General features: G+C 30.6%; 3 protein-coding genes across 4 annotated transcripts; 1 reads left to right on the top strand and 2 right to left on the bottom strand.

Moving 5' to 3' along the window:
* Positions 1-7,852: 7,852 nt before the first annotated feature.
* LOC138944876 (uncharacterized) lies at positions 7,853-11,950 on the top strand. The gene is made up of 7 exons (XM_070315942.1): positions 7,853-7,932; positions 8,113-8,882; positions 9,112-9,134; positions 9,398-9,667; positions 10,354-10,502; positions 11,124-11,638; positions 11,706-11,950. The coding sequence occupies exons 1-7, from the start codon at positions 7,853-7,855 to the stop codon at positions 11,948-11,950; spliced, it is 2,052 nt and encodes a 683-aa protein (XP_070172043.1).
* Positions 11,951-24,904: 12,954 nt separating this feature from the next.
* On the bottom strand, positions 24,905-204,954 carry Dop2r (dopamine D2-like receptor). Of its 2 annotated transcripts, none has more exons than XM_070316705.1 (7): positions 204,008-204,954; positions 38,613-38,722; positions 37,272-37,524; positions 34,997-35,097; positions 29,324-29,518; positions 25,988-26,475; positions 24,905-25,519 (listed from the first exon to the last, which is right to left on the bottom strand). In XM_070316705.1, exons 1-7 carry the CDS (start codon positions 204,755-204,757, stop codon positions 25,311-25,313), a joined length of 2,106 nt encoding a protein of 701 aa, XP_070172806.1. In that variant the 5' UTR covers positions 204,758-204,954; the 3' UTR covers positions 24,905-25,310. The 2 variants fall into 2 exon arrangements, with proteins under 2 accessions (XP_070172806.1, XP_070172807.1); XM_070316706.1 differs by having other exon boundaries at positions 29,324-29,500.
* A 27,511-nt stretch (positions 204,955-232,465) lies between these two features.
* On the bottom strand, positions 232,466-236,473 carry Spds (Spermidine Synthase). Its single transcript, XM_070316712.1, has 6 exons — positions 236,239-236,473; positions 234,648-234,830; positions 234,421-234,541; positions 233,589-233,835; positions 233,227-233,456; positions 232,466-232,751 (listed from the first exon to the last, which is right to left on the bottom strand). The coding sequence occupies exons 2-6, from the start codon at positions 234,776-234,778 to the stop codon at positions 232,599-232,601; spliced, it is 882 nt and encodes a 293-aa protein (XP_070172813.1). The 5' UTR covers positions 234,779-234,830; positions 236,239-236,473; the 3' UTR covers positions 232,466-232,598.
* Between the last annotated feature and the right edge of the window lie 10,785 nt (positions 236,474-247,258).

The following is a 247,258-nucleotide window of genomic DNA, read 5'->3' as shown; positions in this document are numbered from 1 at the left end:
ATAATATTATTTATTTATTATTTATTAGATTTTTCTTCTTAGTTTTTCGAAAGAAAAAAATAGATTCCTTCTCTTTAATTACCAGAAGAAATTATTTACAAAAATTGAAATTTATAAAATGTTAAATAAAATGTTAAATAAAAATGTTTAAATTAAACTCTTTCGTGTACATTACAAATACCATACATATATCGCATATAATATGACTTATATTATAATATTCCATTTTGATTTATATTAGGTAGATGATAAAAATTGCAATACATTTTTATTTACGCTTTGTAAACGCGTAATGAAAACGATTCGATCACCAAACAAGGTTCGATGATGATAAGGCAAGCCGGTAAAAAAATTAAAGATTAGAGAACAAATGCAAATGTCATATATAGTCTTTAACCTAATATTAACTTACGTAGGTACTGATAAGCAAATTCGCATATCACTTTTGAAATGTACAGACAAAAATATCTAAAAACATGTATTTTTTAGAAAAAGCACATGTCAATCGAGTTCCAACGTAGAATGAACTCGTGAGTCATCGAATAGAAATATCTTACTTCGCATAGCGCAGACAAATCGTAATAAACGTAAATAAACAAGTCATAGCTAAAGAACTGTAATACTGAGTATAACAATAGTATTACATGAAATAAAACACGATTGGTTTTTATTAGACGAACGTGAAATCATCTGCAATGATAATTAGCAACAATAATATTATTGTAATTTATCATTTATCCAATGTATTATCTTACTGTTGTAATTAGTGTTTAAAATAATTTTGATCAATTTTTTTAAACACTTGCGTATTCATATTTGAATATTTTAATGTATCAAAGTTAATATTTCTAATTTACTTTGAATATTAACTTGATGGATTGATTTATCTATTTATCGCACTTGTTTTTTAAGCACGTTATGTAAGCGCGCGATAAATAATAAACATGGAAGGATTCGAATAATGTTACCAAAAAATACGATTCCTTAATTTTAATATATGTAAGAGAACAGAAGAATGCGAAAGTTGATATTAGCTTATGCAAATCATAGAATTGTATTCCATTTTTAATAAACTTGAAGAAGAATAATCGCTTTATTATCTTCTATTCTTATCTTATACACCTGTTCTTAATCAATATTAATCTTAATTTATTAATACTTTTCATTTATATTGCTATTTATATTTACATATTATTAATATTTATTTGTATTATATGTGTATTGTTTCATTTATTTATGTTTATATTAATTATTATTTTAACATTTCACAAGTTTATACACATGTATATGCTAATGTACTAATTTTTTTCTCAAGTATTTGCATTTCTATTGTTATCTACTATGCTTATAACTTCTTTGGTCGTTATATTTCTTGAGAAAGCGTTAACATACAATGGATTTTTCAAACTATACGATTACAGTAATACTGGCTGACTTTAAAAGTACTTTGTCGATGGTGAAAATATATTCAAAGTCTTAAGTATATTTAAAGAGAGACTCAATCTCTCGAAATATACAACAAGTAAAAAAACTTTAACGTAAAGACGAACGTCAAATGCGTGTGATATATCAGTAATTAATATGGAATATATAAAATTATCTATCAACTAAAAATAAACTTCAATAAATTAAAATATTTATATTGTAACTTATTTATAAATAATAATCACCGATAAGTTTTATATGATTGTTTTATTGTATATTATATACGATTATTGATTTAAAAAATTAAAAACTAAAATTAATTTAATTTTATAAATACTTAGATATATTTACAAGTCATATTTCTTGTTTTCATCTAATGATAAATAACAGCCAAGAGTGTGTTATCTTGAAATCTTTAGACAAGGAAATGTCTGTTATCATGCGAGGCTATATGAAAAGGAATAATATATTCGCGCTCTCTGTGAGAGAGCTTGTACGTAAAATAATGGACATAGTGGTCGGTAATATTGTATATTTATATACAATATGCATTTGATAGCGTTTTAATTTGTGTACAATTAGATATTTGACCATTTATTAAACATGCAAAATTAATAAGAGCAGAAATAATTTTATTTTAGATTTTGGCAAGTCTATATAAAATGTTATTTTATGTGTATAAATATATAAATATATATTTTTCTATATATAAAATAAGTTTTAAAGATAAGTTAAGTTTATGATTATTTCTTAGAAATACTAGAAAGCTAGATATATAAAACTTTTTTTTACAAATTGAAAATTTTTAAAATTATAGTTTGCACATCATGCATTACCAAGAATAGGCTTATTTTTATATCAATATTATAAAGAATCATACATCTCTTAAACATAATAAATTGAAATATATTTTGCACATATTGCACAATAAATGATTGCTATTACGAGTAGAGATGATAGTATGTCAAATGAAAGAAATGTTCTTTAAATATTTGTATAAATAATTACCTGATATATACCCTGTCGAGTTCAATAAAAAATGTGATCGGTGATTTCTCTGTTATGTGAGTGCTTTGTAAAGTTATGACTATAAACTCGCCATCAATTTGCACATAGCTCATAGTTAGCCGGAACTTGGTGGAGATCGTATATCATCGATTTTACACAATTCCTTGTTCTAATGCAGCCACTTCAAGTTTTATCGGCAATATATAATATGATTTTGGAAATTCTGATAGCTTTTAGACATGCTTCTTCCTTAAAATAAAAAAAATTAATTTGTGAAATGTTATTTCTTTAAATTTATTACAAAATTATTACATTTTTTATATCTACTTTTTTATAGTATTAACACATACATACACACACACACACAATAATAATCTCTTGCTTTCATTGATAAATATTGTAACTTTTAGAATCTTGTATTTTCTGAACGCAAGTGCCTATAATATTAGATGTGAAAGAAAGAGACAAAAAAAGAAAAAGAAAAAATGTATTTGTATATATTTTATATTACATTTGGATATTAGTTTGTACATTAGTATATTAGTTCTTTTTAATTATTTTTTTTGAAACATTTTTATATACTAACATAAAATTCCGATTTTTATACATTTCGTATATCTCTTTCAGACAATATAAAATCAAATATAAAATTAAATATAAAATTAAACGGTTAGATATTTTTATTAATATTGCCAAATTTTTATGTTTTTAAGTTTTTAACTTATACTTAAATTGAATAACAGCTTCTGTCATTGCTTAAGATAACTTCTGCTGAACTGAATGTGAAAATTCTATTTAGAAAGTCATATCGGGATATGTGTTTATGGATGAAATTTAAATTTAAATGCAGCTGGTCTATTGAATTGCATTGTGTTCGACATTATGCCAAATGCTATTGTTTTTGCATGAGCATTTTATATCAAAAAGGGAAATTTTGTTCCCTTTCGTAACCATAAAATCGTTCTGCTGTCACTGTTAAGCAATTTCTTAACCGTTTTTACATTTGTGCTAATTGAATAGTAATAAAGGACTTTAATAGAACAGTTTCAGGAATTGCGTTTTCCCATCAAATGTTCCATACGAATAAAACATTTCTTAAAAGATAGGAAAGAAAAGACGAGCTCGATTGAAAATTGAGATGGCAGGATTTTTTCGTTATATTGCCATATACGAGCTATGGATTCTCATCGGGCAGGTTCAAGATCGCTCGAGATCGAACGACTTTCCAAAGCGGAACGTAAGTGTCGTATAGCTGTTCGTAAACTCGTTTATAATCCGATGATATGTTTATATGAAACGCTGACACAGTTGGCTGAGGATGATTCATTTTATTAAAATATTTGCAAACGATCCTTTTTTTATTTAAAATAATAGTAATAATAATAATACTGTATATATCTAATAGAATTATATATGTATCTTTCTTAAGAAATCGGTTTTTTTTTCTCTTCTCTCCTTCTCTCTCTTTCTTTTCTTAAAAATTATATATGAATTAAAATAAAAAATCCTCTCGCTTTTTATATAACTATTCTTTCTTTAATAAATATTTTGTTTAAGTTGAAGTTACAAATAAAGTTTTGTTTATAAATGACCGTCTATAATATCGTTTATATGTTTAAATAAATTGCGAATGCTACAAATGCTAGTGTAGAATAAAAGATAAACGTAATGTCTTTACTGCATTGTTTGAAATTGCATTCTTTGTTTCCCTCGTGCTTGTATCGTTTTTCCGGCAACGGCAGACGTCACATGCATGGTCCGCGCGATTTCGCAGCATTAATTAGAAGATACGGCAGATTGCATTCGGTGAGCAGAAGCTTAGGGAATGAACGGTGATGCAATCGGCCAATTCCGCTCGTGGCAAAAACGTTCAATTAAATGGTTCGTAAATCACTATTGTCACATGTAGGTGCAGATCGACGACAAAATTTGCAATTTCTAGCATGTCACTAGTGCGAGGCGAAACTTGTGCAAGCATATTTGGCGTGAAAGCGCGGGTAAAAGAGGATTGACTGCGTTTTTGCTGTGCTCCGTCCGAGATGCGCTCGTTAGAAAATGTCAAGCTATGTCGTATTATTAATTCGTTTTTCCTGTACTATATTAATACGGATATTCGAACGATTGTGATAAATACAAAACATGAGATTATATGGCATTATAGAATTATAGCAAAATCATTATATTTATGCCGATATTGTATAACTAATTGGAATTTATGCAATTTTAGCTGCGTTATCTCGAGGTTATAATACATCTATTTATTCTCTTTAACTTTTACAGAAAAATATAATTATCAATTATTATGTATTTTATTGTATATATTATATACGGAATATAAATATTTTTTATAATTGGTTATTTAATTCAATACATGATTTTGCCTGTAATTGTAGCATAAGTTTGCTTTCAAATTTTTTCCTTGTAGATGATATAGTGGATTAAATTCTGATTGACTAAATTAAACCTTGATAATTTATTTGGACTTTTTGTCGCCGATTTGGCCATCAATTGATTCAATCCGAGTGTCGATATCGTAAAACTAAATTATATTTTCCGATTGCAAATATTGGAATACGTTAAATCAAACAAAAACGCATTAATGTTCGTTAAATACTAATTAGTATAATGGCACAAGATATGATTTAAACATTACTGTTTTATGTAATATATATTACATAAAACGTGATACTAAGCGAATTGATGTATTGATTTATGAAATATTCCTGTTTCTAACTTGTATATAAATTAAAAAGTAATATCTGCGTGTGTATAATAAAAATTACGTAATGTAATTATATGTCCCTTGTTTAAATAAAACAAAATTTTATTAACTGTGTATAATATATTTAAATATAATTATTTTTAAAAAAAGTATCTTTTCGTGTAGATTTCATATAGCACAATAATTACTAGTCCTATAGAAAATATTTGATATTTTCTACAGGACTAGTAATTATTGTGCTATAAAAAATCTAAACAAAAAGATTCTTTTCTTAAGTACAAGCTATATTTACCTGCAAAAACAGATAATAAATTGCTTTAAGCATCTAAGTAAATACTGATTTTAAAACTAAAATCATGTAAAGACTGTAGAGCTATAGTAAATTAACGCATTTTCGATGTAAAAGAAAATTTGCAATTAACTGAATTTAATATACATACAATATCAATATAAGTATATATGTATAAAAAATTAATTTACAAGATATAGTTACACAAAGAATAGAGAAAGATTTAATTTGAATCAGAATTTAAAAATTAAGATATTATAGTACAAATGCGTAGCAACATACAGCTGTAAGAAATGGAAGAAATGATGCTTTTGAGCTATACAAAAAGCAATAATATTAGAAACCTACGACCTTATTTCGTCTCGCAGCCGTATATTTTGTAACAATTCAAACGAACAGCAGATTACACGCAATTTCAATTCGCTTAAAAGCCTTCATAATAAACTATGTGTTGATTGCCAGTTCGATTGCGCACAAAATCCGCAAAATACTTGCCTATAGAAGATATTCGTTAGAAAATATATTATTGTGTAATTAACAACTATTTATCTGTAAGTAATTATAATCTCTACTAATGTGTTCTATATAAAAGAAAAGAAAGTACCAACTTAAGCGAGTCGGTCGATCATGATTGATCACTCTGGAGGAACGTAAATCATTTGAAACTTAAAACTGTCGATTGCTTGCTATTTAAATTCTACCTACTGCTTCTTTGATGTATCATAGCTTTTAATGCGAATCTTTCTCTGAAGCGCGCAAGTAGAAACACGGAAAAAAAACTTGCGAGTACTCCGTATGGATGTATCAAGAAAGATGCTGCTCACTTTTACGATTTAAAGCAAACATTTCAAGAAATGACCGTAATATTTTCCATAGCGCACTCTTAACTCAGTCGACCCTCGATAAACGGTAATGTTTTAGTATCCCTGAGCGCAGCAGCCTTCATGAGCGCGTGAAATACGATCGTCTTAAAGTTTCCGCATGGCGAAGGAATGGCAACAGAGTTTTGCACACCCTCTGAGTTTTAAAGAGGCAACATAGTAAAAAACCAATAAAAATTAAACCGACTTAGTCGCCAAGTTTGTATATGAACGCAAATTACAAACTGGCATCTTTTAAATAAAATTAATGAGATCCATTAAGAAAAGTTTGATATTTTGTTTTATTCTCTGTAATACTTCTAATACAATATTCTAAAAAAGGCTGTAAAAAAGGGCTTCTTCGGGTTCTTTTAATTGGAAAGTTTTATTGTATTATATTTATTAGCTTTGTTTTTATTTTACAGTTTGTTTTATATTATTTTTTAAAACAATGAAGAAAATTGCTCTTCTTTATTTTTTTGAAAATATATTTGGCATAATATATGGCGTATTTCAAATATGTATGTTATTTTCTTGCTATTTATATTATAATAATGTTCAATTATATCTTCTATGAAATTCTAAACTAATTAAAGATTAAACTAAAATTCTAAAACATATTAAATTCATTAATATACTCGTCTTTAAACTTGTGTTATTTCGCAATAATAATTATTTCAATAACAATTATTTAGATAGTTAATTCTTTATTAGTGTAATGTGATGAAAGCAAACACATATTTCATAGATCAGTGATAATGACAGAGAAAGCAGAAATTCATCTTGTTTTTCTAATTCGGAGGGGGTGGATGTGATTGTGTGTATATATACGTATGTGTGATGGAGAAGAGAAGGAGATTATTGCCTTGCGGGTTTTCCGAAAGAAAGGATTAATCCGCAACTATAAAGGTGGAAGTAAACTTTGCACAAGCGTTGAAATGTATGTAGAAAGCTTTTCTGCGCAATACACCACTTAAAAAAAGGATATATAAACTTGATTTCTTTCTTCTGTCTGTTTCTCATTTTCCATTTCTGAAGTCTCGCAAACTACATCTCATTTCTGTCGTCTCACCCGATTTGTCTTCAGGTGAAAGCCGAAAGAGATATAGCGGGAAACGAGTTCCTTTGAAATTACATTTTTCGTACTGTAATTCATTCATCTATGCGTAAAGGGCAAGCTCTTCAATTGACCACCTCAATTGCAAGTAATTTTTCTGAAAGGACCTCTAGATGGGTTCTGCTCTTTTTTGCAAATACACTTAAAACAAGCAAACATAGTTTCTTTTTCAGTGTGACTTGTTTTTCTTTCTAACGCACTCGTATAGTACCTACAGAGAACAGATTTCTCAACTATTTTAGATGCTTATATTATTGAGAGAATTTAAAACTATGTATTTTAATAACAAATAAAAAAAGATATATATATATATATAATATAAAATTTAACATATTTTTTGTTAACTATAATATATTTAATTAGAAAATTATTTAATATATTAAAATAATTTTTTGTAGAAAAGTTATAATAATTTAAAACTCATCTACAATATGTGTTACATTGAAAGAGAAAGATGTCGAGTACGTGTTTTACCAGACCAGTCTCATAGCAATGGAAGGGCGAAAAACTGGTAAAAGGATCTCATCAATCCTATATAAGTCTGTCGATCTCCATCGCATACACTTGCTACAGTTACTACGATCGATCTTTAACCATTAAAATTCGCGAAAATTATAATTAATATATCTTTCGATTTGATAAAATAAATAATAGAGAAAGAAAAAAGTTTATAATAACACGAGTGTCTTAGTGAGCCTCTCATAAATATCGCCTACGTGATCGTGATATTTCTAAACATGAGTGCGTTCTTTCTTCAGATTATCTTCGCTATCATCGTCGTGATGATAGTAGCTACTGGGGCATACAAAAACAAGAAAGATATTTCTTTTTTCAATGCGGACATTATGTCTCATCGCAAACCTCGCTTGCGAAATTTTTTTTTTGATCAATCATTTTTCGACAAGATGATCGAGCAGCAAACTTCGCCTATTAGAGCAGTAAGAGATCAAACTATCAACCAGCAAGCTTTTCATCTGCCCTTGAAAGATCACATTACACATCCGCTTGAGTTTCCAATTCTTCATCATCAACCGTTTAAACAGAATTCCTTTACGGTAACGTCGTTTAAAGATAAACCGTTGTTCAGAGACGCAATATTAAAAAATCAAGAACTACGAGGAGAACGAGAGATCCTCAGAGACAATTCTTTCATCGGACAATCGCTTTCATCAGAGGAGATCTTTGAGAGACAAGCACCAATATATAAAAGCCAAATACCGTTTAAGGAGCAATTGTTTAAGATTGAGAAGCCATTGGAAAATTTACAGTATGGACAATTATCCTCAAGTCAACAAATATCGTCTCAGAAGCAACCAATTTTCGTCAAATTTCCTTCCATTTCCAATTCGATCAAGTTCGATCAAGATGAATCTTACAATAAACTGATCGATTTATATGGACGACATAAGGATATGCAAACTTTGCCGAATAAAGCAGGATTTTCAATGTACACTAAATACGGTAAATTTATGTATATTACACACACATATACATACATAATTTTAATATTAAAATTTTTTAAATAATAATAGATCAGCAGTTTTAATGACAGTTCAATTTTCTCTTTTCTAAATTTTTAAATTATTTTGTGTAAATTGCTTTACACACAAGAAATTTGATATTGAATTTTTTATTAACAATAATATTAAAATATAAAACAATTTGTTAATATTGTGATTGTTAATTGTAGCATTAAACAAGCTTATACCCTCGGTATTTTAAACTCATTGTATCGCATCAATTATTTTTTACAATAAATTTTCACAATTTAATTATATTGCGCGTCTATTGATATGATATCCATTTAATACGTATATATAATACATATTGTACATATACGTTTGCGCGAGTTTAAAAATATAGAATTACACTCCTCTCTCTAGAAATCAAATTTATTTTCTCTGGTATCAATGTTTATGTTTTACTAATATATTAAGAATTGTTTTTATAATGCATTATTTATTCAAACACAAAAGATGCTGATAATAATATATCGTGCTATACATGATCACGCATTTGACTTATCCGCGATGCCAACGGTTTCATCTTCCAAATATATTTCTCCATTAAATATAGAAATGCCTCCGACATCACCATCAACGTTCATTCATGGGTCTGATTTGCCTATGTCTTCTATTCCTTCAAGTGTTGGCGAAATTTATTCGTCAAAAGCTGCTAAGATGAAACTCCGTTCAGCATTGATGCCGGAATCGACTACATCATTGCCAGGCAACAATTGTAATGCGGTAAGCAAAATCTATGACAGTTGATATTTTTGGTTATATAATTAAAATTTAATTTTGCCTATATTGAATTTAATTCCCAGTAGAAAGCAAAATGTATTTTGTGGCAATTTTAACATATGTATTTTTACCAGTAATTATTATCGTAATAAATGAAAACCGTCACAAACTTGTCAGCTCTTTATCAAGTTTTTCCCGCTACATACATACATTTATTTACATTAATATAAAATCAACGAAATTTTTAGATAAAATTTTACGTTACATTATAAAATTGCATAATTTATATTTACATTTATTAATAATTAATTTACATTTATGTTAATTGTGTTAAAATGTTAATATACGTTATAATAATGTTTTAATATAATATAATAATTGCATGTAAATTTACATCATATTGTAATTTGTTAGCGCAATTTTGTGCATAATTTTGCATTTTGCTTATTATCAAATCCGATGTTAACAATATTCTTATTTATTATTTATTACATAAAACTTGAAGAGTTTTTTTACTTATAATTTTATATTAATAAAATTATATTATCTGTCACTATAATATACAATTGAATATTAAAAAACACACCACATAGAATGCACAAAATAGAAAAAGGTTGAATGTATCGAAAAAATATATTTGGCGTCCATTAACAACAGATCGATTAATAAAAGTTTATTATTGCTTTTAGCCAATCTACAGCTCCTCAACAACCATTCCATCAACCTCAGTTAGCACAAACCAATCCTCGATTGTAGGTCATATCTTAACGAGTTTAACAAAAAAGACCAGTTCGCCTGTCATGGATACAGCAACATCAATAGCACCGATTGTCGGAAAGTATGTACTATATATATAGTTGCTTTATTACCTGTGTGTTTGATTAATACAACAATGCAACTAACTACACAGTGTAAACTCGTAGTTATTAAATTTTATAACAAAAATACCATTCACACACACACAAATAACGTTGAATTTTTATTCGATTGTATTATTGCAAAATTTGTATGAAAATGATATATAATAATTGATATTGATTAACATTAATTTATAATTAATATAATTGATATTGCATTAAGTAAAATATTTTAATTATAGGTTTTTAATATAATTAATTTTATTATTTTATTATTATCATAATTTTTAGCCACATATATGAAAATTTGTAACTTTAAAATAATAATAAGAAAATTCATGAACTTCTAATCATGGAAAATTTTTCAAATTTAATATACTTGTTATTTTTTATTAGCTGTTATTTCTTAATAATATTTTCTACGATAAAATTTCTGTAATTATAAAAAGAAAAATAATAATATAGTAATATAAAATTTCTGTAAATGTAAAAAGAAAAAAAGCATATCAGCATACTACTTATATACATATATTGTTAGTACTGTAAATAATTTACAAAATAATATTCTAATTGCTCGGTATATCTAAATTTGATTTGTTTAGCACCCTCGGACCAATTCAGTTTCACGCTACAAAACATGGAGCTGTTGTGACATCTTCTCTTCCCACCCAGAATGAATTAAAGAGCAATATACATGTTCACTTGTTTATGAATATGCCGAAGAATAGTTTCAAAGCCAATGAGCAAGATCTTAAATTTCTGTTTCCGGAAACGCTGAAGGACGACATTAAAACTAGCACCCAAAATTCTATGTTAAATTACATTCTCTCTGAAGAGCATAAGAGCGGGATGAAGGATATTCAGAACTCCTTCACAGACTATGCGTTACCCGAAGGATTTAAATACGGATGGCCTTTACAACAATTCTCACAAGCAGAAACATCATTTGCTCCACTATCCTTGAACGGAAAGACAAACTTTGTTCTATCAAACATATCTACCATACCCATTTCGATTAATTCTTGGCCAATGGAGACCAACGGCAATTTTAGCACAATGTTACCACTGAAGTCCATAATAGCGACTAACACGACGACAAATAACCATTTGCCATTAAGTATGATTGTGATTATGATATCTCATTAGTTGATGATAAAGATTTACGGCTTTATATTTTATTGCAGGCATGAGTTTACCTTCAGATTTTATGGCAAGCATACCAAGTCCGACTCCAAGTATATCCAATAGTATATCTGGAAGCATAACTGGTGGCATATCAACAGGCATATCTAGCGGAATGATGGCGGACATGCCTGCGAGCATACCAACTTTGAATCTCGGGCAAAGTTTACACCGCGTGGAACAATTACGACAAATTCAAGAAGCAAGAAATCCCTGGTATCCCACAGGTATCTTAGCTATACGCTAAGTAAATCTTATATCTTTCTTTGATTTTGGACATTATGTTGTAACATAGCATTTTTAACGCAACATAAGTCTCTTCGAAGATACGTACGTTCGGCGAGAGTGTTTGAAAATTTAATAAAATAACGGAATACAATTTAGCTCGTATATTTAATTTTGACAAAAATTTATCTGTAAAATTCTTCAAATCTCTTTATGAAATTTATAACATTAGAACAACATAGGCCCGCGCTGCGCGCGCGCTTTTATTTATGGGCATTTTCCAATTCTTTTAACTTTTCTTTCCTAACTTTAACTTTTTCTTTCACAAATTGTCAAATTATCAAAATTCGCATGATTTAACAGTTGCAAATAATACAAATGGAGCAAGTAGCAGCGCAAGTAGAAGCGAGACAGCCAATCAGCATCGCGGAAAAGAGGCTTCAACGCTTCGATATATTCGAGTTCGAGGTTTCATGCCTTTTTTACAAAAGGATTTAAATTAAAAATTTAACTTTACGCGATACTTGCAAAATTCTCTAAGACTTATAATTAAATTTTACACACACACACACACACACACACACGCACATACGTACAATACAGAGGACATTATTATTTTTTAATCAAATTTTGTAAAAATTAGATCAATACTTAAAGTTTTCAGGAATAGATTTTCGATTTCTCTTTTATTTTAAGTTTATAATAGACTTTGAGAAAAATTTAAAAAAAATTTGGAAAAAAAATCTGGATTTAGAATTATATTAAATAATATTTACATGCATTTTTCTCTTTTCTCGCAGCCTTCAATATAAATTCTTTTAATAATCGATCTGCTGATTAGTTAGCAAGATTGTTTAAGGATCCGTTTGTTCAACAACTCTTTCGCATAGTCGACAGACGCAATTAATGCACTTTGCAGGTTTGCAGCTGCAACTAGACGGCTTTGACGGGATAAATTACACGTTACATACGGGTAATCCGGCCACAAGGCCGATGGAGCTTGGAATCACGAAAGCAGACTTAACTCTGCCGAAATTACTACAACCACACGCTCCTGTATTTACAAAAGTGAGTTCTCAAAGCATGATTTAAAGTTTCACGATACGATACTCATATTATTCGAGAATCTTTTTGATAACGATATGTAATATTAATTTGATCGGGTTTTTAATATTTTTATGTCTGGTAGTTAAAAGAATTTATTTTTTGTTGCTTTGCTTCTTCCTTATCTTGCAATTAGCTTATGTTTTTAAAACATCTCTGTATATACCACTTTTTATATTATTTTACTATTTTATTCCGCTTTATTAGGTATTTCATTTTACACATCTCTGACGGCATATTGACTTACATTTCCATAAGTGAATATATTAAGGAAACTACAGTTTGAATAAACATATTTTCAACGTTATTCGAGGTAAAGTAGCTGCACCTTTCGAATTGCGTGCGAAAGACGAATATTAAAAGAACAAAATTATCATATTGCTTCTCAGAATTTGTTATTAAGATTAGTGCATTCATGTTTCCGCACTTTGCTCTATGCAGCTCGCTAAATTTATTATTCCTTTTAATCTCTCGACTAAATTAATTTGAATTTATTTATATAAAACATTTATATTACGATTGATGTCTAGAATTATATATATTTACTATCATATATTTAAGATAAATAGAAATAAAACGAATAAAAAGAAACTCTATAATTTATATATATAAAATTTTGATAGAATTATACATTACATTTAATAACAGAACAAAATAAATATTATAAAAAGATTAAAATATTTTTAGTTTTTCTAATTACAATAAAAAAATACATTGATCATATAAACATGTAACTAAAAGATCGATTAATTAAATGTTTATCATTACGCATATCTTAAAGTGGAAAACTCAATATTCTACTTTATATATAGTAGATTTCTAATTACCATTCCGAAGTACGTCTATTCGCTTCAACAAATGCCATCGAACGTTGGAAGTTCGTTGACAGAAGTTTATGAATATGGAACGCGTATTCACAAGATATTAATTAGTAAACTAATTTTGTTAATCATACACGTGCCTGACAATTCTGTTAGTTCAGCCGGATACGTAAACTCCGGCTGTTTGGTCAAACGGCAAAATCAATTTATTGCAATGTTAAATTAGAACGAGCCAAATCTTGCATAAATTCTCTGTCGAATATTGAATAATATAAAAAATAAATTAATATAAAAATAAATTGTTTTCAATACAAAAAATTAATTTTTTTAAATATTTTTAAATATTCAATTATTGTTGCTGTGTTAAATGTATACGGAATAGAAAAAAAGTCGCATTATAATATAAAATATTTTATCATTAAAAATTTATTATTAAATATTTTAATTGTTTACAGAGAGATTGTCGTAAAAATAAAAAATATCGCGCAATGTATAATGCAATAATTATAAAAATTTATAGTTCATAATAAAACAGAAATATTAAATTTTATATATATATATATACATACACAACTTAGCACCAAAAAATTACATAGCAAAATATGGATATTTAAATAATATTGCACACACTCTCGCAGTTGTTATGAAAAATGTATGTTTTTCAAGAATAAAAATTTTTCAGTTGCGCAAGAGCATAAATAAAAAGTTCCGTGTACTTTTCGTTCAGATACAATGTCGCTCGTAAATCCTTCAAAAATTTACCATATAATACTGTTGCTATTCTGCATGCGGAGTACCAGGTGCTGATTCCTCTTCTTGCAAAGTTATAAGATAGAAAGAACGAAGGGGTAGAAGACAAGTAAAGTGTCTCATCTTGTAGTCGCGCTTCAGTTTCTTGTTTTACATTAATTATACTAGAAAAATTTCTATCTCGACTGGAAAGAGAGGAAGATGGATGTAGCACAAACCGTTGTTTATTTTGTAGCGGTAGTAATAATTTTTACATTTAATAAATATGATTAATTGTGACAGATTATGGTATATATATATATATATATTTTCGTCATGATTAATTATATTTACTGAATGCAAAAATAATTATTACCGCTGCGAAACAAGCTACAATTTACGCTATATATACAGCGTAAAGACGTGTAAGATATTTATTATTTTTATTATTTAGATTATTTATTATTTAAGCAATAATTATTGACAAATTATGAGTATCATATCATGAAATAATTTTATGTATATATGTAATATATTATCTGTAAGTATTCTATTATATAAAATTCAAACATGTAAAATATTATTTCAGATTGGAGTTGGATATCATTTTTAGAATAAATATCTGTCATTGTGACATTTGAGATTTTATTGAGATACATATTTAAAAATCCGAAATTTTATGTACATAATACAAGTAATTGCCATGGACGCAGAAACAAATTATCAAAAGAAGCATTACTACTATATACAAATGAATTATTTTGTAACTATAATTATTTATAACAATATTAAAAAAATTAGTATTAACTATATTATTAAGTATTTTTTAATTATCTTTTATTTTGTTACTCTCTCTCAACTTAATATATTATAAATATTTTAATAGAATTTATTTCAAGAAATATGTGTTGTATTATTATTTGATTCCTATGACAAACATCTTATTTAGAAAATCGCTAAGAAAAATCACTAAAAAATCTATTCTTTATATTGTCGCTAATCTCATTGTGTATTGCCTCTATATATTATAAGAGTTTTAAAAGTGAATTATAAAATTACATATAAGAATTTAGTTTTAAATCGAAAACGTTTCTATCTCAAAGCTTATTGAAAGAGATATCAAGTCAATAAAGATTAAATTATTTCAAACGTCAAACAAATTAGGTTTGGCACGAAAACATTATTATTTCAAATCTTTTTTTTTGGAACTTTTTTACTTCTCTCTCTTCATCTTCGTATTCATTTTTTTATTTATTATCGTTTATTTTTCTTTTTCTTTTGTTCATTACGTGACCAAGAACCTCGATGCTCACAGAGGTATAAACGGTCAAAGTCCCAGGATACCCTTTATTCCTCAAACGTCCGTAAAAGTTGGCACCGAACGATTTTGCTGCAGATTGAATTTTGCTGGCGTCCGTAGTAGTTGGCCGCGACCATTGTCACTGCAGATTGCATTGAACCGAATCAATGTAGTCACACGTGTGTGGTGGACTTGAGCTACCTTGGAAAAAAGTTGTCGCATTCAATGACAAAAATTATTTGATTGGAGCGAAGGACTAACTTTCACGACAATATAAAAAAAGACATCGTAATAGTATATTTTTAATATACATTTACATACACACATACATTAAACTTATTTACTTACATATACATAATATTTTTCATTAAATTTTGTATCGTTGTTTTGTCGTTTTACTGATAAATATTTAACTAAAAGAATAAAAGAAAACAACACAAAAATATTATTTTTTAAAATAAATAATACAATTATATACATATATAATCAAATATCTTTAACAAATTAGATTTTAATACGTATATAACGCGCGTTTGTTACTGCAGATGTTTTTATATTTCACTGTTACTTTGCATATCCTGTATCATCTGCTTTACGATCCGCGATTTAAATTGATAGATTATATTTATCTATTATACTTTTATTTTTATTTGTTGTAGCAGATTATCTTGGATGTATCGTAAATTTTACACTTAATTATGGTCTAGTGAGAATAATACAAATTTATCTCGCTTTCTTTTAAATCAAAGTTTTTTCGCGCGATAACGTGAATAATCTGCTCTCAGTTTACGTTAGATTACTTTATTCGTGCATTTTATGAAGATAGTATGAATGATTTAATTGCAAATTGGATTCGTCTGTGCTTTCGTTATTTTTCATTATTTTAACCGTAATTGAAACTCTTGTGATTACAAAAACCTTTTATCATGCGTTTTCAGTGCAGAATCGCAACTCATTTTAATATCTGTGCCTTGCCAAAACTCATTAGCGATGTTAATTTTACGCTATATTCATTAATAAACATGATATGTTGTAGAAAAAAATACTCTCACGTATTGATGTTTATTTATAATTTAGAACATTTATTCAAATTATAATCATATTTATTATATTTACTTATTGTTATTTCCTGATGATATAAATAATCGAGAAATAAGAGAAGATATATGCGATTCAAAGGTAAAAATTAGAAGATCATTTTTAATTTATACTATAATTTATTACTTTTAACAAGTGTGTTTTTTTCTGTGTATGTGTGTCGCGTGTTGATGTGTCTCGCTTATTTTTCGCGCTCTCTTAAGTATGAATAGGTATTGCCTTCAGAACATACAGCATTTTTTTAAATGTTTTTTTTTGTCGCAGCTTATAATCAGCAAATTAAAGATTTTTTTCTTAAACCTATGCCCTGTATAGACCATTGGTGATAATAAATAAGAAATCCATTAAAAAAACAGCATTCGATCTCACGCACCGACATAACACACGCGCACGTTTTATTTTATGTCACATATAATATACTATATATATTTTTCATTTTATAACATTATAGCATTTCAACATTTTTATCCTCGAAAGACAACGTGCCAATATTATCGTATTACATACAGAAATACGACGTTTCCGTAATACAGATTCTATTAGGAATCGTCAGAAATTCCGTCGTATCTTGCACGCATACACACTCGCGCGCGCGCACGCACAACACACACGAACGCAATCGTGCTTCTTCAATTAGACGTATATTTACACAGATATACACTACTACGTTGTCTTGTTTTCGCAAATTGTGATATCGTTTCACGCATCACACATCGCGTAATATACATGCATACATCACACATATATACATATACATATATATACATATACACAGAGTGTTTAAAAAAACCATTCAATATTTATACGGTAGATAGGACATACCACTAAGTAAAAAAACCTTAGTAAACATAGATCAAAAACTCAACCATTTCTGAGATATCAACATTCTTGTATGTTAGCATCATGATTGATTTTACTGGCTTCTACGTGTTTATATCTTAGAAACTGTTGAGTTGTTCGACTTATGTTTACTAAGATTTTGTTACTCAATGTATCGTATCTACCATATAAATATTAAATAGTTTTTTTTTAACACCTTACATATATATATTATATAATATGTTATATATATTATATATGTTATATATGTATGTTATATATATATATATATATATATATATATATATATATTCATGTATATTGATATATGACATATCATATACACGTGTTTCATATATGTACAGAGGGGGAAAAAAATATTAGGTTAGAAAAATACAGCCATCTTACTCAGAATGTAAGAAACTTTCTAATATCTTTTGAAGTATCACGCTATATAACAGAAGACTAGGCTTATTTCTCTGCTTGCCTCTCTTTCTCTTTTTCTTTCTCCACTTTTTTCTTTTTATTCTGAAATATATTTAATTATTATATATTATTTCATATTTTTATGGTCCAAACTATTTAAACTTCACACGTGATTCTTGACATACAAGCCTTGTACCTCATCTTTTTGAATTACCCATATTCTCATGCATTTAGTCATTTGATATTCGTCTTAGCGTTTTGGCCTTTGATAGTAAGATTCAGAATCAGACAACTATATGTAAATATATGTTCAATGTGATGCTAAACAGAAATGAGAGTATGGGTTTCAAGATCGAATGTAAACGTGAGAATTTCGTAGATTACATATCCCAATTCCTTATACTATTATATTAGCACTTGTCTTCTATGCCTGTGCTTCATTAGTGAAGGAAAGCGTGAAAACTTCGCTAATTAAGAAGCAATCGACTTCACCCGGAAGTCTCTTTGCTCTTTTACGACAAAATGCTAAGTGGCACATGGTGCGATCTATGAAAGTAAAGGCGAGATAGGCGGTTTCCGTAGAAGAGGATGAATCAGTCAAAGAGAGTCGGTGAACTTTTCCTAGTTAAAGTTATGAAAGGATTTAAACTTCACAGCCGGTTTGCGCGAATTTATTGTGGTCGAAGCGACTTAAATAGGCTTCGCTTCTTCGAAGGTTTACATAAATTAAAAGACTTACCCAAATTAAGAGCTGCGACTTTTAAGCCAAACGACTTTACTTCCGGTATTAAATATATTTCAACGAAATGTATTTCACAAAATCTTTTTTGTAATCTATCCCGAGAGATTTTAGAATTATCGTAATGCAGGTATTATCTTGCGCGTTGTTCAAATAAACCGCTATCTTGTCTTGCAGAAGAAAAAGTTTAAAGTAGCCAACAAAACTAAGCAAATAATTAATGAAATAGAATATAAGATTGATAGAATATAAGATTGAAGATGCAAGAAGTTTCAATCGCGGTAATCAATAATGCTCTTTTATGGAAAGACTTTACAGACCCATTATTTTTATCTTATCATATTGTTTCAAATGAAATTCAAATAAAAATATACGCAGCACATGTTATACAAAATATCAAACCCAGGGAAGTATTATAGCAAAATAAAAAAGAAAATGTACTATATCTCGAAACTGATTCATTTCATGTAATAGTATAAAGAATTTAACTTGCAGAGCAATTTGTTATTTTGCGAAGCAACTAAACATAAAAAATACTCACCGATCACGACAAATGACTTGACTCTGCGGTTAAACGTTTGTCAAGCTCGAACTCGTGTCATTTATCGCGAGCGACGGAATCGCTTGAACTTACGCGTACGTAACATACGCAAGCTTTTTCACCTAAATCAAGTAGAAATCTCGCAGTAAACCGCACCATGTGTAACACGTAGCTACATGTAACGATAGGATTGACGGTATCGCTCGTAACATTTGTAGAATATTTACAAATATACATTGGAAGCTTAAAAATTACCATCGTACAGCATTTGAAAATCCATAGAGTAAAAAGCTTTGATTGTAGATGTTATTACAACAACACTGGACACGCATAATGCATATCGAATCCAACAATTGCGATTAGTATCTAGTGATTTTCTCACAACGCTTCGGACCTTGCAAAAACTTGCATCTGGATTGATTTAAACCTGTATTGCGTATTTTAAAAATATCTAATGTTCTATAAAAATCTTACAAGAAGAAGGTAAAAGGAAAATATGTTAGATATACATAAAAAATATTTTTTCGCACTTTTATTAATAGTTTCAAGAAATAAAAGCGTAAATATAGATAAAACCGAAAAACATTGATAGATAAACGTTTTTATAAAGTAAAACTTACCGCTCTCTCTCTCTTTCTCTTAGAATTTTTTACTTTTTTTCGCCATTTTGGAGACGTTAAGTTTTTAAATCTTGTTCCAATATTATATAAGTTAAGCGAGCTTTACTATGCCATATAATAAGTGTCAATCAAATTAAAAAATTAAAGTTCTAAATAATAAATTTTACCTTAAGACAAAAACAATTAATTAATTATTTTGCAGTTTTATTTGATTTTACTCTTATTTCTGAAGCTATTTTTCAATATTATTCTTACAGTTTTTGAGATTTTTTATGTGTATTTTTACCAGCATAAGATTTATTGTGTGGATAATGTGTATGATATTTCTGGATTAAAAATAAATATTATTTTATAACATGTATATGTGTCATTTTTGTCGAAAAATTAAAACGCCGAAAAAAACATTTCATTTTTATGACTCAAATCTTCACGAAGTAAATCTTTGTAAAAATATATGTAAAATTATTGAATTTATTATTTTGTAAAAATAAATAAATAATAATTATACAAATAATAATTAATTTTAGTGTTTATAATATATTTATATATAATTATATATAATTTTAGTGTCTATAATATATTTATATATAATTATATATAATATATTTATAATATATGATAATATATTTATAATATTTATGTGTGTGTGTGTGTGTGTGTGTGTGTGTGCAATGTTATAACGTAAAAAAAGGAGGCGCGCTGTATTACATACATTATAAATATAATTATTGCTTTAATACAGTACAAGCACAATGCATATCAAGTAATGCAGTTGTGAATGCAGCTTGAGAAATAAAATCGTTGTGCGTCCCGACATGTACCAAAATGCACAATACATGTCTCGTTGCTATTGCGGTCAACTGGCTCTTTGTGAGATTAAAATCGAAAAATAAAAAAGGATCATCTCATTTAGCATGATGGATTTAGAGATTTCAAAATTAAGAATACCGATTTTATTCGAAGTAGTCGTAATGAAATGTTTGTATAAGAAAAGTATTATTAGGCTTCTAATTAAGGAGAATTTGCGTGTTTGTGTAAATATTTAATCGACAAACATGTTTGATGTAAAAAATTTTAAAATAAATAAAAATAATACCGCTCTTGACATTTACATATGAACCAGAATTATATTTGGCTGATTGATTTTGTACATTTGACGACAAGATATTATTGCATCTCTTGATAATCTATTATCACTTTCCTGGAACAATTAAATATTAAAGAACTGTAAAACGTTACTATGTTACAGAATATATGTATTATTATGTGTGAATTTATAAGTTTTTACTATTTGATATCATTATTTACTTCATATTTTGTAAATAAAATATTCTGTAACATCAACGCGTTTTTAAAAGAGATTAAGCGTCAATTATACATCTCTCAGATATGCGTTAATCATTTTACTTAGATCTGAGACTCGAGGCAATCACTGTATTTCCAACGGAAACGAGATTTGAGATGCTCATATTACAAGTATTAGTTGAAATGTGAACTTCGCGGTTGCGATGGAGATCGTAAATTCTACACAAGTTAATCAAACATGAGACATAGATTATACTTTATGTTTCTGCGCGCCTCTCTCGCATAACAATGAGACTCGAAATGTTTAGCTTTCTCTCCCAGATCAAAACTAGTGCGTTCAATTTTTGATGTAACAGATACGAGAAACTATGTTTCATATTAAATCTAAACAATCTGTATCGTAAAGATAAATGTAGATGTTACTTTTTTATAAAATTATTCAATAATTATTTAATTTTAAACCCTGTTTTTCTATGATTTTCACAAATATTAAAAATTAAAAAAAGTATATATTTATTTAGTATTTTGCAACAGGATTTTATAATATATATATATATATATATATACTTAATCATGGAAGACAGTATATCTTTGCCACAGTAAAATTTTAACGGACATCAAATTTAAATGAGAAAAATAAATCGAATACTTTAGAAAAATTTTTTCTTCTAAAGTCAATCCTATCAAGCGACACCCAATGATTGGATGTAATAGAAGTCAACGCGATTGTTGATTTACATTGTTTCACAATTTGATGCAAAAGTTTTGAGAAGTATATGGCAACAATAATTATTTAAAAAAAAAGAAAAAGAAAAAGATAGCACAATGTAGAATTAATTTAATCCGAATTACATACCGATTTATTCCTGTCATTTGGCTGTCATCGTATGCATAATGCGTGGAAACGCATTTTGAAAATTGATGTGGAGACAGCTATTGCACCGTGTAACTCGTACTGATATGTTTGGTAATTCGGTCACGACCAACTTTATGCTTGACCGCAAACAGAGGACCCGAAGGATCGTCGAAACTTAGGACACGTACGTCGTACGCGATGTCGCGAGAAACTACTCGACACAACTCTCGATTTAGCGTCTGAACAAAACCTTTTCGTGATATAAAATCTGATAATGAATTTCATGTGTGCTCTCCTTTTAATGCAGTTCATCCGCTTGGTAAATTTAAATTGACTTTTTTTGTTATTATTTTTTAAAATAAAATATAATATAAACAGTTCTCTTTATGAATCTAACAATTTTGTCCACTCTAACTCTATCCTTTATAAGAAAGAATTAACATGACAAAAACTTGAAATTAAACATTATGAGTAAATTGTGATATTGTGCTTCGCGCACGAATAAATCGTGAAACCGAAAATTTTCTGTTTTCGATCTTCGTGTACATCATTGTCATTGTTCCAAGATGACTTGATTATTCATACGATTCGTAGTTGGTAGAATACGCGACAAATCCTACATATTTACACAAAACTCTGAAGCGGAACAAATTCCGAAATTTTGCCGTCCTATCGAGCTCGTATTATGCTTGCGAATAAAACTTGCAAGTGTGGGTGTTGTGATAGTAAAATCGTAAAATTATTTCCATATATGTCAGAGGTTCTCAATTTTTGCACACATTTGTTTTTTACATTTATTATCTATCTATTCATCGCTTATTATATAAATACTTTGCAGATGAGTGAGAGAGAGAGAGAGAGAGAGAGAGAAGACATAGTGTTTTATAGCTCTTCAGAAAATATTAATAAACAATCAAGAGAAAGAATATTTATAATACATTGTCTTCATTAGTTTAATTAATATAATTAGAACTAATAATTAAAACACAGATATAATATAAAATTATTAAAAGTGGCTATTGCGTATTAGTATGTAAATTTGTCAATTTTCTATTTATATCTATATGCATATACCTTATAATAATTTAACGAATCAAATTTTAAAAGGTATGTGCAGTTTTAATTGAATATATGACATTTATTGTTCATCTACAAAGTATTTAATAGTTGCTTTGTTAAAAAAGATATAGGCTACAAATAAAATAATCATTTAAGGATTTTAGTAAAATTATCTACGTTAATTTGTTTTTCTGTTTAGATTAAAGATATCTTTATAATAAATTAAATATATACACACACACAAAACTCTCGAGAAAACATGAAATTGAGAAACCCTGAGATACTCATATACATGCATAAATATCGCGAGATCAACCTTGAATTTTTCAACGCGTACTAAAAACTCTTTCGAAAGACGATTCAATAATAAATTTTTATCTATTTTCTGATAAAAATATTCACAAGAATAGAAATCATTATTAAAAAAAATTTAATAAATTAGTTTCTTTCTAAATATTTTGACGCCCCGAAATATAACATATTCTCCATGCACTAATGCACGAGCTTTAATCAGTGTCTTGCTATTGTAAATTAAAAATCATTATTCTTTAACATTTAATAATAGAATTCATTAAGAAGCTTTTAAACTAACTTTATAAGGTTTGCTGCTTCCAAAAATTAATCTTCCTCTATGACATCCTAAAGCTTCTGCCTCTGTTTGGCGTCACCCTGTATATCGTTGCAGGAACGGCATAAGTTCATTTATATCGTGTATGTATATGTGTAATCTCTCTCCCTCTTTCCATGCGTGTGTGTATCGAAGTATAAATACAGATAGTTACACTGCGACGCGAGAATATGTATAGCATGTACCTATGTATCGTCGTACAAACGGCGGTCTTGGTTGCTTTTGCTTTGAGCGAAAAAATATTGCTATACCTTACGTTCTACGTTAATACTGTCATGGCGCACTTAATTATCCACAGAGACGTATAGTGTGTGTACGTGTAATATATGCTCACGTAATAAATACCCCTTCAACAGCTTTAATCCTCCGCGCTCTCGGATCTTCATTATTATCTGCTTTCGCGAAATAATTTTCAAGGGGAGTTCGCCCTCGTATGCGAACGTAATTATTACATCTTAATAGCTAGTCTGCCGAGACCTTCGGGTACCGCGTAAGCGCCTTTGGCTTGCGATTTGTACAGATTGCCTAAAGTTCTTGCTATAATTTCGTGCGATATTTTATTTCGCGAAGCCTCACTTATTGTTAGCAAAATTATTTCAGCTATTCGTGCGAGAATTTAGCTCTATTGTTGGTGCACGTGTATACCAGTGCACGTCTGTCCCCAGCATGTCACGATAGTTCGATATCACAGTGCACGAATTCACGCACGTGGACGCGATGATGCAACAAATTTACCGTCAAATAATTTTCGTTATCTGATTGCGTGTCAATTTTAATCAAGTGAAATCCAATTCTCTTTTTGAGGGAATTTTCATTTTCTCTCAAGCGTACATGTAATAAACAATTTCTATCTTTTCATTTAAAAAGAAAAATATGCGTGTGTGCAAAACTAAATAATTAAATTTTCTTAAATTTTATATGCACATATGCGTAAGAAAAATATTAAGTATTAATAGAGAAAACATCTTTTTATTCCTATACATTTTTTTATATTATAATATATTTCTAATCTTTATAAATTATTTGCACAGCTAAATGGTACAGCTCGTCGAAAATAATACCTCCGTTTTTGCATAGAATATATTTTCTATATTTCTGGAAATGTTCCATAAAATACTCAGCTTTTCTCTTTCACTTGGAAACGATCGACGCGCAACGGAATGAGAAAACCGATACGCAAACGCAGCTGCTACAGTTCCAAATACGAGAACAACAGTACCTGTTGCGAGTTTGTCGAGAAAGCCTACAGTCTTGTTGTTACATCACAAATACGACGATTCACACCGAGCCACGTTTGTCATCCCGTATCTCTTCTTTAAGAGGTGCAAATCGCCCGCTTACACGCTGATCAGCTTGCGGAAGGCCTTACGGAATTCGGGGTTGAACACAGTGTATATTACAGGATTCACAAAGCTGTTCATGTAGCCCAACCAGGAAGTGACGATGAAGGCTGTGACACCGGGCTGACAAGCCTTCGTCAGCTTCGTGCAAATTGCATCCATGATGTTGCAAGTAAAGAAGGGTACCCAGCATATTAAAAAGACACCTATAACATATATTACGTTAATAAAAATATGAAATTAAGTTAGCGAAAAAATGATATGCAATTAATAATCGTTATTTTTTTAAATATAATATTTTCATTATTATTATATTTGGTTTCATGATCTTTTTATCTTTTATAAATTTATTCATATATTCTGTTTCATATTAACATTTATTAGTAAGATTTATTATTGATAAAGAATAATTATAAAAAATCTTTTAGATTGATTAAATCGTCGCACATATAAGTACTAATCTTTCGGTAGTTTTTTTAAACCGCTCTAAATCACTTTAAATGTCTTTCTAGTACATATAAAATATGTTCGTCTATATATTCGGACTTTTACATGTGCGCTCTATCTCTTCCACTCTTTTTTGCCTTTAACTCACAAGCCCAAGCTTATCAATAACAGATGCGGGGCAAGCCAAACTGATTATCCATTCAGCGGAAGGAGTGCAAGCAACCCACCTAACACGATCGCCAGCGTTTTCGTGGCCTTGCGTTCCTTCTTGGCCGAGCTTTTCTCTCTCTTCTTCTTACTGGCCTTGTTGGCCTTATATATCGTGAACCTCGACCCGGACGACGCGTTCTTCCGGTCTTTCTTGCCGGAGGACGACAGCACGCTGGGCGTCCTGGCGAGCTGAAGCGGTAGAAGCGAGCCGGCGCTCTTTAACCGCTTCAGTTCCTGTTTGTTCGGGCCACTATTGTTGCCGTTCTTCTTCGTCTGCGTCGCGGAGGAAACGCTGGTCGCGCCTCGAGGTAGCGGCGGCGACGACGAGGTTGACGAGGATGGTGGACCCGAGGTGATTCGCGGATTCGGGCTTGGACTGGAATTCGTCTCGAGCGTCTCGTGGATCATCGTGCTGCTCGCCGCGCCGTCAAAGCCGCTCGAGTCATTCCGCTGTACATTAGGTGCCCTGGTCAGCTGGGCCTGCGCCACCGCACTGAAACGACAACTGCGATTCGAGTGTCAGAAAGTGGCTCGATATTCACTGGCTGCAATTAACTTTTAATCTACTTTACGATTTCATTGTAATCTATTGTACATTGTTGACCAATTAAGTCCGGGATTCTGTATCGAATGCAGAAATGTAGAAACCGCGCAAGGCAAAAATGAAAAGCCATTAAGGTGGTGCAAGCATTAAATCGCGACAATCTTATTTAACATAATTAACTCGTCTTTTTGTTATTACGAGCCATATGATCATATTTCCATATGATTCTCAGAACAATATTGTGGATAAATTTTTATATCACTGTTGCTAATTATAATATTTTCTGCACAATTATTTTTTATATAGTTTTTATTATATTGTTGATAGCTGTTGATAATAATTGTATTCTTGTATTCTAGATTTGTGAATATCTAATGATAATACATTTCTGCATTTCGAAGAGATAACCGCGGTACTTTTTGGTTGACACAATTTTTGGTATTTTGCTACTTTGGTATGGTAGTTAGTTAAAATATGAGAATATCTAAGAGAAAACATCTCACGGAGAATCGGATTATGTATCTGAATCAAGAGTCATGTTAATAGTTTTTATTAAAATATGCATGCAAGTGACAACAGATCTTACATCTTTCGGAGACAAGGAGGGAACGAATTGTTTTAAATAAACAACAATATTTTATTTTTTATGTAACTTATATAAAACAGAGACTTTTTAATTATTTTTTTACATGTTTTTACCAAATATTTTAATATAAAATATTCTTTCATATATATGTTAAAATAATTGTATAATTGTCAGAATATTAAAATAACAAACCCGTGTGTAAAGTACCGTTGCTTTTCATCGTGTGTAAGTAATTTATATAATGCCATGTTATATTATCTTTGAAGTAATTCTCTGAATTATAATTACAATACAAGACTGTGACTTTCTCTCTGTGCTAGCTACTAAAATTTCTATTTATCCACAAATTACATTCTATGTATACATGTGTATAAATTCTTCCTATATTTAATACAAATTCCCTCGCGTGGCAAAATAAATCTTATTATCACTCACAATCGGGTACTGAAAATACATGTTAATTAATAATCGTGAAATGCCCGTGCCTGTAGTTGATTGGCCCGTTTTCAAAGGTATCTCTTTCTCCCTCTCTCTCTCCGAAGTAGTTAGAATGCAAATTGTTCACGCACGCCGATACAAAGGGACCGTCTATCGCGATTAGTCGGCGAACTTCCGGATTACTATCGGAGCGACGAGTTTCCATTAAACGAGTACTATACGCGGGCTTTGTACGAGGTTTTGGAAATAGAGAGGCACGCGAACGCTCGCAGACCAAGTGGTCATCATTGTACCGCAGCCGTAAAGAGAACGAAGAAATTGAATGAACCGCGAAATCAATCGTTTTTTTGCCACCCGCCCTATTGTATTCCTCGCGCATCCGCGGGAAGATCCGTGAATTTTTTTACTTTACTCAATTGCCCGATCCACCCCTCAAACTTTCGAACATTCGACTTTTTATCCGAGTTTTTCGATTCGATAGAGCTGTCTCAAATTATATTCGCCTTTTTATTTATTATGTGAGACAAATTTATTATTCGAAAAGTGCTTCTATAATGTAACATACTAATAAAATATTCTGTTTTAGAGTATGTGTATGTAAGCGCAAAAAGATATTTTAATAAAATATAATTAGCCAGTTTTTGGAAAAAAAAACCTGTTTAAGTTTTTAGTAAAAAATTTAAAATTGCTTTATTACAAAATTTGAAAGTTACTGATGCACGTCTAAAAAAATGATCGTTAAAATTACATGTATATCAAGTGATCATGTTTACCTAGTAGATAATAGAGCTGTAATTATTCTTTTTTTGCAGTTATTAACTGCAAAAAAAGAATAATTACAGCTCTTTTTACACAAAAGCAACTGTAAAATTAAAATCCATATTTATAAATAATTATTTGTAGAACCTATTTATGTAGGGAATCAAAAATAAGAATAACATTAAATGAGATATTGATATATTATCTATATATTAATGTATATTATTTCTGAGAGACATACACACAAATATTGTTTTTTATTCAGATTATTTCTTTATATATATTTCACCAAAAATAATTAGGCGTTTTCATAATTTTTTTTTATAAATATACAATAATTTTTATATAATATAAGTAATATGAAAAGGACTTGAAGTGAAAGAGAGATACATGGATGCAAATTTTGGTCTGCACGCGAAGTAGAAATAATATCCTCTTGATTATACCATGATCTTTAGTATATATGTAATCAGTTTATTTGTGTGTAAATTATTTCATAAATTTTTAACATGTTTCACTATCCACACAAAATAAAAAAACTAAATATAGATTTTATTACTTTATTTCTTATTAAAAAAATTATTATTTCATTTATATAAAATACTTAATATAAAAATTCTCCGTTGTTGTTTTTAATACAGTATTTTTTGCTTAATAACTTGTGTTGCTATTAAACCTAATAATTAGGAAAGATTATTGATGCTATAAATGCAATGCAATAATTTATCATTTGCTAATTATGCATTTTACAATATCGAATAAAAGGCGCTGAAAACTGCGTAAATCCTTTTAGTTTGACTTTATCTCGTACCATTATTGCAAAAAAGTATACGTTAACGATCTTGAAAGAAAGTTATTGTCTCAGAAATGATGCATTTTCTTTCGTCTCTCATGATAAGCATGACAAGTCGCGTCGCGCAACAATATGACAATGCGATCCGATATCCGATAGTTGAAAGAAAATTCTGATATCCTTCATTTGCTCGTGGCAAGACGAACGAAAGGAAGATATGATGAAATTCTTACGCTGCTTCCTCGACGACCGTGGCTAAAAAGAATTCCGTGCTCTTGTCGTTGGAAATGACGACGACGGGATCGAGGGGCGTCTCATCCTCGTCCTCATTGCTGCCGGAAGCGGTGTTCGTGGGTTCCTCGATCCCAGGAGCCACCAGGGCGGCCGCCCCCAGCGCCGTTTCCGCAAACCTTGCCACAGAATACCCACTACGTGATCTTAGTCAAAAGCCTCTAGAAAAGCCTCTACACCTATCATGCACTTCCTTGTTTTTCCGGCATCCCTCAGCATTAATCCGGCAAGTAGCGTATCTACCATGCACAAAGCGATGACACGCTTTTTGACAGCACCTGCAAGATCCTAAGTGACAGAGCGTCGCTGTTTCTTTTTTATGGCGGAGATCTCAACGATTGCTGTTTATCTTTAACTTGCTATGAAACAACGATCGAATTCGAAATATTTGTAATTAATATTCAAGTTTTGTATTATATTTATTTTTCTTTTCTAAATTATCCAATATTTAAACAAGAAAATTAAAAAAAAAAGAATTATATCAAAATGTTAAAAAAAAAATGGAAATTAATATAAACTCTATTGTACCATTTTGTCTAATTACAAATTATAATATATAACATAAACGCCTTGGTTAATAAAATCTTCGATATTTTTTGCTAAATAATATAATAAATAATAACTTATATTAAACATATTATTTGCTTCTAATTACATTTATATATGTATTATGCATACATTATTGTGTTAATTTCCAACAATCTTTAGCGCGCATTAATGCGCACTAATGCATCTAACCGAAATTCACGATTGTAAGTTTTTCAATTTTCTTTATAATATATTCAAATTCGCGAATTTTATTAAATTAAATATTCTCTAAATGTGTGCTATTGTCAGAACTTCAGCTATTTGACTAATACAGAATTGCGTTACTATGTTTAATGCTTTTAAATTTAAATTCATGCGGAGAATTCGCTTTGCGTTGTAAAATAATTTCTACATTTAGCAAAAGAATACGATTTGAGTCTGCCGTCATAAGTTTTATTAACACTCTTATCTCTTTTGTAAACTAGAAGTTTCACTGCTGAATTTTGTATTATCGAATTCTAAAAAAAGATGATAAAAATCTGCGATTTATTTTGAACATCAAGCGATACATTCGATGATTGCTTAAAGCATGACACAACATTTTCTTTAGATTGTAAATTTTCTGCATATATAAGACATACATTCATGCATAAAAATGAATTTCTCGCGAGAAAGCAGTTCCCTATGTCAATGGATCTATTTTTATATTTAAATATCCGAATTTATTGCACAAATGGATACACAATTATAATCCAAATAAATCTCAGAATAAGTGTTTGCAAATTGAGATACTAAATTTTAATAAATTACACTGAGAGAAAATGAAGGGATATTTTGAGATATACATATATTTATGCGTAATCTCTCTTATAGAAAAAGTAATTAAAAAAAAACAGTATAAAGATTTTTGCAATTTTAATTAAAATAAATGATCTTTATTAATTTCCATTTAATGATCAACACAAGCAATTTGAACTTTGTGTCGTCATATGGAATAATTATATTAATTATGATAATTGTTGGGGTAAATCCAATAAAAGTCCCATATATATACATAAAGGTAGCCTCGGGATAAGATACGCGTGCCGCGACAACAGAATTCATGAATTAAATTGCCAAGATAAATATCACAAAATTTCAATACTCTTGGCCAAATCTCGGTCTGCACGATAACAAAGTTGATAAAGCGACAATGTGGTCGGCATGAGTGCACATAGGGGGGATTAACCGAGACGTTGGATTATGTCAGATATATTGCACCTCAGAAAGATACCAAAATACGTATAAAATTACCGCATTGCGATTGCAACTGTAAACATCTAACAAGTATAATTTATCAACGGCATCTGTGTGTGAAAATATCATGCATTACATTATAAATGCGAGATTTCCATCATAATAAAAACTACTAACAATAAGCTACAAAGTAAAGAAGTTAATTCTTCTCGAGATGCGTTATTGTTAGGTTTTATTTGTTAACAACAAACAGCACAAAAATAAGCATTTTTAAGTATAAGTTAATTATGATTATGTCCGCCTATAAAAAAGATAATGTAAAATAAAATAATAAATTTGTTTTGTAATATATGCAATGCTCTTGTATAAAAGTTTGTAAAAGTTTTATTCAATTAAAAAAAAAATTGTCGCGAATAATTAAAATTCTTTTTACGTTATAGACAGTATTTGGTGAAAAAAATAAAAAATAAAAAATGAATGATTAATTTAAAAGGTAATTCTGTTATATAATTTAGTCTATTTAAATTAAGTGATATTATTGAAATAAATCAATTAATATATAAAACTTTTTGTTTTCTTATTGTAACATATAATAGTTTTTATTGTAATATTTTCTTATTATAATATAATATTACCAATGCCAATATTATCATACATTTTATGATACAAAACAAAATAAAGATCATAATTAACGCCATTTCTGTATTTTAACTTAAATTGGTATTTTGATAATGTTAATATAAATAGCAGCCCTGTAATTCGGTTGCTTTCTCCAAGTATGTAAGCACGTTCTTTCTCTCTTAAGCGCTTAAATACTTAAATTTTCTGCACTCTTCGTTGGGAAGAAAGTAAACAAGAGTTTGTATTGGAAAGTTTATATCTTTACGATATACTCTTGTTGGTGGTCTCAAGTACTTAACGAAGTATCTTAATATTTTTTAAAAATCTTCTTGGGTAACTAAACTTTTTGGATATTTACGAACATATATGTCTATTAAACTCTACGGCGCTATATAAATTGTTAGAAAAAGCACTTTACCGCATCCCTTTTCCATCTCTCTACAAATTAAACAACTTACTTTGTGTGGTTTTCATGAATAAAACTTTAATTGGATATCTGTGCCTGAATACACAATTTTTTAATTTTCAATATTAAATATCTTTTTATCTAGAGACCAAGAATTTTAAAACTCCTTTAAAGTAAAAATCTATTTTAATCAAAATTGAAGAGCTTGTTATACATCACTAAAAAATTCAATTTATTGAAATTTTTTAATCTATTATTGAAACTATCATCATTTTTTTTAAATTAAAAATATTATAATATTTACAATATATACAAATGATTGTACGTTTTGGATGTAAGCTGTATTATGTATTTATGGACTCGTAACTGCAAAAATATGACTAAAACAAATAAATACATAGTTTACATAGAGTATGTATTTTATATTTCTATAAAGTTATTTCGTTGCGCGCGCTAAACTTTGCAAAGTAAATAATCCTTGAATTTACGATCTGCGAATAACTTTTTATATTCCGATACATTAATAAATAATTGTTATAAATAAACGTGAATATACTATTATTCTGGTCATTATTGTATATCACGTGCAACAGTCATACAAATACAATTACAGATATTTATTTTGTATAAAGACAGAAAAATATTTATTGCTGTTTCAAATTATGCGCTTAAACAGTCACATAATTCTTAATTTATTTGAGACACAGAATAATTATTGCTATAAATGCTATTTATTTTAATAAAATAAATTATAATAATCTGCAAAAAAAATTAAATTTATCTTTTTATTTACAACATATAGTACTTATTCAAGTCTTGTTATTCTAATGCGCGATTAATCTTCAATCTTTTAATTTATCCGTTGTTTCTATATGTATTAATCAAATCCTTTTTGTCATCAGCATTATAAACGTCAAACATCGATAAAGGATGTTTTTCTCGATAACATTCAATTTGCATAAATTTTAACACGAAGTGTAACGAAGAACGAGCAAGGAAGATGTAACGAGATGCATACTTTGGAAGATGCAAGTAAAAAGACTGGCGATTAAACCACGTGGAAGTAATTGGCTATTCAAGACGAAGCCGGCCTCGTCAGTACGGCGGAAATAAAAGCACGTGCGAGAGAAGGCGCGCGACAGAAGCGAATTATCTGGGGATGCCCGAGATTAATCCTGAGCCATGCTGTCCCTCGGCTCGCGTTCTGTCAGCTGGCACCAATCTCTGCGAGAAATTATCTCATTGGAATGCAAGCCTTACGCGGTCGTGAAAATTGAAAAAAATCGTCGCGCATCGAGCTCTAAGTGAAGGCAGCCTATTCTCGCGCTTATCATGCCGGCAAATGGGCCGGATAACATCGTATAAGACGGCACATGAATAAATTTCCTCTCGCACTTCTTTTCCGCGGGACAATTTATTGCGGATTTGAAAATCGCGCGAATCAATCCTGATTAGATCTGTTATATAGAATGTGCTTTTAGCTTTCTTGTCCAATTTCGAGACGATTTATTCTCAGTGAAATTGTATGCGATATAAGTTATCATTTATCATATCTTCCCAATTTTTAGCATTATATATTTTTGTAACTACTTTTAAGTTCTTTCAAAAATTATAATTAATATCTTAGATTGTTTTATTTACAAACTTTAATATTATACGGAAGTTATGTATTTCAAAATTTTCGAAATGTTAATTCAAATCGATTACAAAAAATAAAAAGATACATCTATATCGCATCGAAAAAAACTCACTTTTTGTTTATAAACATTTATATGAAAAATAATATATTTCTATATGTGAGCAACTTTATATTTATGATAACGGGTACACATTCACATGTGTGTGAATAATATATTATATATATACATATCAAATAAATAATTGTACATTTTTGGGATAATATAATGACAACTGTGCCAAGATAAAAAAAAATTCAACGATCTAATAAATTATTTTAAGCAGTAAGTACGCCAAGAGCTACAAATTTAATAATCAAAGAAAAAGTGAAAGAACACACAAGTTGAAAATCCAAGAAGAATTAAAAATCTTAGAATTTATCAACTTAAGCTGGCACAAGAATCAGAAATACAATAATTCAAGAATATATGAAAGTACATACATGTGTTCTCTCTTATAAAACGGTTATAAATCATATTCTGTTTTATTTTTTAAAGTTTGAGATTGCTTATTTTAGAGACATAAAACAAATGCGCAAGATCAGGAAAACAGAAAGATTTCTTCAACTTCGCAAGTTATAAAATATTAACACTTTTATTCATCTTTTAATACAAACTATATTAAGATTGCATCTATTTATTTTGTTAAGTCACATAAAAACAAAAATATGCCAGAATAAGAAAGCAGATGATTATGTGTGTATCTGTGTGTGTGTGTGTGTGTGTGTGTGTGCGCGCGCGCGCGTGTGTGTGTGTGTGTGTATGAATGTATATATTTACATGCGTCACATGCAAAACAGCAGTTTTATTAAAAATGTAAAAGATACAGCATAACATAGTAACTGATACATTTTACATGTATACGATAAATAAAAGATACATTTCAAATTAAAACAAGTTATGTTCGATTCCTGAATTGTTTAACATCATTACAAAAGCAATTTCAGAATTAATTTAAAAGTCAAATCTTAATTTTCCTTCTCTCTTTCTCTTTTTGTAGTTTTGAATAAAAGACATTTAATTACAAAATTAAATATGCATAAATTAATTATAAAATAAAATTGCGAAAATTTATCCTGCTGTAACTTCTACACACAGTATAATAAGATAATAAATATTTAACGAGTATTTTACAATCAAGTACTCACCTACGCGTGTGTGCAATATTTTCGATAATACTCCCCGGTTTTATATCGCCTAAATTCGGTTTCCTGCTAGCACGTGCCCTTCTCGCTCTGTTTCGCAGAGCCTGAAACGATCAATTGAAAACCTACATTGTGATATAAATCAGACGAGGGGTTGCCAACGCAAGACGTAAACGTATAACATAAATCTTTGCGTGAGATTCTTGCAGATAACATTCGAGACGCGTTATCGAGCACCTATCTACAGTTAACGAGATTTATTTCGACAGCTTTAGGAAAGGAAATCTTCCGCTAAAGCATTATAATATTTTGTTGTCGATTTAGCTGCATCGAGGAGAGTTTAGTTTCTCTTATAAGTTTAAAAAAAGATTATACATATTTCTTGATATAAAAAATACTTCTTTATACTTCTTTACGATAACGTACTTGAGAAAAATATTTTTGTGCAATAATTTTTTACAAAATAATAAATCCTTTTGTGAATTCAAATAATTATTACTATGATGAAGAAACGAATAATTAAATTTATATTTTTTCTTTTTTTACGATACTGCAGTGCTACATAAATCATAAAGCTAATCAACATATAAACTATTATAACATATAATGTATATTTATTTTATATTTAATTGTAAGATTTCTTCAAAAAATTTAAATATAATTAATGTAAGATTTATAATGTAAATTTATATCAAGATTAATAAAAAAGATGTATTGTTACAAAATTCTATCTTTTACTAAAATTTTGCTACATTTTTTTTCCAGGAAACTCAGGAAACTTTATATATGTTTTTATTCTCTATCAAAATTTATCTTTTATATTTTTAAAAAATTCCACGAAGTTTAGCTTAAAAATTTGTAAATGACAACTACCATCAAAGATGCGTTTTATACGACGTGAACGCATGATATCGCCCAAATAATGTGATCACATTGTATTGAAAATAGAAGCCATGTATCAATATTATTACGACATTTCACATACATTATCCGCGTACAATTGTCATAAGTATAAAATCAACAACTCAATCAAAATATTTTATACGCTTTAAACGTGAAAATTATCCGACTACTTGTATTTATGATCAACCGTAATATAATAACCGCTGTTATAAACTACAAGACACTTTATTCGATATCCACGCTAGAAGTTAACTATATAAAATTTGAACACGATTTTTATCAAATACGAAACATTCAATAGATACATAAAATTGATTTTATAAGTTTATATATATATATATATATATATATATATATGTATGTATGTATGTGTATGTGTATGTGTATACAACATTCTATATAGCTAGTCTTTTTAATTTTCAAAATACATAAGTTTCCATGCATTCATATTATATAATCGTATAATAGTTACATATGCGATAATCCAGATAATTCCGATACGACATATTACAATTCTTATATTTTTTTCAGTCTTATAATTTCAAGGCAATTAAAAAATTTCTCTGTCAGTAACAGAACTGAATTAATTCTAATGGTGCCGCAGCATATACATAAGTGACAATTAAATTACAAAGGACAGCGGACTTGCCTTTACAATAGCTTTCACGGTGCAGCCAATTTTGCGATCAGTTCACGTTCCTGAACTAATCACAGAAATAAAAAAAGCGCGAATAAATTTTTGCTCTTTTGTAATCGAGCAAGAGATAATTTCTTTTATGTCTCCTTATCATCGCATGTGTGCGTCGATTCAACTACAAAGATAGCTTATAGATTTCTTTTTGTAGCAGAATATTTGAAATAAATTTTATCATATTCTTTGTACAATTGCTGTGCAACGTAATTGTATTATATTTCAAAATTTAACACAAATATAATTTAATTGCAGATAAAATATAATTTAATAAATTTTATTTACAATTTTACTTTATTACAATTGATATTCGATATAATTTCAAATATATTATAATATCTATTCGCAAAAAAGTTTGAAAAAATTTTTTAAATAAAAAAATTTTGATTATTAAATTGAAGAGATATTTCTAACTGTTATATTAAAATCTTTATGTGATTTTACGATAAAAGAGATTCAACTAAAAAAGATATATATATATATATATATATATATATATATATATAATATTTCTTTTTATTTTATGGCATAAAATCTGAAGATAAATATAGCTGCTATATTGATCACAAAATACTGACCACACCATATATACATATCCTTCAACTCGCTCTTATACGCGTGCAAGAAAATATAAGATCACACGATGGCATATTTGCGCGGAAGAAAAGATAATCGCTTTCTTACCTTGAATATATTATAGTAGAGAAATACCATGATGATGCAGGGTATATAGAAGCTGGACAGGCTCGAGTAGATGATAAAATCCGTATTATAGAACAGACATTGATCCGGTATCCGATCGGGGGTGTTATTCAGGCCTAGGACAATCGGGCTGCCGATCGCGGCCGATATCGCCCAGACCAACAGTATCGTCAACCATACTCTTCTATTGTTCTTGTGCTTCGCGTACTTTATTGGCTGGGTCACCGCTATGTATCTGCAATTCAAATTCGGTTCGTGTGTGTTGCAATTCCCTCGTACGCGGTAGGCATTATATCGTCGTAAAACGCGTGTCTGCGGATCCAACGACACCCTTGTCTCGTCCATCTCTCAGAATTCGCACTTTATGCGATTAACAATTGTATTTACTTTGTATAATTACGGTTAATTATTGCATTTATAATAATATATTTTTTAAATAATATAAGATCTCTACAATTTCAAAAATGTGTGTGAAATAAAATATACTTAATACGCACATTAATTTTATTGATTTATCTTTCTTTTTTATTAATTATGGGATTTCTTTTGTAATGTATAAAAACTTTTAATTATCTCTCTCTCTCTCTCTCTCTCTCTCTCTCTCTCTCTCTCTCTCTCTAAAACAGATTATACTGATAAGCTTTAAAAATGGCCCTTTAGTATATCTAAATCTCTTATCAATAAGTCGCATTCCAAGCACAGGCGTGGCTTCTATTCAAAGCACGTAAACCAATAAAATCAACTACAGCACTTCTGATTTCCAATCTTTCACGATTAATTAACGCGATTCTTCTGGGACTACGAAAATAAGTGAAAGTACGCTTTAATGTCTTTCACTGTCGGAATTTAATAAAGAATTGAGAAAATTATGAGAGATGTATTTCTATAGTTCATTGATTTGATTTATTTGTCTCATATGTGACAGATTGGTTTTTTATGAAAAAAATTTAATGAAATTATAGAATTTTAAAATACGATACGCTTTTTATAACGTATTTTTATTTTACATAGATTGATTTACATAGATTATTTTATATATATATATATAATATGAGTATTTTTATATATGAAATAAATTGTCGGATATTTTCATAATTAATATGAAACTGTTTAATGATTTAATATTAATAATAATTAAAAGCTTAATTATTAATAATAAATTTATTAATGTTTTGACGAAATAAACTTTAAATATGTATTAAATATTGAGAAAAACATAAACTTCATTTGAAAGAGACTCTTTTCAAACACATATGTACACAATATTTTTAGTTTTTACATTTGGTCTCTTTATTTTTGTATAAATAAAAGAAAAATGTTTACCTGTCTATTGAAATAGCCACGAGATTGAATATAGAGCTCGTGCTGCACGTTACATCCATTGCGATGTAAAAATCACAAACAAATCCAGGTAAACTCCAGGATCCGTTCACCTGCAAAAATAAATAAAAAAAATTAATTTTCAAATAAATATAGAAAATTTTGATTTATTACAGACTTGTCTTATAGCAAGATTTATTTTAATTATAAATTATTAGATCAATTTTTATTATAATAATTACATATTATAAAAATAAATATTATAATATTTTTTATTCAAAATAATATTAAATATCATTATACTTAAAAACATATATTGATTCTCTCTCTCTCTCTCTCTTTCTTTAATCTTTCTGTAATAAATTAATTGTAGTAAATTATTTACATAATATCAACGAATACACTTTTAATTGCAGATTTTAATATAGTGTCATTAATCGAGTTTGATAACTGCTTTGGTAATACATTTGTATGTTTCTCGAAAATATTCTCCTCCATTCATTTTCGTAGCAATCTCATTCGAAAATCACGCGCTCACGAACGATAGTATGTCGCGCGCGATTTTTCACATCACTCGACAAACATTGTACGCGGCTGCCAGCGAATTTAGACGAGGACCAAATGCATTTTTCAAGCGGACAATCTGCTGCATTCCGATTACATCGCGCGTTGTTGGTACAATATGTGCGATGCGGTTTATCGCTGCGGCCTATATTACAATGGCGATTATTTATTTCAACTTTACTGTATACGCCGCGTTTCACAAAATGTATCTTACACAATAAGATTATTATTTTTTTACATGATTTTTCTACACTAAAGTTTTCTCGTGTGGAATATATACAGAATAGCAAAAAGAAGTTACTATTAAATTAATAAATTGCTTAAAATTTATATTTGTTTATGTAAATATATAAAGTTTGAATTGATAACGAAGGGGGAAAGTATAGATATTAAATTAAAGTAATTTGTAATAAATGTATTTTTTCTAATTATACATATTCAATTTTTTAAATCATTTACAATCAAAATTTAATATGCACATTACTTTTTATTGTAATAATTTTAGATTAAAAAAATACTAAACAAAGTATGAAAAAATTAGATTTAAAAATTAGTAAAAAGAAAATGAAGCAAGACAAAATATCGTAGTTTCATTATTTGAGACTAATTGTGAGACGCGCTTGTCTCATGTTTATTTAAAAAAAAAAAAGAATCCTTTGGTAACAAAACAAAAAAATTACTTAAATTCTAGTCTGTAATCAAAATGGATATCCAGTCGATCAATCGAAAGCTTTATCTTTTTAGCATCTCACACTAGTTTTTCTTCATCTCGCGTCGTTTTTTATTCAAAAAGAGTACCTACGAGCATCTTTTACGGCGGAAGCTGGAAGAATCTTGATTTATTTGCAATATTTGTATCTTGTGGGCAAAATGACCTATGGCCATAATCCAATTTAAAACACTCGGTCACATATCTGTCTTCACGTTCATTTTTGTAAAGATGTCTCTATCCGTGAAACGTTTAAATGAGCAGTTCCGATAGATAATAGAAAATTTCTGGTGATTATTGTATTGATTTTTACATATTTATTGATTTAAGACTTTTTATTTAACTATTTGTAATATATATTTCTGTATTAAATTTTTTAATGTATACATTTTATTCATAGAAAAAAAATATCTCTCTGAACTACAACTTTGCATTCAAAAATTGCAAAATCAAATTTGAATTCTGAAATATTGTGTTGACTATGTCTATCTCTCCGTATGCGAATCTTCTTTCGGCCATTATTCCTTTAACAAGATCATCGCTTGAATACATTAATAATTTGTATTATTCTTTCTCAGTTGTTTTTCATACGCTATTGCGCGTTTAAAAATCGAAAAATTTATGTCAAAAGCATATGCACAGAAAGTTATATGTCTGCAATCTCATAAACTTAATACTTAGTTTGTAAACAAGATCTTAAAAGATAATTGTATGGGTCTCCGGTTATTTTATTTGCAAATAAGAAAAACTATTAAATAGACTTTTAGAGAATATTAATAATCGCTTATTAAAAAATATTTTTAACATAGTATATATTAAAAAAATTTCTAGTAATGTTTCTGAATATTCTAAAGTTACTTTTTTTGACATATGAAATTGCATTCAGAGTCTCTTATGTGTTATAATATGTGTGAAAAAAAAGCACATGAAAAGAGCAAAGGATCAAAACCCAAGCAAGAAACAAAGAGGATTTAATTAATATTATTTAAATATGTGCAATCTGTGGTACACGTAATGTCGTCCTTTTCCTTGGTAAAAGAAATAAAAAAATAGTATGAGCACGTTACGCTTTTGCGGCGTACACGAAGCGGAAAATTTTCGCTTTTGTAACTCTCGATTATATATGCGGTTCAGGATGTGCCCCGCGGTAAACATATACGTATAAATGTGAGATAATGTTCCACATGGCACACAGGGGTATATACACGTGACGATATGCATTAGTACGGAGTCTAATATAGGTATATTCCCACATGCCATAATACACACATGAATGGCATGAATTGCATATTCCAAGCTGCTTATTACCGTTATTTTCATTAGTTTTCCGAAAATCTTGAATTACTTAATTGTACATATACTATATAACATTGTTGCCCTTATCTTTCCCTAGAATCTAATAGTTGTTTTTGCGGTATTTATCAGTTTTAGTATTAAACAAAATAATGCTATTAAAATGTTTATTATCAACATTTTTCCTAATAAACGTTACTTAACATGTTTTTTTAAATATTTTTATTTTTTTTTCTTTATATTATTTTTATTTTAATTATTTGTAATAAACAATAATACTCGCTACGATGTTTATTCCAACAAACTGAAAATTATAAGATAAAAATATAGATTCCAATCTTTATTAATAGCAATATTATATAAATAATAATTAATAATACTAAATACAATATTCCTTATTATATATAAGCTAGGATATTACAGATAAAATTAATTTAAGTAACTTTATTATTTATATCTATGTATTAAATATTTATTATATTGTTATTATATATATCTACATGTGTATCAATCTTTTACTGCTCTTGTGAATTGTGAATAATTTATCTATTAACCTTATTATTTTTTATTCTTATTTTTATTTCAATTCTTATCTTGTTTTTTTTATTAATCATAATAAATTAAGAATTTACATTGTAATATTTTTATTTAAAAACTAGCGCGAACTAAATTTCTGCGACAGTATACAACAGTAATTATTATCGCCCTTCGCCGTAACTTTGCTTGTTACATACCCTATCAGAGCGTTACATCGTTTGCGGTAAAAGCGGTATATTTCCATCTATGTACATATAAGATCAGCGAGTTTCTGCGTGTTTTTAGCGAATGCGGCGTTCGATTGCGATCGGACCCATAATTGGGTTCTAACAGGCCTACACGATAAGCATGCGGTGTTTATGAGCAAATGAGCTCTGTGTTTATGAGCGTGTCAAAGTTTCAATGACGAAAGAGCGGGCCGCATGCGATGCCGTGCCATGAATTACATGCGAGCCAAAGAACAAAACTTGTTTCCCCATATCATGTTATGCCATTTACCATGATTAATTATATATATATATATATATATATATATATATATATATATATATATATATATATAAGTTAATGATACCACAAGGGATACAGTTCCCATATTCCATATGGACAAGGAAGTCTGCAACAAGTTTCGATTAAATGTAGTAATAAGGAATATCTCTCGAGACACCATTATTTCCATGTTATGCCATTAATATATATATATATATATATATATATATATATATATATATATATATATATATAAAATTACCCTCATAATTTCAAATTACTGTGTGAATTGTTTCTGATTCTACAGTAACGAAACTCTCGACTAATTTATCTCTTTTCAATATATAAATCTTCATTTTATCAATTAAATTTGCAATAACAGTTTTATGCTTTAATATTAATAATTATTTATACGCATTATATAACTTTGCTATAGAACGATTAATAATTTTAAAATTGAATTTGTTAGATTTATTTAATAATTTGGTTTCTGTATTAATAATTTAATTTTTTTGGCAGAGATAGATTTATAAACATTATCTTTGAAAACGCGTTATGTGCTTTGTGTGATTATATTATATAATATATGTATATAATCAAATATCATGTCAAATATTATACTATGGCAATTAAATGCAAATGTTGCAATGCATAAAGAACAAATAATTTATAATATACGAGTATATATATGTACTTATATATAGACTTTTCCGATAAAAACATAATGAGATATATTCAGAATGCAATTCTATATGGAAGATGGAAATAATGGTGTCTCGAGAGATATTTCATATTTCTTATTACTACATTTAATCGAAACTTCTCGCAGACGTCCTTGTCCATATGGAATACGCGAACTGTATCCCTTGTGGTATTATTAACTTATAATAATGAGACCTCGGATCTTATATGTACACATAGATATGCATATAGACAAAAAATTATAAAAAATGTAAAAATTAAACTGGCATATTACAAAAAAGTATATGTGTTTGGAATATTGCAAAGGAAATAGCGCAATTCTCTCTTTGTCTTTAATATAGTAATATATATAGTAGAATAATAGTAGAAATAATATAGTAATAATATTAATGTATATGTTAATATTAAATATATATATTTACATTCTAATTTTTTTCAAAAATTTTTCTGTATTTTACATAAAAGTTGAAACACACACAGAGAATAAAATAAATGTTCTTTTTTTTTAAAGATGATAATTTTGCCATTAATCATTATTATTTGATGTTTTTTTATGCAAGTATATATTTTTTTATGCAAGTACATTTGTTTCATAGCAATAAATATTAGATACTAACTCGGGAAGCAATATATCAAAATATAATAGATTTTATAAACTACTGTTTCTTTTTTCATAAAGTGTATGTAAATTATTGTATTAGATTAATTTATACATATGTATATAATAAAAACTAAGATCCATATAACATTGTAAATACGAGAAAGAAATATATAAGTAATGACGTGACTTTCAAGAACGTGAGTTCATAAAAAATGTGAAAACGTTCTTTAAAGAACTACGAAAATTTCGTACGCAACGCTTGTAATAAAAAACAAAAACAAACGACGGATTTAGCGTAACTCTTTAACTCGGCGAGAAGAACTTCTCAACCGCCGCAAATTTTGTTTCGGTGAGCTCGCAAAATTAAACTTTTTTTGTTACACGCCAATGAAAGTATTTGCGGCTTCGTCAGCATGAAGTTTCGCCAATTTGTAACTTTGTTCGCCGTCGCCGCACTTGAAATGCGAGTCCCTTTTGTCAACGGCAGTTTGTTAAGTTTGTCAACGACGGCCGTTACGAGCGAGCGTGCTTCTTTGAAACATAACCGTTGACGTAATAAATTTCCGATGGCGTGCTATTAATTAGCCCTACCGCCATTTAAATCCCAACACAACGGCTAGGCTGCCGGATGTCGCAGTGTGTCCTCGTTCAAAGTTGAATCGCGGCCAAAATGTCAATGGAGCATCTAGGCCAAAGTAATTTAAGCGCATTTCATCCGTTCGATGCGTCAAAATTGCTCGTCCGCGTTGATCCTTTTAAGTTCACGCAAGATTCATCACATTTTCAAACTTTGTCGCATTAATTTTCACAAAGACATAGTTTTCTGTCATAAAAAGTTCTGTAATGTGGCATCGACTTTAATTTTGCCATAATAGGTAATATATAAATTCTCTTCCTCTTAAAAAAAAAAAAAAAGAAAAACCATTTTAAAGCCTCGTAAAATTATATTTAAAGTGTTTTGTATATAAAATTGCTGTTATAATTACATTTATTCTCATACATTCAATAATATATAAAAAAACAATATTTCTTTTATTTGTATCGTTAAATTATCTCATATTTAACTGTTAGTGCAATTCTCTTTTATTTTGACATACGTATATATCCCGCACGATTCTCTTTGTTATAAAATAAAACGCGAAAAACCTGTATGTTTTTTGAGATATATATTTTTACAATGACGTAAATGTTTCTAAATGTAACAGAATCAGTGTTCTGGATATATCCTTTTCATGTTACGCAAACAGGCTATTAGCTGTTTTTTAAATCGATTGCCTCGTGTAAAACAAATAGGCTATATCAATCACTTAATGTATATATCCCAAACAGTATTAAATGGTATAAATGGTATGTCATTGGTATTTAATTGTAACTTGTATTAATTTAATACGTGTTTTTTTTTTATATATCTTAAACTTACAATTAACGCAAATTTAAATAAAATTTTCCCCAACTACACATATATATTTTATTTAATGATCTGTATGATATCAGATATTTTAAACCGTATTGGAACAATTTTCAATTTGCATATTATGAATTTTGTATTACGTTAAAAACACATTTGTCAATATTGTTAATTATTGACACATAAGTAAATTGTTGTAGCTCTATAGTTGGTAGATCAATAATTAACAATATTGACAAATGTGTTTTTAATGTAATGCAAAATTCATAATATGCAAATTGAAAATTGTTCCAATACGGTTCGAATTTTAGAAGCGCACAAGATAATATTAATCTGTTGCTATTTCTTGTATTGCAACCGACATGTATAAATGTTCAAGTCGACTGTAACTTTGTAAGTCAACTGTAAACTGTAAAAGTGTAACTGTCAACTGTAAAAGTGTAACTTTGTAAGTTTTATAAGTCAACTGTGACTTATAGCTAACAGGCTACCAGATATTTCGTAAAAATTCAGATTTGCTTTACTTTAAAACGTTCATGCTTTATAAGATCTACTCAAGTTATTCAATACACATATAGATATATAACAATCACCATTTTAGGATGACTATTAACCACAATTCGTACCAGGCGGACATTGCGACGTTACAATGCAAATAGTTTGAAAGATTGATACGATGAAATAGATACTTCATATTAATCGCGTTATACTTATCGAGTGTAATCGTTAACTAACTTATAAGTGCCTGTTTAGAAAGTACGTCGGTGTAAATCGTTCATCTGGAAGAAGAGATGCATAAGTAAGTGTCTCGGTTAGCGAGATATAACGCCTCGTTTAATATATTATCTCGGAAGGAATAACATACGCGATGCTGCTATGATAGCATTCAGTAGAAATTGTATAATGTTTACATGTTGGCGCCTCTTGAAACTAATACGGGAAACATAAACATATGAAATATTAACTATAGGAAATATTAACACGTTTTAATGGATCCAACGAGATATTAAACATAATGATATGAGAAATTACTTCAATTTAGAAATACAATTTACTGGATATATTATCTCTACAGTTAATTAAAAATCTTTAAAAAAATTATATTTTTTAATAACAAATCTATTTATTTCTAAGAAATTATTATAATTAATCTGTATATTTATAACAAAATTTTAAAGATGAAAAATAAATAAAGATGTATAATTTTTCAGTATTTCGGATAAATGCATATAAATATAAATTTAATAGAAATTAGAAATAGTAACATATAATTTTTACTATTTAAAAGCAAGCATCATGACAATAATGTTGCAAATAAAAGTATTATTTCAAAAATTTTGCTAATAGAAATTCCACGCATAATGTATTTAAAAAATCGCGGTTTATATCAGGTAAAGTAATATAAACAGAATTAAAATTGTCCTAAATTTTTTATTATTATATATTATACTATAGTGATTATTATTTAAAATAATCCTTTAAAGAGAGAAATATTTTCTAATTGTTTTGGATTAGCAATCAGTTTATATAGCGAATTTAAATAAATATAATTAGAGTTTGCAATTACATTGCATAAATTTTACATAAACTCGAAATTCTGTATAATTTAATATGAGATCATCGAGGTAATGGCACTTTCGATCAAACCCTTGTAACGTGCATATTTGTGATCATGCCATTTGTGGCCATCGTGCATAGTAATGTAATTAGATAGAAAGGTAACATGAGAAATTTACATGCTTGACTAACGTTAGATATGTGTCGTCTTCCGACAGATATCAATCAAGTTTCTATGTTGTTGAAAACGCTGATTCAAATATTCTTGCTAACAATGCCACATACTTTTTACCATCATAAGCACATTTGTACAATAATGATATAAAATTTCTTTCAATAATGAGACATATTATAAAATCTTTATAAAAATTATGTATAATAAATATTTTATAAAAGATACCAATATAATATAATTTTTTTAGAGAATATCACGTTTGTTAAAATTATCCTCCCTTCATTCACCTTACATTAAACCATCTGATTAGAAAAACAAGTCCAATATTTCATCGACAGCCGGATATTATACTAGTCGCGCAGAACGATCTATCTCTCACGGGAGCGAATGTGATACGCGCCGCACACACAAGTGGACAATAATCGATGGTTAGCAATAGAGTATACCAAACAATGGAACATTAAGCCACACAGAATGCTTGCGACAAATGCAGCAAACGACAATCCGTATACGAGTCGGTTATCAATTTGGCATCCATTAATTAACGGCATTCTTGATATTACCTATGGTTAAATCGCACAAATGTGACCACATGAGAAAGCAAATGAGAAACCTGCTGCGAATTCTTGCTACGACCAGGAGACGCATTCATTATTTATCGCATCGTCCTATATTCACTTTAATGCACTCAATATAATGTACCCGATTGTCGTACATAACACGATCGACCGATGAGGATATATACTCGCCATATACGAGACATGAAGGATACAAACAAGAGAGGAGAGAGAAAGAGAGAGAGACGGAGACTATAGTTGAGCAAAGCACCAATGTCGAAAACCTATCAGACAATGATGCTATTAATTTTCCGCGAACTGCGCGAAGAATTATTTATGCATTATGTTTAAATTTTACAAATAGACATATCTATTAGAAAAGTAATCTTTTTTTTAAACTCATATTTCGCCTTCAATTTTGTTATATATATATACATTTATATATATATGTATATATATATATATATATATATATATATATATATATATATATAATATATGTGCAATGTGCATAAAAGCGATTGGTTTCAACCGATATATAGACCCCCGGACACTAAATTAGTTTGCATTGATTCTATGCAATGATAAGCAATATGATGGTTAATCTCGATTTGATGGATTATCTCAAAAATGCAATTAATTTCTACTAAGAGGATCGTGTATTTAGACTTTATTAGTGGAAGATAGAATAGATGATTGCAATAAAAGAATTAATAACATATTTTAATGAATCTTCGATATATTTACCAACTAGTAAATATATATACATATATATATATATATATGTGTGTGTGTGTGTGTGTGTGTGTGTGTGTGTGTGTGTGTGTGTGTATGTGTATTATATTCTTCTCTAAACAATCGTGAAACCATATAATTTTTTTTACAATAAATATGATGAGACTTTTGAATGTCATAAATTTTTCCGATATGTGATATTGATTTCAAATAACTTTATTTCCCTATCTAGATGTAATACTTGACTGTTGATTTTATTAATGGATTTACGTAAAATATTTCAACTTTAAATATACGAACTGCCACACAAAGTAAAACAATTAAAATAAGTTTTTATAGATAGTAATCTGTTTCGTATAAAAAGTTTTAGTATAATAAATTTTATATAATTTTAACAAAAAAGTTAATAAATTAAAATTAATTAAACTATATACGAATATGAACAAACATATAGTGGGAACAGTAAATGTTATGCTAAAAGCACGTTATTACTGCATATTTCTATTTTGTCCACGTAACTTTCGCAAACGTATTAAGTTGAAAATTTATTTCTGTTACAGTGAAAGAAAGAAAAACAAAGAGAGAGAGAAAAAGAATCGTATCGCAATATTAAACATGTGAACATGCTTTTTATGTAATTCGAGAAGTAACTCGTGACACTGTGACAGCGTATTGTCATCCGAGGAATAATAGCAAATACTAAAACGGCAAGATGGTTTATCGATATATGTCAAAGGCAGTATAGTTTTCTAGTGACTGTATTTTCCATCAACGTCGGCTATCATATCGAGCACTTAAATGGGTAACGGTGCTTTCATTAATTCTCGTATCGAACGGCTGCAGTACTCGAAGCGATTCTTGTAATTCAATGACGCGACGGCGGTGGGATAGAGGCGAGTGAGGTACAAAGGCTGTTGTTAAAATTGATTTGGAATTGATATAATCATCAAAGTTAGACTTGGTTAGGTATGGATAAAGATACCTGAGAGGCCGAAAAGCGTAGGAGGACCAGATGGAAAAGCGAAATAGAAGTCTCGAAGCAAACGCGAAAAGCAATAAGGGGTATGAGAATCTGTCCTATAGGGGTGAATGAGATGTTTTCGTGCAAGCATTTCAAGAATCAATCGGGATTGTAGGTAGTTGGCAGAAAGAAGAACGAAAGATGAGGCAAATGGCATCGTTAAGACAGAACTAGCTGTGCAAAGGGATGATCGATCGAGGGTAGCTGAAATGACGCTTTGGCTTTTCGATCCCGGTGTGGCAAATTAATTGCTTTCAGACCTACCGATGATTGATAGATACTAAAAGTATTTCTAGAGGGACGCTCTTTATTTTCTCATTTTCGTCTCATCTCTCATCCCTCCTTGCTTCTTACTCGTTCTAGCGTACTTTAAAGCGTGCGCGTTTTACTTGGATGATACATTGTAAACATCCAGACATACATTTACGAGACATAACATAGTAGTTTCGGTTGAATAAAAGAAACGTGCTATTTGTCGAAAATGGAGAAAAAACACCAATGCGATTATGTTTTATGCATTATATCTATTGTGTTAGTAGAGAAATATGATGCAAGTTGATGCATTTCATCTCGTAATCTTGTTTTATATAGAAAAATATACTACAAAAACAAATGTAGGAATAATGTAAAATTGTATATTGTTGCTACGATATGTGGCTGTTAAAGTTGGTTTCTTCAAAAACGTATGTGTGTGCATAAAACTTTAATAAAATTTTTTCATACTTTTGTAACAAAGAAAAATATAAAAATAAAATATCTATACAATTATTACACAAGAAGATTAGAAGAAATAATTTGCTGAATTGTATCTTTCTTATTAGTAATCGTCTATTAATGTTAAACATCTTAATATAAACGGATGTAATAATTAAAATTTTTTTCACAATGTGCTTATTTGTTTTAGAATAAATATAGGGAACTATTATATAATTTATATTATTTTTCTGAACTAACCCAACTTTGGATCTAACAAGAAAAAGAAACCGTTTCTTGAGGATTTAATTAATATGTCTTGCTTTAACGTGGATCTGAGAATAATAGAACCTTATTAAAAACCACGAAGAAATAAGAGTTTTTATGACATTATTAAAGCAATCAACTGTCTGACGATGTAATCGTTATCGCCATCAGAAATTCCGAGAACGACATTAAAAAGCCATTAAGCGGAATGATGGTGAATTTTATATCCGCAAATCATTTGACATTTTAACTGATGGACGTGGAAAGCTGTATAGAACGAGTTTCCAAGATAACAGTAATTTTTGCCAATGATTCTTATATTATAAACGAATGGGATGCACGGATTTTTCACGTTTTTGTGCAACTCTTTATTTTCTTGTAAACGGTAATTTAATATTTCATATCCTTCAAGCCATCAGAAGCAGTTTATCAAAATACTCACAAAATAAATTACTAACTTAAAAACGTCTAATTGTCATATTAAATTACATTTTTTGCTGCAATTTATCTTATTAATTTTTTTCTCGACGATTAAAGCAATCGCGGTTTTAAATTTTTACATTAAGTTTATTATACAAATCTTTTATTTTTGAATGTGAAACGATTCAGTATGCGCTTGACAAATGGAAAGTTTGTCAGGAACCAATTATAGATAAGTGCAGTAAAATATGCGAAGTGCTTAAATGAGGATACTTCTACGTCGGAAGGTATTTCAGGCATACATACCGCACGCCAAAAGTATATGTAGAAGAGTAAATATCGTTCCTATTGAAAATTATATGCAAACGGGCTCGAAATGATGATGGTCGTTAAATTTGCCGAGGTTAAATCTGTCAAGAGCAGTTCCAATTTTGGCGATGTAGAATTGCATACGTAAATCGTACAGCGCACTGTAAGGATCACCAATTTTAATTATTGTATATGAAATGACTTCGCTGTGAGTTAGTCATTTTCATACTTAAATTTATTCAATTAATACATCTTTTAGATATGTTACAAAAATAAAGGCTTTCTCAAAGTAAAAAATGGTTAAAATTATTTCTTATTTATATAATATACATATAATAAAGATTATAGAGAGAGAGGAAAGATATGTGATATAATTATTACTTTCTAATTTCATGACAAACTCGTAATATCTGATATAGCGAGATGTCGTTCCTTTTTGATGCAAGACGCCGCTAGAGATGTTTTCTAATTTTCGCAGTACGAGGTAACTCGAAGTAATTCAAATAATTGCAAGCCGCGACCGTTTCTGCGAGTGTCGTGGAACGCGGGTGACGGATCAGGCTAACTCAACGGGATTCGAATACGCAGTTAGGACCTGGAGTTGAAATCAGATTAAATTTACCTATCCATCCAGTAGCACGTGGTAAGGCGAGAAGAGTGGGCGGGCTGATAGCAGGAATCTATGTGGACTGGGCGACTGGGAACGTCGTGGTACTTTGGTTAACTTGGTACAAATTTAGATAATCACGAAATTCTCGCATAGTTCAGTACTGATCTGGCATTATTATTGCAAATATCGTTGCGATTTGATGAGTCGTGGCGATAGAGATAATGTGTAATCAAGTATTAATAAATATTTAGAATTATTTAATATTAATTTAAAATTATTTAATTATTCGATATTGTTTTATTATGATTAAAGATACTATCTTAATTCTACAATATTAAATAATATCATAGAATTTTAGATAGAGAGAATTTTGATCCAATTATCATATAATTTTCATTTAAAGATTTATATTCAATTTTCACAAATTTTTATTCGGCCAATTTTCTCTAATCAAAAGTATTACAATAATATATGTATATGCAAAGTGAGAGAAAGAAGCTTTTCTTTTATCTTTACATATTTCATTATCATTTTTTTTCCTTGTTCCTTTTCACAAAAAGCCAATTTAGAATAACATGCAGCTGATCGGTATTATGACCCGTATGTACGGTTATTCCAGTTTTTAATAAATTCTACTGCACCAATATTCTACTTGCTTCAACAAACTTTAGTTTTTTAACCGTAGAAGACGCATTAAACACATATTATGGCACGGAACTTCAAAAAGAAATCCAGGTTTGTCGTTTACCGTAATTTTATCGAAGCTTAGTATCTTTTGTTTTTAGTACACAAAACACAATACGCTGATAGCATTATAAAGGCCATAGCATTATACCATAGTAAATGTGTGATTATAATAAAAAACGTATTTAATGAAAATCGCTAATTATTGAAACCTTCGTCACGCGAAGCGACAGCTGGATGATCCTCATTTGTCCGTGCAGGATCTCGCTGGACCCTTACTACGTCACTACAATGTACAATATATTTGAGCGAGATCGGCTAAAGAATATCGAATAGCTACGAATCCCTTTGATGCGCCAGAAGCACTCTTGATGAATAATTTAAAAATTATGCAGCACCTTTTTACTTCATTCCTCCTACTCGTTCATATATCTGTTTCTTTTGCTCTTCGCAACGAAGAATTAAGATACTGTTGGCAAAAAAAAAAACGCGATAACAGAATTCTCTTTCTTACATTTAAGCGGATTGTCTTAATATACAGTATGCGTGCATCTTACATTCCGTATAAGGATATATATATATATATATATATATATATATATATATATATATATATATATATATATATAATATTTAGAACTACTTAAGTTTCTGTCGTGGAAATTTGATGCGATATTGAAAACGTTGATATGCACTCCCGTAGAATACTTGTTTACTGCAAAGCAAACTTTCTTAAGAACGTTAAGTTTCCGGAGTATAATTACATATCATAGATATCGCAGTTTATTAAATTCAGATTCTAAATTTGAACTGCATTATTATTAAATATAAAAAAAAATAAATAGATATAATTAAAAATATTTTATATTAAAATTATATTTTATCAGTCACTATATCGGTTTCAAAGTATTTTAGAAGCAATGTCAAATACATATTTTAATGCTATTTCTAAGAATTATGTTATTTTTTCTAATCATAGAATGAAATAATAAAAATGATTAAAAAAAAATACAATTATTGATGTACAATATATATATGTATGTACATATTCTCTTCAACTGAATTAATAAAAATGTCACTGATTAAAACAGTGGCAAGATTTCATCGAAGATCAGTAAGTATTTCATTGATTTTCAGTAAGAACATTCACATTTTGCTCTTCCGTTTTATGTTTAACTGATTATTAGTTAGATTTGACTGATTAGTTAGATTTCGTTGAAGAATTAGCCACTATGATTAACTGATTCCCCTCAGTGAGATTTCACTTTTTTCAATGCTATACTTATAACTGAAACCATTGTTTTTATCAGTGATAATACACTAATTCTATTTAAGAGATATATTACATAGAATAATATTGTATATTGTTTTATGATTTAAATGCATTTTTATGTTCGTTAAAAAAGAAACAAAAGCTTACTGTAAAACAAAAATATATTTTTACACATCTAATATGATTTACATTTGCAAGATATTCGAATATCTACATAATATTGTAAATAAAATCCATAGCTGAATAATTTTTATAAGAATTATAGAGATATATTTATAAAAAGTAGAATTATTTTCTGCTTATTTTCTTACTTTATTTTACCATAATTCAGCAACAAGGCGGAGTTACATACTAATTATACGCTTTCAAACTAATTATTGAGGACATCACATAAGCGGTATGATGTACGTATATCCCTTTAACTTGGGACACGTTATGAGAAACCGCCTCGGGGATTTCCTCGATTCAACGTAATCGGTGAATTCAAATCAAACACTGTATAGAGAAACCAATGAACAGGTATACATCCTGGCAAACATACAGTACACAATCATGAAACAACAGACTGTAATCTTCTATTTGTGTTTGTCTAGTAACGTTTACTTAAATAAAATTTAAGAAATGTTAAAATTTTGTAAATATATTATGAAATATATATATATATATATATATGCGTATATATGTGTTTGAGAAAGTAAATAACAATATACAATAATTAATATATCAAATATTGAATAAATTTAATAGTAATCCCAAAAATTTATCACAATCTTACTACTTTATTATTTTACTATTTATTAGAAGTTACCACAATTTATCAAGTTTTTTTTAAATTTATAAATAATTTATAGAAAACATAAAAAATATAATACAATTATATATTTATTTTTATGTAATGTAAATGCAATATTTTAAAGCTAATATTTTATTTAATATATAAAATAAGTACGCGCAAGTTTTATTACTAATAATTAGTTTATATTCAAATTTATTAATTTATGGCCATTTTTATATTATAATGTTACTAGTTATTTTATATATATATATATATATATATATATATATATATATATATTAAACTTTGTTATTATAAAACATAATGACAGAATTTCTTGCTTAAGAAATTTATCATTCTGTCTAGTTTATTTAACCTAAGTGAACAGAAGCAAGTATCCTCTTAGCTGCATTTGAGACTCGAGAGCTTGCTAAAGAAACTTATAGAGATAGCAGTGAGTTTCCTTGTGTATTCCAAAGGAGACATGTTCGCGATGTATATTTCAACATTTATGGTGTACCGTCTGCTAAATAATGCGTCACGACGGTTAAAATTTTCGTGACTGCGCGCAACAAGCTCCAACATTTTCTTATTAACATAATAAGCAATAATAACCAATCAATTTTTAAATATCTATTAATCAATGTAGCGTATATAGTACGCGATGAAAATAGGTCTTTCTATTGCAATAAAACCGTTGTTATATATTCGATATAAAAGCAATCAAACTTTGTTATTACAATTAATTATTTAATATTACAACGTAATTTATTTTGTTGAAAAGTCTTGATACATTTATTATGTGTGTAATATCGATAGAAATATCAATTGGCTGTTGAAACAAATTTAATTTGTTACTGAAGCAAAATAATTTAGTTCTAGCAAATATACAATACTTTGCCGTCAATATATAGCGAAATAATTAATTATTGTAGAAAAATAATTGATTGATTCAGCAAAATTATTCCTAGCAAGTAAATTTAGTATTCTTAAAAAACTTCTTTTTATTGTCCCTATATACCATATATATAATATGTAATGATATTTACTTTGTATTAATCTTTAATATCAATCTCTCCCGTTTCTTCTTTTCTTCTTTTGTCAGTATAATATTTGACGTTCAAGAACAAGTAAAGTAATTATTAATGCATATTCTCATAGAATATGCATTTCCTCATAGAATGATTTAATGTGAAAAAGTTTACACGCGTATGGATTTTCTATTATCTGCTTTATCACATAATTTATAATAACGAAATTTCACCCACAAAATTCATCCAATTGGCTTATAAAATATATCTACGATTTCAATATTACTCGCAAATTGGATAGATTGATAAACTGAGTAGGATTTGTGTGAACGCTTCACTTCACTACAAAGATCATCAGAGCTTTCTCTGACGCATCAATTTCCGCTTTCATCAAACTAGTTCCGCTCAAACTTTCTCCGACGATTCGATTGAACGACTTAGTAAACGATGGAATGTAGGATTCTTAGATCTTTGGATATTCCGTTACAAAGCATCTACGTATCTTTTCAAAGGATTTCTAAACATCATCTCGTGTCTCCTGCATCTTATTATAAAGTAAGATGCTTCAGTAACTTTGTTATTAACATCGGTGTGTATTACATTCATTTCAGAAAGAACATATAGAGTGGATAATATCAAACTAAAGCACATACCCTTCTCATGCAATTCAAGTTGTGATACTATGTATCGCACAAAGGATGAAATGCCTCTAGATTATCAATATATGTGTACACGTGAATAGAAATTCTAGTGCAACCTAAATTTATTTCCGAGGTGTAGTACGTATGTAAATTCATAATCAGAAGAAATAATGCTAATCAGATTTGAAAATAAAGTGTTTTAGTATACTATTTAATATAATGGTTTTGCTATTTTGGAATATAAAGAAAAAAGAAAAAAAAACGTACTTCTTTTTTTTTCCTTCCCCGAAAAATATAGACCACTGCATTTACTCTAAATGTCGAACACTGATTTTACAACAGAAACACAATTTATATATAAATTTATTTTCACGTGGTGTGTAAATCAAAATCTCTGTGGTTTTTAATACAATATTTTCAGATATTTATGTTAGCGAAATCAACGAAAACTCAATGATCGCCCGCGAATACGCCACGCTATGCATGTATCGATAACGATGTTCGCGCAAACGTTAATATCAGAGGGAGAAATAGCGAAACTCATCATTGATACATGCGCACCGCGGATACCAATTATTGAACTTCTGTTCTTCTGGATCTCGATGCTAACGAGAGCGTTGGGAACCTCACGGATATTCTGCGCGTATCGCAGAATCACCTTGCCGTAAAACCTAACGCAAACCACGCGACGTGCTAGGGTCAATATGTCCCTGTCCGCCTGCGACAGACGTCCTGTTTGTGAGAAGTATGGTCGAACACAAACAGCAGAATAAAAATAAAGCATCCAATTTGGGTCTCTTGTGCCCAGCAGTCTGTAGTATGTACCAATCAAGATCGTGAACGCCCTCGAACATCGCGATGCGAATATTTTTATCAATAACAAGAATAATTTATTAATAATGGAAAAAAATTTTTCTTAAAATGCTTAATATATTTGTAATTCTTATCAATTGGAAATAGATTTTGCGAAGAGATTTGGAATTAAATTGAAAACACTTTATCATAATATCTATTAAATATACCTACATACGAACAAGATAATGTTAATGGAAAAAAGACAAAAATATATAAAAATATATAAAAACAAAAATATATAAAAAATAATATTATTTAATTGCTTTGATTACGTGAATATTATTGATATGTCAAATAAAAATTACATGATTGATCATCGTCAAAATGAAGATGATTTTGATTTGAATATGATACAATTGTTATAAAAGATTGATATTTAGAATTAGCACATTTGCATATGTCTATAAAATAATGAAATTACGATGCAAGAATATTTAGTATAACTATAGCAAGATGATAGCTTTGGCAAAGAAAAGAGCTCATTAAAGTTGGAACAAACATAGCAATAACTTTTTGTACAGCAGAGTAATGACCAAGAATGCTGCTTTAACGATCTGTTTGTTTGAAATATTGAATAAACGAGATGCGATTTCTTTTAGAACTTTTAGAATCGAATCGAGATTAAATCCAGCGCAAAAAAATTTTACAAATTCTAGTATATAATAAACACATGGGATATATGCAAAGATGTTTGTTTAAGCCTTCCCGACAAAAAAGAATTGCCTATTCTTTAAATTGATTAATTTATTTGTGCGCTTTTTAGTATGTAACGCTGAAGGAAATCTCTTTGTTTCTGGCGATCGAATTTGACAACCGACATTTACAACTAAATGTTATTCTTTCATTTTGCAATCACGCCTGCCATTTGAAATCCTGCATTAGTAAAACAATACAGGCGTACATCTCCACGCTGTTTATCATGTACGACACATCGCAATGAATGTGCCTCTAGATCTCGTAATCTCCGATTATCATGGCTACTATTGTGCGGATTATGCATGATCTTCTATCATGTAGGAGAATTTTGGAAACATGGCTTAGGGGAGTCTATGAAATGACGAATGAATATTATTAATATTGATGTCGCATCTAAACGATACGCGCAAGAAAGTTTTCTAGAAACTGTCAGATTTTTGCAAGCAATAAGATGCATTTATCGATATCTTTTGTTATTTCGATGATAACATTTTATAAAAAATTTTAGACCATCCCGTAATATGTAAAGTTATTAATTTGAAGCAGGCAAAACACACACATACCCATATTAAATTAAAAATGCAAATGTATCTAGAAATCTACGCTTTTTTAGCGTAAAACGAATACAATGTGACATTTTCATTATACATGTTATAATATATTCATTTCAGGAAACACACACTTAACTTATAGTCAAAATTTGCAAAATTTTATGGAATCGTGCATTTCACGTTTTTACATAAAGATTATATTAGCCATTTTTTTTCACAAACGTGCACGCACGAATGTTATTTATGATTATTATCCGATGACAAATTTTATTAAATCCTTAACATGTGAGCAAAAAAATTTTACAATGTACGATTGTTCACGAGTTTGATGATGTAATTGTGATTCTTTCCATACTACGTAAATTATTTATAATCGGATTGCTTTTAAATCCACACACGAAAATCAAATATTACTAACTATGTTTTATTTGTAAAAAATAAAATATTCGAGGAGAGGAAAATATATATATATTCATACAGAGTGTCCCCAATTTAAATGGCAAACTTCAAGAGCATGTAGGGGACCGAAAAACTAAGACAAGAAGTCCTTTAGAGGTTTGTTCGTTTTTGCTCCATTTTAGAGAAAATTGCAAAAATTCAATCTCTCATTGTCAGCTGCTCTCTTGAGTTGATTGGCACCGAATAAACTTTCTGCTTCAAGATTCCTCACGTATGTAAACACTTAATGTTATCCTTTACGGTGCCAATCAATTCAAGAGAGCAATTAAGAGACCGAATCATAGATGTAGTGCACCAAATATCATTAGAACAATGTCTAGCTGCAATTAATGAGGTCAGTGCTAGATGTAATGCTTGCATTGCTGCAAGAGGACAACATTTTGAACAATATCTGCATTAAATAGATGATAACATAAATAAAATGTAAATAAATAAATTAAAAAAACAAAAACTTTTTTTTTTTTTAATTTTCCCCAAAATGGAGCAAAAACAAGCAAACTTCTAAAGGACTTTCTGTCTTAGCTTTTCGGTCTCCTACACGCTCCTGGAGTTTTGCCATTTAAACTGGGGACACTCCGTATTATCATATATTTTTCATAGATTTTTGTTATATGCTATAAATAAATAATATTTTGTAAACTTTTATATATTGTATATAATATATAGTATTATTTTATACTTTTCTTTGTTTAGATTTCAGAATCACCTAAATGATAATCTTGTACAGCTTTGCTACTTTTCAATGTTTACTTTTTTTTAATTGTCATTATTTTTTTTTGTTAATTAAAATATTATATAGGTCTCAAGTCTTTTTATTTATTCTATGTATTGTTCGCGGTGTTCAAATGTGCAGAGTACCGCTGACACTCAGGAATTGAGTGTCGAGACAACCACTGACGACGCAATGTAAAATTTATTGGCCATGTGTGCAGATTCTTCAAAGAGAAACGCGTTGGATATAAAATTTGCCCATATATCACGATACATAGCGAACTGCGAGAACTATTGAAGTCTTGTTTCAACATTCAACTCTGCGTCATAAAAAGAAATGATTCATATCTCGAATGGATGAGACTTATAAAGAAATATGAAAAATTTCTTATCTTCACACATATACATTAATTTTTCCTTATATATGTACCGTTGCAAATTATACTTATAACAAAAATAGCGTCGAACTTATTCTATTATTCATTAATAATAATAAATAAATAATAACATAATAATATAATTTTCTTATCTTTTTAGTATGTCACGTTAATTTCTTTTGCACTTTTAATAATTTTATGTAAATAAAATAATTAAATTGATAAATTAAATATTTAATGAGGCATTTAAATATATAAAAATAAAATTCATTAATGTTTATGGTATTATTATATGACTCTTTTTAACACGGCTGTTCTAATGCTTATTTTATACAGAGAGAAAGAGCGTATGTATTATACAATGTATATTTGCGATGTATATTTGCCATTCGGTTAATCAACATTCGCTTTATAATGACACATCAGCGGCAGTATTTAGATTTTTTATCGTCAACAGAAAGACGCGAAACGATGAAAGTTGAAATGGAGTTTCTGTCTAGCGAGTGTCTAACGATCCTTCTTCTATCGAGATTCTAACTTTATCAATTGCGTTCGAGAGACGTTGCAGCGAAACTAAGTTAGTTCGCGCGCTTTAATCACAAAACTTTTAGAATTGTTTATCTTTTATCATCTTCAGTTCATTTCATTATTCGATTCCTGTTAAAGAATGTTCGTGCAGTTGTTTGCACAGCATACTGTTACAATAAGATGCAACAAAATTAATGAATAGATTAAAATGCAGGAAATAAGTTAGCTATACAAGTTTATTAATTTTTAATGAGACTGAAATGAAGAAAATATTCTGTATAAAATTTTAAAAATAATGTAGAGATTTCATATAGTTTAAATTGGAATCGTATCGCTTTCTAAAATAATTTTGTTATAATCAGATTGTGATTATAATTTAAAAAATCCTGTTATAATAAAACCCATAACTGAGACATCGTTGTATAAACAATTTTGAGATCTTAATACAGATTTCATATAGCTAAATATATTTAATTTAAGATTATACATTAAAACTATTTAAACAGAACATATCTTGCAAATAATCAGTATAACGATCATAACGACGGTAATGATAAATTTTAATTATACTAGAGAGAAATTATTATTACAATTAGCCAATAATATCGCGCAGCACGTTTGTTGCGATGACAATTGAACAGCCGACGACTAATCGTAAACCGATATCAATATATAACATATGGCAGCTTGTGACTTGCAAATCGATGGGCAATTGAGCAACGTCCATACTGTATTAAAACGAATGGATTATTCAGCGAAATGGCTTCAAATTCGCATAGTGGATCAATACGATTTATAAAGCGTACCATTCCCCATTCCCATTGATGGAAGCGTCTTCGTATGAATCCCAAATAATTTTCGACCTTTTTGTAATACGATCGTGATATAAGCGCACCAAATCGAGAACGATGGAAGATAGGAGCAGAAAAGTCAATTATTATGAAGTAAAGACGCTTTATACTTGGTAGAGAAAAGACTCTCTCTTTTATGCCTGGTGATTATCATAGAAAGGCAATTTCAGTCTCAGACAGGACTGCAAGAATAAACGCGCCGTCTCGATAGCAGCACACTTGAGGTTCGATTCGATTTATGTTCTCGCTTGAATGACAAGCGAGACGAAGTAGTACTATATTATATAGTGTCTTATTAAACTTCTGTATCATTAAATTCAACATTATTACCGACAAGCTTGAAAAGAGTTTCAAGCTGCAATTTATTTTGTAATTATAAAAATTGTAGTTGAAGTTATTTATTTTTTCTTTTAATATCATTCTTAATCAAGTATTTTTATATTACCTATTTATTTGTGCTCTCTCTCTCTCTTTTTCGCATATACAGATACACAGTCACATATACATATATATAACTTTCTTTTATTAATACTCATGTGTATACTCAACGGTATATGTATATACGATAATATATCTGTATATCTTTATTATAAATCTTTATATAAAAGTCATTCAAATCTTAATTTAAAAAAAATAGTTATTTTTTTTACATTTCTGCGAAAAAATAACACATGTTTAGGATTATCGTATTTCCAGAAGCTCGTGAATGGTTTTCCGAATTGTTGTTAACGTAAGCGTTTTATTTAGAGACGAAAGAGATGGCTGCCAAGCAAAGAAGCAAGAAAAGCGATTTCTCGTAGACTCATTCAATAAGTCATGAACAATGTACGTGCGAGCAAAAAACGTGAGTGGTTACTCTTCTCTCGATTCTCGAATCGATCGGGTCGGATAATTCATTTGCTCGCCCTGGGATTTCTCGCAGCAAGAAAAGTGGCTCTGTTCCTCATAACGGAAATAGAGAGACGAGCCAGAGAGTGAAAAGAGAAGGAGACGGAATATAATTGAATGGACACGAATGCTAAAAGTTGTAACGTGGATTAAAAATGGCATATTAAACGAGACGCTCGTTTCGAACAGATTGCACGGATGACGCACTATGATAAATATTTAAATATAAATGCAATATTAGAATTTACCGCAAGCGGTTTAATTAACGATCTCTGTTAATCGCATATTGTCCGTTTAATTAAATTCGCGTATATCCTTTGGAGTGAAAATATCATAAACTCCAATCCGAGGCATATAAGCATTTTTATATTCATTTCTGTGCATTTTCTAATCAATTTTTATCTTATCGACTAGAGTTTTAATTAACTTTTTTTCTCCGTTGACTCAGGGATGCATCCTGATGAGATAAAAACGAATGATATATGAAATATATTTTTTCTCTTGTCATTGTATCAATACCGATAAACATCATTAATGTTTATCGATAAATAGAATACATACATAGAATAAAAAGGATCGTTACAATCTGTCGTATATTTGACGATCAAACAATGCGAGAATGCTGCAAAAAATGTGATCAATCAATCTACAAAATGTTTATCAATTACGAGTTTAATCAAAATGTTCCTTTCTTGCGATATTAATTTATTATGTTATATATATTTATATAGTATAACATATGTAATATTAATATAGATAAAAATTCTGCATATGTGTTTTCTTTTTCTTCTATATTGTTTATTAATTAATTAAAGAGAGGTACGATAGATCAAAAACTGGTTGATCTTTTACCATATAAGGGATATAACAATTAATTATCCAATATCTGTTATCCATTCACATCATTGGCTCTATTACCATACGACGACTTTGCGCAACATTTATGCAAGTAGTAAGGTAACCGGCTGTACTGACTACGTATACGTGTTTAATGGGCTTTAATCCTCCGATATATTATATATATATCGCTGTCCTTCCAAGTCCATAGAATAGTCACGTTCAACATCCGGCGAACAAACCCGCTGGATGATAACCAATTCCATTTGACTCGCAAATTGACCGGACGTACATAGGTAGGTAGGTAGGTAGGTATCGCTCTCTCCTTGAATGTACGTATTACACGATGCATCCTCGTCATTCAGATATTCGGCAGAAATCCCGCTGTATCGTCCGTGCCAGAGAGTATAGGTCAGCGTTGATCTCAGTATCGATATCGGACTGCCCAGAAGTGTCCAGGAGAAACTCATATTTGCGGGATAAATTGTGACGTGAAAGTGCACTTTCCCTGTCTCTCTGAGCTTATGTGATACGACAAAATGGATCTGCGCGGAGGATTGCGCTCGAATTGGCGAGAGAGTCGCATTCCCGAAGGAACATTATACAACTGCGATGCGCCATGCGGATGGAAGATTTTTCTCGCATGTGGCACTTTCCCTCCGAAGGGGCGAAGTCTAACGACCGTATTAAGGGAGCTCTCGCGAACCGTTCAATTTTGTCGAGGGTATAAATACATCGTAGATCTCTCATGTCGATTTAAAATCGTAAGAAGTTTCTCTGGCGGCCCTCGGACGTAGTTCTTTTAAATTTTTGAAAATGTTGCAAACTGTACTGCATTACACATGATACAAAACGTTTTGAGAGTTATCTTCACCGATGCTTCGTGGGTTTTAAATGTTAACAATGTAACGTGCAATACGGACATTAATTCCTGTAATATTTAAGTACTATTAATTCATGAAATGAAAGCGTTATATTTTTCATATACATGACATATAAACGTATAAATTTTAATTTCTATTTATAAAAAGCATAAAAGTTTCTGCGTATTTGATTATATATTACTTTAGCAAGATATTATATATAAGCATGATGAAAGATAATTTTGACCATTCCATGTTCTTGCTAATTGTAACAATTATCTCGTTATTACAATATACTGTATTAATATTAATTTTTTTAATGGAATTGTACTATATTGTATTATAGCAAAAAAAAATTCTAATTTGATGTAGAGAATAAAGTATATAAAAATAAAATGTAAAAATTTTCTATAATTTTATAAATTATAAAATAATATAATTCTCTCCCATACACTTTTCATTTTTCAATCTTTTATTTATTAAACATTTACAACAGAAACCTTTGCGATGGCATGCATAAACAATAAGGCTTTTTTAAAATGGCTATCCCAAATATCCAATCCCTATCTACTTTTTGTTAAATAAAACAAGAATATTGCAATTTGATGTGCCAAGGTTTCGCTACATTAGAAATTGACTAGTACCGTTGCTTCGAGGGTATTTTTCGTAGAAGTAGTCGACCAGCTGATTTCTCCACCTTTTCTTACCTAGTCCCCAAACAGTCCGAATGGTCAATTCGCTTAAGAGAACTCTCAGCTGGCGTTTCTTGAATATCAGTTTGCATTCCTTTGGGACATACGTGTACGGAATCGATTGATTTTAGTTCTTCCAACGGATAAGTTTGAAACTCAATTGCGAACAACAGCGATAAACATTAACGATTAGCAATGTGTTATTTGCGTAACTGTAGAAAAAGCTTATATCGCGAGATAGAAGAGAGTAAGATGCATAAAAGAACAAATTGCAAGTTTTTCTTTTCTGACGTGATATCAGTTTTTCTATATTTTTATGTACTTTGTGGTTATATGCCTTCTTTTTTATGCTTTACGTCTTCTCTAACAGAGAAAATAATAGTAGCACAGTTTGTCGACAATTAATATTTAAATATTATAGGGCGTATCAAGTGAACCAAATGTAATGGTTGTTGCAGTAAGTAGTTGTGCAAAAACTCGAAAACAAAACGATTCTCTAGCTGTGAGAGAATACTTGATATCTTTGGGACCAATCTTGCTCCACAAGATAAAATAAAGAGTATGACATACACACATCATAACAAGAGATTACTAATGTAACGCAATATTTTGTCAATAATAATAATTGAGAAATTATATTTGCTTTAAAAATAAATGTTTATTATCAAGGAATAAGAAAAAATATTATTTTAAATGTTTTATTTAAATAAATTACCTTATATTATAAAGCTTCATATAAAAAATTTTCTAATATCTCTATCGGAGTCACACATGAAACCTGAGAGAAATAGATAGTTATTATATAATAGTTTATATAATATATATAATTATTAAACCAAAGTATTTATATCGTAAGCAATTTTTTGGAATATTCAAAAAAATTAATTGCGGTTACTTTAATCGCGCCACTTTTAACATAAGTTAAAGCTTTTCGGCTCTCAAAGGATCAAAGTAACTAATTGACATGTGGCAGACCGCGATGTTACGTATTCCAGTACTGTATACTGACGGTGAATAATGTTAGCCCGCTCGGAAACTACCCGCTCTGCTATGAGTTACTTATGAAATCGTGTCTGCAAAGAGGATTTGTAATCCCGTCCGCCATCATCAACAAAAGCTTGTTACGCCATCCGTCGAGATCCCATTCGTCCGTTCTAGTCTTCACATACATTCACATAATGTATACGCATATCTATGTGAATCTTTGTACGAATCTGCATATTACATTAGGAGAGTCGCAAGATTGTCCTGCGAAGATTGTGGTTCCTTGTGCTTGCACGATAATTAACAACCAGTTGCAACTTAGAACTTGAAGCCAACCTACTCGCCGCTCTTTAAGACTGCCAGACCACTTTGAGATTTGACGCACTATAGAACTTCGTTTAGCATTAACTCGATTCTGTGAATCACAGAAGTTACATAAGTTTCTGCGACGGCCAACAAATTCGATAAATTCGTACTTAATCGGTGAGCAAACAAAAGCATTCGAATCTTTACTTTTATTTATTCGATATACTCTTGATTAAATTTATAATATAACGAAGATATTTATTCACAGATATAAAGTTAGAGAGTAAAATATGTATAATTTATAAATAAATTCTATAAATATAAATTATATAAAAAGTTCTAATAACTATTTATATAAACTCATCCAAAAATTTTTATTAACGTTACTTTGTAATTTTAAGGCTATCTATTAAATATAAAAGTATAAAACAAATCAATAATGTTAAATGATATATTTTATATATTGATTATGATAAAATTAGTGTAAAGTAATAAACTGTGAGAAAAATTATTAAATTACCATATCATTCTGATTTTTGATGGAATACTGCAAAATATATAAAATTAAATATAATCTTTTTTGCAGGTAATATACAATATTTTATCTGCATATGAGACGCATTAGAAATAAGATAATTGTATAATTTAAATTAAACTTTAACGAGATAATTGTTATAATTATTTAAAAGGGCGACAAATTTATTCTTTGATTAACTTCGAAATCGCCAAAAGGAAGACACATTACAGAAAACTAATCTTCTTGCTTGGAATTAAAATAATCTGTATATTGATAAAATTGATTGAAATACATAAAGCTTAATTAAAATTTTTCATTAGGATCCCGCTCGCGGAAAGGACATAATTATGTCGATGCTGCTACAGAAGATAACAGGAAAATTTATTATTTCCGGTAAACTGTCCTGTCAAATTTTATTATCTTCTCTGACTAATTACGGCCAAAGAATATTTATAAAAGTCTATATTATTGTGTTCGGAAAAAGAGAGAGAGAAAGAGGGAAAAAGAGAATCAATTTATTCTTACAAATGCTTTCCATCTTAAAGCGCAATCATTGTCTCTTTCATATTTGCTTTTCAAATTATTGATGGTATAAATTTTTATTCTATTATGCAAATTAAAAAAGGCATATATATATATATAATTATTCTTGCCTATATAATCACATTTTTAAATATGATTGTAATTTTTATAACTTTTGTTTTATATATGCTTTCTATAAAAAAACAAAAAGTAAAATTTTTTAATTAATCTATATTTATTTGAAATAATTTTAAAGCTCAAAGAGCAAATAAAATTAAAATTATTATTAATATATTTTACAATATTTTCAGTTAATTCCGAGCTTTTTGTTATCTCTTGTTTAATATTGCGTATTGTTGAAGTAAATATTAGTAAGATTTAATGTTATATATTCTGTATATAAAATATATTTGATATCAGTTACTTAAACGGAAAGTGTCAATGGAGGAATTATTTTCAAGAGATATGCAAGAAAGTACAAAAAGGATCGTATTTTATCATCTTGTCGAATGTTTGGATACAAATAATAAAAATACGGTCATACGAAAAAAAAAGTTATTCCCTCTCTCTCGTAGCAGGAAAGCATAAATCTCAGATTAAATTCATGGCACAAAATAAGCGCTTTTGCGTCGTACATAATTTGCGGCAATAGCAATATATTTGGATTAGATTATTCGATAAAGCGGAAATATGTCTACTTGTATATGTTGGATAAATTAATGCTGATTACTCGTCATTCATGCTCCACATTATTATAACGCGGTTCGAAAGAGCCGGAAATTATTAGATGTTGATTACAAACATCAACTAGATTATTCAAGATTTGCTACAATATTCAATTTAGTCTCATATGCGCCAATTCCGATACACACAGCTGGATTTCGTTACGAGTATAGTATAGCGTAATAAAATAGTTTTCACAAATCAGCTGATTCCACGCCGCTCTATTTTAACACATTCGTTTATTTTTGTTTCTATTCTCGTAAAAATTGGTTTCTTTAATCTGTTATTAATTCAATTGAATGTCATTAATTCAATTAAAATCTAAGTTAATCAAAAAATATAATAGCATTGCTAAATCATAATACATATACATAACTACTAAATAATATAATAATAATAACATAATATGATATTATGTGAAATGTTATATATTATATATGATAGTTATAAATTTAACTATGTCGAAGAATCTAACTCTTAATTTGCTATAATACGAAACGGATGCAATTTCCTTTACATAAAAGCACAATGAAATTATATCGGGCAAAGTAAATAATTATCCGATTCCCCATATTGTAGAATTTATGGCATTAGATACTATAATATCGTTGGCGTTATAAATGATTCTAACCCAATTCGCGTAAAAATCATATCTCTCATAACATGCGAAATCTGATAGTTCAAATTTTAGGCCATTTCTTGCGGATTCAAAAGAGAAATTGCAGAAATTTGTCGGCTCCTCGAAATATCGTATTTTATGGTCTATATCGCCGAAATAAATTTTTATCGTTTTGCCACAATTTCTGTACCGCTCAATACGCCGATGTCGCAAACTACTTTCGAACGCTCTACGCGTATTTCCCGACCTCGAAATCTTCATCCAGTTATTTTTCATACCGCTCGTACTTTCTCAACCCCATTTAATTCCTCGCAAGAAAACATTCCTCCACGTGTCATTAACGTGTCCGGACTTCATCGATCGCGCGACTCAAAAAGCTGGATTTCAATTATTAAAGCGGACTGCGACAATTTAGCATAAAAGGATTCTTGTGACTTCAAATATATTAATCTTTCAGAATTGTCTATAAATATTTCAATTTGGAACTGTAAATCAAAATCGACATTATGCATGATCTTTTTAAGACTTAAGATATTTATAAAGAAAAGTTTCAATGTCAACATTTATCTATTTATATCTTCTAATTTAAATAGTATTTAATTCTTTCTCAGACATTAATATTTGTGTAAAAATAGCTTGATTAACAGTCTGAAAATTTTTATAACATTTTTATAAAATTTTTATAAAATTTCAATAGGCAGAGAACAAGATCAACTGGTTGCCATAGAGTAAACAATAAACTTTTTAAAAGTGACTTGCACGTAATCTTTTTATCGAGTTTATTATCAATTTTTCGCATGCAATTTTTTCTTCTCGTTGTACGTGTACATGAATGATCGCCCGTCCTCATTAGCGACATATCTCGCGTCGAGATATCGATGTTCACGTTTAGAACAAAAAACCTCGACAAATTGAATATTGCCGCAATCGTTTCAATAAAAATTCCTGGAAAGAATTCTTCCATATAAAGATAGTCTTTTATAATAAATTGATCGTCACTATAAAAAGAACCCTTTTGCAGCAATCCGACTCGTAATTGCATTCAGCTAGTTATTAGAGAAGCGCAAATTATACTGCTAGAATATTTCGTTTCTTGAAACATTTCTGTCTGTCGATAAAATTCTATATTAATATTTTAAATATTTTAGCTTTTAACTCTCATTTATGAGTATTAATTATAAAATTTACTCCTCTTGAGAAAAATATACATATGAATATATAATTTAATATTAATATTTAATTATTAAATTATATTATAATAATTAAATATTAATATCTAATTATTAAATTAATATTAACATCTCTCTATTATTTTAACATTTACATATATTATTTAAATTAAAATTATATTATTAAATAGCTTAAAATGACTTACAATTAGAATAATAATAATTATTATAATTATAAAATATTAAATTATATATAAATGTTTTTTATATTATTATTATAATTATTTAATATATTAAAAAATTCAGTCACTATTTGTCAGGATTTAGATATCTTGCAATATATAACATAATATAATGTGAGATTATATTACTAATATTATTTATTTGTATAATCTGCTTTTTTTATTAAAATATATTATTATTGAAGAGTTGTGCCGCAAAAGGAGAAAATTATTATGTTAAAATTATAAAAAAAAAAGAAGAAAATTATTAAAATAAATATATAACTTGAAGCATTTAATATAATGTATTAATATCTTATTTTGAAACAGATGTTTAGTGATAATTATATTTCGATAAACATGATTTAGGCATTGTTCGATAAATGCAATACAGATTAGCAAATCGCAAGTTTATAAAATATAATACAGGGAAACATAGGTATAGCAATATTTATTTTCTCTATTTCATTAAAATCTGTTTTCTGTTGTAACTAAAACCATTATATTCCGAATCACGAGCTTACAAAATTTCACGGTCCGCGGACATTGAAAATATTCGAATGCACCGCGAATGCTCTCGGTGAACATTATTATTGTCCGCATCGGGTATGGAAGCACAATTCGTACAATGTAGCAAAAAGCCTTGTTATGTGTGTTTGAATGACAATCGTACTAGCATTGGGAAATGTTATTACGTAAAAAACAGTAGTCGTTTTTCGATGAAGTGAGCCATCACGTGTTGATCATCATCCCGCATTTTGACCTTATATAATAGAAACACGAAAAAATATATTTTATATAGTAACTAAATTTAACTTTGTGTAGCAATCCACTGCTTACACAAGTTATATCTCTCTGTATAAAATTCTCATTTACATTTTCTTAGAACCTCTATAAATTCAATAAAGTGAAGTGCAAAGAGTTTCTTATTTTATGTTTTCACTCGATCTAAGAAAGATGTCAGCTTACGATTATTTTGTAATATATACATAAGATGTTTCCATGCTTTTATGCATATATTTTTTGTACTATAATGTTCATTGACGTATAATTTGTCAAATAGTTAACGTTGTCATTTAAAATTATAAGTATTTTGTAAAATAAAATATTTGTCCTCATTGGAGCAATAGTTTTTTAATTATAATTAATTTGTATGAGACTAAATGCTGCTGCTTTATTAGTCTATGATAATCGAAATATGTAAATGTACATTGTGCAATTAAAAACGTTATAACCAAAGTCCATACAGATAATGGCGACTCATTTCCGAACTTTACACAATATTACGCTATTACTTTACAAAAATTATAGTCGCAAAACGTGCATTAATATCGCATGGAAGCAGACATTATCGCGCTGTCACCGTTATATCGATCGTAACACAATCTGCAGCGAGACATCGTAAAATGCTCCTTTTCACGGATAATATTATCAGCGAGAACGAAAGAAATGTGCCGGAAATTCGCTAGATTGATTGCTTTTTATACGAGAATTCACAAAATCATTTTACTGATCCATTCATTCGTTCGGTCGATCGATCAATTGCGAATCGCGATACGTTACTTGCTCACTTACGACGAAATGCGAAGACGTTGAAAACGATTTATGAGACCGGTTCTCGACTTCTCTCCAATTTTCTACGCTACTTGCACTTCTTTCCTCTACTGAGATAATCGCCGAATAAATGGAAAGTGGGTTAAATCTGTTTCTGAGAAAATTAAGCCGTTCAAGAAACTTGCGACGATAGCTGGCATTAGAGACAAATAGGAATGACCAAAAGTTCTGCAAGAAATTCGTCTTTCATTATTCTACGTTTCTCCTTGTAAAAATATTTACAGTTCTTTCTATAAATCTTATTTAACATGTAGTATATAAACTGTCGAATGACAAGAAAAATATATAAAGCTGAGAACGTTCAAAACAAATGGCAAAATTTTTCAAAGAACAAACTAAAAATATATACTATAATATTTATAAAATTTATTAAAAATTTATATATCTGTACTTGATAAATAATATTTTTATTTACTAGAAATTTTTGTCATTATTAGTTTCTTTGAATGTTTTAATTTTATTATTTATTTATTTCTTTTATCGTTGACTTTTCTACTTGTAAAAGCATCGCAAATTTCGGCGCATGTGTCGTATAAGTATGGTAGGTTTATGTTCTCGCTTTTGTCCTCTGCCTCCTTGTCGCGCGGATTATATACTTCTCGCTAAGCGCTGGGATATTTCAAAGGTGTGCCATCGAGCGGCATTTACGTAAGATACTCTCCGCAGTGTTCTAATAGCGAAACTTGGAATTGGCCGTTGAAGAGATGGAAGATAGATTATACTGGAGGAGTAGGCGGAAGCACAACAGTGTTCAGGATGGGTGCAGGAACAATTTCTGACGACGCATTCAATAGACGGAGTAGGACTTCAATGGCAAATATTATGTTAAATCTCTCGTGAATGGGACAATGCCGGTTGCGCCCTATTATCGGGGTCTTAAATGCGAATATAAGGTATCATATTAGAGCCATATTGTTATATCGTGAGATAGGCCCGTCATAAAAGGGACTCTACAAGTCCCATAGGAAATATGTACACAATTCTTGGAAATTCGCTAAATGAAAAATTTATCCGAACCTTCGCGTGTGCAGCTCAAAAGCCAAAAAGCAGAATAAAAATCAAAGACTCTGAATATCTACCATCAATATCCTAAAAATGAATTTAATAAATCAAATATTAGTTAACTATATCCCTTGTGTGTATGAATAAATATTGAAAATATTTTTTGGTAAAATTATTTTCCCCTTTGTATGCAAAATTTCGCTTAAATAAAAATTTCTTTTTCGATATTATTGTTTTGTCATTTTTAAGATCAGTACTTTTAAAAATGGAATATTTAAATTAACTAACTATAATGTAACAATAAAGGCATTAACATAAAATTACGATTTATATTTTAATTTCTACACTAACGTGAAAAAACACCTTTTGAGATATAACAAGCTATATTTAACAATTTAAGATTGAATCAAGTCATTTTTCTCATGCTTAAGTATTCAATTATATTTTAAATTAGTAGCATATATATTACAATGTTAGTTTTTGTTGTATGCTAAAAAATATATTATTCCAATAAATAATATAGTTAGCTGTAGCAGGTGCGACAGTAACGATAACATCGAATGAAATTGGAACGCGAGTTATGTTCTGGAACATTTCATTCAACAGGACACGACAGATCTCTATTGAAGTAATTATTCGGCGCGGATTCCGCTTGTAATGTTTTATTGCGCAAGAGGACACGTTAGTTTCGATCAATTGCAAATTTGTACAAGCCAGAGTAGCGAGAATTCCCCGAACGCGTAGTCCCAGCACCTAATGCTACAGATGAAATAATAATAAGGTCGATGTGCAATTCGTGTACATATCACGTCGGACACCTTACTTTGGGTATATATATATATATATATATATATATATATACAGCTTGCCCTGAGCTATAACTGTGGAAATAAAAGAGGACAAAGACGGAAGAGCATGTTTTACATAGAAAAAAGTCCAGAATAATCAAACGGAAATTCACGAAAAAAGACATTCGTGGTTTTATTCATGTAAATGATAATAATCAATGATCATCATAAACAGATATTTTTATAGAATTTATATCGAAAAAATAACAAGTTGGAAAAAACAAAATTTTATAAAAAATAGAACGAAAAGAATTAACATTTTTTTATTGACACCTCCAATAAACGTATAAGAGAATTATTTCGTTTCAAGATAGTTTGCACTTTTGATTTTCAAATTTATATCATATGAATAAAAGTAGCGTGTTAGGATTGAACCAGTTTATAGACGCGCAAATCCTTGTATTAGTTACGAATTGTTTTCTTTTAAGATATCTATACATGCTCAATAGAATATATATGTATGTGTTTCTCTTCATTAATTACTGGGAGATCAATTCTTTATCGTTTAAAATTAATATCGTGTAAAACAGAGGAATAAGTGATCGTAGAAAATTCTTTTAAAAAATAAATCAAACAGGCTGATATATATGATGAAATATTTGATTATAATAATCATAAAATATATTAAAGCAAGAAATTAAAAAAAAAATATTAACTAACTGTTTCGTTATATTACTAACTAACTGTTATGCTATATTACATTTATAATTGTATTATACTTAAATTAAAAATCAAAATTTTAAAAAAATTCCAGATACACACAAATATGCAAAAATACAATTTCTACATCTTTATTGTTGTTAAGTTATTTATATGACATGCTCACCCTTTATTATACCATAAATTTAAAAATTCTTAAATATTATAAAATAATAAAATCGAATTTAATCATTAAGTTAATTGCAAAATATTGTTAGAATATAACGAAGTTTTCAAGTCAAAGGACAGAAACAACACATCTTAGAACAAAGCATATTTCATCTGGTTTCTTGATTATGATACGCTTTTATGTTTAAGGAACGTACGATTCTCATTTTATTGTCTTCCATTATTCAGAATATAATAATGACACTTCATTAGCTCATAGCAATACGCCATAACTTGCGCATATAATTTCATAAAATTTATTCAGGTCCCTTTGCATGTCAAATTGTAATATTCGTATTACAATGTATACAAAGACGATGTTAAATAATTCTAATTTAATTTTTTTAATGTACATATTACTAATTATCTAATCACAAGCTATTGATCATTAAGATCATATACATTACAACATTATGTATCATAATATTGGCAACATATAAATTTTATATATTTATAAATTATTTTATTATTTCATATGAATTGAAATAAATTTGGATCTTCCGTTTTTATCATAAAGTTCATTCTTTTGTTTCTTCTCATTTCTACAATTAACTTTTCAAATTATTTTTTCGACCATTGCTGATACATAGCTTTAATTTTCCATGTCGTGATAAGATCCAAATAAACCACGTAACAATAAACAAAATAAGAAAAATCCGTTTTTGTTCAAAATTATAGGGTATTTTCAGCTTCTCCTTTACTACATATGCGCGCATTGCTGTCAAAAGCAATTAAAGTCGAAATTATTCCGAGGTCATTCCCACAATCTTTTGCGCTCGCACTTAGTCATCGCATTTTTATTCTACACCACATCTCTTTTGTGTTGCATGTACAAGTTTTGCATCACTTTCTAAAAAAGTCATATCTGTATCAGAGTATAGTATAAGATTATAGAAATAGACTGTAACACAGCCTGTAAATAAAAACTTCCGTTACAGTAAAAAAAAATTGACTTTGCAATAATTTTGCATATAAAGACTATACTTAGCTCTAACGTTCTATAAAATAAATTATAATGCGCAAGTTATTAATATTTATTAATGCGTAAATATAGCAAACATTTGATTTATTTAAAAAAATAATATATAAATTTTCTTTAAAATTCCGTATTTTCTTAATATTAGATAATATTCAATAATGTTACATATTTTATCATTGTATATTTTAACATAATAGAAAACTCTATCTTTTTATTATTATAAATTTTTATTAATCAAGTAAATTTAATTTTGAATGTTTCCTGTAACTTTGTTAGCAATGTATATAATGAGACAAATAAATTGTTGTTCGTTACTCGATACTCGTTACGCTCTAATGTCATTAACTAGAGTGAAATCATGTGAAAATTTCGAAACGCGGCGTCTTTTTGTTCGTGTGTTTTGATGAAATTAAATACAACTATCAATGCGCGTCTATGCGCGTGACGCCATGCAAATTGCAGCGTAGCAATTGAAAAAAAATGTATGAGAGGAACACGGGAGGAATTGCGACGACGAAAAATGGAAATGCAATTTACAATTGGACCATGTAATTTTTCCAATTTTAATCTAATTCTCGGTACGACGCACGATATAGGAAGGACGCTAAGAGAGCCGAATCTATTGTATCTCGCGCGTTCTCCAGTAAGAAATGTGTTACGACCTGCGATGGGAAAAACGCACTGAACTTTTACAAAGCTCTTTTTGTTGCTCGCGGACTGACGCGTTTGCGATTACGTTGCACGTGCTATTTACGCTGCAGCTCGACATAGCGCTATGTATGCACCAGCGCATGTTTCAGGCAACGGCTCCGCGACCTCCCTTTTTTTTCTTTTTTTTTTTTAGATATACGTCATGTCGTTTATATCGTTAAACGCTAATCGGCTTGTAAATAGCGTATTTTTACGATAAAATAAAAGTAATTACATTATTTTTGCCAGTATTTGGTGACACAAGAATACGATATGGTTAACTTTTTGTAAAAAATATACTTCTTTTGCAACAATTTTTATCATATATACACATATTGTTTGCATTAGTTTTCAAGTCAATATTTTAATCTCGTAATAAATAAATCAATGTACTATATAATATGTAAATAAGTAACACGCGCGCGATAAATCGATACTTTATTTGCAATACTTGCAAATAATAATATTCAAGAGATCGTTTAATAAGAATGGATGATACAATAATATTCAAGAGACCGTTTAATAAGAGTAGGTGGTACTTTTGAATAGCTTTACTGGTTTAAGAAGCGTGTCTGAAAAAAAGATAAGATAAAATTATTAATAGAATAATTTATATACTGATAAAGTGTCTTGTAAATTCACGAAAAAGCTAATATCACCATCATTAAAATATTTAATTTGCACATAAATTATTGTCGCCCTGAAATGCTGCACTATCTCTCTACTATTGTATATATTTCACGTTTTTCTTTTTTTTTCAGAGTAATTGGTCTTATCATTATCTGTAATGCAAAACACAGTGCAATACTATATTTTTGTCTCTATCAAGAAATATGAAAACGATTAACAAGAAATTAGTTACACGTTTCTATTTTTTTTAAATAATTATTTTTTTAATAAAAAGATTAAGTATAATATATTGTTACATTATGCAAAAATAAATAAATTTATATATAATTTAATGAGAAATGTGAAATCTTAAAAAAGAGAATTTGTGCAGTGTCTTCCAGTAGATATTATAAATTTGCGATACACATTAATATTTTCATCATACATGTCAATATAACAACCAAAGGACTATTTTGGATTTTATTGTGATATTGCTCTGGCAATCGATAATAACGTTACAAGAAATATAAATTTTGCACTCCTACGCGTATTTCTCTGAAGTCAGTGGAAACTGACAATCAAGACACGAAGGATCTTGTGGATTGCGACAGATGGTGGCATCGCAAGAACATATTTTGGTCGGCCGACATATTGATGAGATTTGCTAGAATGAACTAAATCAATCCAACTAAATTGGTTTTCAATGATCATTTCAAAAAAACAGAGATACAGAGAGAGAATGCATCGCGCGCAGAACATGATGAGCGATAAGAAGTGAAAAAGAAAGAAAGAAAGAGAGAGAGATAGATAGAGAGAGAGACAACAATCGCGCGTGTTGAAATTGCCAGGAAAACCTATCGGCGTCTGACGTTGAGGGAAAACAGTGAGTACGTTAGCGGAATTGGACGTGGAAAATAAAGCACGACGACAGAACGGGAAGAGCAAGTTGAAGGATATCGAATCCGATAGTCGTCATGAAAATTTTGCTATTACCCGAGCAAATACGAAACGATAGAATTCGGCTACGTCCGCGTTTCCTGCGTCCTTGAGACGCGAAGATTTACGAGAGGGATTCAACTTTGACCTGAATGTTATTCTTTCGTTTAAGAGTATGATTAATATGCGGGAATTAATGCCGAGGTTTCGGGAAAGTGCCGGTCCCTGGAGGAAAAGCGAATTTATTAGATGTCACCTTCGTGTCTCGCAATTGGTATTTATTTGTAGCAACTAAAACTGCGAGACATTGCTTCGCAGAACTACTTTTTTCATCGTTAATAAATATTTGAAAAATGCATTGCCAAAAACTTTCTGTTGTCTTGTTCCTCGATCTGGATTAAATATTGGATACATATATTGTTACATGCAAAGTCGCGAGATATGCACAAAATAAAAAAATATTTGTTAGAAAAGAAGACACAAATTATTATTATTTTAATAGTCAATGCTCTATAAGAAATAACATCATTGCTTTCAAGATAAATCTTGGGAACCACCACGACACGTTTGCATAAATTAATCGACAAGTTGATTCAACATGTTTTATCAATCTACGTATTGATCTCCGTATAATAGACTTCGTATATAATCACATCTGTTCGAAAGATGGAATTGGAGCGGCAATATTATTTCATTCTCTCTCTTGCGATTTCTAGAATAATATTTATTTTTTACTCCCGACTGTTGCCAACCGCAGGTTGGCAAAAAACGGAGGGAGTATGCGTTTCACCAAGCTCGGATCGGTTGTCCTCTTAGTTCTCGATAACTACTACATAGTTTGATATCATCTTTTGCTCATAAGTTGCTTATTAACCAAGGAAGCTTTAAAGCGTATAATTATCGTTATTTATGTTGTTAATAAAAAGTGAAAAAACAATATGGTCTCTTGGCTGCCGAGTGTATCTAAGAAGCAAAATGATTCACCAATAAGATTTGTTCTGAGAATTCGTACAGGGAATTTTAGTAACTTATTACTTAAGACATCTCGAAGTAATGGTGGCGAAAAAAATAGGATAGACATAATCACACGTGTCAAGTGTCAATAATTATTGCTGTCAAGTTAGATCCATTCAACCGAAACGTAGACTAAGATCATCGTTCCATAAAAGTCTCAATCTATGTTTCAATTAAACATACTCTATATGATAACCGTAATATTTTTTTATTTAAAACAAACATATATGTATATAATAATGTTATAATATACATTTCACGAAATTTAAAACAATGTTCAAAGAAATATTAATCATATTTATCGTAATATATTTTCTGAGAGATTACAGCCTTTTGACACGAAGATATGTATCTTTATTTTTTTGTTATATTTGCGATTGATTGGATTTATGCGTGATATATATTTACTCGTGTTTACGACACTTGGGGAATAAATCAGAATATTGATTAATAAATGCGCGATTAATAATCACGCAAATATTTATATAATGACAAATATTTTAAAATGATATATGTGAATTTTCGTGGACTATTAAGAGCTAATATCGGGATAATATCAGGATGATCGTGCGCTAGCTTTCATCGTCACACACAATTTCGTTGAGATTTATATATTATTTCTTGGTATAGAAACCTTGGTATAGAATAAGGAAAATTCGTGCTCTATACACATTAATCAGTATCACAGAAGAATTAATTCTCTGGGAAATTAATGTATGACCATCCTGCGTTGACTCTTAATGGCCCGTGAAAATTCAAATTTGTGTTTTTCACATTGGAGCCTTATTAATCTCTTAACTTTAAAATAATAAATTATATTTATAATTATAATTGTTATCTTGTTTCATTTAGATAATTTATTCAGACAATTTGGTGATAATGATACATTCTCTCTGTATCAAAGATCTATTGTTTTTTTTCGTTAACGATTTATCGTCTCGAAGAGAATTTTCTTATCTTCTTATCTTATTAATTTTCTTTGTATTTTAAATTTATTGTGATTTTTTGTTATAATTATTCAACGATCTCATAACTGTATATGAAATGATGCAATATGTTAATTTTTTAAATTAATTATCATATTTTATCATTTATGTATAGATCAATTGCCCCGATTAATACAAATTTATTACACGTGTTATATATTTCTGACTCAAAAAGAGACCGTAAATAAATTATATAAAAATAAAAATTAATATGTCGAAATCATATCAATGTAGTTTTAAAAATAGATATTGCAAGCCACGTGCTACTGTAGCACTTTAGTTGTTTCATTGCATTGTTATCCGATATCCGGAAACATTGCACGAACAGCTACGAATGACTCTTGTATACTTCTCCGATAAGGTAATGTAATCAATATACTCACTACCGCATATCGCGTTGGCGGATAGTACTTTACGAAGAATCTCTACGAAAAGTCTGTAGAAAGATTCCAAAAGATACCAATGCAATCTCGATAGTATACTCGGACAACGTTCAGTAAATTACACGTGCGATTTCAAGAATTTTATTTCTCACTATTTTCCTATTAATATACTGTTTAATTTACTTCGTCGATATAAAATGTTAGCATTATTAATTTAATATATCTCACCCAAATTAAGTCTACGACGATAATATTCCTATATAAAAAAATGACTGGAACATTTCAATGTTTAATTCAAACTTGAATTGCCCATTATTTTTCGTGTACTTACTATTTTAATTAACCAACGATTTGCATATCATTTTTATCTGAATATTAAAATTATGAAAGAAATTTTTATCGGAAATATGAGATGTGTTCTTATTAAACACGCAAATTCAATTTGGCATTTTGCATGAGAAATGTAGATCTGATTCTGATCCAATTAAAGATGGTGAACGTAGGACGTTATTGGACATAATAAATATTGTATATAGGAAACAATATGTATCGAAATTCCAATCGTATAATACGAAAGCAAAGCGCAAGAGCCAAATTGAATGTTGAAGATCTGCACGAAACTTTATGGAAACCGATTTAATTCGTTCTCCAGTCTCATAAACTCCTTTTATTTTCTTTGCTAATTTGTAGCGATCTCGAAACGAATATTTTCGCGCATCCTTAGAGAGATGATGATTCCGTTAGAAATAACTAGTGCGTCCACTCGAACGATTGAAGAGTTTTTTTTCTTTTTATAGAAAACATCGTTACCCGCAGGCAACAGAAATTGCTATTTGCACAAAACGCGCAGCTTCTTAATTAAAATCCTAGCTCATCACGATGCTTCCGTACCAACCTCGAATTTCTCATTTCGTAGCATGAGCACGAACACGCTATTTCTATCGAGATGAAAGTGTAAGATGTCAATGTGATAATGCAACAAAAAACAGATGATCATATTTAGTTATAGATCAGAATAATTTGATCTCTTGAACAGATAAAAAATCGTTTTTTAATTAACCGTTTTTTTTTTTAGAAATTGTTTTTTATACTCATAACTTTAGTTTTATGTTAATTAATTAACCAATTTCTCATTCGATAACAGCCGACATGTTTGACAACTTATCATACGACAAGCCGTACTAATATCCCGTAAGACTACTAGATCAAGTGCTATCACCCGGTACAAAGTTCGAAGGTTTCCACACGATTAATCGAATGCGCGTTTATCACACACGCACTAATCTCCCTTTAAAGCCACCCTAATGACTGCGCAACGTCTCGCAGCGGTACGCCTTGTTTCTAAAAAGCATGACACATTCTCGCTTCTCTCTCTACCTCCTTCTCTCTTATCCCTTATATACGATAGCGCACGTGTAAGTTCGTACATGCCTGTAAATATGTACCTATCCCGTGGAGCAAAACTGTCACGTAAATAACTTTGAAGAGAGAGAGAGAGAGAGAGAGAGAGAGAGAGAGAGAAAGGAGAAGGGGCGGGGGGAACCCACTTTATCGTGTGCATGTCGTAAATAACTAAGAACAAGAGACACGATTTGCGCGAACAAGCGCCCTACATGTTCCAGCGTTTAGCAAGTTCCACGGTTCGATCGAGAATACGCAATACTCAATAGATACATTCAACGTAAGAAGTCATTGTTTCGCTATGTAGACAGCCATTATAGTGCTGTATTTATATGTTTGTGTTTTGTGTGTGGTGTGTATATGTGTACGTTTATATATTTTTACATGGGTTTGTATCGCACGATTATAGGTCGAACTTGTTGCGGTGAACGCATCTGTTTCAAGTTTATTTGCTTATAAACATGTTTTCGTTGTGGTCGAAAATGAAATCGGAAGAGTAAACAAGACATATTATAAAGAACAAACGCAAACCAAATAAAAGCTTACTAATAATAAATATGAGAAAGAGAGGGGGAGAGACAGAGAGAGAGAGTGCGAGAGAAAATAGTTGAAATAATTTTATAAAATCTATTATAAGTCTGAGAAAATCGATTTATTATACATTTTATATATTTATTTCTTTCTTATTCTTTTCCTATATATTTTGAATTTAGTATTAAGTATAAAAAATTGTACAAAATATTGTAAGATGATAGTAAAGTCTCATTTGTAATAAAAATATTTATTTTATTTATTCAATGATTATGTAAGTTTATATTTATATAAATTGTAATACGTAAAGAAACGTACAAGTTTTATTATACAGATATAATGTCTTATTATGTAGATAAAAAATCTGCTTAAAAGATTGATCATTTTGCAATGTCTTATGCAAAGCTACAAAGAGATGTAACTGTCATGCATAGCGGTATCTAATTGACGGGATGAGAGCTTTATTCAAACGAGAAGAAAAAAGAGAAAATAAAAATATTATCGATTTAGACGAAAGGAAATAAAAGGAGGACATCGCTTAAATTGATTTAAATAGAGAGAATTTCAATATACACGTATTTTCGACGTGTGTAGTTATTTCCAAAGTATACGACGCTATAAAAATGTTTAATCGGGCGTATATCACGATTGGTGCCGAGACGCGCGGAAGGATTTAGATGCAGCAACCATTTTTTATGCCAAATGGCACTCGCGACCAAGATTATTGCGATACCGGATTTATTTTGCGAGCGTGTATCAAGCGTGTAGGAAATTTAATGCCGTCTGCTCGGAGAACAAAAGGCGTCGTTTTAATGAACTTGGTCCTTAAAGCGCCTGTCAAATCCATAATTCTAGCGCCTATTGTATTTGCGTTACTGCTATTATATCGTTTATCCTTGAATATTTAACAGCGTGTATTAAATGAAATAAGAAAAGCGAAAAAAATTATTAGAACCTCGAATTATAAATAAATTGAGAAACAAGAATTAAATATTGCTGTTGATTTATAGTCGCTTAATACTGAGATAGTGATGTAGAAAGTTTTATTTATAACTATAAATTACTTTTACTATAAATTAATTGTAAACAATGGCTAATAAATATCGATGAAAAAAATAATTATCATAGGTCGACAATTATTTAAATTAATGAATTTAACTGTAAATTCTTTCTCAGATAAATGTAATATTTTTTTACATATTTCGATGTCATTCTATTCAATGATGTTAATATATATATTGATAATAACCATTATAGAACATTTGTAATTGTGTTCACTTACATTCAACGTTGGCAGCGTTATTCTGTACGCGCGTAATAATAAAAAGATTGCGTTAAGATGAAGTCTGGTTGAATTTATTATTATAACGGTCCCTCTATGCCCCACGTAGCGAAGTCGAAATTGCCGCAGGATATTTTAGACAAAATTCGATTAGTAGGTGGAAGTTCTCTGCAGCGGCGTCTGCGCCATTATTGTGAAAGCCACGGCGGGAAAGTACCTGCAACGACAAGAGCTACCTCCGTTTAATTAACGTGCATTCGAAGTGGCGCAAGGGTTACTTTACAACCGACCATTCATGCACTCGCACGCGAAGAAAGAGAGAGAAAGAGGAACCGCGCAACACAAATTACATTTCGCTGCAACACTACCCGCGTTGCGTCGCGTCGCGTGTCGCGGCTTCGGATAAAAATTACAGCAGTATCATGAATAATGTTCACGTATATCCCACTCACCCCCTTCGTCCCCAAAGTAGCATCGCGAGACGAACGTAATCACTGCGTGTAAAACGAGCAAGTAACCCCAGCAAAAATGAATTTTCATCTCGTAGCGAGATAATCCACTACCGTTTGTCGTTTGCCTATCTGCGCTGTTTCTATCTTGCGTTGGTCTTATCACGGTTGCAAATAATCGTAAAATGTACGTTTATCGTGCTAACTCGAGCTAATAATATTAAAGCGTACGCTAATAAAAATTCAAAATAATGCAGCTTGCTTAGCTATTTGTTATTCTTGTAATTTACCTTGTAATTTACTTTGTAATATATGTGGGTATTCCAGCATTTACCGCTTTTCAGTTTAATGTGCTTAATAAAATATGATTGCATTGATACTATAATAAGATAAATTGAAGAACTATTTGGCAAAAATTCTATTTATTTTTATCTAAAAAATATATAATAAAATAAGAGTTAATTTTTTATATAATATATCTTTATTTACGATAGTTTATGATACGCTTAACAGTAATTACTTTCTCAATTAATTCACTTATAACTAGATCAATATGTATCTATACATTTGCGTTATTGGAAACGTGAAGTTTGATCGGAGGATCAGATCGATGTGCTTTAAGCTTAAGTGTTAATTATCATTCATCAAACATTATAGCAATCTGAGATTTTGAGATAAATTAGCATTTCTAATTCTCTTAGTAGCGGTAGGTTTCTATTTTAACAATTTAACTACTGTCTTTTTATTATATAATTAAAAGTTTTGGAAGTTTTGAGTATCTTTTTTTATTCTATATGTAATTTAATATAATTAAATTATATTATTAAACTATCCGCGACACCCGATATAAACTATATCAAATTTCTCATTAACGATGTCTCGGAAATCATGTCTTTTTTACTAAATAATTTTATACTTTAATTGCTTTGGTATAATATTCTCTTGTTATAGGATTAATCAATTGATACAAATGTAACAATATATTAATGAATTTTCTTGCATAATAATTTTTAAAAGATAATATTTTTCATAATAAAACATTTTTTTTCAAAGAAAATAATTTGAATTTCTTTAATTGTTTTTATCATATTTATATTATATTTTTTTAATTACAGTGTCACTCGATTTTGATTTTGTTTTAAAGAGAATTTGTCGCATTCTCTTATCTATCGATACTGTGCGCGGTTTTCGTAGGGTCATCGGCGATATATATTTGAAGTCAATTATCAATCTGTTGTTGATAATGCATTATCAGTCTTCACGGAGACTTTGGTCGCAAAATACTTTCTCACAGGCTTGTACAAAAACCTTTTGGCAGAGAAAGAAAGGTTGGAGAATAAAAACGGCGCAATGCTCTTTCGGTGCTCATTGGCTTGGGAAAGGTAGGAAATTGAAGAAGCAAACTCGTACAAAAACGAAAAATTCCGTCCGGTACATCGTATGAATTGTATATATATATATATATGCTATCGTGCATATATATCGAAGAAAATGAAGAAAGCCTGAAAGAAAGAAAAAAATTGTGCAATGCAGCTTACAATTAACTCGAATATCTGCGAGAAAAACCGCAACTGATATAGCGATGCGCATTGTTACAATTGTGCTCGTTCTTTGTTTTTTTCAACATAAATAACTAGTTTGATATCGCATTGACGTTATACAATAAGTACGCAAAAAGAGAAAATATTAACTTTTATTTATATTTAAAAAAATCATTAGAATAAAAATGTTTATATAAAATAAAAATGTACTTAACATACATACTTGATATATATAAAATCTGTTATTTTAGCTTTTATTTGTGTCGTTATAATACAAAATTATGTTCGTAACATAAAAATTGTCTAAATAAAACATATTAAAATCTTTCTTTTATTTTTAGATTAAATTTTACGACGTAAATTTATTTTGTATATGCTACATGATGCTCTTAAATAATATATAAATTAGAAACCCAAATTGCAGCATTTAATTTTGATAAAATTATGTTAAAAATGATGTTGTTTATTCTTTAAAAATAAAAGTCTATAATATCAATTGGATAATATGCAAAACTTATTAGTACAGTTTCATGGAAAAAGGAAGAGAATTGCTTAATTCTATTTAAAGTAGAATTAAAATTTCAAAATAAAGCATTTAAATGATTATTGAAATAAATTAATCTGAGTGTCCAAAATACAAATTAATCCTCTCAGAGTTAATTTCAACTCCTGATTGAAATACGCGCTCATCAATTTTGTGCTCGATCGGTAGTATTTATTAATTTTCCTATAACAAAACACTTCGTGCTGTATTAATTTGTTTACGCGACCAACACATGGCTGGTTAAATAGCCAAATTTAATTTAAAAATTTTTAATAAAACAGAACAAAAATTGGAAGATGTCATATAGTTTTATTTTTAGAGAAATCTTCGAACTCGATGCGAGTTTCTAAAGAATGTTTTCATTGATTAAGGATATACTTTATATCTCATCGCCGCGCAATGCAAAAGATAAAGACGATACAAATTATTAACGGATTTTGATCTTTTATCTTTAGCGTGTTACGCGAATATGATAAAATTACATTGTTTACTATGTTACTCGTCTTCAAAGGAAGAACGCGCAAACTTTCGAGAAGAGGTAAAGTTTCCAACGAAGAGATTGCAGCGCAAAAGTGATCGAACTATGCGATGCTGAGTAAAAGATCGCATGCATCTTTTGACGATATAAATCTTTATTAATATTGCGATAATAACTAACTGTGTTGAGTAATAGAGCCAACTTTATCTGACAACTATGCTCATTTTTAATCAGTTTTAAAGTTACTTACACTTTATAAATTTTGTTGTCAAGTTTCGTATTCGAATATATTGTAATTGTATGCTTGTATGATTATTTTTGAAAATCTTAGTTATTCAAATATTGTAATTCCTAACTCATTTTGAATATAAGCATACTTGCACTGAATTTTGGGTTCCAGCGCGTACCTTGTAAAATAAATAATTTAAAAGCTAAAGATAAGCTTTCTCGTGTATCTCTACCAAATATCCCACGTCGGAATTGCATGCATTAAATCTGTTTAAACATAACCAGTAGCTTCTTGCTCATGGTATGTCGCATCAACATTACCTTCGTTTGTATAAGGATTAACGTTGCGTTTACATGGCGTATGGTTAATATGTCTACACGTTTACTCGATGCGGAAGCCGCACGTACGTGAAATTGACCATATAAACGAAATAAATTTACGATGTTTCGCAAAGAAATCATGGCCGTTTCTTCGTATACAGGTTACACAGCTTTTTCGATTATAAAAACCATACGATACTATAAGCTCATTCTTCGTCTTTCTTCTTAGTCCCTTTTTGTAAGAAGACCATCCGGAATAATCCAAGATTATCTCTTAATCTAAAAACGCGGTGTCTTGAGATACATTTAAACCGTTTAAATTGTTTTTTTAATATTGTTAGCACTGCTGCCGTGGATTACTTGTGATTACATTACACCTCAAAGGCAAAAAGTATATTAAAAAATGTTAGTTTGTTTATCTTATTTTTTATTAATATAATATATTAAAAAATAAAGCAAAATGCACTTTAATACTATACTACTTGCAGTTAAAAATTTATTTTGCTTTCATTGTATATATCCAATATTTATAAATATTTTAAAAGAGTTTTTTCTCTCTATCTCAAAAACTAGTTGAATTTAATAAAACAAGAATACAAAATACCTTATTTGCAACGTTATGTTATATCATTGTAATATCTATCTTAAAATAATGTTTAAATGCTGTATTCATATGTAATTTAAGATATGTACATATATATTTTAAAATAGTAAAAAAATATTTAGTTATTAAATATAAAAATGTTCGAATGTTTTATGATTTTAATGTTCTGTTGTCAAAAAATATTTTAAGAATATTCGCTCGAGATAATATTCGAGATAATCCTTTTAAAAGCATTTAAGAAATAATTTTCTCTTAAAAACATATCAATGAAGCATGTATGAGAGATCCTTGTATTTTAAAAATCTATTCGTAGTTCTATTTATTGTATATCGCGGGTATATAAATATAGTATCAAATATAAAATGTCGATACTTCCATTGAATCATCATATACAAACTTGTGCGCAATCATGCGCTCGAGAATTGCGCCAAATGCAGGTCGCATGTCTATTCGCGTTACTCTGCTACTCGTGGTTTCGATAAACCGCACGCCGGGACACCTATGTCATACGTGCACCGTGGCATTTGTGACGTGTTTCATACCACATGTGGTGCGCGATTATATAATATTCCCTTCACAACTTACTGTGGTAATATCAGCAAGGCAGATGAAAGGGTGAAAAGTGATGCGAATTACGCGTGGGCGCGATGCGCTCCATTTGAGTGTTTGAATTTCCAGCATTGAAGCGTTTATGTTGAATATTACAGAGCTAATGCACGTACACGCAGCTATTGTGCAAGAGTAAACATATACGTATGCCCCGTTATATTTACAAAAAAATGCATGTATAATAATTATTAACATCATTGAATAATTATGAAACAAGCATCTTGCTATTCTAATTTTTCCACAATTTGCTACTCGCAAAACTCACTTAATCAATTTTATCATATTGTAATGTAATCAACGCAATAAAAAATTAATCTAAAAAAACTATTATGAATTGTTATTAGTTATTTCTCGATACTTGATATTTGTTAACTTCAACATTTCGTGAAAAAATCAAATTTTTAAGAAAACAGAATATAAAATGTTTGATACATTTTAGATATATTGTATTAAACCCCGACAACGAGCACGCTCATAATAAAAGAGATGAGATAGTTTTGCTTTAGCTATGACAGCCAGCAAGATTTTCAATTAAATTATTTCATTGAGAAATATTTTGTTTGGAAATTTGCAGAATACCAAATATATCTCTGGTATTTCGTTGATGCGTTCTTCGCTTTCCAATGTTGCTTTTCTACGGACGGGAACGAATTAATGGGATTTTGTACTATAAACAAGATCTGTCAAATTTAATTATATCACTTGCTCTCTCAGATTTAACGATTTTTTACTCTACTTTTTTCTCTGCTTCATTACGATATCATTGGTCTTGTTTACGTTCTCGTACACGAAATATTTTCAATTAGTTAATGTCAGCCTTATCTTGGATAGCGATGTCGTTACGTCCTTAATATTATATTTTGCATTTTATATTTTATAGATTAATATATAATATTACTTGCAAATACAAACACTAAGAAATTTAAAATAAAAAAAAAAAAACATGAATATGTCGGTAAAGACTTTCTACACATTTTTAATTTTCTTTAGTATTAAAATTAATGTTTTTTTTTTGCAGAGATAGAATTTTTGTATTGCTGCATACGAGATTGATCAAGTTTACAGTACTTTAAGTAAATAAATCAAATAACTTTGTGTATAATAATTTGTATAAATTAAAATTTTTCACACGTTCAATTAAAGATTTTAAATAATAGAACTCTATTGATATCATCGGATTTGAATAATTTAACGAGGCAGATCGCGACACGTTCGTTCATCTCAGAATTGTGCGAGATTCGCTGTGCATGCATCATCAAGTGCTCCGGAAAAGCGCAGCCTAGGTAAACTCGATTACCGAGGCGTTACGCATACAATCAATTTTCAAGTGCGAACATGACTGTGATGCATTTATTCAATTTCAAATAATCGATTATCTCGCGGGTATCGCTCGATCTTTTGTTATCACATTTCGTCCCGCTTCTTCCTTTTTCATCTTTTATCCTTATTTTAGTTTTGTTTTTTAAAAACCTTAATATTATATTTCGTTGTTTCCGTATCTTCTAAAAAGTTGTTAAGGATAATATAGCGAAGTATGTAAAATGTCTTCTCCTACTCTAAATACTATTTTCACGTTTTTTGCGCCGTTATTTTAAATATTGCGCAATGTTTGAAATTTATGTTTTATCGGATTATCATTAATCAGTCTTATATCTTTGATTTCTCACCTTGCATTCCTTTTTTCTCATTTTTTTACTGTACCTCGAAAGAAGATTTCGGTAGCGATGAAACTTAAGCTTACTGATAAAATAGCTTCTCTTACTTAAAAAAAATTCTACATAATAATACTTATTCAATGTAGATAACACAAATTGATACTTTTATACTACGATTAGTTTTTTACATGTATTCAAAACACAATCAGAAAGTTTCTATTTATTATTTTGGACAGGTCAATTCTATACAGAGACTCTCATACAATTTCATTGCATTTTTTTTTTCGTTTATGGTATATTCCATTGACCATTTATTCTCATTTTAGACAATTCAGGATAAAATTTTTTTTAGTAAAGATTTATTTGTGAGCGTTCTTTCTTTCACGACTTCCTAATTTACAGTTTTTTAGTACTTTATCACATTAAGAATATCTTAAATCGCAAATAAAAATCTGGGCAAATTCAAGCAAAATCAATTGTAATTCTTATATATACATATAGATGTAAACTTTTTTAATTGCTTTATTTCAAAAATTGAGAATGTATGTTGTGTTGATAACATTTAAATTTATAAGGATATTATATTTAAAATGTAAGATAAATATAATACCATAAATTAATTTTATAGTTATTTTTCATTTTTTAAGCGAGGGTTTAATATATATATATAATATATTATTTTGTAATAAATATATTTTATTAAACTTAATATACTATTCTGTGAATATATATACATGTATTAGTGGATCTCTAAATATATAATAATAAGATATTGTTGAAACTTGTAATAAAAGTATGTTAAAGTAATGAGTAACGCTCGCAAGGTAAATATTTTCACGCGATGTTCTCCTGCTTGCCGTTCCGATTTTGTTCAACTTGAAGGATTTATGCATCGATTATCGCGTTCCTGATCCATCTGAATTCGCCCTGGAACGCTGCGGCATTGCAGCGACTAGAAATTTATGCAGCTGCAGATTATCGTTAATTTCACGAGACTCGACGAAATGTGCAGAAATATCAGTATATATCTAGACGAAAACTAAAGATTAATTAAATATTTCATGATTAAGTAATATATGAAATTGTCATAAATAGCTTAATGTTTTTATAGAAATATTTTCTAAAGACAATTAAAGACAATTATGTTTAAATATTTATATAATGATTATTTATAAAGTTAAGAAATAGATTCTCTCAATATAAACCGATAATTAACAATTAGCAATTGTCATAATTGAAACATAAAAATAAATAAATAAATAATTAAATGTATAAAAATATTTAAAGTTGTGTGTCATAATTTGCTAATTAATTTTTATTACCGATCGTAATTTTGATTAGTTATATAAATTAATTCTGTTAATGTAATAGTAATTTTAAAAAACCGTGTGTATTTAAAAAAAAAAATATGTATATATATATTGCTTTTATAGTATATATATATAATCAAATTATAATCAAAATTACGATCAGTAGTAAAAACTAATTAGCAAATTATGACAAAAGTTTACAATTCTAAAGTCTTTAGACTTTTATTTTAAATTATTTGATCTTATGAGTATCACAAATTATTTATGATAAAAACAATTAAAGAACACTTATTTATGGAATTTACTTTTCTCGGCATTTGTGTTAACTCAAGTTGATGTACTGAAACTTCCGGTAAAATAGTCGCTTGGCAGGATTATCAAGCGGCAGTACCGCTTATTACTATTAGACAGGTTCGTTCGCGAATTTCCGGACGACGCCGCAAGCGGTAATTTCCGCTGGCGGAAGCAGATCCGATTATAGTTAAATATATACAAACCGGGCGATGAAGGAGAAACAGAAATGTTGCGCGATATGTCTCTGAAAAAGTGTATCTCTGAAAAAGTGTCATCACGTATAGTATACTTTTAAGTTTCGTTACAGATAATAAATTTTCCCAAGAGACATAAGTTTTTGTTTTCTTTTTTTAGCCATGACGCGAAAAAAAAGAAAGATAACAGTGTATGTTGTTTACGTACATATAAAAAGAACTTTCAAGTATCAAATATTAATTCTTTTTGAATAATCTCCATTATTAACATTGGCATTGATAAGTTTCAATTAATTATATTTTTCTTGCATAATGATTGCTCATTTTTATGCAACTTACTTTCTACAAATGCATTCTAACGTTGCATCATATTTATTCTTTTATGAAGAAAGGTAATTTAGATTAATAAAAAGATTGCTAAAAACATGTCGGCAGCTTTATCTTCTCCACAAACATGAAGTGAAAATTATTTCACTGGATTACATCGCGTACCTTGTAGCTTATATCTCGTCGCAATTGTTCTTGTATCCTGACCGTTTATTTAATCGTGGAAATCCCATCTCGCATTCGAGTAATAAAGGTGCGAATTGTGAGAACCATACGAAACCAATTAAAATAATGTAATCCATTTTATTTGCCCCCCCCCCACCCCACCCTCCCCCTCGAACTTCAACCCGCGAACTGTGTCGCTTATGTGTGTGTGTGAAATAGAATAAAGAATTACATTTCTCATTTAATTTTTTCACATTTATTCCCCGTTTTATTTATTAACTTATTTAAATGTATTCTTTACATTAAAACAGTAAGAGAATCGTATAATATCAACCTCCAACGTCACATATAATAGAAAAATTTAACTAATTTTTTAAGATTATTTAAATATTTTTATTGTTAAATAATCGCTAAAAAAAAGTATATTTTTCAAAATTAACTGTGGATTTTGTGCTGATATCGTACGCTTGTTTATAATATTACAATAATAAAAATTTAACAATTTTTATTTTCATAGAACAGAAATATCTCTAATGGTATTATTCGACGTCAGTCACGTTCGTCTTACGACGTAATAAAATTTCAACTTGAAAAATTGTGACGCGCAAATTCTAGTAATCGCAAACGAAATACGTCAATCGACGAGACGCAGCTCCCTCGTGCTGTATTTTATTAGAACGTTCCTCTTTTTTTAGCAAAACTTCCAACAGGAAGATAAGAAGTAAGGGACGTTGTTTTAATGGATAATCCGTTTCTCCAGCATCCAAGGTGATAGATGGCGTGTTTAATTAAAAGAAGAATTGCGACAATAGCTACCGACAACGGCATCGTCGACATGGTCGTCGAGGCACTATACAGTTTCAACAACCGCGTACTATTGTCGCCGAAACGAGAACTTTCCCGTTCGAGAAGCTAGCGCATTATCTGTCTGAAAGAAAGTAATTTTTGGACTTAGCCAGCCGTTTAACGATTTCAAGATTAAACGTCTCGTCTCAGCGCTTTGTTTTAGCAATTATCGTAAATTGTCAATAAATACCGATTGTAATATAGTTATTTTATTTGCTAAAGGCAGGTATGAGATTGCTTTACTTCTTTCATCTTTATCGTATCACTTCTTCACGACAAACTCCTTCACGACAAGAATAATGGCATCCGCATAGTCGTTTCTGCGGACAAAAGTTCCTTTATGTCTGGTAACAGAGGGATAGTTTGAGAAGGAGCTGAACGAATCAGCTACGTTAAAATAAATAATAAATAAATCTAATACATTTCGAAATTCTTAAATTTAACATTACGCACATACACACAAAAAGCACTTTAATCTTTTAAAATATAAAATTAATTATATAATTTATGTAAAAGGAAAATAATTGAAAGATAGTTTAAGTTCAAAATTATATTTAAATCCGGTAATAAAATTGAAAATTCAATGTAACGATTGACAACGCTCATTTAAATAGTTTTAATAATATACTGTTTTTTTATACAAATATGGAACTAAATCAAGAGATAAAGGAGTATAACTATTCTATAATATTTTATTATAACATTTAATTTAAATAAAAACTATTTCTGGTTATATATGTTATATATATGCGGTAAAATAAGACGTGTTATATTGTCGCACTTTACCGTCAAACGAGATATTTACTAGCATTTTGCAAATTTGCAAGAAACAGTCTAATTTATGCGGGCAAATAGTAATCCTAAACAACTGGTTTGCAGCAGAAGTTTCAATGATATCGATCGACACTGCAAAATAATGTAAATGTGATGAGTTCTCGACTATGCAGCGTGAAAGTCGTATCGCTGTCGAAACTTTCATGGCGATCGGTCATGAAAATGGGATCGCAGGGAATGTTTCGTGCTGAATTTCGCGATTCAACTTTGTTTTAACTTCAATGTTGATTAATTAGATCAGGCAAGTTTAAGCATGAACAAAGGAAAAGAACATTTACGCTAAAAATTTACAAAATAATGCATTACAAAATGACTGTACTATAATTTGCAAGAGGGTATCGTTTCATGATTGTATAACAATCTATATATTAGATTCTGATTAGATCTGTATATTATAATTTTGATGTTTACGATCATGTAATCGCTTTAATATTTTTTTAAAGCAATTAAAAATTAAATCCACATAAGTATTTTATCGACGAGAAGACTAGATCCAAATTTAAATTTCTCTCTCTTTTTCTCTACAAAAATTTAATTAATCTGTAACTGAAATGTAATTAAAATTATAAATTTATTTTCATAGAGTATTTAAATGCAAAAAATTCTTTGTAAGTTGGCCATTGAACATAATTAATGTTATTATGTATTTTATATATATATATATATAAATCTCTAATTGCAAAATATAATTAGATGTGTGTTTAAATTCGCGCATTTTTATCGTCTCGTTTCCTAATTTGGTCTGGTCAAAGCTAAAAAAAAACTCTACAGAAACGCAAGGGGCTAATGAGATTCACGGATGAGAGAAATCGCCGAGCCAAAGCTACAGTCAAGCAGTAAAATCGCTGCTTTTGATATCACCTGCGCTCACACAGTTACAAATTATCTCGCCGTTAACAAGACTGTACGTTCCATTGTTAACGTTAGTAGTGCGTGAAATTATGTTTGTGTCCGTTCGCAAAAGAGGTGCCAGGTCAGAAGCCCGCGGCCATACCGCTGCAGCGGCGCATATAATTTCTTTTTTAGCAAAGGATTTTAGTTTTATAATATGTATACAAAATGTTCCGCTATTACATCGTATCAATTGCGTATATAATGGAAAATTTTTTGTTAAAATGTAGAGACAAATTTTTTTCAAAATTTATGAATAGTAAATATTCACAATTACACACATACACCAGCAAGTTTAATTTCTTCAAGCATTCTATCATAATTGGACAAAATCAAAAAAATCGATAGCAAAATTTGTCAAAAAATTTACTACCATAAAAAAAAGTATTAATAATGGTACGTCTTACATAATTTTTTGGTGATTATTAAATTCCCATAGGCGTACGACATGATCAATGAGCAATTAACGTTAACAACGCGTAAAATTGGTTATGAAGACGAGCGAATTTACAATTGTCGAGTCGTAACGGCAATGTATATCTTCAATTATAATAGTATCTTCGGAATACTACGCTTAAATTGAGAGTGCTTTCAAAGAATTGAGCACAAATGAAACTTACGTCTTTCAACGGGGCAACGGTGTAAGGACTCTTTCCCGCTTTATCGGGTCGCACAGTCAAATGAAATCGTAAAAAAGGCGGATGCTCTCGACTGACGTAATGGCTGCAATAAAAACTAATTCTAAAAACTTTTTTCCTGCAAAATACGTACGTATATAGAAGAAGTGTAAAACTGATATACGCGTAAAAGATATGAAAAGCGTATGTTATATTTGAAAATAATCCAATATAATTAATAAAATTATTACTATGGTAATATAAATTCTTTGTCTTCTTCGTCAATATTTGCTTGTAAATGGATTTAATTTAGCGGAAAGTTGTCAGCAAAGTTTATTAATTACAAAAGTGCATATCAAAAAAGTTTTGACGAATAAACTACCAGGCAAATACAAGCTTTAATCTGACTTTAATTAGTTTGCAGTGTTATTTGTTTTACCAAAAATATAATTTATAGCTGAATTATAACGATATTTAATACGATATATATTTAACACTTAAAAGTGTTAAAATTATAAAACTTTTGTATTTTTTATAAAGAAAAAAAAATTTAATTTCTTTTTGTGCAAAAAATTAACTTAATACTCTTTTCTGTAACAAAAATTTCGATAAAATTAATAGCTGTTGAAATACAAGCAAAAATTGTTTTCAACATTTTAGCAAAAGGGAAAACTAACTTTATACAGATAGATACTTTAGAAATTTTAGAATACTTTATTTTACACCCCGGAAAAGATTTTCGCGCTTCAAGTCCCTATAAAACAAAAATATTTTTTTCTTATTGACTAAATTAAGATCATACAAGTAATAAAAACGGTATTTTGACGATTTTTGTCCACAACAAATTTCAACTTTAATCAGAATTCCACACAAAATCATTCTCTTTGCAGCGAAAAAACCAATTTCAATGTTATAATAAATTAGTAAACTAATTAACAAATGATTTATTTATATTAAGTTTTTTATTGATGTAAATGGCATCTATAACATTATCATCATAGTACAATATATACTAAGAAATTTTGAAAATAATGGCGTCACGACTTTTAAGCCACCGATAATGCTTCTGGCAAAAAAAAAAATAGCTCATCCGCTAGATTTACGTTCGTGCAATATATACGCGCGAAAAGTATTTTTAGCAGTTGCCGCAAACGATTACGCGGCCTTTAATTTATCAAAAATATTGCTTCTTGCCACCTCGACGGGGCTGCCGTGGGATGTATCGCGCGATGAAAGTTGCAACCTTATAAAAGAAGGTTTGTGCAGGCTCTGGAGTAAAAAGAGACAGCGCATTATAGGCGAACACGAAGGCGGATAATAGGAATCGGAGAGAAAATCGATGATATACGGCCGCGCGACTTAACCCAATTTTTTCGCCACCCGCTATCTACGAAATTTATCGGCGAGATAAAGCCCCTCGTCGGCCCGCTCGCCGTTCATCCCTCTGTCCCTTCTCGTGAACGAGGCCCTCCGCTCTACGGGCGGCCGTTCTGAGTGGACGATCGAAGCCGAGGGACAGAACGGCACCGACCTAATGAGGGAAAATCTGGTCTGGCTAACCTTTGAGTGCCTGCGGCCTCGTCCGCTGGACATTTTACTACGCGATACATTAACGGCCGGTTTCATCAATATGTCGGTCAATTTCATCTCTAGTTTAACTAATGCATTCGTTCATTTCTAATTCTCTGTGTGTCGTTACAGAAAAATGAACAATTATAATATAATAATTTAATTGACATTTGATAAAATTCACTAATCAACGAAAAAGCAGAGTTTATTCTTTATCTATTTAATTCAAATATTTACTTTCATAACTTTTTACAATTCTATATTTTTTCCTGTGTAATATAAGAATAATACTTGACAATATATATGCAGTTTCAAAGCAATATCGCGTATATTTATGTATCACTCGTTGTCATGATGCGCACATATTCGCGAGAGAGACGGACGAACCGAAATCTTTTTATACGCAGACCACGATCTTCTCATTAGCGGGTTTATTGTTTTAACTTCCGGTACAAGCGTTCCTACTTTTACGTTTATCCACTTCACTTCTCCCATTTCGTTCTATGGATTTTCGGGGCTTTCGAACTGTCGTTCTCTGCTTACGTAGAGCTTATCGTGGCGGTGTTCTTCAACAAAGAGGATTTTTCTCAGAGATACGCTCGCACGATCAAATCCTCGCCACATACTCGGCCGCATATTTCGTTCTATTCTCTCTGGATCATTTATTCCTTACATTCATCCAGTCTTTCTCATCAAGTACAACCTCCTGAAGAAATGATCCTTGTCAAGTAATTTAGTCGTTGTTGTTCACCATACACGGTTTCCTTATCGTTATCGTGATTTATTACACATAGTTCTTGTAAGCGAGTTTATACATACACACGCATACATATATATACATATAAACTATAGCCTGTCATATAATTCCATTTATTTTTTATTCAGTTCATTTATTCCCAATGAAACATTATCTTTCTGTAAGAACTAAGCATCGAATAAGAAATATGTATATTTAAATATCGTGGATTTTTTTATTATTTTCATTTCTCTATTAACGATCACAAAATATAAAAAAACATGATATTATATATAAGAGAATAATCTCACAAAAAAAAAATGATAGAAATGATATCAACTAGTTTAAATAGTATGTGATATTGTAATTAATTGTATGATAAATCTTCTGTAAAAATATTGTTTTCTCAGTTTTATCAAAACTAAAACTCTATAATTTCAGTTCTCAAGATTTAGCACGTAAAACAGAAGAGTAATTTTTATTTATTTCTATTGATCACCATCTTTATAAATACACACACCGAGCACAATTCACGAAGATGTATAAAGCATAAAGTTTCTTCAAAAGAGAGAAAAATGTTTTATTTATTTATCTGTAATATTGTACAATTTTCTTGCAAGAAATCGTAGTATGTTCTAAGAAAAGTTATTAGCGATGAGATTGGCCAACCGTAATCTTCGAAGTGACTTTTCTAATGTGACACGTGCACCGTTAAAATAGCGGTACACGGAAAAATACTTTTTAAATCCACAATTCTATAAGCCATAACGAGATCTTTTATTTCGCAAAGAATTAGATAACTTATTGGTTTCTCTCTAGCTTTTTCTCACTCAGAAAGAGAATTAGTTTTCGAGAAAAAATTCAATGTCACTTCGATCCGCACGAATCGTCTTTGAAAAAGTTACACACAATAGACATCACGGTAATGTTTCGGATCGAAAGCGACGGAATTTTCTTTGGTCAATGGGTAACGGATCGCTCCGAAACCGACAGCGTGAAATAGTCAGTAGAGGGTTCGCCTAGTTTCAAAAAGACGCCAGTAAGAGAATACACGGCCGATCGTATTCTTTCCACGCGCGTCCAGCCCGGTTATAAAAATGCAATGAGAAAGTTGAAAACGGCTCTCCGTGTCGCAGCTTTAATTCGATTTTCGTGTTCGAACACTTGCTCGAAAACTCGTAAGCTTGCAATAAATGAGTCAACTGGGACGCAATAAAATTTTCGATGGCGTACGATGTGGCTAACATTTTAAGTCTGGCGCCAACGTAAGAGTGGCCAATAAATACAGTAATTAATAAAGTTGTGACTTTCTTCTCTGTCTCTCTCTCTTTTCCTCTCTTCTCTATCGATCTATCTATTTATCTATCTATTTGTCTCTTTTCTCACGTTTCTACATGTGAGAAATGTTTTACCGTCTTGTCTCGGTTTCGTAAAACGAAGAAAGCGCCGTCTCCATCGAGATACGACTAAGTTCGATATTCTACGGTAAATCTTGTCGGGATTTCTAAGGATTTCTCGAAAGATTGGAGATGAGAAATAGGATTAAGGAAAGAGTGCACTAATTGACTCGTTATCTGTAAAATCTTGAGATTCCTAGAAATAGAAGCAAGCTAACGTGACGATCATCCTAGTTTCATTTCACCGAATTTTACAGCGATATAAAAATTTTGCTCGTGTTTATTTTACCTTGATTCATTAATAATTAAAGTTACATGTACATCATGTTGTCTTTTATATTATAATGATTATTAGGTGTATAATTATTCGTGTGTGCTATGCGATGTCAATGTTTTATTGAATTTAGTTCTGTGTCCGGATGTATTTAATAAGTTTGATTGTATTGCGATAAGAAATAAATAAAAATATATTACCATTAGTAATGCTTATATCTCTACGTTATAATATCATTCCATAAGAAAATACATGATTTATGAGAAAATATATGACAAAAAGTTGTATATGAAAGAGCATTCGTGAATGTAAATTGTTCGATATGGCCCATATTGTACATTGTATAATACTTTATAATTACATTGCTCTTCTGCTATAAATTATTTCGCAAAAATCCATTAGCAAATTGTAAAATAAAAGGCAGTCATATAAAAATTGTTTAAATTCTTTTTAATTATATAATTTGTTCTTGCGAGAAATTCAATAGAGATATACAATTACATGCAAAACAATACACAATAAAAATTAGATTTAATAAGATTTATCTGCACTCATGTCTGACAAGTGCATGTTTGCAAGATTTCGTGTTAAGAGCAACAAATTGCTGGATTTTACTGTCAATAGTATCTTCCTGAAGTTTTTATAAGAACTGGTCACATGCTCGATCTCTCAGGTCATTCGAGTACTTTAAAAGACGACAGTCTCGTATATAGTATTAATCTCATTTTTTCTCTCTCTTTTTCTATATTCCTCTCTCTCTGAGAAAACGAAACACATAGAAAACCGATAAAATTCTAAAATTGAGATTATACAAATTTAATTTAAAAGAAAATTGATTTTATGTATATATATAAAATAAAAATGTAAAATTTTAAGCAAATTAAGAAAATATGATGAGAATATTTCATATATGATTGACGAATCAAGTATCAAGTTAATTTACCGCATTATGTTATATTTTCGTTAATAGCGATTTATTAGTGCATGGATCTTTCAAATTATAAACCCTATGCATATATAATGAAGCAATTACGCTGCTTTTCATCATTATCGTATCTGTATTAAAATGTCTAAATTACAAACATCAGGAAAGTGTACTACGGCAACAGAAAATGAAGCTATTCGAATTAATATATATATATATATAGTTTTTCTATATAATAATATTAATAACTTTCGATGAAATTTTTTTACAGGATATAAATTTTGTACATTTTTTTTCTTTATTTTTACTCTTTTGATTATTTTTGCACGATGTATCAATCATATAATATCATAGAAGGAAATAAGTTATGCTATCCTTCTTATTTCCTCTTCATTTATCGCAAAGCATTAGCGATTTGAAAAATGATTCTCTATAATTTTAAGATTGTCGAAATAAAATATTTTTTTAAAATTAGATATTGTTTTAAAATTAGATACAAGGAACCGCAGCTGTGACGATAGCTCAACTCATAGCTGAAAAGAAAAGTATCGACTTTCTATGGAATTGAATGGGAGTGTATTTGATCTTGAAACCTTATTATTCCAGTTGTCGAAGCTTAAAATTAAATCCTGCTGTTTCACTTTGATTTATGGAAGATAAACCATCCTGTTCTCAAAAGTTTTTAAAATTTCCTTTTACGTATTAACTGCATTATATAGACAAGGGGCACATTTTTATATCACATTTGATAATCGTGTGACTGCGTGTGTGTTTGTATTTGTATTGTATGTGCATGTACGTATGTGTATTATACAATATTTAAAAACTATTTACAAAATAAAAATAATTTTTATTTATTTATTATTATAATTATTATTTATACTTAGATAATTATAAAAAACATTGTGTGTTTGTGTAACATATTTTTCTAAATAATCGTGAACATTTCAATATGTTGATAAAATATACATATATATAATCTTTATTTTTTTAATAGAGAATGTATAGATCTAGAAAAAGATATTTCACAATTTCAATATATAAATTGTTTATGTTGAAAGATCAACATCTTATCGAACGTATTAAAAGTGCAGTATCAAATATCCACTGCTTTCCCCGCATTACTTCCGAATTGTGTTTCGAGTATCTGCACTAGTATGATAGTTCTATAGATATTGAACAAGAATATACGAAGTGTAAAATGCGACGCATTGTGAACGTTTATTCTTTCTCTCTCTCTCTCATTCTCGCGTCCGTTTCCACCTCAAAGTGTTTCCTTGATCCGCGTTTCTCCGATTCGAGTAAGACGGGCTGGAAAATTTAATCCAATGATAGATTCGTGTGCACGTAGTTATAGATCAACGACGAGATAGTGAAGAGAATGGAAGAGATAAAAAATGACATTCTAGGATAATTCTTTCTATGCCATATTATGTAATGTTTTCTCTCAATTGCACATATTTTTAATTAAAATTTTAATGCAACAGAATTGAGGTCACAAAATGGTTTGAATTATAAATATTTAAAATTAATCATTAATATTAAGTATGCTGTAATTTGTAATTATGCGTGCATTATACGTATTAATCACACATTTTTTAACTTTAAATTAATTTAAATTTTTAAATTAAATTAGAAATATTTGAATTGTATCTTTAATACTAATAATTTACACCGTATCTGCAATAAAAATTATGTATCAATATGACGCATTTCTTATACCTTTGACCTAATATGAATGTATAGCATAAGCCAGTTGTCGTGGATCAATGAAAATTTCAATCGGTGACAAAGTTCGCAAAGATCCATTTTCGAGCATGATTCGATGCCGATTCTCAAAGCTTTTTGTGCTTGACCGATCCACGAATTTCCGGTTCCCTTATTCGATCCCGAAGATCGCCATATCTTTGCGGATATTGAGACGGATATAGGACGTACAACGCAACAAAGAGAGACCGTGGTTGCTGTAATATCCGACAGTCTACGAAAGACTAGGAAGATAAAGAGAATAGAGAGATGAGATAGAGAGAGATAGATAGAGAGAGAGAGAGAGAGAGAGAGAGAGAGAGAGAGGGATAAAGTTGTTGGCCGCAAATTCAATACCCAGTGGGTTTTGTTGCGCTATATCAAGATAAATTAGCAGCCGCACACAACCCGATGCAGCAAACTTGTTCGCGGGCAACTTCGATCTCGCTTAACAAAGTGCGGACCAGCTCGGATTGCGACGAGTTCACGGGTAAGTAGTTTGGAGTCTCGACAGCAGGAAGTAAGTACAGTTGCCGAAACTATCGGGAAGTCTTGGTAGAGCGAATTCATCCCTCTGTTGCTAAGTGAGAGCGCGAATGACAGTGTCGTTATGTCGACGACAACAGAAGCTCAATCAGATAACTTGTACCGATCAACGTTAGAAGATACTGGGAACACATTGGTGATTTGTCATCTAGCAAAGTATTCACGAATTTCGAACTATTGTGTAATCGAATGAGACGCTATGAAACGCGGTGACTTTAACAATTCAGTTCAACAAGAAAGATATATTATTTTACACGAATAATAGTAAATTTACAATTTTAATAATATATATAAATATGATTAATTGTATTGATTAAGTTCTATTATATATAGTATCTATCGTATTATTTAAAATGGACATCTGATAATCGATAAACCGTCAGGTTCGATTTCCGGCTCTGCTATCTCGCATGTAAAAAACATATAAATATCATTATATATAATATATTGTCAAAAAATTTATATAATTAAGCTTATATTTCACATACAAACGAACCATTTCAATAAACCGTCTTTTATACAATAGAAACATACAATATTTATCATAGCGTTGTCGAAATATTATAGAAAATGAAGACAATTAATGAATCATTAAATAAAACATTTTGTAACATCTCTATGAAATTTTTCGTTTCTATGAAAAAAAAAAACTAGTAAACTTTTTAATTAAAAAAATTAAGATTTTTTTTTTCCTCCCTTTCTTGCACTAATCCAAAAACTGATTAATTGTAACGATAAATAATTATTATATGCATGGATTAATTGCTGGCTTGGTCATATCCACGATCTCTATCAACTATTTTTATTAATCCGTGTAATATTTGTCGGTTCTATCAGCATCATATACGATTACAGTGTGTTTGGTACCTATACTAGATATAATTATACGCGATGCACCAGATTCATATTGAACAGAATTACGCGAAGAACTTAAAGATCCACGAAGATATTTATATTTTAGATTTAGATAGAACTCTCGTTGCGCTGAAAACAAATTAAAAGCCGTGTATCAGCAAACTACTGGATATACAACTTCATTACGGCTAAGAGTAAAGTCTCGAAACACTATCGAGTTTTCAAAGTAATGGATACGAATGTACTAATAAACCTAAAGTACATCACGGAGTAACTTTGGGCGTTAGCCCATATTCAGTTTAACAAGTGCTTGATATTACGATATATTAACATGAATCACTGAAAGATGTTGCAAATGCAGAAAGTTACTGATGAATTTAAATTAATTAAATTTAAAAAAACCTGAAAGTACTAAAGAAGTACTTAATGAACGCCATAAAACTTAAAGTTTAACGTTAATTTTCTGCGAAAATTCTAAAACGTATTATAAAATTTTTTAAAATTTCTTCAGTACTACGGTTGCTATATATTTTAACATTGTTTACATATAGCAATTATAATATAGTAAATTATGTTAAAATATAGTCCTTTTTGTATAACTTTAATCTCAAATTTTTCAAAATTATAATATGATAAAACATTTCAGAGATCAAATTCGTCTTCAGCATAAAAAAAATTTCATAAAATAATGATTCTTTTTCTTTCTTTCTTTATGTTACGCTATTGTGTTAATATGTGATTATATGTAAAATTCATGCAGGATTCCGAAAGAAATATTAAGTTTGTGGTATCTTACAAGGTATAGTATTTTTGTCGGTACATTTACTTCTAAGCAAAATCTATCTAATCTTGCGTTAAGCAATTTATTATTTTACAACTCTCCGAAATGCAAGTTATTCCTGAGATGTATTGAAATATGGGATATGTATATAGAAAATTTTGTTTGTTTGTAGAAAGTCTTTTTTCTTCTCTATTAAACATGTTAAGCAAGTATCCGTAATAATCTACTAAACGTAATTAATTTAAGAAAAAGGAAACTTTTTGAAAACTTTACATATTCAGTAACTATCACAAGCATAGAACTTAATAAAATTTCTAAACTCGTGCAAAGGAGAAACGAAAGTTTTCATCCATAAACCGTCAGAAGAATAATTATAAATAAAGGTCAATATATAAAATAACGTTATAGAAAGCTTGGAAAGATTGTAATTTTGATATACATTTAACAATAATAAATTAAATATAAATTAATTTGTCAAGTTTAATTACAGTATTGTTACGAGTTGAGTTAGGTATATATCACATTCATTGGTTATCAGCAGTATCTGACAATGAATTATTGTATATATTCGCAATATTATCTTCTTGAGCGAGAGTATACACTTACAACAAAGCGTTGCACGTAATTTCCTAGCATGCTCGAAGCGTCTTTATCGCTTTATATTTACGCACATGCAAGCCGCAAGCTTGACAACAGCCTTTCGACAGTAATTCTAGCATGTAATTAATTTTTTAATTAATAAAACGTCTAACGAAGAGAGGAGTTTCGTTAAACAAGAGAAAGAGAAGAAGGCAGAAATGATGTACTTACCGAGCTTATGCGCTGGTACATCGCTGCAGCAGAACAACACGGCAAAAATTCCTGTGTGTAGTTTCTTTAGAAACGTTACACCGTGAAATAAAAGAGACATACGCGCGTGACATGCATTATCTTCTCTGTACCACAAGACCGACTTTCCAGTAAATGCCACATGTCTTTTCGACTACTTAAAAACTGGCCTAATAATGCTAATGAGTTGTCTTATACAGATTAAGACAGCTGACATTATTCGAACCAGGATTTCTCTCCCACACCATATCAAGACTATTATGGAATTGAGTCGCAATGAAATAAAAATGTAAATCTAAACCACAGTTTCGTTAAGTTACTCGACTCTTACACCTATTCCCCAAGTTCATCACGAGAACTTGTTGCTTACTCGTTATTCTATAACTAATCACTATTCTGAGTTTATTAAAATTGTTCAAAACTGAGTGTGCAAATTTTTTTTTGCAATAAAAATTTTTTACTTTTTTAATATTTAATATTTCTATAAGCACGCTTAATGTAATTAGCGTTTAAAATTATATTTTCTAAAAATTTTTTTAAGTAATTCTATTATATAAAAATTTTAATTTTATTTCAAATTTATTTAAATCCGAAAATTTTCGAGTGTTAAACAATCTTAAAATTTTTGAATATCTTGAAAGTTTTAAATATGTAGAAAATATACTTTTTTTAAAAGCATTAAAATATTTAAAAAATAATTAAAATTTCTAAAATATAAAATAAAGTATAAAATATCCTTATAATCTATCACTTTGAATTACATTGTTTTAAAAAATAAAAAATTTATTTAGATATTATTTTTCAAAGATTAATCTAAAGCTAAGCATTTATTTATATATTAGTATATTTAGACGTGCACATATTTATTTATTTACATTGACAAAATAAAGCTTATCGTGCACAAATAAATTAGTAAATTAGTATGGAAATCCAGCTGAAATAGATATTAGATTTATGAAGAAACTTACGAGACTATTCATACATACGAACCGAATAACGACAGTAGCAGGTGTAAATGACGAAGCACAATGAAAATTGGATTATTAAGTTCTCAGTAAGGGATCCCTTTTACGGTATTGAGTTAGCAGACTTCAGGAAGTCAGCCCGTTCGGATGAGAGGAGCGAAAGAGGAATAAAAATGGCGAAACAAAGGGATAATGGTGCAAGCTGCTGGTAGCAGCACTAACTAGGACTTGGGTCGCGCGGATGGAAACAGGAGTGCACACAATGACAAGCCTGACAGAATACGTAATGCTATTGCGCGCGATAAGATTCCCCCGTCTGTTACAAACGTGAATATTCTGGTAATAATTCAAGACTGCCAGCAAATTGTGACTACAATTTATCTTCTCTCTCTCTCTCTCTCTCTCTCTCTCTCTCTCTCTCTCTCTCTTTCTCTTTCATCCAAAATCTAACATCAAGCTCTTAAGAAGACGTTAATAGCAGTCACATATATTAAAGCACATGGAAATTGCATCTAAATAAATAATGAGAATTTTCAAAGTTCTCGATCTGCAAAAATGAAAATGGCGCGATGCACCATATTTTTCAATACACGCGTATAGTTTTACATATTTTATGTGAAACGAGTCGGATCCGCCATTTATCAGCATAGCAGGTGTAAATTTGAATTGCGCTTGCAACTGCATATGTGCAGATGCATTTGAATTTATCATGCGGCCACGTACAATTTTACTGCGTATTTCAACTTGTACGCACATATATGGTACAGTACACATATTTTTCCAGAAGCTGTATTATGATTCAGGTTGACGCGTAAACGGCGTATACTAGTACTAAGAATCGATTTCTAAGAACTTGGAATATCGTGTAAAATCATTGATATTTTATCAACATATTCAATTTAAAAATTCTTTAAAATTTTATAATAAGTAAAATGCAAAATATAATAAGATGGAGCAATCAACATCAATTTTACCATAAACAAATAATTATATTAAACTGTATATCTATATATGTATGATGAGTATACATGTATATTTTGAAGCAATTACTATCCTATTAATAATGAGAATTTGCAATTGTAATTTATTTTAATTGCAATTGTTAATTTATCTAAAACTTTCGGGATCGGTTTATCGTACTTTCAATTAAAATCTATACATATTATATTATTAATTATGCAACAATATTGAAATGATTAAATCATATATTGAATATAGTTCGTTTAGTATAGCTTTATTATACTAATTAATATTAAGTCACTCAATTTACTACTAATAAAATTAGAATAATTTCAACAGAGATTATTCATTCTTTTTTTTTCACGATTCTTCTTTTAAAGATTTCTTTTTGCACTGCTCATTAATTTTTAATAAGTTCAGTAAATTATTTCTTGGGGAATGTAATTATATAGTCGAAGCTTGTTTTAGTTAAAAAAAATTGTTAGCAAAAACTTGATAAGGTTTGGAGAACATAATTTTAAAATAAAAATCTTAGTAAACGAAGATTTGCAACTTTGAAAATTAGTGTAACGATTACGTGTGAATTTCTTGCAGTCTGATATATTTAAATGATTCTTATCACATATTTAATATTAAAATTTCAATATTCAAGTTTACTCGTATCAGTCACTCGTCACACATCATTAGATTACATATTTTCGAATACTACCCACACACACAAAATCGAACTTATACGTATATCTCAAGGAAGCAGTAAAACGGAAATATAACTACGGGCAAAGAGATAACCCGTGCCAAATTACCGTAATAAAAAAGATTTGGCACCTATCTTAATAAGCCTCATTTTAACACGCAGTTAGACTGATATAAATTTATAATGAGTTTCTTTCTCGTATTCTCTCTAAATGTTAATCATTTTAAGAACAAATAGTGTAATAAAATATATGTATTAATGTACATATTAAATATACGCGTGTGCAAATTATTCTACTTATGTAGAATATTTGATTGTACTTTCAACAAATATCTGAAAAAAGAGAAGAGAGAAAAGATTATTTTCTAATCATATAATTTTTTAAATTAAGACAAAAGATGTTACTATAATTAAGAGTCAAATATAAAAATATAAAGCCACACGTATCGAATGATAATTAAAAGTAATTTTTTTAATTTGTGTACTTTTTTGAAATATAGACTCTACTTATATATCAAAAACTCAATAAAACTTAAATACTTATTTTTATCTCGTGGTCAAGGTCAGAGAATCTCACTTCACCTAAATCATAACTTTATATAATCTTTGCTTTTATTTGATATTAACCTTATCTTTATTTTGCTCAAGCATGCTGCATATTACTTCGGATATTCGATTGCATGTCGAGCATACAAGCCATTCGACCGTAGGCATATAAATATCGCGGCAATAATAAAATTGGAAGGCTACTTACTTATAGCTAACGATAAAAGTCGTGCCAAATTATCATAATAGAGTAAAAAACAATTGCATACATCTGTAAAAATCACGCAACGTCATTACACGGAGAATGGAATTTACTTTTTGAAAGTGTGCACGATATTGCGGATCATCGCGCGCCCGCAATATCGATTCAACGGAGATCTTGAAATACTCATCGGTAGATTGTGCCTAGCACGATAACTCGCATATTGTCGGGAACAGGGAAGTCGGTTAGTTGGATGGCTGCCGCAAAAGTTCCTTAATATTTTATTCATGGGCAAACTTATGTCATAAAAGCAATCCCCGTGTTCCTACCCCTTATTCTACTTTTCCTGCTTTCGTCGCCCTTTCTTATTTCTCGCCTTTCTATTAACTTGGACTTAATGCATGCAAGAGGATACGTTAGTAAGCGAGATAAATTGCCTCATTAAGTCTTCGGTTACTTCATAATGCGCATCCACATCACGAAGCTATACATTTACGTTTGGTATTTTTATGGGACACGTGTTTCCTTTTCTTACCAATTTTCTATTGATCTGAAACGACGAAAAGTGCACTGCTGTTCCTCAATAACAATCGTATACGTAATATATATATATAATTATATCTAATAATATTTTTCTCTAAATAAAAAAAATTTCTCTGCGAATAATGATATATTAATAGGTATATTGAAGAAATTCTAAAAATGTATATACAATATATGTATGAAGAACACGCTCTATCTATAGTATAAGAGAGAACTACAACTAAATTACCAAGCTATAAATATAGCGAAAAATTGTGGTATTCAACATGCAGCTTATGCGAAACAAGCGACCATGGATCAATGACGCATCACATTGACCTATTCGCCAGCTGGCTATGTAAAATATCAGAGTCAGTATCGGAACTTTCCATCACGCGCGATTTAAACAAGAGCTATCTATCATGCCAATTTTATATGCTTTATGTATTAAAATATGATGTATGTACTTCGAATATGCGATCTATATATATAACTCTAGAAATATATATAATAGTAGAAAGAGAAGTCAGAGATAATCATATAAATGCTTCATAATTTGCCACCGAATTCTCTCTCTCTCTCTCTCTCTCTCTTTTTCTCTCTCTTTCATGCATACGAAAGATATCTATTAATTTTACCAATCATTGATGAAAAAATTTTAAAATTATAAATTTACAATAATACATAGTTTTCGTATAAAAACATAAAAAAATTTGTTATTTGATTCTTTAATATTGCTAACAATATTGTTAAGTATTTATGAAAATTATTGTAAATAATTATTATTTAATGTTGCACATATTTTATTTTAGTTATGTATAAACTATTAACAGTAAAGTACGTTAGATGACTGGCGTAATTAGTGACCATTTTAGATTTTTATCTAAACTTATTGTTAACTTATTTAACTCTTATTTTATCTAATTGTAAAGAGCAATGAAAACACTGAAGTAGTTTCCACTTTAGATATAGAAGATTTACTCAACTAGGTCGAACTGTTCATGATTTGAAGCGAGAAAACGGCGTATTTTTAATAAAACTTGAATAAACCATCATAATTTGGTGTAGTTTTCGCAATGTTTGCTTTGTAATAATAGTAAACAAATGATATATTTAATGTAATTACTATGAAGGAAAGATATGCGTTCCATATGTATGTATTTGCGAAGGCAATATCTATGAGAAGCCATGTACTAACATTATAAACCAAAATTTTTTTAATATTACATATATATATATACACAATTAAAGAATTTTTAAAATTATTATTATTCATTAGTAAAAAAATAAAAATTATTTTCTTAAGTTTTTAAACTTTTCGTGTAAACATGATATAATTGAACGGATGCATTTTAATCTTACTGTTAAACTTGCATTTATAACTTTACATGATAGCACGTATCAGATGAGATATTCAGAATATATATTCTTGAGACGAGATTCAAGTAACGGCCATAAATATCGGCTTGAATCTCCTTAAAACGATTCTTCCCCTCCTCTCTGTCGCATCTACCAATGGCGTTCACTGTCTCTTCAACATCGTCACCTCACTTTGGATGTCGACTATAATTCTATTATGTCGGTCTCGTAATAGTAGGGCCGAGGTGTTGACGCGTCGTACTGTAACGTGAAGTTGACACATTCTCGATCAATCATGCGTCACATGCAGCTGCCTGCGCATCCCCATATGCTGTTAATCCTACATTGGCAGTAAAACTACCTCTACCTAGTCTCATTTCTATTGTCAAAGTTAAAAAAAAAAACAAATAGCATAGTGATGTGACTCTTTCTTCGTGATTATAATTAAAATAATCCTAAATAATAGTTTCTTTCAAAAATATTGTATCGAATGCTAAATATATAATTCTCTATATATTTTTATTTTATACTTCAAGTATATATAATCAATAGATATATATGATATGTATATACAGTGTGTATGTATGTGTGTATAAAATCAATTAAACGAACATACACATTCGTACACAGTACCAGAGATCACGTGCCACACGTTTTCCATCTGATGGAATTTCGATACTCTTTGAGATTGCATTTCTACCGATTTCTAGAAGTTTATCGGGGAGAGATCGGATCGGTACTTCTATAATAGGATTTACGTGAGTTAACACGCCGGTGGTACGTTTATTAGAGATGTGCAAGATCTGATCGCGTCATTTATCACACAAGCCATCCAGCGCGGTCGATGCGGCGTGCAAGTTGCGCCGAGTTTCGGGGTTGCGGATGCACCTGAGGACGCGCGTCGCGTTGCACCTTGCCCTGCACTGTTAAATACCCACCGCATTGCAATTGTGATTACGCGTGTTGGTGAATGAGAAAGGAGTGGGGAAGAGAAGGGAAAGAGGGAGAGGAAAAAGAGAGAGAGAGAGAGAGAGAGGGTAGTTCTTGAGCATAATCGGGCGTAGAGCGATGCTTAACGATTCGTGTATTTCGCTAATTAGCTAATGTACTCGAATATACTGATCGAAGATTCTAGCCGTTTCGACGAAATTAGAATTATTTTGGATTTTCAGTCGCTCGGCGTGTTGTCGCTAACGCGATCCGACGCCTGCTTTTTGTTTAACTTCGTCGGCAAAACTAAATTTTCGAGAAGAGCCCGCGTGTTACGCGAGCCCGATGAACTCGTTTGCGCACAAATTGGAAAAGAAATGAGCGTAACGCAATTCGCAAACTTGATTCTCGTTGCGCACGCAAGTGACCCGGCAAACCGTGGGCTTTAAACCATTACGCATGTAGTTTTATGATAGAAGCTGAAAATACAATATGTATGCGTTATATTATACAATAATGTAAAATGCGATCGTGACAAGTATCGGAACAAAATTTGTTATGATTGGATGACAAAACATCGTGCAAATCATACTTTTTGTATTTCTTTGTCTTATATAATAAAGTACGTATCTCGAGTGATTGTTCCGCGATCGGGAATGCCGTGCAAAGTGTCTCGTCATCGTATATGATTAATCATGATTAATTGTATTTTGAATGATTGTGAGTGCTACGAGGAAACGAAAAAGAATGAACAGGAAAAGGAAAAGAAAATCTGAAAAAACATCGGGCGACAAACGAAGCAACGATATGCGAGATAAGTAATTTATACATTATTTACTACGTCTACATTTTATATACATATATATTTTGAAAGATAATTTGCTATAATCATTATTGTTTGACTTTTCAACGATTTAAATACAATTTGGATGGAAAACGCGCAATAAAACAATCGAATCGCAAGATCGGACCGCAAATTTAATTATTTAAATCGTTGAAAAGTCAAACGATAATAATTATAGCAAATTATTTTTTCATCTTGATCGCTTTTTGAATTTAATAATGTACAGATTGACTCATACCATGTCTCATACTACCTCCTCTCACAAGTCATGTTCCTTGATTGACAACAAGACTATCGCGTATTTTACAACAATAATATATGCTGAAAAAAACCAAATGTGATAAAAATGTATTTTTCTAAAAATAAATTTAGTTAAAATACCAACTTGTTACTCGCAAACGGATTTTTCTTCAGATTACCTGGTATATCCAAGAGCGATTTTATAAGAGCGATACGTTCGCTTATGTGTGATAAGCTAGCGTCTCGCAACCACCCTTATTGAACGGCAATAGAGAGATTATAACCAAATACGTGTATACTTCTTTTGTATGTGTACCAACAAGTGCGCACTACTAAACGATAAAGCACATACGCGTTTGAATGGCGATATGGTTATTGAAAAATTTCAACGAGACCGATCTAGCTAAATAAATCATTCTTTAACTGCCCAACATTCTCAGCAATAATAAATTCTTATAAAAAAATTTAAGTTTAACGGTTGACATTTTCTTGAATTTTTGTCTGCAACAAATATTGCAGATGATATTCACTTTAATAGCAAAATTTTAAAAGTTATAGTTATATATGAAACAAAAATATTAAAAAAAAATACATATATGTTTAAAGTAAAATTTATATGTAAATTCGCAATAAAATATCTGTCATTATTTAATAAAAAATTAATAATATAAAATCAAAATATATTTTTAAGGAGTTAAATTAAAAGATAAAATTTATAATATTACATCCGTCATCACTAATTGAAAATGAATCATTATACTAGTCATTAGTATCATTACAAGGTATGAAGAAAATTGCGCATCGATCAGCGCTTCATCCTCTTCGTTATTAAGCACCCCTCGATATATTAACTATCTAACGCGATTTACATCATCGCCATTTTCGTTAACGTAATTATTTCTTGTCTAGGCATACTCTTGTCGGTCTTATCGCGCGTTAATCAATTGACGTATAACTACTAATATAAATTATATAGAAAAAACGACTATAAACTAATATAAATTATATAGAAAAAAATATATATATATATATACATATATTTCGCACATATAATAATTATATAAATAAAATAATTTATTCAAATTAAGAATTGTATTTAAATTTTCGCACAAACGTATTTTTTTCACAAGAAATTAATTAACATAATAATTACCATATACTAAAATACGTGTATTTTACGCATTTTTTAAATCTTACATATTAATATTTAATAATATCTAAGTTGCTCAATTTAATTTTTTTTTGTATAATATATTTTCTAAATTAAAGATAGTTTAATTAACGCGCGACATATCAGTTGTTTTTAAAGAATAATTAAAGAAGCACGGTTTCTTTAACAATGCTGCCACAGTCTGCAGAACTTAACTGACATTGACGGAAGTTTGATGGCTTATCGTTAATTTCCCTGGAGAGGTACACCCGGACCAAATTTCTTATCAATTACTCCTGGCATTCGCGCATCTTGCAGAAAATTAAGCATCATGGATGCTCGCGTTTGCCGATATTCTTGCCAACTCGGCTATTTTGCTTCAAAGTCACGTATACGCGTCACTCAATATTTTCAATTATTCTGAATTGTCAGTTTTATCGTAAACTGTCATTGAATTAAGTTCTTACGAGAGAAATAATAAGTTACAAACAAACTTTTTAAATTAGAAGATAATATGGACATTTTCCAATTTTTTAAACTTTTTTTCCTAACTTTAACTTTTTCTTTTACAAATTGTCAAACTGTCAAAATTCGCATGTTTTGACAGTTGCAAATAACACGAATGAAGCAAGTCGCAGCGCACAAGCGAGATAGCCAATCAGCATCGCGGAAAAGAGGCCTCAACGCTTCGATATATTCGAGGTTTTTTTTAGAAAGGGATCAATATGTATTTTTTTCTATAATCATTCGCCTTTAAACTGCTGCCGGAAAACAAACATGTTTAGACTGTTGAAATTTTTCAGTTTTTTGAAAAACTCTCTAATAAAATAAAAATTGTATATATGTTTATAAGCCGTTGATAGATTGTTCGCAATACAATAAAATATTAAGACAATCAAAAGATGGGTTTATGGAACAATTAACAATCAATGTGATATTACCTCATAAAAATTAAAATTAAAATAGCGTGACTTAAAAAATACAATAAAAAAAAAAAAAATGAGGTGTAATGAAGGGCTGCCAATGGAGAGCACAATAATGAGAGAGAACCTGAGCCGTTCCGGTCGTCGAACCGTTACATTTGATGGTATTTGTAAAATATTAAGAGCATTAAGATTATCTATTCTGTCATTGATTATGATTAATTTTTCTATCTTTATTTATCTATTAGAGATATGTATTATAATTTGATAATATTGCATTGCACTTTTTTATATATATTATTTATGTATTTAACAAATCTCTTAAATAAATATTTCCATTGCGAGATTTGCCCGGTTTTTTTTATTTTTTTTTTTTTAAATTTAATAGAAAATAATCTTTTAATCAGAAATCGCATTAAGAAGATCTATAATTAAACTTCAATTTGTACGTCCATTAATTGCATCCCTTTAACCTAAAATAATATAAGAAACGAAAGTTATTTAAAATAATTTCATGAAAAACATGATTTTTAATTGCGATCCTCTTTTCTCCATTTTCGTGATCCAAGGCTCTTTAACCCAGTTCATTTTTTTCAAAATAAAGAAAAGAGCAAGAGCCGTAATATAACAGCAATAGACCAAGTGGATCTATTTTTCAATATAATATATGTATATCTTTGTAAATTAGTTTGAATAAAAATAAAAATAAGATTGATTTGAAATTAAAGATTATAATTGTCATCGTGTTTCTATCCTCAAGTTTTGTTGTTAGAATTTCTTTATCTAAGTATCGTTAATTACTCGAAACATATCAATTTCTCAACATTGAGATTTCTCTTCTCATATTTGTCATATTTATCTGGTATTTAAACATTCTAAAACTTTTTGACGTCAGAACGAAAATCTTAAGGTCTTTTTCGGCTTCGCGCCGCTACAAAGTTAACGGCAGCAACATTGGCCGGTAAATTTCTCTCTGGCGTACTTTAATGCGGTGCAACAGGAGAGTCGACGGCGTGTAGCCGTAAATCGCAATCAGTTTAATGCGGCTTGCATGTTGCAGTTACGAAACGAGCCCGCAAAGTGCGATGGCTAGCAACATTGTCGTGCCCTTTCGCAAATGCGCTCCCGCGAAAGAGTACGACAATAGAGGCACCGCGGCCGCGGAAAAGAATAAGAGAGCAAAAGAAAAGACAGAAAGATAATTGGCAGAAAAATTAAGCCGGAAAAGAGAATGGAATTGAAAGACGATTGATAAGTCTAATTCTGCTTGTGAAGCTTTTCTCTGCAAATTATGATTTTCCTTTCCCTTGATCTTTCTCCCCTTTTTCCTTAATTGTGCTTACGTAACACATCTTGCCGTCCACTTTTTCTCTCGTTACTTGTTTTCCTTGCCTCTTCTCGTGCCATTGCCAAAAGTCATAACGAACATCCTTGGCTCCTTAAGCACTCAGTCTACTCCATCTTGCTCATTCTCTTCTCATTACTTTCTTTTATTTCTTATTTTATTTTTTCTGTGTTTCTCTTTGTGTTCGAGCATGGAGTATTTCACGAGCCGCTACCTCTTTTCTCTATATTTTCAGCTACTATGCTTCTATCATTTTCCTTATTTTACCAGTAATAATTTTAATGGTACCAAAATTGAAATGAAGGTCTTTTTGTATTTTTCATTTCCTATCACATAGAAACAATCGCAAAATGCTAAAGTTTTTTTTTTTTAAAATCTAAAGTTCAAGGGGAGATTTTGGCACTTGTAAGCTAAAGATAATCGTATAAAAAAATATATTATTAATATATTGTTATATCAAATGCTATAATATATGATTTGGATTAATAAATCAATAATTTCTTCTTTTTGAGATCATATATCACATAGAAATGCAACAAGTTACGATTGCAAAATATTTGTATCCTAGCTGTAGAAAGTTAGCTGAATAGTTCATACGAGGCGTGTCCATTTTGTTCCGTCTATCAATGATATTAATCCATCGACAAATCCACTTTAACTTTCGTATTCACTCGGGCGAACTCACCGTACGCTCAAATCGTTATTCACTATTCGTTATTCAGGGATTCGCCGAATCGCAGGCATTAAATTCTCTTATATGTTCGAGCACGGATCGGTATCGTCGATTACTGTGGAAATCGGAATCGAGGGTCTAGTATTCGCATCTCCCGACAAACTTCAATTGCCTCTCGTTTAAATTGCCATTAGCGTAACCAATCTGCTTAAAAATGCGCACATATTGTGCCGTCTTCTCGTCGGCTCCCGCTTTCTTCCATGGCAAACATTGCTATTCGGTTGACGCGACGATAATGGAGTTTTCAGTCGCAAGTTGCCACCCGCCTTAAATTCCACGTTCGTATTTTTCGCAGCACCCAACCGAGGTCAGCTTTTTCTCGCAAGCGTGTACTTTCCTCCGACTTTTTTCCTTGTCTCTTCGCAAATCACGCTTACACGTGCTCCCTTTCGCTCTTGCTCCCTGCGTCGTAATTTAAAACTACAGAATTATATATCTTTTTGAAAAATTAAAGTCAGGAAAGTACACACGGTACATACAATTCCTCGCATATTTACTTGCAATAAAATGTTTCTCAAATATACCAAGTAAATTTCGTGCTCTTTTAATCTCAGTCTATTTTATACAATATTGAACTTGTTAAATTTTCATAATAATAGCTCTCTTTGTTCTACTCTTGTTCTCTTATATTTTTTTATTATTAAAAAAAATTGCAAGATATGAAGGTATCTTACTCTTTTTCCTAAATATTATATTTTATCATTTACGTAATTATTATTACGACATTTATTATATAAATATTTGTTCTTGAACTTTTATTAATTGCTGAATAGTAAAAGTTCATTATGTAAAACATATTTTAGTAGAGTCTAAAACATAATCTTAGTAGAGTCTCTTGTATCTCATCTTTTGAGCAATAGGTTATCTCGATTACGATTAAGAATATATTCCTATCTACCGTTAAGCCGATTCTCTCCGCATATCCACCTACGATAAAAGGGTCATTCGATTTGTTCGATCTGATTCGAGTATCCTATCTCAACATTCTACCGTTTCTCCTTCTTTTCTTTCTCTCTCTGCTCCATTTTTAATTGCATAGATTACCTAAATCCCACATGGTAAGCTTTATATAGAATCCAAGCAAAGAGGATGTTGTAGGACTCAAGCTTATATGTACCTCATTTTATCCTGCTGCATTAAGTCTGTATCCTCTACTGTAATAAATATGATATTTAGTCAATATAATATAAAAGTTAAGTTGTTATTCTTCAATTATATATTCATTTTGAATTCTTTAAGACAGCTGTATTAACCGTCTCAAATTTTTGATTAGCTGTATATTCTTATAATTAAAATATATTTTACATAATAATATACAATCTCTAAAAATAATGGAATCCTTATGGAATGTATGATGATATAATTAATAACAAAAGACACTAGAAAATAATGCCATACTGTTCAATGACAAAGAATATGACATTATTTAATTCCTAACGAAGATATTAATGGTAATGAAAAATGCAAGTAAAAATTCGTGTATTTTATTTTGCGCTTACTAGTTTGTTTCGTGATCAGTCATTCTACTGACAGTGAACGACGCGAAAGCACTTAAGTTTATATAGATCGCTAAAATAATCTGTCATCCTGCGCTACGTTGATAACTCTTGGTTTTAAAACGAAGTATATAACGCTACACATGCACACATTATGTGTGTATGTGTGACTAATATATTTTACGTAGTAATATCTTATATAAAAATTTGTTTGTTTATTTTTTTATTAATCTTGTGATAAAATATTATGCAATATAATAAATCATAAATAACATGTAACAAATAATATAGCATTACACAATGCACACATAAAATTTTGTGTCAGTAAAGTGAAGGTAATCGCATAAGCATGTACGCAAGTATATGAGTAATGCGTTTATAAGTACATTTTCAATTTCTATGTAATTGTAATAATGCATTTAGTGATTTGCTGTTACACAATTACTAATTGCCAGCGTCAAGATGGCGATCTATCACGAATGTTTCCACCTTAGGCATCCGCATCGAATCGTGCTAGCGGAAGACCATCAAATCCTCTCTTCTCATCGAACTAGCTTTCGCAAGAGAGCGGAAGAGAATAGAGTAGAAGAGGGATTTGTTTCATATCCTAGGACGTAAGCTCTTTTTCCTTCAGAATGTATAACATAAAAAAGCAGATAAAAAATAAGATGGATAGCGTTACAGCATAAACAAGAAAAAAAATGAAGAAAAAAGAAAATAAAGGTAAAGTAGGGAGAGTAAATTTATTATTATTAAAAAAGAAGGAAAATTATATAATTTGTAGGCGAGAAATATTCCAAATAAAGCCACAATGTAGACAGAAGGATAGCCTTCTCTCGCATTTTCGGGTACACGCTTCTCGATAGGACGAGATCTAATTTGCATAAAATTATGTAAATAACTAGTTATCAAATTAGCGAGTATTTCATGTACGTTATCTTGGCTGTAACCCGCATTTGCAGCAGCCAGCATGATTTGAGAATCTCGCGCCGTTGGTGAGATTAGATTTGGCCCACAATTCCGGATATATCTTCGCGCGAAAAACCCCCGGCGCGGAAGAAGTTTATGCCCACTGGAGATCGATACGTCGGAAACGGTTTTACGGTTTCTTGTACGCCAGGACGAACTGACAGGGAAGGCGTTTAATAGACGTGTAACCTATCATAAACTTTCGAAAAATTTGACGAAAAAATAAAGATGTTTCTATGAATTGTCATCAAAGAATTAATGATGCGCAACTACCACATAAACATAAAAATATTTTTTTTATTAAACTGTAGTAATGAATAAAACTATTTCTACTCAAAATACTCCCAATTTATGCAGCTACATAAATCAATAATTGTTTAGTAAAGAATTAAATGCTTGCAAAGAATTTTCTTAGTCGTATTTATATAGTAATCGTAATAACTGATATTGATGTTAAAAGAAACCAAAAGATCATATTAAAAATTTACGTTACGCGGGAAACTCTGGAGAATATTACATAATATTTCTCACGGATATTCTTCCGCTGCTTGCACAAATATTGACTAAATATAATGTAAAGTATAATCAATGAGAAAATAATGTAAAACCGGCAGATATTAACAAGCAAAACTGCTGACAAGATAAAAAAATAAACGAGTGCTTATATCGGAGGGGTAAATTGTATGGTGAAACCGTATCAGAAAGATGGGAAGAGATTGGAAAAGCTTTTTCGCACATATTAGCATCCGTAAAAAACCTCATTTTCAGAGAAGTAAAAAGGAAAAAATAACGTACTAACAGCAAGTTTGCGTTGTGGGACAAAAAGAGAGAGGGAGAGAGAGATTAAATCAGGACTATATATTATATATAATTTCAAACGTTTGTTATAAATCTCTCTCATGATACATCAGTAACCAGATTTTAACAATAATATATGATTTGTAATTATATAATAAACAATAATATTGTATACATCAAAAATTGTGTGTGTGTAAATGTAATAATTTATCTGCTATTATTCTAAATTATACAAAAAGACATTTTCAAAAAATAAAAAGAATATACGCGTATGAGAGTGTAGTAGATGTATTGACGTTTCATTTTGAACAAGGCGAAATTCAGTTATGACTGGCCAGGAATAAACGCGCGAAAGAATTCGACGATACACGTTGAAATAGCATAGGAGGATGTGTCATCGAGAATTCGCCAATAGTCGCGTATAATTTATAGCCCATAACGCACTGGTGGTTGACAACGGACAAAAGTTTCGCCATCTCCTTGCTGTTTACCTCCGCGTTTTCCGCACGCGATGATAAAACCTTCGGTCGTAAAAATGACTTTCTCATCCTTCGCAGCAACAAAATCCGAGGTATCGCGCTGCTTCCCGGCTAATATCTTGCGAAAGTGTTCGAGATCGCAAAGAATTATGATGTTCCGCTCGCAAGAAGTTCCGCGATTTTTCGTTGGCACGTGTATAATTCGAGTTTCTCCGTAATCGTCACGGTGTCTTATGATAAATGAAATTACTCGCTAGGGTATCCTTTAGTGAAACGGTCAACTCTTTGGAAGTCTTTCGCATAGAATCGTAGATAGGTCAAAACTAGGATGTGAAAACTTATTCCCGTAACGTCTCCTCGGTTTCTTGCCACTTATTTTTAAAAATATATTCGTACAAGAATGCTCATCTCGTATCCGCAAAACTAGAGCATTGCACGAATTAATAACATACATTTTGATCGGTAATATTACCGCGCAGTCTTAAAAAATCGTTAAATACATCTGATGTTGACTCAGTACGCTATTTTTATATTAGACAAGGGCAAATTCCGGAGATTGTATTTACTTGTAAATGCGATGCTAAATAAAGATGAGAATACATAACATGAGAATACAAATATTCGCTGCACCGGAGAGAGAGAACACTGGTAGACTATTACTGTTAAAACTCGTAAATTAATAGCGATATAATAGTTATGGAATTATATTTGGAATTTGAGGAACGAATAATTGAATGTAACTAGGTGCCAAACTGTCGCGATGCATATGCATGAGTATCGTATCGTTGAATTTTCCGCATCTCCATATCGCTTTGCTCTTTCTAGAAAATAAGACGTGCAATAAATATCTCTATGTACTCACTTGGTCCACTCTTTTTCACTTTCTTTACTCTTAATAAATTTTACGTATGAAAATGTGATCTTCTTCTAATATTATTCCAACGTTAATTATTAACGAATATCGCTATTTTTTATATATGTGTCACAGATTTTTTATAATTTCCATCTTTATACACCAAACTTTCTTTCTATAAAACGCTGATCTTACAAGAAGTTTTGACCTTTTTTTATAAAAAGACTGATTTTTTACACACAAAAAAAAATTAAGGAGGACAACAATATGTAAGAAAATACGCATTGGGATACGAAGTTTCTTATTCCAGTAACAAATTACTCCATTTTGTCTGTTTCTAACTTTCCTCTTTTCTCTCAGTAGTTACTTTCAATGGTACATTCGAGCTTTTATTCTTTACATTTTTATATGCGTTCCTTCAAATGGATCCAAAACATCGTTCGATTTTGTAAACACTTACGTTTGGTTCAATTGTTTGCCATTTCAAACTCTTTTATCATACTTCTTTTCCTATACTTCTTCGACAACAGCAAATACCGGGATATAGTAGGAGATTCCGTTATCTAACAATCTTTTCCTTCGTTGCAATTTTGCGCCGTTACTCGCTTCGTGTCGGATGACGCATTAGCTTTAGCGCGTATCTCGTATTATATCATTTTTATGAAATTAATCTGTCAGACCGATTCGCCGGCATAGCTCGTTCCTTTCATATATAATGCGAGAACCCGTAGTTCGTTTTAAATTCCGAGGGATATCTGCCGCTTTGTGCGCGAATAGCATACGCTGAAAATTGGTAACGTTATACGATACAACACGTTGTACAATATATCTTTACAATAAAATCATGAAAATGATGATATAATACGACTGCGCCACTTCATTGTCCTACAATCATCGGAATAGAACGCAGCATATAAAACTCGTTTATTTTAATTACAGTCTTGTTAAGATATGTAGTAGTATCATCAGTATTAGCAAAAAATAAATAAATAAATAAATAAATAAATTTTGTTTAACCAAAGTATTTGCATAATTTTACAGAGGGTTTTTATGCGCCATTAAAAATTTTAATTAATATAATATAATATATAAATTTGTTGCGAACAATTCTACGTCTTTCAATTTAATAAATACTTTTTTAAGCATATAATTTACAATATTTTAATTAAAATATAGTCGCGACAAATTTGATTGATTTTGAATTTTAATTATAAATTATAGATATAAAGAGTTGTTATACTTTCTATTACGTTCTATTTTATATATCTCTCTTTCTTTTCCGCGTTTTTGTATTTATATACATATAACAATTTCGAGAAATATTTATACAGACATATTTATATACAGCATTTGTTGTTCATTTTGGAGTGGAATAGGATATTCATCGGCGATCGTTATTGCTGTCATTATTAATCGTACTTATAATCTGTCCTTAAGAAGACGACGATCCGTTTTCCAGATGATCGACGAGCTAACGAAAATAACTGCAGGACTTAATGGATTTCCTATAACTAGGATCTCTAGGAGACAGTTTCGTCCCGCTCGCGAGAATCTTCTTTAGAGGATCAAAACTAGATATCTTTCCGTTGGAGCTCTCGCAAGATAGTTGCCACAAAAAAGTTTTAAGCCACACAGGCCAAAAGTTTACGAACGCCGGGGGAAAAGTTACCGTAGTCAATATTATTCCACGCGTGGCTTCAGGGATAGCGGACAAGAATACGATAATGCATCCCGCCAGGGAAAGTCACTGAGCGTCCCGCTCCGTTAAACTAGATCAACAAAGATTCTCAAGGCTCAGAAAGAGGAGGACTAAGGTTGGATAAAAACTGTGATACTTTGTCAGCGTTAGGAATCGATAACTGTCTTTTGAATCCAGCCATTATCGATTTCCTGAAGCTTCGGGTAATGCCGACAAAGTATCGTCTTCCTTGCGTATAATCTGATAAAATTTGACTTAAATCGAGATTGACTTTCGTCGGTTATTGACCCTATCTCTAATACGAAAACAAATTATTTAGAATATAATTATTATTAATTAAATTATTTAGAATATAAAATTTTTACTAATAACACAATTTCATCGTTGGAGATAAATGTTTTAATAGAATAAAATTCGTACAAAATTCGCTCGGAAAAAGTGAGTTTATTGAAGCGTTTTTCAACATTAAAACCATACGTACACGCAGGTTTACTAAATCAAGTAAAAATGCTAATTATTTCAAACATTGATAAAATATTTTTCCTCTTTTTACATGTGTTAACCGGGATCATGGAACATGGGCTTTGCTCTTGACGGATCAATTCAAATCGGATAGCGATGTAGGACGCACGAGTATATATCATTCTGAGAAATGCAATTTTGCGAATTGCTAACGAAGGACAAGCAATATAATTTATCGCCGATGTACACAAACCGATAATTGCTGAGTAACGAAATTTTACGTAAAATACATCGATGGTGTTTACTGGAAGCATCAAACCCACCGCTCTTTTCGTTATAGATATAATACAAATGCCACGATTAAACGTTCACTCCATTTGACGTCCACTTCCAATGATAATTGTAATCGGAAATTAATTGTTAAATGCAGTTGCAAGAAAGAGAAAAATATATGAAAACTTTAGGCAATTTTAACAAATCTGTTTTAAGTATTTATATATCCATAAGATATATACTACGTAATAATCAATAGCATAAAGTATAACTATTTCATTTATAAACAATTTATATACAAAATTTAAAAATTTATTTATTTATATAATCTAATAAATAAAATTTACCGATAATTCAATATATCAGCAAAAATAATAAAAAAAATACTAACTCTCGGATATTTAATTATAATTGTTGTAAAGTAGATAAGTAAATTATTCCCTGCAATTATTTCGTGCTGATGAAAAACAAATCGCTACAGTGTCACGGGAAAAAAACATATTTTCACACGGTGCTAACACTGTGGAGACATTCGACGCTGGACAAAAATCGTCGCGTGCACTGGCAGTTCTCAATTTACCTCTTTTTTTTTTTTTATCAAAAGTGCCACGCCAGGCAAGCGAGATTTGTGATATGCCCGATTTTTGAAAGTGGAGAAAAAGAGCGAAAACATCGAAAACAATGTTTCCTGTCCAAGCATAAACAAAAAAATGATTCGCTATTGTATCATAATTTTTGAAGCGTATTCATAAAATGGTGTTTTATATATATATATGGTTGAATATTAATATTATATCGCAATACATTAAATTGTAAAAGTATGCATATTATATTATATGTCTTGACGCGCACGTACACCGTAATAAATTTCAAATACAATGTTTACGAAAGCTATCGAGAGAGCGTGTTGAATTGATTGCTCGCGCGAAATGTCAATGAAAACCAACTAATTCATGAGGTTAATTAACAGTAATTACGATTAATTAAATTCTCGTTGCAAATTTACTACTGGCATACAACGAGAAAGAATTTTACTTACATGTGATATAAAATGATATCTGGTAAATACTCGTCAGAAAATATTCGCAGGAAAGCAAATATAGTCGAAATGAAATCTTTGGGATGAAGTAGGTTTACTCGATATAAAAAAGAATTCTGAAATATGCAATAAAATCGCATAGACTCGATTAATTGATATATATCTAATACCAAAAACAATATTGCTTCATTGAGTTTATATATATGCGACGTTATATAATATATACAATCATATTAGAAATATATTCAAGTATCAATATCTTCATAGTTATTCAAAATCGTATAAAGAAAAGATTATTTTATATTTTAAATTTTCATGTATATAACCGAGAATAACCTGATATCATCGAATATAATCGAATTCGACTCAGTTAAAAAAGATCCATATCAAACATAGAATAGGAAATCGAGAAAAAATGCGTACGATTGTATGATATCTCCGTCTCGCTATCTTCAATAAAATAATCCATTTTGTTAACTCGAAAAAAAAAATTCCTGTTACTCAGTATCATAAATGAACGTACATGTAAAATACATTCACTATAGTTAGAGAATTATAAGAAAAAAAGTATGAGTAACGTGTTTTTACTTGACAACAGCATTAACGTCACATATATACAAATAGCATTAGCAAAAAAAAACTTGATAATAAAAAATAAAACTTGATTGGATTTAGCTCGTCTTTTCTCTCCGTACGCTATGCAATGTTGATGCTCTATGCGAGCAAAAAATTTTGACCGCTATTTATCTTATTGCACGAATCATGAAGTCGTCATCACGTACAGTGGAGGTCGAGAGTACAGGCAGCTGAATAGAAAAAGAGAGAGAGAGAGAGAGAGAGAGAGAGAGAGAGAGAGAGAGAGAGCTCAAAACGAGCGAAACAAACGTGAAAAAATCCAATAAAACGTTTGTCAAACGTTTGTTCAGTCGTGCCATGCGTGGGAAAATAGCTTTTGTTAAATGAAAAGTATGGGATTCTCTATATCGTAGAGAGATAGGCAAAAAATAGTTGTCCAAAAATACACGCTTGAATGCATGTTCGGTGAATTTGCCTGCGTTGGGCTCTTCGGAATTTTTCTCAATATTAGTATAATCTGATCGTATCAGAGAGAAATAAAAATATCAATATTTTGTTAGCACAGACTTTTATTTAAGTCGTATTGAGAAATCAACAAACGCATCACGTTTTCATCGCGTTTAGCAAATATATAATATTTCTCTATTATTTTTATTCGTATATTTTATAAATCTTTTTATATTTGTTTTTAAACTTTCAGGAAAAAAAAAATTCTAGAAATATGATAAAATAAAAATATAATAAAAAAAGTTTATTTGAAAGTAAATATGTAAAAAAAACTTTACTATCGAAATCTAAACTAATTGTCTAAAGTTAAGTTCCATTATCTATACGGCTGCTAAAAATCATTGCTATAAAAGAATAATCATCGAAATAAAATTTTCCAATTTTGAGTGATTTTGTGCTCTCTTTCTCTCTCTGTTATTTTTCTATAAAAATATTTTATGAACGTATGCCATTTTAACATAATCAAGTAGTTTAAAGAATGATTAATAACATTTTTAAAAAGAAAATTTTATCGATCTTTTTGTCGTTCTCTTTATAATTAAAAGATATTTTTAAATTTAATTTAAAATAATTTTTTTAGAAAAAAGTCTTCCTTTGTGCATATAGATGAATGTTACAACGCGTTTATAGAGGATGAAATCGTAACCAATTTAACGAACAGCGAATCGACAAGATGTGAAAACTAATATGCCGGATATGCGCTAGAAATGAAACGAAAATCAGCTTTGCCTCGTGATGAATGGTGGCCTAACTAGGATCGGTTCTTCGCCGCAGCTGCCTAATACCGTAATTAAAACTGATTAAATGAACGGAAACACACGACGCGGAATTGAAAACCGGCAATCAGTGGAAGTCAGTGAGAAAAACATGTACGAGGAAATACGATAGAGAGAAGAAAGCCGAAGAATTAGAGATAGGAGGGAAAAATCAATATGTGTTACACGGTCGATGCTTGGCGTTCGATCTCGACGCTTGATGAAGGTTCGTAAAACACTTGTCGTTAGAAGACAGCCGAGCTGGCCATCAGTAGTTATCGAACTTTCGGTAGTTTAATGATTGACATGGTAGTGAAACTTTTCTTCGCCTTCTATCGGATAAGACCATAAATAAGAATTATGTTCATTTTTCGAAAATTTTGGAATAAGAGAATTTAGACAATTTATGTTCTTTATATGCAATTTATGAGAAATATGTACTTTTTTATTATCAAAAATTTGTTGATAATTTTTTTATTTTTAGAAACACATGAACAATTATCATTTGATAATAAATAAAAATATAAAAAATATAAATAAATATAGATTAAATAAAATAACATCTCACTATACAGAATATGGGATTGCGTCATATTTAACGGATGTATGATTCTGTACATACCCGAAAAGAAAGAAACAAACAAGTTAATTACATTATATGAGTTAGAAATATTAATTGAAGGTATTAACTAGTATTACTAAATTACATTAAAAAAACAATTACATTAAAAAGATTTTTCCGTCTTTTCCATTATAAATTTTATAAAGTATTTTATTTAATTAGCGAGATCTAAATAAGTTCATAAATCGCTGATTTTACTTATCAAAGAATTACGTGACTAAATAAAATTATAGAAATTTTAATAAGATAAACACGCGCGAGTAAATGCATTTCTCCTTCTGCGCTATACAATTATGTTAAGTTATGAAAAAATCATACTACATGAGATTTCGATACGATTTTTATCTGACGTATGGAGGAATATTGGAGAAGATAAGAAAAAAACTAGATAGAAAGAGAAAGATCACGAGCACCAATAGCGTTTAAGCCTCTTAAGCATCAAGCCGGATATCGATGTGGATCCATTTGCTCGAATACACCGCGAGCAGGTATATGCGCGAACGTATGTACGTAAACATGCCTACTCTCAGCGAACCTCTTTGATCCAATCTGACGCTATTGAGGCAGCCGGCGGGAGAGACACGATGGGGCTTTCAATCTTGCGCCTGCTTCAAAGACCCGAAGATCGCCCTGTCAAGGGTCGTACGTCCCGTCACCGGCCTTCCGGCAGCCGGCTTACCGTCACTGCCGCATTACACAGATCGAATCCCAGCCATTTTTCCGTGTACACGATCGCATAACATTTTCTAAGTACACCAGCGAATAGTACTCTAGAGGAAAAATCGAACGATGGAAACACTTATAGACTCAAGTGCCGCTCACTTCTACTAAATCTGATGCAGTTACGAAAGCGAGAGAAGCAGCTGCAAAAATGTATCGTTTTACTAAACTACTTTAAAGTGGACTATGTATGGTATGTGTGTGTATGTGTGATACGCTATGCTCTGGAAAAAATCCAAAAATTCAGAATTTGGTCAGTTTGCATAATAACGTGAGATTAACGATTGCAAATCGGTATAGTTGATAATTGTAATTATTTATAATTTTTATGCAACAAATAAAACTTTATATTTTTAAATAATTTTGGAAATTTTATAAAAAATTATGTTTTTTATTTTATTATTAGCATCTCCATGTTTAATTAATTAATGAAATTAACCATGCGAGCTATTCATTATTTCAATACTTTTCTTAAATTATGTATGTATATATAAAAAATATATATATATATACACACACACTCTGTATCTTACAAAAATTAAAATTAAACAAAAAATTGAAATTTATTCTCTTGAATCTAATTCGCCGAACAAGAATTTTATTGAGTTATGCTTTTATCTCTCGAGATACGGAAGTTATTTTCATATTTTATGACGGTAAGTTTCGAGCATCCATTTGCATTTCAACTATTTCTTTATGAAAGTAAACATCTCTTCCTGATCACTGTTGCTTCTGCTTGCAAAGTAGTACAACGACTGTCTGATTATAATAATTAATGTATACAATGTAAAAGTCAGCATATAAAATTTAATTAGATAATTCTATTATCAGCTCTTTAAAAAAATAATATGGTATATATATTTTTATTATAAACAAATATATAAGAAAAGATATTTATTGCAAGAATAATAAAATTAATTATAGCTCAAAATAAATGAATATAAATCAACAACTTCTTATAATTTATATTTTAACATTCAATGCAAAATTTTAAAATTTGTTATATTATTTTAATTTTTATATCTAAAGGAAAATATATATAGCACGAGTTTGTTTTATTAACATAAATGTGACAAATGGAAAAGTTGCAATAATGTAGATAACAAGAAGATTCTGATATAAATTTTATATCAGAATCGAATCTAACTATCTTTCGTTAAAACGATATGGAAAATTTAGAAGAAGTTCTCGATAACTGGCGCGATTATATCAAGGCAGAAAGTTTTAGGGAATCTATTAGATTCGATAAGGGCACGATGTTATCGTGGAAATAAGTCGCCGATCGTATGTGAACACATGATATCGCGTATTCTTCCAGATTCGTACCGTATTAAAGTACGGGTCGTAATCGTTAGCCTATTTCGCAAAACTTTATCGAAAAAGATCGCGTTATATTACCGGTTATATCGAGCAGCATAACACATGATACATAATAGTTTTAATTAAAGAATAATCGGACCATTCCCGAATCGCGAATCTCGATTTGGCACGATTATATCGCGCCCACATCTTGCTCTACAATCGAACAATTAAAAGGTGTTGAACGGTTCGGGTGTGTATATTATCACTTTGCTAACAGATAGCATTGCCAATAGGTTGGGGTAGTTTCAGACATGGATAGAAGAGATATGTGTGCACGTGTGTATATTTGAATATATGTGCGCAGACTTTGTACCAAGTTTTATAGACGGACAAAAATATACACGTATATTCGTTCGTTTGTCAATACGTATCGAAAATCTATATTCCGCATTATCTGCTATACTTTGAAAACATATGTACAAACATGTTTAATAATATCGAGAATCCATTTTAATAAACGTCAGATATAATGGAGATGCATATACATATATACTTTTGTATACCATATGAAATGCTCTCGAGATGGTTCGTTAAATTTTAAATGTACTTTAATTAATAAAATATTTGTAGCAAGAGAATACATCTTTCTAAACAAAGTGAGTAGAACAAACTCACAAAGAATCTGACAATTAATTTCGGAGATATCTTATACATATATTGTTGCAGAGACTCCTAAAAATAACATTGCTATATGAATTCTAATAGAATCTCTGTAATAGAGATTTTTTTCAATTATTTCTTTCATCTATTCATAAAACATTCTCTTGTATATATAAGTCTTCATTTAGATCGTATTATTTTTTACATTCTTCTCGTTTCCTTCATAAATTTCTAATATGCTATCATGCCGCTAGATCTTTTTTTTCCTCGATTTTTTTTTCCACCGATTTCTTTCGATCATTCTTACAATGCTCCTCTTGATGTTTTCGCGTTCACTCGGATTTCATTTCCCGCGTAACGATAATCTTCCACTCGGTTCTCTTTCTCGATTTTCTTCGCACCATTATTTTCTCTCCGTCTTCCATCCCTTTCTCACCCTCTCATCTCCCACGCGGAGTATTCGAGCACGCTGCAACGCGGCGTCCGATCTCACGCTATTCTTTTACGTGTCGCCAATTCTTTACCCGCGACACTTTTCGACCCCCTTCATCCCTCCCACCGCGCACGCGATATTCTTACTATCCCAAGGACACTGGAATCGCATAAAGCTTTACGCCGGATTTTCCATGCCGCCATTTCCGCCAGCCGCGATGAAAGACGGTATTCGTCATGACGGCCGATCCGGTCGGAAAAATGGGAAGATCTCATTTGAACGAGGTCAGACGAAATTTTTTTGGACTCTTATCAGACGTCCTGATAGGTCTACGTCAGAGACGGCGACTGAGAAAAGGATTCGCAAATCTTCGGGTAAGTTGCAACGGACCGATAGATAGAGGAGGAAGCAGGAAAAACGAAGAAGTAATTTGTATATAGTGGAAGAAGAAAAGAAATACAAGTCACTGTTGTCTTCCTCGCTCACGTTTATACCGGAAAGACAAATATCCCCGGACTACTTTTTCTCCGGTGATGCTTCTTGCTTCATCTATATTGTCGCGGCTTCCAGTGAACGGCGCATAAGTTGCAAGAAATCCGGTCCCTCTTTGTTCGGGAAAGAGACAAATTGCATATTCGTTCTATGAAAAGATAAAGTCTTCCTGCTTACCAGCCGATTCTATAGCGATCTTACGTCAGGTCCTTACGGTTGGAGAAATGCTTGTTTACGTTAAAATCAACGGCGCTTTCCGGGTTGCATTTGCGTCATTACATATGAACTATCTGCTGCACAAAGAATTTATCAACAAACATTCGGGCTACGCTTTATCAGATAATGTACTTTTGCTCGAGCAGGAAAGTAATGTTTCAGCTTCAAGGGAAACATGGTATACAATTTTAATGATACAAAATGCTCTTTCATGTTTTTCTAAATGTCATCATTATCCAGTTCATAGTTGAATAGCATGATCTTATGTTATTCAAGCGCTAGTGATCGCGTTATGATTGTTTGAAGAGTTCGTATAAGAATTGGAAAAAAAAATGCGATATAATATATTCAGAATGTAAAATTAATGTTACTTGAATATGACGTTCTTTGTACTAAAAATTGTTTCTATCGTAAAAAGAACCGTAATAAATTTCGAAAAAATGTCACACAAATTTTCGAAGTAGCATATAATATAGTAAATTATAAATTATTATATATATATGAATGTATATCATGTTAAAATATTTTTATAGTTTTATATTTAAAATATTATGACGATATAAGATATTATGACGAAAAAGCCTTTTTTACATATGCCGTATCATAGTATTTAAGACAAAAAAAAATGTATGAATAGATACTGCATATATAATTTGCGCGGAAAAGGAAGTAATACCTTAAATATGCATGGACGAGAAACGTAATATAAAATTGTTTAAAAATGTAGCTTTACGCGTATCTGTGTTTATTCTTTTCTAATATTAAAAGTTGTGCGTATGGAAATTTATATATATATATATATATATATATATATATATATATGTGTGTGTGTGTGTGTGTGTGTGTGTGTGTGTGTGTATGTGTGTGTGTGTGTGTATACACACATCTGGATATTATAAAACAAGATTATACAGCTGTGCATGAAAAAGTAGAATAAAGTGCTTCAAACATGAAAGCGGTAAAAATCATCTAAAGTCTGTATTAAATTTCTTTGCAAATTTTCAACGAATAAATATTGAGATCATTGTTTACAAAGCAATATAAATAAAAAATTCCAACTATTTACTATTTTTAACTTTAATTTCTAAATCAGCTTATATTAATTTAGTTAGACCTAATTTTCTATTCTTGTTAATTTCCTATATATCAGATGATTTTTGAAATTGACTGACGCATCTGTACATAAGATTTATGATTTACAATTTAGAGTTATTAGAGATAGATTTATAATTTACAGTTGCTATATTGTTGTTCTATTTAATACTTTACTTTTTGCATAAACTAATTTCAAAAAACGAACGCAAGTGCAATTTTACGATCGCCGATCAAAGTTCACTGACAGCATTAGCATGAGATTACTGTCAGATCTTCTGGCGGCTCGCGGAAATGGTTATCGGCTTAATTACATCTCCAGGGTGCAATTACACGGGCCAATTTGGAGAGGGCAATTTGAAATGTAATTGTCAGTCAAATCAAACGCCATTAGAGATTCATCCTTGGATAAGTAGCAACTCTGCTTCTCAAAGCATCCATATGATTGATAACCATTATATCTTGTTTATCGATAAACAGGAAATCCATTGCAGTATATTCGATGCGTGCATTAATTAATTTTCGTTTGTTCATTATAGGTAAAATATATTATTTTATTGCGTTTATATTAAAATTAAAGGAATCACATTGAGATACTAAATAAGATTAAAAATAGAGATAAATTTCACGCTTTACAAATTCGTCATTCACTAAATATAACTGAACATTTTTTATCATAACATAGAAGATATTTTGTCGCGTAAGATAATCCTTGACAAGATATGATAAAATGTAATAAATACAAGATCGTTTCTGTTGTTCGTAGCGCATGTTATATTTCTTGTCGAACGTTTACATGGCCATAAAGATTCTAAGGCATTCCATATCCCATTTATCATGCTCCGCCCGTGTCTTGTCACGTCTCGTCTAAGAGGTACAATCCGCCTTTACTTGAACAACGGCGACGTTCAATAGTCCCGCAGAACATACTTGTTCCTGACAAACTTGAAAGCGAACGCATAATACTCATGTTATACGTGGACGCACAGCACAGATGCGAGAGATGATTTTGAAAACGTTCCAACAGGTATTAAAGAAAGTTCAAGGGAACGGCCACGTATCGAGAATATGTACGATTGTATTTTTTTTATAAAACTACTGTTCAAACTGTGTACATGTATATATATATATATATATATATATATATATATATATATATGTATGTATATATGTATACATATATATAATATGTGTATATAATAGCACATGATTCATGAACACTAATGTACAAGCCTTTGCTGCTCGAAGGGAAAAGGACCGAAATAAATCAGAGCGGTAAAAGTAATACCGGGCACGGCATTGCATAAATCATGGCTCATGGAAAGTCGCACGTGTTGCATATATGGTATACCTGGCTGACAGGTATTAATGACTTTTGACGATAAACCGGAAGGTCTGTTAAAGTAGTTTCTCTTGGAGGTCGGCTAAGAGTTAAAAACGAGTTAAAAGAAGTTAAAAAACAATTTGATCAAATCAAATGTACATAATTTGTTAAAGTGTTCCATGGAATTATCAAATTTCGGTCTTCAATTACATTAGATCAATTACAATTCTACTTATTACTGTATCTATTATGAACTTTGTAATCAACATGATTAATAAGTTAAAGTAACAAAAGGAAGTAACAAGAATAACAAATAATTTTTTAAATATAATATTACATAAGATGCAAACATGTTTAATCTAACATACAAAGGTTCTCCATTTAATTAATCTTACAAAATAACGTACAAAATAAAGTTGGAACAGGGTCGTGGTTAAATAAAGAAGTTTTGGAAGAAGTTTATAGTAGAAGTACATAAGTATACGTATGTATACATATATGTAGTTATAGATATATATGGGTAACGTATTGTAACATATAAAAAATAATCATGAAATACTTGAGGTGTGGTAAGTGCCACGCGACAATCTATTTTTTTGCGCCTAAGTTTCCGCAAATATTATCGAGCAAAGTTATTAACGTGTACGTTACATGATGTATACCAAGTTCGCTTTATATTTGCCATATAAAAAAAATCTGTATACATTCCGGTACCCGGATGCGAGAACGTTTATTTTACCTAAGACATGTTTCATATTAATATGCAATCTACTTGTGTGCTGTCATATCATGATAAGTGAATAAATCGAGGAAAGATCAATATGACGACGTGTGTGCCGGATCACTGCAAATATACATTCGACTCGGTGCATTCGTGAAAATGTCACAGCGACATCCGTCAATGAATAACATAAAATAACGTACTAACATCGCAATGCGAAAAAATTACATACACGAATCACTAAAATCAATAAATAGGAATCTTTTAATTCTATTGGAATCAAGCTAATATTATTTATTAATTATTTCGATAATAAACAGCTCTTCAAATCATAATAAGCCTATCTGTCTCACAGAATATTAAAAAATTATATATACAATATTTTTTGCAATATTTACTACATTTCACAAAAATATGTTATCTGTTTAATCTCTATCCTGCAATTTTGTTAAGAATAATTATAAATTTTTAAATATTTATAACTCATAAAATTTTGCAAGTTTTCTTTATATATTTTATTAATACATAATGTGTGTTTCTTTTATATGTTAATATAATTTATATGTTTTCAATATATACGTTTAATGTATTTTCTATGTTAATATAACGCTTGGATAATACTTGAAAATCATGAAATATGAATATCTTTGCTGCAACAAAAACTGTCCAGCTCATGAGGATTTCAATGCGACTATAGTTGTTTTATTCATGACAAACATACACCATTAGATACATATGTCTGCGACATGCATTACAATATCGGACAATATCATGGCTACCGATAATGCATTTTCTCGCAGGATGGGCAGCGCGTCGATTGACAGAAAATTGCTGTTCAACTTCGTTGCGAATACAATTCAACGCACACATTGTTACAGTGGAATAGCTGTGTAACAATGTCGCCCGGCAAGGGTAGCTGCTTTTACGCGCCGACGTAACGACAGCTTTGCGCTCTTGGGAAATCTTTGCGAGATGAAGCGACGATGTCATTATACCATAATAAATGCATTAGTTGCGAATGGATCATGAAAAATTAATTTCTAACATCAATCTGTGAATTATTATCGTGCTCATCTCGGAAATATGCCTGCAGTATGCCTATATTAATAATTTATTTTAATTAAATTAATATTTATTAAAAATAAAATGTGTCGTTATAATGAAGACGAAATCAAAATGAAAACTAAAATCAATAATCATTGACCATCGCGATGACCTTGTGTGATAAAAACTCAAAACAATCTTGATGATCGCTTCAAAATATTTTTATCAATTTATGAAGCAAACAATACACACAATCATACGAAAAATATAATATTAATCTACTATTTAAATTATCTCTGTTATTATTTATTTTCAATTTATTATGTGTACATATTTTTATATTATATTTCTATTATTTTTCATTATATCACATTTTTTTCGGTTTGACAATATCTGTATCTGCTTTACTGATTCTTACAACATTAATATATAAATCGAAGAAGGAAAACAAAGAAGCTTTGTACGGGGTTTATTAGCAAGAAAAGAACAACAACAGCGATTTCAGCTCTTGTCTCTTCCGCAGATGTCCTAATTTCATTAAATCCACCCTCAGATAAGATTACCTTGTAAGAAAAAAACAACAATGTAGCGTACTTAGGCTATGAAGGTTGCAGGAATAGAGAAGATCGACAGGGTGGATATAATCGGATTCTAAGCTGGATAAAGTTTGTTTGATTTCCTTCTCTGCCCAGCAGCATCATCCATGTGGAATGAAATTTGTATAAGTTGTATCAACTTCCTATATATCGACTTCCCTGTATTAGGATATATTGTTCCTCAACGATTTGTTTTATTGTCGCAATAAAGCCGGAAGTATTCCTCTACGAGTTGAGTTGTTAAGACATTCGAAAGAAATTGCTATTCTTTCATGTTTTATTATAAACTACTTAGATAATATTTGGTTACATATTGTGTGTGTAAAAAGACATAATTTTATTATAAAAATTATTACTATAAAAGTACATATATAAGATATTTTTATTAAACATATAATCCTGCAATTATTATAACAGATATAAACTATGAAACCAAAATTTATTCGTATTATTTACTACATAGATATAGATAATAAATAAACATTTTATTGGCAAAATAAGAGTTCTATCAATTGTTATTTATTATAATTATTTAACTTCTTTTTATTTAAAATTAAGAAACTTTATTAAAAAGAATGCGGCTTTTTCAATATATAAGAAAATGCAAGTTAGTTTATTGTTGCAGAGTTTAATACTCAGTATTTAATTCCAAAGTATCTCGTGTTTTCTCGAGTTGTCGAGAAAAAAAAGATTATCCCTTGCGATGATACTAATAATGTCCATAATGCAATAACAGACGCAGCAAAATTATCGTTCTTGCTTCTAGATTTATCTACCCATAAATAAATCGCGCACACAAGTGACGCACAAGCTCGCAATCGCTAAAGTACCGTCAAAGTTAATCCGCTCGAATAGAGTGAAGAGATGGGGCTGTAATTTTCTATTTAGAACCTGCCAGTAACTTTAAAGGTTGCCGTTTAATTTACGGTAGATGCGCTTACCCGAACGAAATCGCGAAGGGTAATTTCGTTTATCGCTTGCCATGCGAGCTAAAAAAAACGGCGGCTTACGCGCGCCTGCAAATTTGTATTCTAATTTTCGTGTTGTATGTATATATTATATGCCATTTGTATCGTAACAGATTTTTGACAAATACTCCCGTTGGTCTAAGAATTTTTGTTCTTTACACAAAAAATAATTTATCTCAAAAATTTAAGTACGCGAATTTTATTTTATTACATTGTACTTTTTTTTATTTTTTCTTATTTGTTTTTATATGCTTTTATTGTACTAAGAGACTGCTTTCTCGTCACCAGGAAAAATAATAACAATATTTAAAATATTTTAACTCTCTATCATTGTAATAGAATATCATGGACGAGAAAATTTTCAGTTAAAGTATATCATCATGTCTTACAATTAACGAGTATATCTTGAGCTTATCGCACATTAATCTTGCTTTTGGCGCGCGTTGCGTTTCACGCACCGTTAATATCGGGGCTCCAGGCGTCTCGCCTACGGAATATCGAGAGATCGATTGCGCGAGTCAGGCGAGAGCGGGAAACCATCCGAGAAATGGCACGTAACTCCCTAAGATGGTAAAGCAAATAACGACATCGTGTAAAATCGGGCGACTTCGTTGTTTGGAAACTGCTCGAAACTTTTCCCAAAAAGAAAGCATTTTATCCCGTTTTCCTTATCTCTCCCCCGCTGCTCTGAAACTTGCACTGACGGGATGAAAAAGCGAATACCCCATTGCAGTTCGGCGATTGCGAATCGAAGAGCTAGCTTAGTTCAACATCAAGCAACGCCAATAATGCGGAATGTTGTGTTCCTTTTGCGCTTTTAAGTTTTCCGCTTCGGAAATACCGATAGTTTCACAATTTTTGCATTCCGAGAACAAGAATGGCTACCCCGCGTGCACATCCTCTTCGCAGGCTTTGCAAGTATATTTAGCATCAATTATTCCTTTAGAGAAGAAAAGATAGCGCATATATATACACGTATTGATTTGAAACATTCAGTTGTTCACTTCTTTCTATGACGCAACGTTTTGAGGCAAATGATATCTACTCGTATAATAAGGAAAAAGGAAGATGCATCCGAAACATCGGGAAATGGGCACAAAGGAAGACATGTAGTTGGGCGGCGTTCTTCATGTTTTTCAAATGCAATGAATTTGTTCTCCATGTCATTCAGAGGACGATGTTTTTCACTTGATGCTACAGCAAATACTAAAAATATATTTGCCTCAGGAGTCTATGTGACTATAGTTATTTGTTTATCAAATCGCTTTGCTTAGTCAGTTTTATATTGCATTAATTACTAACGAACGGAGAAAGAGAGGAAGTGTGTGTATGTGTATGTGTGTGTGAGAGTGAGTGAGGAGAAAAAAGGAAAGAAATACAAAAAAAAAATGTTAAAGAGATACCAGGAAAGAAAACAAAGAAAACTATCATTTTAAATGGGAAAAAAAAAACTGTTTCTTATTTTTGGCCAGCATTACTTTACTGCAAGATATTCGAGAGAATTCACTTACAAATGATCAAATAAGTGTTTCCCTTGCATTCTCGCAATTGCATTCGGATTGTTTATTCAACCACATGATGATGCAATTTATCGCGGCACGGCGTCGTTTGTTCGGCATCTCGAACAAATTGCTATTATAGTTTATTAGACTATTAATCATCCCGCAGCAGCTGAAGAATTAAACAAGCCTGGCTTCAGCAACGGCTACTGCCATTGCAGCTTTGATAAGAAAGCCTGGATTGTCTCGAAATGTCGAGAATTCTTACAGTCTCACATCATTGAACTATTTGCCAGAAGATACAATAACGTGATCTTTAGCACATTTACGCAACATCTTACCCAATTATTTTTATACATAAAACAGATTAATCTTCCAACTTAATTAGTTCTGAAATTATTTTATAAGCAATTCTAAAAATTGTTATAAGAATATTCTTCGTCAGCCATGAATTTCAACATTACATATATTCGTCTTACATAAAATCATTATCGATATAAATAGCTAGTAATTGTTAATTACAAGTATCTCTTAGAGAGAGCACGGTAAGTGTTACTTCGTTACATTAATTTGCACGCGTCTTTGTTGAAGAGGTATCGACGTACTCGATGTTCACGTCATTTGATTGCTGTAGCAATTTCTCTCCGCGCCACTGACTCTTTTGTCACGGAGGATCTATTCCGAGAGTCGCAATAAGAATTCATCGCTTGTTACGACATTCCGTGTTCCATTTCTGCGAACAAAATATATCTTTCCCCAGACGTTTCGACGAAGCCAGATCAAATGACATTTCTCTCCATGCAGTCTTCGTCTCGCTCGTCTCGAGATTGTTCCAGTTTATTAAATCATCTTTTCGCCGCATCGTCGACATGCAAATTCTTCTGAGAGCAAGTTTTCACCGCATTTCGCGGTCTCAAAAAAATATGGAAAACCGGAAAAGATGTGAGTAACTAGAAGAAAAACGACTGGTATAACGTACATCGTATTGTGTCGCGAATAAAAAATCGCGAATATCATTGCGGAAGCCTCATTTTCCTTCTCATTCCTGCACTCCTTGCGAAGTGAGTTAGAATTATTGTTGCAAATGAAAAGAATTTTTACCGCAGGCAAACGTTATTTTTCGATTAAAATGACAATTTAAGAAATAAATTATTTTCTTAAATTTGAAAAATTTTATATAAAATTATACAATATAAATTAATGCACATAATTATTAATATTAAAGAAACTTAAAGAAACAAATTATATCATGATCTATTTTTAACTTATTAGATAAAACTAAAAGTAACCTACAATAATAAGAACAATTAAATTGATTTTACATATTTCTCTATTATTAAATCATAAGATGACATTGATTATTCTTTTTTTATAATATTAAATTTTCTTACGGTAATTTCTTACTCGATAATTTCACAAATAAAAATGCTGTGAGAACATATAAGAATACAATTGAAATTATTATATTCATTTAACAGTATTCTCCGAAATTATTTTTTTGCTCTACAAAATTAAGGAATTTTTCGATTTTTCGCTGCAAAATAACAGACGAAATTTGCTTTCAACGAATGGCAGAAAAACCATTAAGGAATGAATACGACGAAGTGGGAAAAAAGAATTTAACCATGAAGCGAATCGCGTCGGAATGTTTCTCCTAATTCTTTTTTGTTTCTTTTCTCCCTCGGCGGTAGATGTACATACGGATGGACGATTCATGTGTAAACGAACGCCATGGTCGACGATTCTTCACGGTAAAATGGCACTGGTATATGCAAAATACCACGACCTCAATTTCTGGTTCTTCACGCGCGCGCTTCCTATCTTGCTGTTTCACTCTCTTTTCACATCCACGCAGTCAACGAAGCCGCTTTTTCATTTTGCTATGCTGTCGCTTGAATGCGTGAACACGATGCTATCTAGGATCAGATCTGCCCTGCAAATCTCGCTTCAAATATTGTACAAGCGATTAAAAATAAAGGACACGTGAATAGTATTCTAAACTATTCCATGGTAGAAATTAAAAAATATCAGTTATTCACAAACAATTTTGTATCATGTTCATTCCTATTTTATTGTTATTGAATTTGTAGAACATAAATTATTTTGCTATTAACTTTTATAGCTTAATCTAGATTTTTTTGTCTCGTTTATAAAATATATTCTTTATAAATTGTTTAACAGATTAAATTAAAAGTATGATTTATATATATTGCCAATTTATAAAAAATTATTTTTTAATATAATATATTATTTATCATTAAATCATACGATGAAAAACGAGATACGTCGCAAGTCAAACTGTTTGAAATACATATGCAGCTTTCTGATGAATGTACAGACAAGATTACGTGTATTTACTTGGCAAAACCTCTGCTATAACGGATAGAACGTATTTGTTTGATATAGAGACGAAATGATAGAGAAACGAAAGGAGAATAAGCACAGTGGTCACGGCGGAATTATTTTGTCAAAAATTCGTCGTCGTGCCACAAAGCGTTTCGTTCGGTGTGAAACGCGCGCGTATATTGATTTTATATTCACACTTGTCACAGAGTTACCAAGCTTCTAACGTCTCGCGTGAATTAACTTCAGAGACTGTATCCAGATAAGGCGCGTTCTGGTTTGATAAATGGAAGACACGCGAAAAGTTCGCAAAGCTTTCGAGAAACTTTTTGCTAAAGAAATGGCAACTTGCTACAAGAATAGTGACAGGATATCCTGCTAGTAGCATAGAATTTTCAGGGACATTTCGATACAGGGATACCTTTAATATAAAAAATAAATAAAAATTTATTTATTTTTTGCCTCTTTTACAAACTTTCTTCTATTTTTTTTTTATTACTCGATTTAAATATAATATATTTCAGAATTAAAGAATGTAAAATTTATTGAATTAAATTTTTTATTTGTGATTTATATATATATATATATATATATATATATAAATCACAAATAAAAAATATTTTTCTAATTAATTTTCTAATTAAACATATATTTTCTAATTAATTTTTATTTATTTTAATCGATTATAAGCACGGGCACCGAGAACAAATAAAATAATGAATATCCAAATACCATAAAATTGTTGATATTTTATTTGTACCAATAATAGTAGTTGCTGTGTACCATAGTAATGCCATTTCCGTTACAATTTATTGAAAATCACGATCGGCTTTGATAAGCATTAAAAAAAAAACAGAAAACGTAGATGAAACACATGTTCGCAAAATAAAATCGGCGGGAAAGGTAATTTCGGCATTGCCATAGATTCAATCGAAGAGGCGGTAGGAAACCATTTTTGGCGGTTAAACGGAGAACAGCTTTGCAGCAAATTACGTGGGAATGCTATTCACGAGTATTAGCAGAAAAGCGAGAAAGTAAGTTCTCTGTAAAACGATTGAAATGCGTAGTAATTTTGAAAGAGAAGAATTTCGATGAAAGAAGTGAGCGGCTAAAGCTTCCATAGAGAAGAATTTGAACTCTGTGCTCTTCCTTTTTCAGATTTTCTCCAAAGAAAAGCATGACATGTATCTTTATATACCAATATACACACGTATATATTTAATGCTACGAAAGAAAATTTTATCATTTCTCTTTTAAAAATAAATTTTTGTTTAATTATTTTTATAAAATAGTATTAAAGTACAAAATTGAAATATTTATAGTCTTAATAAACTTATCACATATTTTATTGCTTTATCTCAGTTTCATATTCTTTATTTGATTGAAAATATGTAAACAGTTGAAAAAATTATCAGTATATTTCCAAACATTTCACATTTTGCGGAACATTCATATATTTATCTCTTAATTTTAACTCATTTATTCAGTTATATTATGTAAGATAGTTCATTCTAAAACGCGAGGATATACTATTTCTTATTCAAAGTTCGAGTGCACGAAAATAGAGATTGGAGCAACAGGTTTGATATATCACAGCGTCTAGCGTGTAAATTTAACCGCATGATTTTCAAATTTTCTCCATCGTTTGAGATTTGTCTATTACGTTAATCTACGAGACGTTGTAGGTCGAAAAAAATTATAGCTTCGCGCGAATCTGCTTTTCTCGCGTTATTTTTCCATCTCGATGAAAGTGCGCGTCATGTGTGATTAACATGAAAAGTGACGGACAAAATTTTGTATAATCATCGGGGTTTTCAGAAGTTTTATGTTGAAGAACATGTTTGAAAATTATATAATCGTTTTATTAAATATTTATCTGACAGATCAAAGACTTAGTACTTATAATAGTTTTTGACATATAAATTATCTTGCAAGCTGCTTATAATTGGAATATATTTGTATTTTAAAGATCAATGTTATAACGTTCATATTATTATACAATTTAATTGCTTCTGTAATTGTATTGTATTGTATTGTATCGGTAGATGTAAAGCTATATATTTTATTCTAATTTCAAATAATGGAGATTTTTCGAGGAATAAGATACTATTGCATAAACAATAAATTATTGTGTCTGTTAAATAATTTAAATCTCAGTTATAAATTTTATTTGTGGGTATTTCTTGCATATCTTTGTTATTAGAAAATTTTTCAAGAAAGAAATAATGTTGGATGTTTTTCTATTAGACCTGTATTAAGGGAACTATACTCCATCTTATTCTAATATCATTGACTTCAGTGAAGAACCGCCAAGTTATCTGCAAGTTGGATATTTGAGTAAAATTCTTATAAAGGAAAATTGCTTTTCCACATCCACAATTTCCGATCCGTAGTTTTCTTCTAGTTTGATGCAGGAATTTTCTCTCTCTCTTCTCTTACAAAGTATTCTCATATATTCGAAGATATAAAGATATACAAGAACAAATTCGAGAGACAAATTTAAAGGAAAAAGATCTTGGACTTGTGACAAGTATATAATAACGAGTTATCAACGAAAAGAACAGCGAAGTCCAATACGGATTGCAATATGAGGTGAAAAATTCGCTTGGAGATCAAAATTGATTTCGTGCAAATATTTAAGCATTAAAACTCAAACAAGCCAAAAAAAAAGTATTTTCTATGTAAATATATAATATAATATAAATAACAATTTTAACAGAGATATGTAAAAATCTCAATTCTCTGTAAAACTATTACAAAGGATACAATGAAAGGGAAGAGGTAAAAAATATTCAAGAAGATTTATTAATTGTAACCGACTACGTATTTTCCATCGCAGTGCGTCGTTGAAACGAAATTTCTAGCTTTAGCAAAGATAAATATTATTTCTCTCAAATATGCGCGCGTACGTGTGTGTATGTGCGGTGTGTTATATATGGTATGTTATAACACGTCTATCCGTTCCAAATTCTTGCGGATTCGGCGTTGACGTTTACTGAACTAATCTATCTCCGGCACATATTGTATTTCGAGCTTTTAACGAAACCCGTAGTTCCGCCGCGCGTTTAAATCAAATCCCGAAATATCCGAAAAACTTTTGGCGAAGAGAAAGCAATCGGGATGGCTGCGAAATGCAAATTCCTACTGGTATATTTTCCTCTATGTCTCTATCTCTCTCGTTCTCTTTCTCTCTTCCTTTTCTCTGCACCGTGCTAAAATTTCGATCGAATATCCGCCGTTTTCAAAATTTTTTTGTTATTGTTTTTACTCGGTTGAAACGTGACGCTTCGTTGCATTTCTACCTCCGTACGAGTATCCTGCAATCACTCCAACCTGACGCACGACGAATTTTCACGTCGACATATGGATCAGGAAAGCATATATAGAGTTGACGTTTGACTGGTCGGCAATCTGATGCTGTTTGCGCGGCTTCACCCGTTGATCTTACTATTCGAAACTGTTCAAAAATAAAATCAATGTCACATGACGCGGTAAAAGAAATATTTTATAGATTCAAATAAATTTACTTTTCGAATTTCTAAAAATATTTTCAATCTATATCTCTTTAATAGATTATCAATCTTGTAATTATTTTGACAGATTTAATACATGAGTTGCAAAAAATTAGTACATCAGTGAATAATAAAATATTATTTTATAATTTTTGAATTATTTTAAACTGAGAGGCGTATCTTCTTTTACGCGAATTAAAAATAAGCTCATATTGTGTTTGAAAAAAAAAAGACAATGTCTATAATTTCTTAAGAATTTAAAGTACAGAGAAAAATGCTGGCGATAAACGATAAGCGCAACAAGTGCAATACTTTGCTTGACGAAGCGACTAAAGGCGGTTGCCTTTACTTCGAACGAGTCTTTTGTCTTCTTGTACTTTGTGTAAAAATAAGGATATTCTGTCTTAGACGTTTCTTGGTCGCTATAAATGACGCTATAGGCTCCGCCTCGATCAATCGGATACTGTTCCGCGAAGATTGAAAATAAATCTGGATTGCACAATTCCAAAACATCTGTTATGTAACATACGATACATAGTATTAAGACTTTATTGAATTTGAATTATATTTAAAATAGAGTAAAATATTTTTACGCGATAAGTACAAATTCTTTATTCTAAATATGTAAATATATTCAAATAATTTTCGATTGTTCTATGATGCGACAAAAACGTATAAATCTCTCGAAAGTCTTCAAGAACATTTTCTTGAAAGTCGGAATCTGATGGAACGATTACACTTATTGTTAGATTACTTTAGTTATTTCTGATCTATTTATAAATTTCTTCTCGCGCATGTTTTATTAAATTTACTTTAATCCTATTATAGAATATTAAATTTGACAAATAAATTTATAATAATCTTAAATTTATTGAAATATATAGTAAAAATGAATATTGAAATATTATTGCTGAAGAATTTATCTCGCTCAAGATCTTTAAATTAAATAGAAAGATAGAAAGATAAAATATTTATATTCCATTTACTAATTAATCATGCAAGCTCAAATATCCAATTTAATATTTGAATAACTAATGTAAAAAGTTACTTTAAAAAGAACTTATTTAATTCATGAGACACAGATTAAACTTGGCCAAAGCTGCAAAATTCATAGATAATCTACAAGTCAGTTGATTCGATTTTATGCGACAAAGATATGAATTATTTCCCGTTTGAATTCGAAATTGGTCGTTAAAACAATATGTGGTGTATTTGGCCAACCATAACTATGGCAGGAACGTGCATTTGAATATAACGGGTGCCTTGGAAATACCGAAAACAGTTAATTAAGTTCGAAGTGATCATGAAGTTTCTATTTTTAAACAAAGAATCTTTTCTCAGCAATTTTTAATAAATATTAATAAATTAAATCTGCGACGTAGCGATATATGCTTTGTGGAAACTCTGAAGGGTTCTTTGAAAGAAATCTGTAAATTTTGAAAATTTATATGTTCTCAATAATGATTTACGCTTTTCTTTTTTATCATTGTCACCGATATTAAAGAATACGCATTTACTTAACAGAAAAAAATGTTTGTCATCCGTCGCATAACACTACGTTGCTAACATTAAATAGAAACACAATTCGCGTTTAACACGCGCGCAATGACGAAATATCTCGCGTGCAAACGGAATAGAAAACATTTGACGATCGTTTTTTATCAAAACAATTGAAATGTGCGGAATTGAAATTCCTATTAAAGTGGTTGGGCAATATCATTCGTGTTTCAACTTCGAGCGTATAATTTTTGCGACGTGTTTGAATCTACGAATTTCGGACACATAGACATTCAATTAATTCTTTGCGTATTTCGATAAACAAATTTTTAACACACAGTGACCCAGTTAATTTTTTTTATCAATTTACTAATAAATTGTCATCTATATTTCTTTTTATATATATATTCTCTATATTCTATTCTAAATATAGTCTTATTTATATATTTTTTTTAAATATATATTATTTGCACAAATTCCAAATTTCCTGAGTTACGCTCACAAATTGATAGAAATTACAAGTCATCGAATATGAAAAGATGATGAAATTCATCACTTTTATGATTTATTCATTGACCGAACTTAATTTTCTTACATGTTCTGATATGACTTTTATTACTCCCAATCTCAATTTGTATTTAAACATCTACTTTCCTGCGCATACTTACATTTATTAAAATACGTTTTATACTTAAATTTATTAAAATGGACACTAAAAGTAAAAACCGTAATATTATTCCTAAAAAATCGCTTGACTCATAAATCAATTTGCATAAATATTGTTTTATAGTAGCAGCACATTACGATACTACAGGGAATACTTTTCGTGATTTCGTCGCCATAGCGAACGAGTGGCTGAAGATTCTCCCCGTGCGCGATCTCCGAACGCGATTTGAGAGGATCTTGCGTCGCTCGGCGATTACCATTTCGTCGTAAGGCAAGAAGGATTTGAGCGATATACGTGAGAATCTCGGTTGGCGACCAAATCGAGCAGGCACCCTGAATACCTCGCGCGTAAAAGGAAGCTCGAACTTATCCATTGACAACTTATCTCGAGGTACGTTCGGATAATAGAGATAAGCGTGAGAGTCGTCGGCGAAATCGAGTGCCAAGAGATAATCTCGGTAAATGTTCAGTTACAAACGCTTAGGCATCACGTACTTGCAATGATCTTTCCTGAGAAGCGTTACAATTTCATCCCAAGAGAAGGTGCTAGTTAAAGCTAGTTAACTCGAAGATTAGTTAGGATAATGATTCTCTCTCTCTCTCTCTCTCTCTCTCTCTCTCTCTCTCGAGAGAGAGAGAGAGAGAGAGAGAGAGAGAGAGAGAGTTATATGCAAATTTTGGGCAAATTTTGTGCTACTTTTGTAACATCATTAAACTATCTTTAAAGTACAACAATTTATTATTATGAGTATTTTTTAATAGTTCTGTTATTAATATACAATGTATGAAGACAATTAATGTATTGTATATATATGTATCAAAATATCTACAATATTTTATATTACCAAATTATCAATAAAATTCCAAATACTTACGCTAATTCTATTTAATTAAAGAGCTTAATATTTTTATAATTATTCTAATTCAGTTATATTAGTTAATAATGATCAATTAGTTATATATGGTATGTTTAATTATTTATTATTTATGTTATTTTTAAACATGTATTATATTCCAATATTACATAATATTTGATAAATTATACTAACATTGATTAATATTTATTTATAATATGATATTTTTGAAATTAATTTTTGTTGCCGTTTGTTGTTGAATAAATCACAAAATGTTACAAACTGTTTCTTTTCAGAAATTATATTAGACAGAGCGATAGAATTCTTGTTCAGTATTTTGAATTTTGTCGGGACTTTTTATGTGAAATAAGGATGATATTATTACCAGATTTTCAGAGAAGGAGGATGAATATGATATACATATATTTGATATATGTATATATATATATATATACATTTTTAAATTTTATTTATCATACCATTCAGGATTTTTGCGATACCGCCAAATTTTTGAAAAAAGAAATTTATTTCTCAAGAACTTGGGAAAGTTTGCTGCATCATTAAATTCTCATTATCATTTTTTAAACTTATTTTTTAAACTCATCAAAGTATGATCATCTTTCATATCATCTTTGATATACGTGTTACGTTATTCGCAGGGAAAGCTCAGAATAAATAATTGGCTTTGCGTAGTCATGAAAACACAAATATTTTTCAGACTGTTGTAATTTAAAAATGCTGATAGTTCAAATTCTGTTTATCTCGCAACAAGATTGTAATGTAGCATAAACATTTCCTCATTTTTTAACGTGTGTTTACAATGCTTTAATATCTCGATGTTGAAATCTATAATTGCAGAGTTTTACAACCGACTGTGAAGATAGGATTTAATGGGGAAGTGTGCGTAGCTGATATCGATATTTTGCCACTGACGCTCGTACAGTAATTATCGAATTCCATGGCGAACCATTATCAATTTAAATAATAAACGGTTTTTTATACATAGTCGGATGATGTATGTATACATATATAACCCAACAAAAAAATTGGAAAGAAAATAATTGGATGACATTTTCATTAAACGAATAAAACGTTATTTTGCTGCTTCATTGCAAAAGAGATGAAATTATGATTGCATATTCATAGAACTATATACTACTGTAATAAAAAATTAAAAAGGAAAGAGAAAGAAAATGATTGGATCATACGAATAAAATGAAGGACGCAAATGCTTTTGCTCGTTTTTATTAAAATATATATTCCGAAAAATATGAGTAAAAATATCAAAGTATTTGCTTTTGCTTAAAATTGAAGTAAACTTTTAATAAAAAATGCTGTAACACATACTGTGGAAAGATAAAAACAATATAAACAGTACTAATCGTGTATTACCAACTTTGTTCTCACGTTTAACATTATCTGTGATGACAACAGTAATTTCTTTAAAATAAATGCATCATAGTACATAAATGCAATAGATCTTTCATACGTAGTATGTATTTTAAAAGTAGGATATGCTTTTGCTTTATGCTTTTACTTTAAAACGCACTAATGCTTCTGCTTCCACTTACTACCTTCTGCTAAAAGCGCTTACTTTACTTTTATTCATATATGACCCACTTTATCTATTACACTCATTTGTCAGTTCGCGCATCTGTTCAAGTTTTATTTTTTACACCCCAATAAATCTTCCCGATCGGAAACTACATTTCTAATAGGCCTTCCATCGACCATGCGGTCATTCACAAACGTCAGTGATTATTATTAATTAGCAATTCGCCGTGGATGATACATCAACCGCGTAATTAATACAGGAAAGATGTCGAATTTTGATAAACGCTCGACACCAAAAAGCAAATGGACGATAAATATTCGTCATTGGAACGGTTCGACGCGTCTACACGTTTCACGAGCCAACGAACATTTCGGTCACACCGGCTATTTCCAACGTGTCAGAGGAGCGCGCGCGCGCGAGAGAGAGAGGATTTTTTTTGCGCGGATCGATTTAATATCTCTTTATTAATCAGCGTTATTTTTCTCCGATCTTATCTAATACACAATTTGATTAGATGTGAAATTAATACATTTGTTTATGTGTATATAATATATGTACGTAAAAATATAATCTGTTATTTAAAATTGTTTTTATATATCAAACTTTTGTTAATGAAAGAATAATTAGGTAGAGTTTTATAACTTCTCAAGTTGTGATATTTAAGGGCCTATTCTGTAACCTTTAACGATATCGTTAGATATCAACTGTTTTCCGATACATTTTAGCTGCTGAATGACACATATGGTAATGACATCGTTAAAAGTTACAGAATAGGCCCCTATAAATGTTTAAGAGTCTAAGCAATTTCTTTACATTTATATATATAAATTTTACTTTATTTTGGAGAAAATATTCTTAAATACAATAACTCACACAATAAATTTACATAATTTTATTTTATTTATAAATGCATTATAGTTCGAATTTTTACAATTGTAAATTATCACTCTTATTGGAAACCAATATTAAAAATTGTTATCAGTAACTGAATTTTGGTTAATAACATAAATCGTGATACCTTTTATTGATCGATGTGTGAAAATTTTAACTGTAAAAATTTAATACATCTCTGTACAAAACTGTAAACAGAAACCGTAGAGATAAATGACAAACATAAATAGTGTTATTCGAAGGATTTAATAACGCCAACGCGCGTCAAGACAACACGTGCACGCATATAAAAAGTGGATTATATTGTACACAAGCCAGTCGGTCATAACTCGACTTTGTAATTTAAATTCTCCTGGAAGTGAACACCTCACACAGCGTTTATGACGACGATAAACGATAGGAATAAATGTAACGTAAATGCGATGCCTATCCGCTTTCGTTGATAGAAGTGCGACTGTAAACAAATAAATCGCAATAATAAAATTTGATATCCAAAAGTACTTGACGAAACTTTTATTTCAATTAGATATAATACATCACGCCAGTATTAATAAACTTCGATGAGTTCGAAGCGCCGTATAGGATACTCCGCATTTACTGCGCGATCTCCCAATAATAAATCTCAGCATAATAAATTTAATTTAAAAAAGGCTACATAATAGATTTATAGGTGAATTATAAAATTACTAAGAAAAATACTCCTCTCTTTCTCTCTTTCAAACATACTATAATATTCGCTTGAAGATATGAATTTCAGTAAATCTTACTTTTATTCTCTTCTCGTTTTCTTTGCTATGACAAAATTGAGATGTCTTGGCGAATGTATCTTCCCGCAATCTTGCGTGTTTACTGACTGTGAGATATTCGATATACCGGTGGGACGGATGATATGGTACGTGGGTGTTGCCTGAGTATACATCCAAACTATATGTAATAACTGTTTCACGATCCGAAGTACTTGCAAAGATTTTTCCATCGAATATTTCAAACGAATTTTTCCATTCCAAGCAATATACGTTCTAAGAAAATCGCATTTTTAAAATACGATAAAATTGCGCTACATATTTTATTTTTTTTTAAATAATATAATCTATATACTAATCTATCATATTATATATATGTTTTGCAATTATCCAATTATAATTTAAATTTTACAAAAAAAACTTGGAAATACCAATAATATAAACATTTTTAATTACTGATTATTTTACCCAGGTTGGTCACAATCAACCGTCATTTAAGTATTCATTACAATAAAAGTTTATATTTCTTACCAAAAATGTATATATGATTAGGAACATATAAATGTATAATAAATATATAACTTAACAAAATATTTAACTCTTAGTTAAATAATTTTAAAAGATAACTAACAAAGTTCTTTTCATATAAATTCTAATTTTTGCTCCATTTATTCATTGACGATAAATAAGTTATTGAAAAAATTGATCTTTTTCATTGCTGTTTAATAATGAAGATGAATCCTGGAGAAAATTTTCAGCCGAATATATTACGTATTTCAGTCACAAATTCGATTACAACAGTGAAGAAAAGTGGATGAAGTGTAAGTTTAGACAGACAGACAGCGGAGTCGCTTGCGGAGCTCGTTTTATTCAACTGCCGAAAAAAAGTCCGATACGCTCCACTGCTGTTCGCTTAGAAACTCTTAGAAAAGTCTAAACTCCCTCGCAGAGCGGTGGAAAAATAACGACGGGCGAAAACTTTGGCGAAGCATTAGCATCTTTTATGCGTCCCTCGACTCGTTCTGCATTTTTTCCACCCCTCGAAAGAAAGAGCCTTTGAATTCTTCGCCTCTCGCGGCTCTCTATGCCACCAATTTTCTCGAACACGTCGCAAACATTATTTCCCGAGCTACAACCGCGTATAAAAGCTCCTCGAAGCATGCCTCAGGTACTTACAACAGGCGAGGCAAAAATTCCGTTTTTTTCCATTGTAAGGTTATTTTTCGTGGCTTCTGAGGCGACAAAGCGTTTTAAAGCTGCCCGACTAATTTAACGCGACAAGGTCACTTAAAACTTTATATCGAATTTGATTGGAATGAGACAAGAGGAACTGATATTGATCAAGAATTTACGTAATCATTAGATTTATCTGATACAAATAAAAATTATGAAAATAGAATAAGAAGTAAGAATCCTCAGACGTATTTAGTTACTCTTTTATGTTTGATTACCTTTAAAATAAAACAAGATAAGTAGATTCAAGAAATGTCACCTCTTATTACGCGACTATGAAATTTTAATTTTAATTAAAAGTATTTATCTTTTGATTTTTTTGTACGTTTCGATACTTTCTTCATCTTTTTGTATGATTCTTCACTTATTTTTAATGTATATCAGTACCGTTATCTGGCTGTGCTAATCTCGGAAACTCACAATGTATATGTAAACTTGTCTCGTAACACCAACTTGTTTTACACTGCGTATTTTATGGATCAATTTTATAGTATACAGATAAAATTTTTTATTTCTCGAAAAATCACGAAGTGATTCGCCATTTTTCGCTACTTACTAATCTTCCATTCGCAACACTTGACTTCACTTTTAAGTGTGAAACTACTCTGACAGGAAAATGAAAGCCACAGGGTTTAACTCTACCAAGACATGTCTCTTAAATATTACTTCAAGAGAATAGCACAATGTTTCTACTTTGCTAAAAAAAAAGTAGCGTATATGTATATGTGTGCAGCTACAGTGTATATTTATTACGTACGTAATAATTGACGTATGAAATTAAACGCCTTATCGGTTTTAATTACGAAGAAAATCAATTTCGAAGATCGATTATATTGTGCACATTGATTCTGTGACGCAAATTACATTCTGTGAGACGCCATTTTTAACGATGCTATTACTTAGTCTCGGGAGAATGGAGTGCAAATCTACCGGGGAATTAAATCGTTCTAGTCGATATCGAAATAGAACTTACTCGTGAAACTTACGCTACTTAAAAGTATCTCTGTTGATTCATAATGAACGAGGCGCATAATATCGAAAAAAGGCTATAAGATTCTAAACGAGAAAAGAAAACAAAGCGCAAGATTGAAAGATCCTTTATCGACCGATAGGTTTTGCCTATGCGTAGAACTTTTTAATCAAATTTACCCGATATTAACTTTCGTCAGGTTGGCTTACACGGAAACTCATTCGATCATGAGTTATATTATCTGCCTTGCTCCATTTCATTATTTCCCAATTTCTCGGCGCGCATCCACGCGGAATTCGACGGTATTGAAAACCACCAAAAGTTTCGTTCACCAATACATGGCTTCACTTGTTTAATATAAAACTAATTTTACTAATTTTGTACAAAATTTAGTATGTATAATACAAGTTTATAAATTATTTAAAAAGAACTTTGTTGATTTTTATCTCTTTCGAATTTAGACGATTTTGTCAAAAATCCTCGGATTTGTAAGACATCAATCTTAATCAATCGTAATTTTCTTAAACGGTTTAATTTTAATTCTTAGATGTATTACTTTTAATTCTTAAATGTATTATTTTTTACAAATTGTTATATTTAGTATTATTAAAGATAAAAAGTAAAAAAGATGGCAAATAGTATAGATGTTTATGAGATATTATAGTGGAAAGGAATATAACATTGTGCGTAATCGATTTGCCTTCTCATGAAAAAGGGCTACCTTTAAAAATATTACTATAATTACCAAACGTTTTGTCCCAAGTGTTCAAAAATCAACAATTTGTAATATTTTAAAGAGATGACAAATTTCTAATATGTTATTGCAAAAGATAAATTATTATCAGGAAATACACAAAAAACTGACAATATTTTATATATTTTTATAGCGTAAGTAATATACAGGGTATCCACAATTTAAATGGCAAAACTTTAAGAGCGTGTAGGAGACCGAAAAACTAAGACAAGAAGTCCTTTAGAAGTTTGTTCGTTTTTGCTTCGTTTTAGAGAAAATCGCAAAAATTCATTTTCTCTCATCGTCAGTTGCTTTCTTGAGTTGATTGGCACCAAATAAACTTTCCGCTTCAAGGTTCCTTACACATGTAAACACTTGATGTTATCCTTTACGGTGCCAATCAATTCAAGAGAGCAATTAAGAGACCGAATCATAGATGCAGTGCACCAAATATCACTAGAACAATGTCTAACTGCGATTAATGAGGTCAGTGCTAGATGTAATGCTTGCATTGCTGCAAGAGGGCAACATTTTGAACAATATCTGCGTTAAATAGATGATAACATATATAAAATGTAAATAAATAAGTATAAAAACGAAAACTTGTTTTGTTTCTTTTTTTGTGATTTTCTTCAAAATGGAGGAAAAACGAGCAAACCTCTAAAGGACTTTCTGTCTTAGCTTCTCGGTCCCCTACACACTTCTGAAGTTTTGCCATTTAAATTGGGGATACCCTGTGTATGTATATGTATATCTTGTCAAAGATGATTTCTCTCACGCAGAAAATTCGATGATTTCTGTATACTCATTAATATCATAAATAATATTGAACTCTGCGCTAAAGAAAATAAACTTTACCATCGAGATGTTTTAATAAAGATATATCCATTACATATATAATACAGAAATCAGAAAATCAGTTTTATTCTCTTCTCTCTTTCTTTTTATGGCTATTTTATTTTATGACTTTTTACGATGGCGCGTAATGTAACATTGAGTGTCGCTTTCTCCTCGATTTTGCATGTATGACCAGTGAAAAAAGCTTGTCCGCGTAAAGAGGATGAAAATCGTGCTGGTGGGATATTATGCCGTCACCGGTGTTTGAATTGATCTTTTTCTTCAAGGAGAATTTCCATAAGAATATATTGTAGTTTTCGTTCCTGTTTTCGGTTTGAATTCTCGAAACATGATATTCGTGGATGCATGCATGCGTAATTTTCACACGCATGAGCGGAGCAGGGATTGATCTGTTGGTATTGTCCCATCCTTTTTCTACATTTTCATCTCTTGCAATATATAAGATTCAACAATTTCACGTATCACATATGCATTGCATTTCACCGTCTCCGTGACTTTACAACTAACAATAAGGACGAGATACAAATTACAATATTTAAAAAAAAAAAAAAAAAAAAATAGACAATCGTAGCTAATAATGATTATAATTATAGAAAATTTGTATATCTAGTTTAGTTATTAATTTAAAATTATTATATTTTTCAGTTTTACTTGATATTAATTTGAAATCTTAATTTAATCTTTAGTTCTTTTGTAAACAATTTGTATTATTAGGCATGGGATTTGAATTGATCGAAGCTTATAATTAAAAAAATATTTATAATTATAAAAAGATCATCTACATTTGCTTATTTATTTATTTTACATTATATTTTTTTCCTTGCACGATCAAGCAACTAAGACAACAGCGATTTTTATCAGAAATTCAGACAGTTTTTACGAGAATGCTTTCAGACATATATCGCTAACTTGATCGGAACGTGCTTCGAATTTTCAAGTTTGCCGCAATACGGATCTTCCCCTCTATATACGCATATACGATTTTTGTAGAAGAAAGGCTCGAGCAAAATTAAAACTTTTATCGGGCCGCATCTGCAGTCTCGTTTTTTTCTCAGGCAATTGACATGTCATGCCAGACGTTAATAAATTATAACGGCGCATAATCGATTGACGTTAATGAAAGAAAAAAAAATTGACATAATTAGATCGATAAAGTTCAGCTTGAAAAAATTACTCTTACGAGAAAAGTTTTGTACTTGGCCTTTTCACGTTAAACGTTAAGAGAACAAGAAAGATTAAAGTGGCAGAGCCATCCTCCGAGCGTGCTAAGCGGTACTTTAGACCGCGTGGCTAACTTACGTTTTGCGTCAACTCGTCACAGTTGCTAGGAGAGACGAAGATTCTTATTAATGCATGCGTTTAGTTCTCAAGAACTCTTACGAACTATCAGGCTGCAGACGAGCGTGACGGCTAACAAAGCAAATCTCGTATAAACTTCAATCTTATTAGCATAACGTACTGTTAACTGGTTACTATACGAACGCGTGCCGCTGTTGTTAATCTACCGGTATTGTTAACAGATACCAATACTTGTCAGCATGAATCGCTGCAATATATTGCTCAAATTTGGCGAAGGGCACTAATTGCACAAAGTTACTCGCACTTAGCGATAGTCGCACATTAGTACGATGTTAATTCATAATAATATTAATCACTCCTTGTACAAGAAGCCGGTTAACGACAACTGATTGATTGCCGGTGAAATCTTCCGTTATGAAGTATGTATAGAAATTGAATGAGTACACATTTAGAACGCGGTTTATAAATACTGAGATAAACATACAAAAATGTTTATATCTCAGAAACGGAGCTTTCCACTTATGTTTATTAAAGTTTTTTTACTCAGTATAGTGTATCTTATCTATCATACAAATATTAAATGATTTTTTTTTGAACCCTGTATATCTAAAAATGTAGACTATAAGTTGTATTTCTTCATGTGAATTAACTTTTTTTATGTCATATGTATTCTACGGTATTATATAAACTATCTTTTAAATTATTCAATGATCATTGAATAATTTTTATTTGCAATAAAAAAAGTTTTAAATTTTTATTTTAAATTGTTTAACAAAGTATAAAAATAATTTATATTGCATGTCTTAGGACTTATATAGCCATATGTTTGCTATTCTTTTTGAAAGATATTTACTCGTAAAACACTATATAACATAATACTGATTTTTTTTTATTGATAAATAATAAATGAGAATATACGTAACACAGAGTAGAGATGTGAACAAAGATTATTGAAATAACCCTTTGAGATAGAATCGTATGATGTGTCATAATAACGAGAATTCTCGCAGCGTACGCCTGTATACGCCAGCAAACGTATAAAAAGTCAGAGAAACATAAATTCTTTGAGTCAGTGATGAACTTCAATATTTTTATATCATTTTTATCTTCAGTGCATGTTACACTCTCCATATTGATCAAAGTCGAAATAGATACGAGCCGTCGTTTATAGACGAAAAACAACGTTCCATGATTTCTCTATTGTTTTCGAAAGCAGAAAAATTTACGATGTGCACCGAAACACCGGTCTCACCTATTTGATCTATCTACGAATATCTACGCCTCCATTTGCTGTCTTTAATGAACGATCGAAGAGACCTAATTAAATCTATCGGAAAATTACGAAGTACTAAAATCAGTAACGAGCTGCAAACAAGCATAAAATTATAGCTTCATTATAACGACACCAACGCTTTTCGCGAACATGAACAGTTTTTTAATAAACGACTTCAGAACCATTATCAATTTCTTCTTGTCAATAATTATCCATTTTTTTACGCTTATTATCAATTTAAATTTTATCCATAACCGGTTTTTTTATAAACGATAAAAAATATTTAAAAACTAACTGAAAAATATGAGACAGATAAAAAATTCAAAATGATCGAAAAATATGACAAAATACGATATATATATATATATATGCATATAAATAAAAATTTAGAGGACAAATAATAATACATGTGTAGTTTAGAATTATATGCAGCAAATAAAACTAACAATTTTAACAAATATAAAAGATTCAACAAAAGAAACGTTTTCATCATTCTATTAATCTGGCTGAACATTTAAATTTAAGCGGATTGAAAGAATCGACTTGTTACTTCTAGATTACTTATGTAATCTAGAACATACAGCTTTGAATAGAATAGCGAAAAGAGTTTGCCGTTATCATGGTATCGAGATTTATCGCTTTAGATAAATCCTTTATTCGGATATTACCCAAGGTCGGTTATTAAGTAGATAGAGTCAACGCATAGCGAACCATTGGCCCACCATACATGTATCTCTCAATGAAATGCTGAATATTGTCTCTTCGCACGTTTCGAGATCTTGCGAATAGTTTATTTAATTAATGTAATATCGATAATTGTTCTGCAAGCATCACGTTGTATAATACATATATTCTATATTTATTTATATTATTTTACACTACACAACGGACATCTCGTTAAGAGAATAACCGCCTTGTCTCTCAAATATATAATACATAGATATGTGTATATTCGAAACAATTGGAAATAGTTTTCTGATAAGAAATAAGAATCTCTTTTAAATTTAATGCAAACGTCAATCAATGAATGCAACAAAAATGCGCGATGGTAAAACTTTCTCGCCGCCATCTCTCAGCTTTAATTTTGATAATGCATCACAGAACTCGAAATATCTCATCAGAGTTTTATAGGCAGTATTATGGCACATTGCGCCGGTGATGTTACTTTAAGCCATGCCAGAAGATTATATGCGGCGACTGGCATCGCGACTCCTTGTGTCACTTCCACTTCTTCGCGCGCGAAAACAGACGAGAACCGGCCACTAAACCGAACGGAATTCCTGGAAGCTAAACGTTCTTCTTTTCTCGGCGTCCATAAATTCCGCCTGCAGGATCCTTCTTATTGCTTCTCGCGTTTTCAACCGGCGATATATTTCGAAGAGAGAAGGGGGAAAAGAGGGACAAAATGGGAAAACAAACGCTCGCATCGTCCGCTTTCCGAGAAAACGACACGTAACCGCGTTTAAACTTTTTGGAACGAGATAGAAGATCCTGTATACATGTGGATTCATGGGCACGTACCATGCACCTTGGGAGTTGCGCCGCACCTTCGCGTAATAGCGGCAATGTTTCTGTCAGTCGTATCCAGAGACTCGGGATTTCGGAGGGGGTGAAGTTTAAGAGCAAGCTCGGTGGGATGATACTTTTCAAAATTTCAAAGTTTGACAGCGAAGTTTGGACAAAAATAGACTTTTCCGAGAAAGTTGTTGGTCTTGGAAATATAAGACGCTCTAAGAAATTGTTCACTTTTCAGTTACACGATCAAATATCAAACATCTCTTACTTACAATATTTTTCAAAGGAATTAGATCAACGATTATAAAACTTCGTATAATATTTATCTCATTGATACACTGATTTATATAGATTATAAAAATAAAATTTATTAACTTATTCGTACATTTAAAATTGCGCATGCAATTGACACATCTTTTAAATAATATTCTCTGAGAAACTCTATGTATGTAAACAATAATTGCTTTTTATATGCTATCAAAAGCATTTCTTTGTTCGATTAATTTTAACCGTAATATAAGCTTGTTTTACGTAATACACAATATATCTATAATATAGCGACTTGCATATAAAATAAGTTGCATTAAAAAATCTCTTTCTTTTTTCGTTTTTCAACATTTTTACCCTATTAACAGTAAAAAGAAAAGCGAAAACTATTTAAATAAATAAATATCGCTATGTATTGATATATTATCATCTTACGTAATTTTACGTTTTTTATATCTTTAAATATACATCCCTTACTATTTTACAAAAACTCGCAATTGGAGTCTTTTTACGCTTTGTAATCGTATATTTTTCGAAGTAATCATTTGTGTAATCGGAATCGCTGCTTCTTCTTTACATCAAAATAAAAACGGTATGAAATACAAAGAATATCTACACCTAGGCGACATAGATTTTCCACTTCGTTTTTATTGACACGATCTTCACTTGTGCATCGAGGAGGCTTTATCTTGCCGCGATCTCATTTCGTTGATTTATATTGTGAAATACAGCTACGGGGAGATGTGATCGAACAGTTCTGCACATAAAACCATTCCGCGACAGCGTTCTCGTACCCGCGTAATAATACGTCTCGTTGGTATTTATATCCTCTCATCAATCTCTGTCTCAACAGAAATCCCGTAGCAACGGCCGGAACGCACCGTCACGTCACTACTTTTGTCTAGATATTTACGTGTATATTTCTTAGACATACTGATCATGTAAAAATGAAAATTAATGACATTGATATAATATGTTACCGTTATTTAATCACAAAATGCTGTCATTAATGTTCTATTAAATATATGTATGCGTATATTCTCTTTAAAAATTGAAAGATTTACGTTACTATTGTGTATTTGCTAATGTATGTAAATTTGCGCACGCAATCATTATTAATCTAGTTTTAATATCTGATAAAAAAGCGTAATACACATAATTAAATATTATTTTATTCTCCGATTAATCAAGAGCCAATCTTGCTGAATGAAAATAAAATTATATGCCATTTGTTTTTGCTTCAACTTTTTATCGCTAAAAAAAGCACTTTTCTGCGTACAAGAATGAAATGCGGAGAACGGCTGAATAAAAATGAAGATAACTCAGACGAGGAACGGCATTGATAAAGAAAATTCGAATAGTACGATTTTACCTAGACTTATAATTCCGATTCCATTTAGGTCGAGAAAGCTAAGTGCAATTGATTATTGAAGTGCGGATGAGGTTCGATATAAAAAAAAAAAAATCTCATAGAAAAAGAGTGCCGAGGGACTTTTAACTGCTTTCTCTAAAAGATAGCAATGAACAACTTTTGCTTCTATCACAAAATATATTTTTATATCTCAAAAAAATGTATTTCAATATTAATCCGCAATGTTTAAGAAGCAATTAATAAAATAATTAGTTTTTATTAAATAAAGCTTGGGAAGAAAGAGCAAATTATGCTGATTTATTATTCACGTTAGACAATTTTTAAGCATGGTAATAGTTAATTGAAATTTAGTTATAGATTTATCCATAAGGTTTATCTTTTTCCTTAAATAATAATTTTATTTCATATTCTAGAAAAAAATGGCAGTTTTTATTTTTTTACAAGTCTAGATTTTATATTCATTAAAGATTAATTAATATTATATATATATATGAATATAAATGTGAAAAACTACAAAATTATTTGCATGCGTAAGCGATGCGAGGCAAGTAGAAACATTTGCATGACCAGATCCGAATGCCGCAGGAAATTCAGTCACGTTGTCGGACATCACCGAGGTGGTATTAGATAGTGTTAGATTTCAGTCTCGTTTAATCCATGTGACTGATGGTTTGAACTTCGGGAACTTTGTGTAATGTAGGGCTCCAGAATGTTCAATAAATTTATATATAACGCAAAATTAATGAAATCATCATCTTGTAAAATTATTTGTTATGCATTACAGTTAATCCAGCTGTTAAATAATTATAAACACGTCTATGAGCGAATGTTCGACTATTTATAAACTATAAATAAACTTTTAATTACAATAAATAATTTAAAGAACTTGCGTATAACAAATTCTGTAAATTTATTATGCTAAACAATACTGTTTGGTGAAAATAAAACTGGATGAAATATGATATTATCATGTTTAATATATAACATAATGAAGATTCAGGTTTGCATATATGCCACGTTATAAATCAAAATTAATAAATTAAGATTGTCCATAATTTTTGTAAAATAGATTTTTACAAAAAATTTATCGCGAAAAATTCTCGCGAAAAGTTTATTATGTATTATTAAACCATCGGCTTATAAAGTTTTCTTCTGTAGTAGATAATCTGAATAAAATTGTAAGAAAGATGAAAATTTTACTTTTACGATTTACGAACAGTTGAGAAGTCTGTCGACATTCTCTTATAATGTTCTTTGATATATCAATCGAAAAGATTTATCGTCAAGTAAGAAATCAATTAAGAAATATGTTGTCGGATTCAATTGTGCAATAAACGTCTAGTCGCCAGATTTAATTTCCGTAATTCCTCTTCTCTTTTTCTCCCTTTCAATCTAGCTCATTACAAGATTTCCTCGCCTGTATGAAAATGCCTTTGACGCATTACAACCGGTGATCACTTGATCTCTTGATCTTCTCCTTGTATCTCACTCCTTGTTTCTTTTAACCTGCGTATCGGCGTGCAGACTCAATACAGATTTTATCAGTTAATGTTTCTTTCCACGGCCAATATCTGGTGAAAGAGAAAAAAACAGCAGAATATAGATAGCTTCATTCCAGGATGCATTTGAACGATTTGTAGCAGTTGCTATCGGAGTTGCTGATACTTGTCAAATTCGTCACGGCATCATTTCAATTTTGATTTCAGAGAACTTCTCTGGAATATTTCATATTATCGGATTGTCGAGAGAAACGTGCTACGCACTAATGACTGTTCAAAATTTATGACGAACCTCAGACAATAAGCAATTTTATTTCACATAAATTTCACACACAAATATATATTGTATATGTACGCGCGAGTATTTATCACCATTAATTATCTCATGTCGTCACAGCAAAGTCTTTTCAAATCAATTAATTATTTAAAGTAAAGTTTTCTTTTGTTGCAAAATGTTAAAATAAATCGCAAGTTATAGTAAATTACTTAATTGCATTTCGCGTTTTGCTCATAATTGAGTTAGAAATTTTAATCCACCAAAGCTCAATGTAATCCAACTGGCACTGTGATTGCGAGTGGTCGGCGTGCCCTGAGCAATCTAAATCTAAAATTTAGACACGTCGGGAGTCATATCGGCACTTGTTACATGTCTCTGATATTTAAATCACGGAACGTTATTTTGCCTGCGAGACATCTGCATCGCTGGACGTTAACAAGATTTCTTAGTCGCTCGAATTTTCAAGCAAAGTGGCCAGCTTTTGAGAGAAGGAGTACACATAGCCTTGCTATTCGTGAGAGATACGCTGAAAGTCATCCCAGGAGCCTATTTCGGCAGCAGCAATGAAATCCCTTTGATCCTGTAGGTGGAACGTCCATCAACAGGTGTACAAGTCAGTCGGCGGCTCGAGATATAGAAGGCATCGTCTCTCTTTCTTTCCTTCTCTTTTTCTTCCTCTTTCTAATCTTGTCTCGTCCTCCCACAAAATAAAAGAATTCATACAGGAACGGTTATGTGTTATTTTTAACGCCAATATAAGAAAACAATAAACGTATCTGACGGCAAATTGTCCCCTCTAGCTGTCCCCACTGGTTACAACAGTTCCCCCTTTGCCATCGGAAATGTGATGCCTTTGATGATGGTCGTAGGGTGCTATGACCGCGTATCGATTCCTGTGGGACATCATTTTGGAAAGCTGGACAAACGCACATTAACCGTGGCACTGCCACCCCGAGCGAACCAACCCCTTTAACCTTTAATAGTACCAGCGATTACTCTCTACAAAATTTTCTACGATTTAATTACTCTGTTTAAAGAAGCAATCTGGATTGAAATATTATAAAATTGATATGCATGTTAAAGAAAAGTTTTCTCGAAATAAATATAGAGAACTGAAAAAAATTTATTTTACAGCTATTCTTTCATAAATGTTTTAAAGAATCAATATTTTGTCATAATTATAAAGCTGTAAATAAATGAGGCTCTAACTGCTACGAAAAACCGATATTTATTATACCCTTGTCGTACTTTAAACATTCTAATATATCGACTTAAAACTTTTAAACACACACTTTCTTTGGATATATGTAAAATTTTTTGTTAATATATATACATATAAATCAACTTATAAATTTACCATCATAATTTTAGGTATCTTTTATTTGCGACCGTATAATCAGTCATATAATTAAGACTGCAAAGTCAGTCGTTTATAACTGCCACGTTAGCTGATGTGTCACGGCATTTCACAAAATGCTCCTAGACATTTCACGGTGCTAGACTATCGAGACACCATATCACCATTTTACCTCGGAAGCTTAGTCGGCTATCTTGCCGACAAAGTTTGAGAATTTTGATTATGTAATTGTGGTATTGGTATAGGTCGAATTGTTTTCGTGTATATGGTAACGAATAATATCATTATATCTTAATATTGCTTTCATAGCCGCTTTAATTTAATAACGAAATTATAGTGCTATTATTCTTAATTGCGAGAAAGTAGGTTGTTACGACAGTATTCTATTTTTCTATGTTTTCGAAATACGATCTTTGTCACGTCTTTGAGATAGCTAAAGAGTTGATAGAGATATCGATTTTCACAGGACATAAAACACTAATGTGTATAGAAATCGGCAACACTTGATCTGAAACTTTATATACGAATCGGATATATCCGATCTGCAAGTGCAACAAACTTTATAGCTGTCAATCACAATCTGCATATATGCAATTAAACTGTAAATATAAAGAAAAAAAAGAAACACATTAAAATATAAAATTATTAATTAAAAATAATTTTTCAACACTTTTCTCATATTTTCCGTACGTTATATACATATGTATAATTATTAAAAATCCATTACTTTAAGTTTGTAAAATAAAAATTAATTTAATACTCACCGGTACGATACGCAATAGCAGAGTACATAACACGTTGTGTGATCTGTAACATATAAATATATTCAAGTTTTATATCAAACAGTGTCCAAAATAATTAATATTTTTATAGTAATTAATTATTGCGCGCATTATAATATTTATTTGTTCCTTAAACAAATATTTAATAAAACAATTATATATTTTTAAAGAAAAATTTCTGGAAAAGACCAACTTTTATAAAAAAGACATGATAAAATATAAATTTTATCTTTATATAACTAATCTAAGTATTCATAAATCTTATATTGTATATATATATATATATATATATATATAAAAGCAATGCTTAAATATTTTCTATACATTTATAAAAATATTAATTACAATAAATTTTTTATTAAGTGTATTGTAAATAATTTAAAATGATAATTTAGATATTTTATATATGTACACGTACATTATATTACATAGTAATATAAAATGGATTACTATACGCAATTAATTTTACATTTAACAAATAATAAATTAAAAATGTCATAAATTGCTCATTTCTGGTTGTTCCGCGGTCGCACGAAACCATCGGAGCTTCTTCCTTCTCTTTTGTTCATTTTTTACTATTTTGTGGCACTTATATAACACTTTATACGACACTCACAAAATTTGCATATTTAATTATATTGTGATCATACGTATACTAATTAGTAGAATGTAACGATCGCATGGCACTTTACAAGAGAGAGAGAGAGAGAGAGAGAGAGAGAGAGAGAGAGAGAGAGAGAGAGAAAGAAAGAGAAAAAGAAAGAAAGAGAGAGAGAGCGTATTTTATTATAGAATGATTTAAAAAGAGTGAAACAAACTTGTATTAAGAATAGGATCTATATTTATATATTTTTTTCTTCAGAATAACCTCTCAAACAATCTGTGAAAGTTTGTTATTCCCGTTTTTAATCATTCTACATAATGATAAAAGGAGCAACTAAACTACGATCTGCTCGGCACTCAAAAATCATACGACCAAATTCACTCGTTATAGCGATGCTATCTCTATTAATAACTAATACACGATTGATTAAATCTTGCAAGAAATACGTGCTGTGTTAGATTACAATTATATACAAACGCCGAATTTATATGATGTTATTAATAAATATTAAAATAATAATGAGGTTGAATTAATAACTATCGTACTTTCCAATCAAACGTAGATTGTAACATTGTTTGATCCGGAATTAATTTGTACTGTATCTACTAATAATTGAAAAACGTGAAATATATATATATATATATATATATATATATATATATATATATATATATATATAATATGAGAGCAGCAGCTTTACTATGGAATATTATACAAATCGAGTTAACAATGAGTTTTAACATGCGATAAACTATCAGAAAATAAATAATTGAAATTTAATATTGCAAATATAGTAAATTTTGTATGCATATGTCCCGTAAAATACATGTATTATTGATGAATAATCGATATATCATCATGTTTCGTTACTTGAATAAAGAAGTAGCCGTTACCGTGATACTCTTATATTTTATTTATCACGAGAATTAATCATTCGTACGTACTGATACTCGTTATAATTGTAGTAATTATAGAAAATAATCGTATTTCAAAGTATAGTAAAACGAAATGGTTCGTGCCGTTATTTTTCGTCGCGCGAACGACAATATAGAAACTGCATATATGCAATAGAATGTTATGTACGTGATAGTTAATTTGTATCGTCTGACAAAATATTTAATACAATGTAAAATAAATGTATGAAGAAGAATTCTGTTCCTTCAATTGTAATTTTATTATTAATAAATTGTAGAAGTACGATTTTTCGTTTTGTTATAATCACTCTTTTGCGCTTCGTGAATTTATCGTCTATCATAGTACTATTTTATTTGAAAATAATTAATAAATTTCAATATAGTCAAAAATTCAGAGTGTAAGACAAAATACGTTTAAAGCACATCAAGTGTAGTAATATTAAAATAAATAATTATTTTTCTAAATATATATTACGTAGAAACAACGATTTATAATATTTATTATCTGTCATTTCGATTGCACAGCTTCAAATGAATATATCGCAAGAAATATTTGGTTTAATAATTAACTGTTGCCTCGGTACGCTTACGCTAAGTTATCAATCACAAGAGTTAATTAAGCGAGAAAATAATCAATCATTTCTAAAGATTGATCATGTTTAGTATTTTATAATATTTTTCGCGATCGTATACTTCGCGAGATACATAGTTCAACAACGTTGTAAACATATAGCAAAATTCGGAATTTGTTTTTTATGACGTAGATCACTGTTATATACATGTAGTGTCGTGTCGTCCTGTCATTCGTGCGTCGATACGCGATTGGGAAAGTGTGAGGCGTTCCATACGTCGCCGTATTATCTATCGAATTACGATCGCGAGATGGATTTGTTCCCTGGCGCGATTATTCCCTACAAACGATTAGCTAATTGGCAATTTATAAACGTACCGAGACGACAGTTATTCATGAGAATAAACATTTATTTGAAATAAAAATTGAAATGACAGAGAATTATTAATCGTTATTCCATTACGATATTATAAACAATAATTACTTGTTTAAATACAATATAATTCAAATATATTTCCTTTCTCCTTGAATTTTTCTCTGATTTATGTATAATTTTCCAATTATTTTATCAAATAGATACGCGTAGTGATATACAAAAATTTTAAGACTGACAATGAGTGATTAAAGTATATTAAAAAATCGTCATTAACAGCTTATTAATAATTAAATTGAAATTGAAAGAAGGATATTCTCTGCATACATTTATTTCGTATCGTATTAAATATATTTTCTGATGGCAAGAAATTTGCCATTGACAATTTATTAACTATCATATACATATATTGTGTTCGGCGCTGTTTGTATCGTTCGGCACGTAGCCCTCTGTTACTATTTACATACATACCGCTCGTGATTTTGTCACTCGAGCCGGCAGATAACAGTACGCACCATTTCGAGTTCTCGTTATATTATTCTTCATAAAACGCAATCTCTTTCTCTATAATTATTACAATTATAATTATCAGCACGCGAAATTGATCATTCTCGCGATAAAAGGTAACGATACGTAAGAGTATCGGTGGCAACGGCTGTTTCAAGTAACGAAAAAATATGGTATATATATATATATATATATATATATATATATATATTGTTTATTAATAAAACATATGTCACATTTTGCAAGATTTATACATTCAAAATTTGTTGTGTTTGCAATATTAGATTATTTTGATTATTTACTTCTTTATTTACTTCACGATCTCTCGTTAACTAATCATTAACTCGATTCGTGTAATATCGCGTAGTATCGTATTGATGTTGCTACTATCATATTATATATGTATAATAAATAAATAAAAAAAATATATATATTTTATCTATTAATAAAACATTGTATAGAGTGCAGTACCGATAGATTCTGAATCGAACAATATTAAAATCGGCGTGTAATTCGATTGGAATTTAATAAAGTGAAACTGTCATTAATCTGATATTTTAATCTTTATTAATCTACGTCACATAAATTCGACGATTATACATCGTTGTAATTTGTTCAGGCGCGTCAGATTCATTCAATCGAAGTCTATCGTGTGAATGATTGACAAATCTAACTATGTATATTTCCGAATATTGCTTGCAGAAATGTATCTTTAGATTTAAAGATTTTATACAACGCGATAAATAGCTCTAACAACAAAATACAAGCGTATTTATTGACAACAAAGGTAATATTGTCATGGCGAATTTAGTCGCATGATTTTTGAGTGTCGAGCGGATCGTAATTTACTTGTTCTTTTATTGTTATGTAATAAAGTGCGCGTCTCTCTCTTTCTCTGTTTTCTCTCTTCTTCTCTCTCTCGCGTGTACACGCGCACAATTAATGTCGGGAGTATCGTATAAAGTATCGCGCGATCGTTATATTCTACTAATAAATATAGACGCAATCGTAATTAATCGTGAGTGTCGTATAAATATTATATTAGTGCAACGAAGAAACAGCAAAAGATGAACAAGAGAAAAAAGAAAGGTCCAAAGTAATTTCGGACGACGGCAAAACAACCAGTGGTGAGCAATTTATAACATGTTTAATTTATTATTTGTTAGATATAAAATTAATTGCATATATATATTTCTCTGTGATATAGTAATTTATTTTATATTACTATGTAATATAAAGTATATGTATGTACATATATGAAATATATAAAATTTTATTTTAAATTATTTAAAGCACTTAATAATATATTTGTAATAATTAATATATTTTATAGATATATATAAAATATTTAAATATTGCTTAAATATATAAGATATATAATTTATGAATACTTAGATTAGTTATATTCAGATAAAATTTTTATTTATCATATTATATAAAAGTTTATATAAAAATTATGTATTTTTTAGATATAATATAATTGTTTTATTAAATATCTGCTTAAAGAGAACAAGTAGAAAATATTATTCGCACAATATTATTTATTAAAATATTAATTATTTTAGACACTGTTTAATATATGTATAATTTGAATATATTTGTAAGTTACAACGTATGCTGGGTGTACCATAACTTGTGCATCATGCCGGTGAATGCTAAATTAATTATTTTTGAATCTGGAAGTAAAATAGATTTACAATAATTATATGATATAGATGATGATATATATTATAATAATAGTTCATGCACGTTATTATTGATCTACGGTCTTTCTAGAAATGCAAAATTTTTGTTCTTTTCCATTATCTTAATTATTATGATTTTGTTAAAACATGTATACTATTCTCACATCTTCACCTGCACTCTTTTTGAGTGCGTAATTAAACTACTGACGTTAGCGAAAGTAAAAGATCATATCAGCCTTTTATAACGCTTAACGAGCCAACAAACGAGATTTGCACATAGATTCTCACGTTCCCCTAAAATCTTCAGCTTTTCCCGAAGAACCCTTATGTGCGACGTAGCCTGCGAACCGAGTGCTCCGACATAGCAGGATTTATGAAACACAAGCGATTTTCTCTAAAACGCTTTGAAACGTGAGTGGCGTACGTGCCTTTCGCTTGTGCAGTCGATCTAAAGTTTGATTAATTCGTATCTTGATTACGCTCAATTCCATTTATCTCACATTTTACAGACTTTTCAACACGTATTCCATTTATAATATTAATTTATTTTTAATAAAAAAATTTAAGCATTTGAAACAGTTTAATGAGATAGCGCAATTGCTAATTTTTTTTACATAAGTATTGTATATAAGTTATATATAAATACATAAACACATAGATATACATACGCATATATACTTACATATTAAAAAACTGTTTTCTTCATATAAGAATGTGTATCCTAAAATTAATCGGTTACACACACACATATTATTATTCGAAAAATATAACTTGCAATACATAAGAAACTGCAATTCATATATCGTGAATTTGTGCAGACTCCTCTATTTTTCCATTTAAATATATATCGGCAATCGGTAGATGGAAATAAAAATCGGAGCGGAGAATACCTGATCGATCCTTAGGGGGGCATTTTCTTTCTTACAAAACCTACGATCTGGCAAGTTCATTTCCTGAGCTTAGCTCGCAGCGTGGATGATTGATCAAGTTCAGACTACAGTTTAATAGTAGAGTGCCTGATTGATACATTGCAGCTAAAGACTATAATAATCGGGTATCGATAACATCAATTTAAAAGTTAAGATCATATAGGTTTGCGGATAGGAGAATATTTCGATGTTCTTCACAGATATTAAAATACTTTTTTTCAACAAATTCAAATTGATTCTCTATTTGTTTGCATTTAAAGCTATTGTATTATTTTTACAATGTATTATTCTAAAAGTAATTGCAACATAAAAGAAAGGCAAAATTACTATTTATTATTTAACCATTTACTATAAATTATTATCTCACTCATAATATATATATATATATATATATACATATATTTTTTTTATTTGAAGTTGATCGCAATATCAGCCTGTTTTAATAAATTCAATAAATATATAATACAAATTAATTTCATGTCAAGCACATAAAATAATAATCAACAGATAAACCAATGATATAACAATGGGAAAAATGGATGCTATATATCATTGTCTATCTATAAAACGATTTTCGACTGTTCTTCGAAAGGCAATCTTAGAACCCTTCCAAATCTCAATACCAAAGGCTTCCTTTCCGTGAGGCGTGACTCGAGGCCTAGAATGCGAGAATATCTCTGATTAAATCCATCCCCGCGCTTATTCAACATTTTATTCGCATGCGAAATTTCTTTCTCTGACGCGCACGTGCGTTAACTATTTCAGAAAGGCTACTACACTATTATACTTGTCAGAACAAATAATCTCAGCGACATTTCAAATTCGGTCACCGTATGTGTATCATCTCACAAATCTCGCACAAACGAGTGAAATGTAAAATAAACTAATAATAATTTTTAATATGGAGTAAACAATATATAGTTATTTACTACTATATATAATTATTATAATATATACTACTTTACATTCATACAAGAAGCTTTAGGTATTTCCCTCTCCCCTCCCCCGGGCTCCAGAGTCACTTAATAGAAATTATGAAAAATTTCTTATAGTCCCAATAACATACATGATGTATGTATTGCATACTCGGTGGTACAATTTGCTAATATTTCAGATGGCTACATTTTACTGTCCATAATAGTTCTAAACGAGTACCATCTCTTGGAATAATCGAAATAACTATAACAAAGTTACTAATAATAGACTTACTAGAGCAAAGATTTTTACTTATTTGTTATTATTACGCAATTTTACTTGCAATAAGCATGATCGAATGCGGGCTATAATTGATCTAATAGGATATTTGCACGGCTGTTAGCTTGAGTCATCGCCTCTAACGCCCGTGCTTTGTCCTTCGAGGGTCCCAGAAGTTTTCTGTACTACGGACACTTTCCCTCAGTTCTATTTAGGTCTCCATTTATCACTTAGTGTGAAATTAGGGAGAGCGACACGAGGAGCAGATGTAAGGTCCATCTAAATGTGTAAACTTATCATAAAAGGCAGTAAAGAGAACGTTATTATACAAAATTATTCTCTATTTTATTTTACCAAAAACAGTGCAAATAAATAAATTATATTTAATCGTTAAGAGAGTATTATATATTCTATTATATAAAAGACAGTAAATTATGAAAAGTATCTGAAATATTAATTTGCTTACATAATTAAATGATTAAACGGTATTATTATTTACAAGAATCAAGACGCAACAAGGAAGATATATAGGAACCGAAATTATATATAATAAAAAATTATATAAACATTTTTAAATTTAATAAATTTTCCTCCAAAATTACATTAATTCTTTTTTTTTTAACAAGTGTTGATAGTATAAAATATATATAATGGACGCATCGTAATTCATAACAATACAATTGTATATCATGTACAATCATATACATATGTATCGATCCATTGTATCAAATGACAAATGTGAATGAAATGTTTATATTGAATAAATGGAAACAACTAAAATGAATTGGCTGCTACGAAATGTTTCATTAAATCTTTCAGCTAAAGCGCAGCGCAATTTTTTTAACTGATAAAACCGAATAGCTAATCGAAATTCTGTTGTGCAAAGTTACGTCAATTGTCGAACATTCGTCGAGGGACCTGCGATAGCCTTGCGGCGATTTATCATTTTATCGTACGCGTAAATAGTGCCCAATGAAAAACTATGCCTGAGGTAGACGTGTTTCATATTCCAGCCAGATGCATATTGCACTTTCTGGAATTGCGCGGAAATTTCGTTTAATGAAAATTATTTGGTTTACAACAATGTATTTCAGAAATTTACAATTCTCTCGAGCTACGTAGAAAATATGGAACTTGAACATTAGAAACGACATACACATTATAAGTATGCTTATTATGAAATAATATATAACTGTTAGTAAAATTAATGCTTTTTTATATTATTACTATTATTATTATTACGTAAAAAAAATGAAACTGTTTACGAACATCACGAAGAGTATTACCTATATATATATATATATATATATATATATATATATATAATAGAGAGAACATATTAACATTATATATATTGTGACATGAGAGAGAAGAAAGAAAACAAGCAATATTAAACAATATTAAAGAATTTGTCCGGTATGACAATATTTACATTGCAAAAATTTAAAATGGATTTTACGGCTGCAAAGTTTACACTATCCTACTGTACATGATTTATATATACGCTACTCTATATTTTATTAATCCAATCAATAAACTCTTAATCAAACTTCTCTCAAAATGATTGTTTCGTGTAGTACCGTCTTTGTGTGGAGAGCGTGTTACAGAATTTAATATATTGCAAACATGCAGAATCTGTGACTTATAACGATATATTCCGTTATAATAATAAATGTTTCGTAATAAATATCGGAATCTTTTCCCTTCAACTAATCGAATTACGATACACTATCACTTCGAGCTCTTCGTGTGGACTTTTATGGTCCACCGATTAAAACTTAGTGGCGGACGTCATTAGAGCGTCGTTAAGAACGGAAAAAAGGAGAAAAGACAAAAGAAAGAAAAAGCAATGAAAAGGAGCGAAGAAGCAAATAGAAACAACAATTTCGATTGCTCGTGGTCAAAAGATCGGAGAGACGATCAAAGAGAAAAAAACAGAGATGGAAAAATAGATGCGGGAAGAGCAAACAGCAGTTTGGAAGTAGGGCGCACATTTTGACGAGAATGTCTCAACTTCAGTGAAAATTCTCAACCAAAAAGTACCAAACATTCTATGCCATTGGTACATAGTAAACTCAAAAAGAGATAATACTTTAGTTAATCGTACGTGATTTGTTCGAGAGTGTATTTACTAACAAAATGTAAAATTTGAAAGCGATAAATTTTAATAATTTTATAACAATATATATCGAGGATAAATTTATCATACATTATGCACCTACGTACGTGTATGATAATAGGTTGAATATATTATACTAGAATTACACATAAAAATATTCATTAAATATTACGTTATATTACTGAAGAATTTGTTTTCTTAGATAAGTATCAATATATCGTTATCATAAATCAGCAAACAAAAAATTTTTATAAATCTATAATAAATATTTTAATCGAGAGATGATGAATCTTTTTATTATTTTTTAAATATTAGATTTGTCTTGCACTGTCGAGACGAGAGATAATATTTCCGTAGAGAGATTGCAGCTTAAATCTCAAGGGAAATGCACGTACTATAAATCTCATAAGTCTGGAAAGCACATTCATGCGTAAAATAGTAAATTTGTCGCATTCTAAACGCAATTCTTTCTTACATCTTGACAGTAAAAGATGATCTTCTTGCCGAAGACAAGACTGCAACTAAAAATTTGTAGCGCACGTATCTTGCGAATTTATTCATAGAAATTTTCGTAACATATACTAGAAAACAGTAAAGATATTTGATATTTCTTTTTTTTAAGCTAAAATAATTTAGATATGTATTGTTTTAAGATTCAAAAATGCAACTTAAAAATCTCAAATGTAGTATAGTTTCGCGCACATTAACAGGAAAAGTGCTCAGGACCGATCGTTTTCTAGTTTAAGTAGCGGATCCATTTACCTTTTAGAACCTCTCATAAATTTCCCCGGAGTTTTATCGAGACGAGAGCAAGCCGAGAACAAGAACAAGTAAAAGAGAACAAAAGCGAACAGTTTTTTACATCAAAGCTAGAGTTATCAGGTATAGATCAAATATACGATGTTAAGTTAGTTGTATCGCAAATCGCAATTAACAAGAAAAATTTCAAAATTTAGCTATACGTTAATAAATATAGTATCTACATGTTTGTACAACTTAAAAGTAATTGATCGTCCCGGACGCAAGATAATCGCTATCAAAAATTGCACTTTTTATACGTGTCGCATACGTAAAACGTACGAAAATCTCGTATTTTGAATTTTAATAATTAGAAAAAATAACGAGAGAAAGTGATGAAAAACTAATAGAAAGTAGAAGGACACTTTAGAAATTCTATTAAAAAGAACCGAAATTATTGACCGTTAGTTTTAAAAATACAATAATAAAAAGCCCTCACGATATCATTTTATCCTTGTTGTTTACCGAAAATTAAACAAAGACAGATGATGCTTACAAACGTTGCGGGCATTGACTTAGCAATAGCGTATAGAATGTCTAGAAGCTTTCAATCGGTAACCGTAGGTAGTCAGTCGGATGTTTCAATATTGACTCACAGAGTATAAAATTTTGAATTGTACCGTCGCGAGATAACTACTTTAAGGCTCCAGATTTGCTCGCGGTTTAAGCGAAGACTCTTTCCATTAACAAAGAAATATCATACATCATCTTATCTCTTAATTGTACTATCAAAAATGCATTTTAATCTTTTTACCTTTATAAAAATTTATTCCACCTCCTTCACACAATAAGAAAAATCAATCTCAGTTTCTCTAAAGAAATAAACTTAAAAATTTAAACGTTTAAACGTAAAGGTCATAAATAACTTTCAATTTTAAGCTACTTGCTTTCTGTTTCCGTATCCTAGCCGCACAAAAGAAAGCACCTTTTCACATAATACCACGTTGATCGCTGATTTCGATGATATATGTATATACCAAACGCACATAGACACACGTGTATGGATCGTACGATGGATGTTACCACTTCATTAACAAGTTACCCATCGCGAGCCTCTCGCGGAAACCAAATCGCGGTCTGATGCAGATTACGGCCGGTCGTATAATCTAACAGGCTGACTGTACATACTGCGGAAATGTCGATATTTACAGCGTGGCGACTGTAATTCAAGTACGTATAGAGAGGCGGATGTGCGAGAATATATCGCGATCGCGCGAAAGTACCTCGCGTTTCGATCGGATTCAAGCAAGTCGGTGGAGGCCTATCATGTTGCATGTGCAAGTCGAGAGATAATGGTATCTCGCCCCGGATGCTGGGGGTGGTGCGAGTTTTCCCTGAGTGTCTCGCTGGATATTTTGGCCGTTCTCCAGACTGCAGGAATAATGACGAGCCGACTGCGTCGCGTCTAATTAGGTCAGAGAAAGTCAAACTTATATATTGTCTCGGTTCAACTAATTTTACGTTTCACCCCTGCTAGTCAAATACTCGCACTTATCGCTCGTTTTCCGATATATTGGATTACATTTCTGTAACGCTTACTAATCAATTTTCGCACAGGATAAATTAATGAACATAGTCAGATATTCCTGCACGGATAAACAGTGAATAACATGCTTTAAATTAATAGTTGGAGATAATAGCGTATATTTTGTCAAGGCATGTAATAAAAAGAAAATAAAAATTGAAGAAAATCATTAATTTTTACGATATCCAAATGTCAAACTGTATTTTTACTTAAGAGCTTTAATTTAGCGAATTTATAAAACGTATTAATTTTTAGATATATTAAATTAAATCTGATTTCATTAAATCAATGAAAAAAGAATTTGACATTTTAATATCTAGAAGAAAATATATATTAAATATATATATAAAATATATTAAATATATATAATATTAATATCACACAATTACACACAAAATTTTACAGTATTTTAAATACTGGGTTTGATACTGGTTTTGGATTTAAACGTACTATAATTTCAGTAAGCAATCAAATAGCTGAAAAAATTAAATAAACGTTAAAAAAACAAGTAATATTTATTTACAAATTGTGATTATTTTCAGCATGTGTGATCTTTTACTAGAATTTTTTGTATGTGTGAAACTGATTAATCATTTTATAGGAAGTAAAAAATAATTAAGAACTTTGACTTTATATTTGTAAATGTTCTATAGTTTTTGATAGTTTAGAACAAATAATTCTAGCTGTTAAATCAAACAAACTGGCTTAAAGCTGAGATTCCAAATTTACGCAGCGTCTTATTTTGCGACATTTTCCTTCTATTTTTTTTGTTAGATTTTCAAAAACTTCTATCACAAGTTTTAAAAAAAGTTGAACGTTTTTTTTTAAAAAGTTTTAAAAAGATTTTAGAAGTGTTTCAAAATATACAGAAAACTTATTTCAATACTTATACATGTGTTTGCTCGTGCGTATTTTATTTTAATCAATGTTCTTTACTCTTAAAAAGGTAGAACTCTTTCTAAATATCATGTAAAATCTAACATTAAATGAGAAGAAAAATATCACAGAATAAAGTAAAACCTTACGAACTCGACATCTTAATTTGTCTCGAGGCATTTTTTTTTTTTTGTTTCAATGATCAAAACTATTTGATTAAACTCTCAAAAATTGTAAAACTTAAAAGTAAAGCTAGAACTCTTAATTATTTCTGAGTTTCTACAAAATAATACAAAATAATAGCTTTACGTATATAATTTTTTGTTTATTAATTTTTAGGTTTGATTGGAATTTCGGATAATCACATATATTCTCGTATCGTATCTACGCATTGTATATATTTACACATCATTGTTTTTACATGGATCGAATAATAAAACCATGAAAAGTTTCAAAAATATTCCGGAGATACATCTATTATGTAGATACATCAGTTTTACGAGTACTATAGTAACATAGATATACGAGAGCTTCAGGCTATACTAAATTCAACCACATCCTAAACTAGATATTTAGCCAGTGGTCTCGTACAAAATTCATTTTCATTTCCTTTGCCATAATTAACCTTATGCATTTATTTGTTGCTCGAAATTGAGTTTTGCAGATTTTTCAATTTTCTTTTTCTTAAAAAAGCGAAGCAAAACTTCTGTTTCAGTGTTCAGTCTATCTTGAAAAATATATGTAGTCATAAAAAAATCGCAAGATAAAATATAATAAAGAGTATATATTTCAGCAAAATACAATAAGGAAAATGCAATAAAACCGGGTTGCAAAAGTAAATTGAATAGTACGTAATATGAAAGTCCACTTCTTTTATCATCTAGGCGATAATATATTATAACAATTATATATACAAGAAAAAAATTTGCGAGAAATGTTTGTCGCGAATGATATACGTTGAGCACGTTAGTTAAGAATAATATAATTTCTCACGACAATTTAAGAGTAATTTCAAATATTCAATATCGTCGTTGTACTAAGGTTGCTTCGCGCGGGAATATAGAGTGACCTATTTGCTCTGCTGCTTTAGTACAGTATCGTTCTCTCACGCTGATCGAAGTTTCTACGTAAAAGAGATCTCGTTCTGAAAAATACGATTCTGTAACAAACTGACTTTCATCATTTAGGAAACATACAAGGATGAAGTTATTTGCTGAAAGGTACGCGGCAAAGCAAGCAGCCTTTTCCCGAGCTTATTCCTTTTTTTCATTTTTGACATTTCTGTCGTCTATCGCGCGCGCAGGCGTTGGAAAAAACCTCAGTATTGGAAGAAACCTCGGCATTTTTCACGATTCTCTCATTTCAATCTGTGCTATCGACGGTCTACCATATGATTTTCGAGTCCTTTGATTCTGCTTCAGGTTGACATAGTTCTTGGGTTCCTTTTGCATCGCGCCTTGCTCTTTTCGTGAATTCTCTCTGGTCAGAATGTTGCGCGTCGTTGCATCGCTTTTCGAGTTGCAGCAATCTAATCTCGTCTTTTCGCTCTCTCCATCTTTCTCTCCGCAAATACAGAACGTAAATATTCTTGTATATTGCAATACTATCAAATTTCATGTCATGCTAGTAGAATTACTGAAATTTTCTCTCAATACAGTTAGCTCTTCCTAGCTACGCAGCTTTTTTCTTCAATTTTAATTTGGTTTCTTCTTAAGATAAATTTGATCATAAGTCGTTACTTTCTTGAAGATTTTTTATGCTCCAACAATCTTGATGAAGTTAAGTTTCAAACTAAAATTTCAAACTAATATTAAAGTTTAACTAAAATTAACTTAAAAACATTATTTCTCAGCGTTAAAATTAATTAATTATTTGCATGAGTTGCCTTTCATAAGTTTAATATATAATTTAAAAAATTGATTATATGTTATTAATCTTTATTTGTATATTGATCGTAAATGGTCAATAAATTTACGCGTATTTTATATTTATTATATGATTATCTAGATTTATAATCATGTGGAAATGTTACAAATTGTACGGTAATGCATACAAGAATATTTTTGAACAATATTAGATATAGTATACATACGTAAAAAATTATGCCGGCGAATTATTTGTAAATAAATAAGCAACATCAAAACGTAGAATAATATTCAATATAATGCGTTTATAAGCTTTCCATCCAAACATATCGAGTGTGTGCTTCGCATAAAAGTTTAATTTTCTTTGATTATCTGATCATACTTTGTTTTTTTTCACATAATTTTCACTCAATATAAAAGTAAATAAATCTTTCAATATCTCTCAATAATTACCACTGATCATATCCATGTTATATGACAGATCGAAAATTTATTAATAATACAAACACGATTTCAACAGTCAGAATATAAAATAACATATAATTATATAAAATTTGTACTCCTTTTTCTGTGCGCGTAAATCATTTATATTAAATCTATATATAAATAACATGTTCATTAATATTATACTAGATACTAGAACAACACAAGCGCGCGCAGCGCACGCGCTTTTATTTATGGACGTTTTCCAATTTTTCAACTTTTATTTCTTAAATTTAACTTTTTCTTTCACAAATTGTCAAAATTCGCATGATTTGACAGTTGCAATAATACGAATGAAACAAGTCGCAGCGCATAAGCGATACAGCCAATCAACATCGCGAAAAAAAGGCTTTAACGCTTCGATATATTCGAGTTCGAGGTTTCATGCCTTCTTTAGAAAGGAATAATTGTCAATTCGAATACAGATTTTACTCATATTATAGATTAAAATTCAAATAATAATTTAAACAGAATAATAATTGATAAAATAATTAATTTTTCTGTTATTTTTTTTTCTTTAATAATAAAAATTTAAACTTTAGATAATTAAACTTAAGGTATATTATATACATATATATAAGCTTTAACTATATATGAATATATATAAAAATATATTATTTTTATATATTTTACTAATAATCAATTTTTTGAGTAAATCTTGTCAGAATTTTTTTTTTATATATAAAGTGTACGTTATTATATTATGCAGCGCATATACACATATTGTGTGTCATATATATCTTAATATACATATATAATTTAAAGTTTAAAAAACTTTCAAGTCTTGATAATAGAAATAATAAATAATAGTTCTGAAATCAAATCTCAAATATTTCGCAGACCATTGTTTGTAAATAACAACAATTTTTATTTTCCTGAGATGTTCTAGAACTAATCAATCTTTTGAAAGAACCGCCGTATATACTACCACAAGTAATAGATAATAAAACTGATGAATAAAGTTTGTATGTCTGTCTTTCACGAACGCGTTCGCAGAAGTTCCAACTTTCTCGATGATTTTTCGTACAGATAAAAGCTTGTGTTTCGTCCATCAGCAGGAAGCTGTACACCGGAATTTTTTTTTTTCCCGAGAGCTACATATTTTATTGATCGCAAACATTTTATAGATAAAATCGAAATTTTTTTCTTGGAACGCTTTTTCCATTACAATACATGTACTTTTACTTTGCCAATCACACCGTAAAATTTGAAACTGACATGCAATTATGCGAAAATGTTTAACAATCGTTGCAATTTTGACGAATGCAATCAGTATTTGTATATTGCCACAGAGAGATATTTATTCTTTGATTCTGACTAAATAGATTTGCGCATGTACCATATACATATATACATATACAGCTATCATTCGTTAATAAAAAAATAATATGATAATACTATTAAAAAGTCATAAAAAATTGTATTCAAATGTCATCACATTTCTATCATACAAAATAACTTAACTTATCATATATTAGATATAATTATATAAACATTGCAAAAATATTTTGCTATCACTTTATCCTTTTTGAAATAATATTTATATATTATGGTTATACAAATAATATGGCTATAGTATCATGATGTGATGGTTTTGTCACAAGAATATCATGGTAGGTATGTGCAACCAGTAATTTTGAATTTAATGCTACTTTTACAAAGATAGTATATAAAAAAATACTCTGCGAAACTGTGCAAAAAGAATATTGTGTGCGATTATATGTTTGTTTCGTGACTGTAACAAATGTTCTGTAACTTTTATTTATGCCACAAGAAAATCATGGTATACGATATTTACAGCTAGGAATGGTAACGAAACGAACTAATTCTTTGTTCTTGTTTTCATTCGTCGATCTAATTCCCGGGCTTGCTCGAAAGCTTGCTCTTCAATTTATCGCCGCGAGTTGAAGGGAAGAATGCATCGCAGGTGCAGCGTCGATATCGTAATAGTGAGACGCAGAAGAGATAAATTGTGGATAAAAGTCACTGTCTGCTAATTAGATATCCATTTGTTACTTAATATTCGCCGCGGAGAGGTAATATATGCTGAGAGAAGATGATTTAATAACCTTGCAAAGCGATCGGGATTTCAAGTATTAAAAGTATCTGCGCGTATCTCTCTTTTCGTGTATGTCTATTGCTGCGAGCGCAATAGAAGATATTACATTTCGACAGAAAAATGCTACGCATTCCACACAAATAACGCGTATACTCCGATCTTTTAATATAAACTTAATCTTGTTATGAGTTTGTTTTACATAAGTAACAGTTTAAAATTTCACGTAACATTTAAATATGTATAATTTGCCCAAGTTTCGTTATAAACGGAATTTTCATTTAAGCTTTCCGTGGAATCTCAAAGCTCTCTTACAAATGGTAGCAGCCAGGAAATCTCGTTTACTTTTCGCTTCAAGATCCCGGATTATGACTATGGAAAATATGTTTTATAATGTATTCCTATAGTTTTAAAAAATTATTTGTGCGCTATTATGCAAAGTGAACATTTTAATTTGTGGCTTATACTAAAATTTTCGAAATATTCTATATATAAGGATAAATTTATTTTAATTTATAATTTTTTTATTTTAAGAAATGTTTTAGTGAGAATTTACAAGTATCCTCAAATAAAATTAATCTTTTAAAATCTTGAATAAAAAACTTTAAAAACACTTTTCTAAAGGCCATTTTATATTAAAAATAAGAAAATATATCAGATAAACATGTGTATTTTATAAAAATATGTTATGCGTGATAGACTTAATGCAAGTATATTATGTGATATTGAAAATTATTTCTTCGCATTTGCGATGAAATTTAGAAACATTAACTTAACGTATTTTGCAAACCGCTAAGTTTAGCGAAGGACTTATTATTAATTTGTCAAACTAAAACTCTCGGCCTAACTTGCACAAGTTAAGTCAGAGGACGGATGAAGCGACAGACTATCGTTGCTCATTTTACGGAAGAGATTTATGCGTAGTTATTAACACTATAGGGATGAGATTGCATGGACGAGTCTTATGAAGTTACTTTGTTGCCCAAATGATTCAATATAGAAAGCAACATTACGGCGTTTTTTTATATTCCGAGACAGTTAAAGTTTATCACGTATTCGATAATGATGTTTTCATATTCGAAATATGGAATCGAAAGAGAGAATCGCGCAATATAATGGCGATATATGAAGCCGTTATATCCGCGAAGATATATAATACTTTCGAGAAATGGAAACGCGGCTCATTTGCATCTGGCTGTTATGAAGAGCCGCAAGAAGCCAATTGAGCATAGTTCCTGGCGTAGCAAAAAATTGAAAGTCTCGCGAGGGAGATCTATCGAGCGCTCGTTCTACTCGAAACGATATTTTGCTCTTACTTGATATTATTTCAATCTAGTAATTGCGGCCTATCATGATCTGGTTGAAACTATATTAGATCCAACTATATTTCGCGCGCGTATCCGTATTTACGAAACAGGTTTACATAGATTTTTTACGAGTCGGTTATTCGTCAAAGATGATTCTCTCGTTCGCAGACTCTCGTTTTATGGTTGCGTCCGAAACGGTTCACTGCAAGCTTATCGAGGTAACTTTATTTTAAATGCAATGTCTGAAAGTCAATATTGACCTTCTATCTTCATAACCCAAAGATATATCGGCCTTAAAATAAAAATCGTCTTTGTAAGAATAGATTTGAATAGATTCATATTTGAAATTGCTCTGCATGCTCTGCCTAAAATTATGTTCTTAGAAAATCGCTTAGTTTGCTGAATGTCACATGATATAAATAGTAGAGAAGCTTTTAATATATTTGCGAGTTAAAATAATTTTAAAGACAATTCCATGTCAAAATAGAATACAATTATTCACGACGATAAAAATTAATAAAAACCAGCGCCATTAACGAATACGTAATAATGAAACATTTTAGAAATTTTTTATTTGCATTTTCTGTTTAATTCTTAAAAGTATATATTTCTTTGTGTTAAACACAAAGAGAGAGAAAATATAATGTAGTTTGCATTTCCCAATTACAGTATTTGGCGCATATGAAATCTCTCGTTATTCACCTTGTCTTTACACGAGGCGCGAATGATGCAATGTAATGGGATAGCAAATGTTGTCGCGCGTCGTACGATAGAAATTCATTCGTATCGACACGCACAGAATCTAACCGAGTTTACTATGTACTCGACGGTTTGACTGGTCGGTTATGATTGCAGTCACACCTGCGATATCACATATGCCGTCAGTGCGAGTTTCAACTAAGAACATAACATAATTTCATGACACTTGGCAAAAAGAGAGTTATGGGACGGAATCGCGAAAACGGTCGCTTTAAATAGGAAAGTAAAGTTTGCCGTAAGCTTTATGGAGTATCGCGTTTTCCGGCATAACTGAATTTCCTCCGATGCGTACGTTAACCGTTTGTAAATGCGACATCCGCCGCGTGTAATTATAAAATATTCTATACCAAAAAAAAAGACGAGAAAAACGCGAATGAAAATGCGAAGTTGAAATGTATTTTTAATCATAATCATAATTTCAGTGAATCAAATATTTCAATAATTTATAAAGATTTTTGTCCCCATGATAACGATAATATATAATTTATTATTAATATAAAAAACTAATATCGGTAAAAAAATATTTTCGGCAATTTTTGAAACAATACATAATTTTGATACACATACAAAATTAATTTCTATTACACAAATATGCAATGTCAAAGATTTGCGCATTCGCGCCCGCATACAAATTGAAAAAATTTATTGAGTAAAATAATTAATCTCGTCTTTCGGTATTATTTGTCATAAATTATTTTCAATGTTGTATTAAAAAAATTTACATATATATTTTATTTAAATAATATTACACTTGTTTATTATTACACTCATTATTACGCTCTTTCGTTATTATGCCAAGAAAATAAGTTAAACTATGTAATATAAAAATAATTTAATTACATATATTAATACAGTGCAGTCATATACGTAACATTGAAATAATATAATAATTATAAAAATAAAAATTTGATATTCTCTAAAGAATCTCTGCTTTAAATAATTCTAGTTTAGTTATTATTTTTTTCTTTTATCATCATTTTTTTACTTTTATATGCTTTATATAACCATAACATATATTCCTGTTATACATCCTAAAAAAGCAGTATCCGTAAAAATATCTTTAAGGTAGTATTTTGAGAACATTTTGTGATTCTTTATACAGACTTAAAAGCAAGAAAAGGGAAATATAAAAAGCATTTTAAAAATGTGTAAGCTTTTACAGTGATGTAAAATAAGAGTTCGTACAGCCTTGTAAGTTATATCGGTTGATTATAAATTATGTTTTCGGATTTCAATATTTTGTGCTATCAAGTAAAGCTTGTAACTCTTGCGGCTAGAAAATTCAGCTTTTGATTTATGTCACATAAAAGCGCAAAATGGAATCTCTACGTCTAATATAAATCAGTCTCACAAAAATGTGGAATTAGCTTGACATACCGAGAGAGCTTTTCCATCAACGTCAGCGCGTGTAAAGGCTCGTTTTGTCGATATGTATGTGAGGCGATCGCGGGAAAATGTCGACAGTAAACGGTAGATTATCGGCGCTAGAAAAACTCTTGGCATTCATTTATGGCCGCATATTGGCCGATCCGAGTGTCATCTTCGACCGTATCATTTAACTTAACGATTATAGCGATTACGCAATTGAATAGTGTTACGGTCAATCCAGCCGAATATGAAAGGTCGGTGAAAGATAAGTACGACCCAATTCATTTTGTCTGCCATTGAGAAAGCGTAATGAACCATGTCACCTGTTGTACGTCGATTTATACGGATAAGTGTCACACAAAGCAAACAATGTGCTTTAAAATCATAAAAATATAAAAGATAAAATAATTGTATAAATTTATATTTTATGTGTGCGCTTTGTAATAATTATTATATACACATTCTCTAAAAATCCAGAAGAAATATTACTGAGAACTTTTATCTACTCTTCCTTTTTTAGTTGTGGACACATTAATGAATTTTTAATCAATTTTTTCGTTTAATAAGATATTGATAAAATATAAATTTTTTTATAATCTTTTTTTTATATTTAATATTATGGCAAAATTTATTTTAAAGTTATTGAGGAAAGAGAGAAAACAAAAAAATCTTTTTTACATATTTATTATCTTTTCACTCTTTCACTACGCTTTTTAATAATTTAAAACTTAAAAGTTAGTGATAGAGTTCGATCTTTTGATGAGAAATAAATCGACTTAGAAAGAAATGACATAATATCGATTTTTTTAAATATTGTTGATGGTATCAAAGAATTTTTCTTTTATACTTGACTATCATTTCCTATCTCGCACTTTTATTTTTCATTATTTTCTAAAATCGCGGACAAGTATCATCGATTGTTACGAATAAACTAATTTGTCGAAATACGATGTCTGAATGTAATGCCAATTGTAAAAAGTGAATACAGTTATTGAAAATTACGGAATAAGAACAGAAATCCATTCTATCGCGAGTAACGAGGGTCTCGATAATGTCGTTTTCGCTGTGAATCGAATTTGATTTGCTGTTTCTGATCGCGCAACCGGCATTTCAAAATCACACTCGTTGTTTCCGTTACAGTAGTACATATTAGCCATTCGAGCGTGGATAAGCATATTTCAAATATTGCAGTTTCATCGATGCGTATGCAGAGGACGATGCAAGGATCGAATCTGCGACATTGCCATATCAAATTCGCGTGCAAATGCAAATACGTAATGCGGTAACGTGAACGCGCTCGTAATCTACGTTAATCCAATAAGGTTTTGTATTAACATTAACACTGTTATCGGACAGATTAGAAAGACTTTCTTTTCTTTCTCATTTGTTCTGTCTAAGTGCAAAGTTCCAAGAGTCTTGTGCAACTTAATACTATCTCGCCATTAAACGCGAGCAACAATTACGGTAGATCAAAGGCCTTTGCGATTTTTAACGAGTAATCTGATAATTCTCTCTCCCTCTCTCTCTCTCTCTATATATATATATATGGTAACTATTCTACTGCCGTATCTACGAAACGTAACAAAATTGAAATTTGAATAGCAAAAAAAATTTCTTTATCAATACGAGAGATCAAATTTTTTATTAAATTTGCTTTTACTTAGTTTGCTTAATTTTTCTTGATACTAAGCAAAACGTTATTAAATCAATCCAAGATATCAATGTAAATCAAAATTTTAAAGATAGAACAATTATTAAAAATTAAACTAATTGAAAGAAAAAAAGACGGTTTATAATTACGTTATGTATTTATATATTTATGTCAGCATATAAATATGTAATGTTATTATATGTTACAGATCAATGTAACTTCTATTTCGAATCAACTCTGCTATTGCGCATCGATCGGTGAGTAACAAACTTTTAACTTATTTTAAAGTAACAGATCTATAAAAATTATATATAAAAAATACAATTTGAGATCTGCATGAGATGCGTATCTAACAAACGATCGTACCTTACGAGCGCGCGTGAACGTAAAATCTTTATTCTTATTAAAATCTTTACGCTTATCTGTCGGCGATGATAATCAGCCGACAAGAGAAATAAAATTATTAGTCATTTTAAACTTTTTATATTTTTAATATACAAATAATAACAAACATTTCTATATAACGCGGTAGATATATTTATACATATATATAATGTCACATACTTTAAGTATTATACACACGTAGTAGAAACTATGTATAACATCGAAATAATGACTTACACATATACAAACACACAAGCTTGAAATATATAAAAGAAATTTTTCAGAAATATTGCAAAAAAATACAAAGGAAGAAATCATACATTAATCAAGAATAGTGCTCTAGTGCTAAGTAATTCTTATAAAAGGCTTCACCTAGCATGAATATTTGAGTGGATTCTGAATAATGTACGTTCTGTTAAATCGGAAGTCTTCCCGAAGCGCTTGATCCAAAATACGACGGACAAGTTTTCGAAACGAAAAAGATTATAACTTTCTGCTTCTCTTGTTTTCTCTCATTTCAACTATCTCCCAGAGTTTCATCAATGAAAGGAGATGATTGGCGCGGCGGGACTGACAAATGGTCGTATGTATAATGGCGCGAAGAAAAATACTACGGATAGAAAGCATTCTGTTTGCGACCTACTTTCACGCGTTTCTCTCGTTCTCTCCCTTGTCCCCTCTCTTCCTTCCAACTTCGTACGAGTACATTCGATTTGAATAAAACGCTTTAATTTTACAAAACCGCGCTTCTTCCATCGCGAAAACTCTTAACCGCCGTCGCAAACAACGTGCATTCAAATCCACGATGCAAGTTTCCTGTAACTATCGTAACCACTACATGCTGCAAAAGAAAAAAAAAAAATGAATAACGCGCCATTGCTTCCTCAATTATGTAACAGCTGCATCATCATCATTGTGAATGCAAAGTTGACGAATAATTGTTTTGCAAATTTGCGAGGAACATTTTTGCGCGCATATTCGCAACGAGATTTAGCGAACTCGTGATATTTCGATATAACGGAAAAAATTATAATCGCACATTTCGTAGTTATTTATTTATAACTTGCAAATTTATGTCACGATTATTGTGCGAGTTTGAAGATTTATCGTTTTAATTAATTACTTTAATTTATATAGAAATTTTATGTGTAATAATGAACGAGAGTATAATTTAATTCACAAAATATATCAAGCTTGGAAAATACTCTTCAAGTTATTATGCTAATTAAGTCTACGTAGTATTAATTACAAAATCGTGCATAATAGTATAAAGAATTTTCTTAATCATTAGAGCAAATGATTACCATAGTCTAAAATAGTTTTGCTCTACATGACGTTACATTAGATAAAAACTGTAATATTTTCTATTCGTGTAACAATATTATTTCATTTAAAGAAGAAACAAAGCATCTCGTGTATGTAGATCCTACGTAATCGCATTACAACTAAACACCGATCGTTGCAGCGCAAGTAGAAATAAACGCCAGTTTAATCCTATAATAACTGTGGTGGAATTATGCCATGGGCAGTTGGTTATTTCGCCAACTCTAATGACTAGTAATAACCGCGAAAAAGGTCCAAGAAAAAGTGCAATCTCGAGAAGCGTTAATCTTACTCTGAGCGCTATATGCGCCGCCTCTGAAAAAAGAACAATAATGAACATGTGGCACACGAGTGGATTCTTTTTAGGACGGGATGGTGTAAGATAATTAATGTGGGCAGAGATGGATCGCAATATAAAGGGCAAGTGTGAGGAGGCAGAAGAAACTTCGTGCATCCGCGAAGATGGACGCAGCCACGTGGATGAAAGAGTGTGTACAATCGCTAAAATATTTCTAGAGTAAATTTCCTAAAGTATAGATATCAGAACACGATGAAAATTCGCTTCCCAATAGCGTCAACGAGCCGTTATCTTCACATTGGACGAAAACGCAACGTGAAATATCAGGGTGCGCAAGAGGAAATGTCAAAGGTACGCTTTATAAATACGCAAAATATGGTATTTGCGTAATGTAGCGATTCGTAAATCTCCAGTGATTCGCGAAAGTGCTTCGGGGATTTTGTATAGCAATTTTATATAAACAATTCTTAATACAGTTTTATTTAGCCTAAATATTTTTTTATAACATATGTATATATCTCTTCTTTTTTTAAAGTAAAAAAGATTTGCAGATATTCTGTTTATATATTCATACATATATAAATATATATTTGTTTACATAAATGGAATATTACCTTGAGTATCCGGATGCGAATCGAGAAACATAATAAATTTACTCATCAGGCGATTCATCATAACTTTCATTCCAATATTGCTCCGAATCAATTATTCGCTTCAATACGATTTAATTGAAGAATCGCTTTTAATTATCATTGTGAATGTCAATCAATGCAATAATATAAAGATTCATTACGTAATATGACAGTTTCATGATTTGTTTCACATATAACGCATCTAAAATAAATAAATAACAAGAAATACGACAATATTATTTTTAAAAATTTCCTATTAACGAATATTATGTAATAGATTTGGGACACCTTCTACATAAATAGTTGCTCATTTAATTTATTTTAGCAACAATTTAATACTACTGTGTCATAGCAATCTTGTTTTGATATGTGCTTTGCGTTTATTGCCCATGATGCATTGCCGTTAATTAATAATGTAAAATAAAAATGTAAATTGTAACATAAAAATAATGTAAATAATGTTAATTAATAATGTAATGTAATAATACAAATATAATGTTAATTAATAGTAAATTAGATTTATTAAACGTCGACAATGTCATTGAATGTATTTTGTGTGTCATACAATACAAATATACAGTGTATAAAATTTAATTTAAAATATATAAAATAAATTTTCTAAAAAAATGGATTTACGCAATCCTACTTTATGCTAAACCGGGTTGATAAAGCGATGAGGGCTCTTATTTATTTAAAAAAATTATATCTTTACAAGTGTTCAAGTATATTTTTATCCTATTTGAATAAAATATGACTGTATGATATATTTCCGTTATTTACGATGTGTATTTTTTGTTTAACCAAAATTCGTTTTTTTAATTACATAAATATTTTACAAAAAACTGATTTGAAACAATATGAAATTATTCTGGAAAGTTTTTTTATTTTTTACATTAATCAAAATTATTTTAAGTTATCCAACGAACAAAAGGTTAAGCTAAATCTTTAAAAAAAGTAGCACTCTACCAATTCTAAGCAATATCAAGTAACTGTTTGCTCATCTTCAAGAAAAACATTAAAGAAATTTAAATGAAAAAATATCGATAAATTAAGCAATATAAAGTGTAAAAAATTATCAATTATTTTTCGATTATACTTTCTTCATTCAGAAACAAAATTTTAATTGACTTAGAAACAATTTATTTTCATGTCAAAACATTGATAATTAAATAATAGTTGATAATTAAATAATAATTTTAAATAATAGTAAATACAATAAGTACAAGTGAATTTGGAATCTTATATTTTTTATTAATCTCAAACAATTTTTTCAATTGCAATCTTTTAATTATCAGGTTAATTGTTTAGGTATTTAATGTTAAAAACTAAGAAGTCTTAGAAAATAAATAAGAACAGCTTTTAACATCAAACGTTTGTTAAGAAAAATGCGACTTTAGATTTTATAAAGAATCTATAATTATGAAATGTGCAATCTACGATATATTTTGAGCATATGCGTGTATATGTATGAATACTGGCAGGGCGAAACAAAGTGCAAAAGTGCAATAGAACAAGGCCAGCGGAAATACAGAAACGCAGTTGCAACAAAGTATAACTTACAATCCAATTCCACGTAATGACATTATATAACCATTATAAAAGATTACACAAGAGATTGTACAAACATATCACGTAACAAAATTTCAAAAGTAGATAGATAACTAAATCAAATAAGAAAGATATTTTTTAAAAAATTTATATATAATAAGTTTACCTTATATTTTTTTTCTATAAACACAAGCATATATCGTGTAACAAATATACAAATACATTTAATAAATATGTTACAAGAAAAAGCAACATATTTATTAAATGTACTCGTATATTTGTTACATTTGTTAAAATTTATTTTTTTTTTATAATAAACGATACGTATATTCTGAATTAATGTTTATAAAATAAGAGAGGAAATAGAAATAAGATTTAAATATTCGTAAATGTGCTACTAAGATAAAAAAAAATTATTTTTTCAAATTAATTGAAAATTTTAATCTATTTTTATCAAACGCTCAACGTTGATTTGATTAAGTCGAAAGTTCAAATACCGTAGAAACAACGGTATTTGAACTTTTGACTTAATTAAATCTATAAAAAATGTCATTTTGATAACAGATTTTGCGGTCGCCAATATTCAAATAGCTTAAAAAAAATCTCGATCTTAAATTATTAAAAAAAAATTATTTATTGTCCGCTTCGTCACGGATAACATACACAGTTTTACACGCAAATATGCGTGCTCGATCGATTAATTAAACTATAGTTCAATAATTTTGATAACCGAATAAACGGTTGATGCGCGAATATTGCGTCCAACATTCTTGTTCGCCATTACGAAATTCTTGTCATACCATTAATTTATATTTAGAGGCCGCAACATTGAAACTAAATGGAGGAAAATGACAATCAATTTTGCGTGAATATATCGCATTTTAGGGACGTTTATTAAAGGATCGGAATGTCAAATGGAATAAGTTAAACATGCATTTATATATACGTTTCCATATTTTGTTATATTTGTAGTTGTGTGTCCAGTAAATCTAAGGTCTAACGAATCTATTATATCTAAAGGATCGGTAATCAAAAATAAACTAATTTAAAAACTAGGTGAAATAAATTCATTAAGACTACAATCACAAGCAAATTAATAGCACGATTATCAACACCATTTTAGTTCGTAAAAATATAAATTTTTATATTTGTACATTTTTTTAAATATGTGCAAAATAATAGTGTGATTTAATAGTAAATCTTACATTTTTGTAGATATAATGTTAAAATTTTGAAGATTTTTTGCTCTATTCATTTTAGACATATTCTGTATATAATATAAATATGTAAATATTATAAAAAAAAAGATTTTCTTAAATTCCTAATTAAAATAAATTATATATATATATATATATATATATATATAATATAAATAAATTATAATAATATAATTCATTAGTCGTGTTAGATAAGAAAAAATCAATAATCAATATTTATTACCAATTTCATTCTTACAATTTTACATGATTTATTAGCAAATTAATAAATTTTCGCACAATAAAAATCACTTATTTAAATCTATAACTAATTCTGATCTGTAACTCTGTTATTTTCTCCTATCAGTCTTCATCGATATATGTGAAATGCTTGCTGCATTGCGCCGCATTGCCAGGGATTTTATTTTCCGGAATGCATTCCATTCGGCTTCGTGAACTTGACTAATGTATACCTGCATTGCACTCTGCAGTATATCCGCGTCTCTCTTATAGCACACTTGATAAGTTAGCATCAAATATTAGTATCGAATATGTAAGTAGATATTAAATATTTATATATGTATATAGAAGAATATACCATTCTCATGTATTTTAAAATTTAATAATTCGTGAAGTATCATCGTAAACATTGGCGTTAATGTACGTAAGGAAATATACAATATATACATGAAAATATTTTAAATGTGAATAAAAATAATTATATTTAAAGTAATATAATTATTTTAAAGTATATGCAAAAATAATTATAACATATTTAAAAAAATCTTTATCAAAGAGAAATTTTTATATAATTTATAATAAATCAGTTTTTAAAAATCTTTTTCAATTTATATTTACACATTTATATAAATGTGATATAAATAATATTTAATTAATTTTATTTTGATTTATATAAAAAATATTTTATTTCAATGTAACAAACAATTTATTAACTTTTAAAGTTTTATTAATAATTTCTATAATTTATTGTAACGTATAAATTTCTTAGCGATCTAAGAAACATATATATTTAAAGCGTATTTTGTTGAATTAATAATTATAAGATGTTTAAACTTCTATCGAAAATATCAAGAAAGTTTGATGGAGATTCTAGAAATGTATTTTGCGAAAGTGATGGACGACTAACACTTACTATTTGAGTGCAAATGCGAAATTTACGCTCGCATGCCATCGACCGAGGCAAATGCTTTTAGTTTGCCCGCTATAGCATGAGTCTTCGATGGTGCATTGAGCGGAAAGCGAGGAGGATGAATGCGCAGTATGCGTCTTATAAGGATCGCAAAGGTGACATAAATAAATAAGGGATCTAACCATGACACTTTATCGTAGGCCAATCCTTCACCTAGAATATCGCTTGTAAAATACAAATTTTAATTATGCATTTCATGTAGTTTACTTATTTGTAGTAAAAAAAGATTAGCGTGTACAGATAAACGTCAAGGTTCTCTTAATTTAAAACAATAATTTATGTTAATATATGAAATATTTCACAATTAGAAAATTTTCCCTCGACTGTAAGTACTAAAATTAAAAAAGTATTAAAGGAGATTAAGCATGTACGTGGAATTAAAAATAATAACAATACTTTAATGCCTTTTATAAAGAATATGCATTAGAAAGCTTCAATTAAAATAAAAATAAATAATTAATACAGCTGACATTAATAGATTATAGAATATTAATTAGTGTAATAAATATAACTAACAAAAGGGTGTGTCGAACCAATTAGGAGTAAAATTCTGAAGGGTTTGTATATCCCCTTCATCAGCCTTTACATAGTGACAGAACAATAAGAATCTGAGGGTTGAAAGCTAGGTAGTCTAGGTGTCTTAACCGGATGAAGCTCATCTGATTCTACGTCAAAATTACGCTTGTTATCGCTAGGAACAATTACACTCGTCGGCAGGAAATTAAGAGATTCATATAGACCGGCTTTGTGCATCTGATTGTGAGTGATTAGTATAGTCCCGCCATATACACTGAAGGAGCAACAGAGATTACCGAGAGAGTATAACAAATTGTTAATTATCTTTCGTATTCATGTAGAGAGAGAGAGAGAGAGAGAGAGAGAGAGAGAGAGAGAGAGAGGGAGAGAGAGAAATTTATCTTCTTTAAAATATTTCAATAACAGTAATACGAAAAATGTTTAAACATTTAAGTTATCAAACTTTTATTGAGTATATTAATTATATATTTTGTTAATATATATAAATTAATTTTTTTTTTTTTTAGTTCTGTTAATATCTATCTATGGTGTAATATCTATAATATCTATGGAATCTATGATAAAGTCTAATTCTAATATACAATTTTTGTATATATTATGTTTTTTATAAAGTAAAGATAGAATTAATTTCGAATCGTTTACAATATTGCACTAAATATATATGTAGATAGAGGAAGCTACAGTTCGTGCAGTTGGCATTCTCGTAATTGCTATACAAAACCACCCATTATCGTGTTGCGCAACGTTTGAATGCGTATACCGCAGCGCGTAACTACATCTCACTTAGCCAATCAGAAAATTCTACGTAGCCAATTACCAAGCGCCCCGAAATTCCAGTTAGTCTCAAATTCGCTCTCGGCCTCAGGAATTGCATCCATAACCGGAATTCATCGATTCCTCGCATATAACGCGTTCATATACACACAAGCGCAAACACACACACACACACACATACATTCATAGATACATGGAGCAATTGCTGATCCGTGGCTGCTGCAACAGCAGCGGCAGCGGTAAAGAGGATCGCTCGTAACTGCAGGAAGAGATCAATTTTAGCGAACGATATTTGTTTATACGCGCCCTACGCTACCATTTAAAGCAATGACCAGGTAACGCGACGTTCACGAGTTTCATGCTCGAACGAGCTATCGCATGGCGATCGCGTTACACTCCATCGGGCAATGCAATGTACGCGACAACGCTTCCCGTGTGCATCCACGTGTCCGCGCGCGCGAGCGCGTGCACCGATCGACGCCGCGACGAATAGTTGCTTTTTTCCCCTCGACGCTTTAGAAACACTTTAACACTTTGCGAAGGGAAGGAATTTTCATTTTAGACGACGCGGTTGCCGAAATAAACTCAAAGAAATATAATACAAAACTATGTAAGAAAGCACAAGTAGTTTTGGATATTTTTCTCTTGCGACGGTTGAGCTAATAAAAATTTATATATGTCTGTAGCTATAACTTTCTATTATACGCTATATATTTCTATTATAAGTTATATATTTCTATTATACCTATACATATATCTATATATTCTCTTCTATATATATTTTTATATTCTCTTGTTTCGTTTATGATATATATAGATCGAAAAACTTACGACAGGGAATAATCATGATAATTTATTATTATAAAAATTTTATCAATGTTTAATTAGCTTTTTTAGTCTACACGATAAATTTCTTTTGAGAATTAAAATTTTCAACGACATGCTTAATATATTCAGTGGAATTAAACTATTCTAATTACATGCCGTAGATCTAGCATACATTAGTAGATAGGATACATTAAAAAAATCTTTTTTTATGTACAACTTTGATTTTTCAAAATTAGATAAAATGAAAAAATCAAAAGTACTTAATGATAAATTTTTTTAGCTTTAAAAAAAAAATTATTTTTTTATTAAAATGCACAATACGTATCAAAAAATGTGAAAAATTAAATAAGACTTTTCGGAATAAATTTCAAACAAAACAGTAAAGAGATCAAATTTAGTTGCATAATTATTCTCAGTCGCAGAATCGCATTTTATTTATACGCGTTACATTTCTTTTTCAAAGTTGGTAAAAAGGCTAAAGAGAGGAAACACATTGGAAGAACTATTACCATCTTGACAACACGAGAGGGTATGGTATAGCGGGGTAGTTTAAAGTCATGGAGATTGTAGGACGAGAGAGGTTGAAAATTATGACGGGTACGTGCGACATGGAAGGACGTATCTCCGTCATTATAGAGCGCAAGATGCTGCGGAGAACGTAACTACGGGCGAAAACCGGCGAAATTGGGCGAAAGAGGCGGACGCGACGGGCTCGATGGCGTTGCACAGCTTGTGCGAGGGCTCCCGTCGTTATCGTCGTCATCGCATACCACCCGATGATTTATGACGAAACATTGCCACGTGAACCCTTTCTTCCACGCGGCTTTCTCTCGCGCCTGTTTGAGGCGAACGCGAACTACTGACGAATTTTACGCTACTCGTTCCTTTACCCGACTTGTTACTTACGTCAACGAGCCCGTGATTTATCTCGTCGCCGTGCGTGAAGGGCGAGCGCTAGAAGACGTTATTTGCGCGCCGCTCGAAGCGTCGACTTGTACTACTGCGAGGCAGATTGAAACTATGAGAGTTCTATGAAAGAAGCGGTTTCCCTTTGACGTCGGACAAATTTAACTCTAATTTAATTCATTCTTTGTTTCTTCTCACAAAAGACGGGAACCGAAAAAAGAGTGAATTAAAGTACGGTTAAAGTAAACTAACGGGTTAATGTAAAATCAATTTTTTCATCTAATTTTTAGAATAAATAATTTATCTTAAATAAGAATCTAATAGAAGAAATATAACATTATAATAGATAATTATTTATTTTAGATTCTTTAAATAAATAAAAAGAGAATATTATGATATTAGATATCTAATTTAAAATGTATAGTATGATTCATATTTTTGCATGAATCTGTTTCTATCTTCTTGTCTAATAATGTCTCTTACGCGTGAAGAGAGTAAAGATCTTAAACTTTTTCGAAAGTTTATTTAATTCTCTCTCAACTCTCGTTTCATAAGTTTACTTCGTGAACTTATTTCATCGTAAGTGATGAAATTAATGAGACTTTGATGACACGTAAGGGTAACTAATCGAAGCTGTCACGCAAGCTATTTGATATTAATATATACGACCTGAAACTATTTGAATGCCACTAATTAAGGTCGTTTTGACGCTTGTGTATACTCAATGACACTTTACGTCGGTATTATCTGTAATTTTAATCAAATTAGCTCTTTAAACTTTTATTGCGTTTATATGATAGCATATTACATTAAAAATCTTTTTCTTCCATTCAAATAGATGACTTTCTAATTAAAGTTGGAATTGTATTTAATATTACATAAATAAATCGTGTTTATAGATTTATGGTTTAATTCTTTAGTGACAGTTGGTTGGACATGATTGCAAAATCTCTGTTCGATCAGTAAATTTATAAAATTTTTTAAACCCGATTAAACAAATCTCTGAATAATAAATTATATTGATATTTTTAAATCGCGCACGCGATCTTTCCTAAAACGACCAAAGAGTTAAGAACCTAATTTATTTTAAAAACATTAGTTTATTATGAAAAATCTTGCAGAAAAATTGCATAGCAATGCTTTTAATCTCATGAATAGTCTCTTTTTCACGTGTGTGTTTCTTATAAACAAACTACCAGTAATCATCGAAACATATAATTATTTAAAATATGACTGTATATAAAAGTACAAGAAATATTGTTTTATTCTAATACGGGAATTTAACGTAAATTAAAAAATAAAATTGACATGTGTGTCTAATTTTTTCTGTCAAACCCTAAGAGAATAAATTATAAGCAAAAGTAATTGCCAATAATTTTATTATAGTACGTAACAATAAAAACAGGAGTAATAATAGAAGATTCAATCAATACACGAGTTTTATAACAAAAAAGTTAATAAACCTGAAATCAACTTATTTCTCAATATCAATACATAGTTTGAATCACGTACTCACGTGAATCAGAAAAAAAAGTTATTAGCAATTTTACTGTCTAAGAAACTAATGACTTTTATGCAGTAACCTTCATAAAGAACTTTAGTTATAACAAGAGAAAGAAAAAACTTGTTGACGTATGCAAGAAAAGATGATAAGTTAATAGCTTAAATTAGGAAAAATTACCGCCCTATTATTAAGTAATTCGTAATGCAATTCATTAGAAAGACGTTATTATTTTCTTTTGCAACAAATAAATCTAGTACTATTTATTAAACAGTAAACAATAAAACAATTAACTCATTTTACAAAATAAATGTCTATAATTTCCATAAATATTTTTCCCCCATATTTTTTATGTGATAGAAGATTTCTAATGTGAAGGTTTCTAATGAGAAATCTTTAATGTGCGATCACACATATTTCACATCAAAAAAACATTCAGCGGCATCAATGGATCGAATCAGGCATTGCCGTGCTTTCGAGGGCAAGTATCAAGGTTAGTCGACAAGGAGGAGACAATCAAATGCCTCGTCAAGGACGAACGAAATTCTTCCGGCATTGCTCCCATGATCGGAAGTAACTATTTTTAGAAGAAAAGTGACCATTCCGCGCTTATGTGCGGCGATCATTAATATTCATGTTAACGGTGTTACGGTCGTGTGTAGCCAGCACGAATCAAAACCGGGGTTGGCATGGCTAAATAATAAGCATGCATGCGATGAAACGATCTGTGTTATTAACATAGACCTTGTCGTGCTGTTCCACTCGGTGAGACAGCCGAGGGTGCTGAGGCCACCGACGGTTTGTGCGGGAAGGGGACGCTAAAGGGGAGAAACGCCGCTCGAAATTACTCGCGGTCACGCCAGCACCCCTCGACAAAACCCTTCATAGGGAAGAGCGCACCCTCGCTAGCGCGTTCCTTTCTCAAATCGTCACGAGAAGCACGCACGAAATTGCAATATTCCACCGCAGTCTCTTTCTCGATCGACATATTTCAGTGATATGTCTTCGCGCTTCTCACTCTCTCCCTCAGTATATTGACAAGAGGCGATAATATCGTAACTAATGCCAACGGAATCACCCCGATGAAACTTTTGGAGTTCCCTCGTCTTTTATTTCAAACAACTGCTATTTTATTGTCATTTACTGCTTTGTATTCTATGTCAATTTTAATAATAGCAGCTTATCATGCATAGAAGAATTGAATACATTTTTTAGAAACTATGTTAATGACATATTAATATTGGAAAAAATAAATAATTTGAAAATAAAATTTATTATCATCCGAATATAATAACAGTTTATCATTTGCAGCAACATTCTAAGAAAATTTGACATAATTTTTAGAAAAATTGTTAATGACATTTTAGAAAATATAAAGGATTACCTTGAATCATATAAATGCACATTTCGTTTTATCTCATACAGTGCAACATTAACAAAATCGAATGTGATGAAGTTGCAATATAGTATCGAATTTCTATCGATCTTTCGTAAGTAATCGTACTTGCAAATCACATCTTGATCTAGTTTTTCTTTTCACCGGTACGTAAAAGAATTTAATGGAATTTCGCAATGCGAATGCAACGTGTTAGATGCATGGTTTATTACTTTTGCCGCCTTTTGTGTCGCGTCTCGCTACGTAAAGTAACTGGATTACCAAACCGAATCGATTTGTTCCGCGATATAAAGGCTCCTTCTTTACTTTTCCTTGCACTCAAATGTGATCGAAACACTGTACGGAAATACATGACGGGCTAAATTTGCATGCTCAAGTACTTCGAAATGAATGGCCATGACTGAATGAATTTCTCTATGAATATACACTGTATTTCTGAAATTCTTGTAGTTACAGTGTTTCTTTTAATTTAACTTTTTTTAGGAAAAATGTCGAAATATCAGTGATAATTGTGTTATAAACAATAGAAAATACAAAATCTTTCGGCGATTAAGCTTGTGTCAGGAATGGAGAATCTTCTACATTTACATACGCAATTTTAAGTAGACTTTATTTCAACGTCTTATTGTTAGTAAAAGAATTAGTTATCCAAATATTTAATATAAAAAACTAAACTAATGAATTAAAAAATGAAAAAATAACATTTAATTAAATTTTAAATTGACTTGTATTAATCAAAAATATATTTTCAATGCTTGTTTTGATATTACAATAATATTCTCAAATAATAATTATTATTTTCGAGAATATATTGTAATCTTCGACAAATTCTTAATGAAAAAATTATTCTTTGTCCATTAAAATTATTAAAATATCTTTCTAAAACAAGAACTGTAACTTTAGCTTTGGAAATTAATATTTTTAAATAGTTTTAAGATGTTTTCAAAATAACTATTTCTTTTTCTCTCTCTTTTCTGCTTTCTCTCTTTCTCTTTTTTTGTCCTCACGAAAGTTAATCCCTTCTTACAACTTTACTGGAGTGACTTTACTACCGCGTCTTACTTTTTTCGAGCTGAATTTCATTATAATGAAAACTATTTCCAAGTTTTTAAGACCTCGAAATATAAAAGTGTTCCACATGTCTAGTTACAGCTTCTAAAAAAAGTATTGCGGTTATTCAGATTGAAATAATAATAGCATTGCCCTCCATTTTTTGTACTTTATTCTTTTAATTAACATTAGTAATGCTGGTATTTTTGTATTAAAAACATTACTATTAAAAATATACGAATTATTTTTTATTTTTAAATTATAAAGTTATATTGTATCACATATTTGTGAATAATTATTTTTGTGTAGAACTAAAACTTATTTATATTAAGATACCGAAAGACAAACGAAGAAAATTATGTGTGTATTTGCAAGTTTTGATTTTATATATTTTATGTTTAAAGTTAAACCGATTTTATCTTTTGATGAATCTATTTATACCAAGCATATTATATAATTTTAATGAAATAATAAAGAATTGTTTTTATAATCAGCGAAAAATTTTTCTTGTAAAAAAAAATGGGTATTTTTAAATTGTATTTTGTTTGAAAAACATAGAAAGTTTTATTTATGATATAAATAGACAAAGCCTTGCATTTCGTGTCCCTAAATGTTTAAAAGTAAATGAATGAGATTGAAGGGATACTAACATAAGCCGCATAAATTTTGGTGAAAATATAAAATTACGTACTTTCTCTCTCGCTGCAAAAAATCTGATTTTTGCTGCTTTTATGATGTTTGCAATATCGAATATAAAAAAACATATTTGCGTGCAAAATTATAATGACGTCATGGCTATATTATTCCTGGCCGATATTTGCACGCAAAATATACATAATGTTAATATGCAACATTATTTGCATTATTTTGCGATTGGATTTTCTTTTCTTTGTTGTACGTTGTAAATAATATTACATAAATTACATGTATATATAAATATATATAAAATTTAATGTTAAATATGAAATAACTTTTATTGTTAGTAACAATTTTATTATAAAAAAATAATCAGGGAGTGTTGATGCAAAAGAAACAGAGATGAGATAATATTTGCTACAGCATGAAAAAATATAATTACTTTTAGCTTTTAATAAAAATATATTCCTTCTAAACTTTTTTATTAATTTTTGTTAATTTTATCTTTAACACGTGTGAAAAGCAATAATCGTGAAAAAATTACCAAAAACTTTACACAATTATAAAAGAAGTAAATCACAAAAAACTTCAATTTTTATTAAATTTACAGGCACACACACACTCTCTCTCTCTCTCTTTCCTTTTTTGAAAAATTTAAACTATATTTAAACCGCAATTCCTCCTTTGAACATGATAATAAAATTTTAAAACATATATAAATGTATTCGTCTCTTGAAAGTGCCAAGTGCATTTGCATTCGCGATGCGCATATACCATTTTCACGGCATTCAGTATTTCGCGGTCTGCGAGTAGGATATTGTGGCGAACCTGTATTTCCGCTCACGCCAACTCCTTTGCATCGCTGGCGGAACCGTGCAATTTGCTTTCTACGTGCTAGCAAAAGAGTTGCTATGACATTTGGAAGATCGTAAAAACGGTGGCGGCTATATAAAATCGAATCAGGCGTGCGCACGAAAGCAAGATATAAAAATAAGACAGGGAGCAGCTTTACATTAATAAAGGGATGTTGTCGATTCAAGCTGGCCTGTGATAATAGGAAAGACGCAAATTTCAGCATCGTCAACTGAAAACTCCAGGAAGATTTCAAGATGTAAACGTGCGCACGAGCATTATTGTTTTTCATTTTACGTTACATAAGGTTTGAACATGAAGGTTTACAACGAAAGTCGTAAAAAATGTAACCTGATAAAAAAGATAAGAAGAAAAAATGAAGTAAGGCCTACTGACTTAACAATTGTAAAGTTGTAAAAGTTCGTTAATCAGTTTCTGGAAATCATAGACATAGCGAACCTTGCTGCAATTACGGAAAGTGGATTACAAACTAAGTTTCGCTGTTTTTGAGAAAATTATGTAATCACTAGATAAGAAAAAATATAAGATAAAATATAAGATATAATAGAAAAAAATAATTAAACTCTTATAATAAAGAGATTATACATCTCAATACTTTTAGAAAATGTATATATTTATTAAATAACACTATTACCAAATAAATTAGTAAAATATAATAATGCTAAATTTTCCTAATAAATAAAAATAATTTAAAGTCATCTGTAACGTAATCAATAGTTCACATAATCTATTTTTGCTCTCTGTCTGTCTGTCTGTCTGTCTGTCTGTCTCTCTCTCTCTCTCTCTCTCTTTGTCTGTCTGTTTGTCTATCTTTCTCCACAAAGTAATTCTTTTAAATTAGAGATATCAAATTTCGTTCACCACATATTTTTTATCGAAAGGTATAGCAAGATTGTTGAAAATGGTAGCTTTCGTTGCAACTTGCGACTTTGTTATCGAGAGCTTGCGAAATTTCGTCGAGAAATAGCATAGTGGAAGGAATTCGCGATGTAAACGCGCAGAGAGAAAGAGAGAGAGAGAGAGTAGCCATTTTTCACTCGTTGTTAAAGGGAGGATGACACTGCCACATCAAGTACACTGCAAAGAGAGCGTAAAGTGCTCTAACCCAATGGCGACACTTTCGTTGCGACACACACACATATATACACACACACACACACACACACACACACAACAACACGCACCGCTATAGTAAATCGTTTAATGCGAAACTCCAGAACGATCGTTTAAGCGGCCGAAGGATGATCTCGGCACGTTTGTCGTGTTTGCACTTAGAACGTAGATGCACCTGGATTTTATCATACCGATATGATCTGGAGCGATGTTGGTCGCTCTCCAGCTGATACCGTGAGATTCCAAGGATACGAGCGGTAGATAGAATTATTTAAGGTATAATTAAAACACCCATCTTCATCTCCATTCGTTGCAGAGTTAGCGGAAAGTCGTACAATCGCGGAGCGAACTCATCTCTCCGCTGACGATTAGAAACTTATTGATTATAGTCACAAACTTTCTCGGAATATAGCGTACAGTTATTATATGAGCGCTCGTATTAACGCGAAAATTGTAGTTAAAGTTGGTATTAACTTAATCCCGAAACACTAAACTATTTGCTTAAAATTAATATGAGATAAAATCCAATAAACTGAACTTTCTTAATACGCGTATGAAAATTGTATATTATCTCTTTAACAAGATAAATGTCTATTAGAATGAATAAACTATCCCCAACAATTCAAGGTGTATACTATATATATATATATATATATATATATATATATATATGTATTGATATATATTATATATGTACATCTTTTTTTATAATTAAAGTTTTAGTAAATTCTATTTTATTCGAATAATTAGAAGGGTTTAGTAAGACACTTCTCTAAAATCTTTTGATTGTAATTACTAGATAATTTTTAGAAATATTTTCCGACGAGCTAAAAGAAAACAAATTGCATAAACGATCGTGATAAAGTTGTATGCTACAGAAAATCTGGGACGTATGCGGATGTGCAGAAAACTGCATTGACGGGTGTTCGCACGTTTGGGATTACATACGCAACCCTAATTGACCAATCGTACTTTTATATCCCGTTCCATCTATCAAAATCGTGATTGATCAGTTTGAACCAGCTATGGACTTATAGGACCATATTGGAATTGCATTTTTAGAAAAATTGCAGCCGTGATTTTTTGCGATTCGTAGCCGTTCTGCTTCAATGCTGTCGCAATTGTAAAATCCAACGCGCATCAGGAACGAAATACATCATCTGACTCTTTTGGTACCGTTGACGATTTTAAAATAAGATCACGTGTGGACGCTGCGATATAATTTACGTGGAACGTGCCGGGATAAGCAAACGGCCTGCTAACGATGGAAACAAAAGTCCAGCGCAATTTTAAATCATGTGTTTCTTCTTCGAATTCTAAAACTCCAACACAGTGCTAAAAATACAATTTATTATTATATTGTTTTTATATAATACATATCAGTTATGTTAAACTATATATTTATATTTGTATAATTATTTCGATATCACATACATACATAATTCCGTTTTTTTTTAATCTTTATTTATATTATATTTTCTTTTTTTGGACATATTAATTTATTTACCTAATTATTGTAATATCAAAAGAATAATTAAAAAAATTACGTTTAAAAATCTATATAAAAATAAAATTAGAAAAAAAGACAAGAGCCAGCGCGGTGAAGCATATATTTTATTATTTAATAATGTGATGAAAAGAACTTATATTAAATTCTTTTAATTACATATTTAGTGTTTCAATCTCTTCTTTGGCTCATCTTCATCACAAATTTGAAAGCATCAATAAAAAATTATTTATAAATATATTATAAAATTAAGAAGAGTCGATGAAACAACGCATACAAACATTTGACAATATTTTGATGCATTTATTTTATGTTTATTTTATGTTGTATTTGTTTGATTGATACTTCTTTTATTTTATAATATATTTGTACGCCATTTCATTATTGATGCTTTTAAATTTGCGTTAAGAATGATCCGAAAAAGAGACCAAAACATTTGCTTAAATATATGATTAAAAAAAAACTTGGGAATTATAATAAAATACGCGCTTCACCTACCACGCTAGATTTTATTTGCCTTTTTTCTAATTTTATTTTCATTATTACATTCTTAAAAGCCTTTACTTTCTAATTAAAAATCTATTTATTTCTACAACATATATTCTACAAAATCAATGAAAATTATTTTGGACTCTTTATAGACACGTCCGAATAATATTTAGCTTCAATAACATCTTTATAATTGTAGCTATTCTAACGCTTTCGTCGTAGCATGAAGCGTGTATTTAATCGGCGATTAAATCGACGACTGTATGGAAGTCCTTTGGATAAACTAACATTCAATGCGGGTGGTTCGCGACGTTATATAGCTCATGTATACTCAACACCTAGATCATTATATATAATCTCTTATTTTGTCGCGTCATGCATTATCACCAAACGACATTATGTAATCGATAATGTCTCAGTTTCTTATATGACTTTTATTTTACCTTACAATGCATCCCACATACAATGCACAGTCCTTGAAATATTTTTAAATTGATACATTATGTTCTTTAGATGCACACGATAATGTATTTTCTATTCTAAGTGTGTATTCGCGTTTCTCTTTAACCTTTGTTACTAATTTATTAAAATCGTAATATTTTAATAATAGCAATTTTTCGCTCCCGTATACAATCGAAACATTGATAATATTGTCACATCGATCAGTTATAATCAATTAGCAATTTATTTATATAAATTTATTTAGATTAATTGTAGATATTGCATAGTATTTTTTACAGGCATAGATAATTTGCTTATGTACAATAATATAAGAACTTTAAAAAGCCAATGTTTAGTGTTCGAGATCTTCTTTGAGCAAAACGCACTAACTGTGCAATGCTGAATGTTTTTAACGATTGCGATATAGGCGAATTTGAAAACGTTTGTATTAGCTAACATGTTTATTTCTACAATAGGTGGATCCGCGCCAGTGGCATTCATCCACAGAATTATTCGATATGGCTTTAATTGACTAATTCTATTTTCATTCACGTGCGTGTACTTCAACTATCGCGTTGAATCGAACTGCCTTAACACAACAATCCCGTTTGTTCTAAACGTTCTATGAATAATTACTATGCCCGTTTAGAAATCTCTCGAAGCATTTCCATTGAAAAAGCAATTGGCTTGGTTAATATTGTAGATATATCACAATATATTATGAGGTAAAAATTTGATGTATTCTTGTACCAGATCGGTCTCAGTTTTTATTCTTGTAGACATCGAGTTGACATTTCGATTTTTGCGTGAAGGTTTATTTTTTTTTTAATTAACAAAAAAAATACCGGTTTTTAATAGCCGATACATGTATTAACGAGATGAAAATATTTGAGGAAAAGAGTGAGACTAAATTGAGAACTTCTCAATTTAGTTTTTTGTTTACTTTGAAGGTGAGGGCGGTAATTGAGCACATGCAAACGATATGTAACGATAGCGTTTAATTAGCAGCTAAACTCGCGATCGATACGAGGCTCCACCCTCGAAGAGCTTTCTGCTTATTTACACATTCATACAACAATCTATAATTAAAAATATTAATTCTATTAATTAATGTCGATACAGAATATTTAAATCGTTAGATTTTATTAGAACGTTTTATAATTAATCGTAGAAGATATAAAAAGCTTTTCCGCTCTAAAAAGCATTTTTTCGATAACTACGCCAGATAAACAAATAAATAAATTATATGCTGTGTGAATTGCATATCTATGAAACTATATAATTTGTATTTATACAGTTAAATAATCAAGCACTATTAATAGAAGCAACATTTTATAGCTACTACCATATTTAGCAATTAACATTGCAAATATTTGCTTAATGCGTTATGTATCTAAACTAAATTATCCCTTTGAGGAAATTTTTCGAGAAATACGATATGTGCTTCGAAATAAGTACAAGCACACGTTTGATTAGAAGGAAATCGTCTTTTTGTGTGATTAAATGTAAGGTTTGCAAAAAAAAAAAAATGTCTCGACTTACCAATACGTAGACCGCGAACGGCATAACGAGAACAGCCACTAGGAGATCGGCGACCGCTAAACTGACGATGAAGTAGTTGGTGACGGTCTGCAAAGCCCGCTCCTTCACTACCGCCAAGATGACAAGCACGTTACCAAAGAGCGTTAAACACGGCACGATCACGAGTATCAGGGCCCACCAGCTATTCGACTTTTCGTCGACACCGGCAATCGCACCGCACTCGTCCCCCGGCCTGACAGCGTTCCCGGCGACTATCGACGACGTACAGTTCACACTGCTGAGGTTCAGCCCGGCGCCGTAGCCGTCGCCGTAGTAGGCCGTCAGGTTCACGAAGACGCTATAGTTGAGCCGGTTGATGTAATCGTTTAAGTCGTCAAAGACGAAGAGATCGGACACGCTGCCGGTATAGTTGTCCACGCTCGGGGTGGAGTACGACGACGAAGATTCTGCGAAGAAGGTAGAGGTGGAGTCCGACAAGGTCGAGACGGCGTCAGTCGTGGAGTTGTCGAACCAGCTCGATTCGATGCTGCCGTCGACAACGGCGCTATTGTTATTCGAAAGAGCGTCACCCAGAAGATCCGCCATCTTTCCCTCCTGCACGGTTGCGGAGATCACATTGATGATGTTACTAGCATCCGCTTCTCTTCCACCCTCTTCGGGTGGCTCGTTCGAAGCTCGATGCTCGCGAGAGGTCAGCAAGAGGTTCCGGAAAATTGACCTAACAAATGAAGCATTCGTTTTCCCCTCCATCACGGTCGATCTTCTGTAATAGCCTTATCTCCTCAGTCAGGCGCTGACATCAATCACGAGATTTTAGAGCGTCTTGCTTGGAATTTCATCTTACTGTTTGTGCTCGACATCTCTACGTATCCTCTACCTACATTTAAGTGCTATGACTTCTTCCACTTTCCGTTTCTTTCTCTCTCTCTCTCTCTCTCTCTCTCTCTCTCTCTCTCTCTCTCTCTCTCTCTTTCTTTCTCTTTCTTCTACCTCTTCCTTTGTTTTTCCTTTTTCTCTGGTTCTTTTTCTTCAACTGGACTGCAAGTATGATAAGATTTCTTGATCCTTTTTGTTGAGCAAAAAGAGGTACTGTTTCTAATCGATCCTTTGGCCGGTCACCCAGTTTCTAGGATCCCTGGCTTAGACGCGTATCAGTTGAATTCTTCCTCCAGGATTTCTGTAATGGAGGAAAAGTTGGCGATCACTATCAGCGTTCGCTTTTGCGGAAGAATGTGTGCATCAGGTACAGAAGTTTGTTTTCAAATTTTGCTCGGCAAATTGATGACGTTAAACGAAAATTTTGCGCTTTAAAATATGATTCGAAACTAATACGCTCAATCGCGTTCGACGCGTACATGCGCGAGTTTAAATTATGGGGTTCAACCTTTTATTTTAAATATTTATAAAGGTACAGAATCAAAATATAACGACTTCACTTTTAGTTGTCAAAATGACGGTCGGTCGATTATTCGTCGTATTACAAAATACTCTGAGATCGAAATATCTTTAGATATAACTTAGAATATTATTATTTTTTATTGCATTATTTATGGATTATCTAATAATTACATAAAAACAAACAATACTTTTCTAAACATTAATTCCACAAATAATGCAATAAAAAATGATAATATTGTATTTTATTATCTAATTGTATATTTAATTGCATGTAATTATAGGAATTTGTTAAAAATATCTAATTTTTTATATTGTTTTAACTTTTTTAATTCAAAAGGTAATATTTATCCCAAATTAGTCAAAATATTCATTATTAAAATTTCACGTGTTTGCTTGATGATTCTGATCAGAAAATATAACAGTTTTCATATTTTTATGATACTAATCGTTTTCTATCAAATATTTCAACATTGCGATTTTCTTAAAGACATTCTTTTCCTTTCTCTTTCCCTCTTTCTCTTCTGAGCAAAATAAACGCGCTCCATTACTTCTTTCGCAATCGCACGGTGATTTTAATCGCGATCAAACTTTCCAAGCGAGGCAATAAATTTATGCAAGAAAACCATCCAGACTATCGAGTATCTCCTTCCTAATAAAACATGGAAGGAAAAACTTACGGGGTCCCATCTGCGCACGCCACACCATTTGAAACGAGTGTCTCATGGCGCAATCTCAAAATTAAACAAAAGCTCATGACTGTCCCCACCCGCTCATTCATAGATTGCTTGAAATATAGGGTGCTTTCGTTCTTGGTAGGCAAAAGATCGAAGGTATACATGGGGGAAAGTCGGATTGACAGATGAACAGGCATTATAGTGTTTCTCTTCTGGTACGCATGGTGAAAGTGTGAGAAGTAGAAAAAGAGAAAGGGCGAGATATAGGCCTCGGAACGCAGCTACCCTCTGTGGACCCTCTTAAGAACAGAAATCATCTCCTTATCCCGCGAGGACCTTTCGTCCTCGCCGATTTTCTCCTCTACATAAAGAGAACCCAGAAGATCGATATATATCGCGCGGCAATATCTTTCAGACTGTAAATTTCTCAGAGCATCGCAGTCTACTGGCTGTAAAGTTCATAATATATTGTATATATATATATATATATATATATATATATATATATATATAATCTAAATTTCCGGCCGTAGAGTTCGTACAAGTAATGTACCAGGAAGTTGCACCTGAAGAATGGAAAGCAGGAGACAACGTGGACTTCTCACGCGCTAAAAATCGTTCTCTTTTTCCTTTATTCATCGCGAACGATGGATCCATCAATTCTTTATTGACGTGAACTATTCGTGCTCACGACTGCAAAAATTGAATTCTGTTGTGGCGGTTGTTTTGCAGGCGACCGCGACGAGTCGCCCATTTAATGTGTTAAGCGCGGCAAGTTCGCCGAATATACCGAATCGGCGCATATCGAACTTGTACTCTTTTGGATTGCAAATGCGCGAATTTTTATTTCTCTCGTATGCGCTCGCGCGAATGCACGCGGTAAATCTAACACATTTATTTATTGCGAAGGCGCATTGCATATCGGCGATATGAAAATAGACTGAATCCTCCTATCGTTCACGTTTCAAGTAATTCGTGCAAGATAATATGAAAAGGCGAAATAACGATTATCGTATAAATACGAAGAAATATATTTGCTGCCGTATGATAGCGTAAATGCCTTATAACCATAAACTGAGTTTATACGCATATTTCCATAAATTATTGCTGAAAAATATTGGGTATTTAGATTGTATATACTTGACTGTAATCTCATATTTCTGTATATTGAGAAAAATATAAGTCGACAAAAAGCTCATTCAAATGAGAGACAAAGAGAGGTGTTGCTTAAATTTTCATTTTTAAATCTAAATATAAGAATATATTTCTAATACAGCATTTTAATAATTATATATATATGTAGCATTTGAGTTTTTTAATTATCTGAATATAAGCAAATAAATAAAAGTTTAGAGAAATAAAATATAAAACTTGAATAAATAAATACAATCGCAATAAAAACAACCAGAAACGACACAGTCCGGAAGCAATATTTTTTATAAAAACAAGATTACATTTATATAAAATTCATATTTATATGAAATTCATATTTATGAAAACTTCTGGCATATTTTCGCTAAACTGACACGAGTAAAAAGAAATTAAGAGCAGAATTTTTTTAAAATAACTATATATATATCTACTGTGTGTACGCCTACATATTTATATACATCTATTTAAACAAAAATGCCAAAAGAAGAATAATTTTTTGATGATATCATAAACATGCTAAAATCTATCGCAACAGTTTTCTAGCAAATTTCACTTGTTGCATATATATAAATAAATGTTAATTTTATATTTTCAGATTCAAAATTAATTAGAAATAACAATTTAAAAATTTAAAAACCAAATATAAAGAATATAATATCCCCCAGATAAAAAATATAATATCTAGAATAATTAAATAAATACTTATTTTAAATAACACATTATACACTTATAAATTTTTATTAGTTTAAATTATAAAATGTTTTTTTAAATTTTTTTACTATTAATTATAGTATTGTATAAAACATGTGTGTGTGTATATATAGTTAATAATACATTTATATTATTAATTGCGGGGCTTATCAAACCTCCGATGAAAAGTAATATACTTATCGTAATATATGTTCTTGTGAAAGTCAATAATGAAAACAACAGAGATTTATCTTTGCTGTTATAAAATTCATGTAGTATCTGAGTTTGTGAAAAGCTATTGGGGAAAAAAATGTAACATGAAGACGATCCGGAGGGAAACAGCCACCCATCCTGTAATTCACGTATTCCCCGTATTCCCTCTTCCTTCTTTCCTTCCTCCGTCAGCACTCTTTCCTTCATCCTTCGTTCCTCTTTTTTTTGCCTCGCGCGTGTCGCGATCCTTCGTACTTCGTTCTCTGCGCTTCGAGCAACGGGTACGACAAAAGTGTAAGAGTGTTGAAGAAGGGTGACTGAATTTTATCAGGAGGAATGTATATCTACTGCGAACGTCAGATCTTAAACGTCGTTCCGAGGCCGCCGACATTTTAGACTGTCTCCTCGATATCGACATTCTGGAAATGTTCGCGAATGCCATTCCCGACTCTGTTCTTCCGTGAATTTAAAGAAAGTAAACGGAATCTTACGTCACGAGTGTTTTATACACGCCATAAAATAGTATCGTTTCTCGTCGTTCAGTTTTATTGGCAAAATTGGTTTAATAATACTATATTACTTTCATAAACTTATTTTTCTTTTTTTTTTCTTTGGTGTGATTTAACACATTTAATTTATTTGTGATTTAGCGCGGTTTAGTTTCAAGCTGCATGTATTTTGTATTTTAAAAACAACTATTAATTTCTCCATTGTTTACAGTTTACATAATTAATAAAAATGTTTTTGATTATATTGTTTTATATCTATCGTATTATGAAAAATATGATCATGAATTAAATTGAGGGACAAACTGTATATTTATGTTAAATATTTGTATTTATAAAAGAAACTTATAAAAATTAAAGATTTATCTATAGCATTTGCAGATATTATATTACGAATTATCTTGATATACTATAAAAATATTGAATCTCTTATAGATCTTGTAGATAATATATATTGCGCACACATGTACATAATGATGATTGTTTACGCATAATTATGGCATCAACTATTAACGCTAGTTCTAGAGTAATGAGTGGATTTAGTAATAATATTCTTTCCGTGGCTTCGACAAGAAACGGGCTTACTTGAATATGTAAATATGCAAAGCGATATTAATCCCTAGTGAAGAAAACACAATGTTGAAATTTTGTTCCCGACATTTGACGTCGTTGTTGCTGTGCCCGCTCGCCCTTTTCTATAAAACTTCATGCATTATTCCGCGCTGATGCACAGAAAAGAGAAAGTACCGAAATTTGACATTTCATTTCCTCGAAAGATGATGTACCATGCGCGTTATGAAAAAAATAAATGTTACAAATTCAAATAACTCATGAAATATTTCACTGTTAAGTTGAATTTAGAATTTATTTTTTCGTCCTTTACTAGATAATCCCACGCGGTCTGGATAATTTTAAATTTTAGATAAAAGGTTTTTGTAAATTAACTTTATACTTGTAGTCTTACGCTTAAAGAAAATAGTATTATACGTAGAAAGAAATTAACTAATATAGTAATAGAATTAAGCACGAGCAATATTTAATCTCTATTTGCATGCGGAAAAGTACAAATGCAAATATACATGGAGTTCAGTCCAGTTTTAGTCTAAAGAATGCTTTCCGCTGACATAGTCAATTGGAAAGAGTATCGCGCGCAATTCTTTTATTAAAAAAAAAAGTTTTTGTTCTATGATATTCATCAAAATATTACATACGCGCTAAATGTGAGTAATACAAGGATATTATTTTTATATTTTTAAATTAGTTACATAATATAAAGTATATACAATATTTAATAATGTACGACGAGAGCAATTAGTCAATCAAAAAATTAATAATTGTTATTAGATAAAGATAGAAATAAATAGAAATTGATTGATAACCGAAAGCGAATATCACAGCTAATTATTTGATATTTTTAATTTAATGACATTGCATATCCTATTAATTTGACAATATTATCTCAAATTTATCTCACATTTGATCAGAGAAGTTAGGATCGTATTAATCATTTCACTAATTGATGCTGATGTTTTAGCAGCAATAGCTTTTTGATACTTTTCTTTTCAATTGAAATCAATTATAAATTCTTCGAAAATGGATTATCTTATTTTTACATTGCATTTTTGAGACCAACAATTATAAATTTTGTCCTGAAGCTTGCATTATTTCAAATCTTGAGAGAACATCATGTTTTATATAATACAAGACTTTCCTTAATACTTTTTTGAAAATAGTAAAAAATTTTCTATTGACAGTAAAGAATAATTTCTTCGATAAGTATATTCCGGTTTATTAAATTTTTCAAATTATTTTTTTACAATATTTTTACGATTATTATTTTACGATATTTTTTCAATGTTTTCTTAATCTCTCAAATTTTTTATAATATCTGTGATATATTATTCGATATCATAAGTTTGCTTTAAAATTTTTCCATCAAAAATTGCATGTACATGACATAATCTACACTTTAAATGATGTTAAATTTATTCAACCAAGAAAAATTGGATCACAACGCGATATAAATATAAAAAAAAAGCTTCAACTATGAGAGATGCATGTATGTGTTCTAGTAAAAAATGATCCAGTTTTAAGGCGAGTGCTACACAAGAGGAGAACATGCGGAATATAAAAAGGTACGTGCACGCAGGAAATCTCGCAAGCGTTAGTAATGCGTTCGTAGTTCGTCCATTCTCGCATAGGTTAGTTTCAAAGGATTCTGTTGTCAACGAGTTAACTATCGTGAGCACGCAAACATGCCTTTGGTAGAACTTTTCTGATTTGTCCCTCGAACGTTATTTGTTGTTGATTGCAAATGTTATTATTCGTTGTTGATTGCAAACGTTGCGTACGTCACGGTTGATTTAAAATGCGAATTCGCACGTGTGTAAATATCGATAATTGATACACATATCTAGATTTTTTTTTTTCACTGTACAACTTAAATAAGAAAGCAATATGTAAAGTAAAACAACATTATAATATCGCATAGCATTTAATATTTTAAAATATGTTTGTCAAAAGCACTAAGAATTTTTTGAATCCCGTTATTCAAGACAACGTTTGCATTTATAATGAATAAAATGAATAATTAAATGCGATAAAAATAGATATTGATTTTTCAACATAGCATAGTAATATGATTTTTACTTTTACAAGAACTGAGTCGAATTTATCAAATTGACCGTCCATCACGTGAGTTTTCAATATAATCTAACAATTTATCTTTGTTTCTCGTAAATATAATATGGTGGTTCACGTGACATATGATATATCGATGCTTATATGGTTGTATCTAATAATAATATAAAACGCGATATTGTATTAATGAAAAATGAACGCTCCTATTTGCATGCGACAGTCATCAATGGAACGAGAGTTTGAGAAATGAAAATGTTACGCTAATTGTGAATTGGTACTAATTGACCTGTACGATGTATACGGTGATCTCACTTGTGATTCTATTTGATATTTAAAGCGTCATTAGAACTGCAATCTCCAGTTTGATGAAAAGATAATAATTAAAAGCCTGTTTAATATAAAGTTAGAATATTGCTGCACTATTTGTTCATTGAATTTCACAGTTTATTAGTTACCTGGTCAATTACTTTTTTTGCATAAAAGGGATAATTAAAGTTAAACAAACAACTCATTAAACGATTCATTCTTTACGTAACTGCACGGAAATTAAATAAACCCGATGCGCATTGCTGTTCATACATTTTCAATATGTTGCTATTAATTTCACGTTTTTCAAGTCGCACTTCCATGCTCTATGAAATATTCAAATGCACAGGAAAAAACTTTTAGAATTGTTTTTAGATATTAAATTGTCGCAATTTGTAACAATTTCTGCTGTGATAAAGGTCGAAAATATTCCCACAATATATCCTTGGTAATTTTTATCTCGCCAGGAAGGCAACATTTCTCTTCTCCTTTGTACATAACGTTGTTTTCTGTCTTTCGAAAAATGAAATCCTACCGTTCTAGATTGATCGTTCTTGTGCAGCAGTTGTGGCAAAGAATACCGTATACCGTAAGGAGAGAGAAAAATATGATCCTCCACCATCGCGGCGAGCGACTTAGATTAATCGACGAAATAATGATATAATTAATTACGTACAATTAGCACGAAACTTCGCTAATGCGGACTCCTTCCTGCCTGCTATTCTGTTAGACATTTGGTGCGCCATTTGGGTGAGAAATGATCTTGAGGAATTATCTTGAACACTGCAGTGCGTATTTAAAGTAGATCTCTAATATTTAGTTTTAAGTTTAAAAAATAATAAATATAGTTTCAACAATTCTTAATAATCGTTTAAAGCATTTTTACATATTTACAATATCTTGAGTTAAAAGGATTTTATTTTTCAATGAGATACGAATATAATTATAGACATGATTCAATTACATTTAATAAAAAATAAAATTTTGAGCAAACAAAGGTTAGATACGTGACATTTAATACACAAAATTAATTTGATACAAGCTGTGATAAAAGCTATAATTGAATCGCAGTATATCGATATTTGTCTATAAATATGTAACTCTTTCTCTTCAATGATATAAATTTCAATATTAATATACAATCACAAAAGATCGTTGTATTAACTTTATACATGCTATCCCAGATTGAATAATTAACAATTTAGTCCGAAATAATAAGTGATAATTATTAACTGTATATGCGTGTCGCGGCACAAATATTCCTATATGACATATCGACAAACGTATAATTAAATAAAATAAATCTAAAAGTAAAATTTGACATATGCTAATGTTTATAAACCAATGTCAAGCATATTATAATTATGAATAATTATTATTTGAATAAAAATATATCTTGCGAAAAAAGTTGTTTTCTCAAAAACTGTTAGGCATAGCAATAACATTTTTTCTTTTGATATATATTTCAAGGTTTATATAAGTTTTTATGAATTATAAATAAATACGAATATTGTATCTTTCGATAAAACAGCTTGTGACACTTTTACGGTATCAGAGAGTCTCTAGATATCATCTCAAATTATTGAGTGATTTTATAAGACTGTCTTTTATGAAATAATTAAAATATAATTATATATAAAACCATAATACATACATTATTTACATATTTATAGATTTTTATATATTTATATGTATAATATATTTTATACTAAACATATTACATTTATATAACTAGATATACATCTATAAAATAATATTTATACACATACCTAACTATAAAATAGTTATATGACTATAAATAATTGTATAAATATTATTTTATTGATGGATGTGTAGCTATATAAAATTATTACTATAAAATTAATGTATATATATATAATTTTAATAAATTTGCTAAAATTGTATTTTGTTAATTAAAAAATTAATACAATAATAATTTCAAAAAAATTCTTTTAAGGATCTCATTTTGGCAAAAAATTGTAATGTCTAACATAAAGATATGCCTAATAACATGAAGATAAATAAAGGATGTTTATTTCTCGTCGACACATTCATCATTTTTCTTCATCGACGTTACACTGGCATAGTATAATAATGGTAACGCAATAGATAATGACAGAGAAATATGTTCTATCAAATTAACTGAAAAAGATTCCTGCTTTACTGCATGACTGCATTCAATCGATTCTCTTTTAAGAATGCGACAGGATTGCATACATATATGAGCATTGCTTTAGTACTCTTTTCTGTTTCCGGCGATAACTTTCTGCTCTTTACATCATAAAGGCGCGAAATGAGCAAGAAGTGTGTAAACTGTATAATTTTTGATTAAGCAACCGTTTTTACGGAATTATTTTTGCTTCTTTCGATGAAGATTTATATGAATCATGAATTTTTTATTAAATATTATCTAGTTATAGCTCTGGTGCACCCTTATTCCATCAAATTTTCATATACTTTCAAGGCGGAACGATGCCATTGATAAATTTTCTAGCGATATTTAATATGCAATAACATTGCCACGAAAAAAAACACGAATTTCATCTAAAAATTTTATTTGCAACATGATTTTTTGTTGTAGATATTATTTGCAAATTTCGTACATGCTTTTAAAGCGAGTATTTGAATAGTGGCAAACATTGTACAAACATGAAAATTGTGTACTATAATATTTATAAAATATTCTCGATTTTACAAACTCATTAATAAAACTTTCGAAAAAAAAAAGATGTAGAATTTTTTGCATATATTAAGATAAGGCTAAATAATATAAAATTATTATCTTAAAATAAGGCTAAAAGATAAACACTAACAATATTAAGCTTAAAATTCTAAAAAATAATGGCTTAAAATATTTAAAAAATGTAAATAGAATAGAAAGTTTTTTATTTAAACAAATTTTTCTTACATTTAATTACAGAGAAAAATTTTCATTTACCCTTAAGACTCAAGCGATAAACCCTCTCAGTAATAACTCAATGTGCTAAATACACAGATTATAAGTGTACCTAGAAATTTGTAAAATGCCGTACATTCAGGGAATTACTAAAATTATCTTGTCAACTACTAGACTGGAGGACTGCCGCGAGTGCCGATTCAATTGCGCCTGAAAAAGCGAAGTGGTCTGCCAAGAACCCATTTGCACAAAATTCACCGATTGTTACTCCTACAACTTATCCTACCGTGTAATTTCGAAACATTGAAGGCATTTTAAAACCTCCTTATCCTGCGATATCGCAAACGTAATAAATGAAAACTAACTTTGTCCAAGAAAATTAAATCATTTACAGAATTCCAGACAATTATTTATTTAACTCATATAAATTAAAATATAAATTTTTATATAATATTTAGAAAAATATTGCATTTAATTTGTATTAGTATAATTATTGAATCTCTGAAGTATATAATTTTTAATTACAAGATGTATAAACGCTTTTTAAAAAAATTATAAGATCTGTTCAGCATTTTTGCGATAGATAATATGGGAATTATTTTTGATTCGATGCAATTATATCATAAATATTTTGCCATACACGAGTCATTGTATCAAGTTACAAGTTTGCTCATATAATTAAAAAAATAAATAAATAACTGTCGATATACATATTTAAATTATTAGATAGAACACATAGATAGAATACATTTTATGTACTTTTGAGTCAAATTAATTTCACAATATATAATTGTTCTTTATTTTAGAAAAAATATACATGTAAGTGCAATAAAGAAAAGAATGAGTTATGAAAAATACTATAAGAATAAATATATATTTATTTATCTGTTTACACATATAACCAAACCATATATCTATGTGTGTAATCATAAAAATATTATATAATTACTATGCATAGAGAATCCAATCTAAATTATTCATATGTAATTAGTATGTGCATGCGCGCAGTGTTCATTATTTACTCGCTTCGGATAAAAGCCGATTTAAACGGAATAGATTCGACAAAAATCAGCATTGATAACAGAGAAGAGAGTCGAGATTAATTTTGCATTTAATGGGCATTCTACTAAAAAGTGTTCATGCCGCAAAAAACATTTTTTCTGATTATAACGTCGAATAAAATCGAGTATTTGTGTTCTCTCTCTGCATAAATTTAATAAAAATAATGTAATCTTCTCTTTGAAACCGAAAAAAGGTAAAAAAAAACACACTGGCAACCGAATACATTTGATTTCCCTCTTCGCAATCCACTTTACCCTACGCCCTCGTATAGTAAGGCTTATCAACCCGCATGCATTCCCGGAGAGGATGGTAATGAAAATGCCTTCGGAATATTTCACGTGCCCCTTTAATACATCAAGGGATGATGCAAGGGTAGAGGGGAAAGTGAGAACGAGGGAGAAAGAAAAGAAGGAAAAGCTGCTGGATAGTCGATGCCGGAACGGAGGTAAAAGGACAGTAAAAGAATCCCTTCGTTCCATCCCTGCGTGTTATTCTTCGCGATTTCCTCATTTATAGACCTTAATTCGTGCAACACGACACCAGTCTAGAGTTGGTCTCTTTCTATCTTGCTCCATCTCCATGAGATTGCCTTATCATTGTTACGGGCGCGTTAAAAAAAGGCGTTTCACGCAAGGATACGATGAAATAAACAACGAAACGTGACAATATTACTTAGCATCCAAAAATATGCAGAGAATATTGAAAGAATTATTGCTTACGTGACACAATTATGAATATAATGCTGCATTAATTTTTTTTACGACAAAAACAAAATTATTACATCTGGAAATCGATTTTATTTACATTTTAAGATTCTTCCGAAAGTGATCCTTACTTTATTCCAACTATAAGCATTTTGAAAAACGCTGGATATTTTTTTTTTTTTTTAACTCAACCTTACAAAACAGACGGTGCATTAAATTGACGCTTGTCTCAAGCGTTTCCCTCGCAGATAATAAATTGCCGTCTCTCTCGCATCGTATTTTAATTATCAGGTGATCCAGGCCTGCTTAGCAATTCAAATCGCGCACGTGACTACGCCCTTGACATCGCCGACGTGAAGGACCTTGGGTCAACGAAATTGGCGTGCCAGCAACACGCGACAGCGACACGCGTCCGACTTACCGTCCATCCCGGTAGCAACGGCTATCGTGCGACGATGGTCGACGATTATCCGCGACAGGACGCTCCCAGATCGCGACGGATCTTGCGCGCGATCGATCCATCGAATCGCGACGTCGCGTGGACACGGTCTATAGGGTTTTGCATCCGCGTTGTCCTGGACTCGGCATATCGGAGTATATCCGATTCATCGACACCCCTCGACGCAAATATATCGTCACTTTCGACGCAGTCACCATCCGACGATGTGTCACGCACAGACGTCGTCGACATGATGTCACGCGTACATGGCGAAGCGCTCCTCGTGTCGCGCGATCGCTAAAATCGAGCAGACTCGAGAGAGAAAGAGAAAGATAGAGGAGAGAGAGAGAGAGAGAGAGAGAGAAATGTCGGAAAAAAAAACGAAAAAGAGGGGATGCAACCACGCCACGAGGGAGCAGGCTGCTCGACCTCTTCAGTCTGCTATCGTTTCGATTATCCGCGTCATGCGACGGTAGTATACACAAGAAGCCGCCTTAAGCTACGCTATTCAGCACCGGTGGATTGCCTGAGATATTTTGCGACGGCATCAGAAACCCCGACGACATCGTATCCGATCTATGGGGCGGCATTCTGCCGGCAGAGAAGCTTATTAAATTCTCCGTGGAAACGGCACTTATCTTCCTTCCTTGGCTCTCGCGATCGTTGCTCGATCTTTCTCGCGTAGACTTTGTTTCCGCTTACGTATGCTCGATCGCGCTTTAACTTTCCTCCGCCACAGTTTATTCTCTGTTTTTATCCTCGCTCTCACAATTGATTCGCCTCTCTCCCGCCACTCTTTGATCCCTTTTCAATTAAACGATAATTACAGTTCGGCAGGTCTGAATAAACGATGACGACGGACACCACGTTAATCCGATCCGCCGGTACTTTCGGCTAATTTAGCCGCGTCGTCGCTCACGTTCGATCGACGTTAAATTTCCTGGCCGGAAATTCGATCCTTCGCAACGATAGAAACTCAGGCGTGATGATGAAACGCGTGTACGCGCCACGCACGCTGGTTCATAAGAGCGTCACTGATCAGCAAAAGCGAGCGATTATCGCAAATCCTTAATTGATCACCGTTCAGATTTTTTCACCGCGAGATCTGAAGAGAGACCAGTCGATTTTTGATCTATAGTCCATTCTAAGCTTGCGAAACTTTGTTCCCGCGATTCTCTACCGGCACAAACGCGCACGTCACACGATGAAATCTCTAAAAACGACGGAGAGAGATCTTATAAGATGTTTTTGGATCCCGATCGATTCGCAGGCGACAATCGTCCAGATTCCGGCTTGCAATTTGTTGCACGGAAACGGTCGGCCGCCACAATGCGCTGCCTGAGATACCTGTGGATTCCGGCAAACGACGATCGAATGATTGGCGCGATCGCCAAATGTCAAATGTCTATCGACGTTGTCGGACGACGGCGAATCTCAACGTGGGCCAGAACTGACTGGCGGCGTCCTCCAGGAGTAGCATCACATTTCCATCGCCGTTGTCATCGCCGTCGTCGTCGTCGCTTATCTCGATCGGCCAGGCAGCACTTTCGAGCCACGTCGTGAAACGTACGGCGAGCGACTGGCTGTCTGCTCGAGTTTCCACACCACCTCGAATCCCGAATGCTCGCGCGCGCTCGAGAGGGGTTGGAAGTTGGCGAGGGAGAAAGAGAGGGTGTGAGAAAGAGAGGGAGAGACCGAGAGAGAGGAAGAGAGAAAGCGCGAGAGGGGACTCCACCCTTTCCCTCCCTTACAAAGCCCTCTCGCGCGCACGCTGCCTGCGACCAACCCTTAATTTTCAGCCCTCCTCCATCAGTTTCTACTCCTCCTCTCCAACGGCGCTGGCCGTTCCCATTCTATTCCACTCGTTTCTTTCACTCTCCGTCCTTCCCTTTCCCTGTAGTATCCTTTTAGCAGTCCTTTCTTGACTGTCTAGAGGTTGCGAGTCTGCTCAAATTTGTTGGCACAGATCACAGATCCTGCAGATCCTCTGTCTATCGCCTGCCGGCGAATATGACGACACTGAGTTTTGATTACAGCACGTCCGTATGATGCTATCTGATACTATTAGCGCGCAGGGAATTGCATGTTATGAGAAGAGTGTTGGTTGCCCTAATGAGTTGAACTGTTTTTTTATCACCAGCTTTTCTTTTCTTGAAAGTCAGCTTAGCAGATTCTAGACAACATCGTGCGAATATTAATGTCAAAAAAAAAGAAAAAGCTCTTCGATAAGTATAATTATTTTAAATATTATTCTAAAATAATTAAAAAAGATAAGAGAATACAATTACGTAAAATTGGATAAAAAGGATATTATTATAATAATTATTTATATATATATATATATATATATATATATATATATATATGTATATATACACATACATATTACATTTTTTGTGAAAATTTTAGTTTTCCAATTAATTATTCAAATATATCGAGTAATATGTGTATTATAAATATTGTAGTTGCAAATGTTGCTTTTATTTCTGAATCACAATTTTAATGTAAATCCCATTCATAAATGTTTATTAAATTTTGATTAGTGATCATGTAGATTTGTAGGAATTTACTTTCTATTTTCGAGAATTCAGAATATAAAATAAAATTCAGAAATACATTTTTTTTATGTAATTATTTAAGTATTATTATTATTTATTAACTATGGTTTAGAATTCTCATAGAGAAAACGCTTAAACAGTATAATAATTTTATACTCGTAATATAGTGTGAAAAATTTTGTAAACATTTTAACATAGAATTAGCCCGACGAAAAATTTGTGGGAGATTTTTTATTCACATATGAGTATTTTACATTTTTATCTTTTGCAGATACTTAGTATCTCTTAGTATCTCAAGTCCCAAGTTTGTTAAAAAAGGTAATCAAATCGAAAATAATTTCAATAGTTATATTGAAATATTTTGCGTAGATATATTAGCTGGAAAATTTGATATATTGTTATGCTCTATAATTAATAGCTAAACTATCTTTAATTTATTTTAATAATTAGCGTGTGTAATGCTCACGATATGGAAATTAGATATTATTGCTATGCAGCTACTTATCATATACAATTATTATTAATCATCCACGTTATTCTGCAAGTTACAGTTATGATAATAAAGTGTCGTAGTAGTTTAAGCTGCAGCAAAAATCAATAATCTATAGTCATATCCCCTTGATTCGCGATCGCTTGACCTATATAATTTTTTAGCCGTATAATTTTCATAATGGATGAAGTAACATCGACATGCTTGTTTTCTGAACACATCAAATTAACATTATAATCAGTCTTCGTTAGAATCACGTCAATTACAATTAATATACTAAGATAACAAAGACGGAATATTTCCGTAATATGCATTTTTTTACGATAAGATACACCAGAAAATATAAGCATAATTTAGTCACTTTAGCAACATTATTATTATTTGAAAAAAAAATGTTTTGTTATGTCCATACATTATGTCTATATATGTATGAACAATATATATTTTTATTTATAATAATAATAAACAGTATCTATTGTTCTTAGAAGAAAGAAAACAAAATAATAATAATTACTTTATTAAGTTTAATAAATATTTGCAAGCTTTAAATTTATTGCTTCCCCCAATTTTTTGCTAATAGCAAACATTTTACATGATTTTCACATTGAGAAAGAGAGAGATTGAGAAAGAAAAACAGATATACATATATTTATCTATCCTTTTTTTATGAAAAAGTTTTTCTGTTTATGACAAAATTAACATTTTTAATATCACATTGTATTATCATATGAATAGATATATACTCATATTGAGAAGAGTGTTTAAATAATATTAGATCAAATGCTATTTTGAATTTCAAATGACATAAGTTCATAAAAGCTGTCTCATAAAAGTCAGAATCCCGCAGGTAGATGAATCCGGCACACAGGAGAAGGAAAACGTCGGTGGCGAAAGCAAAGAAATTTATAGTTTTCAATTTTCCATCTGTCGGGACATGCGAGACGCAGTTGTATGCAAGCAAGGCATTCTCTCATTTAACTCGTCCAATATGACACGCTCTTTATTCCTGAAAAAGATGAGGCACGTTGTCTCTCTTTTATGAAGATTTTTCATCACTAATAATCGATAATCTACGGACTCACGATAACGAGAAGTACAATATACGATTATACATGTCACTGCACAATATAAGCGCAGAAAAAATATATTCCATAATTTAAATATATCTTTTTAGAGCGTAACAAACTTTTGCAAATCATAGTCTAAAACTAATATTTTTATTTGTATCAAAAATAAAAAACAATAAATGTTAATGTTACATTTCTATTTGAATTATTGTCACATATATCGGTTTATCATTTTTGCGTTCACGAAACGTGTACCATATGTCTTATAATACCTTGTGTTTATTTTAACGAAACTGTTTACTGATTTCTTTGTTTGGCAATTTCGCCAAGACGGTCACACGATAACAACTATCTACATCAGAAGAGAAACAGAAAGCTCTCAATTTTTTTCTACAAAGTTTTGAAAGATCTATGGTCTCTTTCATGATTTGTTATAAAATTATCAAACTATAAATTCAGTCACGTGTGTATAACATTTTCCATGCATGATTCAAAATACATATGTTTCTCCCAACGAGTTTTATATATATTAAATGATTAATTACTTTCCAACATCTACAGCAATTTCATATGCATACATTTTCGTTTCGCTTTTCCGGTTTATACAATGTATACAGATTGGATAAAGATAAATCATTTAACAAACAGATACTGATTGGTAGATGAAAGATCGAAAATCCTACTAATAGGTCCTAATTTTACGAGAATTGGTATAGATAATATATTTGCTGTTATAATTGACATTGTGTTACAATTTATTTGATCCTACATTACTAATCGGCATTCTCCTAAAACGCTATACATTTATGTCTGCGAAAAGGCTATCAGTGTATTTATTTATTTATCAATACCCATCGATACATTGGATTGATTAGCGATTAATCGATTACTATGGCATGTCAAGGCAAGAATCAAATGTAACGCATGTCCATTCGTAAATGGTGCAGATAAATCGGTCGAATTTGTATGATATAATTTTACGCAATTTGGCTGCTTTTGTTGGAACGATGGAGCCAATGAAATCAATGAAACAATGATGCAATGAAACGCAAAATATTCTTGAATCTTACGATTCAATCGCACAAATAAGCAGATTAGTATGAAAAATCATTTATTGTCATTACGAATGACATCAATTAGGCAAATTAATCCGTTTACTGTACACTAATCAACATTGATGCACATTTAGCAGTACATTATCTCACACAGAAATCCTACACATTTGTGTCAACACTGATGATTGCTCATTTTCATATTATTGCGTACGATACGACGTATTAGATGGATTATAAATTCACTAGATCCAATTCAGAAGCATCAAATACTCATAAGTTGTTTTAGAATATAATGATATATTATAATTAATTTTCTCCTAAAAAGTAATAAATAATTAAAATTAATAAATTACTGCATGCATATAAGTGATACAAATTGCATAAATTTAAAAAAGTACAAACAACTTCGTTTAAACGACAAATTATATCTTAACAAAACAAATACATAAAAAATTTATATAAACAAATAAATACAAATTAGCCTTATGAAGCAATTCATTTCTATTTGACTTCTTTTCTTTTTATCGAATGGACACGGGAGAAAAATATACGATAGTATATAATTTAATAAAGTGTATTAAGCGAAATTAGTAACAGAATGTGCTAGATATGTGTTGATTACAGCTCGATGATACTGCTTCGCTCCATCTTGAGTCACTTCTCACTCCTCAAGCATAGACGGAAGTCTATTCCAAAGTTACAGTCAGGGTATGCTTCCAATCTGTTGAAAATGATCGAGTTTTAGCATGGTATACGAACACTAGGGTAGATTGTACCAGCAATTATCCTATGATTGACCGTCTAGATTAATAAAGTTATAATTACTATATGTCGCATGTATTAACGTGGATCAGATCCAGCGCCTAGATAAACTCAGTTTATTTCATGCAAGTAATGCAAAAACGCTATATGTAATCGCGATGTGGTCATATTAATGCCGAAAAACCAGGCACATATATGTAATTTGCATTTATTAATGGATTAAAGAAATGATAATTGTGGCGATTGGTGATAATCTCGAGAGCTCTAACTTTAATAATATATATTCCTTTGCAATTCATTAACATAGATATTCCGTTATAAATGCAAAGTCGCAATCAACTCCATTATACGTACATACACACACATTTCGATCATTAATGCATTTTACAACTTGTAAAATATTAATCATAATGCTTTCGCCGTACGCTACTCGGGATTAAATTGATAGCTGATTCATATAGGGTGATCATAAGCTAGTATAGAAGATGTAATTTGTCTAAAATTTTTAAGTTTAATGCAAATTTTTTGAATTTTAAATATCTCAGGATATTATATTTTGAAATATTTTTCATCGTGATCATTAAAACTGAAATAGCAATATTGAATATAATTATACTTTATTTGAATATAATTATACTTTATTCCTTTCTTATGAATGTGAATTAATGGTAATACACGAGAAGAGCTTGTACGCTTATTTTCTTTTCAATTACAAAATTTCTTTACCGATTACAGCAAGAATAAGCAAAATAAATTGTTTGCACGATTATGAACGTCTAAACATTTATATTTGATCGTTCTGCGAGTATCTCTATTTTCGATGACAAGCAACTCAGTTTATCCTTGTATCAACATTCCGGTTCAAATATTGACACACTTCACCGTGCCTTGGCGCAAGTTTCTTATTACATGCGCATAATTTGTGCAAAAAATATCATCCATCATTCCCACGAACATCGGTGCATTATCCATTGTCGACAAATTTCGAACTGAAGATGTATGCGCTTTCTGGTTTAACTCTTTCATCTTCAATATTCCTCAGTAGGAAAAAACGAAAAAAAAAAAACATTCTTGTTCATGCTTCAAATATAAAATATAAGAAGAAAGATCGATGTATCTTGATAAATTAATTTAGCGATCTATTATATATGAATCTCTAAGCAGATTTTATAAATGACGCGTGCTATTTACTTTTCTATCCGTATCATTACTATAGAATATGTTTTTACGGTAAAGAATAATTTATAATATACTTCTCAGTGTTCTATAATTAAGTTTGGTTCGTCTCTCGCTCCTTGATTCTACGCTGATATTTTATATAACAAAAGTCAGACCTCGTCAGAGAGGACCGCACGCTTTCACGGCTCGTTGAAGGCATCGCAAACTCGCGAGATATGTGCCGTCTTTCAATAAGGCAGTACACCACGAATATTCGTCTGCCCTGAGAATCTGAGAAGATTCTACCGTCGGCGTCTTGCGGTTTTGAAATTCCACGTCGATACTTACCCGTATCGCTTTGTTGATACCGATAATCGACTTGCTTGCGCAGCGAGAAAGAGAGAAGCGCGCGTTCATTCACGCTTAAATAAACTTATTTATTTCTACCTATTCCACTTTTGCGCTACGAAAAAGATACGTCGATGTGTAATGCAATGGCATACAATTGAACCGCGCCCGCAAGAGATACGCTGATCTTATATTGGAAAAGCAAAGAACATATCAAATGGATGCAAAGCATGTTATGGTGAAATGAGCGAACTTCAAAAATTACAACGAATAAAGATCAATATTATACAATAGTTTTCTAAAATATACGCGTAACTGGCAATAGAAAAATGTTTATTGATAAAGCGAAATGAGAATGAGAGAATGCTTTGTAGAAACATATTTTTCTAAATCTTTAATTTTTCATATATTTCTTTTATTTATTTCCAATTTATATAATTTTTCCGAATATACACTTCATTAAGAGCGTTACTTAATATTGCAATAATTATGAATTAAAATATTTTTTTTAAGAATAAGACAATAACACATTGAGCGACGTTTAAATTATATATACAGATGAATATCGTAGACGGAAAAAGCGTATATCGTTGGAAGTGGAAAAAGAATTTATATCGTCCAGTATCATATTTCTTTTTCCCCAATATCGCTGTCTTCGCAAATATCTTTTATATCTTTTATAGAGCCAAATTTTGGCGCAGACATACAGGGGCGCGCCTTGGTATATTCTCCGATGCTTTGCTCCAGGTCAACACATGGTCGCCGCGATTCCATCGAGACAGTCGTGAGCGATGCAGGGAAAACACTCGCGCGTAAATTCATTGGATATTCAGAAATGAACAACGCCGGTAGATCGAGCTTGCATATTCATGAATTTTGTTCCTGACGTGTGTTTACGCGGTCCGGTCATTTAATAAAGAACTGCTGCAAACGAAACCGCTTATCTTGCAACTGCGCTTATCATTCAAGAACGGAAGAACTTAAAATAATCTTCCTATTTTCTAAATTATTTCAATTTATTTCATTTACATCATTATACATATATTATAGAGTATGTATTACAATAGTGTATATGTAGGGAGTATCTAGATCTCATCTATACTATGTGGGACAGAACAAATTTACTACGCTTTATAACGAAGAAAGTAATTAATTAATTGTATATTATATCAGTATTTTTATGGCATTAATAAAATATGATATAAATCGAAGATACATATTTATTTATTATTTATTATTTGGATAATAATATTTAGAATAAAGAATCTTTCTCTTTGTAAATTAAAGATATTTAATTAAAATATTTGACAAGCGTAGCAAAAGAATCATATATTTAGTAAACAAGTTATCTCTCTCTCTCTCTCTCTCTTTTTGATTATTTCAGATTTCGAAACGCAGACATTAAAATGGATTGAAATGAACAGGCGAATAATAATACATTTGCTTGCTTTCATACATATATTTACACGATGATTCCCGAATCGATGGGATTTATTTATGTGGACATTAATCGGATATCTTAATGCCCTCGTTTATGGTCGCGCACAGACAGTTGCTTAATCCTCCCTTGAGATATCCTCATTTAGTTAATCCTATCTCACCGTATACCGCTATAATTTACAGATAGCCTTGAAAAAGATGTAGCCTCAGTAATTCATCGCGTAAACTACTCATGTGGTGAAGTGAAGGTTTTTTGATTAAACTATCGTTGTTAAGCGGCATAAATAAACAAGAGTTGGACTAGAAAAATGTATATCATTTATAAATATCTATGAAAAAAGTTTCCTACTTTATAATAAGATATAACACAAATACAGCTTGGCAGATATAATCACGAAATAATTTATTCTAAAATTCTAAGATAAAATCAAAGGATACATATATTAAAAGATGTATTTTATAAATATAATACATATATAAGCTCTCTTTATATTAAAAGACGCTGATGTAGATATATCGACGAAATTTTATCTCGAATGACTCAAATGTTTGCTTTTATTGCTACAACATGTAAGTAAGAAACTAAAATATTTATTCGCGCATAATAATTAATCTGACCTAACAGTTAATCGAGATAATTCGCGTCATTACAAGTATGCTCACATAAACAAAGCATATATTATAGATATAAAATATTAAAGTGTTATTACCTGTATTATTATAATGGCATTTCACGGTTTTGTGCGATCTGTCCGAAACTTGCGCAATCTAAGTATAACCATCAGTCAATATTAACAATATTGGCAAGTATGATACATTATTTGTACGTGCCATCTGTGAATAAACAATCCATCAAATAAACTATTTACATGATATATTGTAGAATTAACTAATCTATCAATTGCATCTAGTCGCATGTAAATACACAAATAGATATTTCAACGTATCTATGTTATAATATTACGTATCTTAATTTCGAGAATAAAATATAGATTTGGATACAAATCCGCCTCTCCGAAAATTTAACGAACATATATTTAAGTCTTGTACGCGATCGTGATAATCAACATGGGTACGGTAGAGGCATAGATTAATAATATATTTATCGCGACATGCATTGCAGTGGCTTGCATGCATCGATAATGTATGGCTGCATTGATAACGGTCAATCGCGAGGCGAGAGTATCTAAATTTAGAGCGCGCGCGGTGAGTGCCTGTTAGCCGTTAACTAAATCTTGACACTGCCGGGGGGTGCAGGTCCGGTTCTCTATGTCTCGGTTAATATTTCCTGCACGCAAGACATCGAATAGGTGGCATCGTTGACCACCGCTAAATCGATTAATACTTGTTTGCATTTATTGGCTACGCGTAATGGAACTCGTACGTGAATCCGTGCCATTTAAAAAATGTGACAACCATTAATCATTTAAACTTGTGCAATATTTTCTATTAGATAGAAGAATTAGGCAATCCATCTAGAAAATAATATAAAATTTTAACCATATTATTGAGATTTTTTTTAGGAAATTATATTCTCTTTTTATACGTGTGAGGTTCTCCTCTAACTTCAACTTGTTTTTAAATTGCAACCTAGAAAATATTGCACATATCGTAAAAATCACAACAGACGATTTTGTTTCATTTGCATCATACTCTCCGAATATCTATGATAACGGAATACCATCTGTACCTGAAATTCTAAAAACATTAGTAGCGGAAATATATTTAATTCTTCTCCCTAAATTATCGGATTATTTCTATTAAAAAACTTGAATTTTTTGTATCGAAATAGCATCTATAATTTGAATAAAATTGTTAAATATATAATACAACCTACTACGTAAAATACTTAATATATATATACATATATATATATATATATATATATATATATATATATCGTCTTTTATTAAAAAAATTTTATTGAAAAAAACATTTAACTTTTTTTCATGTGAGACCCGCGATAGAGCTTTTAATTATAATTTTTATAAAATTTGAAAATCATATGAGAAAGAGTTTAATATTACTTGAATAAAAACAGAAACAAATTATATATTGTTGTATAGTACAATTTGTCATTAAATGTCAACGATCGTCGATGATCCTTGGAAAGTTAAGGTTTCGACGATGCAGCTTCGACTTGGCGCATTTAAAGCGCTCGATATCCGAGCCTCTTCCTTTTAAAACCGTGAAATTGATCGACGCTTCACGGATTTTAGCAGCTTTCATATATCCGTAAAATCTTCGTCAACCCGAAAATCCATCCATCAAAATCGGATGACGCGCGCGTAGAGAGAGAGAGAGAGAGAGAGAGAGAGAGAGACAGAGACAGAGACAGACAGACATAGAGGAAAAGGGGCCAACTATGAAAATTCCTTCCGTAAATTTTTCGACATTGATCGGTGCGATGTCAATACGTGCGCACGTTTATCAGACACAGCGTTGTGTAAAGCGTTTCCGTTTGCTGGACCCGTCTGAAATTTCGCGATTGTAGGATTTGGTTTTGCGAAGATAACAATCTCGGGATAATTCCCCGCAGCACCGTCGATTTGCCGTTTCATCGATAATTCATTAACCCAGAAATGGATCGGTTGAATGTGTCTCAGGTCAATACGGTGCAGATTATAATGATCTTGGGCCGATTTGAATCTGATGATCGCAGATTTATTGCCAACCGATCGATAATTTCCATTGAATACAACAAATGATGCAAGACTCTAATACTTGATTCGTATTGGCTATTATTTGTTAAAACACATACTTGAGAAAGATATCAGTCGTTACATTTAATGCGAACCAATCTATAAATTATTTAATCATTAAAGCATGTATTACATTAAAACAAGAATATGTAATAATTTTGTATTTTTTTATATCACAGAATTCAAAAAATCATAAAAAATTAATTTAAAACCGTTACTTAATAATATAATATATACCCATTCTCAATTCTCGCCTGATATATACCGTCGCCAATCACGGATTACGGGATAAAGTTTCTCGCAGCCAGAAAATAAATTCGGCGGCCGCCCCGACGCGTATTGTGCGAGCTGAAAAGTTCAGGGGATGATATAGCCAAGCGGCGCACCATAATAGAACTTATAAGGTAGATATAGAAAAGTTGCTTTCTTCGCCAGAATTCCAGACCTTCCCCGGGACTCGTTCGAAAATCACTTCATAACCTTCGATCGTGTCCCTAAACTTACAAATTGTCCGTAGAAGTATACTTTCCGAAAATACCGAGACATAGTATCGTTTTTCTGCTCTGTCTCGCCAACACAAACGATATATCGCGTCTGAGAAAAAAAGAATCATCACATCGATTACTTTAATACTTGTACATTTTATCTGTCATGCAATAACGTGAACATTTTTTGTAGTTTTGATTTAAAAAGTTTCTAAGTTTAATCTATCGCACACACAAAAAGATACAAGTATTACTTATTTTTTTATATTATTAATTAATGTAACAATGTAAGTAAAATTTATTATTAAAATAATCTTATTAAATTTATGATATATTATTTATAAAGTGTATTAAATTTATTAATCTATAATATTTTTTTATAATAAAATATCTAAAATTCTACAAAAAGTTTCGTAAAAGTCTCTAAAAAAAAAATAAAAAAGAGATTTTGCAGAATATCGATAATTAAACAACACTGTTGCATAGCACGATTTATGAACAGACTTTTTAACTTTCGTGGGAACAATAATTTACGGATCTTACGAGAGCGAGTGGTCCGCGCTTCGCTCTACGTTAACTAATAAGTCGTATTGCCATATAGACAGATGGTCAGACCATCGCGGTTAGCGAGATGTAATTGGGAACATCGAGGAGGAATCATTTGGGGATATTAAACGTAGTTAACGATCCATAAGTTTCTCTGAAATAACCACTACACACGGAATCGCTATAATTAAAGTTGGTCTGATATATTAGGTCTGATACGTTATTAGTTAGATTTGATATTATAGACATGATATATTATTTACATATTTATAAATATAAAAAAAAAATTTATTTACTTTGTAGTCTAATTTTATGAAAAATCACATGAGCTGACAATTAAGAAATGACAATTCTTTTTGTCAGTCGTATAAAAGCACGAATCTTAAAAAAATTATATTTCTTGTTAACGTATTAAAAATTAAATTCCATATGTAATTACATATGTCATATTGTCAAAAACGCGCATACCCGTACGGTCCTAACGGTCGATATTTGCATTGACATAATCAAATCTTGCGGATGAATGCAAAACACCCATAATCTGCATATAATAATTAGCCAGTGTTAACAATATTTTGCACGCAACATTTTCAAACACACGTGCCGAGTTGCTTGGATCTAGAACACGATATATAACTTTATGATGCCGTTTGTGTCATATCATTTGTCAAATATAACGAAATATTGGTATCACTCGCTGTCTGTTGTGTATATACGTTGTACTTCCATCAGCGGCACATGGTAAGAAAATAAAAAAAAAAAAAGATACAGATGAATCAAACAAAGAGAATATTTTAATTTCACGATAACAGAATGTATCAAATTGCATATGATACAATTAATGTTTGCGTATTTCAATAACTAAACCGTTGCTAACAATATTGCTTTCTTTTCACTGTACATTAATGATTGATTTTACAGACGATCTGGACGCAATAGAATTATTTCAATCAGTGCACACGGTTGAAAAAACTCGTCACGCTTGACAGACGCGTAAACAACACAGAATTATGCGTCCCTTTGTAATCCATATTGCTAACGATATGGGCGTCTGACCTATATTCCGGTATTCTACTGCGTCGGACACTGTGCGAATCGAAAGCGTCGAATGTTCAAAAAATCGATCGCCTTTGCCGATGCGAACAGGTCCTGAGTAACTCGAAGCTGCGAAGCTGTGACGTAAGCGTTGCATACATACACATATATACATACATATGTATATGTGTATATCAAATGCAAGAGCGATATTTCATTTTCTCACGAATATTTTTGTGAAAAAGAAAGAGAGAGAAAGAGAGAAAAGGACATGACTCAAAATGTAGATAACGAGCATAATACCTGCCTACCAATGTAATCATTCCGAATGGATCGTCGCCGATGAACACCTGGTATACGGCTTCTTTAATCTCACCGGCGTGTGACGTAGACGAGGGAGAGTGAATGCGCTTCGAGAGGAACGAGCGCACCGCAAGAGGATGTACCTCGTAGGAGGAAGCGCTAAATATTCTTTCAATCTCAGCTTTAACCGCGCACCGGAGGGAAGATTGCGCCGGATTAAAGGGACGCGCTGGGCTCTTTCTACCCGCATTCTGAGCATCGGATCTCGGAATTGCGAAATCCGCAATCGCGCGGATACGTCCGCGAACGCCTCTCTCCGACGCCCCGGCCCTTTCGCGTAATAAAATCCGCAAATCGGATGTTTACAGAGGGTTTCCCTCTCCCCGAGATTCGAATGTATCTTTCCCGTCTCACTTCTTTTCACCTCATTTTACTTTGAAAATACTCGCTGCCGTCCAGTGGAGCTAACTCATGAATATGCTGATTATTATGAATGTGCAATTCCGCGAACACCGCTGATAATGCGTCGTTTCCGTGCGTTCATGAAAATTGTAAGATCCGATAGAGAGCCGAGAATTAATGAGATCGCGAGAAAATCCACGATTGCATCGTCATCGTTTTCAGCAACGAAGAGTCTTTGCAACGCGACGCTTCGCAGACAAAGTGTTCGTGTTTAAATTGGCATAATTTTTATTTCTGATTTGCAACCAGTAATTGATATAATTAATGCAATCGGATACAACGTAATAATTTAACATTATTCACATTAATATAGTTTAATTTAATTTAATTGTATTTCAAAGAAACGGATAGCTATGACAAGTGTACGATAAAGTTATTACTTTAATTATTCAAGTTTCATTTTTCTGTACTAATTTGAAAATATTAGACTTTACCGTTCTGTTTATTTTGAGATCACAATTTTTAAAAATTTTAGTCTAAAATTTTTGAAAAAGTAAGCTAATTGTATTATAAATTTAGAATAAAATTACGATATGTTAAAATTATTTAGAGCAATATCTTGTGTAAACAAAACAAAAAAAACAAAGAAGAAATGCTAAAATCTCGCCACTATACTAATGCCGATGCATACCAATCTGATATAAATAAATAATATTTTGTTTTATTCAACGTTTTATCATTGATGTATATAAATATATTGACCACTAATTACTAAATAAAATGTGTTTTCGATGTTGTTTCTGCATATAAATAAAAATAGCTCATTTTATTATATCTTAAAGATAAACATAACAATTTAAAATATTTATAAACCCTGTAAAATGTAAATTATAATTATAATTGTGTATATAATTTATGATCTTTTTATATTTTTATTTTATGTTGCAATATTAAATCTTGTCTTCAAAGATTTTACATTCGTCGACATGTTAGCAATAACCGGTTAAACAGTTAGAAATATACTTTGATGTACCATTGGAATAAAGCAATGTATAAAAATCAAAATATATAAATTACAAAATTTATTAAATTTTGCTTAATTATATTACAAAATTTAGAATCTGTATGGGCCACTTCTATTTATACGCAAAAGCTATTTGAACTTTGGATTTAGAACTTTAATACTTTAACTATTGCTGGTAAAATGCAAACATTCTTACTTACCATATCGACGAGATATATTTCAAGACTACCGACTTTAGGTAATCCTTTGTCATTATTAACGAAGTCGGTTCAGAAATAATTAAAGAAGAATAATTAAAAACAAATATAATTTTGTAAAAATATACAATATATGTTATCACTAAAAAAAAAAAAAAAAATTTGAGAACATCACACGTTAAAAATTGAGCTATTTTTTAACTGCTGAAACTCGGTTAAAAATCATTGTAGATAAAACATTAAAAAAACATTTTGAAATTTCCACTTTAATACACTATTGCAATAGTTCGTTTTTATTTTTTATTAAAATTTTTTAGCAAAATATGTTTAAGTATTTAATTAAATGTCACTTTGAGCAATTGTTAAACTCTTCTCTACGAATCTTGGTAAGACGAAAGCAGCTCGATGTACATTATCATTATAGTATTTTATTTCCATTCGATCAAGATCTTCTTCATTGAATATCCTCATCGGTTCTGCAAAATTTGATTGCTAAAAAAAAGCAATTAAAAGTTCATTAAATCTATTTTCAAAAGATCGGTTTAAAGATCGATGCGACACAAAATTTATATTAAAAAGAAAATTTGTTTAGATCGTATCTCTATTCATAAATACAAGTATTTTTAGCTTGTATTTTCTCTTGTTCAAAATACAAGATTAAATTTTTTTAAATGTTTTTCCGTATTATAGTTCGTAGATAGTTCTTACAGTTTTTATTTTACTTGAGCAATTAAACCTCATTCATAATTGAAACTGTTACAGTCGCACAAATATTTATATAATTATTGCAAATTTATGTCAAAGACTTGACTTTCAGATATTGCAGAAATTGCTTCGAATTCTTTTTTCTCTCCCCTTTCCCTTCCCCTCGCTATTAATAATCAATCAAGTTCTCTCTCCCCATAGAAAAATACAAAAAATATTTTTCTTCTATTGTCATATATTTTATAGCATGTTTAATACTAACGCTGTTTAAACTCCCAAGAATGAAACCGATTTGACCCGTGGGGTATGTCGGTACTGCTGTTACTGCGTAGGTGGCGACGGGAAACACGGTTTTGCAATGCTGGAATGTACTCTGCACTTGTTGGATGCTTTCCCATACCGTACCAGCCTGACTAGCAATGATTCCATCAGGTTTCAATGCTGCCCTCAGTAATTCATAATAGGGTTTCTTAAAAAGATGTTCAGCAGGACCTAAATAAAACGTTAAAAAATTATCAGTATTATTTATAGTACTCTAAGAAATCGTACACTTCTTTTTCGTATGAAAATTGTGCATTTATCTTTATTATAAAATATTAGAGAAATACGCGCGAGATTACTTGCCTACGGGATCGCTGCTGTCAGTGATAATGACATCGAATTCTCCACAGTGGTTTCTCAAAAATTCGAAACCATCGCCAACAACAACGGTTACTTTAGGATTGTTAAGACCCAGACTCAAGCGAGGCAAATATTGTTTACACACCTCGATAACTCTATCGTCAATGTCCACTAGCGTGATACGTTCCACGTCCGGATGTTTCGCGATTTCTCGAGCAGCTCCACCATCGCCACCTCCGACTATTAAAATCTATAATATGAGAAAACACAGAGAAAATTATCTATATTTGCCTAAAGATACTAATCATATACAAGATTTATTTATTATGTACTTAAAAAATATTAATAATACAAAATATATATATATAATATACATATATATAATATTTGACTTAATGTAGTCATTGATGTGATCAATATATACTTCGTAAGACACAAAATTATCTGACATTTTATCTAAATAAGCTTTATCTTTATTAGAAACAAAGAATAATTTATAAGACTTTGTCGGCCTTTAAATTAATTTGCGCTTAGCGCAAATCTATTATTAATTATTGGCTATTAATTTAAATATTATTTTTGTATAAATATAACACAATATAAACTCTGAATAAATCATTATAAATTTGGAATTCGAGACATTAGTGGCAAATCTAACGATAAGATCAACTGTACACAAGCAACAAAGAAATGCAGCATCATCTTACGTACGTATTATTTTTTATTATGCATTGCTATTATCATTTAGACAGTGTTTAAATGCGTGTCAAATTAATGCTGTATTTTTTCGTCGTTCGTATATGCAGCATGCTATGAAATTAATATATCAACTGACGTTTCTAGGCTTAGGATGGCTGCAAAGCGGCAGGTATGATATCATCTCGTGGTATGAGAACTCATCTTTCTCCGTACACTGTATCGCGCCATCGAGCATCAAAGCTCTCCCATGTGATTTTCTGCAAATGCAACACATATTTTTACATATTTTAAATCATATCTTATATTAAAAATATAACACCATTTTAACAAGATTTTGTGCTATCGTGACAAGAATTTACTCACGTTTTTACTACCAGAATTTCTTGAAATCGAGAACGCTCGAAATGCAGAACTTCTTCTATCTTCAACGAGAGTGCAATGCCAGGCCAAAGATTGCTCACTTCACTGAACCAACCCGATTTCATAATATTCATATTGCCGTAGTTTGTCGAATTAATTGCCAAACTATACTCTGCGTAGAAAATTCTAGAACAATGTGAAAATGAAGCTAAAGCAAACGTTAGATGTACATAGCGATAAAGCTAGAGCACACATTGGTTCCGAAAACGTCATTGAGATGCACACAGCTCGGAACAAAAGCTTGGAGAGTTGCTATTGAAAGTGAAATAATTCTATGGATCTGGCAAACTTTGTACAAAGAAGGAAAGAAGTTTGCTGACATAATGCACTTTATGCTGTCGTAATGAATTTCGTTTAATTTTTATATGAGTAGCAAAAGATTTGTACTTGGATAGTTTCCATTTGCAAATTATTTCGCTATAAAATAACCAATTGATTCTTTTGCCATTACTAACAAGAGAATTTGCTACAATAATAAAATATAATGACAAATCAGAAAGATCGTGCTTTCTCTCTCTCTCTCTCTCTCTCTCTCTCTCTTTCTCTTGGCTCCAAAAATTTAAAAATAATCAAGTTCATATAATTACGACAATTTCAGTGAAGCATTTAATTTTTAATTATTTTTAATTATTTTTAATTATTTTTTATAACAGCAAGAAATGTGAAAGAATTATTACAATGACTTTGTTTTTGTCCTATGATATGTTAAATATGGTATATTAAAAATTTAGTCTATTTACAAATTTAGAATTAAATTATATAACATGAAGTACTAAACGATAAGTTTTTTATTTTATTTCAATTGAATTTTGATAAAAATGTTTAGATCTCGATTCGACAAGAAGGTTTCCTTTTTCTTCCTATATAAAACATTTCAAAAAAGATTTCTAGTTATAATTATTTTTAATGCGATAAATTCGATCACTATTAATAAAACATTTCTACACGTAATCTATGTTAATTAAATTACTTAAATTGCATAATCCTTATAATTCCTGCCAAGTATGGTATGTAATACATGGAATATTGACGAGTATGTTGCAAAAAAATAATTCTTGATAAATATTATCTTCCACATACATAATTAACACTTTTTTTTTTAATCACATTTTAAGATTATTATGTAAAGCAGTATCGTAAGATACAAGAGAAATTTGTAATAATATGTATTTATAGAGTTATTTTGAATTACTTCTTGAATGACTTCAAGTAAATGCAAATAAATTTATAAGCACAAATATAATCACGAAGCAAATTAGTGATATTAAGAGTGTGCGAATGAAATATAAATTTTAATAAATAATTTTTTAAACAATATCTTTGAAGTTTTATATTTTAATTTTTACGCATAAACATTTAAATATTTACAACAGTTTTACTATAAATTTTCTTTAATTTCTTTGAATAAAAATTAAACGATATATATAATCGGAACCCAACTCGTCGGTTAGTAAATTAAAGAAACCACGTGTGGCATTCGTGAGCAATGCGATAATAATTAGATAATTTGTTAATTATACATGCTACGACTTACTTCGTTTATCGATGATTCAATGATGTGCTAATATCGTGATAAACGCCTAAGAGATATCCTTTGGATTGTGCGTCGTTTGGAGAGATTCGCGGCGTATTTTGTCATGACATGCATGCAATATGTCTGTATCCAAGCATGCAAAATGATAGATTGTCTAGGATGAACGTAGCTCGCCCGAAGGAAGCTTGAGTTAAACTGAGACGAAGATGCGCGTAGCTCTATGGTTTCTCTTTATAACTAACTTGACTGTTTGGAGTGTTTATCGTCTGCTAACACGCTGCCCGATAATGTGATGAGAGTGATAAAGGTTTCTTCACATTAGACGAAGGCATGCTTTAAATTATTTATGTGACGTACACGAATACATTACGAATATATTAAATGATAATAAATTTTTCTATAATATTTAAGGAAAAATTATCTCTTTTCGTTTGTACATAACGAAGAAATGATATAAATCAATACAATATTTCTTGTAAGAAATAAAAAGAATGGATGCGTATGGCATAAAATATTGAATGCCAATTATATCTAATAAAATTAATGCATTTGACTGTATACATACTGGCTGAAAATGTAGCCCTTTTTGTGTATCACTTTGATGCACGAAAATCTTGCTGGAAAAGATTTTTCACAATGTGAGAAACACAACGTGTTTAGTATGAATGTGCCCTACTAACACATGCGGATCACTAGATAGTAGATAATACGCTTGAACTTTACTCTTCGTTTTCAAAGACATGCATACTCTCAACAGAGCGAGCCACTAGAAACAAGAAATAAAGACAAACACTTGCTTTTGTATAAAAGAAGTGAAACGTTTTTTTCACCTACCTGACTCTTTGAATTCTGAATTCAAAATACTGACAGTTAAGACCTCTGGAAAAATGCTGTTAATATGGTATGTGTTAAGGTTTTAGTCTATATCTAAGTGAAGTTCAGATCAAAAAGTTAAGCCATTGCCTATATTGTAAATATTCTGAAAAAGCATAATTATTAGAAAATAATAATTAGACTTTTTTAATTAAGAGATTTTAATTAGGACCTCACCTAATATCCTAATTAAAAAACATACACAATAAAAAAGTAAAATCTCTTTTAAAGATAATGATTATGAAATAACATATGTTTTTAGAAGGGAATTAAAAGGGAACAGAAAGCTTTTATCAGAGAATTACGATTTCCGTAATCACTGTGAGAAAATTAGATCTGCTATAATACTTTAATATACAAATTTAAGCATATATTAGAATAAATATGTATTCTTCATGTCTGTTCTCATATATACATATATGTCTAAATCCCGTATATATGTCTAATTGTAGGTGTGAGCTTATATATATACGTTTCAAGACGCTGCCTTGATCACCAACTATAAATTTTTTAAACTCTGTTCAGTTACCTTTGAAAATCCATCACATCTACTTAACCCTCGGACCATAACGTTGATCTGTCGAACTATTACCCACGTTTTAAAAGATTCATTTGTCTATTTTTATTATTCAGATTATAATTAGTAATTTTAAAATATCTTGTTAAAAAATATCTTTTTTTATATCTTATTTCTTTTTATTAATATTTTTTCAAAGAATTTAGAAATTAGATTAACATTTTTGACTGCTTTTCTATAAATGTAATGATCTATTAAACTATTGTTATCGTAAATGACATAAAAGTCATATTAGCATTAACGACAGTTCATTCACGATTATTATATTCTTTAATAATAATGATATTTTTTATCCTGCGTTGTTTTCTTGCTTCCTACATTATTGCTATTGTTACAACAGAAATCTGTAGTTTCATCAGACGATAAACTATAATAAGGCTTAGATTAAAATTTCTGTAAAAAAATTATTTGACTCATCTTAAATAGCACGAGTTGATGTGAGAGTTAAGTTTTATGCATTTTAAATAATACAGCAAACGTTATAAAATATATTTGAATATTAATACAAGAGTGTTAAGATAAGGTAAGACATCCTTTTGCATAGAGTATTTTAAATTTAAAAAAAATTTCTTTGTGGCAATGATATATTATTAATAGTTCAAAAGTTCTTACTTTTAAAGTAAACATTAATCGAATATAATCATTAATATTCGCAATTCTCGTTTCTTCTTATGCAAGAAAATAAATTATAATATTACAAAAATCAATTTTTTTTTATCTTCAAGTTTTCTTGAATCTCTATGTATTATACAATAATAAGGATATGCACACATTTCGCGCCGATATTAAAAATGAGTCAATATTGGAGAATTAAAATATGATAAATATATCATATTTTATTATCATTATATCAAATTTCAAATTTTATTTTTCTAAGCTTTCTGTTAACAATGATATCTTATATAGTTAAAAATTGCAAGATTTTAAATCATAATCGATATTTTTAGATTCTATTATTTTTTATGAAATTTTATATGAAGTCTAGAACATTCCATAATACATGCGTAATATCTTTGAATTGCGACTACATTCTTGATAATATATTGCGCTGAGTGCATCAGGGTCAAAGCACTTCGTTAATTCGGTTGTCATATGTTAGAAACTGAGAATCTATTGCATGGTTTATAACGCTTTCAACTTATTTTCAGGTCATGCGACTCGGTCGCGGTTTCCCATCTGGCGACTGCGCGAGAACGTAAATGGAGACGAAAACGAAGATAGAAATCTCGACAACCCTCCTTAAGCAACGAAGGAGTGGCGCCAGCGATCCCTTCTTTTATGAAATTACAAAGGTGAGTAGAGATACTACTGAGATTAATCTCGCTCTCTGTCTTCTCTTTCGCGCGATCAACTCGGCCCAGTTTCCGCTTCCTTGCTTAACTGATATAATCCAGGAATTGGAAAAATAAAACAAACCTTTTCCTCATCAGGACTTTCTAACAAGATCCGCTTGTTGAATTCGCCATTCCTCTCTGGCAGAAAAAGTGGCGTGAAACATTTATATTTTAAAGTGAAATCTGAAAGCCATTCTAATAATACAGAAAATTAAGAACAGAAAGAATGCATATAATAAAATATATGTATATAATAAATTCTATAATTAATTTTAACGGAGATCGATAATTTTTAAAGATCCGCGGGTTTTCCATGATAACTCAATAACGATGTCGATTTTTTCTTGCGGCTATCAATATCCCTTTCCTATCTGTTCAGTGTACCAATATATTCTCGCGCAGAAACTAATACGTCGGGCAATACGTTGGAAACTTACGTATCAGATTTACGCTATCCGGGGTGCGGAGAAACGACGTTAGATATATCAGTTAAAGTCGATCGTAATTACGTCGGCGTTCGTGAAATATGTACGCGCTTCAAAAAGCGTTAGCCCGACAATATCTCACAATCACTCGCCTCGTTATCAGTAAACGCCGCTTTATCCGGCGGAAAGCTCTCGTGAGACAATAACGAGGCAAGAATGTTACCGCGCGAATTTCTCCCTCACACAATTTTATATGGCTTTTATGAATGTGCTCTTTATATATGTGCTCTGTATATATATACATATATACATATTCGCATATCTATTCGCAAATTTTTACGATAAAAGCTGATGTCCGTAGCGCCCTTTCGATGAAAATGTCGATTTACCTTGACGTAAAACGCTTTGATGCGGCGTTTATCAAAGCGTGCTCCTACGCATCAACTGGCTGTCCGAATACGTGCCATCGATGGTAAAATCGCGAACGAGAATGGGATCCGTTTTATCGCGGCCATTACATCATGTTAAGAGTATATGAATTCATATAAAAATGACGCGTGAAAATAAAAATATTTAGAGTATTTAAAATTAATTGTTACGTAAATTATATAAAGATAATACAATTCAAATGTTATTTAGAAAGAAGATTTATAATAGTATAAGATTAAGATTATTTTTGACATATCATTTTTATTGTTGAAAATTTGTCTACAGTTAGGCACAGTCTACGGTCAGACTTATAAAAAAAATTTTGCCATTATAAATTCGATCTATGTATGATTTTACTTTCCGCAAAGTTACTTTTTGTAATGGAAAACTTATTAATGAAATCTTGATTGTGACGTAGATTGCACCATTGTTCTTATGGAGATAACAAATCATTGATAGTGAAGAGATAAAAGAAATAAAAGAAAATAAAAGTCTATAGACAATGAATCAATGCTTCAAGTGCTTTTCCATGTAATTGATACGATCATTTTCGTAGACAATCACAAGCTTTTACAGCTTCAAAAAGTTAGCAAAAACTGATTAAAAATAATAGATTTATTAAAAAATAAAACATTTGGATTGCACTATAGTTTTTAAGTTAATTTAAAATTTTCATATTTAGTTTTTATTAAAAAAAATATATATATATATAATATATTGTTCTTTGTATCTATCTTTATTTCGTCCAAAAATTGATATAAACTGTAAATTTATTAATAATAAATTAATATATCAACAATATTTTCTTTGACGAGAGATACATAAACACATTCCAATAAATCTCTAATTATCATCTATAATATCAAAAGTACAGAAATTCAGTTATTGAGATATTCAAAGAATTAAAATAGAAGCTGGCACTCCGATTATCATAAGCTATATTTGTAAAACTAAGGCACTATATAGCGACACTTCTCATAATTGTTCAGATGGTTTCACGTGCAAAACTACTGTCAACGATAGCGAAGACACGGAACAAGAATCGTCACGAATATAGAGAGACAGAGAAACGGGGATGTAAACAGATAGAGAGAAAGAGATAGAAAAAGAGAGAGAAATCCGAATACGTTAATCTATAGACATCCATGTATGTATGCGTGCGATGCATCTGACGATGGTCCATATGATAATGAAGGTGTCATTAGTAAACTATTATGCAGGAAATTATTATCTCTCTCTCGTGCACGAGCGTATACGTGAGCGACCTGGACGGCCGACAAACGGATGGACGAAAGCGTCGCGTTACGGGAACGTAATTTGAGGATTACTCCCGCTCGTATATTACAACGGGGACAATAGCCACACGGTGACGTCACTGTCCTACAATCACGTACGTAATCCGCGAGGATCTTTAGGAATTCTCCACCGCCGCGTCTCTCTCAGTTACCTACCCTCCTCGCTTCTCCCTCTTCTCCGTCATCTTCTCCTCTTGCTCCCCCTCGATTCTCTTTGTCTATATTTCGATACCACTGTCACCGGGTTCACCGGGCCATTCCCTTAAGCTCAAGCAAAGTAATACGATATGATCCTGCGGGATTAACTTCGTCCAAACTGGAAGGAATTATTTGAGGATAAAAGAGAAAAAAAGAGAGAGAAAGAAAGAGAATTGCTTCGTGGAGAAAAGAGCTGGATCATAAATTCTAGAAAAGCTAGTATATGACTAGCATATCCAGGTTACCGTTAATACCGCGATTACGGCGATGATCCTTAATGGCTTTTGAATTAAGGGGAATGTAATTGATACTCCTTGATCTCTCGATCGGACCGTGGTCAATGCCGCTGAACTTATCTGACTTCGCAAATTGAACAGCTTAAGATTTACGAATATACAAAACTATACTTACAAACTGCACACATATTTTATTATTCGACAATCTGAGGTATATATGAAATATTCGAAGACTGATTACTATTATTAGATTGTATAACATATCTTGTATTAGAATATATTTTGCATTGCGATTAACAATCAATCGAGTAATTAATAATTAATTTTTAATCCATTAAATAGACACACATATTTGCCATATTAATATTATATTGTATAATTATATATATATATAAAACATATACACAAGTATTTTTATAACAAATTTTATCGAAATTTCAGATTTTAAGTAATTTCTTACTGACAATAAGTAGAAAATTATTCATCGCGTTGTCAGCGGCGGTATTTTTGTTAGTACTATTTGTCGTCGAGTTATATAAAGTTCCTTGTATATAAATTTTCATAGTGTTATGATATTCTTCTCCAAGCTTACTTCAAAATCGCGCGCAAATTCTTCATTCGATATCGATGATTATGCTGCAAGTTGGTAACGAAGCAAGAACAATGGCGCAAATTATCATTTATATTACTTCTAAGTAAGCTTCTACACTTTACTAAGTAAAGATAGCATGAATATTAAATGCGTCGCAATTCATACACCGTTCCCGTCCTGCGATGCAGCAATGTAGAAATATTCACGGGCCATTCACGATTAGAAAAAAAAGAATAGTAAAAATCTTAATCGAGGAAATGTTATTCCAAATAGTATTTCGCACGGATCCAATATATCTTATGCTCGTTTCTTGACTATTCAAATTTTCCGAGTATTATTGATTCATCGGTCCAAATCGCGAATAGACTGATATAGATCAGTATAAACGTATATAAATTAGATTTTGTTGAGAAAAAAAAGTTTTCTTGAAAAGCGAGACTTTCCTTCTCGATCTTATATGGCATTCTTTAAACACAGATTCAACGATTTATACAATCGTTTAAGATTTTATCTTAAAATTTGGACAGTTTAAAGTATTCAATCACTTGAGAATTTTTCAAGTATTAAAATGAATTAGCACGAACTTATCTCTTTAATGAAAAAATAGAATAATAGGGAAGAAATGTGACAATGGAGGGGAAGAGCAGAAAAGACATAAGCCTCACTTTCATAGATATCTCCTCATTTAAGTTCTTTTTCATGTGCGCGCTTATGGCGGCGAGGCCAGGATTCCTTTCTCTTGTCGATCCCCTTTATTTAATTAGTAAGTCAGGAAAAGCGGCAGAGAAGAAAAGCCATTTTCTCGCACGCGGCTTAACGCCGGGGCCGGAACGATGGTGATCGTTCTAGTAGAATCGTAGTAATGACGAACGGTTAGCCGTAAAAAAAAGATCATCCGGTGACGTCCGTGCGTATTTTAATTGCTCGGACGGAAAATGTTTTGAAAGAGTTCCCAGGGATATTTAAAAACGATATTATACCAAGATAGAGCATAAATATTACTTAACTAATGGGGATGAAACAAAAGATGATAACGTGAAAAAGAGAAATCTAAAAGAAAGTTTGGAAATAAGGTATCAAATAAAGGTATGAATTTTGTTACAGAATGCAGTGAATGCGGAAAGTTTCAAAGTAAGACTTTCATTTAAATTTTTCTGCTACATAACAATCATTAAATTTTATCTATAATGCAATACATTAAATTTCAACGAAGAAACTACACTTTGTTTTATCATAAGCAGAGTATACAAGACGAGAAATATTTATGACGATTGCCTACGATTTACGTTAATATCAAATTACTCGTAGAAAGAAGTAGGTAGAAACATTGTATGGTTTTGATAGATACATTTCGTGATGTGTGTAATTTTATTTTCGATGGAATCAAAATCTTGTTCCGAGATTTTCGACAATAAAACTTGCATAATATTAAAAAAAAATATTAGAAAAAGCTTTACATAAAGATATTATTATATATGAGTAATGTGATTAAAAAATAGAACTAAAAACTTTAATATAAAAGGATTATAAAATTATATACAATATTTAAAAATGATATAAATTTTTTTTCAGAAAAGATCTGCCACTAAAATTAACAATCGCGATTTTTGTAGGATAACCTGAACGGACACAATTTTTTTGGTTTTCGTTTTCCGCAATTTGCAGGTACAAATTCGTACGGGACAAAATGATCGAAAAACGTTACTCAGCGAGTAGAAAAGGCTACGCGTAGTCAGCCAGATGCGACAATTGAACAAGAGAGATGTGTACACGGCTATTACTGTTCCGGAAGTAGATTGCCCGTATAGTAACGATCCTCGAGTGAATTGGAACGAAAGTTGCTGTTCTCGTTTTCACCAACTGACTTGTATACATCTACTTGTTGCAGTCAAAGCTATTGATTACGAACATGCCTTTGTATATAGGAGCGCATAGTTTGCACGAAAGGTAATTACTATTGTATAGCCAACTACATTCAGGAATGACGCTAAACAATGCGTATCTCGATATTCGACGAACGCGCGTACAAACGGAATATGTATACGTACGAATATATATAGAAAATATATGTTGTAACGTGCAGCATGCCCGTATATATTTCATGTTTCGTGCGCCTTGTATGCTCTTGTAACAGCCGTTTAATATTATATATGTACTTGCTTTGAATACGTATACCTTTTAATCAAATAAGTGAAAGGATTAATTATTCATCATCGAAATGTTTAATTATAAATTATTGTCGTGGAATATGTTAGCTTTTCATATCTAAAACACAAAATCGATTAACGGAATATTCAGTTTTATTTAATTTAATCGATTAAATTTTGTTAATTTATTTATCCAGAATCATATTTTTCGTACATAGTTTAATTAATTGCAAGATAATTGTGTATGTATTGATTAATGAACCAAGGAACAATGTTTGTGACAGGCGTAAATAATATACCATAATAAATCCGATATAATTCCAATAGAATGGATTATATGAAAAATATTAATTAATCGGAATAATTGGAGATAATTAATCAGTCGCAATTTAGAAAATTATTTTCTAAATTTTACATTCACGGTCACTGCTTATTGTTTTATTTTATTGGAAGATATAGTACTATTAAAAAAAAGTTTCTTTTACGAGAAAACAAAGTTTTTCGACGTTGCAGTACGTGTTCCCGAGACTTATCGTCATCAGTCTTGCTATTGATGTTTTAAAACTTGCTGAAGTTGTTCGCGTTTCACGATTCGGTGTATTTTCACGTATTATATCTTGACAATCAAATAATACAAGGCACATCTTTCATCATAAAGTGCTATCGTATCACATACTTTTTCTGTACAAATACGTTCGTAAATTCGAATCTAATTCGAATTCTTTAAAGAGCTTCGTTATTTATTATTTTACATTTAAGACTCGTCAATACCACATCAAAGGAATAAATGTTTTTTCAAGATTTTAACAATTTTTAATGTTTTTAATATAATTTAGCAATTATTTACTAATATTTAATTAAAATTATATTTGTTTTATATATTTAGTATTTCGCATGAGTAGCACATATGCATATTTATTATAAAATCTATATAATTCCACATTTAGGAATCAATATTGCAATATTTTTGATTTTTCACAAGTATTTCGACCCAATATCCCAAGAGTGTATTTTTCTTTCATCGTTTCAATATAATAATTTATTTGTTATAAAAAAGAAGAAAATATAGACCCGTGTCGCTAATATTCCATTTTCCTTGATATATAAATCAACACTTAATATCGAGATATACGAGTTTAATTAAAATTATATAACCTCGGAATTCAGCGAAACGGGATGTAATTGAAGTCCGGGTAAACCGTAATTATTTTTGAACAATTCGCATTCACTTCTCCCTTTCTCCGTGTATAACGCTCGCGTTATATATAATCCCTTCGTCAGTTCATAAATTTATTACAGCACATTTCGTATATGTGTATCGCAGCGGAGCGGCGATGAGATATACGGCTGTAACAAAGATTAATATGCGTAAGCTAATGATCTACGCGATAATTGGTGTCAGGCCGAGTTTGGCGGCAATCTAAATAATTTCCCCCGAAAATGCACAGCCTGTCGTATCGTTCGGTATATATATGGCGCATTATTGCCTCGCGCGTGTATGGTATTATTCCGTTAATAAGTTTCAAGCCAGCGGATTAACTCGTCCTGCTTCTCGTTAAACAATCATTCGAAGTTGCGCGAATTCAGGGCGACACATATCGCAGTCCTGTATTTAAAAGAAGCATCGGCGAGAGTCTCTCGATAATTCCGGACACACTCGAATTTCATACGTCGTTGAATAAGCTATTTCTCATTTCGAAAATTCGTGATATACAATGCCCAATATATATGGTAGCTAGCCAGGTAATAAAATTAATGTTGCTTTGTTTCACTTTACCCAGGGTAGTTCAGGTCGCTCTTTTCCTGAAACTTTCTTTATTTTTTAATAAAAAACATTAAGAGATGATATCATCATTAATTATATTTTTACATTGTTACATTCATATTTTGATTAAAAATAATATTTTTTTAAATAGATAAAATAACAGATAAATAAAAAGAAGATTTTATCGAAAAAGGACTAATTAAATATTTGCATTAAATGTGCTATTTAGTAATTATTTATAAGACATATGAATCTACTGATCCGCAAATCGCAATCTCTAAGTGGATTTTTCATCCCGATGATATTTTACGCCATTTTATATGCGTAGCATTATGAAGAGCGTTGAAAGATGATCTTCAAGTTACCAAGGACTCCCTCTGTCGAAAGTGCGAGATTCTCGCGGGAGTGATAAACCGCATCATCGGGTATGGGTGATACGGATGCCCGTAAAACTAACACGATAGCTCGCTATAAGCTTGCCGAGAAAGTGAAAGCTCAGCGGAATCCCGCGACGTCCGGTACCCCGTCGCAATCTCGCCTGTTACGCCCAAGATATGCGTGACACGCCGATAATATTCGCGCCCCGCGGTAACGCCAGAATGACAGGGGGTTTCTGTCATCCTTCAGAGATAATGGCCAAGTAGTTCAGTGCGAAGTGATATATTGCGCGATCATTTCGATAACTCATGTATTGTACATTCTCGTCCACACACCAAATTTACCAAATTTTCGTTTTATATTGTTAACAATTAGATAAGAATCTCGTTTTTAGAGATTGACATTGCTTAAAGTCCAGAAAATCAACTGGAAATATGTACTGCAAATAGAAACATTTTTAGATTAATTCCTGATTAGTTTAACGCAGGCTGACTTTTATGTCTGACTAAACGTCGATACTTTTCACTGGTTTAGTTCAAAACCAATCTTTCCTCTTTAAAAATATCGAGGCACTTTACAGTTTCTAACAAACTTTAGTTTAAAAAACTAAAACAAGAAATACGTTTGTGAAACAACATTCTTAATGCACTAATTTTAATAAAAATGATAAAAATTCTCCAACTTTTAATTATCGATATCAATAATGTATGGATAAGAGTCTGAGACACTATCCATTCATATTAAATTATTTAAATTAAAATTAAGAACATC

This window comes from Polyergus mexicanus, unplaced genomic scaffold (genome assembly GCF_030449975.1).
Source record: "Polyergus mexicanus isolate NDT 795.1 unplaced genomic scaffold, iyPolMexi1.0 SCAF_3, whole genome shotgun sequence".
Taxonomy (NCBI): Eukaryota; Metazoa; Arthropoda; class Insecta; order Hymenoptera; family Formicidae; genus Polyergus; species Polyergus mexicanus.
The sequence above is the reverse complement of the archived record's forward strand: the minus strand, read 5'-3'. Positions and strand labels throughout refer to the sequence as shown.

What these genes read in the sequence shown, in the direction of transcription:
- LOC138944876 (XM_070315942.1), top strand. Translation starts at nt 7,853, where the DNA reads ATGTGTTACATTGAAAGAGAAAGATGTCGAGTACGTGTTTTACCAGAC. An exon ending in CAGGCAACAATTGTAATGCG is followed by an intron (nt 9,668 to 10,353) that starts GTAAGCAAAATC and finishes TATTGCTTTTAG; the next exon opens with CCAATCTACAGCTCCTCAAC. An exon ending in ATAGCACCGATTGTCGGAAA is followed by an intron (nt 10,503 to 11,123) that starts GTATGTACTATA and finishes TGATTTGTTTAG; the next exon opens with CACCCTCGGACCAATTCAGT.
- Dop2r (XM_070316705.1), bottom strand. Translation starts at nt 204,757, where the DNA reads ATGGAGGGGAAAACGAATGCTTCATTTGTTAGGTCAATTTTCCGGAAC. An exon ending in AATATTGCACACACGCGTAG is followed by an intron (nt 29,519 to 34,996) that starts GTGAGTACTTGA and finishes AAGATCACGTAG; the next exon opens with TGGGTATTCTGTGGCAAGGT. An exon ending in ACGGTCGTCGAGGAAGCAGC is followed by an intron (nt 26,476 to 29,323) that starts GTAAGAATTTCA and finishes CTCGAATCGCAG; the next exon opens with TTGTCGTTTCAGTGCGGTGG.
- Spds (XM_070316712.1), bottom strand. Translation starts at nt 234,778, where the DNA reads ATGAATATTATGAAATCGGGTTGGTTCAGTGAAGTGAGCAATCTTTGG. An exon ending in GAAATTCTGGTAGTAAAAAC is followed by an intron (nt 234,542 to 234,647) that starts GTGAGTAAATTC and finishes TTGCATTTGCAG; the next exon opens with AAAATCACATGGGAGAGCTT. An exon ending in TGACAGCAGCGATCCCGTAG is followed by an intron (nt 233,457 to 233,588) that starts GCAAGTAATCTC and finishes CGTTTTATTTAG; the next exon opens with GTCCTGCTGAACATCTTTTT.